The 288358-nt window shown below is 43.7% G+C and overlaps 6 protein-coding genes and 4 pseudogenes across 18 annotated transcripts; 3 read left to right on the top strand and 7 right to left on the bottom strand.

The window, feature by feature from the left end:
• Positions 1–699: 699 nt before the first annotated feature.
• LOC306638379 (muskelin-like) lies at positions 700–2858 on the bottom strand (annotated as a pseudogene). The gene is made up of 2 exons: positions 2832–2858; positions 700–2177 (listed from the first exon to the last, which is right to left on the bottom strand). The product of its transcript is annotated as a muskelin-like (transcript).
• Positions 2859–33513: 30655 nt separating this feature from the next.
• Positions 33514–42248, bottom strand: LOC306638842 (phospholipase A and acyltransferase 2-like). The gene is made up of 4 exons (XM_079102243.1): positions 42165–42248; positions 39944–40052; positions 37232–37500; positions 33514–33735 (listed from the first exon to the last, which is right to left on the bottom strand). Exons 1-4 carry the CDS (start codon positions 42171–42173, stop codon positions 33634–33636), a joined length of 489 nt encoding a protein of 162 aa, XP_078958369.1. The 5' UTR covers positions 42174–42248; the 3' UTR covers positions 33514–33633.
• Positions 42249–72705: 30457 nt separating this feature from the next.
• Positions 72706–82963, bottom strand: LOC306640633 (galectin-12-like). Its single transcript, XM_079105015.1, is given in 12 exon segments — positions 72706–73890; positions 74386–74536; positions 76991–77079; positions 77639–77665; positions 78239–78277; positions 78791–78910; positions 79657–79667; positions 79670–79869; positions 79977–80065; positions 81516–81727; positions 81952–82557; positions 82864–82963. Coding segments are annotated over 11 exon segments (1299 nt in total). The 5' UTR covers positions 82166–82557; positions 82864–82963; the 3' UTR covers positions 72706–73743.
• A 26441-nt stretch (positions 82964–109404) lies between these two features.
• PLAAT3 (phospholipase A and acyltransferase 3) lies at positions 109405–136965 on the bottom strand. Of its 3 annotated transcripts, none has more exons than XM_079102241.1 (5): positions 136832–136965; positions 136356–136432; positions 126320–126422; positions 123641–123909; positions 109405–111063 (listed from the first exon to the last, which is right to left on the bottom strand). In XM_079102241.1, exons 2-5 carry the CDS (start codon positions 136368–136370, stop codon positions 110962–110964), a joined length of 489 nt encoding a protein of 162 aa, XP_078958367.1. In that variant the 5' UTR covers positions 136371–136432; positions 136832–136965; the 3' UTR covers positions 109405–110961. The 3 variants fall into 3 exon arrangements, with proteins under 3 accessions (XP_078958367.1, XP_078958366.1, XP_078958368.1); XM_079102240.1 differs by having other exon boundaries at positions 136796–136939; XM_079102242.1 differs by lacking the exon at positions 136832–136965 and adding an exon at positions 136612–136764.
• Positions 111592–113524, top strand: LOC306641009 (CDGSH iron-sulfur domain-containing protein 1-like; annotated as a pseudogene). Its single transcript has one exon. The product of its transcript is annotated as a CDGSH iron-sulfur domain-containing protein 1-like (transcript).
• Positions 136966–142920: 5955 nt separating the features above from the next.
• On the bottom strand, positions 142921–202067 carry ATL3 (atlastin GTPase 3; the record flags this gene model as incomplete). Of its 2 annotated transcripts, none has more annotated exons than XM_079102174.1 (13): positions 142921–147213; positions 147936–148367; positions 148901–148972; positions 150253–150309; positions 150917–151044; positions 158292–158430; positions 159284–159376; positions 161087–161143; positions 173071–173121; positions 173598–173702; positions 184397–184540; positions 184974–185188; positions 201977–202067. In XM_079102174.1, the coding sequence occupies 13 exons, from the start codon at positions 202065–202067 to the stop codon at positions 147127–147129; spliced, it is 1671 nt and encodes a 556-aa protein (XP_078958300.1). In that variant the 3' UTR covers positions 142921–147126. The 2 variants fall into 2 exon arrangements, with proteins under 2 accessions (XP_078958300.1, XP_078958301.1); XM_079102175.1 differs by lacking the exon at positions 201977–202067 and adding an exon at positions 201641–201872.
• Positions 179724–182106, bottom strand: LOC306638378 (small ribosomal subunit protein eS27-like; annotated as a pseudogene). The gene is made up of 2 exons: positions 182061–182106; positions 179724–180203 (listed from the first exon to the last, which is right to left on the bottom strand). The product of its transcript is annotated as a small ribosomal subunit protein eS27-like (transcript).
• Positions 190153–192244, top strand: LOC306638834 (geranylgeranyl pyrophosphate synthase-like; annotated as a pseudogene). Its single transcript has one exon. The product of its transcript is annotated as a geranylgeranyl pyrophosphate synthase-like (transcript).
• Positions 202068–212707: 10640 nt separating the features above from the next.
• On the top strand, positions 212708–274182 carry RTN3 (reticulon 3). 4 transcript variants are annotated; one of them, XM_079102218.1, is made up of 9 exons: positions 212708–213049; positions 229784–229840; positions 241762–244068; positions 264599–264806; positions 266941–267079; positions 268205–268274; positions 268781–268827; positions 269879–269937; positions 272132–272315. In XM_079102218.1, exons 1-9 carry the CDS (start codon positions 212908–212910, stop codon positions 272175–272177), a joined length of 3075 nt encoding a protein of 1024 aa, XP_078958344.1. In that variant the 5' UTR covers positions 212708–212907; the 3' UTR covers positions 272178–272315. The 4 variants fall into 4 exon arrangements, with proteins under 4 accessions (XP_078958344.1, XP_078958342.1, XP_078958345.1 ...); XM_079102216.1 differs by lacking the exon at positions 241762–244068 and having other exon boundaries at positions 212728–213049; positions 272132–272421; XM_079102217.1 differs by lacking the exons at positions 229784–229840; positions 241762–244068 and having other exon boundaries at positions 212731–213049; positions 272132–272421.
• A 1870-nt stretch (positions 274183–276052) lies between these two features.
• On the bottom strand, positions 276053–283241 carry ZFTA (zinc finger translocation associated). 3 transcript variants are annotated; one of them, XM_079104377.1, is made up of 5 exons: positions 282533–283241; positions 279894–280391; positions 278964–279353; positions 278136–278693; positions 276053–277930 (listed from the first exon to the last, which is right to left on the bottom strand). In XM_079104377.1, exons 1-5 carry the CDS (start codon positions 282669–282671, stop codon positions 277467–277469), a joined length of 2049 nt encoding a protein of 682 aa, XP_078960503.1. In that variant the 5' UTR covers positions 282672–283241; the 3' UTR covers positions 276053–277466. The 3 variants fall into 3 exon arrangements, with proteins under 3 accessions (XP_078960503.1, XP_078960504.1, XP_078960505.1); XM_079104378.1 differs by lacking the exon at positions 278964–279353; XM_079104379.1 differs by lacking the exons at positions 278136–278693; positions 278964–279353.
• Positions 283242–288358: the final 5117 nt, after the last annotated feature.

The following is a 288358-nucleotide window of genomic DNA, read 5'->3' as shown; positions in this document are numbered from 1 at the left end:
GAAATAACAAGTAAACTGAAAATAATGAAAAAAGAAAAGAAAAGGGGAGGGAATAGAAAATTTTGCTTGTTACTGGGGGAAGAGAGTGCAGGAGGGGAAGTATGAGAGCCCAGAACCAGGTATGAATGAATCGGCAAACGTAAGATGGAACAACCTGACTTCTCACATAATTGCACCCTAAGTCTAATATGGGTTAAAAAATGAACCCATACAAGAGAGAGCTATTAATGTGTAAATTATGTGAATACATATATTCAAACTTCTCTGCACAGTGAGAGCATAAACAACTATACATGTACACTCACATACATACACACAAATTATGGGTAATGAAAAAGTGAAGAATAATACTATATGATAAAATGCTTGAAAAAATTGTAAAAAAGTTAAAATTTAAAAAGAGTAAAATAAAGTGAGAGTGTGGAAGGTAATGGAAATAAGAAAAAAAAAGAAATATTTTTCTTTTTTTGTTTTAAATGGAAAGTATACCAATTTTACTTTATTAGCTTAATTCAGGAATAAGATGAGGAGAATGGGGTTGAGGTCAAGTAGGAAGGAAGAGGGTTAACACTTGTGATGGTAAAGATCCCTTTAAACTCCGGCACAGTCCTTATCACGGCAGCTTCACCTCAGTCAACTGAGTTGCAACCCAAAACACGGAAAGCAGACTCTCGTTTTCTGCTTCTGTGCTTGGCACGGTTACAGCGTGATGAGGTCTACCAGGTTGCCTTTAGGAGGAGTCCTGCTGTCAGGAAAGAAATTCACTAAGGTGTCAAAGAGCTGAGTTCTTTGAGCATAGGTGTGATCCACATTCGAGAAGCCTAGAGCTGTAAAATCAGAACCAGATTTGAATAGAGCTGAAGCTAGGAGCTGAAACTCTTCTGTCTCTTCTGGATCTGGATGATCTACAGTTATATAAAGATTATTTTGTAAATATTTCAGAGCACTAAGGGGCTCCATTTGGGCCTTTTCTTCAAACCTGTATTTTCTTATGAGATACTTGCAGTGCCTCCATAAGTCATCTTTTGAAAGTCTACACAACTTCAGTGACCAGAAGTCATCAAGTCTCATCTTTGGAGAGCAAGATTTTTCTGGATTTCCACCAAATAAATAATGAACCTTGTGTAACTCATCATAAACAAGCTGGTGGGCGAACCTTGGACATGGTTCTTGTTCCTGCAGACTTTTACTTGGATTGTCCTTTGCAGCTTGATCATTCTTGTAAACACAAAACCGACTATTCCTCACAATGTCATAAATCCAGAATGAATTTCTGACATTCTCTTCCCTTTTTTCCTTGTCTTTGCTGAGTCCAGATAAGACATGTCTTTCATTCAGTTCTCTGTGTGAATCCTGTCATCGGAACCATCCCAGAGTCTTTCTTGGTGCCATCTGATATTACATCTACATGATCAGAGTCCACATCATAACTAAAAAAGTCACTTAAATAGGTCTTTGTTTGCTGGCCTCCAAACACATATAAATGATGATTTTTTGAGTGGAATAGCATGCAGTGTCCTATCTGGGACTGGATGTCCCCAGACCCAGCATTACAGGAGTCCTCTTGAAGAAGTTTCCAGGTTTGACATTGACAGTCAAAAGCAAACAACTCACTAAATTGTGGTTCACTGGCTCTGCTGTCATGTACGCTGCCATTACACATCAAAATTCTACCACCAAAGGTGTAGATCATATGTGTGTGGATCATATGTCCACACACATCTGATGTTCAAACACCAGTTTCGGCCCTCCATCAGCAGCCGTATCTTCACTTAATAACATCCACGTGTTTGTGTCAATGTCATAACAAGAAGAGTCACTTTTCAGAGATTTGCTGTTCCTCACAGAGGAATCCAAATAACGTCCCCATGTGTAGATTTGCCTCCACTGAATGTCATTGCACATTTTTTGACATGATCTGGCACTAGGACCATTCTCTTTCTCAGTGTCTCTAGAGCTACATGTCCACTGGTTCTCCTTCACACTATTCACCCAGAAGTCAGCAAGATCTTGTGTTCCATCCCAGCCACCAAACAAATAAATGTTTGAACATCAATAACCATCTGATGACCCCCTCTCATTCCTGGTCGGTTATCTTCTGCACCACCTTTGGTGCTTTGGGGAATGCTTTGGCTCCATCGTGGCTTACACTCCTGTTGACTGATATACTCATTGAACTAGTCATTCGGGGAGGTAGGTGGAGAAAGAGCTCGACTTGTGTAGGGTAGAAGCCAGCACTGGGGTGACGGGCGCTGCAGCAACAGCCCCGCCAGCCGCCATCCCGTCAGCATCGTAGTGGCCGCCAAAAAAGAAAATCTTGGTGAGAGAGAGAGAGGACTTGTTTCCACTGTGGTGGTCAGATCTGGTGACAGAGATTGATTTTCATTCTTCTCCGTCTTTTCCACATTTTGGATTTTCATTCTTTCTATTTGTTTTTGGCTCTGTATTTGTGACCACTGTCCTGTGTTCCTTGACTAGTTGCCGGATGGAGAGAGTAGCTCTCAGCTTCCAGTCTCCCAGTATCGGGTGGGATAGGCCAGGGGTTGCTGATGAACTGTGTAATCCTGTAGCAGGGTGAGCAGAGTTCTGGATGGAGAGTCCAGTTGTTGGGGTTTGGACTTCAGTGGGATATGGAACTCTGTTGGTGGGTACTTGAGATTTGGTTCACTTCACCTATTGGTAGGGAGCTTCCTATCTCTGCTGGGCTTCTGCAACTCTGGGACTTTGGGGGGAAATCCACTCTTAGGACACAGGGAATAAGCTTCCACCAGCTTCTACTTCACCTCTATGGATGTGACTTACCAGGTGTCCGCCCTGAGGTGCAGACGCACTTGCATGGCCTCAATGAGCAGCTTCATAATAGCTCTTGTGGGATTCCAAATACCATGGGATTTTTCTCCCTTGGGATCCAGAGGCTGAACAGTCCAGGTAAAATGTTCTTTGTGCCTGTCTCAGTCTCTCTGGTTCCAGTCCCTTCTGGGACTTTTGTCATCGGCTGCTGTTAACTTTCTTTGTGAGTTCCCAATCCCACCGTGTCTGTTTGCAGCTGCACCACTGCACAGAGACAGCTTGCAGCATCTGGGAACCTCTTCCTCACCTGCTGGCATGTTCCACAACGCTGCACCCAGGCAGGGCTCACCGCCCCCATGGAACATTTTCACCCCAGCTGATGCTTTGGATTTGTTTTCACTGGGCAACTTCCCTATCAACTCTGTGTCGATTAAAGTCAGCCTTCCTCTGGAAACCTCAAGTTTCCCGAGGTCAGTCTTTCTTTATTTTTATTTCTTTATCCACCAGCCACACATCTCTTTTGCAGAGCTTCCTGCTCTGCTTGCTGGCAGTCAGAGATGGCACAATTCTAAGGTATTACTTCTTATGCTCAAGTTACCAAGTTTCTGTAGCTCTCTGATTTTTTTTTTTTTTTTTTTTTTTTTTTTGTAAATTTTCAGTTCCGTGTTATGTTTCAGTAAGGTTCCTTTGTTACTCATCTCACTGAGAAGCAGTTTTCCTGGCTTTATATGTCCGGTGCTGAGGACCTGTTGGGTCATGCTTCCTCTCTCTACTCCACCATCTACCGCTGACTCCAGCTGGTTTATTTTCTTGACAACACTATGTTTGTCATTCTTTTTAATATTAGTCCCTGTGGAAGGAGTATGGGTGTGTATCTTTGTGATTTTCATTTGCATTCACTAGATCAGAAATTACATCGAACACCTGTTCCTATCATTTCCTATGAATCCACAAAATCAAATTTGTTCAATTTCAAAATCAGAGGCTAACATGAATTCAGAATCTTCATCCAGATTCTCCATTCACAGATGCTTTTAGTGGATTGAAGAAGTTGAAATTTGATTTGCTGGACTCTTGTTCTGTAATTATTCTAATAGTGCATTGACCCACGCTTCTGCTTTTTTTTCTTGATGGTTTCTACTCTACCATTTCCTCTTTCCTCCTAGTCAATAGTGCACCCATTGTAGCCTACTGATTTCCGCCGCTTCTTGCCCAGGTTGCTTCAAGTGGCTCACTGCCACTTCTTGCTCTTTCGGCCTGACCAGCGGGACAAAAGACACGTACTCTTCAGAAGTTCATGAAGCAGCTTCCGCTTTATTCAGATAACACCCTCAATATATAAGCAGTCTCATGCATAAGCAATTGTAACCAGATATGTCCATCCAATCCTGTTAAAGGTCAAGCGATCACTCGCTCAAGCATACATGTAAAGTATATCTGTCCACGTGCTAGGCGGCTGAACTGATTATCATACAGTCAATTGTAAATGCTTCCTGCCTTTCTCCAGGCATAATCAGGACGCCATTTGCTCTCTGCCAGTCACCATCTATAGATGCATGTGGCTTAACCCTGGGCCCCGGGTCTCGCCCACCACAACTCCCCCTTTCTGTTTATAAAAGGGACCGTGCCTGTCTTAGGTTGTCCACAGCAGAGCAACATCCTTACCCGTGATTGGACAATGAGGTTCTAGCCCTCATTTCCTGTCTTAGGTTGGTATGAGCTCCTCATGAATCTTACCTGTCTTTGACTTCCGGTCCAGCATATTTAACCAGACTTGTGGGGATGAGCCAGCATCAATTGTGACGAGAGTTTGGCAAATAATGTCTGTTTTCTGCGTGGATGTATATGCATTTTGTATATGCACAGGACAGATATAACACACAAGAGACCTCCCCTGGACAAAAACACAAACCATTCTTTTCCCCATAGAACAGCAGACTGCAGAAATGTGGCCAAATGTTGTAAAAATAGGAGGATATAGAATAGAGGAGTTGGTAAGGGGTACAGGATAGGGCCACATCTTCACTATCTCCCATAGTTCACGCGAGTCTCCTCCATTAACTTGGCAAGAAATCGCCAGCAGCATCAGCAGGAGAAGCCTCCTCATCTTCTTCCTGTTTTGGGATCTCTGTTAAGGCCTTGACCAATCTCTCCGGCACCCAAATTGGCGATTATGCATCCTGTGGGAAAACACAAACAGACCCTCAGGTCCAGATTAATACCGGATCTTGGCCTTTCCATTGTCCTAATAGAATGTCCTTCCAGAGCATTTGAGGTAGATGCTTTTTATTAGGCTCTGAATGACGGTCAGCAGCCGATTGGCCCTCAGAATCAAGATTTAAAAAATTTAAAATGAACAAGACAACAGACAATTTGTCTTTTGGGGATCTGTATGATGCCCCTATTCCCCCTTTTTGTTTATAAAGCATGTTTTTAAGCATTAAATGGGCACGCTCAACAATGCTTTGTCCAGTAGGATTATAGGGAATTCCTGTGACATGTTGAATACTAAAGGTGGAACAAAATTGTTTAAAGGCCTGGGACGTATATCCAGGACCATTATCTGTTTTAATTTGTTTGGGAACTCCTAGGATGGAGAAAGAGTGTAAACAGTGTGTTATTACATCTTTGGTTTTTTTCTCCAGTATAAGCAGAGGCCATAATAAATCCTGAAAAGGTATCAATAGACACATGAATGAATTGTAGTTTTCCAAATTCTGAATAATGAGTTACATCCATTTGCCAAATATGACTGGATTTACTCCTAACGAGGGGTTAGGAATAAGTGTAACACATTTAGCACAAGACTTGACTATGTCCCGAGATGTTGCCTTAGTAATTTTATAGCGTGTGTGTAGAGTGGAAGCATTTATGTGAAATTTGGAATGAAAAGTTTTTTCATTTTCAAGCATATTAAAGATGTGTGGGTCTCTGGTGGCCATGTCTGTTAAATCATTGTGTAAACTTAAAGGACCTGGAAGGCCAGTATGAGCCCGAACATGCCTAATAAAAAAAAGGATTTTTTCTGTCCTAAATAAGTTTTTGTAAACTTTGCAAATATTTAGTAATAGTGGGGGTGAGGGAAATCAGACCAGTTAATTCTAAATTTTGAACAGCATTAACAACATATTTGCTATCAGAGAATAGGTTAAAAGGCTCATGGTGGGTTTTGAATACTTCTATAGCTACTAATAGTTCCATTTGTTGTGCAGATAGAGTATTAAACAACAATGTTTCTGTAACATTATCTATAGTAACAGCACCCATACCATTTTTTGATCCATCAGTAAATATAAGGGTAGCTTCTGTAATAGGTTCTTTTCGGGTGACTTTAGGAAAAATCATAGGATGTTGACTCCAAAATTAGAGAAGAGGATCAGATGGAAAATGATTGTCAAACACAGCAGAAGTACTAGTAAAGACTACCGCCCATGAACTTGAATTATTAATAAGATATTGTATCTGATCAGTAGTATATGGAGTAGTGATAGTCAAGGGATGTGATCCAAAGGTGGAAAGGAATATTTCTAAGGCCTTAAGGATTAATTCTGCCACAGATTTAGTAAACAAGGCTAAGACCTTGTTGGGGCATAATTCATGTGAACCCATAGAATAGGACCCTTTTGCCAAAACACTCCTGTGGGTAACTTATTTGTGGCCAAGACAATGAATGATAAAGGCTTAGTTAGGTCAATACGATCAAGATGAGCCTTTTCCACAGCTGTTTCAACAAGCTTGAGAGCTGTTCGAGCCTCAGGGGTAAGCACTCGCTTAGAAAGAGGGTCAGAATCACCTTTAAGAATATCGAACAGGGGGCCCAAACTTGAGGTGGGTAAGCCCCATCTTCCCAGTGACTTTAGTAAGGAATTATAACATTGCTCTAAGACAGGTTTTTCCTTATGAGCTAGAAAATATCATCCATATAATGATAGATTAAAAGTTGAGGGTTAATTTGTTGATACACACCAGGGGGGAAATTAATCTGATTACCTTGCCCTTCATATGGTCCTTGGCCTGTCAGCATGTTTAGATTCCATTGAGGATTGCCCACAACTGCATTACATTGGGCAGTATCAGAGCATAACTCCTGGTTAGCCACCTTCCATTTTAATATGGTTGTGCTTTTGTTAGGATTGGAAGCCATACCCAATCCCCTTAAAGTGTGATCTGCCTGTTGAAGTGGCCAGGTTTTGGGCCATTCTGTAATCTTGATAATACTTTTGTCAGCCCCAGTATCTAATAAGCCCTCAAAACTTTTGCCTTCTATCACTAACTTTGTCATAGGTCTATCTTTTAAATCCAATGTTAAGATGACCATATTTTGGCCAGTAGAACCTAATAATATTTTTTGATGGATATTGATCATGGCAGCTGGGTAAGACAGCTATGCGATCACCCTTGAGCTATTATTGCTACACCTCTTGGTGAAGAAGCAAGGATTTTTATTTCTCCTGTAAAATCAGGGTCTATAACTCCAGGGACAATATTTAATCCTTTTAAAGCAGAAGAACTCTTCCCCATAACTAGTCCCACTGTTCCTTTAGGTAATGGGCTGACAGCCGAAGTTGGTATTGATTGTACTCCCATCTCTGGAGTTAATACTGCTCTGGCGGAGGCACAGAGGTCTGAACATCTACTTTCTCTTTTAGAAGCTCGACTTGATTGTTCCTTTTTTACAGTTTCTAATATCTTTTCCCCTTCTCTTAACTGTTTTTGAAATTTTGGTTTTTTGGAAGTCAGACAGAAATGAAGTAATGTCCATATTGCCACAACAACAACAAACAGAAACCAAACAAGGAAAGGTAACACAAATAACTTACACATATTCGTTATAGGACGTCCTTCGCTGTCTCTTGGGACAGCCTTTCAATATATTCCCTCTCTAGGGGAATCTTCAGTTACAACCTTAAGGTAACTGTTTCCTCAAATAGGGAAACCTTCTCATTAATAACACTAGCGAAACTGTCTTTTATTTACCTGAGCGCTCACCAATTCCCAGTCCGATCCTTGTCTGATCCCAGTCCGGGCCACCACTTACTGATTTCCGCCGCTTCTTGCCCGGGTTGCTTCAAGCGGCTCACTGCCACTTCTTGCTCTTTTGGCCCGACCAGCGGGACAAAAGACACGTACTCTTCAGAAGTTCATGAAGCAGCTTCCGCTTTATTCAGATAACACCCTCAATATATAAGCAGTCTCATGCATAAGCAATTGTAACCAGATATGTCTATCCAATCCTGTTAAAGGTCAAGCGATCACTCGCTCAAGCATACATGTAAAGTATATCTGTCCACGCGCTAGGCGGCTGAACTGCTTATCATACAGCCAATTGTAAATGCTTCCTGCCTTTCTCCAGGCATAATCAAGATGCCGTTTGCTCTCTGCCAGTCACCATCTTTAGATGCACGTGGTGTAACCCTGGGCCCCGGGTCTCACCCGCCACAGTAGCCAACAATTTCAGAAACTTCAGAGGAACAGGGTGAGCCTTAACTGGCTCTGACTGCATCTCGTATTTATTTCTTGGTCAGGACTGATTTGATTAAGTGTCCATGGGCTCAAAGTGGAACTCAAATTAAGACTAGGCTGTCCCTAGTCTGGAAATTTCACTTTAGTAACCTGCAGGTGGTGTTCCAAGATTCATTCAGCATAGTTCTGCACTAGCTCACTTGTTTTATAAAGGTAGTGAACCAGAACCCCAGGATTTCTCTGGGATTTGGTCTTTATTTGTTTTTCTTATTATTATTATTATTTTTAAATCAGTACATTATAATTATACATAATAGTGGGATTCATTGCTGTATATTCATACATGCACATAGAGTCATTTGGTCCGTTTCGTCCCCCATATCCTCCCTTTTCCTCCCTTCCTCTCTCCCTCATTCTTTCAACTACTTTATTGTCTCTGTTTTATTTCCATGAGGTCCCTTTTCTTTCCTTTTTCTCACTAGTTTCGACATGAGAGAAAACACGACCCCTGACTTTCTGAGTCTGGCTTATTTCACTTAGCATGATATTCTCTAATTCCATCCGCATTCCTGGACTTGGCTTTACACTGCTGCTGCCTCTTTTTCTGCTGTGACTACTGTATTTTCCATATTTCCAGTTCCATTTTCTTTCCATTTTCATTTCCCCTCTGCCATTTTGATTCTGCATCTGTCAGCTCAGTATCACCAGTGACAAGTTCTCTTCTCTTGTCCAACAGGGGCTGTGTGACACTGCACACTTTCTTTTCAAGTCATGAACCTCTTCAGAGACCTTGGCTTCTGTATCAGCACGTCTCACATGAAGTTGTTCCAGTTGGTTACTCTTATGGCTTGGGGTAAAGTCTCGACATAGCTGGAGGCGGGTGAGACATTGTCAAGTTGTTCCAGTAAAGTTGTGAGAAACTGCAGGTCCTGCATCGTCTGATCCTTGAACTTTTCTATGTTACTTGCATTTTGAGCAGCATCCTGGGAATCCAGAGGAACCACACCATGCCTCCTGCGCAGTGTGGTGAACCTGTGTACATTTCGGAGTGGGTTTTTATTGTTTACTGTGGGGTTTTGAGAGTTCTTCGTATAAGTTTTGTAAATATTTTCTCTCACATCGTAACTTGCCTTTTTATCCTCTTAAAAAGTCTTTTTTTCTTTTTTTTTAATTTCAATGAAGCCCAATTTGTTTTAAAAAAAATTTACAGATTGTGCTTTGGTGTCACATCTAAGAACACTAAATCCTATGTTCTAGAGATGTTTCTCCTGTTTTCTTCTAAAAGATTGATAGTTTTATGTTTAACTCTGTGGAAATGAGTGGATATTTACATATTTACATAAGGAATAAGAGTCCCGAGTTCCTGTATTTTTATTTTGTTTCTGGGCCTATGGATGCCCAACCACTTCAATACCTTTTGTTGAGAGGACTCTCCTCCTCTATTCATTTGCTTTTGAAACTTTGTAAAAATTCAGTTGACCGTGCTTGTTTGGATCTGTTTCTAAGTTGTTGTTTGTTTTTTTTCCCGTGCTGGGGATTGAACCCAGGGCCTTGTGCTTGTGAGCTACCAACTAAGCTATATCCCCAGGCCTGTTTCTGAGTTCTTTATTTTGTTCCACTGATCTTTGAGTGTATCTGCCGAAATCACAGCCTTGATTATTAGACTATTAGATTTGATTATTAGATTATTAGGTATATAGAAAGTGTTGAAATTAGGCTGGGTGTAATGTCACATGCCTGTAACCCCAGCAGCTCCAGAGCTGAGGCAGGAGTATCGTGGGTTCAAAGCCAGCCTCAGCAATTTAGTGAGGCCCTAAGCAACTTAGTGAGACATTGAGTCATTTTTTAACATTGAATTAAGCTTGCAGCTCTACATTAAGCCTCATTATATCACGGCATATAATTGTGTGTGTGTGTGTGTGTGTGTGTGTGTGTGTGTGTGTGTGTGCATGTGCACACTGGGCATTGAAACCAGGGATGCTTTAACCCTGAGTTACATCACAGTTCTTTTTATTTTTCACATTAAGACAGGGTCTCACTAAGTTGCTTAGGGTCTTGTTAATTTACTGAGGCTGACCTTGAATTTGTGATCCTCCTGCCTCAGCCTCCCAAGTCGCTAGGATTTCAGGCATATGCCACCATGCCCAGCTTCTTTTTGTATATTTATATTGTTGACTTCTATTTGAAAAATACTGTGTTAAGGATATTTTTCATTAATTTTTAATTTGTTCTAATTAGTTGTATATGACAGTAGAATGCATTTATATATTTTGATAAAACATACATAAATGGAGTGAAATTTCTCATTTTTCTGACTGTACAGATTGCGGTCATGCAAGTCAGATGTGTACGTGAGGTTTCACTCTACCTCCTTCCCACCCCCACACCCATTTTGCATCATACTTATGAATGATATTAGTGTATGGTTTTGTATTTTGTGCTGTGTATGTCTGATTTTGTTATCAGGGTAATGTTGGCTTCATAAAATGAAGGGAGGGTGTTTCTTTCTCGTCTACTTTCTGGAAGTGATGATGGTGACCAGTGTTAATCCTTCCTCTACACTGGTTTCCTCTTCCCTCTCTTTTCTGTTTTACAAAACCATCTATCCCAGCCTCTCAGGGACAGGCAAGTTCCAGGGAGTGTGGCATCTCTTATGTGGATCCAAGGAGAATTAGACCATCAACACAGAAAGAAATACCTGCTTTTTACTTCAAAAATATTACTACAAGGTGAGTTTTAGTCCCATTTGTGGCAGGAGCCCATTTCTTCCCTGGGCCTCAGTTTTCCCATCCGTGTGGTAAAAGCAGGGGTTGGCCCTCCTCCCGTGAGCACCCACACACCCGCGTGCTCTCTGGAGGGGTCGTGGCGTGAACAGGTGCCCTGCAGGGAGACAGGACCTTGTTTGCTCTGCTTCTCCAACATGTATACCAGATGTTCGACCCACTAACAATTGTAATTGGAACAATGACGTATTCACCTTCTCAGTCTTATGTCACACCCAGGAGGTCTTCACACACCCCTCTCCAGGGCCTGTGAAGTTTTCTTGTTTATATGATTGTGTTGGTCTGTTGGTTTTGAAGCATTTCTCTTCCTTTTTTAAATAACCCCTTTCCCTCCAACTTGCGTTGACCCTAATATCATAACAACTTGGCAAGAACTGGGGTGTCAGGGCAGGGCAGGCAGTAGAGCTGTGGCCACCCCAAGGGAAGTCTCCTTGCAGGCCCGTGAGGTGCTAATCAGGTCCTCCTGATACAGGGGCCTCAAGCTCACTCCAGAGGCCTTGATACCCGAGGTTTCTGGGCAGGGTTCACACTGGCAGCTGGCAGGGCCGAATCGGAAACTGCCTTGGCCTGTCCACGCCATGTGTCCACTGACCCGCGTGTCTTTCTGAACTCTGCTTCCCTCTCCTCCAGATCCCTTCTGCTGACCGCTCTGGGATTCTCCGGTCCACTCAGGCTTCAGCCTTGGGCTGAATCACACCTCCGACTTTCCTGCATCTTCAACTTGCAGACATAGATCAGGGACTTTTTGGCTTCCATAAATGGTGAGAGCCAATTCTTCATGATGAATTTTCTCTCTCCCTCTTTCTGTGCACACACACACACACACACACACACACACACACACACACGTACACAAACACACAAGCAATCATTGTTGGGAGAAATCCTAAGTCTTGGCTAGCAGCTGTGAATGTCTCACGTGTGTAAGGAAAACCTTCACACATTCACGCCCGTCAGGAAAACCCAGTGAGAGGAGCATTCCGCTCTGGTCACTTAGGAAAGTAAACAACTGTCCCCAAATTTACCTAGTGTTACCAAGGGAACCTGTATAGGGGCCTGGTGGTCTGATCCCCCCGTGGCACATTGTGATTGGGTTAAAAGTCTATAAAATGTGTGGTTTCTCCTGCAATAAACAAGTTTGCAGGTTGCTCGCCATAAGCCTGCTTTTACCCAACTCCCGGGGTCTGGGTTATGACTCCGTCAGCTCTTACCTGCGCCTGAGCTAGCCTGGCACCCCTACATTTAGCGCCAATGTGCCTCGTTACTCACTGCTCCTCGGGATTGGCGAGTCCCCCGATTGCTGATTCGGTAAGAGCCCCTTCGTGTTCTGTGTGCTGACTGTCCTGTGAGGGTGAGCACAGGACCCCTCGCCTCCCCTTTCTTCCCTGTCCATCCTAATTGTCCTAATCCCCAAGAAAAGGCACACACCGCCGCTGGCTCAAGTTACGTGCCACCCCGCCAGTGGCCCTACCTTCCCCTTTGGTTCTCCCCCCAAATTCAGAACCAGGTCTCCCTCTGCGGAGATTTTTACCAGAGACACTGTGCGGGACACACGGCTGTGACATAACGACTCACAGAAGCTCCCCCGCAAAGCACCAAAATATTTCAGATCCTAAACACTCCTCTGTATGTCTGAAGATAGGCTCCCTTTGTCTTCCCGCTGGGCCCCTGTCCTAGGCTCAGGGACACTCACTGCAGTTGCATCACAGTCATCTTTGTTCTGGAGAGATGTTCACACTAATCCGCAACTCAACACCACCCTTTCACGGGACTGCACCCCATAGCAATGGGAAACCTCCCCAGCTCACAGCTTGAAAGGCACTTCTCACACAGCACGGGCTTAAGGTGAAACCAAAAGATCTAAACTGTTTTGGGGACGAATCAGTAATCATCGCACCATGGGTTAGCCCCAAGAACGTTTGGGACCCCCAAATTTAGATGAAGGTTCTCTACCTAGCTAGGAAAAGAGAAGTTCATGACGGCTACTCCCCACTGGCAACTTTCATTCCACTTCTCCTAGCGATTATTGCCAGCCTTCAGGGCTCCTCAGCAGAAGTATTAAAAGTCACAATGATTCTCTCCACGATAAGAACATGATTTTGCAATGTTGAATTTCCACTTCAAGTGTTGTGACCTCTGAGGAGGAGACAGACACGGATACTGACAAAGGCCACCCACAGAGTAACAAAGGCCTCCCGCCAGGTAATAAAGACCTCCCGCCATCTGCCTCTCCCCCTCTGGACCCTTGGAGTGAATTGCCCTCTCCCACTCCCTCCAGAGTTCTCTCTGGAGTTCCCTCCTCCAAGCAGGAAACTTTAAAAGGATCTTCTTTTTCTCCCAAGAATCCATTTGCAGCGTACCCCATCAATTTGGGTCCGGATGGGGGTGAAAGGCCTTGGATCCCACCCCACTTCCAGACTTCGCCCTTCTTAGGAAGCCATCTCAGGATTCTGGTCCCGACTCCCCTTACTTTGAAGAAATACTTAACCAATGGTCAGCTAATCGTCAAACTCCCTTCGATTGGCTTTCTGTCCTCAAGACCTGTTTAACTTACCCACAATTCTTGCAATGGAAAGCTTCCTATGAGGAGGAAGCAGAACAAACAGCACCAGGTAGTTTGGCTTATAATATCCCCTTAACGTTGGACATGCTTACTGGACGTGGGAATTATGTTAGCCCACAAGCCCAGTCGCAAATTGGTAACCAAGTTTTCCACCAAGTTAAAAGTTTGGCCTTTAAAGCCATAAAAAAACATTACACCGCCAAAAGCAGAGGAACTATTTAGAAATTTAATACAATCCCCTAATGAATGGTTTCCTGACTTCTTGTCACAGGTTACAGAGGCTGTAGTGAAGAGAGTTCCACCTGGCCCCGCTCAGGATTCCTTGATAAAACAATTGGCTTGGGAAGTGGCAAATGCTGAAACAAAACATGCCATAGCCCCTGTCAGGAATGAGGCAATCTCAAAATGGATCTCAGCTACAAAGGAGGAGGTTACGGAGAAAAATCCTCGCATGACAATCTGGGGCTTATATGCTGGGATTGTAATAAAAAAGGACATGTAGCGAAACATTGTCTGGGAGATAATAAGCCTTCAAAACCAAAAATTCCTGCCCTAAATGTAAACAAGGACATCACTGGGCAAAGGATTGCAAAAGAAATAATTTAAACTTAAAAGGGGGCAGCCCTCAACCCCGCAAGTAAGAGGGACCACTGCACATCCCCAGGTGTGCTGGACATTGCCAATCCTGGACACAAAACCTCAAATGACCATCCACTTAGACGAGTCCCCATTAAGGGTCTAGTGGATACTGGAGCAGATATTACCATCATTTGTTGGGGTCTTAAGCCCCCTTGCTCTGCTCAACCAGCGGCAAGGGAAGGGGACACTCCCCAATAAGGTCAGACCGGGATAGGTAAGGCCGACTGACCGCCCGCTCCCAGCCCTCTATGCAGAGGACAATCAGACGCGTCAGGGAGACCCGTCACAGCAGGAACTCGTTTATTGAGGAAATCACACAGCTTTTATGTAGGGTGGGGGCTAGGCAGGAACCAATCAGCTTAAAGGTCAGCAAGGCATGGGGTGTTCACTCAGGCAAGAGAGTCCCATAAGACTATATGGCAAGCACGAGCTGATCACGTTCGCGGAACTATTGTCAACCAATCCCTGACGGTGGTCCAATTCATCGTCATTAACTATTGAAACCGCCTTTGAGGCCTTGATCTTGCTCACTCGCCAGAGAGTAAGGAGTCAGCCTGAGTTAGTTAACGTGTCATTAGTCCCAACAATCATTGACTCTGATACCGCCTCAAAAATGCAATGGAAAACAATAGCTGGCCCTAACATTCAAGGAGTGGGTGGTCTCCAACCCACTGGTCAAGTGTCCTCCTCTGTGATCTGGCAAGACCTCGATGGCGAAAAAGGGTGCTTTTCACCCCCTAGTCGCTGATGTTCCCAACACTTTATGGGGACAAGATATGTTAGGAGTGATGGATACTGTTTGTTGTTGTTGTTGTTGTTTTTTACCTTTTGAATTAAAGTTTATTTTTTTTAATTCATTTTTATTACCCTAGGTAAATGTATGATTACACAAATGGATACCGTTTTGACAACAGACAATAAGGCCTTTTGTGATGAGATAATAGTACATGACAAAATAGGTCTTTCGGGCACACAGCCCCCCGATTCTAAAGGTCACTGTTCCACCCCTCCTAAAGCCCAAGCCCATTCCCATACAGTGGACACCCAAGATGACATATGAGTAGAACAGTGGCCCATTCTAGAGTCTAAACTTACCATCCTAAAAATGCTGGTGGAAGAACAGTTAAAACTCGGGCACACAGAGCCTTCCGCTAGCCCCCATAATACTCGTGTCTTTGTCATCCCAAAAAGGAATGGTAAACCTAGACTCCTGCAAGAACTTAGGCCTATTAATAAACACATTAAAATGATGAGATCCTTTCAGTCAGGACTCCCCGACCCCGCTAGTACTCCAAACAATTATCATATAATTACCATCGACATAAAAGATTGTTTTTTCTCAATTCCTGTTGCACAACAGGACAAACCATATTTCTCTTTCACAGTTTGGGAACCTAATACCAGGATCCCAGCACAAAGGTACCAATGGACAGTACTGCCCCAAGGAATGAAGAACAGCCGCCCTATGTGTCAACACTTTGCTTCACACACAACCAGGCCTCTCATTAAACAATGTTTAATAATGCACTATATGGATGATATCTTACTCTCCCACAGATAGTGCCACATTATTAACTTGTCTTAAGCAACTTTTGGCCAACCTCACTACCTTGGGGTTACATGGGGCAACTGACAAGGTTCAGCACCAACCACCCTTTGAGTTTTTAGGATATAAAATTTCATCAAAAATTAGGCCCCTCAGACCAACTACACTTATAAAACCTAAATACACCATAAATGAATTACGACAGCTTTGTGGACATGTTGATTGACTCAAACCCTTTCTGCCCAACCCTCCAAAGGACTTGGCCCCTTGTTCAACTTGCTCAGGCAAGACCCCTGCCCTTCAAAGAAAATTACCCTAACTCTACAAGCTCTGCAAACAGTTAATCACATCAATGACTGTCTTGCTGACCTCAAAACACAACGTTATCATGAAAGCCACCCCTGCTAGGGATTGTCTTGTTGTCCCCAGGAGCACCCCTTGGTGCCATTTGGCAGCAAGATGGCCCTCTGTTCTGGGTACATCTTTCGTGGAGTCACTGCCACAAAATCACTAGCAGACTGGAAAGCATTATTCTTACAGTGCTTAAGGAAAGATATTACTGTAATTAAGTCTTCAATGCTAAGCCAGATACTCTGGTACTTCCATTAACACAAGTCAAAATCTTACACCTCACACAGAACAGCACTCAATTCCAAACCTTAATCTCTGACTTTCCAGGACAATTAGATAATCACCTTCCTCCTAACAAGATGCTTCAGACGCTACAATCCCTAGATACTTCTCCTCCAAAAAATGCCTTCCCTTCCTCACAATCCATACCCAATGACGTATGTGTATTTACTGATGCCAATAAGCAAAAGTTTGGGGTACTTATAAAAACAGTAAATGGACCAGACATCACACATCTAGAGAACCATACAGGGTCTGTTCAACTAGGTGAATTGAGGGCTATAATCCAAGTATTTCTTCTATGCCCAGAAACCCCCATTAATATATTTTCTGATAGCAAATACACCGTACAAGTGGCAAAACACTCCCATTTTCTGTGTTCAGACCAACCAATAAACCCATTGATCAAGCCCTCCACACCTTAAAGGAACTTACTGAAAGAAGACAGTTTTCATGGTATATTACCCATGTATGATCCCACACAAATCTGCCAGGGATCATTGCTCAGGGTAATGATAAAATAGACAAACTCATCTCAGGGTACTCCATTTCGTTGAGTGCCTTAGAGCAAGCACGCAAACTGCATACTAAGTTTCACATGTCAGCCAGCAATTGAAGGTCTTGTTTCCTGAACTCACTTTGGCACAATGTAAACACATGGTGCAAGCTTGTAAACATTGTACCCCTATGACACCACTTGGTCCCTTACAACCTCAAGGAGTTAACCCTAGAAGCCTATCCTCTAACAAACTCTGGCAAATGAATGTTACCCATATTCCTTCCTTTGGCAAATTAAAATATGTCTTTGGACACCTATTCCAAGCTCATTTTTGCTATTGCACGGTCTGGAGAAAAAAACCTCAAATGTAATAAAGGCTATAAAAATGGCTATGTTAATGATGGGAGTTCCTTGGGCCATAAAAACTGATAATGGGCCTGCCTACACCTCTTCCAGCTTCCAGCAGTTCTTAACATCATGGGCTTCTTAACACAAGAGCAAGGAATAATTGAAAGGGACCAATCGCACATTAAAGGAAACATTGCAAAAACAGAAGGACATTCATGTATGCCTGGACCCTAACCTCACACTCACTCACGTTCTATTTACACTTACTTTTCTCACATTTGATAGCAATGGAGTGAGCTCTGCATATAAACATTGGGGCTCCTTTCCTTCTCTGACACCCTTACCCCTAGTACACTGGAAAGACCCACTCACAGGCGCATGGCAAGAACCACAACCTCTTATCACCCAGGGATGAGGGTTTGCTTGTGTTTTCCCAGAGTCCACTCCTAACCCCATTTGGATACCAGCCAGAAATATCAAGCCAGCCACCACTAGCCAAATTCCAAAGATTAAGCCTATCAGACAAGAAACGATGCTGACGGCCCCCACATGGGACAGCCCACAAGATAACATGGGGTGACATAAAGGCATTAGCCCCCCAAGCCATGGAGATGTCACCATCCAGGGACCATAGCCCAGGCACTCGATTCTTACTCATGTGTGCTATTATAACTGCTAACTCTCAGGTAAGTACCACACAGGTAAGTTCTCCCCCCCACCTTTGGACACCTGTTCATCAACCCCCCATACTTCAGATTGTCCATAATCAGGCTCCTTCATTTCCTAGGTTTTCCACTGTGCCAAATGCCCAAAAATAGTCGCCCATTAACATCAGCACTGAAATAAAGAATTCTCTAAGTTTCTTGCTTATAAACACAACTTTTACAAATACATCACTTCATACTGATGATCACATCCAATTCAATTATCCAAGTAATGGAGGTGACTTTCTACAGTATTGCTGGACTAATAACAACCTTTGTCTCCTGAATGACATAGAATCCCTAGAAAGATGCAAAGTGCATGACTTAAGTCACCAAAAGGCCAACAAATCAGGCCTTAGTGGTCCTACATTGGCTCATCCCATTTTCTTTCAGGGACCACTAGACAATATTGAGGAGACGGATCTCTATCCAGATGCCCCCAATGACACAATGAAGGCCCCCAATCCCCAATGTACCCTTCCTTATTGCTCCAAACCTAACACATCTGATCACCCTCCGCCTCGTGTTCTATGCCACGGACTCTACATAACTGGAATTAACGGAACACTGACTTATCATGATGCAGCATTCCTGTGGTCTTCACTAATCCATCATTCAATGATTCATTTGAAACCACAGTATTTCACTTCGAGGCTGATAGTGCTAGTAACCCCTTTGGCATAAAAAACCTAGGCAACAAGTACACTTGCACAGACCTTTCTCCTCTGAAATTCCTGAATGCCACTGTATATGGAGATAAAGGCCATTACCACCTGCAAGATAATGTGTTTGTACATCCTCCTTATGTTATTCAAGTCTCAATTCAATTCGACCACCCTTGCAGGTGGCATGATTAACTGCACACAATTAAGCTGTGCCAACCATCTGGATATTAAGATCCTGCTTCAAATCATGGTTCATACCCCCTCATTTCTGTATACGATGGTCACTGACACGGATCTAACGTTCCCTATCACGTTAACAGAATCACTCTCGTCACGACCATCCAACTGGATCCCACAGATGACGAGACTTCAGAATCTCTGCTGCCATAGCTGCCACCTTGATTGCCTCCACCGCGGCCACAGCTGCCTCCACTGCTGCCCTAATCCAGTCTGGATCCACCGCTGCTGCCCTATACACTCCTCCTCTGATTTGTCCTATGGCCTTACATCATTAGCCACGCTTACCTTTCATGGTATACACAATTTACAAGCCCAAATAGACATACAACAACAGCAAATAGATTATTTAATGGCAACAAAAGATTTTCGGTGTGCCATTACTGCTCAGCCTTCATCTGTTTGTATAACAGATGTTACTGTTCGTAATCTTACACATGCCAAAGATTTACTTGCAGAACATCTGAAAGCTGAATGGTCACAAAACTTTCTCAATGTAGCACGACTCATTGAACAGAAAAACACAAATGTGACAAAAATCAGGGTTAATCAATTTAATACAACTACAATACAACAAATATGGTCAAAGCTAAAAAACATGCTGAATCCTACGAATCTGATAATGTTAGGACTAGTCTGCATACTCTTCCTTATAATTCTTGCAGTTCTTAAATGTTGGTGGTCCATTTTCAACAAGAGACTCACGAGGGTTCAGGTCAATCAGGTCCTCCTGAAAGAATCCCTTGTCCAAATTAATAAAAATGGGGGAAATGCTGGGGAAAATCCTAAGTCTTGGCTCGCAGCTGTGAATGTCTCAAGTGTGTAAGGAAAACCTTCACACATTCACGCCCGTCAGGAAAACCTACTGAAAGGAGCATTCCGCTCTGGTCACTTAGGAAAGTAAACAACTGTCCCCAAATTTACCTAGTGTTACCAAGGGAACCTGTATAGGGGCCTGGTGGTCTGATCCCCCGTGGCACATTGTGACTGGGTTAAAAGTCTATAAAATGTATGGTTTCTCCTGCAATAAACAAGTTTGCAGGTTGCTCACCACAAGCCTGCTTTTACCCAACTCCCGGGGTCTGAGTTATGACTCCGTCGGCTCTTACCTGCGCCTGAGCTAGCCTGGCACCCCTACAATCCATCATATGTTTCTGTAACATATACTAAAAGCCATACATCCTCTCTACCTGTCCTACATGGCCTATTTCTCTGGAGGACCTTGGCTAATCCGGTCATGTTGCTTGCAGCCAACCTGTTCAGATGAATGCAGGGCATGCTTTGATGCCAGAAGACCCCACCTCTCACTCCCCCTGCTGTGCCTTCCCTGTGGACGCCCCCTGCGTTAGGTCACGCTCCAATTATTCCATGCAGATGTCTTCCGGGGTTGTTTCTGAATGACACTGGAAGGTGCACCTTGCTTTAGACTCTTCCCCTCCTCCCACCTCCACCGTGTCCCCTCACGGTTGCAGATTTTGAATGGCCATAGTGAAGTGGCTCATCCACGTCCCGCATCAGCTTGGAGCTTGGCACTGTGACATCTGAACGGTGAGAGGAAGTGAGCACACAAGTCATTACCGCGTGGAGGGGAGTTCCAGTGAAGGGCAGGGTCAACTCAGCCTCTTCCGCTCAGGTGCCCTTCCCCATGTCCTCTCCCAGGACCTGTCCCAGGTGGAGGCCACTCCTTTAACCTGCCTGGGGCACAGAGTAAAACACACCTGAACTTGACCTCTGCCTGACCCCCAACACCAGTGACCCCAGAAGAATCTCAGCTGACCCACACCCTCCTACTGTGTGAGCCAGAAGTGAGTATCTGTGGCCTGAAGTCCTGGGATCTCAGGTTTGCTTGTTACCACAGCAAAGCTGACTCAATAATCAGGGGGGCAGCAGGAGGCGTTGCGCTGACTTCACAGCGGCCCCTCCCCTGGCCGGGGATGGCTAGGTGAGAAGGGGTTTGGGTTTCTTAGGGGACTATAGTTCTCTTCCTCTTTCCATATTGCTAGGCCAACCAATAGGACACTGTTAGTTCTTAGGCTTTGGTTTTTGTTCAATGCCTGGCTAGGAAACAATTGATTCTGAGCAGAGAAGAAAGAACTGAAACTGAAATTCTCAGCGTTCACAGGAGATGGATGTGCGGGTGGTCAACAGGTGTCGGACAGCTAGCCCTGGCTTCAGAATTGCTACGGTAGGTGGCTCTGGATTTTTAAGGGAAAGTCTACAGTAAATGGACTGCCCACTGGACAGACAGTCCAGTTTGCAATGAGTACAGGCTTTGAATACACACACACACACACACACACATACATATAAAATAATTAAATACACACACACACACACACACACACACACATATATATATAATTTATGTATTTTTTGGCACTACGATTGAACCCAAGGGCACTCTACGACTGAGCTACATACCCCATGCTTTGGGGTTTTTTTGTCTGGTTTTTTTTGTTGTTGTTTTTTGTTTTTTTGGTTTTTTTTTTTTTTTTGGTACCAGAGATTGAACTCAGGGGCACTCAACCAAGAGCCACATCCCCAGTCCTATTTTGTATTTTATTTAGAGACGGGGTCTCACTGAGTTGCTTAGAGCCTCCCTTTTCCTGAGGCTGGCTTTGAACTCCAGATCCTCCGCCTCCGCCTCCCGAGCCCCTGGGATGACAGGTGCGCAGCCCTGTGGGCATCTGTGCTATTTTGATTTTGAAAGCTTGGATAATGACTCTGCTGTTACAGAAGTGTGAGCTTCCCTGGAAGTCAATGGGTTCTTTTCAAGTGCACATCTCCTCTCTGTGTCCGTGGGGCTTGATTTCGGGTCTTGGGCTGGGGAGGGGAGACACCTTGCCTTGCCCGTTGCTGCTGGGATGAGGGTTTGGATCCTTCCAAGTCGCAGACAGCATCACCTCGCTCCCTCCTCTTAACTTCATGGTCTTTTCCTCCCAGGTCAAAGTGCTCCTTGCCTCACCCTTGTGCTCCACGAAGTTTAGCTCAGACTAAACTTCAGCAACTGCCTGGAAGCCGGTCTAACTTTCTCTGGTTTTTCTTTTTCAGCCCAAACCTGGAGATTTGATTGAGATTTTTCGGTTTGGCTATCAGCACTGGGTCGTCTATGTTGGAAACGGTTATGTGGTCCATCTGACTACCCCCTGTAAGTACAGTTGAAAATGCATTTCTCAGAATATCTGTGAATCACAGAGTGAGAACCACTGAAGGCCCCATGAGCACGGGAACTTGGAGTGGGGGACCCCTTCCAGGGACTGCTAGACGGAGCTGTGCAGGTATCTGTCTCTAGGGGCAAGGGCAGCGGATTCCCGTGTCCTCCAGAACAGGGAAGGGGCATTGGCTCCTTCAGCGAAGTGGATTTTCTAAGTCTAGGATTATATCATCTGCCTACTACTTTGCAATTTGACTACTTACTTTCCAATTTTATCCCTTTTATCTCCTTCTCTTGCTTATTAGCTGTGGCTAGCATTCCCAGGACTCTATCAAGCAAAAGTAGTAAGAGCGTCGTTCTTGACTTTTCCTGATTTTAAGGAAATGCTTTCAGTTTTCCCCACTCACTACGATGCTGGCTTTGATTTTTGTCATGTGTAACCTTTATGATTTGGGGTAACGCCCTTCTATTTCTAGTCTCTTTGGTGTTTTTTATCATGAACAGGTGCTGAATTTTGTCAAAGATTCTCTGCATCTGTTCAGATGACTATGTGATTTTTGTCCTTAATTCTGTTTATGTGGTGAAGTAATTTGTTCATTTGCATATGTTGAAACATCCTTGCATCTCTGGATGATTCCAAATTCATTATGGTATCTAATCTTTTTTTTGAATGTGGTTTGCTAATATCTTATCAAGGATTTTTGTCTCTAAATCATTTAGGGATATTGATCTATAGTTTTCTTCCATTGATGTGTCCTTCTCTGATTCTTGTATTGGGGTGATACTGGTTACATAGAATGAATTTTGAAGTGTTCCACCCCTTTCTATTTCATGAAATAATTTGAGAAACATTGGCATTAGTTCTTCTTTAAAGGTCTGGTATTCAGCTGAGAATCCATCTGATCCTGGGCTTTTCTATGTTGGAAGACTTTTTATTACTGCTTCTAATACATTGCATGTTAATATTAATTTTATTTGTTCTTTTTAGTTGTATATGAAAATAGAAAGTATTCTGACATATTAAACATACATGGAGTATAAATCTCCATTCTTCTGGTTATACATCATGTGGATTTACACTGGTCATGTATTCATCTATGAACACATGAAAGGTATGTTCAATTCATTCTACTCTCCTTCCCATTCCCATCCCCCTCTCCGTTTCCCCCACCTGTTCAATCAGGTGAACTTCCACTCCTCCCTCCCCTCCTCCTCCTGTTGTGAGTCAGCGTCCACATATCAGAGAGAACATTTGACCTTTGGTTTGGGGGGATTGCCTTATTTCACTTAACATGATAGTCTCCATTTCCATCCATTTACCTGCAAATGCCATAATTTCATTCTTCTTTATGGCTGAGTAATATTGCATTAGTATATACACCACATTTTCTTTATCCATTCATCTGTCGAAGGGCACCTAGGTTGGTTCCATAGCTTAGCTCTTGTGTCATTGCTTGTTATTGGTCTCTAAGTTTCCTGTATTTTCTTCATTCAATTTTGACAGGTCATATTATCTACAAGAAACAAGAGGTAATTCTGATTGCCTTATTTCTGAATGTGACCTCACATTTTTCTCTTGAGGCTTTTAAAATTTTATCCTTTCTCTGTATGTTAAGCATTTGAATTTAATGTGTCATGAAGAGGTTCTTTTTTGATTCTATGTGCAGTTCTGAATGACTCCTCTATCAGCATGTCTGTCTAATTCCTAAGGGTTAGAGCCATTGCTGCTATTATTTCACTGAAAAGTTTCTTAATGCCATTAGCTACATCACCAGAACCTCTTCAGTTTCAGTGACTCTTAAATTTGGTCTCTTAATGTTGCAGAGTTCTCGTCAAATCTGGTCATTCATTGTTACTTCTTGTCTTTTCTGCAATACTTGCTGAATGTCCAAAGCACGTCTTGCACACTCCACCATGTGGCCTTCCCAGGCTGAGTCCCTGAGTGTAATTGCCCTCCTCTTCTGTTTCCTGAGCCTCTTCCGCTGGTTACTCAAGGGAAAGCAAGTTGCAGTCCTCTGCTCGAATCCCTCTGGGTACGCTCTTTTCTGTGTCTGCCTCAGTCGCAGTCTGCTAGTACACCCTGGGCCACAGAGCAGGAATATTTGCTATGATCTTTGTGGATCCTTAACAAGTTGCAACGTGTCTGCCTAAAGATGGCGCGCGCCTCTGTCCTCCATTTGCTGGTGAGAAGCAGCACCTTTCAAACACCAGCTTGCTGTAAGCCCCCGGGTTCTCCGAGTCCAGCCTGCCTTTCTGTTCTGCAGGTTCCTCTGTGTGGATGCGCCCATGGTGTTCCTCTCTGTGTTGCCCCTCCCCTCTGCAGTGAGCCAGCACCACTGCTGCTTCCACCACCAGGTCGGCTCCGCTGTCTTCCTCCTTGTCCTTGGTGTAGTGCACCTGAATTTCTGGGTCTCTAAGAGTCTCCGACTGCCTGGTACTCAATTTCAGGGGATTCCTTCTCTCCCTCCTCTTTCTGAGAAGCAGTCGTCCAGTGCTTGAATCCCGAGCCTTGTTGCGACTGGAATGTGGCCTTCCTCTAGTCCACCATCTTGAGTCACGCTGATGATTTAACTCTTATGAGAGATGCAGCTGAATGGCAGAGCCGGTTCAAAGGAGAAATCAGGAGGCAGATGTGGGACAGTGAAAGAAAAAATTCAGATGCTGGAGTAAGATTGCCAAATGCACTGCAGACCGGGTCACGTCCTCCGGAGCAGTGCCACCACACCCACGGTATTCGTTTCTCACCAACCCTTTGTCTTGCACAGGACACGTTGTCTCTCTCCCAGAACAACACATTGCATCAAATCAGCTTTTCACAAGTATCACCTCCCTGAGCAGTCATGAAAGTACCTGAATCCATGGTACATAGTAAATCGACCCACTTAACCCAAGTGACACTTAGGGGCTGTAGGACAGTGCATGAGAGCAGGGACAGGTGCCTCCTTTTGTGTCTAGCTACCCAGGCTGGGGAGAGCTTTGAAGGAGGATTTCTGAAGAGGGTTCTGAGTCAACCATCAGCCTCAGAATGGAAATGGGAGCAGGAGAGGAACACGCCTAGTCATTATGCTCCTAGCATGAGGGACCCACCTTAGGATGGACTCTGGACTCCATCACTTGGGAGCTCTTCTGTCATCCTAGGTGCCCAGAACTGTGCCACGTCATTGGACAGAAGACACTGACGTGAAGGATTTCCTAAAGCCAGAGCTCAGCACAGTGAAGGAACCTGAGCTGTGGGGCTTGGGAAAAGCGATTTCACATCCCGATTCTAGTACTTCTCATAGCACAGAAAATTTGATAATTTTGCTCCTGCTGAAGAGTGATTATTAAATGGAGATCACATTTTCTATTGAAAATCAAAAAGGAGATTCAATCCAGTAGTATATGAAAAACAATCCAGCATATCTGAAAACTGGTGATTATTAAAACCAATTTGATCTCCTTCTGAACACACAAGTGTATAGAAATGAACAAGTAAATATTTCATCATCATAATCACTTATAATAGTCAAATACCTAAGTGACCAGCAAGAGGGGACTGAATGCATAAATGATGGACCTGCACATGGTGGACTACTGTGGCCTCCACTGACAATCACGAGTCTGCTGAGTTGAGACAATTCTCACATCTCATTAAGGGAAGACCGGGTCCTGCACTCACATTGCTGAAATGGCAAACCCAAAAGCTCAGCAGCAGATTCCTTCTGTCCTTCTTTCTTGTCTTGTGCTTGTCTCTCTGTCTTACTCTCCTGTTCAGCTCCCAATAAGCATGTCTCTGATGCAGGTAAGAACCCCAGACCTGGCTCCTCCAGCCCCTTCTCTGTCCAGGGAGGCAGGGCAACAGTGAAACGGGAGCGCCTAGAGGATGTGGCACGGGGCTGTTCCTTCCAGGTCAACAACTACTTGGATGATATGTACAAGCCACAGCCTGCAGAGAAAATCATCAGTTGTGCTGAGAAGCTGATTGGTAAGGAGCTAAGGTACAACCTTCTGGGCTGGAACTGTGAGCACTTTGTCACCCATCTGAGATACGGCAAGTCCCACAGTGAGCAGGTGAGACCCTGTGTGCATGATCTGTCTCCTTTGGGGAGTGGGGTGCTGTGTGGGGCAGAGTGGGCTGTGTAGCAGAGGGGTGAATCACCATGAGTGATTTGACATGTTCTTTTGGAGACCTGTGGGCTGGGAGTCAGGAAGTCTCTTCTCAAACACCAGATCTCTTCTAATCCACGGAGGGTTTTGGGGAGGTCACTTCCCCCTCTGGCCTCAGTTTCCCATGTGCAGAGGAAGGGTGGATCCAGGACCTCAGAGGGCCTGGCCAACTCCCATGTGGGCTTCCTCAACTCCGAGAGTTACCCTAGAAATAGCTCCTGAAGCCCGAGAACCCTCCAGAGAGTCGGGGATACCAGAAGCATGACATTTTTACTGAGCTCCCAGAGAGAACTCGGGCAGGGGTGTGTGGGTCTCGTGGACCTATGTCAATAGCCTGGGAATATTTTTACGTGAGATCTGTGTCTAGCTGCCATTCTTACCCCTCTACAGCCCTCCAATTTTGTTGCCCTAAAACACACTGCTAAGAAGTGGTAGAACTGGACTCAAACCCCAGTTGCTTCTAACTGGAGTATCTGCCTGTTATTGCTACACCACAGCATCTGCAGGACCTGGGCCTGATTCATGGGGTAGATCAGAGGCCTTCACGTGATGGGGATGACGGCAGGTGGGGCATGTTTGGGGAGGTGCACCAAGAGTTTTTTGTGCTAGAAGTGCCCTGTTAGACTCCAGGTAGAGATGTGGAGCGGAGTCAGAGGTTAGGACTGAGGTGGACTGGAGGGACAAGTTTCCAGGCTGCACTTGTGAGCAGTGCACAGTGCACTACCTGTGGATGTGGTCTCCATGTCTCCCCTCAGCTTCTGCCTTGGCCCTCCCTCTGCAGAGGTGAAGCTCAGGTAGAACCCAGTCTAGAAAACTGGCCCCAGTCTGACCCTGAACCTCTTATCCCAGGAAGTTAGGCACAAATATTCTTGCTGCCCACCCCAAGTCAGGAACAAATGACCTGATCCAGGAAACTGACTCAAAAGGATTCCATAGGCCCATCATCAGGATGAACCCAGATAAGCCCAACACTAAGAAGTAGGCATGATTCAGGAAATGGAACCCCCAAGATTGAGTCATCAGGGCTGACCAGAGGGAAAGGAGAGAAGAGGAAGAGGTTAGGTCCCCATCCCCTGGGCGACAGGACAGTGAGTAGGGCCTCAGGAAGGCAGGACAATGATTGGGACCTCCAGGGCATTGGGACGGTAATAGAGGATGTCAAGTCTACCCTCAACAAGAGCTGCTTGCTTTGCAGGTGGAACTTCTCATAATGGGGACAGAATAGCCCAACTTTATTTGGGATCCTGGGTGCAACTGAAGAATTTTTTTCCTGAGGAGCATACACCAAGAAACAGTGACAACTTGAAGGAGTCACAAAAATCTTGTGCCAGAAAGTGACTGTAGAAACTCTGGTAGAGATGAACCTCACCACCAACCAGCTCCTCTGTTCTCCTGACCTCATTGTCTGCATGGCAGCTCTTAGTCCCTTCCCTTTCTCACTAGTCCTCCCTCATGGCTCAAGGAGAATCCATAAATGTGTTTATCCATTTAGAAAGGCTCTATGTTTTTGTGATGTCTGACCAGGAAGGAGGAAAGTAACAGATTGAGCACCTGTTGGGTGGTTAGAGCAACGTATAGCTCTTGAGAGTGCTTGACCCTCAGAGCTGACTTCCTTCATAAGTATTACTGGGTTTTGAGCTACTTGGGGTGGTGCATCCTACTCAACAACTGGTTTGGGGAGTTTTGGCAAAAGGAAAGGAGGCACAGTGGCCTGTGCCCATCCTGAAGATGTTGGACAGAAATTGTCCCAACAGATTGCCCCCTTTTTCCATCCCCTTTTAGTCTTTCTCTCTGGGTAGAACCCCCAGGCCCTCTCCAGAGGACAGCATGCTCTGTCCCTGTGCACAGTTCCCAACTGCCTGAAAAGCAAAAAGGATTGAGACTGATTTCCCCTGAGACCTCCTCGAACAGGGTGTTGTGCTGAAAGAGGTGGTTACTGTCTTGACCTCTGACCACCAGATGTTTTTCTAGTTGGCATAGAGAATGTTTGGGGATGAGTTTATTCTTGGAAACATTAAGGACTTGATAATCAGCATAATTGGAGACAAGAAATGACCACTCAGTGATGGTTTTAGTGTTAGTATTGAAATGTGGGTTAGCTAAACTATTTCAGAAACCTTGTCATTTTTATTGCTGTAATAAATGCCTAAGGAAAATAATTTAGAGAGAAAAGAGTTATTTTGGCTCATGGTTTCAGAGGTCCATTCCATGGCCAGCTGACTCCATTGTTTTTGACCTGAAGTGAGGCAGAACATCATGGCAGAGAAAATCTGTCAGCTCATGGCACAAAGAGAGAGAGCATGTGAGAAAGGGAGTGAGGGGGGCGGGAGAATGAGTGCACAGAGAGAGGGTGTGGGAACATGAAAATGATAAATACTCTTCCAGGTTATGTCCCAGTAACCTACTTCCTTCTACTAGTCCCACATTCTACAGTTTCTACCACCTCCCAGAAGTCTACTCAGATGACAATGGATTAATTTGTTGATAAAGTCAAGGACCCCATGATCTAATCGCTTCCCCAAAATTTTGTCTCTGAAGGTTGATGCACTGGCAACCAAGCCTTCAACTCATGAATCTTTTGGTAACACTTCATATTCAGATTATAAGATTCTTTCCCTGTCCCTGAAGGGTCACAAGCGTCTTACAATGCATAGTGCATTTATTTAATTTCCAAGTGCCTCGACAGATCCAGCATTGTTCAAAACTTCAAGTCCAAAGTCTCCTCTGAGACCAAAGGCAGACTCATAACTGTGATGCTCTAAAAATACATAGAAGTAATATACTTCCAACATAGAATGGCACTCTGTGGAGACATAGGGTCCTAAAAAGAAGGGATGTTACCAAAGCAAGAATGAAACTCTGCGGGGCAAACATTAAATCCCATAGCTCCATAACTTGCATTTGGGTAACACAATGGGTGATGTGAACCCCAAGAGACTTGGTTTGTGTGCCTCAGCACACATGGCCTCTCTCTTGGACTGACTCTGCCCAAGGCCACCAGATGTTCCACATTCCTGGCATATACAATGTCCTGGGGTCTCTGTTCCAGCTTCAACTTCACTTCCACAGCTTCACATGTCTCCCTTCCCAATCCTGGAGTTCACTGCCTAGCCTCCCAAACTTTCTTTTCAAATCTGGATGGAAGCCTCCACACCCTATAATGCTTCATGCTTGCAAAACGAGCACCACATCAAAGGTGCCAAGCTGTGCTGCCAGCAGCAGCAGTAGCTGGGCCTCTTAGACCATGGCTGCAGAAACTTCTGAGTACCTAGGTGACTGATCATGGTGAAATGAATCCTGGAAAAGCAAGCTGCAAGGTAGCCCTGGAGGAACAGTGCACCATGCACTCTCTTCCTCAAGAGAGTCTTTCAAATGAGTTTGTGCTTTTGCACCTTTGAGCTGGGATGGGAAGGCTCTTGATGATTCTGCGATGCCCTCAAGGCATCTCTCCTATTATTTGGGTGCAATGTACTTGACTTCTCTTTAATAGCGTCAATGTCTTTGGTAATCTTACCTTCTTTGCCTTGATTTTCACATGCGCTTTTCAGGCCAAACTGCAAATATCTCAACCATTTCTGCTTTTAACCACCAGCAATACCCAAGTCACAGCCGGAATGCTGTACACCCTTGAAGTTTCTCTGGCCAAGATTTATTAGTCCATCATTTTTCAATGAAGTACATCTCAGTAAAAGTCTCAGGACATAGACAAAATGTCAACAAATATTGTGCCAGAATGTAACTCATGTGGCCTCTAGTTGAATTTTTCAGTAGAGGGTTCATTCCCATCTGGAACCTTAGGAACACAGTCTTTATTATTCCTATTGGCTTTATTCCTATTGGCTTTCAGGTCTTTTGAGATCACACCAAAATAGTCTTTTAAGCTCGATTTACATTCCAAGGTCTTTATCCAGCATCTTTAAACTTTTCCAAACATCTCCTGCAAAGTAGTTCCAAAGCCTCTGAACCACATGGCCACGTATAAACCACAGCAACAGCCCCACTCCCAGTACCAATTTTATGCATCAGTCAGCTTTTAATTGTGGTGACAAATAACTTAGAGAAACAACTTAAAGAAAGATAGATCCATTTTGGATCTTGTTTTCAGGGGTTTTAGTCCCTGACCAGCTGACTTTATTGCTTTGGGCCTAAGCAGAGCCACAGTATCATAATAGAAGGCATGGAGGAGGACAGCTGCTCAGCTCATGGCAGCCAGGATGCAGAGAGAGGGAGAAGACACTGGCAGGGGCTGAGGACAAGAAACAGCCTTCTAGGGTGTGCTCCCCACGGCCTGCTTCCCTCAATGAGGTCCCACCTCCTGCAGTTTCCACTGCTTCCCAGAAGTCCATTCAGCCATCCATGGGTTAACCCACTGGTGAAGACAGAGTCCTCAAGATCCTGTCACTTCCAAAAGCTCCTCCTCTGAACATTGACACATCAGGTGCCAAGCCTTCAACCCAGGAGGCTTCAGGGGACCCTCCACGGCTCAACCATAATACCTCCCCAACCTGCAGGAAGAGAATATGAGAAATGGACTGGAGCCGTGTCTTAAGGGATGGCACCTGAATGCCCCTGTGGCGGTCAGCCTCTGGGTTGGATTCAAGTTTCCTGATGCTGACCTTTGAGCAAGGGAATCCTGCCTTGAGTGGACCTTTCATGCAAGCTGTGCACAAAGCACCCAAAAGGTGAGAGGATGTGTCTCCATTAGCCTCCCAAGACAGACTGGATAAACAGCCCAGAGCCTCCTTGGTGATCACCTGTTTAACAAATCTCCATGTGTTTGGTGGAAGTCGATCTGAGCTGTGCTTTCAGTGTTAACTGAGTGTGAGGCTGGGGCACTGGCTGACATGAACTCATTCAGATTGTGCAGTGAGTATCAGCATTTCCAAACAGAAAGCCAAGAGCTGTGTGTGCACCAAGATAACCCAGCTTGATTTTACCTGAGTGGGTTACAGACACAAGCTACCAGAGCTGAGTGTGCAAGCACAGTGGCCACTCACAAGTGTTTTTAAATCTTGAGGAAAAGACCATCTGACACCGGGAAGGTTTTTGTCAGAGGAGAAATCTCAGTACATTTGGAAAACATATTTATAAGATCCACTCCTCTTCCCCTCTCCTTTTTTTTTTTAAACAAAAAAGGTAATTTTACTGGCTACCAAACTGCTAGAGGAGTTGTCCAAATGGAGACTGCTGCATCATTAGATGAAGAGAGTGATTCCAGGAAAGAGAGCAGGCTCTACACCCAATGAAGAAGACCAACCAGAACACCCGTCAACACTGGTGCATGAGTTACCTCTTCCACTCATCAGCTCAGTGGATAGACAGGACGGGAACAAGGTGCAGAGGAGGTAAACAGAAGTAGCACAGGCTCCAGGCATGGCGACACACGCCTGGAATCCCAGTGGCTCAGGAGGCTGAGGCGGGAGGATCCCGAGTACAAAGCCACCCTCTGCAACTTAGCAAGGTCCTGAGTAACTCAGCAAGACCTGTCTCTAAATAAAATATTACAAAGTGCTGGGGATGTGGCTCGGTGATTAAGTGCCCCTGGGTTCAATCCTCGGTACCAATAAGAAAAGAAGTAAAACAGCCAGTGAAGGGATTTGAGACAGTGGTTGTAGGGGAGACCGTATATGAAGGGAAGATGGCAATTAAGGGACATTTAATAGTAGGCAGTGAGAATTTATCTTTTGGTTTACATTGCAAGTTACAGCAATGCATTATTGACAAATCTACTCATGTGCCTAAGTGATTTTTAAATTATTCAAACTATGAGGTAGTGGGGGAGGGAAAGGAAATAAAGCAGCTTTCAGGATGAGTACACACAAGGAAAAAGTGTCCAAGGAGAAGACCTGGTGACAGGTAAAGTTTTAAATATCAAGGCCACTGCAAATGAGACTCAGCAAACTGAAGTTATCATTTCTGTATTCCCCTTTCTCCTCAATTAACTACTGTGAACATTACAGTCCAGCCAACCCAGACACATCAGTGGTTTAGGGTTGGATGACGCGTCTCCCGCACTTGCTTCAACCAGAAGAAGATGGAAAACACAGAGTTCCTTTCCACGTAAAGCACAGGACAAAATTGACCCCATTTACATATTCAAGGAGACAGAGAGTGTTTTCCTGGCTTTTGGCTTTTGCTATCACATATCCACAGGTGACGGGGATCAAGCACGTTATCCCTGGGCAGGCAGGAATCTTGGGTTCCTTCAAGGTCAGGTTTCTGTAGAGCAGCGCTGAGAAACTAGACACAAGCCAGACCTCATGAAGGTCAGGCTGATTCCTGTGTAAGCAGAAAACCTGACAGTGACACGTCTGTTGCCTGGTACCTAAGCCCCCACCAAAAAAAAAAAAAAAAAAATCCCAGAAACCTGGAGGACCAAAGGGTGCTTGAGGGGCTGTGGATCTGAGTGCCTTACCTGGGCTGGGGGGCCAGCTTCCCTAACCCTGTAGGTTCAGGCAACCCTCCAGACAACAGCCTCTCTCTGGTACCCTCTGTTGGGGCCTCCTCCCTGTTTGAGAGCTCCTCTTTCTTCTTTCTGTTACTTCACAGTCACCCTCGTGTCCAAGATTTCGTGCTTCGAATTCATGAGACAAAGAACCCAGCCCCATGGTCCTTGCTACATAGCCTTTTGGTTTTTTCAATGTTTTCGTTATGCATGGCAATACGCTGGACTATGACATACTTCTAGAAGCAGGGAACATGAGTTGCTCTAACTCAGTCCCCAGTATTCCCCTGCCCTTCCTTCCTCCCACTCCCTGTTCCCTTCCCTCTATTTTGCTGACCTTTCTGCTGTTTACCTCGAGTCTTATTTTAGCAGTGTCTCGTGGATGTACTTGGTGGTGGGATTCACTGTGGTATGTCCACTGCCTACACGGGAACGTCAGGTCAGACCTGCTCCATGGACTCTCCCTGCCCTTCTCTTTCTCTCATTCCCCTTTGTCCACTCCTCTGATCTTTCTGCTGTTCTCTGTTTTAAACCCCCCACCCCCACCATTTCGGATTACCCCTGCATCTCAGATGACCTTTGACCTGTGCCTGTTGGGGGCTGGCCTCCTTCACTTGGCATGGGAGCCTCCAGCTCTGTCCATTTACCTACGTGGGTTTCATGCTGATGAGAACTGGACCCTGCACAGCTGAGATGCAGAGGTGAGCAGGGCAAGTCCATTCAACAAAGTCACAGAAAGGACTCTGCTATACATTTTTTGTTTGAAGAAAATTACAGTAAAGGCAGCAAGCAGTCACAGATGGAAGAACAAACAAAACAGTGGATTGGATAGGTAGGATGAGAACAAAAATATCTGTTTAGGAGTTAAAACTGAGCAGAGTGGTTTATTTTGTAGCAGGAAAACGCGTTCTCGGCTTTGATTCAGCTCCACTAAACCAAGTGCTGTGATACAGAGGAGGTAACCGTCTAAACCGAACTACTTTCACCGGCTCCCTCAATTCCTCAAGCTAGAGCCTGGGATTTACTGCTTTTCCCGCTTGCTTCTGGCCAGCACCATCCCAATGAGTCCCGCAACACCGAAGAAAGCTGCAGCCACACCGGCTGCAGTCAGGGCCTCGGTCACCTGCAACAGAAGACAGGCGGGTCACATCAGGACTCGGGCCAGAGATACTTGTACAAGGAACCTGCAGCTCAGGGACGGCCCAGGGGCCCTGTCCTTCACCCACATCACAGAGGGAACGACCATGGGCAGGGAGGGGGGATCCCAAAGGTCAGCCCAGCCAGGAAAGAGGGCAGGAGGTGCCTGGTCAGAGGGAAATGATGCAGGATGAGCCTCAGGTGGGAAGTGGGAGTCTCGGAGGAGGAAGACGAGATACACCGAGGGTGTGTAAAGCATCGCACCCGCGGGGAGGCTGTGGAAAGGACAGAGCGGCACAGCTCAGATGTTCTAGTCAACGATGGCTGATGGGGACCCTTGAAGCAGGTGCCACGTCTGGGAATGACCCTGTGAGCTCTCAGTACCCGGGGCCTGAGGACAGGGACCCCCTGGGCTGTGCACGGCGTCCCTGGTGCTCAGCCCACTGGCAGGCACAGAGTGGAGCCTAGAGTCTTGTCTGCTGAACCCGTCCTGGACCAGGGCTGAGGACATGCTTTGTGAAACAAGAGGACCTCGCTTGTGTGCTGAGAGGAAGGGGCTCTGCCGAAGGAGGCGGACACAGGAAGGTGGGGACACGCGGGTGCCCTTGACAGTGGTGGTTCAGCACGGGGGGGTGGGAGCTGGCGACACGGCCAGCCGCAGCCCTGGGGACACCCTTGCACACAGGTGGAACTACAGGCAGAGGGGACACCAAGCCCCAGAGAATGGCTGGTTTCTCTGGCACCGCCCTGTGCTGGTCATGTTACAGCTTCTGTGTTTCTTACCCACCCAACAACCTGTGAGGTGGCATTCGGATTCCCCCTTTCCAGCAGGCCAAGAAGGAGGGTGGACAGTGGAGAGGCCTCACCCAAGGCCACACAGCTGGCAAGTGACAAGCTCAGATCTGCTTTCACCTGTCACAGCCAGGGATGAAACAGTAAAATCAGTGACCGGAGACCAGGGTTCTGGGGAGCAGCAGTATGTGAAGGAGGAGGAAGAGAAGGGGGGGGGGGTTGGTCTGTGCAGAGACACTCAGCAACAGCTCCGCGTGCTGAGGACAAACGTGGCCAGACACGAGAAGCAGCAAGGAGCACGGACTCCCTCCAGTCACCACTGCCACTGAGCAGGGCTCTGCTGCAGTTCATGCGGAGGTGACAGGTGCCTCAAAGGAGATGAGGGAGCAGGGATGGGGGAGCGAGGGTCCCTGGAGTCAGGGAGGTGAAAACTGAGGAAGGGTGGTCCCTGTCAATGCAGCGAGGGTGGCTGAGTGTGCCCCCGACAGGCGTTGAAGTCAGATCCTACCATCCTGCAGAGATGGCAGGAGGCCCTGGTGTTTCCGAGGAGTACATTCCAAAGGCATGACTCCCAGACCTTGGAGAAAGACATCGTGAGGTACAAGGCCTCTATGTCTACGGGATCTTGCTACCTACCAATCTGCCTCTCGCAGAGTCAGAGGAGGATTCATAATTACAAGGCCATTTTAGTAAATGCTCAGACGGGAGGTCTTGGGTCTATCATCTGGTGTTGGTTGGAAAAAATAGCACGTTCTCTTGACAGGCAGCACTTTGTCAAGCAGGCAGTGGAAAGGGGATTGGGGGCTCCTCAGGACAGAGAGAGTTCCACGTTGCCAGAGGCCATGTGAGAGTCTAGAGGCCTCTCAGAGCCAAAGGTGGACAGTCATTAGGGGCCCAGCGTTCTGCAGCTCTCCCAGCCCAGTCTGTAGAGAGAAAGAAGGAGAAAGAGAGCTGGAGACGGGCCCAGGAGGACCTTCCTACAGAGACAGATCAGCAGAGAAGGGAGGAGAGAGCAGGAGAAGACAGGCTAGTCACTGCGATACCCACAGAAGAGGTTCACAAGAAGGGACCCTGGCCAGGCAGAAACTCAGTGGAACAGCCAGCACGAGGCCCAGCCTTGCTTGGTTGAACCCTCAGAAGCACAGCAGAGCCCACCACCCTGAAACACCTGGGGGCGGGGCGGGTCCTTGGGGCTTCTGTACAGCCTGTGGAAGTGGAAGCAGCCCACCCAGCCCTCCTCACAGCACACCACCCCTGGGTCCAGACACATGTCTACCCTCCCCCGCTGACTGAGGGGAACCCACTCAAGCTGGGCTCACTGCACCCCAGCGCCTGGGGCTGACCTGCAGGTCTCAGTTCTCAGCCTGGGCTCAGGCTGGGCCTCGCTTCCAGAAGGCATGGATGTTCCCTGCCCACCTCCCTCCTCACCACAGCCCTCCACCTGTCCTGCCAGAGAAGAGCCACACCCTCCCCGGTCCTGAATCTGTGGGGCCGTGGCCAGGGGCAAACACCCCTGGACACCAAAGAGGGAGATTCTAGAACTCACAGCTCTCCAACAAGAGGCCTCCAGAAACAAATACACAGCCCCGTGGAGGGAGGTCCCCTGCAGGTCCTCATCCTCAGTGGGATGAGGACTCCAAAGTGAGATTGTGTCATGGCAACGGGCATTGACACCTTCAGTTGAACTGAAAAATTTCCAGCTTCTTGTTGCTGTTTTGTTTGTTTTTGGTATTAGGGATTGAACCCAGGGGCTCTTAACCACTGAGCCACATCCCCAGCACTGTTTTGTATTTTATTGACAGACATAGACTCACTAATTTGCTTAGGGACTCAACAAGCTGCTAGTTTTGAACTTTTGATCCTCTTGCCTCAGCCTCCTGAGCCACTGGGATTATAGTCCTGCACCAATGAGCCGAGCAAATTGTCTATTTGACTGCAATAATTATCTGATTTGACCGACAGTGTTACAGAAAGAATCTGGCTTGACTCTTTAATTTATGCAGAAGACATTTTTCACTCATTAAATCAGCTAACTGTGTAACACCAGGTTGTCAAGACAATAGGTACTGAAATCATGGATGCACATGCACAGCTACATCATTTATAAGCGTTTTACATTCATGATTTTTGAAATGTATAATTGTCACTTGAAAATGTATAACATAATTTTTCTATGTGTTTGTTTGCTTGTATTTGAGTTACTGGGACTTGAACTCAGGGTCTCATGCACTCTAGACCCCTGTTCTGCCACAGAGCTACAGCTCAGCCCTTCAAGTTCTTTGGACCAACACTTGCTAAACGACGTCCCATTGGTCAAATCTAGCCTGCCACCTGTTTCTACCAAAATAAATAAATGAAAAGAAGTCAAGTGTTATCGGAACACAGCCTCGCCTGTTCACTTATACAGAGGCTGTGGCTGCTCTCAGGCTACGGAGCTCCCCTGGCAGAGGAATGAGAGCCAGCAGCGGCCCAAGAAATCTGAAGTTTCCTGTTGACCCTGTGCAGAAACACAGCCCCACATGACCAGGTTGCCCTTCCCCTGGATCCCACCGCTCACTGCCAGCTTCCCTGATCCCCGACCTCTGGCATCTCCATCCCAGGTGGCACTGCCATCCCACAGCCGGTGCCCAGACCCTGTCAGCTGGGGAATGGTCAGGTTCCAGGGAAGAGGACACAGGCTGAGGACACACCTGGTCACTGCGGGAAACTCCATAGCGCAGCGCGTTCACAAAGTGCTCACAGTTGTCATGGGTCACTGAATAGGGGATTTCCTTCCCCACCATTTTCTCGGCCTGTTGGATGATTTTGTTGGGCGGCAGTGGCTCATACTTGTCATCGTGCTTGTTATTGACCCGGTACTTATCTCCTCCGGCCACCACGGACAGCAGCTCCTTCTTCACAATGGCTCTGTCAGCCACGATGGACATGATACTGCTCACCCCAGCCCCTGCCACTTCACCTGTGGAAACAGTGCACTCAGGCTGGGCAGGGCCACAGTGGCTCAGAGCTGGCCCTGAGCCAGACAGCTCACTGCCAAATTGGGAGAGTAAGTGGTTTTCAGAAAGTTTTGGCCTCCTCCCCTTGATAGCGTCTTCGACCAGCCTCATTCCCCCTGGGGCGGCGCTGGAAAGCAGCAGTACACCAGGCCTGGCTCAGGTGGCTCTAATGACTTCCTGCCTGCCCTGTACCTGGGAAATCTTGATGTCATGGGACCTGACTTGGGCAGGTCCTGGACTTACTCTATCATTAATTCCTTCCATGTGATTCATGTGGCAGATACAGAGTCCAGTGTTGAATGATGCAGAACTAAATTTAGAAAGTGAAAATGATTCCTTCATATATAGTATGAAGACCCTGACTGAACCCGAAGTTAGAGTCAATGGAACTCTGTGAGCAAACGGCGTGTTTCTGTGGTAGGACCTATCGAGGAGGCAGATGGCAGCTGTGCACACTGGACAGACCAACGGGCAGGGCTTCCAGAGCTGAGTATGAAGGGAAGTTCTGGATGACATCGTTTGTCAGCACACCCTTCCCTTACGTGGGTGACTGTGCATTACAGAAATCCCTGACCAATATCTCTGCAGGGCCTGGAAAGAATGCTAATGATACAATACCTGCTCTGCAAGGAAGACAGCCTGACATAGCAGTTTAGCCTCAACAGTGCATAACGAAGCAGCTCTTGATCGCCTAACTGCTCAACAGGAAGGAACTGAAGCCTTTACTGAGGACAAATGCTGCTTCTAAGAAAATAAAAGCAGGGTTGTTGCCCAGAACCTAAAAGATCTAAAGAATGGATCCAGGTACTTCTTGTGAACAAGGAGACATGATCAGTGGACACAGATCCCAAATCAACTGGTTGACTCTGGCTGCTAGAGACCTGGTTTGGAATGTTCTCTCCACACTTGGTATTATTCTCCACCTAGTTGTACTAATAACATTCCCTACATGAGGTGTGCTCTCAAGAGACGTGAAGTTTGTCAGCAGCCACTTGCTCTTCAGACGATCTCTATGAGCACTAAGCCACCAAAACTGTATTCAGTTGAACCATGTAAAGGATCAGTCAGTCCTGGATTGCCATCTACAAAGTCCCCTGAAGGACAAACATCCAGTGATCCAGGGATCAAGAGTAACCTTGGGGGTTTTTTAACAGAAATGGAAATAAGACGAAAGACGGAATGTAGACCAAAACCCCGCAGCTGGGCATGGTGTGGGGGCACCTGCCTGTAATCTCAGACACTCGGAGGCTGAGGCAGGAGGATGCTGGTCTGAGGCCAACTGAGCAATGCAGTGAGACCCTGACTCAGAATATATCTTAAAATAGGGCTGGGTGTAGGGCTCGGTGTTGGAGCACCCGGGTTCAGTCCTCAGGGCTGCAACCAACAAGAAAAAAGGGCCCACGACATGCAGCCCTAACAGGGAACTGTCCTGATTCCCCACAGCCAGCTCTAAGCTCGACAGCCCTCCCTCTCCTGTGAGCAGGACCTGCTGTCCAGGGTTAGACCCACCAGGGAGCCCAGGCAGCAGCACAGCCTAAGGAGGGCGGGCTCCTGGTGGCCAGACTCGGGGAGAATGCCCTCCCTTAATGACGCTGCACACCCTGGGCTGTGACCACTGCTGTGAGCTGAGCTTTTGTCACCTTCCGTTCAGAGTCTGGAGTGTGTGGACGGCTTAGGTGCCACAGACGCTCAGATCCTCTAACCTGACTGTCTCCTCACTGCCCAGGGGCTATCCACACCAGCTCTGCTGGGATTCTGATGACTGGACAGTGACCCTCTGTGCAGGTGAGGGGGTTTCAGCGCGCCCCTTAAAGCCAGGATGCTTCAGACAGAAGGGAGGAGGCCTCCGCACCCGACCAGGCCCTGCACCAGGTTTCCACCGCCTCCTTCATGCCACGCCCTCGTGGCCTGGAGACAGGAAGTCCTAGCCTGCTCCTCTGAGGTGCCGCTGGGCTGAGTGAGGTGCAGCCACTCGTCAGGTCCCACAGTCAGGAGGCAGAGGGGCCGGGATTCCAGACTGGTGCTGGGGAGCTGGAGGCCCACACCACTGCCCTGTGCACCTGCAGCCAGGTGTGAACCCTCGGAAGGAGGGACTCCTTCTGTTGTGTCAGCTTCCAGAACTCCCCACACACAGGGTATTGGATCTTTGGAGGGATGCTTATCAACTACAGGAGGTTCACCTGGCACTGAGCCCCACTCTAAATGGACACAGGTCAATGTTCCATCCAGAACTCACTGCTAAGGAGGACTAGCAGGAGATACAGCCACAGGGAGAGAGCGAGATTCATTCAGTCAATGCCGACTGAGTGCCTGCTCTGCCAGCCGGCTTGAGCACCAGCACATAACTGTGCCTGTGTTCATACTCTTGGTCTCAGCCCTGGAGTTTAACAGAGAAACCATGCTTACTTGGTGGAGCCAGATGGACCACATAGCCCTTTCCCACATAGATGGCCCAGTGCTCATAGCCAAAGCGAGAAATTTCAATTAGGTCTCCAACTTTTAGCTGTGTTCCACCCTGCAAGAGAAAAAGCAGGCACAGATTGAAGGGGGCCTTTCCCATGGAATGTTCTAGAACCTGACCTACTAGAAGCCCCATCCCAGGCCTACAGAATCCCTCTGCTCATCACCTGTTGGAACCATGGTGGAGTGACCTCTCCTCACACAGGTGGGAAGCCTCTCCATTGACTGTGGGCCTGCTAGTCTGGAAAGGTGCTTGAGGACCAGGAGGAAATGGCAAGGTTGTCTTGAGGGGCCATGGCAGCAGGTCTGCAGCACAGCAGTGTGGGCAGGCGTGTGCACAAGCTGCAGAGAGCACATTCTATGCACAGAGCATGTGCGTATCTGCACGTGACCATGTGATTCCCAAGGAGTCTAAAAGGCCTCCGCAAGGACCACCAGCCATGGGCCTGGGTCTGAGTGATGCTTGTGAGTTCCAGAGTCCCACGTACAGAGCCCAGCGTGCCAAACACTGGGGCACACGTGACCCCCCGTTGTCCATCACTACTTCAATAAGAACTACCACCACCCTCCTGGACAGATGAGAAGACTGGGTCTCAGGATGGTTAGGGAACCTGGCTAGAGATCAAAAGGGTCAGATGGAAACCGAGATCTCAGGGTTTCCAAAGTCTTTGCCTGAACAATCCCAGGAGGGCCCGAGGAGCTGGGGCAGCTGGAGTCTGGGCTCCGGCAAAGTCAGGCAAAGAAAGACAGGATGTGTTTGGGAATCCGAGGGAGAGGGGTTCCCTTCTGAAGTTTGCATGAGTGAACTGAATTTCTGGAACACGCTGAGGCAATCAGCACCCAAGCTCAGCTAACTCAGGACCATAGGGCCAGTGCCCCCTGCCAGGGAGCTGAGCTGCTGCAGAGAACTGAGGATGCCCGCTCCCGGGAGGTCTGGTGGGTGATAGCATGGAATTTAGTCCTTGGCAACAAGGATCAAGAGTCATCATGACCAAATATGGGCTAATGTGAGCATCAGAAAGGTAATAACTCTGGCAATGCTCTGGCATGTCTGTAATCCCAGAGTCCACAGTGGTGGACTGTGGCAGCAGGATGACAACTTTGAGGCCAACCTGGGAAACCTAGGGAGACCCAGCTTCATATTCAAGATTTAAAAGGCCTGGGGATGTAGCTCAGTGCTAGAGCTCTTGCCTAGCAAGCCAAGGTCCTGGTTTCAATCTCTAGTACTGAAAAATTAATAAAAATACACATACTGAAACACATTAAACTGGTTCTAGTAAAGACATTTAAGTAAAGGGAAAGATTGAAGCGTGTCTAGATGAAGTGTCCTCAGGGAACCCAATACAAACTACAACAACATGCAAAGCTAGAAAGCAGCACTCATAGGCAGCTATGTGCACCAGCCACTGCACAGACATGCACCTGGCAGAGCGCAGCCCAAGCTGCCCAAGAGAAGGAGAGGCCAGGGAGCCGCCATCCTTCATGCCCATGGCTTCGACTTGCTGTTGGTTTCTTTTTCAGTTATTTATTTTACTCTCTTTCCACAAGTTATCACTGGTGCATTACACTTGTACACACAATGGGTGTGTGCTGCCTGTACACACACACACCCAAGGTGCAGTGTGTTTTGGCCCATGTCACTCCCCAACACTCTCCTCACTCCCCTCCTCCCACCCCTGGTCCCTTTCCTCTGTGACTTCCCTTGGATTTTCTGATTTGGTTTCTTCAACAAGGAAAATACATTCACATATTATTGTGGGATTTATTAAATTAAAAACAGAACTCCATCTCTGGAATCTAACCCCCGCTTGCACACTCCCCTCTGATCTCAGCTGGAATATCAGTCCCCGCTTCCTCCTTCACAAGGTGACTCTTGCAGCCTGGTTTGGGTAAAGCAAATCTTCAGCCAGGTGTCAGGGGCTGCCAGCGCTCAGGGAACCCAAACCTACCTGCTGTGAGACCCAGAAGCCTCTGGGCTCTTAGACTAAGACCAGGACTCCTCTTCTGCTGTGTGGGAGCCCCAGACCTGCAGAACACCTGCCCCTCCACCTGCCCTGTCCCTCCCTGCCTGAGTTCTGGCCCACAAGGACAGCACCCATAATTCCTGCTAACAGACTGTCACTGTTGCTTTTAAAATGAAAGTTTAAAACCCTTTCTGGGAACTCACCGAAGCCATCCTTCTGTCCAGAAGTGTTGTGTGTTGCTGGCTAGATGTCCGGACTCGTTTACTTGGCTTTGAGTTTCGTTTTCCCTTAACTCCACCTACCGAAGCCTTCAAGGTGGGGTAAACACAGGTCAAAGTTCACATAAAAATTTTCATCTTCCAACGAGTGCAGGTCACACGTCCAGGAGACAGTTAGACATGGAAACCAGCTGGAGGGGAGAGAAGTCAAACTCAGTGTGCATTCAGGAGGATGTGGTGGCTTCTGTGGTCAGGGGAACGTTCCTAAATCAATAGGTCTCCCCTAAGGCCATACATAATTTTTTTTTATTTTAAAAACAACAAATTTAACCCTCTTTTGTTTTGCAAAACTACCTCAGCAGGTGAATCAAGAGAATTTTTAAGTGGCTTACAGAGGTTTTTTTAATTCACTTAAGTTCAGATCTATTTGTTACTTAAGGTTTTGAAATTTTGGTTTCCTGTAATGACTGTAGTGATCCCTGTAGCCATGGAGCTGGATATGTTTATTTCTACTAGGAAGGGAACTAAGATAGGGGCCACTCACTTAGATCAATGCATGAGTCCCATATGTTTCCTTTTTGCCTCTCCATCATAATAGTACCCCTGGAGAAAGATATGAACAGTAACACAGAATTCATCCCATGTGTTAATTTTTTTTTTTAGTTTATTTCTTTTTTTTTTTTATTGTAAACAAATGGGATACACGTTGTTTCTCTGTTTGTACATGGCATAAAGGCATACCATTTGTGTAATCATAAATTTACATAGAGTAATGTTGTTTGATTCATTCTGTTATTTTATCCCTTCCCCCCACCCCTCACACCCCTCTTTTCCTTCTATACAGTACTTCCTTCCTCCATACTTGCCCCCCTCCCTAATCCTAACTCTAACCCTAACACTAACCCTTCCCTCCCCCCCATTATGTGTCATCATCCACTTATTAGCGATATCATTCTTCCTTTGGCTTTTTGAGATTGGCTTATCTCACTTAGCATGATATTCTCCAATTTCATCCATTTGCCTGCAAATGCCATAATTTTATCGTTCTTTATGGCAGAGTAATATACCATTGTATATGTATACCACAGTTTCTTTATCCACCCCTCAATTGAAGGGCATCTAGGTTAGTTTCACAGTCTGGCTATTGTGAATTGAGCAGCTATGAACATTGATGTGGCTGTATCTCTGTAGTATGCTGATTTTAAGTCCTTTGGGTATAGGCCAAGGAGTGGGATAGCTGGGTCAAATGGAGGGTTCATTCCAAGTTTTCTAAGGAATCTCCACACTGCTTTCCAGAGTGGCTGCACTAATTTGCAGCCCCACCAGCAATGTATGAGTGTACCTTTCTCCCCACATCCTCGCCAACACCTGTTGTTGCTCGTATTCTTAATAATCGCCATTCTAATTGGGGTGAGATGGAATAATAGGGTGGTTTTGATTTGCATTTCTCTTATTACTAGAGATGTTGAGCATTTTTCCATATGTTTGTTGATTGCTTGTAGATCTTCTTCTGTGAAGTGTCTATTCATTTCCTTAGCCCATTTGTCGACTGGATTATTTGAATTCTTGGAGTAGAGTTTTTTGAGTTCTTTATAGATTCTGGAGATTAGTGCTCTATCTGAAGTATGATTGGCAAAGATATTCTCCCACTCTGTAGGCTCTTTCTTCGCATTGCTGATAGTTTCCTTTGCTGAGAGAAAGCTTTTTAGTTTGAATCTATCCCAGTTATTGATTCTTGCTTTTATTTCTTGTGCTATGGGAGTCCTGTTAAGGAAGTCTGGTCCTAAGCCGACATGTTGAAGATCTGGACCTACTTTTTCTTCTATAATCTGCAGGGTCTCTGGTCTGATTCCGAGGTCCTTAATCCATTTTGACTTTAGTTTCCTGCATGGTGAGAGATATGGGTTTAGTTTCATGCTGTTGCATATGGATTTCCAATTCTCCCAGCACCATTTGTTGAACAGGCTATCTTTTCTCCATTGCATATTTTTGGCCCCTTTGTCTAGTATGAGAAAATTGTATTTATTTGGGTTTGTGTCCGTGTCCTCTATTCTGTACCATTGATCTGCCTTTCTATTTTGGTACCAATACCATGCCGTTTTTGTTACTATTGCTTTGTAGTAGAGTTGAAGATCTGGTATTGCAAAACCCCCTGTTTCACTCTTCCTGCTAAGGATTGCTTCAGCTATTCTGGGTTTCTTATTCTTCCAGATGAATTTCATAATTGCTTGCTCTATTTCTGTAAGGTACGTCATTAGGATTTTAATTGGAATTGCATTGAATTTGTATAGCACTTTAGGTAGTATGGCCATTTTGACAATATTAATTCTTCCTATCCAAGAACATGGAAGATCTTTCCATCTTCTAAGGTGTTCTTTAATTTCTTTCTTTAGTGTTGTATAGTTCTCATTGTAGAGGTCTTTCACCTCTTTTGTGAGATTGATTCCCAAGTACTTTATTTTTTTCGAGGCTATTGTGAATGGGGTAGTTTTCCTAATTTCTCTTTCTGAAGATTCATCACTTATGTATAAAAATGCATTGGATTTATGAGCATTGATCTTGTAACCTGCTACTTTACTGAATTCACTTATGAGTTCTAAGAGTTTTCTGGTGGAATTTCCAGGTTCCTCTAAATATATAATCATGTCATCAGCGAACAGGGATAGTTTGAGTTCTTCTTTTCCAATTCGTATCCCTTTAATTTCTTTGGTTTGTCTAATTGCTCTGGCCTAGAGTCTCAAGAACGATGTTGAATAGAAGTGGTGAAAGAGGGCATCCCTGCCTTGTTCCAGATTTTAGGGGGAATGCTTTCAGTTTTTCACCATTTAGAATGATATTAGCCATGGGCTTAGCATAAATGGCCTTTACAATGTACAGGAATGTTCCCACTATCCCTATTTTTTCTAGTGTTTTGAGCATGAAGGGGTGCTGTATTTTATCAAATGCTTTTTCTGCATCTATTGAAATAATCATGTGATTCTTGACTTTAAGTCTATTGATATGGTGAATTACGTTTATTGATTTCCTGATGTTGAACCAACCTTGCATCCCTGGGATGAAACCCACTTGATCATGGTGCACTATCTTTTAATATGTTTTTGTATGCGATTTGCTAAAATTTTGTTGAGAATTTTTGCGTCGATGTTCATTAAGGATATTGGTCTGAAATTTTCTTTCCTTGATGAGTCTCTGTCTGGTTTAGGTATCAGTGTGATATTGGCTTCATAGAATGAGTTTGGGAGGGTTCCCTCCTCTTCTGTTTTATGGAATACTTTGAGAAGTATTGGAATGAGCTCTTCTTTAAAGGTTTTGTAGAACTTGGCTGAGAACCCATCTGGTCCTGGACTTTTCTTTGTTGGTAGGCTTTTGATGACTTCTTCTATTTCAGTACTTGAAATTGGTCTATTTAAATTGTTTATGTCCTCCTCGTTCAGTTTAGGCAATTCATATGTCTCTAGAAATCTGTTGATGTCTTTGAAATTTTCTATTTTGTTGGAGTATAGATTTTCAAAATAGCTTCTAATTATGTTTTGTATTTCAATCCTGTCTGTTGTGATATTTCCTTGTTCATTCCGAATTTTAGTGATTTGGGTTTTCTCTCGTCTTCTCTTTGTTAGTGTGGCTAAAGATTTATCAATTTTGTTTATTTTTTCGAAGAACCAACTATTTATTTTGTCAATTTTTTGTATTGTTTCTTTTGTTTCAATTTCATTGATTTCAGCTCTGAGTTTAACTCTTTCCTGTCTTCTACTTTTGGTGCTGGTCTGTTCTTCTTTTTCTAGGGCTTTGAGCTGTAGTGTTAGGTCATTTATTTGTTGAGTTTTACTTCTTTTATGAAATGCGCTCCATGAAATAAATTTCCCTCTAAGTACTGCTTTCATAGTGTCCCAGAGATTTTGATATGATGTTTCTTTGTTCTCATTTACCTCTAAGAATTTTTAAATTTCCTTCCTAATATCTCCTGTTATCCATTCATCATATAATAGCATATTGTTTAATCTCCAGATGTTGGAATAGTTTCTGTGTTTTACTCTTTCATTTATTTCTAACTTCAATCCATTATGATCTGATAGAATACATGCTAGTGTATCTTCTTGTATTTGCTAACATTAGCTTTGTGGCATAATATATGATCTATTTTAGAGAAGGATCCATGTGCTGCTGAGAAGAAAGTGTATTCACTCTTGGTTGGATGGTATATTCTATAAATGTCCGTTAAGTCTAAATTATTGATTGTGTTATTGAGATCTATGGTTTCTTTGTTCAATTTTTGTCTGGAAGATCTGTCCAGTGGTGAGAGAGGCGTGTTAAAATCACCTAGTATTATTGTGTTATGGTCTATTTGGTTTCTGACATTGAGAAGGATTTGTTTGACATACATGGATGAGCCACTGTTTGGGGCATAGATGTTTATGATTGTTATATCTTGCTGATTTATGCTTCCCTTAAGCAGTATGAAATGACCTTCTTTATCCCTTCTGACTAACTTTGGCTTGAAGTCCACATTATCTGAAATGAAGATGGATACTCCAGCTTTTTTGCTGAGTCCATGTGCATGGTATGTTTTTCCCCATCCTTTCACCTTTAGTCTATGGGTATCTTTTTCTATGAGGTGAGTCTCTTGCAGGCAACATACTGTTGGATCTTTCTTTTTAATCCAATCTGCCAGTCTATGTCTTTTGATTGATGAATTCAGGCCATTAGCATTCAGGGTTATTATTGAGATATGATTTGGTTTCCCGGTCATTTGGTTCATTTTTTAAATTTTATTTATTTATTTGTTTGACACAACTTGGCTCCTCCTTTATTTGACAATTCCTTTAGGATAATTCCTCCCTTTGCTGATTTGCTTCTTTGTTTTTCATCTCTTCCTCATGGAATATTTTGCTGAGAATGTTCTGTAATGCTGGCTTTCTTTTTGTAAATTCTTTAAGCTTTTGTTTATCATGGAAGGATTTGATTTCATCGTCAAATTTGAAGGTAAGTTTTGCTGGGTATAAGATTCTTGGTTGGCATCCATTTTCTTTCAGGGCTTGAAAAATGTTGTTCCAGGCCCTTCTAGCTTTTAGGGTCTGGATTGAAAAATCTGCTGATATCCGTATTTGGTTTCCCCCTGAATGTAATTTGGTTCTTTTCTCTCACAGCCTTTAAAATTCTATCTTTATTTTGTATTTAGGCATTTTCATTATAATGTGCCTTGGTGTGGGTCTGTTGTAATTTTGTGTATTTGGAGTCCTATAAGCCTCTTGAACTTGATTTTCCATTTCATTCTTCAGATTTGGGAAATTTTCTGATATTATTTCATTGAATAGATTGTTCATTCCTTTGGTTTGTTTCTCTAAGCCTTCCTCAATCCCAATAATTCTTAAATTTGGCCTTTTCATGATATCCGATAATTCTTGTAGATTCTGTTCATGATTTCTTACCATCTTCTCTGTTTGTTCAACTTTGTTTTCAAGGTTAAATATTTTGTCTTCAATGTCTGAGGTTCTGTCTTCCAGGTGTTCTATCCTACTGGATATGCTTTCTATGGAGTTCTTAATTTGGTTTATTGTTTCCTTCATGTCAAGGATTTCTGTTTGTTTTTTTTTCAATATCTCTAACTCTTTATTGAAATGATCTTTTGCTTCCTGTATTTGCTCTTTTACCTGTCAATTGGTGCGATCATTCAATGCTTGCATTTGCTCTTTCATCTCATCGTTTGCTTCCCTAATCATTTTAATTATACACAATCTGAACTCCTTTTCTGTCATTTCTTCTGCCATGCTGTCATTGGGTTCTATTGATGTAACATCTAGATTTGTTTGCAGCATTTTCTTTCCTTGTTTTCTCATATTGTTCAGGTATCAGTGGACCGCTGAGATATTGCAGATTTCCTTTATTGACTTACAATGTCCCTGAAGATTTCTATATATATCCCCCCTTAGCCTTCAGTAGGCTGAAGTCTTGGAGGAAGTTGATAATGTGGTGCTCCACAAGGAAGCTGCCTCTCTAGGAGTGGTGGCCTTCAGGTGGGGTATATTCCCTGCTAGTGGGCAGAGGTGCCTCCACTTGTTGACCAATGGTCATCCAAAGGGGAACTAGGCTGTGGGCTGAGGCAAGGCCTGTTTGGGCCTGAGTCTCTGGTTTTACCGTCCTTGTGGGGAAACCTCACCCGGCAGGGAAGACTCACCCGGTGGGGAGTTCTCGCTGGTCAGTTCCCTCCTAGAGGTTCCCCTCAATTTACAGCTACCGCCTGGGCTGGGCTGCCTTCCTCTGCAAACTTCCCAGGGGCCCGGCCCTACCTCCTGGGCCTGGGAGCCTCACCTTTCACAGATGAATCTCCTTAGGCTGCCCCTCCTCAGAAAATCTGCCCACAGTCCTGGAACCTTCGCTCCGCCCCTAAGCCTGTCTCTGTGAGGCTCTTCCACCAAGAAGCCTCCTAGGTCCTGGGCCCCTGCTCTGCTCCTAATCACCTGGCTATGCGGCCCCTCCTCTGAGCAGCCACCTGGGGCCCCATACAATCGCTCTGAGTCCCAGAGACCCGCCACACGCCTCTTCCTCCAGACAGCCGCCCAGTATTCCGGTGCGGTCACTAGGAGTCCAAGCAACTCACTGCGTGCCTCCTCCTCCCACTGACCACCCGTAGCCCGGGTCAATTAATCACTCCGAGTCAAAATGACCCTCCCTGTTCCTCCTCCTCCTCCAGGTAACCCCCCGGGTGTTCAGGAGCGGTCACTCTGAGTGGCTCTGAATCCACGTGACCCACTGCACGCGTCCTCTGGGCAGCCGCCCGGAGCTCTGGTGCGGCCACTGGAGACCAAGCGACCCATCGTGCTTCTCCTCCAGGCAGCCCCCCTGTGTTCAGGAGTGGTCGCTTTAAGTCCAAACAACTCACCACTCGCCTTCTCCTCTGAGCAGCCGCCTGGAGCTCCAATGCAGTCACTGCGAGTCCAAACGCCCTGCCGTGCTCCTCCTCCTCCTCCTCCTACTCCTCCGGGCAGGCCCCAGTGTTCAGAAGTGGTCTGAGTCCAAACAGCTTGCCACGCAGCCCCTCCTCTGGCAACCGCCTGTAGCTCTGGTGTAGTCACCCCGAATCCAAGCGGCCGCGCTCCTCCTCCTCCTCCTCGTCCTCAGGGCAGGCCCCGGTGTTCAGAAGCAGTCGCTCTAAGTCCAAACAGCTCGCCGTGCAGCTTCTCCTCTGGCAACTGCCTGTAGCTCTGGTGCAGTCACTCCGAATCCACGCGGCCATGCTCCTCCTCCTCCTCAGGGCAGGCCCTGGTGTCCTGAGTCCACACAGCTCTCCTCGCCGCTCCTCCCCTAGGCAGCCTCCGGAGCCCCAGTGGTGGCTCCGAGTCCCAGCGCTGTGCTGAGCGGCCTCCTCTACGACGCTCCCAGTTGTCCAAGTTCACTGCTCCAGCGGGGGGAGGGGTGTCTCACCGGCAGCTCTACTTCACAAGTTCCCTGCGTTCCGGGACTACCGCCCCATCCGGGACGCCTCCCCAATGGGAGAGACTCACCCGGCTGCTTTGAGTTGGTCCCAAGTCTCTCAATTTCTCCTCTTTTGAATCCTGAGTCCTGGAGCAACATGAAATGCAGCCACCCTCTAGGCCGCCATCTTGAAAACCCCCCATGTGTTAATTTTGAAAAGTAGAAGGGCCAGGCATGGAGTTATTCCTGACAGTCCAAGCAAGAGAAAGAACATGATTAACATTTTTTCAGTCTTATCTTTAGACAGTGGTTGGGGTCTCTGAGGGCTGTCCATTTTTCTGTTGTCTTAACTCAGATGTGATGAGTCCATGTTGTGAGTAAGGTCCCCTCCATTTCAGCAGGGTGCTAATCCTTTCTGGAACAATTTGATGTAGACATAGTCTTCTGACTGAAAAGGGTGTTGGAAATCAGTGGTCTCTTGGGGCTGGTTCTCTCATAAGTTGAACCTGTTGGAGAGACTTAACAACAGGTTAGAACAGGAGCAGGTTCTTGGTAAAGGTGGAGGAAGGGCTCGGGAAGCATTAACATTTTAATCTCTCAGAGGTCATTTGCCTCCAACTTTCTGGACCCAAACTGGCCCTTATTTTTGTGATTTAACCCAATTTGCCTATCTATATTTACTTTTAAAATTTTTACTATTACCCCTCTAATTTTAGGGACTTATTACTGCTGTAAGGCAAAAGGGCGATGACCGCTCTTGCTGCTTCCAGCTGAGAGGGGGCAATGTTGGGTGGAGCAAGCAGTAAAAAGTTCCTTTTTAGAAATTGGATCTTTCTAAGGGTAAAAGTCTTGTTTCATGAAAGAAACAAAAAAACATGAGTACAAAATAAATAGCATCTGGAACCTGTCCATGAATATCATGAAGCTGATAGAAATTAATAATCTCTTACCAGGAGGTGCAAGAGCTGACACGTTGTTTACATAAACAGGCCTAACAAAGTCAAACAAGGTTGGAGAGGATAAGGCCTTAATTGTAAATCTTACACTGTCTGAGTTTTCAGGAATGTAAGCACAACATTTAGTTAAGTTACTTACTGTCTTCTGATTTTTGTAAAATACCTTTTTATTGGCATGATCTCTTTGTTTAGTAGAGATCCCTTTATTTTTGTTACTTAGGGTTAAAGAATCATACCAGCAAACATTGATTCGGAGGTTAGAAAGATCTGTAGGCCTTAAACTGACTAAAAACTTATAACTCTGGCAGTTTTTTTTTATAATTATCAGGCATTTTTGTCTAAAAATCTTTTTGTCATCTTTAGTTTTACTTATTTTTTGGGGGGTAACACAAGTGTACATCTCAAGTTACATTAAAATAACTATTGTTTAGTTTTTAAAATGTCCAGGAATGACTTTGTTTTAGTTTTAACTGTTTTTGCTAGGTGTTTAAGATCAAGCTGGTCAAATTGACCTTGTTCCTATCTGCTGTTAAGAGTCAGCTGAGGGAGCTGGGGAGATAGCTCAGTTGGTAGAGTGCTTGCCTTGTAAGCAAAAGGCCCTGGGTTCAATCCCAAGCACCACCCCCCCTCCAAAAATTAAAAAAAAAAAAAAAGAGTCAGCTGAGTTCCCACAGGGGTCACTCTTGGGGAACTTGAGAGCAGCTTCTTAGCTCCTTTAGTGCCATTCACCTGGTAGGGTCTCCTTGATGAGGTGGCTTCCTTTAGAAGCATTAGGGATGTCTTCCTTTCCCAAGGACCCTCCTCTGCAGCAGGTGAACTGATTGGCTTCTCATCCTCTAGTGGTCTCATCAGTCTTCCTGATCAGAAGGTTGTGTGGCACAGAGTTGCAAAGCTCCTTAGAGAAGTTCTCGTGTCCCTGGGTTTAGGCTGACTCTGAGGGCAAGAGCCAAATATTGATTCTCTTGACCCCTTTATTTTAATCTCAATCTTTAAGTTTTGATCTTAAACATCCAGCAAGTCAGTTTCACCAGTCATACTATAAGAGTTCTGGACTTTAAATTTAATGTCTATGACTTTTTAGTTATTTATCCCAGTTTTATTAAACTGGGATCTATATTATATGTCCTATAGGTGATGACTTATTATCTCAAATTAATTTAGATTGTTCTTGAAGCAGTACCTCTGTAAAACATGAATCAGTCAACAGTTACAGAGTTTACAAGGAAAATACAAAATGGAATTAACAACAGTATAAACATATTTAGTCTAACTGCTATCTTAAATTTTGGCTGAGCTATATATTATATCCCCTGTTTGAGATCACAGTAATTTTATAACAAAAAAAATTAATCTTTTGAATATAACTTTAAATTAGTTAAAGTCTGACTTATTTTGGAGCCACTGTAACATGTAGTAAGGTAGGAAGCAGAGCCTTATCTCTGGTAAGGCAGGGCTGTTCATAAATCTTAGGTAAATTGGTCTAGTTCTGAAGCTGATCTTTATCTTTTTTAAATATCATTTTATAAAGTTTATATATATTGTTTTTTAAGTCTATATTAAGGTTAGTGAACACAATATGATATGACACCTAAAACATGAGTCAAAGAAAGTTGAGAGAGCTTTTAACTTTCCTTTTGTGTAGTAAAGTGCAAAATGTTTTCCCGTTTCATGATATTAACCTTTAAACAGATTGGACTCTCATTATCTTTTAGAAATACATTTACATTTTTATCCCAGTGCAGAAGGTAACATAAGGTTCAGGTCCAGTTACAGAACACTAAATGATATAAATAAATCCCCAATAAAATTTCTTATTTTGATAAGTTTAAATTTACCATTATAACTTTGGTTGGAGAACACCAGCTTGATAAAATGTTCTTTTAAACCTTTTAAAGACTTGTATACCTAGAAGATATGAACACATTTAATATATAAATAAGAGTAATAGAATCATAATTACATTGATGTTTTTATAATTAACCATGTTTAACTTTTAAAGAAAATTTAGACTTTGTAATGTAGTACAATACTCTAAAATAACAGTTGCTGTTTAACCAGAATTGTACAAACCCTCAATTTTTAAGACTAGTTGCTCTAGAGAACAAAATTTAACAGATACAACGTTAAGAGTAAATTAATGTTTTAAGAATTATTGGTCACTTTAGCATATAGACTGAACTTTGGTTTATACCAGTACATTAATATTTGAACTTAGGAAAAAAATCATGAATAGTTTTAACTGTTGTGTTACTTATATATGTATACATAAACCTTTTAAATTTTACCCTTAATTTACATGTTTTTAATGTCTTAATTAGACTCCTTTGCTATTTACTTAGATGTATTACAGCTTTATTTTATCACATAAAGACATTTTTACCTAGAGACATTTTTTACTAAATATATTTTTATATCTAAAACCTTGTAATGCTTTAATCTGTTGATCCCCTTCTTTAAAATTTATATTTCGAAACAACCCTTATAAATTTCTGAATTTAGATAAATTACTCCATTTTAATCTGATGAAATACTTTGTTTCTTATAGAACTCTATTTAAATATAGTTGAAACTTTTGAACCCTTTATATAGAATAAAATCTGTTGAGACTTTTACTAACCTTGTTTTCAGTGATAACATAAAATAATTTTAAACCATCTTTTTATTTACCAATTTATGAAAACACCAAAAATGTTTTAAGTATGTTACCCTGTGGAATTTAAGGAGTTAAGAGTACTTGATGTTATATTTAACAGTTAGCATTTTAACTCTCTAAACCAATTAGATATCTCTAACAAACACATCCATGATCAATCCTACATATTTTAAATCTAATTTAGTTATTTTTTAAAAACCAAGATATCAGAGAAGTGTATTGGGCCATATCAGTCATTTCTTTCCTGTTGAAGAAAAATCTAGAAACAATGGATATTAGACATTTTATAAAATTAACATTTTATTATTTTCGACCACCTAGAAACAAAACTGTATTAGTAACTTGAAAGTCATATTTTTGTTTACCCAATTTAAAACCTTTTAAATCATGTGAATCAAAAGCATTTAGATCCATTTTTTTTAATTTTCATTTATGAGCTCACATGTCAATTTTGGTACCAAATATATGTAGACATGACAATACATCAGTGTACATATACATAAAATAAACAGATGGACAAAGACCTTATAGCTTATTTTTTAAAACCCATTAGATTGAGAGTTAACCCTTGTAAACTGGCCTCTGAGTGAAACAGAGCATTAAGAAAATCTTATAGTTGGATAAAATAGGTCTGATCAAAAATTAACCTACACACATCAGATCAAAATCATGAACTCAAAAAAATAGAATTTTTAAAGTCTTTTTGGCCTCATACCTGATGTGGTCCCTCTCATCAGAGATGAAAAGGAATTAAGAGAATATAGACAAAGGTTATGTCCTATCCCTCCCTGAAGGAGTTTCCCAAAGAGATAGCAAGGGAGCTGCTTCGATTGGTCTCCTTGGGAGAGCCCCCTCAGGTTGGGGTCTTGTTCTAAACCAGTTTTTCTGGTCTCTTGGACAGCAGCCATCAAAGTTTTAACCTGGCATTTTGATGGAGCAAGTCCAGTAGTTCAAGTTCCTATTGGCAGCAGTTTATATTTTAATGTAAGCTTTAGTGAACATGGTTAAAAACCTTTTTAACCATTTTTTTTTTCCAAATTTGACTATAAAACATTTGATCAGGATGTTCAGGCTGCCCAAAGACAATTTGGTGGTCCCCCGAGGGGGCCATCTGACCTCGAAAGTTGGTCGTTCTCTCTCACAGAATTTAGAGAGAGAAAAGACATTGCAGCGGTTCCGTAGTCACTGACTCTCTTCTGGAATTCCTGGAAATTAGTTAACATGCACTGGAGGGGAGCACATGACTGACGTGAGGGAGACTGACCCATGCTTACACTTAAGGGCAACAAAAAGCAGAAAAGGAAGAACAAACACAGAACAGATAAAACACCAAAGACACAGACAAGTGGCCACTCCTGATTCCAGACCAGAGGGACTGAGCAACGTCTTGCCAGTCCCGGACTTGGGAAGTAATGCTGCGTCCAGCCTTCCTCAGAGTCCCCAGATGCGGATCCACTAGAAACAGACTTATTGGTCCCCCAGGGGTGCAGAAACAGGTGACTCTTGGAGAATTTAGTTCAGTCCTGGGTTGGGGCTCCACAGGCCGTGCAGCCTGGGGCTGAGGAACGTCTCTCAGAGGCCTTCCCCTAGGAGCCAACGCTGTGGCCTCTCCCCTCTGCAGGAGTTCCCAGGTGAGTGGTGAGTGGTGGTTGCCCACCTGGCAGCGAGGATCTCACTGGGACCTCCAAATGTTATGGGGCGCAACTTAAGAACAGACCGATCACCACTGAGAAGTCCAAATTTGAGAGTCTTTATTAAGTCGGCCGGCTGACTGTCTCACACAATGCCCCCAAAAAATGGCTATTGGGAGAACAGCCCCGACCACAGGGTTGTAGGGGTTCTTATACCAAAAATCACATCAATCATAAGTGTCTGTTGCTATGATTCAAAATTACAAACTAACATCATGAGATCATCGACAGAGGGGGAAGTGGGTCAAAATGACCCTTAACTAGGTACAAACTGAAGAATGGTTACTAACATCCACACGATCACTGTTCACATGGTACATGGGTTAAGAGCATAGAGATCAAAGGAGAGCAACTTTTCATTACATAAGAATTGTCATTTTGTATTGCTAAACATGTCACACTAAGGAACTGAGGATGGGCACAGAGGCGGGGTGTTCCCAAGGGAGAAGCTTATTCCCTACATAACATGGAGTCTCAGAGCAAAATGGAGTCTGTGTAAAGAATCCCACGAAAACCACGCCGGACACGGGAAATCACATAAGGGAGTTTATTAAGCAAACAGAGTGTCTCCCTGCAGGGTAAGAGAGGAAAAGAGAAAGGAAAGAAAAAGGGCATGCGCTAGAAAGAGTGGAAAACGAGGAGGAGAAAGAAAGCAAGTCAGGGGGAGAGAAAAGCAAGAGAGAAGATGACGGTGAAGATATCTTTAAGAATCCCGCCGGGCTAACAGGGGACCAATGACGGAGAAGGATACTTGCAAGATGACTGATGAACCAATAGCTCGCTAGGTTCCCACAGACTGACAGTAGTTGGGAGGCGGGGAAATGGCTGCAACGGAAAGGGCGGGGGAGCAGCTTTGTATTACAGTCTGTTTCGTCATTTCCTTCATAGTCTGGCCCATAACATTCTCATGGAGCCAGATCTGTCAGCCCATCACATAAGCAAGTCCTAGAACTGACAAAAAATGACCGCACGTGCATTGGTGGGGGTGGGGAAGGCAGGATGGAGGGTCAGAGCCAACGAGAGGGCTTCAAAGAGGGAGGGGTCTGAGGACACCACACTCCCCACAGTGAGGAGGAAACTTCCAGAGCAGGGGAACATTTCCACCCAGTATGATGCCAACCACGACCTGGAACAGGCCACCAGAGCCACATTCCCCACACACTGGAAAGCCAGGGAGCCTGTGTGGCCAGAAGTGTGGAAAGAAACCCTCCCTCCCTGTCCCCCATGTCACAGCACATCCACTCCAGCCCCACAGGAACCCACCCTCACTGCCTGGGGAGAAGGGGCTGCTTCTTTGAGGTACCAGGGTGCTACCCCACCCAAGCCCCAAATAAGTGTCTCTCTTCTGACACCCCTCATCGACATCGCATCCTGCTGTCAGGGGAGACCCTGGAGGGCAGAGGAGCAGAGGCCAGAGGGAGCCTGAGGTGAGTGGAGGCCAGGCCTTGGTGGACCTGGGGGCAGAGCCCAGGAGGGGAGGGAGGGAGGCAGTGTTGGTCAGGAAGGGCCTGTGGGTCTGGGGACCAGGTTTGGGGTACCTGGGACAGGAGGTGGACGCTGGTAAGAGGCCACGGGATTCTGGACGCAGGAGTGCAACTGGCCTGTGTTGAGGTAGCAGATGGAGATGGAGGAGGAGAGGGACCGGAAGGCTCCTGGGTACGCTGCCTGGACTCTGTGTGGGCTGCGGGTGGAGGGGAGAGGGGTGCGGGGCAGGTGGAGATCGCAGGAGGACCCTCCTTGGTACTGGGGAGCCTGCCATGAGGGTTGGGAGGAGAGCGCGTCCATCAGGGAGGCAGGAGGAGGGAGGAGGAAGAGAGAAGGCATTGATTCCTGATGCTGCGGGGGCCCTGGGCGGAGAGCCCAGCGGGAGGGAAGAGGGGGAACAGGAGCAGAGCGGCCCTGGGGACTCCTGAGGGTGGTGCCAGAGGAGGACCCGCTCAGCCTCTGTACACAGTGACCGAGAGCACATCGGCCACCTCTCCGAGCACCAGTCTCTACACGTCCCTGGGAGAGAGTCCACCCCTCTTCCTCCAGTTGGCAGGTGGATGGGACCATGGGAGGGAGAGCCCCTGAATCAGGTGCTGCCTCTCTGGGAACAACCATGTGACTCCCCAGGAGTCAACCTGGGCAACCTCCTGTTGGCTGACGTGAGAGTCTTTCAATGTGCACGAGCCAGGCATCAGCTACCAGAGGAGGGCATCCTGAGCCACCCAGAGACCCTGGCTCACAGGAAGACCCCAGCACAGAGTGACACTCACAGCTAAGGCTTAGTAGAGCAAAGGCCACAAAGCCAGATGGGGAAAGGCCCGTGGGGGGACTCCTGAGGAAGCCAGGCGCCAGCTTCCAGGAGCCTCTCCAGTGGGTTCACACGGGACCCTCGATTCCCTCATCAGTGAGTTGTGGCAACTCGTGGGCAGCGTTTCTACCCGAGAGGATCCCAAGCGTGCAAGTCCAGGGTCTCAGTCCCGGGAGAGTCAGGTAGTTGCTCCCTGCTGTGCTGAAACTCTGGACCCCCAGAAGGCAGGCAGCGTTCAGCATAAACCATTCTTCATGCAAATCGTTGGGCGCAGTGAGTCATGCTGATCACCCAGGGCAAGGTGTATGCTACTGCCACAGCTGTTTGCCTGCCAAGTTTCCGGATTCAGTCAAAAGTCAACCTTGTGGGTAGGTCTTCAGCTGTCTCTGACCTGGTTGTTAAACCATATGTTTAAGACATAACAGTCCCAAGTGTGTAGGCATCCACAGCCCCATCCTTGTGGAGTTAAAAAAAAAAAAAAATGTCTGAAAAATTAAACAGGCAAATAAGCAATTGCAGCTGGAGACCTGACTTTCCTCTCGCACAAGTGATGGAGCCTGTCAACAACAACAACATCCAGAATCCAAAAAACTGAACAACACTACCACAGAGTCAGACCTAATTGACATTCACTGAACCCTTCACCCAAAGCAGCAGAACACACACTCCATTCCAGAGCCCAAGAAATTCACAATATGGTCATTGCTGTAGATCTTTGAAAAAAAAAAAAAAAGAAACCCTACTAATTTAAAAAAATTGAAATCATCCGATATATACTTTCTCTGAAAAAAAGGATTAAACTACAACTGAATAATAGAAGAATGTAGAATATTCTCCAATAATTGCTATGAACACTACCCTTCCAAATAAGCCACGTGTCAAATTGGAAGTCTCCATGGACACTAAAACATATTTTAAAGGACCAAAAATCACAATTCAGCGTATCAACATTTGTGAGTTGGAGCTAAGGCAGCACTGAGAAGGGTCTTTAAAGAACTAAATGCATGTTTTAGGAGAGATGAAACTTGAAAGTCAGTATACTGAGTTTCCAATTGAAGAAGATAGAAAAGAGAAAATAAGTCTAAACCTGGTCAGAAGGAAGGGATCAATGAAGATAAGAACAACAATCCATAAAATGAGCAGCAGAAAACAACAGAGAAGGGTTGGGGATATAGCTCAGTTCATAGAGTGCTTGCCTCACAAGCACAAGGCACTGGGCTCAACTCCCAGCACCCCCCCCAAAAAAAAAAAAAAAAAAAAAAAACATAAAATCAGTCAGGCTGAAAGCTGGTTCTTCTAAAAGAACAAATGATAAAATCTAGTGAGACAGACAGAGGCAGAAGAGAAAATCACTGATACTAATAGTGAAAGAGGGGCTTTCGGAAAAGGCCTGGCAAGTACTAAAATGATAATAAAAAGATACCACAATAAAAATGTAACCACTGGGATTAAATGGACTACTTTCTTAAAAAATCACAAACAACCAAAATGCATCTAGAAGAAAGAGTGGCTCTGAGGAGTTCTGCAAGGATTGAACAGGCTGTGTCTTTAGTTTATAACCTCTCAGGAAGAAAGATCCAGGGTCAGGGGACTTCCTCAGGAAACAGAGAAGGGGACACTTCTCATCCATTTACAGTAATGTCCCAATCTGACAACTGAGTATTAAAAATAAACCAGAGATCAACATCGCTCATACACGCAGAAGTAAAAATCCTCAAAAAAAACACCAACAGATCAAATTCAGCTCTTCTAAAAATGAACACTACTCCATGACCCAGTGAACCTGAATCCAGGAATGCAAGACTGACTCAATCTTTGAAAATCAAATATGAAATTGCCATTTTAACAGCACAAGGAACCAAAGTCGCATGGTCACATCAAGGGATACAGAAAAAGCCTTTGGCAAAATTCAACAATCACTCGAGATTTTTAAAAATTCTCAGCACCAATGGAAAAATGTATATGTGAATGGGTAGAAGGAAGCCCTGAAGAAGAGGAAGGGAAACAGAAAATAGTGGGAATTATGTTCTGTGCGCATAGGAATATGTCAGGATGAACCCCACGACATGTGTGGACCAATGAGTACCTAAAATAATAAAATGGCATAGACCCTTGTTTTTCCATTTCTGAAAATAAAACTGGTAAAGTGTCACGAATGGACTACGTCAAACGAAGCTCACCAAATTAGACCTAGAAGATCGCCTCCTCAACTGAATAAGGCCATGTAGAAAAACCTACAGCTCACTGTAAACACCTTAAAAACAATAAATGCCTAGCCATAAATCTGACAACACATGTATACTGAAAACTGAAAATTATGATTGAAAAAAAGCAAAGGCCCAAGTAAATGAAGAGACACGTCACCTCCCGGATCTTAAGACCCATCAATGAAGGTCAGTTCTTCCCAGGATGGTCCACAGAGCCAGTGACATACCAAACAAGAGCTCCACAAAATCATTTGTGATATGGACAAGGTGATTTTAAAATTTACGTGAAAAGTCAACGCAGTTACAGTTTAAAATAATTTTGAAAAATAAGCATAAAAAGTTGGAAGAATTACACTACTCAACATCAAGATATTCCAAAGCTAGAGGAGTCGAGAGAGGCGTCCTGGCAAGGAGATGAGCATGGAGTAGTGGAATAGACCAGAGCCCCTGCTGCTGGAATCACAGCACACCCAGCTGCACAAGCAGACACCTGCCTCAACTGTGTCTTCACCACCAACCCCGTCAAATGAACCACGAATTTACATGTAAAGTGTGAGGCTTTTGGAAGACTACAAAGGAGAAAATCTTTACTAGAAAGACACCAAAGGCACAGTCCCCAGAAGGAAAACCTTTAAGGATTCGACTTCGTCAAATTCAAAAACTTTTGCCTTGAGAAAGACACCAGAGAATAAGACAATCCAAGATGGAGAGAACTGTGCTGCAAATCGCATATTTGAAAAACGACTTTTTAATGTCATCTATTCAGATCTTATAAAAGTGAATTGCAAGAAAATAAACAACTCACTCATTGTATTTTATTTTTAATTTTAACCACATTATACATATTAGTGGGGTTCATTTTGACAGAGTCACAAATGCATATGACATAGGTTTCCTCATTTCAAACTCCAGTACTAACCCCTTTCCTCCCCCGATCCCTTTCCTCTACTCTATGATCTTCCATCAGTTTATTTATTGATTTATTTTTAATTTTCATTACAATTATATAAAATCAGAATTCACTGTGGGATAATCGTACAGGCACCCAGCATGATTTGGTTGACTTTATCCCCGAGTTCTTTGTCTTTCCTCCCCTCCTCACGCTCAGGGGTACCCTGCTTCTACTCAGTGGATCTCCCCTCTATTTCTAGGAGATCCCCCCTTATCATTCCTTTTTTCTCTGTAGCTCCTGCCAATGAGGAAAAGCATTTGACGCTTGAGTTTCTGAGCCTGGCTAATTTCATTCCACACAGTATTCTCCAGTTCCATCCCTCCACCGACAGGTGACACAATACATTCTTCTTTATGGCTGAATAGGACTCCATTGTGTATATATAAACCACCTTTTCTTCATCCACTGATCTATCAGTGGGCACCTAGGTTGTTCTGAGACTTGGCTATTGTGGGCTGTGCTGCTGTAAACATTGGTATGCATGTATCTCTATGCTGCACTGTTTTTAGTTCTTTGGAACAAACACCACGGAGTGGGACAGCTGGGTCACATGGTGGTCCCATGCCTAGTCTCTCGAGGAATCTCCACACTGCTTAACAGAGTGGCTGCAGTTTGCAGTCCCACCAACATGTAAATGTGCCTTTCCCTCACATCCCCCACTATCAATCATCTTTATTTTTATCTTGACAACTGTCATTCTAACTGGGGTGAGATGAAATTTCAGTGTGGTTTTGATTTGTAGCTCCATGATTGATATGGATGTTCAACATTTTTAAATATATTGCTGATCATTTGCTTTTCTTCTTTGAAAAATGTCTCTAGGTCCTTGAACAAGTCAACTTTCAGACAAGAGGGAAGATTTGCATAGGCCCTTCCCAGAGAATAAATGGATGGCAGATAAACACATGAAAAGATGCTCAACATCTTTAGCCTCAGGGAAATACAAATTTAAACTGCACTGACATACTCTTACACACCAACTAGATGCCTCAAATAAAAAATACTGACAATATCAAGTGCAGCAGAGGATGCAGAACGAATGGAGATCTCAGACATTGTTGATGGGAATGCACAATGAAACAGTCGCCCTGGAACAACTCTGGAAAACAGCTTGGCAGGTTTTTTAAAATACAAAGTTAAACCTATATTTACCACATGACCCAGCAATTCCATAACTAGACTCTAGAGAAACAAAAACTTCTTCACACACAAAAAAAAAACACACCCAAATGTTGACAGCAGCTCTAGGCAAAACTGCCCAAATGGAAATCAACCCAAATGTTCTCCAACAGGCGTGGATAGACAAACTGTGGTCCAGTCAACACCGTGAGCAACTGAAAAGGAATGAGCCACTGATACGCACAGAAACTAGGTGAATGCCAAAACAACATGAGTGAGCAAGACAGCCCAGCCTCAAAAGGCCAGAGCGTGCATGACTTCATTTACATGACATCTCAGAAAGACAAAGAGCAGTGATAAAGAGCAGGTGAGAGAGTCACTAGGGAAGAGCAAGTGTCAAAGAGGGTTTCTCCAGATCACAGCAAGGGCCACACAAATCTATTATATGTTAAATCACCAAAGCATATCCCTCCCCCAGCCGGTTTTACTCTATGCTCATATGAAGAATAAAATAAAAAGTAAGGCTAGTCTCTGGAAGTATAAAATAGAATTTATAAATTCCAAAAGAGTATAGGAAAAAAGAGAAAAGATAAAGGAGATGCTGAGTACAATAGCAAGTGAGAGAATCAAGCGTGTGGGGGGGCAGAATACTTAGAAAACACAAAATCAGATAGTATGAAATCCAAACATGCTGGATTCATAATGATTTTAATGGGCTAATAGTCAATTAGCAGACAGAGCTCTCAAATTTGATTTCAACCACTTACTTAGGGGCTATGAAAAAAAATCTACCTTAAAAAACAAAAAGGAAAGGATTCAAGACAGAATTGGTTACAAAAGAACTGCTGAATATAGGGATCATTTCACAGAGATAAACAGAACAGTGCATCAAGAAAACACAATAGGTCCCTCCCCTCTCTGAGAGTACCCACTCTCTCCCTTGAGAGTGTCCCCTTCCCTTTTTCTATCCCTTCAATAAACTCATGACTATTACTCTGGAGAAAAAGGAAAAGAAAGAAATGCAGTAATTGCTAACCTGTATGCTCCCCAAATAGCCTAAAAGTATACAAGAAAGCTTGAACAGAAATACGAACAATATTGGACAAACCACGACTAACTTTAAATGCACTTATCTTAAAAACTAGAGGGAATGGAAACAAAATTATAAGAATATGGCAGATTTGGATATCCCCAGGAGGAACCTTCAGTTCCTGGCCGCCTTCAGAACCATGAACCTGTTCACTGGGAAAGGCATATTCTTTCCAAGTTCACCTGGACCTCGCAGGTGGCCAGAGACCAAGAAACCTCTAACTAAAAGGGAAACAGCACACATTGTGTTTTCTGAACGTACGGCAGTTAGCGAGAAGATACTTACATCCCCTTCTAAATAATAGGTACTCTGAGATCGAGAAATCAATAGGGAGACAAAATATTTACAAGTAAATACTAACAAAATGGAATGTCCAAGCTTGCCGACTACAATGAACAGGTAATTATGCAGTAATTTAATTCCAGTATGGAAATATGAGAAGGATTGGTGGACTCCTGTGTTGGTCAAAATGGCGAGGTTAAGCTACAGGAACTAACAGCTCCACAAATCCTGGTGGATGAATGTTACAAAGTGAAGTTTTCCTTCCTTCTAGGTCTGTTGTGGTACCACTCCCTAGGAAAACTGTTATCCAGGAAGCTTTTCAGCGTTTTGGTAGGCTGGAGGCCCTAACCACCAGGAGCTAGACTATAAGGAGAACACACCCTGCCTGGTCAGTACTGAAGGAAAGAGAGCAGGGGCTATTAAATGTTGATCATTAGATGCCTCAGCCCAGGGTACAGAAATCCACTCTCAGCCCATTGGCCAGACCTATTCACATGGCACAGCCTGCCTTAGTCAGTTTTCTGTTACTATAATGAAATACCTGAGGCTGGGTACTTATAACAAAAAGAGGTTTATTTAAGCTCATGATTCTGGAGGTCCACAAGGTTGAGGCCCCATCTGGTGATGGTCTTCTTGCTGGCAGTCCTAAGGTGGAGCAGGGCTTTACCTGGTGAGAGAGAGAGCATCCCTGTATATGTGCCTTCTGGTCTCTACCTCTTCTTATGAAGCCTCCAGTGTTCAGTCATGTGGATTCTGCCATGATGATGTTCTCTGATCCTAATTACAGCTCAAAGGCCTCATCTCTGAACTCCATACTTGGATTCAGTTCCATCTCTTAGTGCATCACAATGCGGGTTCAATTTCAACACACGAACCTTTCGGGGGGACACCCAACCACACCCACACCACAGCACGGCCTGACTTAGAGAGATGGGAAGCGCAATTCTGAAAGCGCAGAGGAAAAGGAGACCAGATGTGGGCGAGCATGGCCAGTCTCCCACACTCTGTTTTGGGGAGAATAGTTGGGCCCAGAAAAAAGACCGACGGGGAGTGGGGGGAGATCCAAGACGGCGGACTAGAGGGAGGCTGCGTTCCTTGTCACTCCGTAACTCCAGTTTCAAGCAGAGGATATCTGTTTCTTGATTGCTCACTGTCAGGCACCTATCATCCGCCATTTGCCTGCCTCTCGTCTGTCCATCGCCTGCCTTACACCTATCCATCACCCAACGCACGAGGTTCACCTCCCAATCATCCGACAACAGTCAGCAAACTGATCACCGACCGCCAGTGGAGCGCCAGCTGCCTGCTGTTGCCTGGAAGTTCACTGTTACAGTACCTGCAGGTTTGATTACACGTGGCTGCCACCATTTTGAGACAACAGCCAGGCCCCATAGGACCCCTGGCCAGACTGACTGAGCCCCGTCTCCAGGATCCCTCAGCCCAACCGATCACTCCCTGCCTCTGGGGCCCTCACATCGACTGACTGCTCCCTGCCACCAGGACCCCCAGACCAACTGACTGCGCCCTATCACCGCGAACCCAGACCGACTGCTCGGCCTCCAGGATCCCACAACCACACCAAACACACCCGACCTCCAGGACCCCTGCCTAACCAACCACATCCTGCCTCCAGGACCTCCTGCTGACCACAGCCACCCCTGAGCTGCAGCTCCCCATTTGCCAACACATTTCAAAGCCAGAGCGGCCATCTTGGATAATCCTGGAAGCTGTAGCTCCGATCTTTAGGTGGGGCAAATCTCATCCTGAGACGCCTGCTGGAGACTTAAAGCTCATTGTCAGGTACCTCTCATGCATCAGGCTACTGAATTCATGGAGGTTTCATTACTATATGACTGTTATACTGTATATTTTCTTTTTTCTCCTTATTGAAAAAATTTAAGTTCTTATTTCTTTACTTTTCTTGCTCTCTTTTCCTTTTGTTTACCTGTTCTCTCAGAGTCTCTCTCCTTTTTTTGCATGCTAACATCCAATTTCTTTTGATTACACTCTCACACTCTCTATTATCTGGAACTTCTGTATATTCTTTTCTTATCCCATTAACAGCCACATTCTACATCCCTCTGCATCCTCTTTGTCCTCCATTTGAAACTGCAAACCTTATTGCAAATCTGTTTGTTTTACTGAAGATAATATTTGGACTCATTCTGTTTATTATGACAATTTTGTTATTGTCCTCATTGAGGCTATTTGGTCTAGGATTGCATAGTGTCTGAATATTGATCTCCCCTTAAAGAAAGGGTTTTGGAAACCTATAGGGCCACTATAAGCCTATAGGGGGAAATCTGCAATACCCCAGATCTGCACTGCTAGAGGGGAAGATACATGAACAACATGAAAAAACAAGGGAAGAAAATGATCCAAACAAATCTAGGTTCTATATTAATAGAATCCAAGGACAGTATGTTAGAAGAAATGTCAGAAAAGGACTTCAGATTATACATGATTAAGATGATGCACGAAGCAAAGGATGAGATAAGAGAGCAATTGCAGGCAATGAATGATAATATCAATAAGCTGAAAGAGCACCTGCAGGAAGCAAAAGATCATTTCAACAAAGAGATAGAGATTCTCAAAAAAATAAATAAATAAATAAATAAACTGAAATCCTTGAAATGAAGGAAACAATAAACCAAATAAAAAAACTCAATGGAAAGCATCACCAAAACACTAGACCACTTGGAAGACAGAACCTCAGACAATGAAGACAAAATATTTAATCTTGAAAATAAAGCTGCCCAAACAGAGAAGATGGTAATAAATCATGAACAGAATCTCCAAGAACTATGGGACATCATGAAAAGACCAAATTTAAGAATTATTGGGATTGCGGAAGGCACAGAGATACAAACCAAAGGAATGAACAAACTATTCAATGAAATAATACCAGAAAAGTTCCCAAACCTGAAGAATGAAATGGAAAATCAAATACAAGAGGCTTACAGAACACCAAATGCACAGAATCACAACAGATCCACACCAAGGCACGTTATAATGAAAATGCCTAACATTCAAAACAAAGATAGGATTTTGAAGGCCACAAGAGAAAAGCATCAGATTACATATAGGGGGAGACCAATACTGATAGCAGCCAACTTCTCAACCACCCAGACTCTAAAAGCTAGAAGGGCCTGGAACAACGTATTTCAAGCTTTGAAAAAACATGGTTGCCAACCAAGAATCCTATACCCAGCAAAACTAACCTTCAGATTTGAAGATGAAATAAAATCCTTCCATGAAAAACAAAAGTTATAAGAATTTACAAATAGAAAGCCTACACTACAGAATGTTCTCAACAAAATATTCCATGAGGAGGAAATGAAAAACAACAATGGAGGTCAGCAAAGGGAGGAACTACCTTAGAGAAAAAACCACTCAAAGGAGAAACCAAGCCAACTTAAAAACCAAAAATAAGCAAAATGACTGGGAATACAAATCATATCTCAATAATAACCCTGAATGTTAATGGCCTAAACTCACCAATCAAAAGACATAGACTGGCAGAATGGATTAAAAAGAAAGACCCAACAATATGCTGCCTGCAAGAGACTTATCTCATAGAAAAAGACATCAACAGACTAAAGGTGAAAGGATGGGAATAAACCTACCACGCACATGGACCCAGTAAAAAAGCGGGGGTTTCCATCCTCATATCAGATAAAGTGGACTTCAAGCCAAAATTGGTCAGAAGGGATAAATAAGGATATTTCATACTGCTTAAGGGAACCATAAATCAGGAAGACATAACAAGAGTAAATATTTATGCCCCAAACAATGGTGCATCCCTGTACATCGAACAAATCCTTCTCAATTTCAGGAATCACATAGACCACAACACAATAATTCTGGGTGACTTTAATGCACCACTGTCACCACTAGATAGATCTTCCAAACAAAAAACAAACAAAGAAACCACAGAACTCGATAACATAATCAATAACCTACACTTAATACACATATATAGAATATTCCATCCATCAACGAGTGGATTCACGTTCTTCTCATGAGCACATGGAACCTTCTCAAAAATAGACCATATGTTATGCCACAAAGCAGCCCTTAGGAAATGCCAAAAAATAGAGATACTGCCTTGTGTTCTATCAGATCATAATGGACTGAGAGTAGAAATCAATGACAAAATAAAAAACAGAAATTACTCCAAAACCTGGAGACTAAATAATATGCTATTGAATGAAACATGGATAACAAAAAACATCAGGGAGGAGATTAAAAAATTCTTAGAGGTCAATGAGAACGACGATACAACATATCGAAATCTCTGGGACACTATGAAAGCGGTACTAAGAGGAAAATTCATTGCATGGAGTGCATTCCAGAAAAGAATGAAAAGTCAACAACTAAATGACCTAACATTACAGCTCAAAGCCCTAGAAAAAGAAGAACAGAATAATAGCAAAAGTAGTAGAAGACAGGAAATAATTAAAATCAGAACTGAAATCAATGAAATTGAAACAAAAGAAACAATTCAAAAAATTTACAAAACAAAAAGTTGGTTCTCTGAGAAAGTAAACAAAATAGACAAACCCTTAGCCACACTAACAAAGAGAAGGAGAGAGAAGACTCAAATTACTAAAATTCGTGATTATAAAGGAAATATCACAACAGACACCACTGAGATACAGAACATAATGAGAAGCTACTTTGAAAATCTGTATTCCAACAAAATAGGAAGTACTGAAGACATTGACAAATTTCTAGAGACATACGGTCCTCCCAAACTGAACCAGGAGGACATACACGATTTAAACAGATCAATATCAAGCAATGAAATAGAAGAAGCCATTAAAAATCTACCATCCAGGAAAAGCCCAGGACCAGACAGATTCTCAGCCAAGTTCTATAAGACCTTCAAAGAAGAACTCATTCCAATACTTCTCAAAGTATTCCAGGAAATAGAAAAGTATGGAACCCTACCAAACTCATTCTATGAAGCCAATATCACCCTCATACCCAAACCAAGCAAATACACATCAAGGAAAGAAAATTTTAGACCAATATCCTTGATGAACATAGATGCAAAGATACTTAACAAAATATTGGCAAACCATATCCAAAAACATATTAAGAAAATTGTGCACCACGATCAAGTAGGGTTCATCCCTGGAATGCAAGGATGGTTTAACATCCATAAATCAATAAACATAATCCATCATGTCAATAGACTTAAGGATAAGAATCACATGGTTATTTCAATTGACGCAGAAAAAGCATTTGACAAAATACAACACCCCTACATGCTCAAAACACTAGAAAAAATAGGGATAGTAGGAACATACCTGAACATTGTAAAGGCTATTTATGCTAAGCCCATGGCCAACATCATTCTTAATGGAGAAAAACTGAAACCATTCCCTTTAAAAATGGGAACAAGACAGGGATGTCCTCTTTCACCACTTCTATTCAACATTGTCCTCAAAACTCTAGCCAGAGCAATTAGGCAGACTAAAGAAATTAAAGGGATACGAATAGGAAAAGAGGAACTTAAGCTGTCACTATTTGCTGATGACATGATTCTATATTTAGAGGATCCAAAAAACTCCTCCAGAAAACTTCTAGACCTCATCAATGAATTCAGCAAAATAGCAGGCTATAAAATCAACATGCATAAATCTAAAGCATTTTTATATGCAAGCAACGAAACAGCTGAAAGGGAAATGAGGAAAACAACTCCATTTGCAATAGTCTCAAAAAAAAAATAAAATATTTGGGAATCAATCTAACCAAGAGGTAAAAGATCTCTACAATGAGAACTACAAAACATTAAAGAAAGAAATTGAGGAAGACCTTAGAAGATGGAAAGATCTCCCACGTTCTTGGATAGCAGAATTAATATTGTCAAAATGGCCATACTACCAAAAGTGCTACACAGATTCTATGCAATTCCAATTAAAATCCCAATGATGTACCTTACAGAAATAGAGCAAGCAATCATGAAATTCATCTGGAAGAAAAAGAAACCCAGAATAGCTAAAGCAATCCTTAGCAGGAAGAGTGAAACAGGGGGTATCGCAATACCAGAACTTCAACTATACTACAAAGCAATAGTAACAAAAACGGCATGGTATTGGCACCAAAATAGACAGGTAGATCAATGGTACAGAATAGAGGACACGGACACAAACCCAAATAAATACAATTTTCTCATACTAGACAAAAGGGCCAAAAATATGCAATGGAGAAAAGAGAGCCTCTTCAACAAATGGTGCTGGGAAAACAGAATGAAACTAAACCCCTATCTCTCACCATGCACAAAACACAACTCACAATGGATCAAGGACCTTGAAATCAGACCAGAGACCCTGCATCTTATAGAAGAAAAAGTAGGTCCAAATCTTCAACTTGTTGGCTTAGGATCAGACTTCCTTAACAGGACTCCCAAAGCACAAGAAATAAAAGCAAGAATCAATAACTGGGACAGATTCAAACTAAATAGCTTTCTCTCAGCAAAGGAAACTATCGGCAATGCAAAGAGAGAGCCTACAGAGTGGGAGAATATCTTTGCCACTCTTACTTCAGATAGAGCACTAATTTCCAGAATATATAAAGAACTCAAAAAACTCTACACCAAGAATACAAATAACCCAATCAACAAATGGGCGAAGGATATGAACAGACACTTCAAGAAGATCTACAAGCAATCAACAGACATATGAAAAAACGTTCACCATCTTTAGTAATAAGAGAAATGCAAATCAAAACTACCCTAAGATTTCATCTCATCCCAATTAGAATGGCGATTATCAGAATACAAGCAACAATAGGTGTTGGAGAGGATGTGGGGAAAAAGGTACACTCATACATTGCTGGTGGGGCTGCAAGTTGGTGCAGCCACTCTGGAAAGCAGTGTGGAGGTTCCTCAGGAAACTTGGAATGGACCCATCATTTGACCCAGTTATCCCACTCCACAGCCTATATCCAAAGGACTTAAAAGTGGCATACTACAGAGATACAGCCACATCAATGTTCATAGCTGCTCAATTCACAATAGCCGGACTGTGGAACCAACCTAGATGTCCTTCAAGTGATGACCGGATAAAGAAACTGTGGTATATATATATACAATGGAATATTACTCAGCTATAAAGAATAATAAAATCATGGCATTTGCAGGCAAATGGATGAAATTGGAGAATATCATGCTAAGTGAGATAAGCCAATCTCAAAAATCCAAAAGATGAATGATCTCACTGATAAGCAGATGATGACACATAATAGGGGGGTGGGAGGGAGGCAAGAATGGAGGAAGGAGGGACTGTATAGTGGGAAAAGAGGGGGGGGGGGGGTGGGGGGAGGAAAAAATAACAGAATGAATCAAACATCATTACCCTATATAAATGTATGATTATGCAAATGGTATGCTGTTACTCCATGTACAAACAGAAACAACATGTATGCCATTTGTGTACAATAAAAATAAATTAAAAAAAAAAAAAGACCTACCAGTACTTATATTAGGGGTACCCCATCGACAAGCCACTTCTTTGCTCAGTCATCCTATCATTAGGCAGAGAAGCCAGCAAAGCCGACGCAGAGCAGAGCTTCCACAGCGTCTGAGGCCTCACTCCTGAGCAAGCAGCCAAGAGGGGCAGGACACTGACAGAAATCCTCTCACTTGAAAGGCAGAGAGTAAAAGAGATAAGAACCAAGCTGCAGGGACAGAAGGTAACGGGGAGGCCCAAGGAACTTTAGAAAACCATAGCTAATATCATTGAGGAGGTGGAAAGCAGATTCATTAAACAATAGGAGGCTATGGAAAAGGGTATGCAGAGAGGAAGGGAAGAGTTCTTGACATTCTTGCTGAAGAATTGAAACTCAATCTGGTGAAACCTCTAAGTGAAAGAAATACTGTGTGAGACAGAGGAAGATATTGAACCATGCCCCGTGGATTATCAGCAAAATTCAGATTCTGGAAAGCTCTAAAAGGAAAAGAACCAACAGTGATTTTTTTCCCCCAACAAATAAGCTGCAAGCACAGAAGAGAGGAGGATGGAACCTACTGATTAATAAAGACCCGAGGGTGCCGTGCAGTGACTGGTGACCTCAGGTAGGAAAGAGCAAACATGTAAGGACAAGCTAGTACTGACGGAAGAGCAAGAAAGGTCATGGCCAACTTACTTTAAGCATGTGATGCAGACGTAGGTGTGATACCAGTGAATGGGCTGCAGCAACGTACTCATTAAACCCTCACCAACTTCTAGTGGGATTTATTGTGGGAACATTAAGGCAGAATAACATCAGAGCACCTTGTAAATATTTTATACGTGCATGTTAATGGAACAGAATAACGGATTTCAGTGGTCTAACCATACGTGCATAGCACATGATTTGTCAATTTCACCCCCCAATTCCTTCCTGACCCTCTCTGCCTCCCTCACCCTGGCGTGCCTCATCTACACCCTTCTACCATCATGGTGATCTTTCCCTCTTCTTCCCCTCCTTCCTTCAAATACAGGAGAAAACAGGATACTTTTCTGAGTTTGACGTATTTTGTCAACTTTATGGTCTCCAGTTCTGTCCATTTTCCCACACATGCCATCGTTTTGTTCATCTTTGTGCCTGAATAAAACTCCATCGTGTACAGACACCACATTTCATCATTCACCTGTTGACGGGCACCTGGGCTGATTCCATGCCCTGGCTGTGGTGCAGTCTGCCTCGATGGCACAGCTACGCAGGTGTCTCCATGGTGCGCCCACTTCAATTCCTTCAACCATGTGCCCGGGCGTGGTGGAGCTGGATCTCCTGGTAGTTCTAGTTCTTTAGTTTTTTGAGGAAACTCTATACTGATGTGCATAGTGGGGCCACTAATTTACATCCCACTGACCCTGTGTAAGGGACCCTTTCTCTTCACATCCTCACCAGCATTTATGGCTGTCTATTCAAAGGACTAAAAGAATCCAGCAACGTTGCTAGAAACAAGAGAACCGTGCATAAAGGTGGTGCTTTTTGTACCAGCATCAACCAAGCATAACTTTTAAAAAAGAAAAAATATATAAACATATAGAGAGGGAAGGGGAGCAGAGGAAAAGGAAGAGAGGAAGGGAGGCGAGGAGGGGGAGGGAAGCAGAGGGTGGCGTCGAGCCCCCTGTGCTGCCTGCTTCTACCACATGGCAGAAGGAGCCCTGGGAAGTGAAAGACTACACAGCACGGAGGACAAGCTACCAAGGGCCTGGGCATGAGTCTAAGGAAACTGCGCAGGTGCTGGTAAAAGTAGAAGAAGTAGAACCCACTGAGAGATACGAAAGACGACCTCAATAAAGTGGGAGAGCCTGTGTCTACGACTGAAAGGCAGCAACGTCGAGGTGCACACCCCTCGCCACTGAGTGTCCACACGTTCAGTTCACTTCTACCAACGACGACGACAAGAACTGTTACTAGTGGAAACTGACAAGTGTCTTCCAGAAGTTCTTGTGGAGAATTAAAAGCTGAGAAACAGCTGAGAGCACCTGGAGGCCTGGGCACCGTTGGGTTCACCGTAAGGAGGATGGGGACCCAGGACGGGCTCGGCGCCAGGTGGGCAGGCCAGGCGAGGCTGAGCTGCCCGCCCCCTGCCTTGCTGGAGCCTGGGATCTGCTGTTCCTGACCCCTCCACCCTGTGTCTTCTCCTCGGTGACCTGGACCTTCTGGAAACCTCGGTTTCTAGGTGGCTCCTCCTCAGTGGTCTTTCTCACTGATTTCCAGTTGTACTAGACTACAGTCGGGGCGTGTTTGCTATGAAATCCATACTCTGGGGAATCTACAAGATGCTTCATGGCAATCTTGGAACCTGGAGACAGGGAAGACTATTCAGAGTACTGCACTCTGCGTGTCGGTGCCAAGTCTTAAAAATACTTATTCATTTCAGCTGCTCCATTATATGCTTCAAATTCTCAGTAGCCTTCCTTTTTTTCCTGGTCTAGTTATTCTGCTAAAAACAGTCACGTGTCACTTAATGATAAGGATAAGTTCCTAGAAAGGCATTGTCTGCCATTCCGTCATCGTGGGAGCCAGAATGTCCTCCACAAGCCCGGCTGGTCCAGCACAACGTGCCAGGCTGGATGGCAACCTGTGGACCTCTGTGGGGTGCGCGGCCAGCTGACTGACAGGCACTCGTGGGGCAGGTGACCGTGTGAGCAGCACTAACTCCCCGTGGGTTACCGGCAGGCGTGGGGTTCTCTCCCTCCTGGGCTGGTGGTAGTGAGCTTCTCTGAAGTACAGCCCTGTGAGGGACCTGGCCAGGTCATGAGCAGCTGAGGTGTGCGTCACGTTGGACAGACGTCGCGCGTATGACCGAGCGCTCGTGATGAGGTGGGAGCGTGGACAGAGTGCCTCAGTCCTGGGCCTGGGCTTAGGAAATAGGGGGTCTCGTCTCCATGTGGCTCCTCAGCGGCCAACACCCAGACAGGGCAGCAGCAGAGCTCCGACCACATGGCCGGTGCTGTGTCCTGGTCACGGCAGAGTGACGTCTAAAACAGGGCCGGAGAGCTCCAGGGCAGGAGGGGCAGAACTGTCCCATGGCCTGGGCCACCTTCTCCAGAACCTCTAGGTAAGAATGAAATAAATGTCTGAATTCTTTAAACAACTGTACTTTTCAGTACTCTTATCAGGCCGCAAAACCCGTCCACATGAGTGGGCGCTAGGCCCTGAAGGAAGATGACCCAAATCCAGGCCCCTGGTGGAGGACAGAGTTGGAGCCACCTTTACCCGCAGTGCCTCCTCTGCTGGGGGCCCAGCTCCCCGCAGACGTAGGCTTGTGACCCAGACATGAACCAGGACTGACACCATGGTGGCGGGAGGAGGGTCTAGTGAAGGCCGCAGAGTGGGCCGGTCCATGGGCCCTGGGAGATGACTGGCCTTCCTCTCTCTGGCCGAGTCCCCTTGGAATCCTCCTCAGTAGTGGACACAGTAGAGTTGGATGCTTCCACGGATCTGGAGCTCCCGCAGCCTCTCCAGGGTATGCTGGTCCAGGCTGGTGGTGCCCACGGCCTGTCCATTGAGTGCCAGCTTCAGCCCCCCCTCCTGGCACAGGAGCAGCACCTGGGAAGGAGGCCTGAGTGGGTGGTGGGATTGCAGCAGACCCTCACTGCCTGCTTCTGTGCTACCTGTCTGGAGCCTCTTCCCCTTGGAGGGTGTGAATGCGAGACCCAGAGAGGCCGTCTGTCACCAGCCCACTGTGGCCCTCACGAAGCTGTTAACTGACCCTGGGCCTCAGTTTACCTTCCGCAACCTAACTTGCCTCCCACTGAGAAGGGGTCTCCACCCGGGCCGCTCACTGGAACCACCGGGGGAGCTTTTGCACACATGATGCTTGGCCCCGCCTGCGCTCATTACGCCTGGGCTTCTGGGCCCTGGAACCCCGGCCTCGGTGTGGAGGGTTGAGGGCCAGTGCCTAGAGGTGCTCTCTGCTGGGCTGGCCTGGCTTCCCAGCCCGATGACATCTACCCTGCCAGGATAGGCCCCCGCCCCAGATCACGTTGGAAACTCCGCTCTGCTCGCCCTCCTGGAGGGATGTGTCCGCTGGATCAGACCCACCTCGAAGAATCGCTGGGGGTGAAAAAGGAAGGGGGCTGAGATCAGCTTCTTGCGTCCCCAGGGCGACACCCAGGCCAGCGTTCTGTCTGTGAAGGACGCCCTGAGTGTCACAGGAGCACGGGCGGCCTCGTCCCTCAGGCTCAGAGCCAACCTGCAGGGGCGGCCAGAGCAGGGGATCAGCCTCCGCTGTCCTCAGGCCGCTGAAGCCCCTGAGGGAGCAGCAGGCTCTGGAAGATGCAGCAGACTCCAGGGCTGTCTCCTCTGACAGGCTCGGGCTGCTTCCTGGGACCCGTGGCGGCTCAGAGGAGTGGCAGGACCTGAGGTTGATTCCCTGAGGTGCCGTCTCCTGACTGGGGGTCGCGGTGTTACCCGGCCTCAGCCTCAAACCGTCTCCTGAAAATGGGTGACTGGGATGATAACAACAGTAGCTGACATTTATTCAGTAACCTGCCAAGTGTGGTCTTGAGTATTGGCAGGCCGCCTAGTGGGTAGAGCCAGGTACCTGAGCTCCACCCTGGCCCTGCTGCCTTCTAGTCCTGTGACCTCGGGAAGTCGCTTAATGTCTCTGTGTCCAGTTAATGTCATTCAGGGAGGTAAGAGTGCTGTGTCTGCTTTCTGAGGTTGTTGCTAGAATTAAATGTAATGTAAGGGTTAACTTAGGAGAGCGCCTGGCGCGTAGTAAGTACTGAAATGACACCTTTTGTTTAGAATATTAATATAGGACACAAAATTAACCTCAAAAGGACACACAAAGAAAACAAGTAGGAACCAAGGAGGTAATGTCCCTGAAGAGTAGCGAGTCCCTGGCGCACAGTAGGTGTCCTACAGGAGCCAGGGTTTGCCTTTGCCTTAATCCTCACAGAAACCCTGTGCTGTGAGGTCTATGGGCCACTTCAAGGTGAGAACAGACAGCTAGGGGACTGACTCCATTACTAGGAGCAGCCTTGGGGCCTCAGGCTGGGACATGGGCAGAGTTCATGACTCCAGTTTTGGGGGTCTCTCTGTTGCCTGCCATCTGCCTCCCAATAGGACCCCCAGACTATTCTGTGTCTTCTGAAGTGACCTTTCTCCACCCCTGCAGCTGCTGTGGGCTGGATCCCAGCAAGAAGCAGGTGGGAGCAAAGAGACAGGATGCAGGCCGAGGGACAGTTGGGAGAGGCCTCCTGGGGAGGGCCTCTGAGGCCTCCAGTGGCTCCATGCCAGCAACAGGCTCCCACATTTCCAGCTGTGGGAAGGAGCAGGCAAGGGCTGAATGTTGGGAAGGACCCCGGAAGGCAAGGGTCTGAGGGACGCCCATGGGCACAGCAGGCCTGCCTGAGGAAGGTTCTGCGGGCCCACAGTATTCTCCCATTGTGAATTCAGACCTGTTTGCAAACAGAGGTTATGTAAAAGAGGGTTTGCAAATTATCTTTAAGAATAACCAGGAGATCTGGCGAGACTGGGCCTGGGAAATGATCTTCCCACTCCACACCCCTCCTAGTCTGGTCCTCCCTACTTAAGTGGCCTGTCTGTCCTCTGAGACATGTGCATCGACAGCCCGTGAGAAATGGCAGTTAGGTTATTTGTTGTGTCACCAATACCAGCGTCACGGTTTGGAGACAGGGTATGAACGTGCCCACATGCCTCCAAGTTCTGGGGCAGGGGTGCCAACCTGATCACTGGGCACCTTATCATTTCCCATCACCTCGACATTACCCTCCTTTATCTGATGGGGAACTCAGACTCAGGAGACCTTCCCAAGCAGGCACAGCTAACGAGAGGCAAGCCAGGAATCGAGTCCCGCCTGTGTTCACAGCCATACTAGCCAGGATGTGCCTCATGCCCGCATCTCATGTGCGATCAGGAGCACACAGGGAGGGCGTAGGCGGTCAGTGACTTAAAAACAGACGTCAACGAAGCAGGGAGAGGACAGGGTGCTGCCCTCGCTCCCCTCCCTGCCTTCTCCAAGACAACGTGGTACCACCCACGTGGCGGGGCATGCACTGGGCGCCAGGTACTGTCTATTTTAAGCACCAACCTGAAGCCAGCATGATTATTAGACTCTTAACAAATAAGGAAACTGAGGCAAAGAGAGGAAAAGCCGCTGCCCTGAGTTTGCACATGTAGGAAGTTTCCTGGCAATGTGGCCTCCCAAGCCATGACACCCAGTGCCTTTCCTCCAGGAGGGCTGCAGGCCCTTGTCTGAACAGACCTGAGCAGAAGCTCAGGACTTGCGCGCCCCCTGGAGGAGAAGCCGGGCAGCACCCTGTAGTCATGTCCCTCCCAGTCCTGGCCTCCAGGTCCTGGCTTCCCATGACTCTCTCCCCACTCAGGGGCCCTGGCTGTTCCTAAAAGAAGCACTGGGTCTCTCTGGAAGGCCACCTCCCTTCTCAGGGTCTCCGTCTGCGTCTGCACAGGCCCTTTCCTGGATGGAGATGCAGGGCTTGTGGCTGGAGCAGAGGCACCAGGAGGGAAGAGGCTCCTGCACTGGGGCTGCTGGGCCCGCTGGTTCCATGGTTCTGTGGCCTTGGGCAGGCCATCTCCCTGCTCCTCTGTCTCCCCACCATAAGAGGGGTGAAAGGGCAGCGCTGGGAAACAAAGCGGGTGACAGTTGCTGGATACTTACTCCTTGGGCTCTTGCAAGACCAGTCCCCGAACTACGATGACCTGCCCAGGCCAAAGGCCCCGAGGAAGAGCACGTGAGCAGGGCACCTGCTGAAGGAACGCGGAGACAACGGGAAAGTTCAGGGAGGGTCGCCTGCCTCCAGGAACAGCCGCACGGGCTACCCCTAGGGCCAAGGGCGCACCCCGGGCCAGCCAAGTGTCTGCCGCACAGGGAAACACAGCTCTGTTCATTGACTGGACACTGGTACAGGCTGCTGAGAGCGTCCCCTGCGTCCAGGCCCAGCCCAGCGCCCCAGCGTCTGAGCACCATGTGCCAGACCTGAGGCTGTGACCTGAACTGCAATGGCCGAATGGAGGGCTAGGACGGCCGCGTGCCTCTGTCGTGCAGCCTGGCACTGGCCTGGCACAGAGAACACCAGATATCTTTTTACAGAATAAGTGCAGAAAAGGTCAAACGAGGATGGATTTCAGCTGCAGCTGCCTGGCCCACCCACAGCTGCAGTTTCCCACAGAGGAAGGGAAACCCCGAGACCAGGGGCATTTCCCACTGCCGGGAGCTCGCAGCCTCCTACTCAGGTCGTCCGCCCAGCCCTGAGGGAGCAGAGAGGAGGCCAACCTCCAGGGGACACAAGGAGGGAGCATCACTCACCAGCCTGGGACTCTGCAGCAGGAAGGGCTGTCAGGAAGGAAAGGCACAGGAGGCCATTGGTGTTGCCTGGGGAAGGTCCCTCTCGCTACCCTCCTTCCACCCAGGCCATGCTTTGGGGTTTGCGTCGCTCACAGCAGAGGGTGAGTGACTGGAGCGCCAGTGGGTCCTCTTGAACCCAGAGGCCCACCAGCCGTGGGGTGTTGGGGAAGAACTAGCCAGGGGATTGGTCATCCCACACCTGGACCAAGTTCATGGGCCTGGTCTCCCCTTCTGTCACAAAAGGCCACTCCAGCCTCCTCCCAGGGTCACTGAGAACAGAAAGCTCCAACCAGAAGGCGACTCCTGATGGGGATTAGGGTCCTGGCCCCTCTGGCCAGCCTGTCCCCACCCATCCTCCTGGCCCTGGAGGTGGTTGGCAGAGGCAAGTCCAGGCTGACCTTGGGCTGGAAGGAGCCAGACCCGTCCATGCAGACCCCAGCAGGAGGGAGGCAGCTGGACCCAAGCAGTGCAGCTGCAGGCCCCCCAGGGGAGCAGGGACTGACCCACTGGTGTGTCCTGCCTTGCCCGACCACAGGGCCCAGCCTTGCCCCCGAGACTCACGTGTCCCATGGGATACCCTGTGCTGCCCTCCTGAAACGGCTGTCCAGAAAGAGGAGAACAACGTCCAGGACCCCTGCACGCCCCCAGCCATTGCCTGGCCCCCAGCCACCCTGCCTGCTTCCCACACAGCCCCTCGTGGCTCCCGGATCTCGTGCTGGGAACCTGCCAAATCCTAGGCCCCCAAACTCACTGAGTGGGACTCAGGGAGCAGGTCCCAGAGACCTGTATTTTGAATCAGTCCATCAGGGGAGAATGACAGAGCCGGCGAGCCAGCCTAGGGGCCCACGTGCCAGATCTCGCCCTTCTGATCTTTGCTCCTAGCGTCAACCTGACCCCACAGCCAGCAGACTCCTGCCACCAGCTCCTGCTCCCTCTCTGCCGTCACCGTCTCTTCTCTCACCTCCCTCACATGGGACACCTCGGAGGACCCCTGCCCCGGGGCTATTCCTGGCCTTATAGGCCTCTCTGTCCCCTGGTCTGGTGGGTACGAGGGTCCCAGGCCTGCTTGGCGATTGGCCACAACACCCCAAGCTTTGGCCCAAGAGCACTTACACTGATGTTCAGGAATCCAACAGCCTTCACCAAGATGTCACCGAATATGCCCAGGGTGTCCACCCGAGACAGTGGGAGCCGGTAGCGGTAGTGGAGAAAGTGCCGTCCATTCACACTCACCTGGAGAGGCAGACGGGCCAGGCTCAGCAGCTGAGCCTCGCAGGCTTATGACTGTGTCCCAAGCTCTGGCAAGGACTTCAGCCTAGAGGTGTCCTCATGTGGCTTCACACAGCTCCGCAGGGAGAGCACACTGTACAGAGGAGTTAGAGGCCTTCCAAGGTCCCAGAGCTGGCAGACGGCAGCGCTGGCGCTCCATGTCCCTCCCTGCCTCCGAGCAAGCCCGTCCCCTTCTCAGCAGACCCACAGCATCGTCCTCAAACCCATTGACTGAGGAAAGCGAGGCTGGAGAGGCTGGCGCTGTCCTCGCCCTCAGTCCTGTTCTCCCTGGCTGCCTGGTCCTGAGGCTTCTGGAGAGCCTTGTCTTTCCCGCAGGAGTTCATCTCAGAGGCCAGGGTCTTGCAGGCAGCCCTCTCCTGTCCCGGCTGCCTCAGCTGTAAGATGGGGATGAGGAAGTGCCCACCTCACAGGGTGGAGGGTGGATTCGATGAGCTGAGCATTCAGTGGCTTAGAGGGGCTGGGGCGGCTCAGGGCACAGCCTCGCTCTGACCTGGGTTTCCCCTCGCATCCACCTGCCTCCCCGTGAAGGAAAGGCTGAGCCTGCGCTGGCAGCTGGAGCGCCGCCTTTGACCGTGGCGGTCGAGGCCTCTCCTGAGCCAGCACCAGTTTTCCAGCTGCCCTGCAGGTCCAGGGAAGGATGGGTGGAAGGAGACAAGTTCAGGACCCTGGACGCCATCCCTTCCATTCACCTTCACCTCTCGTTCCCAAAGAGAAAGAGGATGAGGAAGCTGGCCCCTCTCTGCAGGGCCAGGCCGGGCCAGCGGGCCTCCCTCTGCCAGCATCCGCTGAGCAGGGTGTTGCAGATGACATGGGGCTTGGTGGTGTGGAAGCGAGGGTTGAAGTGGATGGCGATGTCCGGCTGGGGGCACAGGCTGCAGCCACACTGGAAGTCCACCTGAAACCTTTGGGGGAGGCGGCTCTCAAGCGCTGTTCTGGGCGGAGACCCAGCAGCTCCCAGAGCAGAGAGGAGCCCCTGGCTTGATGCCTCCTGAGCTGAGCTCCCTCTTACCTGTGGGCACGCAGCGGGACCACACCCTGCAGCATGACCATCTTGCCTGCGTGCAGGCCACCAAAAATGGTTGTGACATACGGAATCACCTGAAGGAGGGAAGAAACCATGCATGCAGGTTGGAGAAAGGCCCAAGAGACCCCATGTACAGCAAGTGGGGAGGGAGGAACAGGACCAATCAGCTTTCCTACCCCAAACAGAAAACGTCCTTACAGGAAAAAATCCCTTCTCTCTGAAACGCCCTCCACCGCCATCTTGCCCGTCTTGGACAAATCAAAGCTGCGTATGCTGGGGAAGCCCCTTTGGTTCCCCTTTGGTTCCCCTGCAGCACCAACCAGCTAGCCGTCCCCAGCTCCCAGGGCGCAACAGGCTGCTGTGTTCCCAGTGAGGCTTGTCATTCACTGGTGCCACCCTGGTCCCCCGAAGCCTGCTACTGAGGCTTCTTGAGGACTGTTTAATGGCCAGAGTGTGGGACCTTGAGGCAAAAAGCATGGACGAGTTGGAGCTGAGAGCTGCCCCTCAAGAGCAGCCTGCGGGGAACCTCGCAGTGGCCCGCAGGCTTCCTGGCCTTCCTCCTGGCCTTCCTCCAACCCCACACCGTCCCAGTCCCTGCCTCTCTGGTTGCTTTCCCTGGGTGGCCACAGGCCTCCCAAGAGCTGCAGCCTCATCTTTCCCTTTGTTGGGCTCAGGCCCCGCCTGGCACCGTGGGTCCCACAGAGCTGTTTGCAGGACGTGGACGGCACAGCAGGGAACTCAGGCAGCCTCAGAGGGCGGCCTTCACACGTTGCTTCCGACTCCCAGCAGTGCACACCGAACCACCCAGAAGGAGCTGGAGTGCCCAGCGCTACCCTCCCGGCCACAGACCCAAGCCTGTGAAGCGAGCAGTCCTGGGGCCTGGGCACCTGCTTCAGTCCAGGTTGCAGGCTCCTGGGGGGACACAGAAGGCCAGGGTCCCCACTGGCCAGTGCCCACCCGCAGCTTAGCAGGGCTCAGCAGTTCAGTGGCTTCCACTGCACAGGCCCAGGCAGGGTGTGTAATTAACTGAGCGCCCTCGGGGGAGGAGAGCGCCAAGTAAGGCAAAGCCAGGATTAGTGCGTGCCAGCGGGGTGTCCCCTGGGGCATCGCCTGGCTTCAAGTCTCATGAACAGGAGGAGGAGGAGAGGGACCCCCACCCCCACCTCTGGCTGGGAGGGTCCCCTGGAACTGTCCCTTGCAGCCTGGAGATGAGGCCACCCTTCCCACTTATCAGTGTCCCCTGCAAGGATCCCACCCACTCCCCCATCCTGCTAGCCACTCTCCCAGTAGGGGCACAGCCTTGGGTCACCAGTTTACCAATGTCCAGCAGCCACTCACATGCAATTAGCTGCTCAGCCACTCACTGTGCTAAACTCAAGAGAGCCTTCTAGAACTGGGCAGGTGCTGGGGAAGCAGGGCCCAAGCCTGAGGTCCTCTCCAGCCCAGCACCCAGGGGGAGTCCCTGCCCAGGGGCAAGGGAGGTTCCTGGGGCCCAGGAAGTCCCAGATGCAGGCAGCTGCTCACCGGGTGGAAGACTGGAGGCTGCAGGATGAAGCTGTCAGGAACCGGGTCCAGGCTTTCTCCCGGTGACATGAGGGGCGGGGCCGCTCCTACTGGGGCTGCGGATCCTGATCCAGGACCCACCTTCCCCTGCGGGGTCCTCAGCGGCCAGGGAGCTCTTCCAGCTGTTAGTCTCACCTGCGCTCCGCAGGGTCCTAACGCCGCCTGGAGCCAACCTGGCAGGGTGGGGTCCAGCCGCAGAGCCACAGCCGCCCAGCCGGAGGGTGCCGAGCAAAGCCTGCCGCTCTGACTGCACTGCCACTGGTCGGCAGAAACTCCGCGTCCAGGGTGGGACGCTGGCACTAAGCCACCGAGGAACTGGCCCCCTGGGTCTGAAGCACGTGACCACACGGAGGGGAGCCAGAGGCTGGCCTCTTTGGATTTGTTTCTCCGGGCTCACCTGAGTCCTCAGTGGGTCGGACCAAGGGTTGGACAGGCGTGCAGGTTCCAGCAGCAGCCCCGTCCCCAGCTTCCTGGACAGTGGAGCGGGGGAGGCGGGGGCGGGGCTTCCCGTTCTTCCTCCCCTGGTCACCAAAGGTCTCTTCTCCTTCCCTCCTTTCCTGCCCTTTCTCCACTCCCCTTTTCCCAAGTTTTATGGTCCCCTGTGGCTCCATTTCAGCAACGCCATGGTGCCAAGGACCAGCTGGGGTCACAAAAAAAAAAAAAAAAAAAAAAAAAAAGACAGTGAGGAAAGGGAGGGAGGCAGGCCAGGCCTTGGCTCAGGCAGGCAGCCAGCTGCAGGGGGAGCAGGCACTGCACCCGGACACCTGGATTCCTGCTCAGCCTCTGCCCTGCACTGTGTGCCCTGGGGCAGCTTGACTCCTCTCTGGCCCTCCTTCTCTTCACCTGCATATAAGAGGGTGGCCACTGCCGTGTCCTCAGCAGCCTGTGTCTGAGTGGGCTCAGGCCTCTGCGTGGTAGGAGTCCTCCCAGTCCTGCTTTGAGCGTCAGGAAGACTTGCCCTTGGAGTGGAGTTTTACTCAGCCATGAAGAACAACAGAATCATCTCACTTGCAGGAAACAGATGGAACCAGAGGCCGTTATTTTGAGCAAAATACACCAGACCCAAGGAAGTAAGTATCCATGTGCTTTCCCTCACATGTGGAGAGAGGCCACAGGAAAACCCAGGGGCTGGGGGAAGGGAGCCCATGGAAATAGGAGCATGACCTGTGGCATAAAGGGGGGCAGGGGAGGAAGGAGGGAGGCTGGGAAGGTACCAGGGAGTGGAGCTGATCAAAAGGTCTTTCTGTATATGTGTAATAGGTGCACACACACACACACAGGCACACACCAAAGAGTAGCACAACTCAACTTAGCCTGAGCTGGGAGGTCCCTGGATCTGACCACAGTGTCAGACTTGGCAGTGGGCAATTCCTGGCAGGACCAGCTGGGCAAAGGGTCAAGTGTATGGGGCAAGAGTCAGCCGCTTCTGGGCTGGAGGGGAGAGTTCACGAGGTCCTAGGATAAGGTATTTGAGCCATGGCTACCCTACCTGTGCTCCTCGGCAGCATTCAGGGCACTTGGAAATTTGTTGGAGAGGCAAAATTTGGGGATCTCCCCCAGCCCCGTGGAAGAGGCCTCTCCAGAGGCAAGGCCCAGGAGCATGCCCTCTAGGCGACTCTGGAGCACATTAATGTCTGAGAAGCTCCGGCTAAGGGACAGGGCTCTGGGTACTGAGCCCAGGAGTGTGTTCAGACCCTGCTGGTGGGAGGAGCTGTGTGGCAGAAGGTGTTTCTGTGGGGAAATCTGATCAGGGGTGTGTTGAGGAAGAGTGATCTATGTACACTGGGAGGAAAACCGAAGGTGGAGCGACCAGCTGAGCGGGGACATGGGAGCCTGCATGAATCAGACCTGGATCCTGGTCTCAGCCCCAGCACCAGAGACCTCGTGGCCCACGGTCACAGGGACCCTTTCCCCACCCAGACTCGGTTCGTTTGCTGAGAAATAAAGAGGGAGGATGTATTCCTGGGTAGGGCCCCCATAACAAAATAACACTGACTGGTTGGCTTAAGCAACAGAACATTTCTAAATGTTCTGAAGGCCCGAAGTCCAAGATCAAGGTGCAAGTGCTACGTAAATAGTTGTATTGTTTAGAGAATAATAACAGGGAAAAAAGTCTATAAATGTTCAATATAGACACAATTTTTTTTTTCAGTGTGGGTTGATCCAACCTGGACCTGTGCATAGCAGGCAATCACTCTACTACTGAGCTCTGCTAGGGAGCATATAATTACAATTATTCTTTTTTTCAATCTGTGGTTGTGTCCGAGTATGCAGATCCTGCAGACATGGAGGGCTGACTGTATATCTAAACAGTAATAATTAACTAAAGATGAATATCAAGAATATACAAAGAGCTCCAGCAAATCAATAAGAAGATGATTTTGAAGAAAAACAGGCAAAAGGAATGAATGTCTTTCTTTGGTCTTTGTAGTATATTTACTCTTTGTCTTTATATATACACATACACACACATTACATGCACTTTGTTCAGCAAGAGTGAACGGGCTACTGTGTTGTGGATTTTCCTCTTGATACCACAACATGTGACACATCCCACATAGACAAATGTGCTTTGGAATCACATTTTTCAATGACTGCAATGAAATCCACTGTTTTTGGTTTTTTGTTTGTTTGTTTGGTTGGTTGGTTTTTTTGTTTGTTTGTTTGTTTTGGGTGCTGGGAATTGAACCCAGGGCCTTGTGCTTGCAAGGCAAGCACTCTACCGACTGAGCTATCTCCCCGGCCCTGAAATCCACTGTTTGATCTACTAGAAATCATTCAACCATTTTCTATTAGTGTTTCCTGTGGTGTTTTGGTTGATTGACTTTTTTAAAAAGAAGAAATCTACATGGCCAATATGTATATACTTGTGTGTCTATGTCTCAGTTTTATCAGTGACCAGAAAAATGCAAATTAAAACTTTAGTAAAAGACTATTTTATGTTGACTCACATGGAAACATTAAGAATTGTTGTAGTACTAAGTAGTGAAGAAGATGTAAAATAAAGAAAAATTCTAACAAGTTGCTGATGAAACTGAAATTGATGAAACTGATCATTTGTGTATCCTCCTACTCATTAAATCCCATGGGAGCTCTTGCATGCATACACCAGGGCACACTTTGGGATCTTTTCAATTGTTTCCAACTCCAAACCGGAAAGTCAAACAACTAGCCAACCCAGTGGCTTTGTCACTGGATTGATAAATAATGGTGTAAGCACATAATAGACTATTTTATAGCAGTGAAAATGAATTACAGAGCCAGGCATGGCGGTGCATGACTGTAATCCCAGCAAGTAGGGAGCCTGAGGCAGGAGGACCAGAGGTTCAAGGTCAGGCTCAGCAACTTAATGAAACCCTCAGCAATTTAGTGAGACTCTGTCTCAAAAAAGGACTAGAGATGTAGCTCACCCTGGGTCGATCACCTTCAAAAAAATGGAAAATAAAATGAATTAATAAATTGCAGTTCTATGCAATAATATGTGTATATCATAGATAGAAGAACGTTGCAGAAAAGACCATACATTTATACCATTTCTCTTCATCTGTTTGGTGTGTTCTAAGAGAATGCCTTATAAACAACAGAGATTTGTTTCTCACAGGAGGCTGAGAAGCCCAAGACCTAGACAGCAGATTTAGTGTCTGGTTGGACCCAATTCCTGGTTCACAGACAGCCACCTCTACATTCTCACAGGATGGAAGAGGCTACCCGCGCTCTAGGGGCCTCCTTTGTAAGTACACTAATCCCCTCCGTGAGGGGTCTGCTTTCAAGACCTAATTTCTTCCCAAAGGCTTCACCTACTAATACTATACACCATTTTTAAATAAAGCTTCAAATATGCAAAACAAAACAGTGTACTAGGGATGCAAAGAAGGGATTTAGAAACTTAGAGAAAGGCAAAGGCCAAGAGCATCAGGATGCACCTGTAGTTCCAGATATTCCAGAGGCTGAGGCAGGAGGGTGGCTGGAGCCCAGAAGTTGGAGGCCAGCCTGCTCATTGTAGTGAGACTCCGTCTCAAAAAAAAAAAAAAAAAAAAAAAAAAAAATGAAACCAATGAACAAAACCCAAACCAAAACAAGGACCCCATAGAGTACGAGGAGCAGGGAGGTAGGGTGAAGCAGGAATGCAGGTACTATGCTGTGTTTCCCCCAAATAAAGCCTCCCTCGGCCTTTATTTTGCACCAGTCTGATTCCTAATCATTGTTGGAATCAAGAGGAGCAGGGAGTGACGAGAGGAAGGCCAGCACTCTTTATTCCTTAAATGCATTCATGACCACCAAAGGGAATGAAGATCCATAAGCCAGACTCCATGCCTGTGGGCCACATTCCCCCATGCCCACTGGTGCCATCCAAACGACACCAGCAGGATCCGGAAGATCACAGCCACAGCCAGGACAAAGGCTGCCACTGCTAATGCCAAGACTGTGCTAGTGACCTGCAGCAGAAAAGAAGGGGACAGGCCTCAGTCAACATCAGGAGTCTGAGCAGGGACACACAGCAAGGAACCTGCCGCTCAGGAAGGAGCTGAGGCCCTGTCCTCCTCACCCACATGGCAGAGGGATCGACCCTGGGCAGGGAGGGGGGCTCCCAAGAGGTCAGGCCACCCAGGACAGAGGGCAGGAGGCGCCTGGTCAGGAGGGAATGAATGCAGGACTGAGCCTCAGGTGTGGGATATCCAATCTCAGAGGAGGAAATCTGGACATCAGATAAGCGATGACAACGGATTTCATTCAGTCACCCCTGGCAGTGAGCAGGGCTCCGTTGCAGGATGTGCAGAGGCGACAGGCGCTTCAAAGGGAGATGAGGGAGCCGGGGTCCCAGGAGTCAGGGAGGTGAAAACTGATGAAGGGCGGTCCCTGTCAATGCAGCGAGGCCAGCCGAGGGCTCCCTGGCAGTCCTTACGTACCCAGAGTTCCGCAGCTCTCACAAGATCACCCGTCTACAGAGAGGAGAAAAAGAGCTGGAGGCACAGGACAGCCTTTCCACAGAGACCCGGCGGAAGAGCAGGGAAGAATGGAAGGAGCCGGAAGGTCACGTCAATGACATGCCCATGGAAGAGGCTCAAAAACAAAAACGGCAGGCAGGAAGAGAAATGAAGAGAAGCGTCACCAGTGAAACCATCACCGTGCTTGAGTACCAACCCCCAGAAGCACAGCAGAAGGTCAGCCACCCCCTAAAACCAGGGTCTCCCACAGTGATCCTTGCAATTTCTACACAACCTTGGAAAGTGGTTTCAGATGCCTGACAAGGCAGTCCACGCACCCCACAAAATATCACACCTCCATCCAGACACGTCTACCCTCCCCAGCGGACAGAGGGAAACCCATTCAGCAAGGTCACAGCAACCAAGCAGGGCTCACTGCACCCCAGCGCAGGGGCTGACCGGCAGGTCTCAGTTCTCAGCCTGGGCTCCAGGCTGGGCCTTGCTTCCAGAAGGCATGGATGTTCCCTGCCCACCTCCCTCCTCACCACAGCCCTCCTCCTGTCCTGCCAGAGAAGAGCCACACCCTCCCCTGTCCTGAATCTGTGGGGCCGTGGCCAGGGGCAAACACCCCTGGACACCAAAGAGGGAGGATTCTAGAACACACAGCTCTCCAACAAGAGGCCTCCAGAAACAAATACACAGCCCCGTGGAGGGAGGTCCCCTGCAGGTCCTCCTCCCACTGAGGATGAGGACTCCAAAGTGAGGTGGTGTCATGGAAACATCCATTAACACATTTAAGTGGACTAAAAAAATTGCCAGTTTTTTACCTATATGATTTTCAAATGTTTCTTGTCACCTAAAAAATAGTTTTTTTATAGTATACCATAGTTATTCAAGTTCTTTTATAGCAAAAGTTGGCAAACAATGGCCAAGAAGCCAAACGTAGCCTGCCACCTATTTGTACCAAAATAAATGAAGGAAAAGAAATCAAGTTTTATGGGAACACGGCTTCATCTGTTCCTTTACACAGTCAATGGCTGCTCTCAGGCTACAGAGCTACCCTGGCAGAGCAATGAGAGGAACCAGCTGGCCCAAGAAATCTGAAGAGTTTCCCGTTGACCCAGTGCAGAAAAAAATGGCCCTACATGAACAGGGTTCCCCTTCCCCTGGACCCCACTGCTCACTGCCAGCTTCCCTGATCCCTGGCAATCTCCAACTCAGGTTCCACTGCCATATCCACCAACTGAGTTAAATTGGGCTCAGCCAGGGTGTCCCCTCTTCTGTGAACCCTTCCTTGATCAGAGACCTAGAGCAGAACATCCCTGGTCTCATAGGCCCATCTCTGCCCCTCCGCCCACATGGACGAATACCTAATAGTTTAACAAGTGGCACAAGCTTCTCAAGCTCCCTGAGCCTCAGTTTCCCCATCTGTACAGAGGGGATAAGAAAACGGGCCTCCAGGGCTGCAGAGGGTCATGTCAGGGCCAGGCAGCAGGAGAGGGCAAGGGAACAGGTGTGGCTGTCCCCCGTCACCCACTGCCCTGGCATCTGCCCACTCACTGTGCAGGCCTGCATTGCCAACACGCCCGTCAGTCTCTCCATCCTCTTTCTAACCCTCAAGGAAACATCCTCCCAGGCAGGGATTCCAGCTCTGCCGTCTGTCTTGTTCGTGTCCCCATGGCCATTCTGGTCAAGCCACAGCAGTGCCCATCCCTGTCAGCTGGGAATAGTCTGATTCCCAGGAAGGGGACACAGGTTGAGGACCCACCTGGTCACTGGGGTAAATTCCGTAGGGCAGCTTGTTCACAAAGTGCTCGCAGTTGTCGCTGATCTGTGAGTGGTGCAGTTCCTTCCCCACCCTTTCCTCTGCCCACTGGACAATTTTGTTGGGCAGCAGTGGTTTACATCTGTCATCGTGCTTTTTATTGACCAGGTACTTGTCTCCTCTGGTCACCACGGACAGAAGCTCCTTCTTCACTATGGTGCTGTCTTCCAGGATAGAAAAGATGATGTCCAAACGAGCCCCTGGGATTTCACCCGTGGAAACAGTGGGTTTGGGCCTGGGCAGGGCCACAGCAGCTCAGAGCGGCCCCAAGCCAGGCACCCTCTCTGCCCTTGGCACCATCGATAAGGATGAGCTGCCCATCCTGCCTGGCTTCAAACTCCAGACCTGGCCAGACTCAAGGCGGGGGCACTTGGGGAAGTCACCAGAGATCCCTGCAGGCTGTTTTCTTCATGCCTAAAATAAAGGATGTGCGTTCTAAAGGGCACCTGAGTTCACATGTCCCTGGAGGAGTCAGCAGAGTGGTTCAGGGCAAACGGACAGCTAAGTCCCCCTCCCACTTCCCCTCACTCACTTGTGGCCATGAAAAAAGTCATTCAAACCCCCTAGACAGCACCACGGGAGCTTCAGCAGGTTAGGGAAGCAGGTTGGAACAGTGAGAAAGGACCAGCAGACAGGCAAAGACCTCATCTGGGACCCAGGACCCCATGGCCCATGCCCGACTCACTCCCAGTGTGACATTGGGGATGATCCTGCCCATCCTGAGGCCCCATACTTATCACTGAGAAATTGAAGAAATCAGGCCAGGTAGTGGTCACACCCTTCCACTCCCAATTCTCTGGCTTGTCTCTATGAAGGTGGTATGATTCAAATGTAGGGTGTTCCCCAGAAGCTCATAATGAAAGAATTTTCAGAGCTGAAATGGTTGAATTGTGGGAGCTGTAACAAGGCAGAGGATGACTCCTCGATAGGGATTAACTTGGTGGTGACCACGGGCAGGTGGGCAGTGGCTGGAGGAGGAGGTCATGGGGCATGCCTTGGGGTTCACATTTTGTCTCTGCTGAGCAGACACCCTAACCCTCTGGGCTTTCTGGATGCCATGTTCTGAGCTGCTTCCCTCTGCCGTGTCTTTCTGCCACAATGGTCTGCCTCACCTCAGGCCCAGAGCAACGGAGTCGGATTAACTTTTCCTCCTCTACTTGTTCTTGTAAGGTCTTTTGGTCACAGCAATGAAAAAGTTGACTAAACCAAAGGAACCTGTCCTTTGTCATCCCAGGGAAGATGGAATAAGGCAGTGGCAAAATGATGGTGCTTATGACAAATTTAGCTCACGGATGTTCTGAAACTACCCCCTACTCCCAGAACAGCTTAGGGTGGTCTGATTCCAGAAGAGTAGGTCACAGGCTGAGGTCACACCTGGTCACTGTGGGTGACTCCAAGCGCAGCTCACTCACACAGTGCTTGCTCCTTGAACACTTACACAAACTCCGCAACCCAACCACTCATTACAGACATGCCTGGGCACAATACCTTCTGTCTTGTTCATGACGAGGGAAATTCAGCCTTCAGTAGATAAATTCACCTAATTAATATTTTGGTCTGTTGTTGTTGTTACCAGGGATTGAATGCAGGGACACTTTACCACTGAGCTACATCCACAGCCCGTTTTATATTTTATTTTGAGACAAGGTGTCACTAAGTCACTTAGTGCTCTGCTAAATTGCTGAGGCTGATTTTGAACTTGCAATCCTCCAACCTTAACCTCCCAGGTCACTGGGATTAGAGATGTGGGTCACCATGCCCATCTCCCCTAATATTTTGGATTCAGCTGCATTTAGAGATTTTTCTTTTAGAATCCTAACCAATCTTGGCATTATCTGCAGAAGTACCTTGCAGAAACTCTCCCATCACCACTTTTGGGGAAACCCCAGCTATGGGTAGAACTTCACAGAATATAAGGCAACTCTTTTATTTCTGCATCGTGATAATTGAAAGCACCCAGAAAACTATTCCAAGTGATTTTAATAAGCAGACAAACAGAATGTCTGCCTTTAAGGGCAAAAGAGAGAGAAAGAGAGCAAATGGCAGAGGAACTACCCTTAAGTAGTGGAAGCCCCCGGGCTAATCGGACCAAGGACTGACAAGGAAGTGAACAATCGAGAGTTGTAAAATGGTGTGGGGGAAGGGGGCAGAATCAGGGGACAAATGGCTGCAGCCTTATTCCCTTCATTCCCCCATTTTTGTTTTTATAAGAAGATATGGATGAAGATCCATCTTCAGTGACTGCTTCCTGCTTACTGGGCATAGGACTGATAGTTCCCTGGGGGAGTGCACTTGAAGCCAGACTCTGAGTCATCCTTTATGAGGTCCTGATAGTCCTGTAATAAAGCTAATTAATGAGAAGGAAATAGAGGTAGCTAGGATGTCCCTCCCCAGGAGGGAAATGGGACACACAGGAATTATCAAAAAGGAATGAGTGAAGCAGATTTGTCTGATATGGCAACTTATTGGAGGGGTTTGTAGGGGGTGGTATAGTTTTCCCCCTACCCCGACAATAGAGGATTTGGCAGGGGAAGTGGGTCCCCCAAACTCCCGCAGCACTGAAAAGGTGACTCCACTGTCTATAAGGAAAGGGAGCTGCTTGCCTGCCACCGTAAGGGTCACCCAGGGCTCCTAAGCAGTGATGCTCATCGAGTGTAGAAGTCCCAGGCCCCTCAGTCATCCATTACCAACCCCAGTAAGTCACTGGGAGAAGGGGGAGAGGGTGACCTGGCACTTCTCTGAGCACCAGGGCAATCCACTGCCCATTTTGGACAAGGCATTTTGGACAAGGATCTGGGGGTTTCTGGGGGTTGGGGCAGGCTCATGCCCAGTGGCCCTCTTTTCGGCACTTGAAGCATGGGCCTGGAGGTCTTCTGGGAGCTAGGGTGCCCCTATAGTGGCCAGCTGGGCAGGTCTAGCTGGCTGAAAGGCTTTGGCTAGCATTAAGTATTTTGGGTTTTTTCTTCCCTTCCATTATACACCCTGAATTTCACCACTAGAACCCCTGACTGTGGGGTAAGGGAACCCCTGTCCAACTGCCTCAATTTAGCATTTATGTCCAGGTAGATTTGGGAAAAAAATAAGTCATGGGTACCTGTCCTCCCTCTGGAGTTTCAGCATCCTGGTTAGTATATTTGAGTATGGCCTCTGTGAGTTGACTCAGAAAGGCAGATGGGTTTTCAGTTTTGTCCTGTATTACTTCCTGAAGTTTATCATAATTAATGGGTTTAATGGCGGCCTTTTGCAAGGACACAGGTTTGGAACTTATTCTGCTGCAGACACCCAATCTTTGTGTTATAGTCCCATTGGGGCCCCCCATCTGGTACTGCTTCAGCCCCAATGGGATGGGTCAGGGTCAATGAGTGAACCTCATCTGCATAATTATATGCCGGTTACCAGACTTTCCTATGCTCCTCAGGGGTCAAGGTGTTGGACATGGTCATATAACTGTCATGCCAGGTAAGATCATAAGACTGGGTAAGATACTGAAATCCCTTAATGAAGTTTACAGAGTTAGAAGTGAAGGAGCCTAGCCACTTCTCTATCGGGGAAAATCAGAGAGTAAGAAAGGAACATGGATTCTGATCATGCCCTCCACACCAGCCACCTCCCTTAGCGGGGCTAGAACATGTGTGTGGAACCATGTGGTGGGAGGACTGGGTGGGCTGGATCGGGGGGAAGAAGCAGAAATGGAGCAGGACAAAGGAGATGGAGGAGCAGGGGCTGGAAAGGCCTCTGCCACAGGAGGCCAGTATGGGGGTGGTTCCTTAGCTGGGTCAAAGTCAGAGAAGGAGGAGGGATTAGGAAGGGGGAAAGAAGTGGGAGAAAATGAAGGTTTGCACAAGAAAGAGAAAGTTCGAACGTAGAGAAATCTCTTTCCACTTGCTCACTCTCTCACAGAAATTGTATGCCATTAAGTAGCCATGTTGATTGATTATCTAAAGGATACTGTGACCAAATATTACACAAGCAAATAAGTTTTGGTGGCTGTAGGCTGGGAGTCAGATGAAGGGGTTTAAGATTGTCTAGTAGGCACCCCAGGGATGACTCTACCAGAATGGAGGACCCAGGTCCCGTGGTGGAGACAAACAGCCAACTCAGTGTCCAAGTCGTCCTGAGGTCACAGGCTGGTTGGCCAGAGACGAGGAGGCCGCACAATGATGGGAGTCGTCGCCCCCGTCAGTGTGTGTTGGGCAAAAGCCAAGAGGGTTGAGAAGCTGGCACCAGAATTTTCAAGAGGAAGAGTGAAGAGGAGCCTCAACCCAGAGAGGGAATCTCTGCCTTAAAGGTTGGGGACCCACCCATCAAGTAGGTTAACTAAGGGGGTCAGCCATGACTGTAAAAGTCGTGGCTGGGGGAACCCCCACTCCTCAACCACCTCAAGGGTGCCAGATGATCAGTGGTCACATCTCAGGTCAGCAGAGGGGTGTTTAAGTCGACCTAGGGGAAACTCACCAATCTGAAGGTCAATGGTGGATGTGGAATCAGGGGTCCAGGCAAATGGAAGGTGAGACCAGTGTCCAGGGATGGAATTCCACTCATCTAAGTGGCAGTAGAAGAGCCCCTCCAATTCATGGCACCCAGAAAACCACTCCAGACACGGGAACTCACACAAGAGATTTTAATAAGCAGATGAACAGAGTGTCTGCCCTTAAGGGCAAAAGAGAAAGAAAGAGAGCAAATGGCACGGGAATTACCCTTAAGTAGCAGACCAATGACTGGTGAAGATGTGAACAATCTAGATTGTAAAATGGTGTGAGGGGGCAAATCGGAAGAAGTGACGGCAGACTTATTCCCTTCAGTAATGGTTGCATGATTATAAGTATTTGTGAGGACTTAGAGAATTGTAAACTAAAACAGGTAAACTTTATGATTTGTAAACTACTCCTTAATAAAGTTTAACTTTAAAGATGAAATTTGAGCTAGATGTGGTGGCCTGTACCTGTAGTCCCAGGTATCAGGAGGTTGAGGCAGAAAGATCACAGGTTACACTCCATCCAGCCTGGGCAACTTAGCAAGACCCCATCTCAAAATTTTAGAAATATATTAAAAGGTACTGGAAATGTAGCCTGATGTAGAGCACTTGCCAAGCATGTGAGGCCCTGAGTTTCATCCCTGTGCCAAAAGAAAAAAAGAGACTGCTAAATTTGAATATATGCCTTTGAAAAGAAGTCATAATAGAGGGCCATAGTCACACTAGTCCCTAAAACGAAGTCCCACAATCACAAAATCTAACCTTAAAACTGTCTTCAATTCCACTGAATGTTATCCATAATGAAGAGCAAAACAAACTACTTTTGCTTCAACATGACCTTGCCGCTTCCTATCCAATGAACTACAAACAAGTTCAGGTAGTATTTATTGCTTGAGTGACTACAAGTCTCTCATAGCCAATCATAATAGACAAATATGAACTTTCTCATTCAAGCTTTATAAACAGCTATAACTGAGGTAAGCCAAGATTCTACCATTTTCAATTTGAAGTGCCCCCATCCATGAACTATTCACAAATATACAAAAGTATGAGCAACAAACTTTAAAATTTCTCTAACTTGATATGATTTCATTTTTTACCATTCTGGTGTCAGAAGTGGGATCTGAAGGCTAAACCCCTGCCCAATCCAGAGATCAGTAAGTAACCAGGTGCTGTTACCCAGTGTGTGTGATATCTTCCTCACTACAGAGAGTGTCTCTGTCAGATACAAGATCCACTCTTAGTATTTTGCCCTCTCTGATTTTTTTGTGCATACCTGTGTTTCACTGAAACTTCTTTGATAAGTCACCTTTTTGAAAGTATGGGGAGAAAACTCATGATTCTCTGGATTTATAGACCTTGGTAGAAGTATTGCACTTTCTATAGATATAGTCATTTTAGGGAATTTAAAGGCAAAGATGGGTTCTACATGGTTTAAAACACTTGCCCCACTGCCCTCATATTAAAAATTCTTCTTGAAACCTACAGCCCAGGAATCTCTGATATTAATTTGTTGGTATGATAGTGGGCACAGGGAAGGCTCAAACATTGCTACAAGACATAGAGACAGCTAGAGACTCTGATGATCATACTAAGTATGCTTCCAGAGAAGCAAAAGGCCCGAGAAGATGTGATGCCATCTATTAGAAGATGTTAGTCAGCTTGCTCTGAGCCTGAGATGAGGCAGAACATCATGGCATCATGGTGTGGTAGAGCAAGGCAGCCCAGCTTCTTCCAGCTGGGAATCAGGGAGCAAGAAACCAGAAGGAACCAGGGGTAGATTGGGGAAATTACTTGTATCTACAGTGTCTTCTTGCTGTGCAGAGCTTACTCTCCTGCCAGCATGGCCTGCACTTCTCAGCCAGCAAACTGAGGCTGTTTACTGAGGTCCTGTGTCCGTCTCCTTCAAACCTTCACATCCTTTGCTGTAACTCTTCAAACTCCACTACCCTCCTACCTTGACTCAAGGAGAAGTTCATAAATGCAATGAATTGATTTTCCAAATTTGACTCCCACATCAGTCTTAGGACTCCATTAGCTAATCCAGAATTACTACTCTATGTTGATGACTTTTATAACAAAACTCCTGGGGAAAAATATCAAATTGGGTATGCTGTATGAATTATAAGAAAGAATTCTTCCTCGATTTATAGTTCTGTACAAACTGCATTATTATTTGCCCTCATGTAAGCCTATGAATTAGCCAAAGATAAGATGGTAAATATCTATACTGGTAGCAGGTATGCTTCAGAGTACTGCAAGATTTTTGCGTTCTATGAAAAAAGAGAGTATTCTTTTTTTTTTTCTGCTTATTTTTAATTTGTTCTAACTAGTTATACATGACAGTAGAATGCATTTTGATACATTATACAGAAATAGAGCACAACTTCTCATTCTTCTGGCTGAACATGGTTCAGAGTCACACAGGTCGTGCAATCATACATGTATATAGGGTAATAATATCTGTCTCATTATACCATCCTTCTTGTCGCCACTGTCCCACCCCTCCACTCACTCCCCTCTGCATAATCCAAAGTTCCTTCATTCTTACCTCCCCACACACACACTATGGATCAGCATCCACTTGTCAGAGAAAATATTCAGACTTCAGTTTTGGGGGATTGGCTAATTTCACTTAACGTGATATTCTCTAGTTCCATCCATTTACCTGCAAATACCATAATTTCATTCTTTCTTAAGGCCGAGTAATATTTCATTGTGTATATATACACCACATTTTCTTTATCCATTCATCTGTTGAAGGGCATCTAGGTTGGTTCCACAATCCAGCTATTGTGAATTGAGCTACTATAAACATTAATGTGACTGTGTCACTGTAGTATGCTGATTTTAAGTCCTTCAGGTATAAACCGAGGAGTGGGATAGCTGAGTCAAATGATGGTTCCATTCCAAGTTTTCTGAGGAATCTTCACACTGCTTTCCAGAGTGGTTGCACCAATTTTCAGTCCCACCAACAATGTATGGGTGTACCTTTTTCCCTACATCCTCGCCAACACTTATTATTGCTTGTATTCTTGATAATGGCCATGAGAGTAGAATGCATTTTGATATGTCAAACACAAATGGTGTATAATTTCTCATTTTTCTGGTTGTATGTGATGTAGAATCACACTGGTAATATAGTCATATATGTATGTAGGGTAATAATGTCTGATTCATTCTACTATTCTTCCTAATCCCATATCCCCTCCCTTCCCTTGCTCCCTTCTACTTAATAGAAAGTTACCCTACTCTTCCGTAGCCTCCTTATTGTGAATTAGCATCCACATATCAGAGAAAACATTCAACTTTTGGTTTTTTGGGATTGGTTTATTTCACTTAGCGTGATATTCTCCAGTTCCATCCATTTACCTGCAAATGCCATCATTTCATTCTTCTTTAAGTAATATTCCATTATGTATATGTACCACATTTTCTTTATCCATTCATGTGTTGAAGGGCATCTAGGTTGGTTCCATAGTTTTACTATCATGAATTGAGCTACTATAAACATTGACGTGGCTGTATCACTATAGTATGCTGATTTTAATTCCTTTGGGTATAAGCCAAGGAGTGGGATAGTTGGGTCAAATGGTAGTTCCATTCTAAGAAAAAAGAGGGTATTCTTAACCTCAGATAGCATGCATATAAAGAATGAACATAAAGTTGCTGATTACCTTTCTACACTATTGTTACCCTCACTTTGTCATAAAAATTGAAGCTTATATTTAAAAACAGACCACAAACATGAAGGAAATACTTTGCTGAGTTATGCGCACCCAAAAAATTGCCTCGACTCATAAAACTAGGTACCCTGAATAAAGTCCATCCAAAGGCCATAAAGGAAATTCAACACTGGCAACAAAGATATGCTCCTAAAACTGAAAATAAATGGATAAAAAAAAATACAAACTAATCACGAGACTCTGGGAAGGCCCAGACAGCCACTTGGTGTTTCCCAATTCCTGAATTGGCTACTCTTCTAAGCACGCCATTCTCTCATTCTTCACAGAGTCAATAAAATGACTCAAAACTCGGAAAAATACTTGTGCAGGAACTCCACAAAAGTAGCCCAACATGTCTATGATCAGTATTTCACTTGTCATATCTATAATCGTCGAAAGATGATTGAAGTAGCCCCAGGAATATCGGCCCCACCTTCAGGCTATCCCAACACTTTCACATGACCTACATTTTCCTGTATGAACGCTCAATATACACTTGTAAGAAGATACATGTTTTCTGGAAGGACAGAAGTTCTTCCAGGCCAAATGTATGATGCAATTACTGTAACTACAGTTATTTGAAAATGATTTTCCACTTTGAGAAATACAAAATGAAATTTCAAGTGATAGAGGCTCACCTTACTGGACAGGTTATAGAGCAACTAAGATTATTCAAACATTCCAGCATTACTATCATCCTCAATCATGAATATAGGTCAAAAGAATAAATGGCACTGTAAAATCGAAATTGGCAAAATTAACTGACATCATGAAATTACATGGGACTCCAGTGTTGTTGCTACTCTAAGACAATGAGATGAACACATTTTGGAAAACATAAGTTGATACCTTATGAAATCATTACCAGGTGACCGAGGTCCTTAGGTTTTGCAAACTCTGTTATGACCCAACATGGTAAAGCATTAATGCAATATTTCAAAAACTTATTTGCAGCAGGTCAAATGACCTTCAGAACCCCTTTACCTGATGAGTATTTTATACTCCATATGTTAGAACCTGGTTACTTAGTGTTGTGGAAAATCATCAGTAGAAAGGACCCTAAAGAGTTACTTTAACCTCTCACACAGAGTAGCATCATATGGTATTGAACCTTCCATGACTCTCAACTGAAAAGATCTTCTTGAACCCTGGGACCCTTGGACTTGTCAATCCACAAAGGCTTTAAGTCAGGGTATGCAAGGGAACTTTTTCCCAAAAGCAGATAAAAACATGAGGTAGACAACTTTTGCCAAAGAACTCAGAACCAGCTCCCACTGGGTTCTCTTTCTTTGATTGTGTTGTTATGTTGATTTTGTTGTTGTTGTTGTTGTTCTTTTGGATTTTATTGGTTGTGCCGGGGATTGAACCCAGAGCCTCACACCTGGTAGGTGCTGAGCTAAACCCCACACCTCCCCTTCATGTTCCAAAACTTGTTCTTACTTCCATGATAACTGTTGCAAACCTACTACTTTGCAAACTAATGCCAAATGTTGTAACTCATCTTCCCACTCCTCTTAGGGACCTTCACCACATAAGCTGAATACCCACCAAACTCTCCTATCCAACACGCAGCCTCTCTTAATAACCAAAATGATTGGTAGTATGTAGTCATCTAATGAGTGGGAAGGAGCTCAGTTCACATTGGAACCGGTTGCAATACATATTTATGTGACCAGTTTGGGAAAGTGCTTTTCAGAAATGTTTGACACCCTCCCCTTGACAGTCTTTCAGATGAGCTCATCGCCAGCTGGTGTGGCCTTAGAAAGAAGCACCGGAAGCCAAGGGACAGCCCATGCTGCTGTTCAGCTTGCTTCTGCCAAGCCACTTCTATGCCCAGAAAACCTTCATGGTGTGGGACTGTTGTGGGAGACAGCTTGGTCCAGAGCAGCAAGCAGCACTCGGAGAGGAGGACTCGATTTTATGCCCACGGGCCCAGAGGAAAACCAAAACTCCAAATTCTGAGCCCTGATCCACAGTTTCTCACAATTTTATAGGTTATCTGACGTCATCTTAGACCCGTCCTATCGTTGGGGTTTACCTAATCTGCGCGGCTGAAGGCCGTGCAGGTCTCTAACACAGAGCTGCCCACAGAACAGATAAGGAGGATCGGCTCTGTCCACAGCGTCCATTAGGTTTCAGGAGGGAGGAGTCAGACTCCCAGGGCTGCCACTGACCCTGCAGAAGGTGGGGACCTGGTTAAGGAGGCTTCCTGGGGAAAGGCTGCGAGAGGGGAGGGGACTGACCCCTCCCCAGGCACTGGACGCTTCCCATAACGTTTCTGTCACTTCATTTCACAACCAGGTCTGGTTTTGCCACCACAGAACATGACCTAGACAAGGTCCCGGACTTCCTCCAGAATCAACCCTTTGGCTCGATTCAGATGGTAGAGACGGGACTTTTACGTACAGTGATAGGGAACTAAAATCAGAAGGTGATAATGATACCCTCAAGCACACCTTTCAGGAACTCACTGAGACCATTTGTAAGGTTAATGGGAACTGTATGAGTCTTTCCTAACAGTGTTTCATGCTGTGTAGACCAATAGTCAGGGCACATCTGGAATGTGAGTGGATCATATTTAATTGGGGATAAGATTCTTAGAAAAACTTATCAAGTTCATAAAAGTGGCTTCTGCTTCTATCCTGATGTAAACCACTGTCATTCAAACTGACAATAGGCCAACGACATGAGGAGAATAATTGCTGTCATCCTAGCACTTCCAATTGGTGGGTAAGGGGGTCCACCCTCCTCTCTCTCTCTCTCTCTCTCTCTCTCTCTGCCTCTGTATACAAAGGTTTTCCATCAAAATGGTCTAGGCCTACAGACTGATGTATCTCTCACCCTAAATATCAAAAGGCCAAACTTTTAGCATAAAATATCCCTCCATCAATGAATCTCTTAAGGGCTTCCGAAGTCACTTATAAAAAGGAGCCTGGATTTCACTCTTCTGTTAGCCCACTCCTTCCTCCGCTGGAAGACTCTGACCAATATTACTACAAGTCCTGAAAAGAGTTATAAGGCTTTAAATTCTCCTCGAGTATCACGACCTTACAGAAGCAGTTCAACACCAGGAATCATGGCCCACTCCTGAAATCCCAGCAGCTCCAGAGGCTGAGGCAGGAGGACCTCGAGTTCAAAGCCAGACTCAGCAACTTAGTGAGGCCCTGAGCAACTCAGTGAGATGCTGTCTCTAAAAAAATATATAAAAAAGGCCTGGGGCTGTGCCTCCATAGTTAAGTGCTCCTGAGTTCAATCCATAGTACAGAAACATCAGTTCAGCTTCAATACGCCATTCATTCTAGCCCCACAGGAAACTAGCTGGTGTGAAGAGGCCGACTTTTGAGGCACCAGTGTGATACCCCACCCAAGACCCAAGTAAGTGTCTCTCTTCTGACGACCCTTATCAATGTCACATACTAGGCATGCTGACAGCAAGGGGTAGGAGGGACTGGGAGGCAGCTCAGCAGCCTCCCTGTGGGGCTCGGAGGAAGCAAGGACCAGCCCGCTGCCCTCTTCAGGCTTTGGGGTGAGCACACAGGGGGACTGGAACCAAACAGGGAGCCTCGTGTGCAGGATCCACAGCATCCCTGCAGACTCACTTCTCCCGCAGCCCACACTGCTCCTGTGGACACTGGCCTCTCTCAGCATCTCCACAACAGTGTCCTGGGGGTTGCAGAGGGACCCTCCTCAAGGTCTTCCCTTCCTCATTCTGGAGGGAGAGAGTGGGGTGGGCTCAGCTAATTCCCTCACATCCACACTGGCCAGATCCTCCTGAACAGCCCCACCTGGCCGCACTGGACATGGTTGGTGGCCAACGTTGAACCAGGTGATCTCTGTTTGCCAGGGTGCCAGTCACTTTTAACAATGTCACAGCACCATCTTCTGAGCAGGATGACTTGGTGGGCACTGCCTGCTGAAGAGATGGCAGGTGAGATTGGGCACAGGAACCACCTGGAGTGTGCAGGGCAGAGGCCGAGGAAAGGCCACAGTCCTCGAGCTGAAACTTGTAGCACTTCAGCTAATTCAGTGAGCTCAGAGTCAGAAACTCAGGCCCAGGAGTCAGCAACCAAGGTGGGTCCAGCTGGAACCCTGCCTGTCCCCAGCTGGTGCATGTGGCTGCTGAGCAGACCAGGGGCCAGGATGCTCCCCCTGGGCAGAGAATGGGGACAGACAGACCACACACCCAGCCTGCCAGGAACAAGGACTCCAGCCCCAAATTTTTGTTTTCTGTATATTTCCTGCTACAGTTATTTAAAAGACTATCTATAAAAGATGAGCCTCCATGCTCCACACCCCCAGCCCCAGCTGGCAGTCCCTCCCCCTGAGACGATGGTGTCAGTTTCTTATATCCTCCAGGAATATTCTAGACTACACATATTTTTAAAGAGTTTAATTAAACCTTGTCTCTACATATAATATATGGAACATAATCGTAAGATATAAAAATCATAATAAAAAACCCATACACCAACAACATAATAAAAGAAATAGAAAACATCTGAAATGAGTCTGGTGTCCCACCAAACTCTGCGCACACATGTTCACAGCAACTGAGATGGCTTACGTTAGGTTTCCACCTGAATATGCCTGGGGTGCCATTTCTGGCCATGTCCGTAAGGGTCTTTCCAGATGTTACCATTGGAGTTGGTGGACTGAGAAAGGCAGATGGCCACCCCCAATGTGGCTGAGTATCATTCAGTCTGTTGAGGACCTGAATAGAACCAAAGGTGGAGGAAGGAGGAATTCGTTCCTTTTCTCCTGACTCGCTGCTTATGTTGGAACAGCTCATCCCACTTCCCACACTTGGACAGGGATTTTCAACATGGCGCCCCTGGTCCTTAGACCAAATTACACTACTGGTTTTCCTGAGTCCCCAGTGTTTCCAGCTCACAGACAGCAAATGATGGCACTTCCCAGCCTCCATGATTGGTAAGCTCACAATAAAACTCTAGATAGACAGACTATCTCTCTTTGGTTCTGTTTCTCTGGAGAACCTGACTAATATAGCAGAATTATCCATAAACAGTCAAAAGGTGATACCACCCAGATGTCTATCAAATGATGAATGGATAAGCAAAATGTGATATTTCCATACAAAGGGAACATTATTCAGCCAAAACAAAACAAAGTGACTGAGACAGGCTATGAGGTGGAAGAAACTTAAAAACATGCTAAATGAAAGAAGATGGTCACAAAACTAATAGCATCTGATTCCATTTATGTGAACTATCAGAATAGGCCCATAAACTGGGCATGGTGGCGCACACCTGCAACCCTGGTGGCCTGGGAGCCTGGGGCAGGAAGATCATAGGTCTGGGGCCAGCCTCGGCAACCCGGCCAGACCCTCATGGGGGCTGGAAGGGATGGAGGATACAGTTTCAGTGCTTCTTTTTAGGTGATGAGAGTGTTGTTAAAAGAATTATAACAATTTCAGGGCTGGGGATATGGCTCAGTTGATAGAGTGCCTGCCTTACAAGCACAAGGCCCTGGGTTCAATCCCCAGCACCGCAAAACAAAAAAAGAATTATAACAATTTTATAACTTTATGAATATGCTAAAATCCATTGAATTATACACTCCAAATGAGTGAGCTGTGTGATGTGTGAATTATATCTCAATAAAGCTGCTGCACAAAGAAAATAAGAACCTCCTCCTCATCTCCCTCCAAACACAGTTACAGTCAATCTCCTGAATTTTACGTCTATTTTACTATTGTTTTTAAATTTTTGAATGAATATATCCCTTAGTGATAAATAATGTAATTCCTAACATTGTTAACTTTGTAACCTATGGAGTTGTTAAAAAAAAAAAAGAAAAGAAAAATGGAATCAAACAACATGTATTCTACAACTTGTTTTTTTTCCTCAAAATTAGCTTCCCAGTCTATGTGATGGCCTGCAGGGACGGTCCACCTGTCCTCACGGATGGGCATTGGACCCTGGAGCACGGTTTGCTTGTGCTGTCTCTCGTCCGCGGACGTGGGGTGTTCCCGGTGTGCCACTTCACTGACGTGACAGCCGTAAGCACCATCCACAAGTCTTCTCGTGCCTCTAGGCCAGCTCTTCTCTTAGCGGAAGCCTTAAACATTTGACCAACACTCACAGCAAGAAATACGTCACATAATGCATTCTGAAAGGGTGCATGCAGATATGTGATCAGGTGTATAAATAAGACGAAAAACTTACCTGTACAAATGAGGTAGACGTGGATCAATTCTATCCTCAACATTCTATTTCATATAATTCAAACAAAAATGTTATGTGACCCACTAAATTGAAGTTTCACCCCGAAAGGGCCACGACCCGGAGCGGCCAGGTTGTGGGTGTGATACCAAGGTAGCTGTTTTGGGTTTTCATCCATGGTTCCCACTCTTCACTCTGACTTACCCTCCATGGTAGGACACAAGACCCTCCTCATTGCAGAGGGGTCCTGGCCCGTCCCCCGCAGAGGGGTTTACTGCACAAGCAGACCAAGAACGGGAACGAATTCTTGGAATCTCTTAGCAGTCCTTTCTATGCTGTTGGAAGCCACGTATAAATCATGGGTTTGTTTGTGACAGTATTGGGCAGGAAGGCTACTTTTCTGGGAACTCCTGAGTGAAATTCCCTGGTTCAAGAGGAAAAGAAAAGGGAACCTCAGCCGGACATTGAAGAGGAGCCCGAGGAGGATGAATTAGCCCATAAGTTTTGTGATCTGCGTCTGGTGCCTCTGCTCACCCCTCTGGGAAGATGAAAAGTCGCTGTCTTGAATCCTGTCAAGCAGCAGGGGAAGGTCTGGCTGGATTTCCGCTATATCCTATCTTTGAACCATGGGATCCTCAAAACCCAGGGCAAGAGATAGGAGCTCATGCACCAATCCCTTTGAAAACATTGAAAGAATTAAAATCTGCTTGCTCTCTGCCTATTGTCTTTTGTTCCTTCTTATTTTCTGATGTTTTATTTTTCCCAGCCGGTTCACACCTCCAAGCAGGAATCTGCTGTAGCAGGATGCTGACAACCCCAGCACTATGCAATGGGATCTCCATAAATCCCCAAAAGAACAGGGTCTGGAGAGCTGCCAGATAGCTGGAGACGGGGAGGTCCCTGGAGGGGGTGCGCTGAGAGAGGGCGGGAAGCTCTGTGCCCCATACCCAGACCTCACCTATGATCTCCTCATCCGTATCCTTTATTTTATGCTTTGTTTGGGGGGTATTTTTGCTTATTTGTTTGTTTTTTATTTTTGGCACTGAGGATTGAACCCAAAGGGTGCTCTACCACTGAGTTATGTCCCCAGACCTTTTTTTAAAATAACTTTATTTTTATGTGGTGCTGAGGATGGAACCCAGTGCCTCACATGTGGGAGGTGAGCCCTCTACTACCAAGTCAGGACCCCAGCCCCCGGGCCTTTTTATGTTTTATTTTGAGATAGGGTCCCGCTAAATTGGCCTTGAGCCGTGGTCCTCCTGCCTCAGCCTCTGGAGTTGCTGGGATTCGAGGTGTGTACCATCACAGCTAGCTCCACGGCTGCTTTATATGAACACCGCAGAGAAGAGTAATCACATCAGACACTCCAAGGCCCATAAAACCTAAAATATTGACCACCCAGCCCTTACAAAAATCATTTGCCCCTCCCTGAACAGTCCATCTTTTCCCACTGGCGTGTGCCACCTCTACTATAAACAAAGTTTTCATTTATTTGTGGGTCTGTTCTGAAGATTATACTCTAATCCATTATTCAGTTTAACTCTTGCTGTACCAAAAATACATTAATCTTGGTAGTAAAAACGATAATTTCTAATAAGCCTAAGATTTCGTAAAACAAGTCTCTCTGCCTGTGTTCCTCTTAGTTCATGAATTCCTCACCCTCTCTCTTTACTTTTCCATCTACATTTTAAAATCTGGTTGCCAATTCTAGGAATAACTCTATTAAGGTCAGGCTTGGCATCCCGCTGAATCTAGGAAGAATCCACACAAAACCAGTGTATTTCACTGGGACTGCAGATCTATGAATAATCTGTCTCTTCCGGTTGTAGGGTCTTCTTCAATGTCCTTCCCTGTGTTGCTTGAATGTCTGGTAAAACTCACCTATAAAATCGTCGTGTCTGCCATTGCTTTGTGAGAAAATGTCGAACTAACTATCTAATTCTGTTTGGGGGTTTTTGTGAGTGCATTTTAGTTACACCTAATCGTGGGCTTCTCTCGGACCTCATCACACATGCGTGGAATAGAACTTGCTCCACTTCAGTCCCCAGGGCTTCCCCTTGCCCTCTCCTCCTCCCTCCCCTTGTTCCCTTTCCTCTACTTCACTGGTCTTCTTTCTATTTATTTATTGTTTTTTAATAAATCCTTTATAAATATACATAAAGGTGAAATCCTCTGTGGTGTATTCACGTGCACACAAAGCGTACTGTGGTCAACTTCCTTCCACAGTTCCTCCTTTGCCCATCCCTCCTCCCTCCCCCTCCTCTGCTCACCTCCCTTCTATTTTCATGGGATCCTCCTTTTTCCTTCATTCTGGTCTGGCTTCCACCTGTGAGAGAAAACATCCAACGCTTGACATTCTGAGTCGGGCTTGTTTCACTTAGCACAATGTTCTCCAGCTCCATCCGTTTACCCACCAATGCCACCATTCCATTCTTCCAATTCCTGGAATAGCTATAGGACTGGTTAGAGTTTTTAATTCTTAATTCAATATCACTAACTTTTAGATGTATCAATGTCATCAAAATCTTCCAATTTCTTGTCATGAAGTTGTTTATTGATACTTCATGTTGGTTCTATCTCATTAGCATCTATACTTAACACCCCTTCTTTTTAGTCCTAAAATGTGAATGCTCTCTCTTTTATATTCTTGTTTGCCTTCTTTTGATTTTGCTCTACTTCTTTTACTTTGTTTCTGCTAATTTTTCCTTCCTTTTCTAACTTAAGTTGGATAATAAACTTATTAATTTGCACTTTTTTCATCATGTGAAGTTTTATGCCACAAAAGTCTTTCTAAGCATCCCTTTGCTGCATGGGTGAAACACTAATAGCTAGTGTTTGTATTATCATTTAGTTCTAAATATTCCCTAACTTCCATTGTTTCTGTCTTCGAGTCGTATTCACCAAGCAGTACCTTCTAAATTTTCTGGAAGTATACGGTCTTCCCAGCTATGTCTTTGTTACTGATCCCAACTTAACTGCACTACATCTGGAAAAGATTATCTCAATGAACTAATCCTCCAAAATGTGTTAAGACTTCTTTAAGATCCAGGATACAGTCAATTTTCAAAAATATTCCTTCATGTAACCTTGAAAAGAATCTGTATTCCACAATCATACTACATATATCCATTAAATCAGCTTGTTGGTAATTTTTTAAAAATATTTTTCTAGTTGTTGATGGACCTTCATTTTACTTATTTTTATGTGGTGCTGAGAATCGAACCCAGTGCCTCACACATGCTAGGCAAGTGCTCTGCCACTGAGCCACAACCTCAGCCCTTGTCAGTAAAATTTTTTAAATTTTCTAGATCTGTGCCTTTCTTTTAGTTCCTAAGAGAAGGGTATATTATCTCCCTGCTATAATGGTGAATCTGTCAGTTTCCCCTTGTAATCAGCTGAGATTTTCATTATCTATTTTAAGACTATTAGATATAAACAAACTGAGAATTGATATATATTGATACTGAGTTGAAACTTTAATCAGAACACTTTTATCCTGGGGGCTGGGGAGATAGCTCACTCGGTAGAGTGCTTTCCTTGTAAGCACAAGGCCCTGGGTTCGATCCCCAGCACCAAAAAAAAAAAAAAAAAAGAACGTTTTTATCTTTTATCCTAATAATCTTTGCCATAAAACCTAGGTTTTCTGGTATCACTATAGTTATAGCAGATTTGGTTAATATTTATACTAAATTTTTCAATAAAGTGAATTTGTTTATCCTACTAGTGATAACCTTTATACTCTTTTTTATTACTGATGCAGATTATTTACACAGAATGGTGAGTTTCATTGTGGCTTATTTGTATATACATAAAAACAACTCCATTGATTTACTCCCCACCCTCCCCCACCTTTCTCACTCCTCCCCCAATCCCTGTCCTCTCCCCCAATGGTCTCCCTTCTACTTTCCTGGCATCCCTTATCACATCCCATTTTTTCCCTCTAGCTTAGGAGAGAAAACATGAGACTTTTCTGAGTTTGACTTATTTTGACTTATTTTGTTCAAATTCGTGGTCTCTGTTTAATGATCCATTTTCCTGCAAATATCGTAATTTTTTCTCTCTTTATGACTGAATAAAACTCCTTCGTGTATATCTACTCGTCTTCTTTCCCCATTCACCAGCTGGAGGGCACCTAAGCTGATTTCATAACCTGCTACTGAGAACTGTGCTGAAATACGCGGGTAGGCGTGCACCTCTAAAGTACGCTGACTTTAATTCTTTAGATAAATATCAAGGAGTGGTATGTACAAGAGTTTCTCCCAGCAGCTGGGCAGGCTGAGGCAGGAGGATCACAAGTTCGAAGTCAGCCTCAGCAACTTAGCAAAGGCCTAAGCAACTGAGCGAGACCCTATCTCAAAATAAAAAAGGTCTTGAAATGTGGCTCAGTGGGTAAATGTCCCTGGGTTCAATCCCTGGTACCCAAGTACCCTCCAAAAACGTTTCTCTCCCCCATCCCCCACTCCTCCCCAGGTTCACCAGCATTTATTGCCACTCATATTCTTGAGGATTGCCATTCTAACTGGAATGAGATGGAATCTCAGTATGGGTTTGGTCTGCATTTCCTTGGTGACTGAAGACGTTGAACACTTTTCATGTATTTCTTTTTCATTTGTATTTCTTTTTTGAGAAGTGTCTGTTCAGTCCATTTACCCATTTATGGGTTAGGTTGTCTGTTTCTCCGTGTCAAGTTTTCCAAATTCTTTGTATATTCTGGATAGTAATCTCCTGTGGGAAGAGGAGCTGGCAGGGCGTCTCTCCCATCCTGTCGGTTGTCTCTTCGCTATCATTTCCTTCGCTGGGCAGAAGCTTTTCAGTTTGATGCCCTCCATTTATTGACTCTTGCTCTTATTTCCCGAGTGATAGGGATCCTATTCGGAAGTCTTTACCTGGCCTATGTGTTGACACGTTCTCTATTTGTCCTCCTAACAGTTCTGAAGACATCACAATATCCAATTTCAAATTATATTACAGAGCCATGGTAACAAAAGCAGCAAGACACTGGCGTAAAAACAGACGCGTGGACCAATGGAACAGAATACACACACACATGAAGGAGTTAAAATTTAAGTGTCCATAATTAAAGCACAGAATCTGTAGTCTAGCAAATGAACTTAGAAAAAGAAACAAAGAGGGACAGGCTTGAGGCCTGAACATACCTAAACAAGCCTAAAATAAGACTGCCAAATCATCAAAAACTAACTGGCCATGGAGGATAAACAATCTCCACAAGGCCGTGGACCATCTGGTGTCACCCACTTTCCCCCTTCTTCCCTTTTCTTTAAGGTTAACTTGACCCCTGCTAACCAAAATAAACTGCCCTACCATACTGCTGGAATGTCAATTTGCACATACTACTTGCTGATGTAATCAATGTAGTCATGTGCCCGCTTATGTTTGAATCAGCCAATTATGTGTACCCGCGTCAAACTCCCTAACTTTTCCTATATAAACCCCTGATTTCTGAGCCTCGGGGTCAACTCCTCTATCTCCTGCGTGAGATACATGTTGGCCCGGAGCTCCGTTATTAAAGTGCCTCGTGCTTTTGCATCAAGCCAGTCTCTCGTGCTTCCTGGAGCTCGCCATCCTGAGACTCGAGTAAGGGTCTTCCTTTTGGGGGGTCCTACACACACACACACACACACACACACACACACACACACACACACACACGTTACAGTCATCTGACTCTTGCAAAAGTGCCAGAAACATTCATTGGAGAAAAAATAAACTATCTTTACCAAATGGTGTTGGGCAATCTGGATATCTAAATATACAGACTAAAATTAGAGTCCTCTCTCCTATCCTGTACAAAAGTAGACTCAAAATGGACCAAATTCCTAAGTGTACTAATTTTTAGTTAGTATTTGCCTAGCATCTTTTATCCTTTTAATTTTTAAATAGTAAAATGACTTATCCAATAAGATGTCTTATTTTATTTAAGCTTCCAAGTTCAAATTTTAGATATTTTTAAAGATGTTTGCTATTTAAAACATTTGATATTCAGAAAGTTCTACAAAATCTGGTATAATTACTACCCACCTACACTACACCCATCACCTCAGTTTAAAACATTGTGTTTGAAAATAAAGCAAACCTAAAAACAATTTTAAAACATTATTTTGCCATATTTGCTTTATGATTATCCGTTTTCTTAAATTAGGACATATGTTTACATAAGCTTTACACCATTACCACCCAATAAAATTCGTAATTCCTTAGTATTCTTTAATATCAGTCTAAATTTGAATTTTCCCAATTATCTCAAATTGCTTTTATAGGTATTTTTGACATTTGCTTTTTATCAACTATTCCTTTCAGCACAGAACAGTATCCACACACCCCAAATTCTTCTCCTCGATAACATTAACTTTATTACAAAGACATCAGACCAGTTGCCATGTAAATTTTGAACCAGTTTGAGACAAAGCCGGATTCTGTTTCCGCCGGCAGGTGGCGACTGGAAGCTACAGACCTCCGCAGCTGAGAAGGCGGCTTTACTGTGCAGCTCATCACAGCAGGAAGCCCGCCAGCTCAGCTCCAGGGTCACGAGGGTCACGGCTGGCAAAGCCAGCTTCTCCTCCACTCTCTCAAGTGGCCTGTTGTGGCTCTTCATGGCAGGTTCCGCCCTCCAGTGCAGCAACAGACTCCAGCAGCTCACTGTCAATAATTTTTCAGGTTCTTGTCTCACAAATTCAAAAAACGACAACAAAAAGCAAGAGTGAAAAGAGCAGGATTTATTCAAACGTGAAGAAAAGAGACTGAACTCTCGCAGGGCAAGAGGGGACCCGAGAGCAGGCTGCCACTGGAGTAGGCTAGTCCGGGGCATTGTGTAGCTCCTGGGCCAACACTATTGGTCCAAATTTGTGCTAATCAGGTCTCGGGAAAGTACCAATGCTGTTGGCTGGCCCTTGAGCCTGAACTCTCCTGTACCCTGCACTGGCGTTCACCCCCTCTTCTGTGCGCCAGGCCCTCTGGGGAACGTGGAGTGCCTGTCTCATCCAACACGTCCATCCTTTTCACCTCAGTCATTGTGTTCTTATATTTAAGTGTGTCTGTTATAAACCCTTATTTGTAGATTCATTTTTTTAAATCCAGGGTGATGTTCGTCTTTTACTTTGAAGTTTAGTTCACTTATGGTGATTATCAATATATTTGGAATTAGTTCCTCCATTTTATTTGGTTATTTCTATGCATCACTATTTGTACGTAATTTTTCCTTCTTTATTTTCCACTTTTTAAAAATTGAAGGGGGTGTGTTTTGTTTTGCTTTCTTGAGTTTGTCCTCATTCTTTTTTCTCCCTCTGCTATTAGTTTGGAAGTTACACTCTCAAGAGAGTTTCAGGAGACCAATTTTTTTGAGTTTGGTCTGTGTCTCAAGTTTGGGGAGTTGTGAGCTCCAATGAGATAGCACATCAGCCGGCCTGAGACAGAAAGGAAACTACTGGAAGAAAGGTACTCTCCAAACACTGGGACCTTGAGAGAGCTCTTACCAAGCACCAGCTGGGGCAAGGCAGGAGGGAGTAGCCCCGGGGCCATCTGTAAATCCTGCCCAAACCTGCCATGGGCAGGATGGTCCCCAGAAAACCAGGGGCAAGGAAGGAAACATTCCAACCAAGTAAAAGGAAGCATGCCCTGAAGAAGGAAGGGCAGTCAGCCTCAGCAGTATTTCCAAAGAACCCACCGCAGCCCCTTCTGAGAACACGGCCCTGGCCCGTCAGGCAAAGCTGATTGGCCTGATGGGAGTTACCCGACCCAAAGGCAGCCAATGGGTAGCCTGAGCTGTGTGGTGCTAGCCAATCAGATTCTCAGGAACTTGCGCTTGAGCGCACAGAGCTGCGGCGGTGGGGAAATGATGCTGAGCTAAGGCAGGAAGGGCAGGGCGGGAATGTGGGATCGGAGACTTGGAGGTCTGACGAGCGGAAGTGGAGAGGAAGCCAAGGCACTGAGGAGGGGAAGGGACAGGCAGTGTGTCCCGACAACCGGAACTCCCTCCGGAGGTCTGATTTCTGCAATGCAAAGAACACAATCTTCAAAGCGAGAGAAAATCATGGAAGGGAGCCTGGAACAGAGTCAGCGCTTCCCTCCATGGAGGTCACACCAAGCGTCAGTGTTGCAGTTCCCCCCAAAAACTCCTCTCTTGTGGTGCTCTATTTTATTCTGTGAAAATAAGCCTTATTATAAATCAGAATGAAATCCACAAATCAAACCCCAAACACTCTAGCTAAACAAAACCCTCTACAGTATAAAGTCATTCCTAACAGGACAGTCACTACAACCTATTGCTTTTGTTTCTTGTTTCTTGAGAACATGACTCCAATGAGGCCCAGGGCTGCCAAGCCCACTCCTGCGATGCCCGCCGCCATGACGACATCTCTGACCTGCAACAGAAGAAGGGGTGAGTCAGACTCCACGGCAGGAATCGCAGAACTGGCTGTACATTCAACAGGACAAGGCAGCTCAGGGCACCTCAGGGCCCCTTGGCCTCCCTTGACCAAATTCAGGAATCAACAAATGTTGGCGGGGAAGAGCAGGGGACAGGATTGGATGGAAAAGACTCAGTGGGTGCAGCCAGCTGGCCTGGACTTCACAGAATCCCGAAGGTGGGAAACTGTCTTCACCCTGTGGCTATTTAAAGAATATAAATCTTCAGAGGGTGACTGTGGAAAGGACAGGGAGGTGACCGCCAGAATGGTCAAGATCCTGGCCAGCTACTGGAAAGCTCTAGAAGCTAGTGTGAAGTCAGGAAGGAATTGTTACTGAGAACAATAAAATATGACCCGCATGAGAACGTGGGCCTCCCCATGTGTCCCAGCACCCGTCCTGCCAGCTTAGAAGTGCTCTTTCTATTTTTTGTTTATTTCTTTGTTTACAAAAAAAAAAAAAAACTTTCATTTTAAATTCTGATCTGTGCATAAAATTCATTTTTATATCACAGTTAAATCTAGAACAAACTACAAAAATGTTAACACTGAAGTTTTCAACAGAAATCTATTTAGATACCTTAGAAAAATTAAAGAAACAACAGCAAGTCATTTGCTGCTATAAGGCTTATATAAAAAGAAACAAACATTCACACATTTTACTGAAATTTTCAGTAAATAATTTTAGCCATAATACTTATTGCAAAATTAAAAGTTCAAAAGTTGTGTGAAAAAAAAAAATGTGTGGCTCCACAGCAATTACAATTCGTAATGAAAACACTGAGCTAAATCTCTCTGATCTAACCAGAACAACCCAGAGACAAACCCACATAAATACAGATATCTCTTACTAGACTAAGGTGCCAAAAAGATTAGAAAAAAGATAGCCTCTTCAACAAATGGTGCTTAGAAAACTGGAAATCCATATGAAGTAGAATGAAATTTAACCCTTATCCCTCACCTTGCAAAAAACTCAAAAAGCTAGGAATTAGACCAGAAACACTGCACATTCTAGAGAAAATGTAGGCTCAACACTCCATCATGTCAGCTCAGGAACCGACTTCCTCAACAAGACTCTTAAAACACAAGAAGTAAAATCAACAAACGGGATGGCATCAAAATAAAAGGCATCTTCACAGCAAAGGAAACAATCAAGAGCGTGGAGAGAGAACCTACAGATGAGAGAAGATCTTTGCCACCTGCACCTCAGGTAGGATGTTAGTTTCCAGGATGTACAACTAACTCAAAAACTTAACATCCAAAAAAAAAAAGTTAAATGGACAAAGGAACTAAACAGACACTTCTCAAAAGAAGAAATATGAACAGCCAACAAATAAATGAAAAAAATGTTCAACATCGATCACAATTAGAGAAATGCAAATTAAAACGACACTGAGATTTCATCTCACTCCAGGCAGAATGGCAGTTATCAAGAATACAGGTAACAATAAGTGTTGGCCAGGATGTGGAGAAAAGGATACACTCAAACATTGCTGGTGGGACTGCAAATTGGTACAACCACTCTGGAAAGCAGGGTGGAGATGCCTCAGAAAACTAGGAACAGAACCACCATTTGACCCAGTTATCCCATTCCTTGGTATATATCCAAAGGACTTAAAATCAGCAGACTAAATGATTCAGCCACTCGATATTTATAGCAGCTCAATTCACAATAGCTAAGCAATCGAGCAAAACTAGGCGCCCTAAAACAGACGAATGGATAAATTGTAGGAGTGCAAAAGATAGCAATACTGGAGGCTCTCAAAAAGCCCACCAGGATCTCCTCACAGTGACACTCAAACTTAATGAAGACCCTCCCGTCCCCATTCACTCAAGGCTTCCGTTGGTAGCAATCATCCACCCTTAATCACGAGCAGGAAGGTTCGACTGAAGTACCACCCGTCTGAGGACAGCCTCTAAAATTAAAGACAGAGAGGAAAACCAACATTTTAAAAAGTCATCTGAATAAACAAATAATATCTAGAAAAGAAACCTCATTAGAGAATAGAGGACACGGTGCTTTGACTCCGGCGGTCTTTACTAGCCCATTTGGGGACGGCGTCCTGCGCCTACGCCTTGCCAGTGACGGCACCATGGGTCTGACTTCCCATTCCAGCCTACAAGTTGAATGGATTGCAGCAGTCGCCATTGCTGCTGGGACAGCTGCTGTCGGTTACCTAGCTCACAAAAGATTCTGTGTTAAAGATCATCGCATAAAGCAATGGTAAACCTTCACATCCAGAAAGACAACCCCAAGATAGTACATGCTTTTGACAAGGAGGATCTGGGAGATAAAGCGTATTCTGCCATTGCTGGAAGTCCAAAACAAGTTCCCATTCTGTGATGGTTCTCACACAGAACATCAGAAGAGACTGGAGACAACGTGGGACCTCTGATTGTCAAGAAAAAAGAAACTTAAATGGATGCTCTTAAGCTTTGATGCTACAGACCAACTTGCACTGATGTTACCTGATTGTTGAATTAGAATGATCACCACTTCCGTCTGATTCACCTCCCCTGGGTTCTAGATGTGAGATTGCAATCTTCAGCTTTCACATTCATGGCATTTGCCTTTCTTGTTGAAACATTGTGGTGCACATTTGTTTAAACAAAAAAGGAAAACCAACCTTATGGCCTGTGGGTTATTCTGGTCTTGTAAGGATCCGTTTCTTTAAATTTAAAATAATGGTATTAGACTATAGTTGTATTTTGAAGTCAATGTATTAAATTATTCTCAAAATCATGGGGAAAAAAAAGAATAGAGGACACATTGAATCCAATAAATAAATAAATGCACAGTACAATAAAAGTAATAGAATATTGAGAAAACAAACAGTTGACAGAAAATAAAAATATGATACAGGTGACAAACTCAATAGGAAAGTTGAAAGACGGACTTAAGGAAATCTCTCAGAAGGAACAGCAAAAAGATAGAGATATAGAAAATAGAAGCCAAAGATTTTTTAAAAATAGAGACTAAACCAAGCAGTCCAACATCTGAATAATATAAATTTCAGAAAGAAAAGGGAGGAAAAATTAAAAACGAAATAATTCATGAAAATTCACAAAAGCCAAAGAATGTACATTTTCAGATTGAATGGTGCTCTGGGACCACCTGGATGGATAAAAGTAGACCCACGCCAAGGCACATAGCTGTACAATTTTAGAACACTGGGTAAAGAAAATATTACAACTTCTGTGCTAGGGGAGAAAACCAGGAAGCAGAAGAGAAAGCAGGAATCAGGATGGCTTCGGAAGCAGGAGGACAGTGCAGGATTGCCTGAAAACTCTGAAGTAAAACAATTTCCAAGCTAGAATTCTGCCCTCAGATAAACTATCAAATCAAGTTTAAAAATTCAGACACCAGGGTCTCAAAAAATATGTACTTGTCAATGCATCCTTTCTGAGAAAGCTGCTGTTAGGGTTCCAACCAAACAAGAGAGAAGAAAGAAGACAGGAGATACAGGTGGTGGGCGCTCCAGTGAGGGAGACTAGGAAGTGATCTCCTTAGAATAAAGCCCAAAGGACCCCCCAGAATGACAATTTAGTGCCAGGTGAAGAAGACTAACTGGCAGGGCTGGGGGCGTAGCTCAGTGGTAGTGCTTGCCTGTCATGCTTGAGCCCTGGATTAAGTCCCCAGCAAGAAGAAGGAAAAAAGGCAGGGAGGGCGGGGAGAAGGAGAATACTGGTAGCAAAGATGTGAGTGTCCTAATTCCAGGAACATATAAAGATGTCGTGCTGCATGACTGCCAATCAATTTATTTAAAATGGGGAGGTGCCCAGCACAGTGGTGCCCACCTATAATCCTAGCAGCTTGGGAGGCTGAGACAGGAGGATCGAAAGTTCAAAGCCAGGCTCAGCAAAAGCGAGGCGCTAAGCAACTCAGTGAGACCCTGTCTCTAAATAAAATACAAAATACAGCTGGGGATGTGGCTCAGTGGTTGAGGGCCCCTGGGTTCAATCCCTGGTACCCCCCTCCCCCCTCCCGGTGCAACGTGAGAGGGGCTCAATGGGCCATTGCTGGCTTTAAAGATGGAAGGAGACCTCAGAACAAGGAAGGCCGGTGGCCTCTACAAGCAGGAAAGGCAAGAAAATGGATTCTCCCTGAAAAACCAGAAAATGCCAACACCTTGATTTTAACCCAGTGAGACCCATTTTGGAATAATTTGTTCCAAGTCACCAAATTTACGGTGACCTATTGTATAGCAGGAATAGGAAAGCAATAGCCTACCCAATCCAGTTGCAGCAGTGTGACTCAAGAAACTGGCATGCTGGGGACTGCTGTCACCGCCGCCCTGCTGCACTGTTTCTCACCTAAAGAAACCTCCGGAGGATGCCATCTGCCTAATAAGAGAAAGAGCCAAGAAGCAGGAAACCAAGCGATCACAGGAGCGGGGAGGAAGGAAAAGCAATTCAAAGGGTGACAGCCGAGGGAAGTCCAGGAGGACAGCCACACTGTTGGCCAAGGGCACACAGGACAGGTTAATGGAGAAGAGATGGCTGGAGGAGGTGTGTCCAGGGGAAAAAGTTGAGAACTGTAGAATATTACCTTATTAAAGATAAAGTAGGGGCTGGGGTTGTGGCTCAGTGATAGAGCACTTCCCTGGCATGTGTGAGGACCTGGGTTGGATACTCAGCACCACATAAAAATAAATAAAACAAAAGATCTATTGACAAGTAAAAAAAAGATTAAAAAAAAAGATAAAGTAATGCTAAGGAGCTGGGGGAGAAGCAACCATAGTAACAAAAGTTTAACCCTCATGTATCAAGAAGAAGCCACCAAAAGAGCACATTTTAAATTGTGAATCAAAAAATAGAACTACACACATACTATCTAGAAATTTGGAAATAGTGCCAAAAAAAAAAAAAAAATGACTACAAGAGCGATAGGAAGTGATCTTGGATGGAGGCTGAGAAGGGAGAGGTGTGGAGAAAGGAATTGTATGTGTCACTGTAAGTTTAACTGTTGGATAACTTTTCAAAATGTGTGGAAGGATTATTTTTTGAAAGCCAAATATTAGCCAGGCATGGTGGAACATGTCTGTAATCTCAGCGGCTCTGGAGGCTGAGGCAGGAGGATTGCAGGTTTGAAGACAGCCTCAGCAACCTCATGAGGCTGTTAGCCATCTAGCAAGACTTGTCTCAAAAGAAAAATTAAAAAGGGCTGGGGATGGATAAGCACCCCTGGGTTCAATCCCTAGTTTCAAAAATATAATTTAATTTAATTAAAAAAACTTTTCCAGAAAAAAAAGAAAGAAAAAGACTCACCTAAGTATGCCCAGGAATTTATACAATACTTTATCATAGTAACTTCAAATATGAACATTATGTCTACAACACTCGAAAGGCAAGGGAGCAAAGATGAAGTCATCACACAACGGCCCAGTGTCCCGAGGCAGGCAGTTCAGCATCAAGGAAAGGGCCACAAGAAAACGTCGCTAACTTTTTGGCCCGAATATCATGCTAGGAATCAAACCCAGGGCTCATATAGAGGAGTTTGAGTGCTTCAACGGTTAATTTGTTTTTCCTTCTGCCCAGGTTTATCTGGGCCACAAACGTGTCCAACATAGCAGTGTGCAACACCAGCAAACACACCACGTAACCAACAACACCCAGTGCCTAAAACTGAGGTTCTCAGCAGCCAGAACTCATGCTGAAAAAGTCCTGTGGAGCTGCCAACCGGAGGTCTGACTGCTGGCCAGTCTTCCAACCTTCCTCTAAAACATACTCAGATACAGTTTTGTGGTAGGCATGCTTCTGCTGTTGGGTTACCTTGCCAGGGAACCTGCAGTCAGTCACTTGCATCTGGTATTTTCCTTGCTGAACCCTTGTGTCAGGGTGGGAGAAATGGTCTGCAGATCATGAAGGAGGAACAATATGGCCCCAATTCTTTACAGAAGCTCATGGTCTGAGAGCAAACGCCAATGCAGCTGGTTCAAACAAAAGACACATTGTCAAGGAGAACAACACTAACTCCATTGTGTGTGGTCCAGCTTTGTACATAGTCAAAAAGTGTGATTAAATACAAGAAAGTGGTATCTAGTAGTCCTGATAGCGCAGACCTTTTAGGGAAAACAGTCTGCCCATGAATCCGTGCCACCTGCAGATGCCGTTGATAATGTTCTTGTTGCACAGCAGACAGGTTTGGCCGGCCCAGCCCTGTGCTGATGCTACAGGAATTCTGATGGGGACACTGGCTACCTGATGTGTACCACAGGCCTTTACATCAGAATCTTGTCCAAGAGGAAAATTATCCCTTGTTAGAAATCTTAAGAGAGCCCTTTCTTTTTTTTTTTTTTTCCCAAGTGGGCAAACTGAAATTCTATCAGTACCGACAACTGTTTATGTGACACAGCGCTTCTGAGTTCAACCCGGATCCAGGGCTGGGGTTGTGGCTGAGTGGTAGAGTGCTTGCCTAGCAAGTGTGAGGCCCTGGATTCCATCCTCAGCACCCCATACAATAGATTAAAAATTAAATAAAATAAAGGTATAAAAAAATACAATAACACTTTAAAAAAAGCCGAGTAGTGCTATTCTGAAAGCAACTAAATATCAACTTAGAGATTACAAAACAAAGTTATAAAATATATGTGTAGAAGTTGGCCTTTATTTATAGTAACATTAAAGTGCTACCCCCACAGTTTATCCAGATGTACTGTCCACATCTTCAATCTTAATATTTCATCTAATTCAAACTAAATTATGAGTGCGGCCCTGGGTTGGTGGAGGTGTTTTTTTAGTATAATTCAGTGCAAAGACTACAGAGGTTTACTTAACAAAATACACTTTGTGGAAGTCTGTGTATTTTTAAGAAGATAGAAAGTTAAAAAAAAAAAAAAAAAAAAAAAAAAAAAAAAACTTTTCCTAGAATGCTCTTAGACATGTAAGACACGAATTACATTTTCATTTAAATTCATGGCTTCAGTTTTTTCTGGAAAGTGAGATAAGTCATAAGCACTCTGTTGATAGAAATCTACCCTGCTTCAAAGAGCCAGCACAAATCACGGCTCACTGGATTCTCAGGAACAAAAATGTCTTCATGGAAAAACGCTGCTGGACTTTTTCCAGTTTCTACCCATTGTGCCATCTTTAGTGAGAGGGACACCTGGGGAGGTTACATTTTAATTTGGCGCTCAGCACAGATTACAGTCGTGACTCCCCTGGGCTGGGTGTCCTCAAGCCAGAGCAGTTTTGCCCCAGGAGGAGATCTGGCAATGCCTAGAGACATTGTTGATCTGGGATGGGATGCTACTGTGGAGACCAGGGATGCTGCCAGCAAGTCACAGTCATGCAGAATCATCTGACCCAAAACTGTCAACAGCACTGAGGTTCAGAAACCCACAACCTACATCAAAAAAGTGAAGAGGAAATCTTTGAAACAGAGTAGGTGGCACTTCTCTTGATTTTATATTATATTCTGGTTTCACTTTCTGTGATGAAATCAAGTGGACTGGTTATGCTGCTTCATTGTAGTCTCACTATTTTTGCCTCTTTCACTTGGAGGGGTCACTTAGGGCTCAAGCCACAGGAAGGAAAGTGTGACATGCCCAGTCATATTGTTTCATTTTGCAAGAAGCGTTGAATTACTGTTTACAAAGAGAAGAGATGGTAGAAAATATTTCCTAGTTATTTCACTCTCAAGATTTGGAATTTCATTTAAATGTTCTAAATGTCATTGTGCCTAATGACATGTGTATTTTACTAAATGGTGTAACAATTTTGCATTGAAAACATGTTCTAGGGAATGTAGGTGCAGCCCATTAGAATGTGTCCATCAAAAGGAGGGCGTGTCTCAGAAGCAGGGCACGAGGCTTGGTAGGTTTCTACTGCTGGTCACGGGGTGAGCAGCAATTCCTTCTTTGTCTTCCCTTTGAAAGGAAATGAACTAGAAACTAGAAACTATTCAGAGCGCATCGTGGTAGCATGAGACTTGTGAACAAGACAGAAGAGGCCTTTGCTCTCACTGAGCTTACAGTCTAGCAGCAAAACATCAGAACTATAAATAAATAAAGAGATCTTTTATCGGGTACACAGTGGTATCATTGAGCAAATCACTTCCAGAAGAACAGCAGTAACATTCGTACTGTGTTTGCTGAAGACCATGTCCAGGTCGCTGCTACCTGGAAGTGACTGATACGGCCCTGGTGCGAACCTTCAGGAAGAAAGCAGGTGGGACAACATGAATCAGCCACGAGGAAAAAGACTGTGGACAGAACGGCCTGGGTGGAAGAGCCCAGAAAGAAGCTGAACCAAAGCCAGGCAAGCCAAGCCAGCCCCGCAGGCAGAAATGGAAGCTCCCAGCAGGACACGGCCGCCTGTGATGAAGACACCAGCCCTCAGGCTGTTGCAGAGGATGATTCCCTGACTGCTAAGCAGAATGCACAGTCACGGGTGGTTTTCTGAATCTACCCCAGGAGAAGACTCCCGTCTTAAGTCCTTTGAGTGCCTGGAGGAAGGATCAGAGCAAGACCTTTCTCAGCAGACTTTTGAAGCAAGTTCCCTTCTTGAACCTTCTTTGGAATACGCGAAAACGGGGGCGAAACAAGAGCTTCCTCAACAGACCATTGAAGAGAATTCACTTCGTGGTGTTCTGAGCACAGGAGAGGCAAAAAGCTTCCTCCCAGAGAGATACCCTGCATTGGCACAGCAGATCCGAAACAGCCCACGGTACTTGCAGGAAAGGGGCCAGGAAACCAAACAGGCCGTGGTCACACCTCCTTGTTCGTGGTCCCAAAGAGCACGTGTGTGCAGAATGTGGGAGAGCATTCCCAGAGAGCTCAAAACCAGAAAGGCATTTTCTGGTTCCTACTGGGGAGAAGTCATGTCAGTGCACCTGTGAAGGGTGTGGAAAGCGCTTTCTCTGGACTTCGATCTGCGTGCGCACGTGTGCATCCACACTGGGAAAAACGTTTTGCCTGTACCTTTCCAGGCTGTAACAAGAGAGTTGTTCAAATAACCTGAAAGTTCGCTGCTTAACTCATTCAAAGGCAAAGAATGAATGAGAAAGAAGTTGGAAAATAGGCCTCAGAAAGGATAAGCATTAACAGAAGAGTGACTAGGGACAACTATGCCTTGTGGACTATTATTTATGAGGAGGAACTTTTAAGTTAATATTACAACCCTAAACAGCATGGTTTTGTTGTTACCAAGATGCTCTTAAACTTTGCAATACCATTTTAAGAACATTGTGTGTTCCAGTGTATTTCCAACAGAAAGATCAATTTACCTCAAAATATCTTCCTCAAGGGGCTGGGGAGATAGCTCAGTTGGTAGAGTGCTCATCTCAAAAGCACAAGGCCCTGAGTTTGATCCCCAGCACCGGAAAAAAAAAAAAAAAAAAAAAAAAAAATCTTCCTCAGTATCTATTGGATTACTGGATGTGCAACTTGTATTCTCACACTTTATGTATAAAGATAACTTTTAATCTTGTAGTTTCCAACCATATAGGTTTTTGCTGTTGTTGTTGTTGTTTGTGGTGCTGGGGATTGAACCCAGGGCCTTGTGCATGTGAGGCAAGCACTCTACCAACTGAGCTATATCCCCAGCCCTCCAACCACATAGTTTTTAATTTTAAAAAATATACTTCATGATTTATGTGATAATCCTAGATAATGAATATTGTGCAGTAGATTGTCAACAACTGAGTAAATAATTCTTTAAAGCTAAAAAGAAAGAAAAATGTTCTACTTATATAAACTTGTAGATCTGTCCACTATTCTACTAACAGAACCAAAGAATAGATCAAAATGAGATGATTAGGATTTATTTGCAAATCTTCCTAACGTAGCGCCCTCGATTTCATGGAGAATCTTCCTGCTTCCAAAGGCTGTACTGTAATCTGTATTTGGAGTTTTTTGCTATACAGGCATAGCAGGAGGAAATCATCTGTGAGTGAAAGCCTTGAATTTTATGCAGTATCAGCCACGATATGACACAAACTCTTTTAAGCATAAGTTTCTCTTTCCTGTTGATATCGTCACTGCTAAATTAAAAAAAAAAAAAAAAAAAACTTTCATTATACCTAAATCTTCCAATGGATGTTAGTTTTCTAGTTTAAAAAGACCAATAAATGAAAAACAGGAAAGAGAAGATAGGACAATCAGGAGAGCAATCCAGGGTTCAATATTTCCATTGCAGAAGTCCTAGAGAAGACAAAATGCAAAGTTTCCCAGAACTAAAAGAAGTGAGTTTCCAGATTGAAAGGAATCACCAAGTGTCCAGCGCAAGAGATGAAACAGATCCACCCAAGGCATATTAGAGTGAAAAAAGATAAGATTCCATAAGCTTCTGGGAAAACAAATTGGTCCACATATAAAGGCTCAAAAATTGAATGATTCCCGACTCCCCCACCACCATAACCAAAGCTAAACAGTGAAGCGCTGCCTTCAAAATTCTGGAAAAAAATGATTTCCAGCCTAGGATTCTATACTTAGCCAAACTGCCAATCAAATGTGAGGGGAAAATGAAGACATTTCCAGGCACCCAAGGTCTTTCATTTTGTTTTTTAATATTTTTACTGGTAAATGGACACAGTACCTTTATTTTATTTATTTAGGGTTTGTTAATGTGGTGCTCAGGATGGAACCTGATGCCTCACACATGCTAGGCAAGGGCTCTACCACTGAGCCACAACCCCAGCCCCAGCCCCAGCAAGGTCTTTTTAAAATGCTCCATTTCTCAGTAAACTGTTAGAGGAAGTAGTCCAACCAAAACAAGTGAGTGAGCAAGGGAGAGAAAGACGTGAGCTTCAGAGGATGAAAACATCAATGCAGGAGAGAAAAGCCCAGACTCTTTAGGATGCTAGCAAAGGGCACACCAGGAGGACAGCGTGCGACTTAGAATTCAAATGGTTTTTATTTTTATTTTTTTCTTCATGGTGCTGGGGATGGAACGGAGGGCCTCACACAGGCTAGCCAAGCGCCCTACCACCAAGCCACCTCCCCAGCTCCGGACACTGTTTTGAAGACTGTTAGTCCCAATAAGCAGATGCACTGAGAGCCAGCATTCCCAGATCCCTTCTTTCTTTGCATCACCTTTGAACCTGCCATTTCCAGGTCCTAAGTTCCTCTCATGGTTCTGGACACTATCTTCTTTTATCACCTCTCAGAGAAGTGGAAGCCAGACTGCAGCCCAGGGACCCTGGGAGTCTTCAACACACACAGCAGCTATCTACTTAGGTAAGGACTTGATTTCTGTACTAATCAGCCTTGACAGTCATGTATATAAACAGCTGACAGACAATAATAACCCAATTGATTGAGAAAAATAATATGGAGATACCCATCGGAAGGTACCTAAAACCTCATGATAGACAGCAACAGGAAGCTACCAGCACTTTGGGGACCAATGCCATAAGCACGGCTGCTGCCAGCAGTCTGAGGGAAAGCTGAGACTGATCCTTGTGGGTGATGCTGGAAGTGCCTCCCCATCCGAGTCACTGTGGCCCAGATAGGCCAGTGGACCAGGCACAGGGTGAACCAAGCAGAGCACAGGATGAGAGTCAGCAGGACTACTTCCGCTACTATGATTTTTAAGTACTTTTTCTGACTCAGCTCACACTAAGCATAACGATGTTCCAAGCTCATTTGTAAGGAAATCCTCCAAGATCAGTTATCATTCACACTTTTCTCAAGTTGGGGAACTTAGCTAAAACTCCCAAGGTCATACAAATCTCCCAAGGTCCAGACAGCTGGCAAAAGGCAGGCCCAGATTTAGCCCAGGGCAGCTGGACTCCAGGAGCCCATGCTGTTGACCACTATCCTGGCCAAAGAAAAAGAGATTGGATCTCAAAAAATAAAAAGGAATAACCAGACTGATCTTAACCTCAGCATCCACTGAAGAAAAAAAGAACATACTTTTCTGCATCAACAGTCATCAAAAAAAAAAGGGGGGGGGGAGAGTGGCAATGAAGGAGGGAGTGGGGAGAGAAGAGGAAGGAGAAAAGGAGACTCCAGAGTGCGCAGAGTCAAAAGCAGACCCAGTAAGTGAACAGAGCTGCATCCCCTGGGCTGCCCTGGGGCCTGCTGGATGGACTCTTGGACTTCAGCAGGGCTGAGGACAGGGCTACTGGGGAGCCCAAGGGGGCTGGTCACACAGCTCGGCTTCAAGTCCCACCTGCTACTCATCGGGCACAGCTGCACTCGATCCAGGGAAAAGTCGGGAGCAGGCCTGGAGACTCCACAGGGCTTGATCGGATGAAATGGACGGCCACAGCCAAGTTCAGAAGCCCCGGGAGCCTCCGCTTTCCCATCTGCCAAGTGGGAACAGTAAAACCTCCAGGCCACAGAGGCTCCAGGAGGGCTCAGCAATGAGGCTGATCATCATGGCCGTGACTTCCTTTCTTGGCCATCACGTCCCTAACAGCACTGACCTGCCTTGCACATTTGGCGGTCCTCCCACCCGCTTGAGGACAGGAAGCACTTCTCTGCTGCTTTGTCTTGTTCAAGCCTCTATCTCACCCCACACTGATGCCCGGCCACTGTCAGCTGAGGAAGGGCCTGGGGTCTGGGGACGGGGACACAGGCTAAGGACGCACCTGGTCGCTGCGGGGAACTCCGTAGCGCAGCTCGTTCACGAAGTGCTCGCAGTTCTCACTGGTCAGCTTGTAGAGGACCTCCTGCCCCACCATCTCCTCCGCCCGCTGGATGATTTTTCCGGGAGGCAGGGGGGCGTACTTGTCATCGTGCTTGTTATTGACCTGGTACTTGTCTCTCCCGGCCACATCATACAGCAGCTCCTTCTTCACCAGGGCCTTGTCGGTCAGGGCGGACATGATGCTGGCCGCACCGGCTCCTGCCACTTCACCTGAGGACCCACAAGGAGGAAACAGAGAAGGGGTCCAGGAAAGGGCCCCAGGACTCAGAACTGTCCCCCAGCTGGGCATCTGCCCTTGGCCCCACTCACAAGGGATGAGCGAGATGTGGAAGGGTCAGACCCGTGGCTGTGGGCTCTGGAGAAGGCGTGCGTGGTCTCTGAGTCCAGGCTTTTGTACCTAAAGTAAGGACGACTAGGGAAGTTCCAGGATTTATTGTAATTTTTTATAACCTAGAGAAGCTGGTTTTCTGCACCCTTGACAACTAAATGGCCCTCTGGATTATGCAGATATGAGCCATGAGCACACTCTTTCTTCTTAGAGAATAGTGTGAGTCTTTGCTGATCCCATCAGGGCTGGACCTTGGGATGCTGAGGACCAAGGAAAGTTGACTGGTTTCGGGAGCAGGTCCCACAGGGACCAAAACCCCATGCTGCTTCCCTAGGTGGGGTGCTGAGGAGGGTCCCTGGGGACACCAGCAGTCCTGACCAAGCTCCAGAAGCTCGAGCAGAGCAGAAGCCAGTGCAGGCCCAGCACGCCCAATCCAGCCACCTGCCTCGTGGGGAGGGACATGCACTGGGTATAATCACAGGGAAAGTGTGTCCACCCAAGAGGTGGACCCAGGGGCCCAGGAGCACCCCAAGAGGAAACCCACTGTCAAAGAGCCACTGTGGCCTTCCAGAATCGGGCAGCAGTAGCAGCAAGAGTTGATCAGCTTCCAGACCCTGCTTTGCTTAGCATTCCAGAAAGGACCACAGCCCTTTGCCCTGAGCACAATCCTGAGATTTTAGAAAATCAGGGGAGTTCAAAGTTTCTAGTCAGAGAGAAGGTGGTGCCGGAAGGAGTCGCTGAAGGCAAGAGAGGAGGCCCTGTGGAGCCTGAGCTTCAGATAGGCTGCGCTCTCCAGGCTCGGCCCCGCCCCACAGGAAGGGTGGGAAACCGGGCTAAGACAGGTGGGGCAAGCAACATGCCCGTGGCACAATGTTTACCAGGTGCCAACTCTCGAGTGACATGCATGAGCAGCACCCACACGTAAGTAAGGGCTTCCTCAAACTCTGTCCCCTCCGTGCCACCCTGGCGAGTGACGCCCTGGGCACGGGCTGACCCTCAGAAGCTCTGGGTTCCGATCTGGCTCCATCACCCACAGCCTGAGCCGTCTGCACGTGTGACTCCACGTTGCTGGGCCAATGCTGAGCAAACACACCTTTTCTGTTGAAGAAAATATTCAGTAAACCATCACAGAAAGGGCACGTGGATTGGCAGACCACGCGAGACTGGACCCTGAGCAACGTCCAGGTGGGCAGCAGAGCATGGTGGTTGAAGGCACAGAGGCCCCAGCTGAACTGCAGGCCCTAAGCCCCCATGTCTCAGGGCAAGTGTCAGCAGGTGCAACTGCTATTTTTATAAGCTGAGAGGGAGGAAGAGCCCGCCAAGCAGGAGAGAGAGCCAACAGACCCGCCACGGGAAGAGCTGCAGCCTAGAGGCAGCAAAGAGGCCAACGCGGCTGTCGTCCAGAGACCCAGGAAGACCGAAGAGAAGGGTGAGGTCAGGGGCAGGCCCCGCAGTCTCCAGCAGAGAGTGCTGTCTCTGTGTCAGCTGGAATCTTATTCCACATAAGAGGGAAAGGCCAATGGAGAGTTTTTTCTTTCGTGCTGCCAGGGATGGAAGCCAGGTCTCACTCATGCTCAGCAAGTGCACCGAGCAACATCCCAGCCCCTGGTGAGAATTTTAAGGAGAGGAGCGGCCTTTAGAACCATCCCACTGGCTGCGGATTCTGCTCTTGCAGAGCCTGGTGCTTGGGTTGTCAGGGGTGGGAAGAGGACATCCACTCTGGTTACTCCATTCATTAAGGCCCTAACTTAAGAGTAAAGAGGTGGACAGGAGACACGTTCAAGAATGTCCACACCAGCTCTGTCCACAGCAGTCAAAAACTGGCCCCACTGTGATGTCAGATGGAGTTTTCCAATTCAGTGACACCCCCTACCACATCTGTGTATTTTATTAGATTTGCATTGTTTTGCAGTTTAAGTAAAAAGTCTAAGAAAGGGGATGGGGAATCTGCAGCACCGTTCTCCACAGTAAGTGTTCCCGGCCCCAGTTTATGAAGAAACCAAGCAAGGCTGGAAGCCCAAATGAGTGCATAACCAAGTCTGTCCACCCAGACGCCCAGGCTCTTTCCAGGAGTCTTATGCTTAAAAGCAGAGCTGCCCCTGGGACGCCTACTTCAGCCCCTTTTCAAGAACCCCTGGGGTTCCAAGGAGAGAGTCTGGAAACCACCGCCCCACTCCCAAACTGCCTTCTGGTAACAGGAACAAAACGCCAGTCAGGGAGCAAGGAAGAAGCTGGAGCCTCCGGGTATGTGCAGTGCCCCCTCCCCCTCTCCCCAGGCCTGCGTGTCCTTACTTGGGGGGGCCAGGTGGACCACATATCCATCGCCAATGTAGATGGCCCAGTGTCTGTAGAAAGGGCGGAAAATCTCAATCAGGTCTCCAGGCTTGGGCTCTGGCTGGAAAAAGCAAGAAGCAGATGTTAGTGGGGCGTGAGACCTTGGATCCAGGGGCGGGGCTCAGTCAGGAGGGTTCAGTCGGCAGTTCCCAGCAAGCAAGTTCCCTACAAATCACAAAGTGCAAACTGGAAAGGTTTATTAGCTGGAGTCTCTGTCTTACTGTGACTCTTTCTAGGAACATTATAAATGAGCAGTTACTCTGAGCCTAGTACTCTGCTAAATGTTTTATAATCATGACTGAGTAAATGAACGCAGCCATCCTATAAAGGTGAGTGCTATCTATCATGAACCCCATCTATAAGGGAGGAAATCAAGTTGTGAGCAAATTTGCACAAAGCCACACAGCTCAAAAGTGACATGGCCAGGAGTCAACAGCAGGCTGCTAATCCCCAGGTCCATGTCTCCACCACGTGTGAAAGAAGATGAGAGGGGGTTGAGCTCCCCAGAGTCCCTGCCTGTTAGGGCAGCATGGGGCAGAATTTGAGAAAACTTCAGAGGGGTTCAAGATCACGGTCCACTCAATACCACTGACACCCCAGGATCAGACCCTGTGCTGTGTGCTGGGGTGGGGGGGAATCAGGGGGCCAGCCTCTGGGGCCCAAGCCAACCGTCAGTCTCTTAATGATCAGGAAAACCCACCCATTACAATAAAAAAATAAATAAAAAAGAAAACCCACCCAGGACACCTGGAGGCGGACCCATCAGTGCTTGGTTCCAACACCTCTGTCCTCTGCTTAGGGCCAGCAGCAGGCAGGACCAGCACTGCCTTCCACAGATGAAGACATGGCGAGGGCTCCAACCTGCTCGCTCCTAGGGATATATACCTGCGGGGGCTGGCCACAGTCCAGCCAGCACCCCAAAATAAGTAAGAAGAACAAAGGAGAGGACCCACCTATGGAGCCCTACGCCCTAGATAAAAGCGGGAAGTTGACGTCCACATGGCCACATGGGTGGTCTCGAGGTGCTAGAGATGGAGCCCAGGGCCTTGCACACGCCCAGCTCGCGCCCTACCACCGAGGGGCGTCTGGCCCCAGATGGGCTTTGAAACACCGCGCTGAGCGGGAAAATGAGGACGGACTCCATTGCACAAGATCGCCGCGTGAATCAAAGGCTTACACGCCACCACACACCTCCCAGGACCACACCCGAAAACACAAAGGTCAGACAGCAGCACCTGAACCAAAGGGTCCACCTGCCACGTGCTCACATCAGAACGGTGGCCCCTGGGGCGGGGGGAGGAAAGACCATTCAAAGGCTCACAGGCGCCGGGGCTGCGCAGGGCGCTGGAGCCCGGCCCAGTGCGCACGAGGCCCGAGAAGAACAAACGCGCCCTCGAGAGGGGCTCTCAGGGGCCGTGACCAAGGGGTCCAGGAACTGAGGCGATGCAGAGCTCACCCTCTTCCACTAAGTCCCATCTGAAAAGCACGCAGTGCTACGCGGGCCAGCTCTGCCAGACCGTCACTCAGAGCGCACACTCCAAGACCCCGTGCAGAGAGAGCCACGGTCGGACCTCCGTCCGCTTTGTGTGGCCTGTTGGAAAGCTCAAAATGCTTTCTACAGCTCTAAATATCAGAAAAAGGAGAATGCCTTTCACACGCGAGAATTACAGGACATTCCGATTTCATGGTCTATAACGTTTTATTGGAACGTGGCCGCACTCACGCCCGCGCTTTGTGCATGGCTGCTTTCTCTCTGCAGCAGCAGGGTTGAGAAGGGCGACAGCGACCGTCCAGACTGCAAAACCTAAAATGTCTACTCTCCGGCCTCCACGGAGCAAGTGTGCAACCTGTCATGAGGCGAGTGGTATCGTCAGGTGGCTCTGCAGCCAGATCAAGGCTTGGCTCAGCAGGGCGCTTCCAGAGTCAGGAATGGCTGCCTCCTTCAGGAAGGGCTCAGGGAACCCCAGCAGCACAGTGACCAAGACCCACGCAGCACATGCCATAACAATGGCAGAGCTGAGACTCTGCGCCCACGGGATTTCACCACAAAAAGCCTTTATCTCTCCACAAAAGCAGAGTGACAAAGAGCTGTGTGACAGCCATTCTCCTTAGCAAGCAAATTGAGGGGCAATTTCTGGCCTCTGAAATTCAGAGTGGAAAACAACCCCAACAACCTCAGTGAGGGTGGGATAAATAAATCATCCTCCAGCCAGGAGCACACGCTCCACTGGAGGGAGAAGGTGGGTCACATGAGCAGAGGTGGAAATAAAGACAGCCACTTGGAAGACATTCTTATTCCATCTTGGCTTGAAATGCAATTTTTTTCCTTTCTTCTTTCTTTCTTTTTTTTTTTTTTTTTTTTGGTACCAGGGATCGAACTCGGGCACTTGACCACCAAGCCACATCCCCAGCCCTATTTTATATTTTATTTAGAGACGGGGTCTCACTGAGTTGCTTAGTGCCTCGCTTTTTGCTGAGGTTGGCTTTGAACTCCCCATCCTCCTGCCTCAGCCTCCCAAGCTGCCGGGATTACAGGCATGAGCCACCACACCCGGCTTTAAAATGCATTTTTATATATTCATAATTAAAATGTATTATACACTATTACAATCCGAGGAAACACACCAACCACTGCATATTGTACACAGTGAGTAGCTGTGTTCAAGGAGTTTCATATTTTGTTATATGATTTGATTTGTTTGAATTTTCCAGTATAATTACTTTGATAATAAAATTTTTTAAGACTTTTAAATGGGAAAAACACTATCATGTTGATGAACTTGTAGTTTTTAGTTGGAAAATGTAGATATTACATTACTAAAATCTCATGAAACTCTCCGAATTAGAGGCATTAATTTGTTTTTGAATTATTTTCTAGTTTTAAAAAATGTTTAAATAAGCATATATTCACTTTAGAATTGGAAAAACATCCAGGATTTCACAAACATCAGTGTGCTGTTCATTTTGGGTAATTCATCCAAACACTATCAGGCCCAAAAGTGAATAAATAAATAAATAAATAGCCTGGTGCGGTGTGATCCCAGCAACTTGGGAGGCTGGGGCAGGAGGATCCCAAGTTTAAGGCCAGCCTGAAAATTTAGAGAGACCCTAAGCAACTTAATGAGACCCTGTCTCAAAATTAAAATAAAAAGGGCTGAGAATGTAGTTCAGTGCTAAAACACCTCTGGGTTCAATCCCCAGAATCAAAAAACCAAAATGAAACAAAAAAACAAACAAACAAAAAAAAACCCACACACACAAAGCAAAAAAAATCAGAAATATATAAATATATATACCAGATATATATGTGCACATATGTACATAAGTATATATATATATACATAAATATATATGTGTGTGTGTGTGTGTGTGTATATATATATATATATATACGTTGAAATAGATATATATCTATCTCAAAGTCCTAAAAGACATTCCCTCTGGAATGAAATGAAGGGTGGTTCCTCATCTCTCCAAAATTTTCCAAATTTGATGCCACATTTTCAAGTATATAACATGCTTCCCAACATTTTATTATTAAAAAATTTTCTTCAGACGTGCAGTTTGAGTTTTCAAATGTTCAAAGGTGAAGGAGGATTTTAAATGAAACTCTATAGACCTGATGCTATATTTGCTTTATCACAAATATGCCCATCTATTCTTTCCTGTTGTACAGTATCTTTAAATTCTGTTGTTGTTGTTGTTGTTGTTGTTGTTGTTGTTGTTTTTAAGTCATCTAAGAGCTCAAGCAATGAGGGAGCCCAGGGTAGTGACCCCAGCAAGAAGACACACCCATGCTGTGCTCCGGCTACATGCTCCCTGGGTTCCTGCCTCCTCCCCAGAATGAGTGACAGGAGAAATGGATTGCTACTATGAGAGTCATCTTGGGTTTTTGTTTTTGTTTTTGTTTTTTGGGGACCAGGGATTGAACCCAGGGGCATTTTTCCACTGAGCCACATCCCCAGCCTTTTTTTAATTTTTATTTTGAGACAGGGTCTCGCTAAGTTGCTAAGGGCCTTGCTAAGTTGCTGATGATGCTGGCCTCAAAATTGGGATCCTCTTGCCTCAGCCTCCCCAATTGCTGGGATTACAGGTGTGCACCCCCATGTCCAGCTCACCCTCCATTTTTAACAAATCCCCTCCTCCCACACCAGGTAAGTAAGTGGCCAATGATACCCCTGGAGAGTCCCCTCACTTTGGGGGTGCCCACCTCTGCCTTGGAGGACCAAGGGACTCATGCATCTACTCATTCACTCCCTGCAGGGCTGTTCACCAGGTACCAGGAACCTGGGCTTTGTCCACCAGCAAAAGCGAAGATGCCTGCCTTCGTGGAGCTGTTGTTCAGGGGCAGGGAGGAAGACAAGCAGTTTTGCTCAGTAAATAAGCAAATCATCAACTGGGCACCGTGGGGCACTGTCATCCCAGCAGCACGGAGTCTGCAGCAGGAAGATGGCAAGTTCAAAGCCAACCTCAGCAATTTAGCAAGACCCTGGGTTCAATCCCTGGTACTAAAAATAAATAAATAAATAAATAAATAAATAAATAAGCAAATCATCTAGAATATTGGAGGGATAGCAAACAGCACACAGAAAGAAAGAGCTGGGTTATGCTGTGGCGGGAGCACCGGTGGGTGGGCATGGGCTGCAGCATGAAGTAGTGGGCAGAGGAGGCCTCGCCAAGCAGCCCCTGAGCAAGGCAGGCAGTGAGCCCTGCGGATGTCTAAGCCCAGCAAAGGCCCAGGTAGGAGATCCTCTGAGGAGCGAGAAGGCCAGCAATGAGCCCGGCTGGGTGGCGCCCGCCTGTAATCCCAGTGGCTCAGGAGGCTGAGTCAGGAGGATCACAAGTTCAAAGCCAGCCTCAGCAACTTGGCAAGGCCCTAAGCAACTCAGTGAGTCCCTGTCTCTAAATAAAATACAAAAAGGGGCTGGGGGTGTGACTCGGTGGTTAAGGTCCCTGAGTTCAATCCCTGGTACCAGGGGGAAAAGAAAAAGAAGGCCAGCAATGGGGGTGAAGGGCAAGAGTGGCAGGTGGAGGGCCAAAGGGGCCACAGAGGGGAAACCTGCCACCACCCTAAGGCCATGACCCTGACCGACAGGAGACATGGCAAGGTGTGGACCTCAGGAGAGACCAGACCCACGCGGGCTTCTAAAGGGTCCCTCCGGCTGCTGCACTTGGAAGAGACCACACAGGGGGCGTGAGGAGGACGTAGAGACCAGGGCGATAGCTCAGCGGGCCAGGGGCAGGCGGCGAGGAGTAAGAGATGTGGATCCTCAGGGACAGAACAGCCAGGAGGGCTGAGGAGGACAGAGGGGTCAGAGGGCCAGCGGGAGGCTGGGCCGGGCAGGCAAGCGGGCTCAGGGAGGACGGGCTGGCTAGGCGGGCGGGCGGAACTGTTGTCAGGAGCCCTGGAGAGGCAGCCCCTGGGAAGTGGGCTGGGATGAGGGCTCTCTGCGCACAGAGGTGACAGGGAGTCGAGGTAAAGCCTGGCTGAGGCTTACGAGCAGCACGGGAGGGGAGAAGACCCGGATGGGAAAAGCCAGCGCCTGGGAGTTTTGGTGAAGTCTTCAAAGATGAAGGAGAACTTGCATGTGCTAAAGCGGAATTCGAACCCAGAACTAGGGACACCCAAATCCTACACACTGCACTGCAATCAGAGAGCACAGCGCTGTGGTGGGGGAATCTGGGAATGCCCGTGGGGCGTGGGCAGAGCAGGATTCCTGGGGCGGAGCCCAGGCCTGATATGCTGTTAAAGTTCCCGGATGACTCTACTGCGCAACTCAGTGAGACGCACAGAACAGGTGATGTCTACAGGGACAGAGGGTCAGACTGAAAGGTTAGGCTGAGATGGTGCACATGCCTCATTTAGCAGGTGGGGAATAGGCTAGGGGACCGGAGGCCACCCAAAAGCTGGAATATGAACCCCAGCCTGTTCCCCACCTCCGGCAAGAAGAAAGGAGACAGCCTGGCAGATTTCACCCCCTCCAAACAGATTCCATCCAGTCATGGTCCCTGCAGAATGACCCTGATCACCCCTGCCACGGTGCTTCAGCACAAGACCCCGGCTCTGGGCACTGGGCAGGGCCAGGGTGGAAATGAGGGCACTTCTAGAACAATTCGCAAGCTAAGGGGTGAAACAAAACAAAAAGAGTGTTTTTCTTTCACTTGAGGCCATGTCAGGAGGCATCCTGACCTATCCACGCCCCACGGCCTTCTCAGGGTTCGGGGGTTTTGTTCCTTCGTGAAATAGTTCAGGAGTATGAAACATGGAGAGAGTAGCCAGCGACTTACTAACGGGTCAGTCCTGGGCGGCTCCCCCGACTTCTCCCCGCCTGTGCCTCAGCAGGAAACCAGGGATGCTCACAGCACCTGGGCTTGTCCTGAGGATCAAGTGAGAGGATAGCTGTCGAGCACTGGGCTCCGAGGAAGGACTCTGTAAATGGCAGTTTCTGCTGCCGTCATTCCTGGGGGTTGGTCGTTTTTTTTTTTTTTTTTTTTTTTTTTTGCTTGGAAAAGTCAGGCAGCTCAGGAAGCAACTGGAGGCTGAGGCTCAGAGAAGCACCCCGCAGCGGTCTGCTCAGCCACATCGTCCGGTGAGTGTGGAAATCCCTAACTGCCTCTTTCACTTTCGACACGCTAAGGGGAAACGTCTAGAATTTTATGATACAGAAAGAATGAAGATTGGGTGGAACATAGAATGGACTTTCCAGCAGGGAATTGGGAGTTTTTTGCCAAAGTTATTAAGAAAAGAAACCCATGAGCTTAGCATCGATGAGGCTGCATCCAGAGAAGCAGAGCCCAGGCCACCCTTGGGAGGCCTCCTCTGAGTCCCTCTGTGTTCTGTTGCTGTGTGACCTTCAGGAAATAGTTAACCTCTCTGAGCTTTCCGGACTGTTAATACCTATCTAGCAGAGTTTGGGTAAGGAATAACTGAGATAACAGGGTGAACACTATAAAGCCACCTCAACCTACAAGAGGCAGATTCTGTGACCAGGATGTGTTGAAGCTGGAGGGAGGATGAAGGAGAGCAAGGAAGAGGTCTGACTGCCTGTATCTGCCAACATCAGGCCCAGAGAAAATGTGGATGATGAATAAACAGGAGCTGGCCTGACACATCACCCCTTCCCTCACTGCCCTATGCCCAGGGCTCCCAGCCAGTCAGGGAGGGACAGTGGCATCTGCAGCAGGCAGCAGGCCCGACCTCATCAGCCCAAAGGTCACAGGCTTCCTGGAAGAAGAAGGTAAAACTCATTTTCCCTCCCCGTCCTACCCTCTGCCATTGGCCTGCAAACCCCCACCTCCCCTCAAGATGGCTCCACATCTCCACTCCTGCCTGCCTTCCAGGCTCCCCAGCAGAGCGGGCCTTTATGGGATGACTGGAATTGCTGGGCTGAGCCAGGGGAGGGAGTGATCAGCTCCCAAGCCCACCCACACCTGGACTTAAGCAGCATCCTGAGGGCCAGGACTCCATGGAATTCACCAGCATCCACCTGGCACGCACTCATTCTCGCAAAGGCCTGTGGCCTGGAGGGACGTGCTGCTTGCTCCTCGAGCATCTCTAAGCCCCTCTGGAGTGCAGACACAGCCCTGCAAGGACCTGAAGCCCCGAATCAATTTGAGAAGTGTCCTTCCTTTCTCCCCCTCTTTGCAGCTTAACCAGGTCTGCAGGGGTTCTCCAGAACACCTGGCAAACTTAGATCATACAGCAGTAAAAAAAAGAGAGCCTGGATTCGGGGGATGGTATCACTTCTCCGCATTATAGAGCCCCGGGCGAGTTTCAGTTCAGTCTGGGTGTTTGCTTCCTGGCAGCAGCTGGGTCAGCCAGCCAGATTCCAGGACAGCGTGGGTAGAGAAGAAAGGCAAAGACCCGGGACCCACAGGTTCTAGCAGAGAGATTTGGCCTCAAAGTCTCCACTCGTCAATGTCTCCCTGAGGCCCTGGAACAATGAGTTTCTGCTGCCTCGTGGGACAGCCCTATTAAGGGATGACTAGAGTGGTCGGGCTGAGCCTATGGCAAGGGGTGATCAGTTGCCATGCCCTGCCCGAGAGCAGAGAAGAATTACTGTTAAGAAATAATAATAATAATAATTGCCTCCAATTAGCACATTTTTATTTCCAATTTTTAAAGATTGTGCCTTCTGCACAGTGGAAGTTAGATCAGAGAACACACAGCTACTTAGTCAGCCCCCAACACACAGACTCAGCACACATGCTCTGTTTCAACGGTTTCCTAACAGCTCAGCATAGTTCAAGTTCACTTTATACACACATTATGTCACCAACCTATGCAGTCCTAGATTTTCCTGTGTTTAAACAGAAAACAACAGTCTGGTCTCCTAGTGCCAGAAGAAACTAAAACTGACCAAGAACTAGACTCTGGTTCTAGAGTAATGGATGGTACACATGTCAAGTTTCCTGAGTATTTAGTCATTTCCCCTGATTTTTGCACAAGAAGAAAAATTGGGGGAATTTTGCCACATAAAATAGAAATGGATGGTGAATTTTCTGGTTTAGCTGTTTTGGTGAAAATATTTTGAATGTGAGGATCATTAAAAGTCCCTAGAAGCCAGGCATGGTGGTTCACACCTACAGTTCCAGCTACTTAGGAAGCTGAGGCAGGAGGATCACTTGAGCACAGAAGTTCAAGACCAGCCTGGGCAGCGTAGCAAGGCCCTGTCTCAAGAAAGTTAATAAAAACAAAACATTTTAAAAAAGCCACTAGGACCATTTTTAAAAAAAAAAACCTGGGCAGTATTGCAATTTCTGGAATTTTATTATAAATGGGATTTTTATAAATCTCTGTCAAACTAATCCTAAGGCTTAAAGCTTTTCCTAACTAATTGTAACTTTGTTGTTTCATGTGAAAGCAGCTTTCCAAATTAAAATTAACAAAAAAAAAAATGTTCTTTAATCAACTGTGAGCAAAGATGACTTGAAAAATCTAGCTATGCTGAACACAAAATATGAATACGCAAAGAAAATAAATTTTGACAAAGTCACAGACAACTTTTGCAGAAGTTTCCAAAATAGATGGCATTATAATTTTTCATTACTGTAACCGACCTACATTAATACTATTAAAAACTACTAATCTGTTACTTTTTCCTGTTTTCTGCTATCACCTTTTTTTTTTTTTTTACTGCACCGCTTACATACACAAAATTCAACAAAAGAAAATATTCTCTGTGTGCATTTCTTTTCTGATTCGTTTCATGACTATTTGCTGAAAGTAATGTTGTCAGAGGAGAGGGACATTAAGAAGTGACCACTCCAGATGTCACGCCCGCCAGGTATGCCCAGCTCTTTACTTGGATTGAAATGATAAGGAATCACCGTCGGGCATTGCGCCTGTGTGCCAAGTACTGCGCTTCCTAAATGTTGTGACGGAATCTTCATTCTGGGGAATAGAGTGAGTGTGAACTTGATCAAGTCCCACAGTGAGGTACTCGATGGCCTGTCACAAAAATCTGTACTGCGCCCACCCTGCTGGGTGCCGCCTGCTTGACGGGAAGCCTCTGCGAAGCCCCTCACCCACACCCAGGTTAGCGAGGCCGAAACGCGCGGGCAGGGCGGGTCACCGCAGCCAGCGGACCGGGAAGGGCCCCTGCGCGGCAGGTCCAGCCTCAGACATTCAGCTAGCGAGCCCGTCCCGGGGCGACTGGACTCAGCAGGACAGCCTGGCCCTTGCTACCTCCCGGGTCCCCAGGGTCCTGCCTCCCCCGGGGCTGGTTCAGGCAGGGCGGCCCCCAACCTGGCCCGGCCACATAAAATAGAAATGGAGGGTGAATTTTCTGGTTTAGCTGTTCTGGTGAAAATGTTTTGAATGTGGGGATCATTAAAAGCCCCTGGCCCCGCGTTAGGCGCGAAGTCGGGAGACACCTCCAGCCGGTGACGGCGAGGCCCCCCGCCCTCCGCGGGCCCCCGCAAGCGCCAGGACCCTCCCCGCAAAGTACCAAAGCGGCTGGGGGACGAGGAGCCACCCTGGAGCCGCACTTACGATGGGCGCGCGCATCTTCCGTCGCGACGAGGACGCTCAGTGTCCGGCGGGCTTCACTCCACCAGCGGCCGTAATGCCTGCGGAAAGGCGAGCAGGACGCCTCAGGTCACCGACGCGGAGCCGCGCCCTCGGGGCCCGCGAGCGCTTGCCAGGTTGGTCCCCTCCGGGAACAGTCACCGGCTCCCCACGACCGCCTCGGCCCTCCGAGCCCTGCTCGTGGCCTGCGCTGCCCCTTGCGGCGGACCGGGTGGTTCACCTGAGCGGTCGGCTCGGGATCTGCAGCCCGGAAAGTCAGCGGCGGCCGTCGCGCCGGCCCGGCCACTGCGCCGCGCTCCGGCTCCTCCTGCTGGGCTGCCCACCTGACTCGCTTACCCGCGTCCCACCCAACTCCGGCTCCCAGGCAGCCCTCGGGGACCAGAGAGGCGCCCCCGGCGTCTCACCTTTCCTGATGCCCCAGAAAGAATCGCTCCACCCACCTGGCGGACTTGGGAGGCAGGCCAGCCGCCGCAGCAAAGGGAACCAGTTTAATGGCCGCAGAGCCCTGGCCAGCGCGAGGTCACCCCGCCCCTCCCTGTGACTGGCTGATGACAGCCACGCAGAGCTCCTGACCCAACCTCTGCAGGCAGCTGGAGGCCTCCCGCCACGCCCCGCTCTGCCCCGCGGCGGCCGAGTAGTTAGGAACAGGTTGTCTTGCGGTTGATCTTTGTGTACACAGCACACTCAAGTGCTGGGATCCATTTACTTATCTCCTCTAGAGCCCAAAAGTTTTAAATGAAAGTTAAAAAAACACAACATCTTGCCGTTCAGCTTTAATTTAAAGACACTTGAAAAAAAGAAAAAAACAAGCGTAGGAAAGTCATTCTGACCTCTTTTCTCTTTCACTTTTTCCCCCTCCCCTTGGCGTGGTAATGCAAGACTTTATTTATTCTATTAATAATGAATATTTGACATGCACAAAGCCCTGGGTTCGATTCCCAGCACCACCCCAAAAAATGAATATTTGAAAACATTTACAATCTTTAAAAAAAAATATTTTAGTTGTAAATGGACACAATGCCTTTATTTATATATTTATTTTTATATGGTGCTGAGGCTCAAACCCAGTGCCTCACACGTGCTAAGTAAGTGCTCTGCCACTGAGCCAGGACACCAGCCCAACATTTACAATCTTAATTAAAATTTACCTAAGAGAACAAAACTTTCTTTTTTTTACATTTCAATATCGAGCAATAATAAAAGAAAATAGTCAATATAATTATGGTCAAAATTATTGTCAAGAACATCTCATGCTTGACATTAGTATGTTTATACACACAACTCAGTTTATTTTATTTTATTTTTTTCCTTCTTTTGGTGATACTGGGGATTGAACCCAGGGCCTTGTGCATGCTAGGCAAGCACCCTAGCAACTGAACTATATCCCCAGCCCCCAGGCAACTCAGTTTTTGGTACAAAATTCTTTGCCTGCAAGAAAGTACATTTGGTTTACTTCACTAATAGAAATATCTCTTAATGCAGGGATGGCCTCTTCTTACTATTTCTTCTGCTGTTGATTTTTAGCATAGTTATCTGTGGATTGTATGAATGGAGTTGAATGGAGAAGAACTTATGTTAATTCCCAAATAAAAGTACATTCGCGGTGGTGTACTCCTGTAATCCCAGCGGTTCGCGAGGCTGAGGCAGGAGGATCAGAGTTCAAAAGCGCGCCTCAGTAAAAGCGAGGCGCTAAGCAACTCAGTGAGATCCTGTCTCTAAATAAAATACAAAATAGGGCTGGGGATGCATCTCAGTGGTCTAGTTTCTCTGAGTTCAATCCCTGTACCCCTCCCCCCAAATTACTATAGTAATAAGGAAGTAGATAATGTGACTGCCCAATACTTTAGAGGCCAATAGATTAAGTCCAAGAAGTTTAGCCAAGATTCAGGAATAAAAGCCCACACAAGATAAATTATGAAGCCAAAGTGGGAGCTTAAGAAAGGAACAAAGCTATAAACCGCATGGCAACGGTGAATTTTTCACCATTTTCCCTATGGCTTCGACAATCTCAGCGCCCACTTCTTCACGCATGCGCCGGCCAGGGAAACGCAATGGTGGAAGAAGAGACCAACTTCAAAGTCTTTTCTGCTTAAAAACCGACCAGCAGGGCATAGTGGCGAATTACCTCCAGAGACTCAGAAGGATGAGGCAGGATCAGCAACTTGTCTCAAAATAGAAAAGGCTGGGGTAGTAGCCCAGAGGCAGAGAGCCTCTGGGTTCAATCCCCAGCACAGGAAGGAAAGAAGAAAGACAGGGAAAAAGGGAGGGAGGGAGGAAGGGAGGGAGGGAGGGAGGAAGGAAGGAAGGAAGGAAGGAAGGAAGGAAGGAAGGAAGGAAGGAAGGAAGGAAGGAAGGAAGGAAGGAAGGAAGGAAGGAAGGAAGGAAGGAAGGAAGATGAAATTCCCATGTCAAAGACATTCTCCCTGTACTAGAAGGAAGAGCAACATCTTTCCTCAAGGAAAGAATTCTGTATAGACCTTGTTAAAATGAAACTTCAGGGCTGAGGATGTGGCTCAGCCATAGAGCAATACCTGGATTTGATCCCCAGCACTGAAAAAAAAGGCAACTAATGATGATGATAATAACTCTTTGTCTCAGTCAGTGTATAAGGAACTTACTCTGCTTCTTGGGTCTTCATTCCTTCTTGGGTCTTCATTCTTTATTTCTTTAATACAGAAAACTGAATTAAAGAAATTTGTATGCCTTTCCCCTGTTACCCTGTCTATGTCAATTTTATTCTCAAGTCCAGACAGGACCCTGAACGGGGAGGTGGAGTTTTGCTCCTCCCTACAAAACTGAATTAAATTTAAAGCCATTGAAAGACTAGAAAGGAACCAGATGTGGCACACACCTATAGTCCCTGCTACTAGGGGGCTGAGGCAGGAAGTCCACTTGACCCCAGGAGTCTAGGACCAGCCTGAGCAACATAGCAATACCCCCACTCATTGGGCCTTAAGCCATAAAATATCCCCAATGCCTTTCACAAAACCTGACACACGGTAGGCATTCTGTGAATTAGTGATTGAAAAGATGAATGGCCAGACACAGGCCCTTCCTCTGCACTGGCCTCTGGCTCCCTAAAGTGGAACCCACTCCTTTTGTCTCTGTACTCCTGCTATTGTGTGCCAGGATGGAGTCTTGGAGTGTGAATGCTTGGGACAAATCCTGGCCCTGCCCCTTGGTAGTTGTAGGGCCCATGGCGTTCCCTGTGGATCTCAGTTTGTTCATCCGTAAAATGGGGTGATGATATTAGATAACATAAGGATACATTCCCCAAAGGGAGAGCAACACATGAAATGATGCTTATAAAGTGCTGCACTTGATGTCTGGCACGTGGAAAATCCTTGGAAAATCCTTGGTCAGACAGGTAGGCTATTATTAACATGAGAAGAATCACATGCTCATCATCACATGATATTCACCAGCTTCCCAGGATGAAGAGTCAGAGGTAACATAAATAAATACCGGAGTTGTATGTACATTATTACTCAACCAGCCCATTGTCCAGCACAGTGAGCTGGTGACTATCAAATCACCAGGATGGAGAAGGTTCTGTTTTGTTGTTGCTTTTGCAAGTGCTGGGGATGGAACCCAGGGTCTCATGCATGCTAGTCAAGCGCTCTAGCATTGAGCTACATCCCCAGCCCAAGAAGTTCTGTTCTAAAGACACAGATTGACTTCTGCCTCACCTCACCCTTGCTTCCAGACGGGGCCAGATGCTATCTCCCTTACCCTTTTTTCTGTTCCTGTGCCAGACAAAAGCAAAACAAGACAAAAGGCATACATACTGGGGGTGCGGCTTAGGGCTATAGTTCTCATACAGCTTGAAGAGGAGCTCGGTAAGAAGGCCCCAGGTCTCATGAGAAGCGGCTTCTTAATGCTCTAGCCATCACTAGCAAGACTGTCCTGAACCCCCACCTCAGTCTGTCTCCTATTACTTATAACAGATCCCTGAAAATGGAAAATTTATGCAGGAAAAGTTTATTTGGCCCACGATTCTGGAGACTCGTAAGTCCAAGACATAACACAGGCACCTGTTGGCATCTGGCAACAGCCTTGTGCTACACCATAACATGGCAGAGGGCATCACAAGGCAAGACAGAGCAAGAACCTGGAGAACCCATTAATCCACAAACAGATTGACCCATTTGTGGCAGTTCTGCCCAGTCACCTCCCAAAGCTCCCACCTTTTAAATGCCACTCGCGTCTAACTTTGGGGATTCGGTTTCCAATACATGAAATTTGGGGAACATTCTTAAACCATAGTACCCCTATACCAAGGAAGTGGACAGAAAGGAGCCAACTAATATCTGACCCTCCAGCTTCTACATACCTCAGCTACGGAGCCCCATTCTTCTGAAAAGGGAAATACTAGGTTTTAAGTATTTGCTGTCTTCTCCACTCTGCCTTCTCAAGAGCATGGATTCGAGAATCCACTGCCCTCGCTGACTCTCAAGCAGTAACTGAGCAAGTGGAAAAATGGCTCAAGAATAAACTGGTGTGCAGGCCTGAGCCACCACTTGGGGTGGGGCAGGAAAAGGATGGGGAGAGGGTGAGAAGAGAGCAAAAGAAGGCAAGATGCATTTAAGGGGAGGCGTGAATATTCAAGATGCTTCTTAACACACTAGGAACAGGTTCTGTGGTGACATGAGGGACTCCATTGCTTAACAGCAACTCAAAACAGAAATACTCCTCAGGGGAAAAGCATTCATCAGCCAACAGAATACAGGGTTTATAAGTGTCCAGGCTGTTGTAAGTCTTGGTGAATATGCCAATTTTGACAGCTCTGACCAAAAACATCAGGCTTCTATGAAAGAAAAGGATAAAGGGTAACAAGTAACTTCTTTCCTATCTCTCAAACATCCTCAAGTCGTTGGGCTGGCGTTGTAGCTCAGTGGTAGTTTGCCTAGCATGTGGGAGGCCTTGGGTTTGACTCAGCACTGCATATAAATAAAGGCCCATTAACAACTAAAAAAATATTAAAAATAAAACCCTCAAGTCCTGCTGAAGAGGAAAGAGAACAAATCCCTAGCAAAAATGCCCTAAAAAACTTCTACTGCATAAATGTGCGGCCTAACCAATGTCTACCCCCTCCTTAAAGGAACATTTCAGAACCTTAACCTGGGAAACATGCCAGGCTCTCTCAATCCCACATTTGCTAAAAGGCTGGTCTGGGTAACTGGTAACTGAATGGGTGTTTTGGTCTGGCCAGCAGTCTTCATTGGTGTCTCTGTGTGGTCCTAGTGGGGTTGCCAACCACAGTATCCCATCACTCTGGTCGTAGACACCTGTGACCTAGGTGTAACCCAGGCTACAGTGCTGATTGCAAGAAGCATGATTCAGACCACACCAATCAGGTGCCTGCTCTGGGATGGAAATGTATTTTTAAAAATAGACAACTTGATTGAGGCCTCTTTCCTCTGGGGATATTTAAGTGGAATGACATAAGCCTAGAACCATGCCCACCCTCCCCGAGGGCATGCAGGAAATCCGTGGGCAACAGCAGATAATTTGGCCACTGCCCATTTGTAAGATTCCTGTTGTCTCTGAGTTTTTCAGTGCCTGATATGAGTTTGGGCCCCAGAAATCCAGTTACGAAAGCTTTTTCCCAGCTATAATTCCTTTTTTGGATTAAGTTAGGACTTAGTTTTTGCAGCCTGGTAAGAAGAGTCAAAGGCAAGCCATAAATTTCCTGGACTCATCTGTGCAGGACCGCACCCCTCACCCTTTCTCCCCACCTCGTGCTGGTGGGGGCATCAACCCAAGGACCCGAGTACTGGTTCTCTGCTCTCGCCCCTCTTCATACAGCGAGCTCCAAGTCTCCCGTCTCTTGCTAACCTGAGGAACCCTACTGGGGCACCCAGGATAGCACCTGACACATGATCACCATCAGGAATGGTAGACACATGAAAACTGCTGACGCCACCCAGTGTGCTTCAAGCTAGGGAAGAGATCTTCTGCCACAGGGCAACACAGTGTTTGGCTGTTAGGAATTGCATTCAGTGCCACCTCCCAACAACTCCACGGTCACCTTTCAGCAGAGCTTTGCCTCCCACCCTCCCCATATCCAAAAAGGAACCACTTAAGCAGTTGCCTCCAGATAGGGCAACCAAATCAGACTGTTACAAATCCAAAGGTCCTCACAAGTCCCCATTACCACGCATAAAGTTTCTGTTCACAAAAAAAAAAAAAAAAAAAAAAAAAAAAAAAGTTTCTGTTCACTTTTAAGCCACCGCACTAACAGCACAGACTTCCCCAGCACTATGCTAATAGAATACCAGATCAGGGGGCTGGGGGTACAGCTCAGTTGGTAGAGTGCTTGCCTCGCATGCACAAGGCCCTGGGTTCGATCCCCAGCACTGCAGTAAAAAAAAAAAAGATCAGGATGATTTTGTAGGGCAGAGAAAGCTAGCTGATGTGAACCACACTGCAACCCGACAGGTCTTCCACCCCCTGGAGATTGTATTCCCTTTGCCAATCTCACACTCACAGATCTGTCCATGCTACAGAACAAGAAAAACAGGCAACATGGTGTTGTGATCTTTATTCCATTAAATGACAACTGGGAGTGAAACAAACATGCTTTTAATATACAATAGCATAATCTCATTCCATTGCACTTTTTAAAAACTATATTAAAATTTGAAGCTATTCAAAGGCAAGGTCTAGCACAAAGTATTTTTAACAAGTCATTTTTTAAAGAAAAAAAATAAGGAACATTTGTGTATGTTCAAGATTTAACCCCTTTAAGCCTTACATCTGTGACAGCTTTTGTTCATCTGAATTAGAAAGCTTTTGGAACCAATGCAACCTTCTTTGTCTTAAAAATTACATTTAAATTTTCTGTCACATGAAATTCCTTCCCAAAGAAAATTTCCTTTCAAAACCCTTCTTTCTCTAGATCTTAGGAAGTTCCTGACACGGGGTACTTAGGCTGCTAATTACGTTACAATCCTGTCCTTCCATTTTGTTCATTATTTTTATTTGTAGTTTGTTTTCTGTGGTGATTTAGGAATTCAAGTCACAGTGCTGAATTTGATTTGTTAAAAGAAAAACAGCTATTGAAATTTTGTTTAAAAAAATCCTAATTACACTATTAGTAAATAGGATACTTGTTACATTCGTTTTTTTCTGAGAAGGCACCATGACAATTTTGAAAAACAATCCTCTGGATGAAGGCACCCTATTACTCTGAACACAGTAAACTCTTGGTGATTGCGGCTGGCAGCAGACCACTGATCCTGGACCTCGGGCTAAGAGCTGTCCACCTGCCTCCAGACAACACCAAACAGTACTCTCACTGGTACTTTCCGCCCTCGAGGGTAGTCTCTCTGTGGTCTTTGAATCACCTACAATATTGTTTATGAAAGTGATGATTCCAGGGCCACAGCCAGACCAACAGAGGTAATTCCTGGGTATAAAGCTGAGCATCACACTGCCAAGTCTCACATGCACTCCAAGGCAGATGAGAACCACTACCCAAAATACAGCTTCAATACGACTTTTCACAACAGGAGGAAAATTGTTCAAGTGCAGTCTTTTACGATGGGCTTAATGTCATTTTTTAAAAATCACAGATAGTTTGTACTTTAGTAACTGAAGCATTATGCCCTTATGCCTTGACTAAAATTTTTGTTGGATCCGAACATAAACTGAAATGGCACAGCCCAAGTTGGCCACCTTCAATGGAAATATCAAATCATCCTGAACTACATTCCAATAGTTTTACAGAGGAGGAAAAAACCCAAAAAGATCAGTTCTATGAAGATGACTTACATGTTACTTTTTTTTTTTTTTTTTTTTTAATCCTGGGGGGGGGGAAACTTTTATTTTTTTTTGCCTGAGCTGGAATCAACCTACCTAATTTCTCCATAACATACACACACATTTCTGCTTATCCAAACACACCCTGTCCAAGGCACAAATTTTATAAGCCAGGTTAGAACACTCTAAGTTGACTTGCTAGAGAAACTGACTCCAAGTACAAGGCAGTGTGTTTGTTTGTTTGCCCAGAGTAAGAGGAAAAACAAGGATAAACAAAACAGACACAATATTCATAAGTGATTTTGCCAAGTATAAAATGGGTGTTAAAAACATAAACCTGCATGAGATAAGCAGATTTTTTTGGTACACTGCTTAAAAAAAAAAAAAAAAAAAAAAAAAGTGATGATTCTGAAGATGTTTTATCACCATACATAACAGTTTGCTGTCTACAAACCTATCTAGAAACATTGCTCAGTAAAAGACTCAAAACTTTGATTCTATTACTTTGACTGTAAGAGACAAATTGGAAGTATTAAAAAAAATTGGCAATTTCTCCTGAAATGAGTTATTTTAATGGAAATTTTTTAAACTTCCAGGTATAGTTTAATAAAAATGTGCTCCATATATTGTTAAGAAAGTGCAAATCAACAATGTGTGCATGAATGTCCACCAGCAGTAGCAAAAGTGGCAGAGCACAATGTCCCAGACAAAGCAAAAACTGGAGAGAGAAACTGGAAAAAGACATTCTTCCCCATCTGGTTATAAATCTCCCAAACAGTGAGAAGGCATCTTTCATTGAAAAAGTTGATATAAAATCATCAATTTACTGTTAAGAGAGAAGAGAAGCCAAAGAAAAGTCATGAGAACCCTCAAACAAAATTTTATAAATACTGTCCAGAGGCAGAGTAAGGTAACTTTTAAAAGCAACAAAAAAGAACTCAAAGTAATTCTTCTAAAGATTGTTCCTGTATAAGACCAAAACAGAAATGGTGAATTCAAACAGGAACAAAATCCTAAGACATTATCAAATCATACACTTTTTTTTTTTTAAACCGAAGACTTCAGTATTAAAATGAACTGAGATGCATCAGCCTTTGTCACTATTAAATGTAGAACCACTTTGGATGATTATTCTGAAATCTGTAAATTTAGTTATAGAATTCATTAAAAGCTAATTATCTCAGTATCAGTAAGGCCCATTAGTAAGTATGAACCTTCAGAGAGATGAGAAATCATCTCAAAATGCACCAAAATTTCAAAAGTGAGCTTTTAATTTACTAGTCAAAGCTTGGTATCACTCAGATGCAAATAAACAGCTTTTAGAACAAGCTGGAATTTTTCTAAAATGTAACAGAAAGTGAATAAAATAGCAAGAACTTCAGAGCAAGATGGTATGTAAATATGAAAATATGTAAAAGACTTGGAATTAATTCAGGATTTATAAAAATACTTGAGAGGTAAAGTGTTTTGTCAAAAGAAAATTCCCTGACAGTAACTGAATGCTATACTTTCTTTTTTTCTACCTTCCATTCAAACTTCGTGTATTTAAAATTTCCACTCAGGTTTTGCCTAAGCCTTCCTGCCTCCCTCCCACAACAAAAATCAAATTATCTTAAAAATTAAGGTTCATATACCTGAATGTTCATATAAATACTTGTAGGCAAGTTTTAAATTTACAATTCACCATTATAAATCAAAGAAAACAAAGCAACCAACAGATAAAACTTTTCCGTCTCATAATCAAAGTAAATTTTTGTAAAGATTCTTAATAATCTAGATACTGTCTATATTTGAGTAGGACTTTGGTCCTTCCTAAGCCAAAGTTATTTTAAAGCTACCAGACTACAGAACACTAAAATTAAATAAAGGAAGACTCATGAAGTGAAATTAACAATTTTAGCTTCATTATTAAGACCATTAGTACATAGAAGAATACAAATACACAGTTTGGGTAAAGGCTTTAAGTCAGGCAACTTAATTATTAATTACTGCTAAGTCACATGAAATAGGACATCAAAGGCAGTAATATTTGGTAATATCTTTCCTCTAATTCTTAATATAAAGTTCTATACTCAAGCAAAACTCCAAAACAAAACATCTCAAATGAAAATTTTGTTTGAGAGCTGTGTGTAACATATATATGTATAAAAACCAAGGCACAAGTTCAAGTGACTCACCAGAGGTCACAGGTTCATTCAAACTCAGCTTTTTCCTTAAAATATCCAGCTCATTTCTATTATTATGGGCTACTCTGGCTTTTCAGGCATGTTTGCCTGTGTGCTAAAAGCCATAGTAACAAAAAACAAAAAATAAAGTAGGTTCAACAAAACTCCAACCTATCAGATAAAAGACCTTATATTCCAAAGTATGGTATATTTAAATATATGATTTTCCCACAGCATATGGCAAACAGAATCTTAAAATTATAAGATTTTTAAAAAGTTAATGGCATCATTTTCAGTTAGTCTTTAGTTCTGAAGCTTCTCAAAGTTTTGTAAACTTTTTAAAAAAGGAAACCTTCTCAAAAGAGTAAAGTCTGTAAGAACTGACGAGTTTCACCCATAAGAGCACACTTCATGAGGTTATCCTCCATCTCTTCCCTTTTGTGTCCACAAAAGCATGGATTCAATCTTAAAAGGCACTAAAGTGGCACATAAAAGACTTAAAAGCTGCATTTCCACTTTTTTCTTTAGCTTTCCCCATCCCCCAATAAAGTGCATAAAGCAGAGAATAAGACAGACACGGGCTTGGATCTAAGAGCAAGGAAAAGGAGTGTTTCCAACAGAAATGGAAATGTGTTTAAAGAATCTGAAACCACAGAAGAGGTCAGTTCATTTATTGCAGTTCCCTGTTGCAGCTCTTGCCAGATGGTCTCAGATCTGCCCTTCCTCTGGACTTGGACCCAGGGCCATGCAGAGATCCAGGAATCCAGGGGCTGGTTGGGCTCCTGCTGGATCCTCCTGTTAAGATGCTATTGATCTTTTTTATCCACAGGTGGTCTCCCAACAACTGCATCCCTCACAGCAGCCTGAGTAGAATTACCAATATGAGAAGAAGCCTGCAAAAGTCCATTTATTCAACATGTAAGTTAATAAAATACAACACAACATTAAGACAATAAGTCCTAGGAAATAAATTTTCCTCATCGTTATGCTGCCAAAAGTAGAAGCATGCAGGGTGAGGGGAGGCTATGGCACAGCTAAGAGTCAGTGGAGCCAGCTGGGGATGATGGTGGGTGGCTTGCCTGCCTTCACACATGCTACTTGACCTAACTGATTTGTTCATGCTACTCAGGAAAAGAAAGAATCCATCCAGTCTCAAAGATCTGTAAGACTGGAGAACACCCCAATGCCAAAACCCACTGGCTTTTTACAAGATTTTTAAATGAAGGAAATGCCATTCACTTTCTAACCCAAAAGGATTCAAAACAGAACGTTTTGTTGATTTCTTATTTTTTTCAAAGCTCTTGATTTTTAGTGAAACAAATTAATCAGGGGAGTGGGCATAGAGAGAATCACACCAGAATTTTGCCTGAAGAGCATGTAACTTAAAAAGTTTAAATACCATACATCTAAGTTCAGAACTTTTTGTATTAAAAGATATTTTTAGGCAAGGAAACAAAATATTAGGAATAAATATTAATATTCTAAAGAAAAATAAAATCTAAAATCTACTAGAAAGGTATCTCATGCTTCCTTTCACTATGAAATTCTCCAAAACTGAGATATAACAGAAGCACAAATATCTGTCCATCACCAATGCTCAGCCAGCACCACTTACCTGCTCTAACACATATGCTGCACAAAAATCAATAGCTCCGCCCAGCTCTCGATATTGACCGGAATACCTGATGTACCCCCAGGTGAGGAGCGCTATTAACAACAGTCCAACCATACAGTTGAACAGTTGGGCCACAACTTCAAGACCAATGAAGCCAGTGAGGCCTGAGGCTATGTACAAAACAACAATGGCCGTGAAGAGCACTGCAGGGGTTCGGAAAGTGCTGAAGACGTTCTTGCTACCATTGTGCTTGCAGAAGTTTTCATAGAGTTCCTTGATTTCTGCCTCCAGCTCTTGCTGGTAGCGAAAGCTGAAATCCTTCCCACCCATCTTCTTGGTCTTCTTAAACTGGTCCAGAGCCAGTTGTCTGAATTCACAGTGCTTCTCCTCTAAAATATCAGGAGACAAATAAGGTTTCTCTCCCCCACAAACCTAAAAAGAACAAAAATGGTATACTGAAAATCCCTTCAAGTGCTAGGGTTGTGGTTCAGTGGTAGAGCACTTGCTGAGTACACATGATACACTGGGTTCAATCCCCAGCACTACATTAAAAAAAAAAAAAAATTAATAAACAAAATAAAGGTATTGTGCCCACCTACAAATATTAAAGAAAAAAGAAAATCCCTTCAAAAACAAGTGCTGAATAACACAAGTGAAAAAGACACAGAAGAAGTTAGACTGTTTTAAGATATTAGAAGTTGATGTTAGAAAGATGATCAAGGCTAATAAGTCACTTAAAACACCAGAGTACCAGTAATCACAAAGAACAATGGCACTATAATAAAACTTTGGTTAGAAATGGTAATAATCAGAAGGCCCCAATTACCAGGCAGACCTGAAAACAGCTTTGCTGCCTCATCATAAGATGCAATAAGTAGTACATGCCCCAAGTAGTTTGAACTTTTGAATTAAGCAACAATGCACAGGGTACAGATATTTCAGAAAAAGGAATATGCAGCACATACCTCTTCCATGCTGTTATAATAAATGTCCTTGGCAGAGGCTGCAGCTGCTAAATTATTGGCTTCAGCGGTAGCCTTTTAAGAAATGAAAGCATGAACTATAAATTCTTCCATTTTTCTAGGTAAAAATCATCCCTTGCCCTCCTCCCCAGTTTTTTTATTGACCTTCTGCTATTTTTCAAGTTTTCATATATCATCATCAATTGATAAAATACACCTTTTCTGCCAAACTTTCTCCCAAAACATGGCTTTCTCCAAAGCCATGAATTAATAAGTTCAAAAATCAAGGAAAACATCATTTCCTTTGCTTCAATTTTTTTTTTTTTTTCAGTGCTAAGGATTGAACCTAGGGCCTTGTGCTTGCAAGGCAAGCACCCTATCAACTGAGCTATATCTCCAGCCCTCCTTTGCCTCAATTTTAAATATAAGAAATACATGCAAGCTATAATCCTAGTGGCTCAGGAGGCTGAGGCAGGAGGATTACAAATTCAAAGTCAGCCTCAGCAACTTAGCAAGGCCCTAAGCAACTCAATGAGGCTCTGAATCTAAATAAAATACAACAAAAAGGGCTGGGGATGTGGCTCAGTGGTTAAGTGCCCCTGGGCTTGAGCTATGAGTGTAGCTTAGTGGTATAGAATTTACCTAGCTTACATCCAGCCCTGGGTTCAATCCCCAGCACCATGGGGGGTGGGGAGGGGGGGGAAGGAAAGGAAAGGAAAGGAATGGAAAAGAAAGGAAAAGGAAAAAGAAGGAAGGAAGGAAGGGAGGGAGGGAGGGAGGGAGGGAGGGAGATGCAAAGCAAAAACAAAAAAAGTGTGTATATTTATATATATCTTTATGATGTCAATCACAGGCTCTACCTACCTTTGTGAAAACGTTTTGCTACTAAAGAAATCAGTATTTGGCAATAAATACCCTTATGTTCAGCAAATGGAAGTCAGGAACTGTTTCAACCAAAGATATTTTCTACTTGAAACTAAAATACCTGAACAGTGTGCATCATAAGTAGACAAGTCAAGACATGTCCTACAGAAGTAAACCCCAGATGACTGGAAGTTACTTGTCTAAAACTGTGGGTATGCTTCACCTGGGCATAATGAAGCAATGTTTCCCAAAGTGTGTGTGGGAGGAAAAACAGGAAAGAGAAGCCAATCTGTTTTGATTGTACCACTGTGAATGAAGATAAGAAAACCAGAAGGCACCCAGAGTACAGCAAGGTGTGCTAAACATCAAAATATCTAGCATTATGGTAAAGGTGAGTTGTTTCCTGTCTTCTTACAGGATTCTGTTTTACTGTATCTGCATCAACTTGAGCAATTAAAGGATATCATTTAGGATATCAAAGGACTGATTACCTGAAGCATGGATTTGGGGTGAGGCAGATCTTCTCCTTGATAAATTTTAATATATGCCTTAGAATATAAACATAAGAATAATTATGAGAAACGGTGTTCTGTCATAGTTTAATCATGTTCTAATTTTTTTGAAATAGGAACCATACAACTGCATTTTCCCAAAGACCTAGATCAACAATCAGGAATTAGCAAAACCACAACACACCTTTGAGTACATGTTAGCATTTTTAGTTATCTAAAAATGTTCTCAAGCAGCACAAGCCTAGGAATCCTTTCCCATCAGACTCCCCATGCACACTGGCCTCACCACAATCTGTGGGCAGAGAGACCATCCGCCTGGAGGTAGTTGGGTCACATCTAGGTGCCGTCTCCTACTCACAGCAACTTCCTAACCATCTCCTGTCCACACCATCTTCCTTGAAGTACAATCTTCCTTTAGCCACTGTAATCACTCCTCGAAGAGAGTGCAAAGAACATCCATTTGGTTCCTAGACCCATACTGCCACCCAGCGGCCCATTCTTGGAAGGGCACCGAGATCTCAAAATGCCTTTCATCATCTCCCCCAGGAAATTTCTAAGTTTCAGAATATTAAAATTCAGGATGGTTTACAAGCTAGATTACTTTTATCAAAAATCAGTTTCAAAAATTAAAACCCATATTTACCTTAAAATATTCCAACAGTCCGCGGCAGGTGACTTTTGAGCCATTAATCTCCTTTTCCATTAACTTAGATGGATTTAATACAAATGGTATCAGTGCCTGCAACTGCTCTTTGAATTCACCAGCAATATCTGTTCACAGAACCATGAAGAAGGAGACAAGAATCCGAACAGCCTTATTCAACCAAGGTGAGCATAAAACACAATCTTCACAGTCTATCCAATTATTTTAACATTTGCTTGCTGAAAAGTAGTGAGAGGAATCCCAGATTATATGTATGTTTGATACTTCCTGGGACCAGGATGCTGATAGATCTCTATTCAATTGTACCTTTATTTGTCTCTTTCCCTCTTAGTATATGAAGTTCTCTCCAATTCAGAAAAGAATGTACAAAAATATCCTTATCCTGGTTTCCATTCTGGGCTATTCATTTTTTTGTTGTTTTTAAAAAAATATTATTAATATCTTAAAAACTAACAGACAGCCAGACACAATGTCGTACACCTGTAAGCTCAGTGACTCAGGAGGTTGAGCCAGGAGGATAGAAAGTTCAAGGCCAAGGGACTGGGAATATAGCTCAGTTGGAAGAGTATGTGCTTTGCATGCACAAGACCCTGGCACCAAAAAAAAAAGAAAAGAAAAGAAAAGAAAGTTCAAGGCCAGGCTCAATGACTTAGTAAGACCCTGCTTCAAAATAAAAAATAAAAAGGGCTGGGAATGTGGTTCAGTGGTAAAGCGCCCCTGGGTCCAATTACCATCACCAAAAATGAATAAATAGCAACCCAACCCAATAAACGACCTCTCAAGTTGTCCAGGGCCTTTGCTGCACCCTCTCACTAGCCCTTGAAATCATGCTTTATTTTTGTTAACATTTTAATGTTAAAAGAAGTAGAAGCACCTATGCCTCATGCTGTTATTTCCTATTATCTCCTCAGATGTCCACTGGGCCAACTCAAGATGTAAACCACTATATCAGGAAAGGTGACCGACTCCTTGTAGGTTCTACAAAGTTCCCACAGAGGATTCAGGAGAGCTATCAAGTAAAGGCTGGTTCCTCAAAGTAAGACTTAGCTGGTCCAACAGTAAAGAAGCAAAATTAAAACACAGGGAATTTGATTTGCATAATCTTCTAACATCTTCCTGAGTTCCCAACTACCAACTGAAAATAAAGTAGGCAGTGAAAATAAAGAATTCTTTGACACTTCATAAACCTAACTGCAATATGAAAATTTAAACCACAAAATTTCAGGAAAAGAAGTGAGACAAATTCTTTATAAGCTTGCACTGAAAAAGTATCTGCCATTCATAATAATATACATTAATATACTGTTGTATCCAGGCATGGTAGTACATACCAGTAATCCCAGAAACTAGGGAGGTTGAGGCAGGAGAATCCCAAGTTCAAGGTCAGTCTGAGTAACTTAGTAAGACCCTCTCTCAAAATGAAATTTTTAAAAAGGCTGGAGATTTAGCTCAGTGACAGAGCATTTGCCTAGCATGCACAAGGTCCTGGATTCAATCTCCAAAACAGCAAACAATAAAATAAAATAAAAAATAAAGCCGTTCTATATAAATTCCTATTTGCTTGCATATACTAGAGAAACTCTGGAAGCTTATAAAAAAAATGAGAGACTTTACCAAAAGCTTAATTCTTTTTGGAATTTTAAACATAGGACTGTATTATCTATTTAAAATTTTTTTATGGTTTCAACTTTTATCATACTGAAAGACTGTTTCAAAAAATATTTCATGCAGGGAACTGGTTACTATGAATGTTATACCATTCTATTTCAAATCAGAATAGAACTATCTACCAAGAGACAAGCTCAGTCTCTCACGTCAAAGATGTTGCCCTACAAACCCTTCTGTTTAATTTCTAACTAAACAAATAGTGAGTGTATTCATCTCCCTACTACAGTAAATAGGAAAAGACATTTTTCTTTATACTGATGACAAAGTCACACTGTATCTGATGAAACAGGGTCTCATAAAGCAGCTAAATCTCCTAGCTAATTACTATGAGGAGTAGCTGCTCAGTTTCTGGTACACCAAAACGAAGATCACGTTTAACAGTTGTTTACCTCTCAGTAAGTAGTCAGATATTTAAAAGTACAGTAAAATAAAACTACTAAAACAATTCCTATAAGACTTGGGGAAACAGCTGGAGAAATGGCTTCTTATTAAACTTAAAATTTTCTACAGAATCTACATTAACATTCTCCAGTGGATTACCCTAACCATTCTAAGACTAATGTTGGCTTTTCCAAGTTATATGGAACAAGACTGCAGAAACTAAATCAAGTAATTATACATGTATACCTGAGAAAATACAATATCCAGGCTTTTGGGGTGGGGTGTTTTGGCGGCAGGGTACTGGGGATTCAACTCAAGGGCACTCAACCACTGAGCCACATCCCCAGTCCTATTTTGTATTTTTTATTTAGAGACAAGGTATCACTGAGTTGCCTTGCCGTTGAGGGCCTTGCCATTGCTGAGGCTAGCTTTGAACTTTCCATGCCCCTATCTCAGTCTCCTGAGCCTCTGAGATAACATCCAGGATTTTTTATTTTGTTTTGTTTTAATATTTTGTTTTAGTGGTAGGTGGGCACAATATCTTTACTTTTTATTTTTATATGGTGCTAAAGATTGAACCCAGGGTATCACACATGCTAAGGAAGAACTCTACCACTGAGCCATAACCCCAGCCCAACATCCAGGTTTTTAACTTTGAGAAAATACATCAGCTCTACTTACTGGCCTCTTATAAAAAAGGTTGTGGTTCTTAAGCTAGCACTGGCCAGACACTCAAAGGCATCTGTTGTTTGCAATTTAGCATCTACTCTTCATTCCGTATGCTTCCATGTAGTTAAAAGGTTTCCTAAAATTACAAATACCCATCTCCAATTCTAAAAAGTATGGGAGACAATGTAGGGAGACAATCTGAGAACTGTTTCTTTTACTTTTGTTTTTTTAGTTGTATATGGACACAATACCTTTTTTTAATTTATTTTTATGTGGTGCTGAGGATCGAACCCAGTGCCTCACACATGCTAGGCAAGTGCTCTACCACTGAGTTACAACCCCAGCCCCTGAGAACTGTTTCATTAGGCAATTTCCTCTTGTGTGCTCACACAGGGTACTTATACAAGCCTGCATGGGACAGCCTACTACATGTAAGCTATATAATAATATATTTGGGACCATGTCTATTTTGGGACCTTCAGTATACAATCTGTCATTGACTGGAATGTCATTACGTGGCATGTGGCTATACATAAACCTTTGCAGAATTAAAAGAATTCTTCATAAGAAATCCTCATAGACACCGAGGGCTATTTAACTACTGACATTTTTTAAGTGAAGCAAAAAAAGGAAAATTTTATATTTCAAATCTTTCCATTTAAAAAACATATAGATATGTATATTTTTTAAACAAATAGGATCATGTCACACATGGTACTCTGTAATCTTTTTACATTTAATAATTTACCATGGACATCTTTCTATGTAAATTTCATATAGATCCAACTATATATCTTATCCTTTAAGGACCACATTTTATTCCTTTGATTAGATGTATTATAATTTAATTCCTGATAAACATACATTTGGATTGTTTCCAATTATTCTCTATAATTATAATGCTAGTGAAGTATATAGCCTTGGACATATATTTTGTTCACTGATTTGGACAACTCCTTGGATAATCTCTTTTTTTTTTTTTTTTGAGGTTTTTTTTTTTTTTTTTTTTTTTGCGGTACTGGGGATTGAACCCAGGGCTTTGTGCTTGCAAGGCAAACATGGATAAACTCTTAAAAGGAGAATACTGGATCAAAGAACACAGACATTTTAAATTGTGGTACTGCCCCAGTACTTTAAAGTCTATAGTCTATAACAACATACTTGTGCTTTGGTTATTATGATGCTCATGCACATATTTTCATTAACATATACTGACCATTTCTGGGGGGAGGGGTTGTTTTTTTGTTTTGCAGTGCTGAGAATTAAACCCAGGGCCTCATGCAGGGCAAACACTCTACCAGTGGGCTCTATACTTCCAGCCCTATACTTACTTTTTTTTTTTTCAATATTTTTAGATGCTGATAAACCTTTATTTTATTCATTATTTATATGTGGTGCTGAGAATCGAACCTAGTGCCTCACACATGCTAGGCAAGCGTTCCACCACTGAGCCACAATCCCAGCCCCCCTATACTTACTTTTGAACTTGCTTTCTCATGTAATAAAGGAAGACTCAAACCCACTGAACATATTTCATAGTTCTATCTTGAATAAAGGAACCAAATAGTGCTTAATTATGACAATGAATATTGCTTATAATTTGTTCCCTGTTTATAAATGTAATAAATATCAAACTTATCACACTTAATATTTAGTGATTAAACCTTTCATAATCTGCATGTGTTTATGGTGAATTGAATAGTGGCTACCTCCCCAAAATGCAAATCCATCAGGAACCACAAGAATGAACTTATCTGGAAATATACCTTGGAAATGTAATCAGGTAAACTGAGGTCTTACTAGATTAGATTGAGTTCTAAATCTAAAGACTGGTGTGCTGATAGGAAGAAAAGAGAACATGAAGAGAAGGTGGCTGTGTGATGACAAAAACAGATTGTAGTGATGCAGCCACAGTCAAACAATGTCCAAGAATGCCCACGATGACCAACTAGTGGAGAGGCATGGGGCAGGTTCTATCTCCAGAGGAAACCAACCATGACTCCAGGCTTCTGGCCTCCTGAACTGTGAGGAAATAAATTTGTTGTCTTAAGTCACACAGTTTGTGGTCATTTGTTGAAGAGAGCCACAGGAAATTAATACAATGTGCATCCCTAAAAGTGATAGAAAAATGTCACAGTCAGGGTTACAGAATATTTTTTAACTATTTCCTGAATAAAATAAAAAGAAACAATATCAGAACAAAATGCTTTGAAACACTAAAATGCTTAAAAATAGGGAAGAATGCCACTTTTGTATGTTTATATATGATAACCTGAGACCACCATGAGGCAAGAAGGGCATGAAGGATGAAAGTCACTCTACTCAGTACATCATCTCCTAAACAGCCCTACTTAAGAACTCCACTGGAGGGGCAAGACAGGAGGGAAAAGGGGCAGAGAAGTGGGGATCCTGAACTGAAATTGATTACCATGTATGTATGAGTTTGTTAGGATGAACCCAACTACTATGTATAACCATAAAGCTCTTAAAAAATAAAAAAGAATTCCATTGGAAGATTTGGCAGAAATTTTACTAATAATAGAGCATTATAAAGCTGGGCACAGTGGCACATGCCTGTAGTCTCAGCTACTTGGGAGGCTGAAGCAAGAGGATCACAAGTTCAAGGCCAGCCTTAGTAGCTTAATGAGACCCTGTCTCAAATTTTAAAAATTAAAAAAGGGCTGGGATGTAGCTCAGTGGTAAAGTGCCCCTGGGCTCAATCCTGAACACCAAAAAAGAAAAGGCATTATAAACCTAAAAGAATATATTACTGGGGCTGGGGATATAGCTCAGTTGGCAGAGTGCTTGCTTTGCAAGCATAAGACCCTGGGTTCAATCCCCAGCACTGAAAAAAAAAAAAAAAAAGAATATGTTACTTATACACATATACATGCAAATGCATGCTCAACCTTTTCTAACTACTTAACTCTGAAAAGTTCCTCGCAACTGCTTTTTTCAGGTAAGAGGTTTCTAATTCATGTTTGCCTAAGCAGATTTCTCTCCCAAAGCCATGTATTTTTCAATCATGTATTTTTCAATCACAATATAACAGTCTCTGCAAGTTTCCTGTTCAAGAATGCTGCCAACCACTTAAAAATATTATACAAGTAATAATATTATACAAGTGATAAATAGAAGATCGAAGGTGAATCTCTCAAACTGGGTTTCTTTTGCAATACTAAGATGAGCCAGAGTGTAAGTCTTGAGTTGGTTAAGTACATTCATTTTCTTGGATCCACTAAATCAAATTTATCAATTAAGTTGATAAATCAACTTTATCAAATAAAGTGAAAAATGATACATTTTATATTTAATATGAGGATATGAAAACCTTCCACTTTGAGAAGCAAGTTCCTTTGGTAACTAAACAGTACATATCCTCTGAAAGACTGCCTGGAAACAAAGAATTTCTATTTCAAAACAGTATGGCTTCAGGACACCAGGATCTGGATTGTGAATCTACTCTATCGCTTTTACCTGAGCACTTTGAATTACTAACATTCCTAATTTTGCCAGTTTCTTCATCTGTAAATTAAAGGAAATGACACCAACTTCATGGAATTATTGGGAGCCTCAGTATGAAAGCACCTTGCACAGCAATAGCAACTCAGCTGGGTCTCCAAAACTAGTAGCTATTATTATCAACACTTTACCAGGAACCTGAGCAGCTTATAAACAAAATACTCAGCTTAACATGTGTAAACTGAGGGCCAGCTGTTAAATGACTCAAGTCCTTGATGAATAAGAAACAAAAATAAGATAATGGAACCCAGGAGTCCCAACTCAATTCCTCTCACCTGCCATCCACTTCCTGATACTAAAATTTGACCTAGCAGGTTTTGCTATAATCACAAGCTGAAAACGACATGCATTGTGGTACCTTTTCTTGGGAAGATAATTTTACTTGATAAATATTAGCTGACTTGGGTTTAGTCTTCCTTTATTTAGCACTTCAATCTCTTTCCTTTTTTTTTTTTTTTTTTTTGTAACTGTAGATGGACAGCATGCCTTTGTTTATTTTTATGGGTGCTAAGGATCAAATCCAGTGCCCCACATATGCTAGGAAAGCAGTCTGCCACTGAGCTACAGCCCCAGCCCCTCACTTACAATCTCTTATAAATCAATAATCATAATGTCTCTTAGAAATATCATTGATGGATATAACCATCACAATTTCAGATGAAGAAATAAGGGTAAACTTATTTGACTGTCAAGATTAAGTCAAGAGCAATATGTGAACTAGACTGTAAATACTATTTTTTCTAATAGACTATGCTCTTTCTCTTAAGCATTCACTACTTGATCTTTTTATTTATTTATTTATTTATTTATTTATTTATTTATTTATTTATTGTTGGTACCAGGGACTAAACGCAGAGGCGTTTAACTACTAAGCCACATCCCCAGCCCTTTTTATACTTTGAGAAAGGGTCTCACTAAGTTGCTTAAGGCCTTGCTAAACTGCTGAGGCTGGCTTTGAACTTTTGATCCTCCTTCCTCACCCTCCCAGTCGTTGGGATTACAGGCTTGTGCCACCTGGCTAAGCATTCACTTGATTTTTAACTGCCATTTATTGGTCATTACTTAATTCCAAAGATCAAGTGACATATTTAGAGTAACAACATCTGCAACACACCTTGCAATTTCCCATCAAAGTCAGGGCTTGTGGCCACCTGTAGTCCTGGATGTGGTAAGAGAAAACAGGTAACATCGGAGAAACATGAGTGGATATGATTTCGGACATTCTGAATTTCTTCATGTTGATGTTCCTTCACCTGTCAATGAAGAACAACTATTTATTGACCAAAGACTATTTGGTTTTCTTCACTAGGAACCACTAGAATGGGGACAAAGGAAGGATTTCCCAGTTCTGATGGATTACATAGGCCAATAAGAAAACTCAGAACCCCAAGAAATAATAAATGCATGAAGTGTGATTCACCAGCTTGGCTCCCATAGTTATAACTAAGAGGTATACTGAAGAGTTTGTTTTAAAAAGAATACTACACAGTGCTTAAGAAAGAAGTTTGGCAGGGTGGGTAGTACATGCCTGTAATCCCAGCAGTTCAGGAGGCTGAGGCAGGAGAATCACAAGTTCAAAGCCAGCCTTAGCAAAAGCAAGGCATTAAGCAACTTGATGAGACCCTGTCTCTAAACAAAATACAAAATAGGGCTGGGGATAAGAATCCCTGAGTTCAGCTCAATCCCCAATTAAAAAAAAAAAAAAAAAGAACCAAGAGTTTGTGTGAGGGAAGGAGGATCTAACTAGTTAGTAGTGACTAAGGACTCCTATTGCTTTGGTTTTGGGGAACAGGCTAGGTCTGTTTATATCCGTGACAAAGCAAACATAAATTTTGAATAAAATAACAGAACTAAAATTCTGACTATAAAATTCTAAAGACACATATATAACCTGGTTTAATCTTTTCTACATTTCTCTGTGCATTGTATACCCAAGTTCTCCAAGTTCTTTTATCATGAATAAATAATATTAATTTGTGCTAGATTCATATTTAATACATTTAGTATCATTTTTGATAATCTGTTTTAAATACGATAGCCAAAGGCAAATAAGAAAGTTATCAATACTTTTTAATAATTCCCTAGGAGATTTTTATTTCCAATTACCTGTAAACGCTTATCCAAAAATGCCATTCCTCCTTGCAGTCCATAGCTGTATTCATAGGGGAAACTCCAGTCTCGAACTAAAAACATCAGTGTCTATTTAGAAAAAGAGAAACATTACATAAACGCATTTTCAAGATGTAATGGCAACAGTTCTTTGCTTAATGCCAATTTCTACAAAGGACTTTCCATAATGTCTTGGAAACTTTATTAACACTGAAAGGACATGTTTAAGCCAAATGTGAGCTCAATATATCCCATCTGTTATTTTCATTCCTCCAGGTCAATAGAAATAAAAAGGACTGCCAAGAAAACATTAAATTTGGACTGGGGATGAGGCTTAATTTTACAGCACTTGCCTGGCATGTGTGAGGACCTGGGTTCAATTTCCAGCAAAAAAAAAAAAAGGAAACACTAAATTCAAGCCTCTGCCCTAAAGGCAAGTAGGAGGAATGTAGTAAAGAAAGAGGAAAAAGACTGACTTGGCACCAGCTAATCATAAGATCAGAGTTGTTATTTACATTAGAAAAGGAAAAGGAACACATCTGTAGTCTCAGCACTTCTGAGGCTGAGGCAAGAGTATCTCTTGAATCCATAAGTTTGACACTAGCCTGGACCAACATTAGCAAGATCCCATCTCAAAAAAAAAAAAAAAAAAGGCCAGGCACAGTGGCACATATCTGTAATCCCAGTTACTCAGGAAACAGGCAGGAAAATCACAAGTTTGAGGCCAGCCTCAGCAACTAAGCAAGACCCTATCTCAAAATAAAAAATAAAAAGAGGGGCTGGGGCCATACTTCAGTGGTAGAGCACTTGCCTAGCACGTGTGAGGCATTGCATAAATTACACAAATGGTATGAATCTACATCGTGCACAACCATAGAAACGAAAAGATGTGCCCCATTTGTGTATAATGAATCAAAATTCAGTCTGTAAAAATAAAAAATTTTAAATAAATAAATAAATAAATTGAGGGCATTGTGTTCATATACAACTAAAAATTATATTTTTAAAAAATTAAAAAATGAATAAAAGAACTTGAGATGTAGGCTCAATGGTAAAGCACTCCTGGGTTCAATCCCCAGTACCAAACAAAGAGGAAGGAAAAGAAATAATGTTTACATGTTAAAGCACCTCTAGTCTTACTGAGGTTACTGTGCTTTCTCATCCTCAAGAAACAATTAGCTAAAGCAGAGGTCAGCAAATGATTTCTATAAAGAGCCAGAGAGTAAGTATTTTAAATAGCTCCTCCACTCTGCTATTATAGGAGGAAAACAGCCACAGCTGACACATAAACAGATGAGTATGCTATGTCCCACTAACACTTCAGCTATGGCTGTTGTCTGAACTTCAGACAATGTACATGTCATGAAATATTCATCCTATTTTCATTTTTTTTCAACTATTAAAATATATAAAAACCAGGGCTGGGGATGTAGCTCAGTGGTAGAGCACTGGCCTATGCACAAGGCTATGTGTTCAATTTCCAGCATTGCAAAAATTAAAACTTAAATTAAAAAAAAAAAAAATGTGTGGGGGCTGGGGATATGGCTCAGCTGGTAGAGTGCTTGCCTATCAAGCACAAGGCCCTGGGTTCAATCCTCAGCACTGCAAAAAAAAAAAAAAAAAATTGTGTGTGTGTGTCTCTCTCTCTCTCTCTCTCTCTCTCTCTCTCTCTCTCTCTCTCTCTCTCTCTCTCTCACCGTGTGTCTCTTACAGGTCATATAAAAATAGGCAGCAAGCCACATGTGGCCTGTGAGCTGTCATGTACAAAGATACATATTACATTCAAAGTTAATATTCTACCTGAAAGGGTTTTTGGAAAATTTCATCCATTGCCAGACGACCATATTCTGTGAAGAGCTTTAAAAAAGAAGAGTTATGGTTTATAAGCAAAATAACTTAACAACTTAATTTAATAAATACTTAATGTAGTTCTATGCTATTCTTTCACAAAGTATCCATTTAACAGACTGGCTACTACTTGTATTACAACAAAAGTTCCACAGTTTTAAAAGACCACAGAAGCCTGACACAGTGGCGTACACCTGTAATCCCAGTGGCTCCAGAGGCTGAGGCAAGAGAATGACGAGTTCAAATCCAGCCTCAGCAACTCAGTGAGACCCTAAGCAACTCAGGAAACCCTGTATCTAAGTAAAATACAAAAAAGGGCTGGGATGTGGCTCAATGGTTGAGTGCCCCTGAGTTCAATCCATGGTACCAAAGGGGGGAAAAAAAAGTATACAGAAGCCATCAATCTTAAAATAATCTTAGTGATTCCCCTCTCTGACATCCCAATTCATCAATCAAACCAGAATCCAACCACTGACTACTCCCACATGGGCTAGAGTACTACAATTGCTTTCTAACTGGTCTCCTCACCTCAGTCCTTGCCTCCCTGTGGAGGTCTGCTATAAATAATGTTAGACCACAGCATGACTCTGCTCACAACCCTGTAACCCCTACTTAGTATTAAAACTAGTCCTACAATTGTGATCCAGACATAATGGTCCCTCTCACGCTATACCTCAAACACAGTGGACACAAAGCTCCCTCAGGGCCATTAGTCTGGCTTCTCCTTCTGCCTGCAGTGTTCTTGCCCCAAATACCCTGGGGAGACGAGCACTGTGGGCAAATCTGTAATCCCAGCAACTCAGGAGGCTAAGGCAGGAAAATCGAAAGTTCAAAGTCAGGGGCTGGGGTCATGGCTCAGTGGTAGAGCACACACCTAGCATTTGTGAGGCACTGGGTTCAATTCTCAGCACCACATATAAATAAATGAATAAAATAAAGGACTATCAACATCTAAAATAAAAAAGATATTAAAAAAAAAAGAAAGTTCAAAGTCAGCCTCAGTAATTCAGTAAGGCCCTAAGCAGCTCAGTGAAACCTTGTCTCAAAATAAAATAAAATATAAAAAAGGGCTAGGGAATGTGGCTCAGTGGTTAAGCACCCTGGGTTCAATCCCTGGTACAAAAAATAAAAATCCTTGGGATTGCCTCCCTCACTTCTTAAGGTCTTTATTCAAACAGCTCCTTCTCAACTAACTTTCCACAGCCATAAACCTAAAAAGATTACAACTCTCCACACGGTATTTCCTATCCTGTGTCCTTTTTATTTTCCCCCCTAACGTTTACCACTATCTAATATACTACATTTTTACTGGTCTTAAATAGTCTATCTTCACATTTAAACCACATGAGAGCAGGAACATCTGTCAGTTCCATATTTTGTAACATCCAGCAGCAAGAAAAGTACTGGTCCCATAGTATTCATGCCATGAAAATGACTGAATCAACACATTTACCTCTGTTTCTTTGTAAAACCTCACTAAAAGTATAACAAAGTGACATTTAAAAGTTATAAACTGGGGCTGGGGATATAGCTTAATGGTAGAACACTTGCCTAACATGTGTGAGGATCCTGGTTCTTTCCCCAGCACTCCAAAATAAATAAATAGAAGTTATAAACTCAGAAGCAGGCACAGTGGTACAACCCTGTAATGCCAGCAACTTGGAAGGTTAAGACAGGAGGAAACAAGTTTGAGGCCAGTCTCAACAACTTAGCAAGACCCAGTCTCAAATAAAAAATAAAAAGGGCTGGGCTGGGAAAGTAGTTCAATGGTAGAGCACCCTTGGGTTCAATTCCTACTACAAAAAAAAAAAAAAAAAGATAAATTCACAGGATAAATGGAATGGAAAATAACATGACGGGGGAAAAAAAAAAACTGTCAGAACATTTTGGAAGGAAAAGAGAGATAAATGTCAAATTTTAGCTTTCTCTGCCCTGCCAAAAATTCTGTGAGAGGCAAGGGAGGACCAATAAGAAATAAGCTGATTCTCTCAGCAGAATCCCTGAAAGGCTTGGAAATTATCGATGTGCAGTTACCTTGCAAGAGGGGTATAAAGAAGGGGGCTAACGACTAAAGAAATGTTTGCAAATTTCTGCAGAGCACCTACACTCCCAGATTCCCTTCCATGCAGCCCCATGCTCTCCAGACTACCCACAGATGGGAGGTGTGCTATCTAGAGGATAAAAAACAAAAATCCTAGCCTTTGACGCCAACTCAGATTGGGCTTAGAATAAGTCCACTACCTTACTGGACACAGGAAACTAAGTCAAACTGAGAGAGAGTCAGAGACTCCCATGGAAAGCAGCATCGCTTAGTAAAGCTGAAGTTCTAAGGCGGGGAATGAGACAGTTCCTAGCCACTCCAGGGAGCTCAACTCACATAGCCTGTCAGCTATTAAAGACCTAGTATGTGCCTTACTTATCCACACACAACCTTACCAGCTTCAGAAACCAGACGCATCAGTAGAACAGGATGATCCCATCAGCCTCTCCAAGGACAAACAAAGGATAAAAGTATTAAGGAATCAGCAAAGACACAGATTCCCAAGATATGTTACTTACCATGATTTGTGTTCTCTTCCATTTCCCACCCATGTTCTTTTTTGGGGGGCACGGGTGGGTACCAGGTATTGAACTCAGGGGCACTCAACCAGAGGTCACATTCCCAGCCCTGTTTTTGTATTTTTTTATTTAGAGACAGGGTCCTCACTAAGCTGCGTTAGGACCTCACTTTTGCTGAGGCTGGCTTTGGAACTTGCAATCCTCCTGAGCTGCTGTGTTACTGGGGGTGGCAACCACCACACCCAGCTTTATGTGTTCTTTTAAACAGCTACAGCAACTCACTCTTTTCACAAGACAAAGATGTTTCTGTATGTCTAGAACTCAGTGTGACAAATGTAAACTTTGCACCCGGATTACTGGGTGACTACCTCTTCCTCAGGCTAAAGTGCTCACCAAGGAAAGGAAAAACACCTTCTAAAATTCACCTAAAAACAATTTAATATTCATAAACTCAAGCCACCCGTTTGTGAGAATAAAACTGGCTCTCTCGTCTTGTCTGGAAAGCCAGCCCTAACACTCTCGTGGTCCAGTGCTGTGTCCTCCACTGGAGCAAAACATCCCAATAAAGAGTCTGGTCCCCGCTGCAGCTGTGCCTTTTTCTGAGTCTTCTGATGGGGAGCACAAGAACCTGCCCAGTGGGTAAAAAGTGTACATACAAGACAGGACTCCCTGGCTTTCTCATTCTACTGGAAGATTAAAGAAATCTCTGGGGAAAGTGACAGCCCAAGAATAAACTTCTGCAAAGACTAATATTTAGAAGTTGTCAACAAAATAGCCAGTAATCTTGCCCAATCACCTCACTATGATCCACATCAATACACAAGGGCCTGCCCCTCTTATCAAGCTCCCACTGAGGTTTTTAATTGCTCACACTTAAATACAGACACCCAAAGACCACCACACATTTGAGAAATTCTACAACAGGAAAGGAGAAGACATGTTCTTCAATACTATAGCATCATGTCCTTTTAAAATTTCTTTTCATTTTCTATCTCTTATACTAAAACACCTATTAACATACTAAACCTCTCCTGAACTGATCCTTTTTCCAGTGTGTACCCTCCTGTGTCTAGCTCCCTCCACATTCCCCCATCCATCCTTCTTTTCTCATTCATTTCCTCTCTATAATCCTCATCTCCCTCTCTCTCCTTCATTCCTCCCTCCTCCTGGTTTCTACTCTTTCTATCTTTATTTAACCCGCTGGAAGTTTTTCTCCAATGTATATTCTAACTCCTCCCCTACCGAATCTTTCCTTTTTTTCCCTTATACTTCTAATTTCCAGGAGATTTTTTTTTTCCCCTAAATGTGCTTTTAACAGCATTCTGTTATTCTTAGTTGCAACATCTTATCTCTTTGAGACACCAAATTTGCCAAAAAATGAAGAAAAGGGCCCAATACTGAGTCACTTTATCATGAAAATGCCTTACCAAGAATACAGATCATGGGCTGGGGAGATAGCTCAGTCGGTTAGATTGCTTGCCTTGTGCACGCACAAGGCCCTGGGTTCGCATCCCCAGGCAACGGCCACAAAAAAAAAAAAAAAAAAAAAACCAAAAAAAAAACAAAAAACACAACAATACAGATCTTACAAACTTCAGAGAGAAAAAAGGTCAAATACAAAGGAACAGGGAAGGAGGTAAACTCAAGACAGCAGCAACATGGATAGTGGAAGACAATGAAAGAATGCCTTCATAATTCTAAAAGAAAAACAATTCCATTCTATAATTCTAGGATAAAACTAAAATATTTTAGACTTATAAGACCTCAAAAAAAATTACCTCTTACAGAGAATGAACAGTTAGGGGTGAATAATCCAAAGATTAAACGGGACTCAACTGAGCAAAGTGAAGTGTTAATTGCCAGGATGGTGGCAAAGGAAGGCTGCTGGATGAGAGCTGTGCACCAGGCCTGCAAGCAGCAGTCTAGACTCAAGCAGGCTTCACAACCCCCCAGGTATAAAGCCTCCCCCGAGAAAGAATAAAACAACCCAGAAGTATTTAGATCATGCTGACAAGTTTATGAGTCTATAAGTTTGTGGCACATAGTGATCAGCATACAGAAGATAATAAAACTGAAAAAAAGACAATGCATACCTATGAATTACAAAAAACATGGTCATAGTTCAAAGTGAGCATCAGCTGGGAAGAACATGCACAATCAGCATCCCTGAGTGACTGATTCCACACGGCAGACCCCAAGATCTACAGATGCCCAAGTCCCTTACATGCAAGAGCTAAATATTTGCATATATGCACATCCTTTAGATCATCACTAGATTAATTACAATACCTAATACAATATAAATGCTATGGAAGCATTTGTAAATACTGTACTGCTTAGGAAATCATGGCAAGAATAAAAAGCTTGTACATATTTAGTATAGATGCAATATTTTTTAATGAGATGGTTGAATCCATGGAAGCAGTACTGAAGACACAGAGAGATGCATATATACCAATAAAACAAGACAAATAATGGCCTTTTTAAAAGAATTTTTATTTCTTCTTTTTAGTTATACATGACGGTAGAATACATTTTGAATATCATACATACATGGAATATAACTGCCCATGTTTGTGGTTGTACATTGATGTGGGAGTTATTCTGGTTATGTATTCATATATGAACGTAGGACATTAAGTCTGATTCATTTTACTCTTTCCTATTCCCATCTCTGCTCCCTTCCCTTCATTCCCCTTTGTCTAATCCAGTGAATTTATATTCCCCAACCCCAATATTATGTGTTAGCATTCACGTATCAGAGAGAACATTCAGTCTTTGGTTTACTAAGTGAAATGGCTTATTTCACTTAGCATGATAGTCTCTAGTTCCACCCATTTGCTGGCAAATGCCATAATTTCATTCTTCTTTATGGCTGAGTAATATTGCATTGTGTATATATACCACATTTTCTTTATCCATCTGTTGAAGGGCATCGAGGTTGGTTCCACAGCTTGGCTATTGTGAATTGAACTGCTATGAATATCAATGTGGCCTTGTCACTGTAGTATGCTGATTTTAAGTCCTTTGGGGATAAACCAAGGAGTGGGATAGCTGGGTCAAATGGTGGTTCCATTCCAAGTTTTCTGAGGAATCTCCATACTGCTTTCCAGAGTGGATGCACCCATTTTCAGTCCCACCAGCAATGTATGAGTATACTCCCCCGCAATTCTTGCCAACATTTATTGTTACTTATATTCTTTATTACTGCTATTCTGCCTGGAGTGAGATGATCTCTCAGTGTAGTTTTAATTTGCATTTCTCTAATAGCTAGAGATGAACACTTTTTCATATATTTGTTGACTGATTATATTTCTTCTGTGAAGTACCTGTTTAGTTTCTTTGCCAATTTATTTGTTGGGTTCTCTTTTTTTTGTGTGTGTGTGTGTAAGTTTTTTGAGTTCTTTATATATCCTAGAGATTAATGCTCTATCTGAGGTGCAGGTGGCAAAGATTTTTCTCCCATTCTATAGGTTTTCTCTTCACGTTCTTGTTTCCTTTGCTGTGAAGAAGCTTTTCAGTTTGATTCCATCCCATTTATTAATTCTTCATTTTACTTTTTTGCACTTTAGTAGGAGTCTTGCTGAGAAATTTGGTTCCTAAGCCACCATGATGGAGATTTGGGCCTACTTTTTCTTCTAGTAGGCACAGGGTCTCTGGTCTAATGCCAAGGTCCTTGATCCACTCTCAGTTGAGTTTTGTGCAGGGTAAGAGATAGGGATTTAATTTCGTTTTGCTACAAATGGATTTCCAAGCGCAGGCCATATAGCCCATCTCGTAGAGTGCCTGCCTCGCATGCTGGAGGCCCGGGTTCGAGTCCCCAGCACTGGGGGATTGTGGAAATAACAAACAAACAAACAAATGGATTTCCAATTTTCCCAGCACCATTTGTTTTCACCAATATATACTTATGGCACTTTTGTCTAGTATGAGATAACTATTTATGTGGGTTGTGGTTTTTTTTTTTTTTTTTTTGTGCTGGGGATCAAACCCAGGGCCTTGTGCTTACAAGGCAAGCACTCTATCAACTGAGCTATCTCCCCAGCCCCTTTATGTGGGTTTGTCTGTCTTCTATTCTGTACCATTGGTCTACATGTTTTGGTGCCAATACCAGGCAGTTTTTGTTACTACAGCTCTGTAATACAATTTTAGGTCTGGTATTGTGATGTCTCCTGCTTCACTTTTCTCACCAAGAATTGCTTTGGCTATTCTGGGTCTCTTATTTTTCCAAATGAATTTCATGACTACTTTTTCTATTTCTATGAAAAATGTCATTGGAATTTTAATAGGAACTGCATTAAATCTGTTGGTGTTTTGATAATACAGTCATTTTGACAATATTAATTCTGAATAATGGCCACTTTTTAATCAAAATTTGTAACAGAACTATTAGAATAATAAGAGGAAGGAAACTGTGGGTGAACAGCAGAGAGAAAGCCAGGTGTAATGATGACACATGCTGATAATCTCAGAGACTCAGAAGGCTAAGGCAGGAGAATCAAAATTTGAAGGTCAGCCTAAGCAACTTAGTGGGACTCTCCCTCAAAATAAAAAATAAACAGGACTGGAAATGTGGCTCAGTTGTTAAATGTTCCTGGGTTCAATCCTCAGTACCAAAAAAAAAAGAGTAAAGAAAAATGAATCTTAATTTTACAAATTATTAATATTTAAATTTTTAAAATACAAAAGGTGAGACTGGAGATATAGCTCAGTGGGAGAGAGCTTGCCTGGCATGCCTAAGGCCCTGGGTTCCATCAATAGCACCATAAATAAATAAATTAATCAATTAATTTTTAAAAAATTTTAAAGGGGCAGTATAACCATGTTCTCATCTAGAAGAATGCCGGATGCGGTGATGCATTCCTGTAATCCCAGTGGCTCAGGAGGCTGAGGCAAAAGGATCATAAAATCAAAGACAGCCTAGCAACTTAGCGAGGCTATGAGCAGCTTAGTGAGATCCTATCTAAAAATAAAAAGGGCTGGGATGTGTCAGTAGTTAGGTGTCCCTGAGTTTAATCCACAATACAAAAAAGAAAAGAAAAATCTCAAAGCAGAAAGCAAACCAAGCACTATCAGTGGTGGCCTCTAAAGAGAGGTATAGCCATGGCAGACCACAGTAGGGATGTTAGCAAAAAATGAAAAATAGGTCTGGGTCTGTAATATAAGCAACTTGGAAGGCTGAGGCAGGAGTATTACAAGTTCAAGATCAGCCTGGGCAACTTAGCAAAACAGAGATCCTCAGCAATTTAGTGACACCCTGTACCTCCTCCCCCAAAATAAAATAGACTGGGGATATAGCTCAATGGTACAGCGCTCCTGAGTTCAATCACCAACACAAAAAAAAAAGAAAAATGAAAAACGTAACTATCACATGTGCCAGCAATCCCACTACTTAGATACAGATCCAAAGGAAATGAAATCAGAACGTTGAAGATAATGTATTCCTGCATCTGGTTAAGTCTTTTTTGTGTCTCGTACTGTTTTGAAATGCTTCCTATAGCTCTCATTAAGTTTATTCCATGATTTAAATATTTTATTGCTACCGTGTTTTCCATTACTTTTTAAATTGACTACAGTTGGTAGATAGGAAAGCCCAGATGTCCATATTTTGTAATGAGTATCATATTTAATTTCTTAGGCTCTAAATTGCTTTTTCAGTTGATTTTTGTATATTTCCAGGCACACAGCATTATTATCTTCTCCTTCTTAAAGTTTACATTTATATAGTTGCTAAGTCTATCACCAGCCTTGTAAGTTGAACAAGACCTCTAGCCCTTAAGTGCAGTGGCTTACTGTGAGTGCTATGGTTTATCCCCCAAGGGTGTGTTGAAGGCTTTGTCTTCAGTGTTATTAGTGTTGAGGCAGTGGGACTTCAAGAGGAGTGGCAATGTGGTAGGGTTGTAGGTCACTGGAAACATGCCCTTGCAGGGAATTAACATAGTTCTCTTGGGACGCCCAGTTAGTTCCTGATTGTTCTTTGGCTTCTTGTCTTACATGATCTCACTCCCATGCACTCCTGCCACTATGATGCCATCCACCAGGAGGCCTTCACCAAAGTTTAGCTGATGCTGACAACATATGCTTGAACTTCCAGAACTGTGAGCTAAATTAACTTTTTCTTTATAAAGTTATCCAGTCTCAGGTATTTTGTAATAGAAAATGGACTAATAGAGTAAATAAACCTATAATGAGTAAATCTATCATGCCTATCATACCTATTTTCACTAATCCATTGATCTGATGACCTAAAGGCAGCCACATCCCCTCCCCCCAGCTTCATAGTTCATGGCAGTGGCACCACCATGCACTTAATACTCCAGATCTCCCACCTTCCACCATGAAGATACTTCCACTGCATCATCTACAACTTCTGAACACCAAGGACCAAATTCCCTACATTTCCAGCTGCTTCTCTGCCTCCTTACTTAAACTAAAACCCGAGGGCTCAGTTTTCCCTACAGACATCTGAAACAGTGACTATTATTCTTTCAAGTCCCAGGATCAAAAGGTGAGATTGGTGACTTCCTTCCTTTTCCTGTGTCACTTCTAAATCATCATTCTCTATTGTGTTGCAAAAGCCCTACTCCTTTTGCATCTGTTCATTCTGCATGCTTAGTTACCTCTTTAGTTCATTCCTTACTGTTGTCCATTTACTAATCATAACACCAATTCCTTCTCATTCACTGAGGACTCTGGCATCTGTTTCAGTCTTCCTCCATCAGAGTAGGCATTTACTTTCAATTCCTGTTCAAAACTCCTTGCCATTTGATCTTCAATGATCTTTTTCACTGAAATATGTCCACAGCTTGGATTCTCTCACCCAGATAGTTTCACTGACAAAAATCAAACAAATTCAAACATTCTGCTCTGGCTACAAGCTCCTCAACCTTGTTTCAACTACTGAATCATTCCTATTGCTATTCTTTGCCTTCACCAAGGCTTCCATTCCAAAGACCCCTCCACTTTGTCTAACAAACACAGGTCCTCTTCCAAAATTTCTTCTTATTACAAAAACTTATGAGTTATCCATAATACATGCTTCTATCTCAACCCACAAATCCTTCCACACCAAACCTATAACTGTAGCATAAACAATAAAAAGTACTTTTACAAGATACTACAGAGAAAATAAAAAATGCATTTCACTGGGAAAATCTCCAAACTTTAATGTCTCCAAACACATAAAGTAGTAGTGCTCAGCACTAGCTTAGAAAGTCTTAAAGAAAATGTGATTTTTTAATGGAGTTCAAAGAAAGAGAATGTGGTCAAAATGGATACTAGAACAAAAAACAAATACTTTATTTTAAAAGTTACAAGAATTAAGCAAGTTGAATTTTGTAGGAACTATGAGCATTTGCATTACTAGGGCAGAATGAATGAAATGGAAAAAAATCACAATTGATAATGAAACCATATTAAATAGACTGTGCTGAAGAACAAACTAAGGCTTAGATGTAATACATTAATCTGGAAAATAATATAGATGTCTAAGAATCACAATAACACTTCAAAAAGATGATTTAGCAGTGGGTAATAGTTCTCCCACAGGAGAAACCAGCAATAGGGAAGTCTGCTGGAGAGCTGTTAAGACCCTACACAAGATCAATACAGGAGTTGCATGACTATGTAGGACAAAAAGCAGCAGAAAGGTCTATGTTGAAATGATTAGGGAAAAACAATACTTAAAAATCTCTTGAGTTTGAGGAATCAGCACATGATGGAGCTCTTGAGAAGAGTATTGTAGGAGAATTATGGAACTGTATCTCAATTTCCCTAACCATCAGTTATGGGTCAAATCACGTCCCACAAAAAAACATTGAAGTCCTAACACCCAGTACCTGTGAATGTGACCTTATTTGGAAATAGGGTCTTCATAAATGTAACCAAGTAAAGACAAAAATGGGCCCTAATCCTAATCCAATATGAAAAACAAATCTACACAAAGAATGCCATGTAAAGACACACAGACATACAAGGAAGATAGCCATGTGAAGACAGAGACAAAGATTGATGTGCTACAAGAGACTGAACAACCAGGGACACCAAGGACCACCAGCAAACCACCAGGAGATAGGAAGAAGCAAGAAGAGATTCTACCCTCCAGCCTTCAAAGAAAGCACGACCTGCCAACACCTTGACTTCTGACTTCGTGAGACAATCAATCCTACTGTTTTAAACCACCTAGTTTGTGGTCCTGGGACTCTTAACACACTACCCTGCCTTTTCATTCACATCTCTCTGACTGGGCTACAAAATCTATGAAGAAAAAGACCAGGTCTGTATCAAACACTGTTATATCTATAGTGCTTGGCCCTATACACCGCACAAAGCAGGCATTTGAAAAACTTGTGAAAGGAATTAAGCTTTCAGGTAAAATGGCTGACAAACTTAAGTTTTGATAGAAATGTTATACAGAGCCACAGTTCTCAACCACTCATACATGAGTACAGAACCATCAATTATATATTACAAGCAAGTGCCATTTAGTCATTAAGAGCCAATTTAACAATGATCTTGTTTTTTTTTAAAAAAAAAAAAAAAAAAAAAAAAAAAAGACTGGAAAATATATCTGATTCAAGGGAATCCCTCTCATAACTGACATACTCACCTGAATTTTGATGTTTTCTTCAGTGTCATTGGGGAAGATAAAATTAGAGAAGCATGCTAAGAATTGAATTCAACTCTAGAATACTCAACAAAGAGTATTTTACAGGAAAAACAGATAAGAACTGCTGCTACAGAGAAAAGAAGTCACTGAATAATAGTAGTAGTAACAGTAATAATAATAGTGGTTAGCAAATGCTAACCATTAAACACATACTATTTTCTAGGCACATAATTCTACACATTTAACAAATACTAATTTATTTAACCTCACCTCCAATACTGCAGTAATTCCATGACCAGTCTCACCAAACGCATCCTGCACTCCTAAACATTCTGAACCCAGCAGCCAATGATCCTTTTACAATAGGTCAGGTAACACTGCTGCACTGCTCAAAACCCTCTGTGGCTCCCATCTCCCCCAGAGGAAAAGCCCAAGCCCTGTTGTGAACCAGATCTCACTGCCTCTCTGACTTCATCACTCAGGCTGCTCCCATCACACCCTGCAACCCTTCCTTGCGGCTCCCTCTCCTTTAACACCTCCCCTAACATATACTTGAAGGACTTACTCTCCACTTTCTTCCAGTCTCTGCCCTTTCCCTGATCATCCCTGCTCCACCTCAGCCTTAAACACACACAGTGTAGGATTACTAAGAACCAAATTCTTCATATTTCAATCATTTACTAAAAACTACTCAGTTCTCAGAGTTTTCTTACTCTTAAAACTTTTAAGTGATGTATCATGATGTTAAAATATTTATGATAATCCATACCTGCAGCTGTTGAAGATCATCTTCCTGAATGTTCTGGGACAAATTGTAAATCTAGAAAACAAAACCCAAATTGATCTATTCTTACTTACTTCAAAAATATCCCAAATAAGTCTAAAGCATTCAAAAGAAATTTGGACAATTAAAGGTTTGAGTAAAAGAAAATGAGGCCTATTAAAACAGTAATATTATCTGTTTTGGGAAACAATAAATATAAGCTTAAAAATCACAAAATTCTTTCTTTACAGTATAAAATACAATTTTCCTAAGTTCTTACCAAATCTATATTTCCTACATAAAAGATATAATTTCAATTTCCATGTTTTGGACCTTTCTTAGAACATAGTACATATAATTATCACCAAAGAGAAAAAACAATTTAGCCTCCCCTTCTTAAGCTAACAGTTATCTTACATCTATAGTCTAACATTTATACATCACAACAGAATTTTTTTTTATAGAATAGTAACTAAAATGAGATGGTCTCCCTTTATTGTATTTCCCCTCACTTCAAGTTAAGTGGTTTTTACCTGAACAGAACTAGTCATGGTGCTTAAAGCAAAAATGGTAGCACAATCTTTCACAGTTGACTGGCTGTCAAATGCTCCCTGTGTGTCCATCAAAACAACTGCAACCTAAAAATAAATAAAAATAAAATATGTTGAAGTGAGAAGGAGGAAAATGTAAAGGACAGACTTGTTTACATGAGCCTTAAGCACTGGCTTATAGATTCTATTAGAAAAGTACAATAATTCAGGGACCTTGCTTTGACCAGAGCACTTTGCTGGAGAAGAATATATGTTCTGACCCAGTGAGATGCCACAAAACAGAGGCATACAAGTCAACACAGAAGGGAAATTGCCCCACCAATCAAAACAGTCAACAATGAAACCAATCACTTCACTACCCAGTCAGTCATTTGGATGTTTTCTCATTGTTGAAAAATAAATTTTAAAAACTAGGGAAGTGTGGTGGTACATGCCTGTAATCCCAGCTACTTGGAAGGCTGAGGCAGGAAATTCATAAATTAAAGTGCAGCCTGGGCAACTTAGCAAGACCCTATCTCAAAAAAAAAATTTTTTTTAAAGGGCTGGGGATGTAGCTCAGTAATAAAGTGTGCCTGGGTTCAATAACCAGAACTGGGGCGGGGGGGGGGGGGGGGGGGGGGGGGGGGGGTTGGCTTTCTGTAGTTAAAAGGACACTATCGAGAAAATGAAAAAGGTAACACACACAATGGAAACGACTAGTTTCTAGACTATATAAGGAACTTGTACAACTTAAAAATAAGAAGAGTACTCAATTATAAGACAGATTCCACCCCCTCCAGGACCGGTGATGAAACCCATAGCCTCACAAATGCTAGGCAAATCACTCTAACATTGAGCAATAGCCCCAGCCCATGCATTTGATTTGTTTAAACATTTCTCCCCAAGAAGACAAGCAAATGACCAAAAAACACAAAAAGATGCTCAACATCATCAGTCATTACGGAAATGCAAATGCAAATCAAAATCACTATACAGCACCACTCCACATCTGCTAAGTTGACAATAATAAAAAATATATATACATACAGCATCAAGTGTTGTCAAGAATATGGAGACTAAAGCCTCTTGTATTGCTAGTGAGAAAGTAGTTTGGTACAGCTACCTTAAACACAAACGTCCATGGCAGCATTATTCACAATAGCCAGACAGTAGAAACAACCTAACTGTCCACAACTGATGATAGAAAATGTAGTATATTCATAAAATGGAGTATTATTCAGCCATGGAAGAGAATGAAGTATTGATGCATACTACATCATAGATGGGTCATGAGGGCACTGGACCAAGTACAAGAGGCAGACATGAAAAAAAAACATGATTTCATTTGTGTGAAATGTCCAGAATAGACAGAGATATTCAGTAGGCAGAGGAGTAGTGGCCAGTGATTGGTAGAAGAAATGGGGAAATGGGGACTGATTGCTAATGGATACTAGGTTTCTTTTTGAGGTAATGAAAAGATTCTAGAATTATATGGTGGTGATAATTGCACAGCTTACAAGTATATTAAAAAACATAAAATTATACATTCTAAATGATTAATTTTCTAGTATTAATTATATCTCAAAAAATAGAGTTAATCCTGGCATGCATTTGCTAACTAAAAAAAACGTGACTACGGGAGGGAATATAGCTCAGTTGGTAGAGTGCTTGCCCCACATGCACAAGGTCCTGGGTTCAATGCCCAGCACTACCACCACAAAAAAAAAAAAAAAAAAAAAAGAGAGAGAGAGAGACTAAAAAGTGCAAAAAAGGGGAAATACAAGAGAAAATTTCTTAGAGGGGAAGGAGTTAGAAGAAATGGTATTCTCATATCATATAACGGAATAGTAAACAGTCATAACCACTATCAAGAACAATTTGTCAGTAGCTATAATGAGTATTCTCAAGAAAGTGGAAAAGGTCCTTCTCACTCCCAGCAATTCCACTTCTCAGTGGGTTTCTAATGTTTTTGGCTGGAAACCACAGTGAGAAGTGTTTTATACCATGATCAAATACACCCATACATAAAGCCGAAACCAAAATTTTATGTGTACTCCACTCTGAAAATTTCTATTCTGTTTTAGTTATTTAAAAATTTTAAATACTAGTCACGAGTCAATAGATTTTTCTACCCCTCACAGGTTAATAACATAGTTTAAAAAGAAAAAGTTATGGCCTCAAGACACAACTGCAACTTTACTCAACAGGATGTTTTGAGAATGTTCATTCTAATGAAGATTATAAAAAAGGAAAAGAAGCAATGAAAATTTATAAAATGTAGTATATTCATATGATGTTTAATATCTAAGGTCCAGATCTATATATTTAAGGATGTTGACTCTTAATTAAAAGATAAAAGCAAATTAAAAGAATTCTCTACTTTTAAAATCACTTACATTCCAAGCTATAATCTCCCTGAATATTAAAAAAAGAAAGACAATCATACTAAACTCTTTTTTGGCTAACACATAAAGAATTGTCATCAGGCTAGGGTTGTGGCTAAGGGGTAGAGCACTTGCCTAGCACATGTGAAGCACTGGGTTCAATCCTCAGCACCACATAAAAATAAATAAATAAATAAATAAATAAATAAAGGTACTGTGTTCATCTACAATTAAAAAAAATTTTTTTAAATTATTAGCAATATGGCATGTATCCTATACTGACTTTTTAAAGCATTCCTGATACTGTTGAAAGTTTGAACAGAATGTTTTTTAAGAGAAGGAAACAATGGTGAGATAATATTACATTTCTGTTAAAATAATGAAAACCCAAAATACTGACATTGGATGCTGGTGAAGATGTGGAGCAACAGGAACCCTCATTCATTATTGGCAGAAATGCAAGATGGTACAGAAACTTTGGAAAGCAGTTTGGCAGGTTCTTATAAAACTAAGCACATTCTCTATTAATAACCCAGTAATCACAGTCTTGGTATATACCCAAAGGAGTTAAAAACTTATAGCCTGGGTTGGGACTGTGGCTTAGTAGTAGTAACACTTGCCTAGCACAAGTAAGGTACTGAGTTCAAATCTCAGCATCACATAAAAAAATAAATAAATAAATATATTGTGTCCAGCTACAACAAAAAAATATTTTAAAAAAATTTATATCCCAACAAAAGCTATACCTGAATATATGTTTGTGTGTGTTGGTGTGTGTATGTATCAGCTTCATTCCTAACTGCCAAAATTTGGAAGTAACCAAGATGCTCTTTAGTAAGTAAACAGATAAACAAATGATGATACCTCCACAATTCAACAATAAAAATAAGCTATCAGGGGCTAGGGTTGTGGCTCAGTGGTAGAACGCTTACCCAGCATGTGTGAGACACTGGGTTTCTAAGCACTGCATATAAATTAATGAATAAAATTAAGGTCCATCAACAACTAAAAAAAAATTTTTTTAAATAAAAATAAAAATAAGCTATCAAGACACAGACATGGATGAACCTTAAAAGCACATTGCTCAGTGAAAGAATTCATTCTAAAATGGCTACATGCTGTTTAGTCCAACTATATGATATTTTGGAAAAGACAAAACTATGGAGAAGTAAAAATACAGTAATCCCAGTGACTTGGGAGGGTGAGGCAGAAGGATCACAAGTTCAAAGCCAGTCTCAACAATTTTAGTAAGGCCCTAAACAACTTAGTGAGACCCTGTCTCAAAAAATAAAAAGGGAGCTGGGGTTGTAGCTCAGTGGTAAAGCACTTGCCTAGCATGTGTGAACTGCTGAGTTCGATTCTCAGCACCACATGGAAATAAATAAAATAAAGGTCTATCAACAACCAAAAAATTTATATATGAAAAAATAATAATCAAATAAAAATTAAAAAGGACTAGGGATGTGGTTTAGTGGTTAAGCACCACTGGGTTCAATCTCCAACACCAAAAACATAAAATATAAAAATATTGGTGGTTGTCTGAAATCTGGAGAAATGAAAGAAAAATAGATAAGTCACAGAGAATTTTTAGGGCAATTTATTCTGATCCAAATGGTAGAAAGACATCATTATACATTCGTCAAAATCCACAGAATGTCCAACACAATGAGTGAACCCTAATGTAAACCCTGAGCTTTAATTAATGACAAGAGATAAAGACTGGTTCATTAAAGCCTAATCAATGTCAATTATATCTGAATTTTAAAAGCGAGGCGTAAGAACCACAGTCTTTGGGACAAAAGTCCCCTATCTTCCTCCTTTGCTTGCAAAGCAATAAACCTTTTTTCCTTTTTCCCAAAACTGTGTCCTTGTTATTGGACTGGCATCAGGGACAAGGACCAAGGTTTGAGCAAAAAATTTGGCACCCCAGATGGGATGCAAGAGCAACCCTGACTCCAGCTTTTTTGGGCAGGCCTGGCTCTTCAAGGAACCCCATTTCCTTGTTAAGGATTCATGGTGCTAGAGAACTTGCTGAGAGTCAATTGCAGGAGGGTTAGGAAACAGTACAAGTTGCTTCATCATGGTCCACTCTGAGAAAAAGGAAACTGAACTCAGGAAAGTCACAACATTGGCCATTTGGCAGCCTCTGCAAAGGAATCTTCAAGGAAGCCTGAAGAAAAGGATGGAAATATGTATATCTGCAGAAGATATGTTTGGGTAACCCTAAGATGGTAGCTGGCATTGAGTCAAGAGGTGGTGCATAATTAGTGTTAACACAGTGTGATTTACTTTTGCCTAATTAGTTAATGTCTCCTTTGTGCTAGTGGTCAACAAATATTCCTCATTCTTTCTTGATTGGTACCGAGGGGCGTGCCTCAATTGTGCTGATCCTAAGCTGATTGGCTGCCTTAGGTATATAAGACACACCTATAGGAAGCACCAGGGATAACGGATAAGCAGCTAGCAAAGAGGATAAGCAACGGTTAAGCAGCACCTCTGAATGATGGCAGAACGCAGGTTGCAGATTGCAGAACGGAGAAGTAAAGCCACACCTCTAGATAGCAGAGTGAAGGGTGAAGGATGCAGGATGCAGGATGCAGGATGCACCTTTAAGAAGAAAGAGCAGAACTAAGAAGATACAGATCTTTGAAAGTGTAGTCTCTCTCTCTCTTAAGCAAAGTCTCTCTTTCTTTATGCAAAGCCTCTCTCTCTCTCTCCCTCTCTTCTCTCAGAGCCTTTCTTCCCCTAATAAGCTAGGGAACAAGCAAACAAGCAAGAAAGCAGCCCACTAAAGAGAAAGAGTAGAAGTAGCTCAGTTTCCAGTCCACCTCCGATAAATACCTGCGCGATTGTTGCTGCAAGCGGTAACAAATTGCCCCAGGCGGCGACATATATCAATACGCCTAGTATAAGAAAAAGGCCCAAAAGGAGCCTCTGGGTACAACTGACAGTGGGGAACTCACTTAAGTTGATGGCATTGTGATAATGATAATGGAGACAGGTCAGGCTCAAAAGTATCCTGTGCTCCAACTCCTTGAATGGAACCTGGGAGAAAAAATATTAAGGCACGGCTTTTTTGTACATGCTGGATTGTCTGACTCTCTCCGAGGATGAAATTTGTTGTGTCAAGTAAATGCACAGATAACATTCATAAAGTCTATTTCAGAATATGAATTGAAGAAAGGGTCCAAAACTAGAAAAGATAAAAGAAAGTTCTAGGTATGGATATACAGTTTAGTATGGAAAATTGAAAGGTAAAAGAAATGTTTCTGAATGAAAAGTATTTTGTCTGGTAAAGTAATATTATTATTAATTGGGGAAACTAAGTCTTAAAGGAATTAGGGTTTGTACCTGTTCTAAATTCATAAATGATTACTTTGTAACTGGTTAAACAAACAACTGTTATTTAGGTTATAACAACATAGTTATAACAATATAGTTGGCATGCAAAATATATGTGACTAGGTATATGTATGCATCTGAGAACTATACCTAAGTGTTATGTAAAAGTTTAGAAAAATGAAAGCTGATTTAAGTTTATTGGCAAAATAAACCAGTAAGTGTCAGATACATTGCATCTGACAGAAGGGTCATACTGTCATTTGAAAACCTGTCTTATATCTGTTTGCTTTGACTCAGTCCATTTCTGGGGACTAACATTGCTTCCTAAATATATAAGAGATTTAAGACTATCCTTTGATTTTTGTTAACAGATGCAGACCTGTGAATTACTGCTACCATACACTCTAAATTCTAAATTGTACTTTAAAAGTTAAACTTAGTTAAATGTAAAGCTTAGGCGACTACTATGCCAAGTTGTTGTTATCTAAACTAAAATTATCTATAGCAAAAATCTTGGATTTGCATAGAAAAAAACAAATTTGGTTGGTGTTTATTCATGTCATTGATGTTTTATAGCTGGATAAAGTAACCTACTGTAAGTTATACGGACAATTTTGTGTTATTCTTCACACTAGAGTTGGAATTTAAATGCATTTTTTTTTTTTTTTTAAATATCCAAAATGTGTTTATTGGGATGTTTTCCCACTCATCTTGATTCAGGCTGCTTTTAGTGCTGCTTCCTCCTGAAGGAACATCCTTCTGTTAAGTCTCGCTTTTCCTCCTGTAGGCTGGCAGAGGAGAGCTGAACAGCCAACACACAAAACTACTGTTTGTGCAGGACTAAAAACTGTCATGATTTTATAGCATCCTGGGCATTTCACATCTAAAAAATATGGAATGCTTCACGAATTTGCGTGTCATCCTTGCGCAGGGGCTATGCTAATCTTCTCTGTATCGTTCCAATTTTAGTATATGTGCTGCCGAAGCGGGCACGGATTTTTGGTTTTTTTTTTTTTTTAAGTTGTAGATGGACGCAATACCTTTATTTATTCATTTTTATGTGGTGCTGAGAGAATTGAACCCAGTGCCTCACATGCTAGGCAAGCGCTCTACCGCTGAGCCACAACCCCAGTCTTAAATGCATTTTTAAAGGTAATAAGGAGATCCTTATCTGGTTAAAGGTGACACTGTAAAATATGGAAGCATTCTGTCACTTTTTCCACAAAAAGAAAGTTAAAAGCTCTCTTAGCCTTTCCTTGATTGATGTTTCAGATGTAATGTTGTACTGTGTTATTTGGAAAAGTCCTGTCTTACCTGAGATAATACTCTGCCTCCCATCTTACTCCATGTTAAAATGGCTCCAAAATAGGCTAGACTTCAGCTCACTTAAAAGTTGTGTTCAAAAGACTGACTTTTGTTGTAAAGATTACTGTAATTTCAAACAGGGAATATAATATATAACTATGTAAAGGTTCAAGATTTTTAAAGTCATTTTTCTTGGTTCTTAGCTATTATGCAATTTGAATGTTTCTGTTCTGATAATTTCATTCTGTATTTTCCTTGTAAACTTCATAACTTTTGCCTGTTAGTGTTTTGCAGAGGTACTGCTTCTTAAAAAAAAAAAAAAAAAAAAGCCAACCTGGATTAATTTGAGCTAGTAAGCCATCATCTACAGGACAGATAGCATATAATGCTGACTTCCAGTACTAACACCAACCCCAATTACATGAAAGGGGTATTTGGAAAATTATAGATATTGAAGTTATAACCTGTTACTCCCACTTTAAGACTGTTGAAACTCGCTTGCTGGATGTTTAAAACCAAAAACTTGACCAAAGTCAAGGAAGTTAAGGGCAAGGAAAAAGCAGCCAACATTTTGGCCCTTGCCCTCTGAAGTCAGCCAGGACCAAGAGAATAACCCTCTCTGGGCCCTGCAACTCTGGTGAGACACCTGATCTGCTGATCAGGGAGATCAAGAGAACCCTAGAGAACAGGAAGCCAACCAGAGCACATTCTGAAAAAAGGAGGGTCACTAGAGATGGAAATGTCTCTGATGTTTCCAAGAAATATCACATATGATCAACCAGACCCCAACCCATCCTGGCAAGTGGCATCACTGGTAGAGGAAAGCTAAAGGATTCAAGAGGTTTTACACGTCCCCAGGAAAGATCTCTAAGGAATCTCAACTGACTCTTAAAAGTAGATAGGAACAAGGTCAGTTTTGACCAACTTGGTCTTAAACACTTGGCAGGAGAGCATAGCCTAAAAGCATAGTCCTACATGGACATTTTAAAGGAAAATGTAACTTAAGATGAATACTTGTGTCAGTCCTACTGAAAGTAAATAAAGCTGGAGGCTCTAAAGAGAAGGTTCTTGTGTGAGAGTGCTAATAATAATGACGACAAGAGTTGCAAATTTGTCCTGAGTTAACTGGAGTCTGATTTCATAGGCCTACAAATCTTCTTATCCTCCCATATTGATGAACTTGATCTGTTTTTCACTGATAAGATTGTAAGTTACTGTCCTCATGGTTTTCAGAGACTGGTTAAAATACTAATTGTCTTTGTGCTAATTACTTACAAAAAGTAATGCTTTGCTATCATTATTGTTGTCTTAGCATGATCCCTGCCCTACATATGCCTTGTCCAGCCATCTGCCATCTGCCACTGTGGACCTCTGAATTGCTCTGATGCTAAACTGTCCATGCCCCACCAGATAAAGAACAAGAACTTTGGGTTACTTTGCCCCCTTTCAGCAGAAAGCAGTTTGGAGATGATGTCACCCATTTTTGGAATGTAGAAATTGACAGTGGGGAAATGTAACAGTGGTCTACTTTATACTTAGAATGGAGCTCTTGCTGCTCTGCCACTGCAACTTATTTTTAAAATGGACATGCTTCTTTCCCTCTCTCCCTGCTCCTCTCTTATCTATCCTCCACCCTAATCTATGAAGAAACAGGATTACATTTCTTCCCCATTTTAGGCAGATTTATCTGTCCTTAAGTACATACCCACCATAGGAATGAAGTAATCCAGACTTTGGGAATGATACCAGAAGAGCTCAGAAATGACTGTCTCTCAAATTAACAAGTGACTTACAACTCCAATGTAGAACATGTTGAATATAGTCTTTGAATCACCCCTTTAAAAGCTCCCTGTTCCTGCAGGTGGGCAGAATTACAGTCTCTGGGACAGGAGTCTCCTGTGTTTCTCCTTTGCTAATAAAGCAATAAACTTTCTTTTTCCTTTTTCTCAAAAAAAAGGGGTTGTGGCTCAGTGGTAGAGCGCTTGACTCACATGGGTGAGGAACTGGGTTCCATTCTCTGCACCACATATAAATAAATGAATAAAATAAAGGTCTATCAACATCTAAAAAGATGTTTAAAAAAAAAAAAAAACTCAGTGAGACCCTGTCTCCAAATAAAATATGAGCTGGGGACATGGCTCAGTGGTCAAGTGCCCAAGTTCAATCCTTGATACCAAAAGTAGTAGTAGTAGTAGTAGTAGTAGTAGTAATGATAATAATTAGATAAAATCTAAATACCTTCCATGAAAAGGTTTCTAACATTATATTTTAATGTTATAATTCTTTATCTTATATATATGTGTGTGTGTGTGTATATATATATATATATATATATATATTTTTTTTTTTTTTTGTACTAGGAATTAAACCCACCAGGAGTGTTTTACCACTGAACTGCATCCCCAGCTTTTTTAAAAGTTTATGATTATCTACCTATTTTACTACACATTTCACATGTATCTATACATTTAAAAAAAAAAAAAAGGAGGGTTTTTCCAAAACACCTTTCTCCTGAAATGCAACTTAAAAAGACAGCCAGGCACAGTGACTTCTGTCTGTAATTCCAGTGACTCAGGAGGTTGATACAGGAGAATCACAAGTTTGAGGCCCTCAATAACTTAGCAACATCCTGTCTCAAAATAAAAAGCACTGGATATAGCTCAGCAGTAAAGCACTCCTCAGTTCAATCCCCAGATCCAGGGGGGGAAAAGGAAAAGAAAAAAGGAAGAAAAATCAAATTTAAAAAAATTAATAAGGGGCTGGGGAGATAGCTCAGTCGGTAGAGTGCTTGCCTTGTAAGCACAAGGCCCTGGGTTCGATCCCCAGCACCCAAAAAAAGAAAATTAACAAGGAAAAGGAAGATGTTGAAACAACAATCAAGAATTGTTATTACCTGGGCACAGTGGTGCACACCTTAACCAGCAACTCAGAGGCTAGCAGGAGGATCAAAAGTTCAAGGCCAGCCTCAGCAACTTGGAAAAGCCCTAAGCAACTCAGTGAGACCCTTTCTGAAAATTTTAAAAAAATAAATTAAAAGGGCTAAAAATGTAGCTCAGTAGTAAATAAAGCACAACTGGGTTCAATCCCCAGCACCCAAAAACAAAAACAAAAAATGTATAGCAACTCTTTAGTTCCCAATCCTAAATTAGGACTTAGATTAGGAAAAGGCTGAAACTAAACAACCAGAAAGGGGAATTGAAACCACCTAAATCTGGAAAGACTCAGGCACAAACAGCTAGGAAGGCATGCTTGAAGGACGGGGCTAAAAACAGAAGGAATGGTATAAAGTCAGTGTAAGAAACACAAGGCCTATTCTCCTAATGCATATACAGTTGTGGAGAAAAGGTATGGATACAGCCAGGTGGGAAACCTACTATGGCTAGGGAGTGAATGCCCACCTTCTTTCTCCACAGTGAGACTGCCTACTGCCCTGTACCTGATCAGTTCACAAACAATGGTAGCAGGTATGTACCACTCACGAACAGGGACAGGAAGGAAAAAAGAGAAGCAACATTTTTAACAGTGAGATCGAAGTCTCTGGGAACTAAGAACTGGGCAGAGGGAAGATCAGCACATTGACAGCTACTTTGTGTTAGAAGCTTTATAGAACCATATATATGAACTTTAATACACTATGTTCCCATGTTATTCTTAAACCATACACTTATAACACTTTCATTTAAAAAAACATTTTTTAAATGAATTAACACAGTACACATTAAAGTTCTCATTTTTTTGTTTTGTTTTTTTTTCTTTACTTTTCATCCTTACCTTCTTCCCACCTGGTTTCTCCACAGTGAAAACATCACTCCAGATCTGAATCCCAGTGGTTTCTGGGTCAGAGCCTCCTCGCCATGAAAATCCTGTTAATGGTTCTTCTGGGTCACCCAACCAATTTGAATGGCCACCTTCCTTCTATAGGAAAAATAAGACATATCCATTCATTTGTCTTTTTTTTCTTTCAGTATTGGAGATCAAACCCAAGATCTTACCTTATAGGTAAGTTCTCTATGACTGAGCTATACCCCAGACCACTCTGTTAAATCTTTTTTTTTTTGGTACTGGGGACTGAACACAGGGGCACTTTATCACTAAGTCACATTCCCAGCCCTTTTTTTTTTTTTTTTTTGAGACAAGGTCTAAGCAACTTAGACCCTCACTAAATTACTGAGGTTGACCTAGAACTTGTGATCCCTGACCTCATTACAGGCATGGTAGTTCACGCCTGGCCTACTATTAAATTGTCAACAAGTAATTTTACACAGCAAGGATAATTCAGGAGCTTATTTTGCTTTTGTAAACATAAAAGTCTCATTTCTCACCATGAAATAAACTAATTCTCCCTTACCTGAGAATATAAGTATCGTAGCATAAAGTCCAGAATGAAGGACTTGCCCTTTCGGAAGGCACCAGCCACTGACACAACCACCACATCAAGATCTCGGACGTGGTCCTGCAGAAGGATGCTAGCCAACGCTTTCTCTTCTAGCTCAAAGGAATGCTGCTCTTTGTGAACCAAAACAACTTGCACTGGACCAGGCTTTCTGCTCTCCATGGCATCACCTATATTAATATTAGGGAAAAACATTAGTTGCAAACGTTTTTAAATATACATACACAAATACACACACACACACATATAGACACACACGTATGCATATGTAATTTATTATTTACTATAGTACTGGGGATTGAACCAGTACCGGGGTTTGTTTTGTTTTTGTTTTTGTTTTTGTTTTGTTTTTTTTGAGACAGGGTCTCACTAAGTTGCTCAGGCTGGACTCAAACTTGGGATTCTCCTATCCCAGCCTCCCTATTCACTGAGATTATAGGTTTGTGCCACCACATCCAGCTTAACACATTTAAACATGGAAAGAGCAAAAACTTCTTAAACAGGGCACAAATACACTATCCATAAAAAGAAAAAAAAAAAAAAATGAAGACTTCACTAAAATGAAGACTTCATAAGAAAGATGCCAATAAACGAGTAACAAGGCAAGCCACAGACTAGGAGAAAATACAATATCTATTTCAAAAGTACTCACATCCAGAAACAATAAAGAACTCTATAAGAAATAGACGAGAGCTGGGGCTATAACTCAGTGGTAGAGCGCTTGCCTAGCACATCTGAGGCACTGGGTTCAATCCTCAGCACCGCGTAAAAATAAATTAATAAAATAAAGGCACTGTGTACATCTACAACTAAAAAATATTAAAAAAAAGAAAAAGACAAACATTCCAATTTTTTCAATAATAATAATAATAATGGGGAAACACTAAGAACAAGAATTTCACCAAAAAAAAAAAAAAAAAAAAAAAAAAAAAAGATACCTAATGGTCAAAATCTTATAAAAAGGTGCTTCCACATCATTATTTATCAAGGAGACAAAAATTAAAACCACATCCTACCTAACAGAACAGCTAAAATTTAAAAGTATGACAATATCAACTGGGGTAGAGGATATGAAAAAGGAATTCTCATGCATTCTAAATGGGAGTATAAAATAGTATAGGCACTTTGGGAAACTGGCAATGCATACTAAAATTAAACATACCCTAGGATTCAGAAATTCCACTCCTAGGTATATATCTCGAAGTTTGAATAAGAATGTTCACATCAGCCTAACTCAAAGTTGTCCAAAAATAGAAATAGCACAAATGTCCATCAAAGTGTGGCCTGCCACTGCAAAGTCTTTTACATGTATTATTTAATCTTCAGTCTTTAAGTCTATGAGGTAAATAACATGTCCCATTATAAAAACAAGGAAACTAAGGCTTAAAAAAATGTTTAGTATCTTGCATAACAAGTCCTGGAAATAAGCTGGAAAAGATCTTTCAATGTGGCTATGTTTTACAGATGACTTTTTTTTTGTGGAGGAGGCAGGGGGCAACTGGGGATTAAACCCAGTGGCACTCTACCACTGAGCTACATCCCAATCCTTTCTATATTTATTTTGAGACAAGGTCTTACTAAGTTGCCCAGGCTGGCCTGGAACTTGCAACCATCCTGCCTCAGCCTCCAGAGTCACCAGCATTACAGGCTTGTGCTACCTCATCCAACCTGCAGATCATTTTCAATAACTCCGTCAACGTTTCAGGGGCTATTAATTCTATAGTTCAAAAGCATTAACAAATACTTTCCCTACCAGAGTTGAAAGCACGAAAATATTAATTCTTTGAATTTCAAAGCCATTTAGTAGCTGTGGATTTATGGAAAGTTTACAAAAAACTTCCAGTGAGGGGCTGGAGAGATAGCTCAGCTGGTAGAGTGCTTGCCTTGCAAGTCCAAGGCCCTGGGTTCAATCCCCAGCACCTCAAAAAAAAAAGCTTCCGGTGAGGCTAGGGAATGGGCAAAGCCCTAGTTCTCTAACTGTACTTCTCTCTTGTATTAAAGATGTTTTTAGGTAGTCGAAAGGACATTTTTAATAACTATATATCTTAATGTATATTAGAAAACATCACACCAGCAATTCAACAGATAATTGCTTAGAAAAAGGCTAAGTCTAAGAAGTAAATCAATTAAGATTTAAGGACATATTTTAAGTAAAGTATAGGAGATAGGCAAGTATACCCAAAATCACAAATATGGTTCCAAATGGCTCTCACCTGAGAGGCACTGAAGGTTGCATGGTCATAGCACGCGAAGTAGACAAAATGGCTAGACTGTCAGATTCCACCCTTTAAGTTACAGAAACTGCTATTCGCTTTTTATACTAGCAGTATCAGCCACAAAAGGGTTCTTCTCACTTTTTAATTTTTTGTACACTATAAGAAAACAATTTATAAATAGAAGTTAAATGCCATACTATCATGGTAATAAATAAATACTAATACTTGTCCTCCCTGGGTGGAATTTCTGTGGATAACCTCTTAAGGTTCATATTGAAAAGCAACAGACAAACCCGAGATCTAAAAGAAACCAAGAATTTATCTGTCAGGCACTGTGGCACTTGCCTATAATCCCAATGACTAAGGCTGAGGCAAGAGGATCACAAGTTCAAGGTCAATCTGGGCAACTTAGTGAGTTCCTGTCTCAAAAGAAAACACAACAGAGGATGTAACTCAGAGACAGAGTTGTTCAAATCCCAGTACCATCAAAAATAAATAATTTTAAAATAAATAAAGATAATAATTTATTCATACCTTATGGACAAGGCACTGTGCTAAGTATCACGCAGTACTCAAAGAAGTACAAAACTAAGTGCTGATTGTGGAAGAAATGGCTGCTCATTCCCCCAATATTCATTTCCCTCTTCTACTATGTAACAGATTTTTACCTGTACATATAACTACTGAAAAGAAACACATTTCCAACCCAACCTTGTAGCTGGAATATGACCATGTGACTAATTTCTGGCCAATGGGAAGTGACTGGAAATGACATAGGCAACTTCCAGGGCAGGCATTTTTCCCCCTTCCTTCTGGCTGAATGTACAAATGGGAGTGAGTCATCTGGAGCCAGTAGATACAAGCAACACCCTAAAATACTGAAGTAATAAGACAGGAAGGGCCTAGGACTTTGGGCAGTATAACTGCCACACTGGTTCAATCTTATGGGAATGAAAAACAAAAGTCTGTCTTACTTAAATCACTCATTTGGTGGCTCCTTCAAATACAGCCAAACCTAGGAACCAGCCTCCAAGTAGGTGGGACTACAGGGGTACACCACCATACTTCACTGAAAATAGTCTTTCCTCTCCTCTCTTGCTTCCTACAGTACCCAAAATAAAGGAGTACAGGCTGTGTTTAGTTGGGACAGCTGGAGTGATCCTGCATCTCTGTTTACATCAGTGGTACAAACAAGCATCAACACCCACTGGATTAAAAAAACTAACAGTATTCCCTTTGGTTTGGGTGAATGAAAGAGAAAAATTATATTGAACTGTACACACAGCCAGTAATTTAATTTTAACAACTCAAACTCTTCACTTTTCACCATACCATCTCTCTCTTTCGCTTTCTACAGACAAGAAGACTATATTACTAATCTTCCAAGTAAACACTGCATTTCCACTCATTTCTTTTCAAATGTCAGGTAAGTCCTTTGCTAATCCTCACATTTCAGATGCCCCATCTCTTAGAGCCTTTATCAAACCCTCTTCTCTGCACTGTGTCACCTTTCAACTTTGTAGTTTGGTTGATTATCCAAGTCACAGTCCTCAAGTGTTCCCTTGATGATGTCATAGTATTCCTTAGGACTGAACTCTTCTACTTCATTATAGCACATAAGCATATGAGGATGGATGACTCAAAACTAAAATCTCCAACCTTTAAATTGAAGACTTCCATCCTTCTCCCACTGTCTTCTTATTTCCTCTAATTCTTCAATCTCCTTGTTCTCCCAGGAAAATTTATTCTCTTTGGTCTTCCCATTAGGAGAAAGTCAGGTATTAAAGCTAAACATGGTGGTACACACCTGTATTTCAGTAATTCAGGAAGCTAAGGAAGATCACAAGTTCAAGGTGAGTCTGGGCAATTTTGCACAGACTCTCAAAATAAAAAGGGCTGTGAGTGTAGTTCAATGGAAGAGCACTTGCCTAGCACATATGAGGCCCTCAATTAATCCCCAGTTATCACAAAAGAAAGTCAGTCAGTCCATTCACCCTCAGGTACTATCCAGTTCTGGTTCCAAATTTCAAATGTACAACCTATTTAACCATTGTTTCTGTTGTCTGAAATGTTTCCTCCCCCTTGACACCAAGTAAACATTTGCTCATCCTTGAATACTTGCCTTCTCCCTTTGTCCTGATCACCCCACCCTATCCTCTCAGACCCTAACAATTTACACAGTATATTAAAAAGAAAAAACAAGGAGGGGCTGGAGTTGTGGCTCAGTGGTAGAATACTTGCCTGGCATGTGTGAGGCCCTGGGTTCGATATTCCACAAAACATATAAATAAATAAAATTGAACAAAAGATCCAATTGACAAAAAAATATAAAAAAGAAAAAGAAAAAAAAAAAATGGAGATCCAAGATGGAGCACTAGGGGAAGGCTGCATTCCTGGTCGCTCTGTAACTGGAGATTCGAGCAGAGGAAATACTGTTTCTATCAGACAGACTGCCTGAAGATCACCAGCTGCCCGCTGTTGCCTGGAAATCCATTGTCACAGTACCTACAGGTTTGGTTACACACAGAGGCTGCCATCTTGGGACACCAGCCAGGGCCTACAGGTTTGCTGTCACCACTGCCACCATTTCGGAGTGCAGTCACCTTGGTCTGCGGACACAGGCCAGGGCCTGGAGATACAATGGGGTACCTGCAGGTCTGATGGTACCTGAGTCTTTCTGTTGTGTATGCTAGTGGCCACCATCTGGCTGCCTCTTTGCAGGATCACTCCTTTGTATGAGCGCATCCCTGGTAGTCTCTCTGTAAACTGAAAGGACACTGAGATCTTGGGACTGCAGCAAAACAGGGCCTGGAGAAGCTGAAGCCCAGGTCCATCAGTCTGGAGCCAGCAAGCCTGTGAAAAGTTGGAGACTAGGGGCAGTTCCCTGCGGGGAGCACAGGTTGGAGAAACTGGAAAAAACTGGGCTCTCCAGCTCAGTGAATCCTGAAGCATGCAGGGACGGGAGGGGCTGGTTATAAGAGGTGGGAAGCCTGGAAGAGGGTGTGAAGGCATCTTGCTATCAGCTCACCCCACCCTCAACTGGTTTGGCACCCGCTGAACTGGAGCTAACTTTAAACTTCAGACACCCCACCTATTGGCGAAAAAGGGAGAAAATTTCTGAAAGCCAACAGAGGCAATCATTCATTTTCACTGAAACTTCTTTTTTTTTTCTTTTTTTGCCCTCTCTCATACCTCTACCATCTTTGAATGCAAATATTTTTCATGCATCAATTTATTGAGGAATGGAATGTCTAAACAGTATATTACAGTTTTGTTGAGGCATTCTTATATTTTTACTTTTTAAATCTGTATATATTTTTTTTTCTCTCACCTACCTGTCTCCTTGGATTCTCTTCCTCCCATCTCTCATACTAACAGCCAATCTCTATCAATTCCTCCCTCACTCTTACTATAAATTTTTACTTCTGTCTTCTCTCCCTCTCCCTCATAAACATCACATCTTACACTATCTCTGTTCCCTTATTGTCCATCATTTGAAACAATAAACCCTTTTAGCAAACTTATTATTTATATTGTAGACAATAATTGAACACTTCATTTGTTTATTTTGACAAAACTGTAAACAACTTAATAGGAGTCATTTGGTTTAAGGTTCTATATTGTTTGCACTGGGTGCTGTTAACATTGGTCTCCCCCTTAAAGGTGAGGTACTGGAATCCTTCAGGGACACTATAAGACTACAGGGTAGAATCTGTACTGCCTCAGCTCCATACCGCTAGATGAGAAGACACACAAACAACATGAAAAAACAAGGGAACAAAATGCCTCAAACAAACCAAGATGTTCCAACAGCAGAATCCATAGACAACACAGAGAAGAAATGTCAAGAGAAGGAGTTTGAAATAGTTAGACTGATCTTCAAAATAAAGGATGGTACTGGAGGTGAAAATGCAGGATGGTGCATTTTCTTGCTATGAGTAAGAGTAATGTGGCAACGCTGGCGGCTGAGAAGGGCAGAGTTTCGTGGTGAAGTAGGAGGAGGGATTTATGAAGGCACCGGGAGGAGCTTGATTGAACAACAGAGTAGGAAGTTGATGTGAGGTACTGCTGGTCCTGACCGGTAAAGTCATGAGATCACCATGAAACCTTCAGTTTGGAAATTTAAGAACAATGGAGAAAACTCAAGAAACTGTCCAAAGAATTCTTCTATAACCCTACAAGTACTTACTTCAATTACCAGGTAAACAAGTGAGAACCAAACTTTCACAGGCATTTAATCATTGGCTGAAAGTTCCAGAAGACAAATTACAGATTATCATTGAAGTGACAGAAACGTTGCATAATGCCAGTTTACTCATCGATGATATTGAAGACAACTCAAAACTCCGACGTGGCTTTCCAGTGGCACACAGCATCTATGGAATTCCATCTATCATCAACTCTGCCAATTATGTATATTTCCTTGCCCTAGACAAAGTCTTAACTCTCAAACATCCAGACACAGTGAAACTTTATACCTACCAGCTCTTGGAACTCCCATCAAGGACAAGCCCTGGATATTTACTGGAGGGATAATTACACTTGTCCCACTGAAGAAGAGAACAAAGCCATGGTGCTTCAAAAGACAGGTGGATTAGCAGTAGGTCTCATGCAGTTGTTCTCTGACTACAAAGAACATTTAAAGCCAATGCTACTGAATGGTGAATGGGTAAAAGAAGAAATCAAAGAAGAAATAAAATACTTAGAGGTAAATGAGAAAACTGATACAACATATCAAAATCTCTGGGACACTATGAAGGCTGTGCTAAGAGGAAAGTTCATTGTACTGAGTTCATACATTAATACAAAAGAATAAAAAGTCAACCGATAAATGACCAAACATTACCTCTCAAAGTCCTAGAAAAAGAACAAGTCAACACTAAAAGCAGCAGAAGACAGGAAATAATTAACTGATATAGCTCAGTTGGTAGAGTACTTGCACCTTGCAAGCACAAGGCCCTGGGTTCAAATCCCCAGCACCGCAAAAAAAATAAAATTAAAAAAAATTTTTTTAAATCAGAGCTGAAATGAATTAATTGAAACAAAAGAAACAATTGAAAAAATTACAAAAGAAACAACTGAAAAAATTACAAAACAAGAAGTTCTTTGAAAAAAATAAATAAAATTGATAAGCCCTTAGCTACTACTAACAAAGGGAAAGAGAAAACTCAAATTACTAAAATTTGTGATGAAAAAGGAAATATCACAACAGGCACTACTGAAATACAGAAGAAAATCAGAAACTATTTTAAAAATTTATACTCCAATAAAACAGAAAAACTCAAAGACATTGACAAATTTCTAGAGACACACGATCTACCCAAACTGAAATGCAAATCAAAACTACTCTTAAGATTTCATCCCACTCCAGTCAGAATGGCAATTATCAAGAACACAAGCAATTATAAGTGTTGGCAAGGATGTGGGGGAAAACGTACACTCATACATTGCTGGTGGGACTGAAAATTGATGCAATCACTCTGGAAAGCAATGTGAAGATTCCTCAGAAAACGTAGAATGGGGGCTAGGGATATAGCTCAGTTGGTAGAGTGCTTGCCTCGCAAGCACAAGGCCCCGGGGTTCAATCCCCAGTACCCAAAAAAAAAAAAAAAAACTTAGAATGGAATCACCATTTGACGCAGCTATCCCACTCCTCCTTTTATACCCAAAGGACTTAAAATTAGCATACTACAGTAACACAGCCACATTGATGTTTACAGCAGCTCAGTTCACAATAGCTAAACTATGGAACCAACCTAGAAGCCCTTCCACAAATGAATGAATAAAGAAAACGTGGTGCGTAGATACAATGCAATATTACTCAGCCATAAAGAAGAATGAAATTATGGCATTTGCAGGTAAATGAATGGAACTAGAGAATATCATGCTAAGTAAAATAAAAAAAGGCTGCATGTTTTCTCTGATAAGCGGATGCTGATCCATAGTGGGGGCGGGGTGGGGGAAGAATGAAGGAACTTTGAATTATGCAGAGGGGAGTAAGTGGAGGAATTGAGCAGTGGAGATGGGAAGGATGGTAGAATGAGACATACACTATTACCATATACACATGTATGAAAAAAAATTTTTTTTTAAATGCAGGGGAAACTGAAGCAAAAGTACACAAGGAAAGTGTGACAGGAAAAAAGAGATGAATACTGTACTTAATATTTCATGTCAAATTAGGTCTGCCACCAAAATGACTAAGGATTTTATTTATTTTCAAAAGATAACACAAAATTAAAATGAGATCAAAAGTTACTTGGATTGGTATATTTCTCTATCCATTTTCTTCAGTGAAGTTCTATTATTCATTTGCTATACATGTGCTTGTTTTCTATGCTGGATTCCATTTTTCCTTATGGATTTTCACTACTTTTTGAGTATGTGGAATATTAACTATTTAAAAAAACATGTTTTATAACAAAATATATCCATTTTTTTTTTTTTTTTTTTTTTTTTTTGTGCACCAGGGATTGAATTCAGGGGCACTCAACCATCGACTCACATTCCCAGCCCATTTTTGTATTTCATTTAGAAACAGGGTCTCACTGAGTTGGTTAGGGCCTCACTAATTTGCTGAGGCCAGCTTTGCACTCCTGATCCTCCTGCCTCAGCCTCCCAAACTGCTGGGATTATAGGTGTGCACCACCACACCCGGCTCATTTTTTACCATAACAAGTATTATAAGCAGTCGAAAAAATCAAGTCAAAAATGTTAAAGGAAAAAAAAAAGAAAAAACAAGATTCTGGTATCAAGACAGGATAAGGTCTGAATCTGGAATTTTCCTTCTGGAATGTAGCTCTATGAGGCCAGAATTTTTATCTCTTTTGTTTAATGCTATATCCCCCGAGTTCCGAGAACAGTTCCCACATGCAGTAGGCCATCTATAAATATTTGTGGAATAAACAAACTCCACCACTTACAATGTATGGAGAAATTTCTAACCAGTTTTGTATCCATTTATAAATCTAATACACATCAAAGCACAGTGCCTGACACATAACAGGAACTCAATGAACAGAGTTTCCTTCCCACATTCCTGTTTCCACTGAAATCTTGTACATACTACCATTCTACTCACTACAGTAATTATCATATGGTAATTAAGATTTATCAAACAAACTGGGAGATCTTGGGGAATCAGAGAAATTTGTCACCTTCAGTCCCATTACTTAACATAGGAAGAATGTTCCCTAGTAGTGTGAACATAAACCCAATAATACATGTAAACCACTTCAATAAAAATCAGCATCTTCCCTGTCGCTTCCATTCTCCTTCCTTCAAACTCCTTGAAGGTACGTCTTCATCAACTTACCCACCCCCTTCTTAACACCTTGTAATCTGGCTTTCCTCTCAATCTTTTGATACTGTTCTCTAGTTTTCAATGACCTCTCTAGTCAAAGCCAACGGCCCTCCTGATTCTCAGTCAACTCTACCCCTCTATCACAAAACACAAATGCCACCCAGTTCTATAACTTAAAACCTTTGGATTTAGTGATGAGCATATCCCTAGTTCTCTTCCAGACTCATCATCTTCTTTTACTAGTTCTTTTCCTCGTTCATCCTCCAGTGGATATACACCAATGCTCTACTCCATTCTTGCAGTTTTCATTCACTCCCTCAATGACCTCTTTATTCTTGTAAGTTCAACTATACCCTCTATTTTGATGACACAACTTCATTAGCTCTTTAACCTGCATGCAGTCCAAATGCACAACTGCCTAAAGGAAGATTACCTGGATGTTCCACTCACCTCATTCTCAGGAGGAATATGTGGAAATATATTGACCCAAGAATCAGAAAACAAGTTCCTGTTCCAGTTCTTCCACTAACAGCCTGTGTGATCCTGGGCATGACTGGTCTTAAGTCTCATCAATAAAATGAGTCAAATGCTTAACCTTTCAAAACCTTTCCAGTGCTAACATTTCACCAGCCTACATTTAGTATTGTCAGAATGGATCCTCAGTTACTCCACTTCTCTCAAATCTCTTAGGGCCTGTATATTTTCCCAGTTCTCTCTTCCTATAGGTAATCCATCACCAAATCCCATCATTTCTTCCATGATTTAAGTTCACGTTTTGGCAAAAGTATTATTCTAATGAGACAGTAGGTATAGGAGAGAAAAACCTTCCCTACCAGTAAGAACAGAATTCTGGGCCTTGTTCTGCACTAACTGTAGCAGCATGAGGAAATAATTTAACTTCTCTGCATTTCCACTACAAAAATCAGGCAGAAGATATTTTTTGGCTCTAAAATTCAAAGACTTGGTCAACTGAAAATTTCCTGGACACCTACCTAAATTGGTCAAGCTTGCTAGGAAACCTACTGATCCCTCCATTTAACTTAAATTATATAGGACTGGCTAAAGAGTAACCCAAAAATTATGTTCCTGAAAACATTAAAGTAACTTGCTTAGTAATTTACAAAAGGTTTTGGAGTTGTGGATTTTGTTTTGGGATTTGGGGGCTGGCCCCAGTTAGTGCAGTGAAATTACTCTCACTTCTCAAGAATATTAATCTCTGAAGATTTCAGCTAACCTCCAGGGACAGTAACTTTCAGCAGCAACCTACATACCTTCTCCCTTTAGAGAAGCAATTTATTTTCCAAGGTCTACACCTGCACACTGAGACAACAGTTAACACTACGTTACATGCACTTACATGACTATGGATAACAAGTATGACATTTTTACAACTATAAAGATCTTTCTATAGTCACACCTATCATCCATACACATATAAAACAACTTAAAACCCACATGTTACACGAGGGGGATGTGGATCTATGGTAAAGTGCTTGCCTGGTATGCACAAGGCCCTGGGTTTAATCCCTAGCACTGTCAAAAAAAAAAAAAAAAAAAAAGAAAATCTGTTTAAGAAAAAGTTGAATTGTAAAAATACTGTATCAGATTGCCAATCCATGGGCTAGGATTGTAGCTCAGTGGTGGAACACTTGCCTAGCATGTGTGAGGCACTGGGTTCGATTCTCAGTACCACATATAAATAAATAAAATAAAGGTCCATCAAAAACTAAAAAAAAAAATTAAAAAAAGGATTGCCAATTCTGATTATTGCTTTAAGTAACAAGTCAATATTGCATCAGTCATTTCAAGCACGTAGAAAATACTGAAAATCGTTAAATAATTAGAAAGTATTCTAACAACTCATGTAAAAATTACAACCTTTTTTCCTATTTATAAAGTACTGATTTGTCCTTTAATTGTGGCATAACACCTTAATCCAGACAAAAAATAGGTTTCAGATATCTGTTCAAATATTCTCTCTACTTAATTACACTCCATTGTGCATATTACAGCATAACTTTTCCTAAAATTTAGTCCTTTAAAAAAAAAAATGGAGGGGCTGGGGAGATAGCTCAGCTGGTAGAGTGCCTGCCTCACAAGCACAAGGCCCTGAGTTCGATCCCCAGTACTGCAAAAAAAAAAAAAAAAAAAAAATGGAGAGCCAGAAATATAGTTAAGTGGTAGAGCATGTGCTTAGGATATATCACACTCTGAGTTCAATCCCCTGCACACATACACATATACAAAGGAGTTGCACAGGCTGAAAAAAAGTGACTACTAAATCATACGTGAACTTTTTAGTCTCACAAAATATAAATTCTAAGAAATAATTTCTATCATAAAAACATAAGGGGAAAAAGTTTAAGTGACCCTCAAATACCTAAGAAGTCCTTCTGAACACTGACAAATTCAATAAAATTGGGTGATTGAAAGCAGTTACTATTGCTATCAGAAAATTCAGGGCTGGGGGAATGCCTCTTAGCTTGTGCAACTTCTTGAGTTTGATCTCCAATACACACACACACACTCATACAGAATTTAGTCAATTAATTCAACAGTGAAGAGACAGTGTAGATCAAGATTTCTCAACCTCAGCACTACCAACATTTGAGGCTAGGTAATTCTTTGCTAGCGCAGGGGCACATATCCAATACCCTATAGGATATTTAGCAGCATTCCTAGCTTGTACCCACTAGATACCAGCAGTGACACCATTTGTGAGACCCAAAAATGTCTCCAGCCATTTTTAAAAGTCCCATGGGAACAAAAATCACCCAGGTTTAAGAATCACTAGTGTAGAACCAGCCTCAGTACTCATCCTTACCATGCAGAGAATTCTTAAAAGCAAAGGAACAAAGTTACAGAAACACTTTACTGAGCAGATTGTATGACTCACAGTTGAGTTATGACCTGAGTTTTCCAATCCCCTTTTAAAATACCACATTCTCTAAAGGGCAAGAACAACACACCCAAAAACAGAGGCATACCATTTTTATGCCTTGTCTTTACTGGCAGTCGTTAAAGTTCCTGATTCACAAAGCCAAAGAAAATACATCATATGCAAGGGTAAGTACACTAAGCCCTCTCTCAACTCTAGAACTGCCCAGTATGGTTCTTTTTGGTGCTGGGGCAAAGGGTGGGGCGCTAATATTCCATTGGCTTAAGGCAGTGAATGTGACAGCAGATACATAGATAAGGCTGTTTCTGTGGAAAAAAAACTAGTAAAACCCAATAAAATAATGGGGAAAATTTATATTCTAATTAACTAAAGGGCTTAGGAGATTTTTTCCAATTCTTCTATTGTAGAAAATCTTTGCGCCCAGGGGGAGGAAGGATGGAAGGGAAAGTGGAGGTACTAGGGTATTAAATGGACCAAATTACACTATTATAGTGTGTGCATGTCTGAATATGTAACAACGAATCCCACTGTTATGTATAATCATAAAGCACCAATAAAAAAATCTTTGTGCCTTAGTATAAAATGCTGAACATAACCAGATTTTCTTTTGATTAAGAATGGCAGGGCTTAGGACTGGGGAGATAGCTCAGTTGGTAGAGTGCTTGCCTTGCCAGCACAAGGCCCTAGGTTCAATCCCCAATACTGCCAAAAAAAAAAAAAAAAGAGAGAGAGAGAGAGAATTGCAGGGGCTGGCGTTGTGGCTCAGTGGTACAGTATTTTCCTCACATGTGTGAGGCACTGGGTTCAATTCTCAGCACCACATAAAAATAAATGAATAAAATAAGATCCATCAACAACTTAAAAAAAAAAAATCTATTTTTTTTTTTTTTTTTTTTTGAGACGGGGTCTGGCTAAATTGCCCAGGATGGCCATAAACTTGTGATCTTCCTGCCTCAACCTCCCTAGTAGCTGGAACTGCAGGCATTCACCATCATCCCTGCCCAAGGAATTCTGTAGTGCTAAGGATTTATGAAGATCAACTACAACTAATGGTGTTGACTTGGAGAATGCAAGAACAGGGCTGAATCTAAAAATGATAGCAGAAGTTGGGTGAGATGATGCTCAGGCCACTGAGGCAAGATGACATCAACCCAGAATTTCACTGCCAGCCTCAGCAACATAAAAGATTCCTGTCTCAAAAAATATAAAATAAATAAAAATAAACAAAAAGGATAACAGGCTACACCACAGATGGAGAAAAGCTTTTCAACAGAATGAATTCAATAGTAATTTTGTCTCTTACCTAAATACAGGAACACCACCAAAATCAATCTAGTAACCCAAAGGTTCTACTTAGCTATGTTCCAGTTAAATAAGGCTTTCTTAATTAATTGACAATACTTAACTGGTTCATAGTTATCATTTCAGGACATAAATATGCTTACTCACTCCTCTGTTTCTCTGCTATACCAATAAAGCCGATCTTCTAATTCATAATATATTTCAGCTGTCAAATATATCTAGCATGTTCTAACATATATTAGCATGTTCTAAATGCATACAAATAAAAAGCATGTTTTAGAAATCTGCAGAAAGCGGGCTGGGGCTATGGCTCACATATGAGAGGCACTGGGTTCAATCCTCAGCACCACATGAAAATAAATGAATAAATGAAGATATTGTGTCCATCTACAACTAAGAGTATTTTTTTTTAAATTTGCAGAAAGCAACAACTTTTCAAAATAAATATTGATAATTAATAAATTCTGCATTCTATAAAATAATAATTCAAATGTAAGTAACTGCTTACAGGAAAACTTAAATACTAGTATGCAACAGGCATAGAGGCACACACCTGTAATCCCACCAACATGGGAGGATGAGGTGAGAGGACAGCAAGTTCAAAGCCAGCCTCAGCAATGTAGAGGGCACTAAGCAACTTTGCAAGAGTCTGTCTCAAACTAAAAAATAAAAAGAGCTGGGAATTGTAGCTCAGTGGTTAAGTGCCCCTGAGTTCAATCTCTGGTATAAAAAAACTACTATGGAGGCTGGGGTTGTGGCCTAGTGGTAGAACACTCGCATAGCATGTGTGAGGCACTGAATTTGATCCTCAGCACCACATAAAAAAATAAATAAATAAAATAAAGGTATTGTATCCATCTACAACTAAAAATTTTTTTAAAAACTACTATGCAAAATAGAATTACTGGAGAAGTTTTAACTGTTGCCTGTCTGAATTAATTAAATCAGAATCTATGAGTGGCATCCAGATAGTGAGGTTTTTGAAGCCACTGGGTTAATTCTAATGTAAGGCAGGGCTGAGAACCACAACTCTAAGGTAAGTAAAAGATTTTTTTTTTGTTTTAAATAAAAGATTTCCCCTCACTTTTCCCCTTGGTGTTTAGATAATATGCTCTAAGAATTTTTTTTATTATTATTTTTTAGGTGTAGATGGACACAATACTTTATTTATTTTTATGTGTGCTGAGCATTGAAACCAGGGCCTCAAGTGCTAGGCAAGTGCTCTACCACTGCTCCAAGAATTTCAAAGACAACTCAGGAAAATGTTTTAAAATTCAGGCAAACAGGGCTGGGGAGATAGCTCAGTTGGTAGAGTGCTCGCCTGGCAAGCACTAAGACCCTGAGTTCAATCCCCAGCACTGCAAAAAAAAAAAAAAAAAAAAAAAAATCAGGCAAACTTTAAAGTGCAGTTGTGTTACTTGAACACTTTCTCAATATGAAATGCAAGATCATAAAGAACTTTATGATTCTTTAGTGATTGGCCTGCCAATCACTATAGGTCAATTTTAAACCAGTTCTTAAACATGTTGACACACAACTAAGGTTGCCTAAGTAGTCCATGAAAATCGTACAAAGAATGTGTGATCAAGCTGTTCATATCGTTGGGAAACCAGGGAGGTGCAGAAGACTTCATATTTCTTACTTATCCAATTCTCTATTATTTCATTTTAAATAATTAATGATGTGGCCTTTAGCCTATGATAGATACCCAAAAATGAAAAGGGGAGGGAAAAAAAAAACACTTATGTGTTTAACATACTTAATTTTTTTTTTTACTTGCCTAGCATGGGTAAGGCCCTGGGTTTAATTCATAGCACAGAAAAAGAAAATAAGCCTTATTTACTGAAAACTAAGAAACATGCTAGTACACATCTACTCTCTATTATTTTTCTTAATTTTATGAATATGACATGAGATAAAGCATAGCTAATTAAACAAAGTGCTGGCCTAGCGTAATGCTTCGTTATGTGGAGAGTCCTCCCAAACAAATGTCTCCTCCGCTGGTGTTAAAGCAACACGAACTTCGTGCAGAGGCTAGGTTCCGTGGGAACTGAAAAGGGCATTGACCCGAATTCCCCGACCGTATCTTGCAAAGCTGCACACGGGACACCTGTCAGACCACAGGCTTCGCTTCTCCAACCTGCTTCTCCGAAGGAAGCCGTCCGAGTCCGTTAGCTGTCCCCGGCCCTCCACCCAGCAGTCCCCTTCCTGTTGGAATGTGAAGGATGGAACTTATTCGGATGCTCTGCTGCTCTGGACGCTTTCGCCTTTCGATTTCGCAACGGACGCTCCGGGCGCTTTCCGGAGCGCCCGCAGAACGGCGCGAGCCGGGCAGGGTGACAGGCGCAGCGCGGCCGCGGTCCCGCGGACCCACCGGGCCGACCCCTGCGGCCGCGCTGCGGTCCGGAAGCCCCAGCACCACCGACCGCACCAAGCGTACTCAACGGACTGACTGGGAAGCAATTTAGGCCAGTTCTTTTATCTCCCCTGGAGATAAGAGTTGAACACCAACTTTTCCCGATTCTCTCGACGGTGCCTCAAGGTCGTTCCGATAAAACGAAACGCCCAATTCCAAGCGCCCTCCGCCGCCTCCGCTAAGAAACCCCGACGCTCCGGCCTGTTCAGAGGGCAGCGCCTCTCCGCCCCGGCTTCCCGGCCAGAGCCTGCGGGCGCCCAGGCACCGGGCGGGCAGCCGCCCCGGCGCGCGGCCCAGCGCAGCGCAGCGCAGGGCTCCGCAGGCCGGAGCCTGCGGACCCCGCCCCGGGACCCCCGGGACCCTCGGCACCGCCCGGCCGCCGCGCACAGGGGCAGCAGACTACCCCGCGCCCCGGCGGCCGCTCCCAGGACCAGGCTGAGGAAGGCGCCGCCCGGCGGCCCCGCAAAGAGCCCCTGGCGGCCTCACCTGCTCCTCTCGAGGCAGCCGCTACCGCTCGCTGAGGGGACAACATGGAGCCTCCGCCTTCAGCAGAGAAGCAGGAGGGGCAGAGAGGGGCGGGCGGGGGCCGGCGCGAACCAAGCCTGGGAGGCGGGAAACGGGCGGGGCCTGGGCTCTAGAAGAAAACGAAGGTGAAGGAGGGGTGCGTGGAGGCGCGAGGCAGCCTGCAAAGGGCGTGTGGGCGATGCCCGACGCGCGGCCGGAGGCGTGGCGAGCCCGGGCGGGAAAGCGCACGCGGCCGAGGCCCGCCACCTCCCGGCCCGTGTGCGCGTGCGCGGGGACGCGGAGCGCGCCGCCGACTACCTGTGACTGCGTGCTCGAAGCTTCGGCCGGTTGGAAATTGTGGTCCCGCGCTCTCTGGGTCCGGCCGGCGGTCCCCATTCTGCTCACTCATCCGGGGCCCGGAGGAAGCGGAGGGGAGGGGCGACTGAACTACAATTCCCAGCAGGCCGTGCGGGAGGCCGGTGCGGTCCACCAGCTCCGCGGGGAGACCAGCGTGGAGACCAGACCCGGGGCGAGGGCCTTGAGGTTCCCGCCTCCCGCCCGGGAATAGTTTCGAAGTTTAACACCGGCGGGGGGCCCCAGGTGAACCGCAGAAGGGAAGCCTCAGCTCCTTACGACTTGAACGTCGTTGGGTTTTTAATGATTTTGACTTCACAAGGAGAGGCAGCCATGACTTCATTGCCTCCATTATCATCGCCACCCACTGCTCCTCTCGCCAGAGGAGCCCGAGGTGCCCCACCGTCACCGCCCAGCGTCTGCCACCGGCTTCGTGCAGCCTAAGCCATGACCATCATGGGTCGAAGCTGCTATTACAAGCACGCTTAAACTGTATGGTAGGTCAGTACAACACGAGGTTCTCCGAAAATGCTTTTTCAACACTTCACATCGTGATGGAGAAAATACCATTAGCCACCGTTGAAGAACAGTTTTTGGGGTTTTTGTCCCTTTCTTGGGGGGGGAGGGTTTGCCAGACATAAATAATTGATGGTTTATAAGAAGCTAAAGCATCCGTCCGCCACCATTGCCCCATTCATTCAGTAAGTGATTCCACTGTCTTCTGCTTCTGCCTTAAGTATTATAATCTACCCAGAATCTCCCTCCAGCTGCTTCTAGGCCCTGCCAAGCCCTTGAGCTATTTTCTACTTCCTGAGTAATCACGCCAGAGGTGAAGAGGTAAAGGTAACTCTACCTTATCCTAGCTAAAGACGTCCCGTTTTGGCTTCTCCCCTGCCCCTTCTGATTCTCCCCAGACTCTCAAGATTGTCGGAATGCCTTCTTCCAGGCTTTAGATTTAAATCTAGATTAGATCTAGGCCAACTTGGATAACCAAGAAACTAGAAGTGAACTTCAAAGCAAGAATTACGGGGGGTTTATAACCAATTAGGACAAATAAATGTTAAAAAAAAAAAAAAAGGAATTACTGGGATTTCACACTGGATGTGTGGAAATCAGGACCAAAAAGACATGACAAATCCAGGACCATGTGTGTCATACTCAGAAAGGGCCAAAAGCCAGTGATTTGTCATAATTGCAACACACTGTAAAAATTTCAAATTACACACACATCGCCGTATTCTCTATTCCCCTGCATTGCATTTGTCCATTGGACTTCTTATCATCCGACTCATCTTTTACTTTTTGTTGTGGCTTTTCCCACTAAAACAAATTTCAAATGCAAAGGAGTTTTTACCTCTTTTGTTCCCTGGCATATCTCCCAACCCCTCACACAGGGCTGGCAGGTAGTAGAGACTTAAGTCTTCATTGAAGTAATGAATGAAGAAGGTATGTTACACCTAACACTGCTCACTCGCTTTCTGGCTCCTTTAATATTCAATACCTAACTTTCGCTATTGGGGGGGGAAAAAAAAAACCTCTTCTATTTTAAGGATTCCCAATAAAGATGCATTGTAATCTATCCTGTCAGGAAGCAAGCAAATGCAGACATTATATCTGTCTCAAAACAACATCATCAAGGTCAATGTGAACTCATCAACCTTCCTCATACCTTGTAGACACTACTGGCATTTGAAACAACACAATACAAATTATAGGTGGATTTTAGGATTAGTCACAGCTTAGAAAGCAGTCCCTACAAATGAGAAATATGTTTTGTTTTAGTCTCAAATATCCAGGGTCATCAAAACAGTGGACATTCAAAATGCTAAATTTGAGCATCCTGATTACAGCCTCCTTCAGCAATCTTACTCTGAATTGAGACACAGGGTAATGAATAGAGGTTGAGCTTTCCTTGTCCTTTTCTAAAAGTAGGTGACATATAGATATGTTTGAATTGAGGTAGACTGACCTGCCTAAATTTTGGCTTTGATGCTCACTAGCTGTGCAACTCACCTTGGGTGAGTTCCTTAACCTCTCTGAACCTGTTTCATCACCTACAAAATAATTCCAGTACCCACACAGTTGTAGGTTAAATGGGCTGTGTTTGGCATTGATGACTGATGTGTGGTTAGTGCTTAAAAAGTGGTAATCATCATATTCATTCCGGAAAAGCAAAACAGTCATAAATACTCAAAATACTCAAGTATTTTATGGAGCACCAAAATAGTAAAATTGTTTTCTACAAAGATATTCACTGTGATTCAGGCTCCAGAGCTTTACAAAAATAGGGATTTGTTATGTTCCAGGTACTCTGCTAGGCAGTAATGATTCATTAGATACATTCCTGTCTTCCAGAAACTCAGTGTTTGTGGAATAAACAGCCAAGTAAATATCACTCCTGTGACTGTACTGTGAGATAGTTCAGACTCCTGTCACTTATTGCTGGATCATTTTATTTTATTTATATATATATATATATATATTTTTTTTTTTTTTTTTTATTTTGATACTGGGCATTGAAGCCAGGGGTGCTTAACAACTGAGTCACATCCCCAGTCATTTTTATTTTTTTTGAGACAGGGTCTCAATAATTTGCAGACGTTGGCCTCAAACTTGCAATCCTACTGCCTCAGCCTCCCAAATTGCTGGTATTACAGGCATACACCACCAGGCCCAGGTAGGATGGATGTTTAAGTAATTTGGAAGGGACAGGTTGGAATACTACATCCTTGAATATCATTTAAATATTTGTCCCTGGGCTGAGGATGTAGCTCCTTGGTAGAGTGCATGATTAACATGTGCAAAATCCTAAATTCAATCCCTAGAATCACAAAAAATAATCATAAGCCAGGCACAGCATCATATACCCATAGTCCCAGCTACTAAAGAGGTTAAGGCAGGAAGCTCCCTTGAGTCCCAGAGTTTGGGGCCAACCTGGACAGCATACTGATACCCCATTTTTTTTTTTAAATAAAAATTAAAAGTTGAATAATAGGCTGTCAGCATGGTAACATAGTAAAAGCTTAAGACTTTCTCAGCTGCCTTATTATTAGTATTTCAGTCAACAGCACAGCTGTCTAACTCTTCAAAAAGGCACCCTAAAAACCTGGTGTGGTGGCGTTCATCTATAATCCTGGCAGCTCAGCTGAGGCAGGAGGATTCAGTTCAATGCCAGCCTAAGGAATTTAGGGAGGCCCTAAGCAATTTAGTGAAACTTTATCTCAAAATATAAAAAAGGGCTGAAAGACTGGGGCCGTAGCTCAGTGGTGGGGCACTTGCCTTGCATGTATGAGGCCCTGGGTTCCATCCTCAGCACCACATAAGAAAAACAAGTAAAAATAAAAGTATTGTGTCCATCTACAACTAAAAATATATTTTTTAAAAAGGGCTGGAGATGTGACTCAGTAGTTAAGCACCCCCAAGTTCAATCCCCAGTACAAAAAAACAAAACAAAAACAAACAGAAAACACTGAAAAAGATCACCAGAAGGAAATAAAGGAATGTACACAACAATGTGTGCATCATGCTGCCCTTTGTGATGGGGTAGGTAAAGATACAGATTTGCTCTATTCACCTTTGCTTGCTTGTGTTTGCAACTGGAATATTCTAACAGTGATTATCTATTGTGTAGAATGGAGAAGGTTAGGGATAAAAGAAAACTTTACAGTCATGTACCTCATGATGAAATTTTGGTCAATGACAGACTGCATATACTGCAGTGATCCCATAAGATATAATGAAGCTGAAAAATCCCTATCATCTGGTGATATTGGTAGCCTTCCTAACATTGTGGGGCAACACATTACTCATGTAGGTGCTGACATAAACAAACCACCTGGCTGCCAATCATAAAGCAGAGCACATACTAGTACATGCAGTACATAACACTGGGTAATGATAATGGACAATTATGTCGCTGATTTATGTATTTACTATACTGTGTTTTTATCAGAATTTTACTATGCATTCCTGCTACTTCTGAAATGAAAAGTTTACTATAAAAATTTATGCCTTGTTTCAACTGCAGCAGCTTCACACTACTTATTTTACCACATTTTGATTGCATCAAGAGTCCACAGGAGTAACACCATGTATGTGAGAGTATACTCTATGATGTTCCCACAGGATGGCTGATAATGAAATTGGCTAATGATGCAGTCCTCAGAAGGTATCCCTAAGAAATCATGACTGAGCATATACCAGAGCACACTGGTAATCCCAGGAGGCTGAGGTAGGATCACAAATTCAAGGCTAGCCTCAGCAACTTAGACCCTTTCTCAAATTTTAATTTTTTTTTTTTTAAAAAGGAGCCAGAGGGCTGGGGATATAGCTCAGTTGGTAGAGTGCTTGCCTCACAAGCACAAGTCCCTGGGTTCAATCCCAGCACCGCAAAAAAAGAAAAAGTAATCTAAAAGGAGCCAGGTGCACTGATGCATGCCAGTGCATTCCAGAGACTCAGAAGGTTGAGGCAGGAGGATCACAAGTTCCAGGCCGGTCTCAGCAACTTAGCAAGGCCTTAAGCTACATAGCGGGACCCTGTCTCAAAATAAAAAGGACTGGTAGAGATGTAGCTCAGTGGTAATGAACCCCTGAGTTCAATTCCCAGTACTAAAAACAAAACAATGCATGATTATACATATCATTTTTTTTCCTTCTTGAAGTGCTGGGAATCAAACCCAGGACCTTGTGCATGCTGGGTAAGCTGCCACTGAGCTACATCCCAGCCCTCTGTGTGTGTGTGTGTGTGAATGATATAAGTGTATTTACATTTTTCAAACATTTTTATTTGTGGGGAGTGGAACTCCGGGCCTCACATTCATACTAAACATTCACTTTATCACTGAGCTACATCCCCAGACAATTCAACTTTTTAAAATTGAAGTATGTTTTTTCCTAATATTGAAGAAAAAAAAAGGAAGGGCTGGGGGTGTAGCTCAGTGGTGCAGCACATGGTCAGCATGCTCAAGGACATGGGTTCAATCTCTAGCATGAAAAAGAAGAAGAAGAAGCTGAGATGGGAATTTGGGGCAGGGGAAGATTGAGAATTGAACTCTGGGTGCTTTTCCACTGAACTACATCCCCAGTACTTTTTATTTTTTATTTTGAGACAGGATTTTTATCAGCATTTCACTGTATATTTTAATTTTTGCACTAAATTGCCAAGATTCTCGATAAATTGCTGAGACTGGCCATGGACTTGTGATCCTACTGCCTAGCATCCCAAATCACTGGGATTACAGGCATGCATTCCCACACCTGGTTGGAGATGGAAATTACCAGTGGAAATACCGGTCCCAAAAAGATGACCAGGAAAGAAGAGGTCTAGCACCAGCAGTAAAAATTCCTCAGTGGAACTCTTGAGAAATGCCTATGTTCCAGTGAGTTCTTTAAAAATTTCATCTGAACTTACGTTGCAGAAAGAACAGTCTCTTCAACAAATAGTGCTGGAACACTATTGGATAGTGTTGGATAATTCAAACATGCAGAAGAATTAAACTAGATCTCTTCCTCTCACTATACACAAAAATCAACTCAAAATGGATCAGAGACCGAAAGGTGAAACCAGAATCTAAGAAATTACTACAAGAAAACATAGAGGAAACATTTTAAGACATTGGTGTAGGCAAAGATTTTTTGGATAAGACCCCAAAAATACAGGAAACAGAAGTGAAAATAGACATATCAAACTAAGAAGTTTCTGCACAGCAAAGGAAACAATTAACAGTTAAGAAATAACCTACAGAATGGAAAAGATTTTTGTATGTGATTCTTCTGACAAAGGATTAATATCCAGAAACTCAAAAATTTAAACACAAATAATCCAGATAAAAAATGGGCTAAAGATTTGAATAGGGGCTTCTCAAAAGAAGACATACAAATGGCTGAATTAAAAAAAAATGTTCAATGTCACTAATAAATACATATTAGATGTTGATAGACCTTTATTTTATACATATTAATGTTGATAGACCTTTATTTTACATATTAGATTTTTAAAAAAATGTTTTAGATGTTGATAGACCTTTATTTTCTTTGCTTATTTATATGTGGTGCAGAGAATCGAACCCAGTGCTCACACATGCTAGGCAAGTGTTATACCACTGAACCACAACCCCAGCCCCTACAAACTAGATTTTGATAGACCTTTATTTTATTCATTTATTTATATGTGGTGCTGAGACTCGAACCCAAGGCCTCATACATGCTAGGCAAGCACTCTACCACTGAGCCAGAACCCCAGCCCCTACATATATATTTTTTAAAAGAAAAGGAAAACCTCTTCTAAGCCATTCCCTGCCCAAAAACTTTCACTGACTCCCCGTTAGCCTTATGACAAAGCCTTGATTTTTTTTTTTTTTGGAGAGGGTCTCACTAGGTTGTTTAGGGCCTCACTTAGTTGGAGGCTGGCCTGGAACTTGTGATCCTCCTGAGGAGCTGGGATTGCAGGCATAGAAGGGTGCTCCATTGTACCTCATTGTGCCTGGAAAAGCCTCAGTTCTTTAGTGAAATACTATTGTTTCTCCACACTCTGGTCCCAAAATATCTTCCCTCTTTATATCTTGTCCCAACACCCAGAACATCTCACACACATCACACTTCTGAGTCTCCAGCTACCCAGTGTGGGTGTGCAATCTGTATATACCACCATGGCAGTCTGTGCAGGGGAGGGGCAAGAGGGGATCAAATCTGGGCTGTGTTCTGCTGGACGAGTCAGTATGGAACTGCACATGGGCTGGACTGGGAGAAAGTGGTGCTTTTGATGTGATTCCTCACCCAGAAGGGTGCCTCTTTGTATCCATGCACAAAAGCAATGTCTGTGTTTGCTTCAAACCATCCTTACCACTTCCAAACTCCTGTCGGACTTGGGACTTTTCACAAACTCTCTGAACTGCCACTCTGAACTCCAAAGGGACACCTGCTCCTCCCCCCGCCCCCCTTGCAATTCTAGGCATCGGATCCAGGGCCTTGTGCGTGATAGGCAAGCACTGTTCTAAACTACATCCCCAGCTCTTCTCTATGTTAAATTCACACAGTCCACTTCCCGCCTGATCAAAGCACTGTGGTTTTGTGTTTTTTAAGATTGGTGTCAGTTGCTATTTAATTGGTATTATTTAACTTTATGTATGTCCTATGCCCCAGCTAGTTTGTTAGCTCATTGAAGACTGGATAAACATAGATTTGGGTCCCTCCAAAGTTCTCAGATAGTGTCACACAGTAACCATTTATGAAACAAATCACATATCCAAATTCACTAATATCCCAAGGAAGAATCCGTCTTAGGGAAGTTGGCATAGCAGTAGAGAGAAAACACTAAGGAAATACAGCCTCAGGCACAGGACCTAGCACAAATGCTTCTTTTGTTTTGCTTTGTTTTGTTTTTAATACAAAGAAAATATATTTATTTTCAAAGACTCTAAGAAATGATGCTATAATAAGATTAACAGAGTTCATGTCAAGACACAAAAAGTTTGAAAAGCTATACATGATTAATCACTGTTTCATTCAATCTCCCTTTGATTTTTTTAGAGAGCATGTTTGGTACTCCCAACTGAATCGTAAGCATGTGTCTAAGTGACAGATTTAGGATTCTTTCCCAGCAGTCCTCATTGTCTCTTCCTTCTCCTCGTCTTCCTCCTCCTCCTCCTCTACCTCCTCCTCCTCCTCTTCCTCCTTCTCTGGATTAGGAATTGTGCTGGTGCATGGCCCTTCTCTAGAAAGCAGTTCTGCCTTAATGTATTCTTTTTATACTTTTTCTTCTTCTTCCCAGGTGCCCCCTTTTCTACTATTACTACTTTTTCTTTTCCCTCTTCTTCAACTTTAATCACAAAGATTTTTTGTGTTAAAAAAAAAAATCTCTGAGTTGTCTAAAGAAACTACTTCTAACAAAACAACCTGAGTTAAGGCAACAAGCCAACGTTTCCAGGACAGATAGGATATAATGCTGACTTCCAGCACTGACACTGACCCTAATTAAACAGAAAGAGTAACTGTAAAATTATAGACATTAATGGTAAAACCTATTACTTCTACTTTAAGACTGGTGGAACTGGCCTGCTGGATGTTTGAAACCAAACCTTGGAGACCAAAGTCAAGGAAGTAAAAGGGCTAAGGAAAAAGCAGCCAATATTTTGGCCCTTGCCTTCTAAGGTCAGCCAGAACCCAGGGAATGGACTTCTCTAAGGGTCCTGCAACTCTACATGATCCCTGCCCTATATCTCACTGACTGTCACCATGGACCTCTGGACTGCCTAATACACAAGATGCCCAAACTATAGATGGCTCTACAGGTAAAATAAAAAATAAAATTTCCCATTTATCAGGGACCCTTAGACAGACCTCTATATGAGGACCCTGACTGCCATCCCCTACAAATGCCCCTTTCCAGCCTGAAGTAGCCAGAGTGGTAGGAGCCCCTGTCCCTAATGGCAATTAGGGCCACTTTTCAGAGGGGAGAAACGAATAGATAAGATAAACAGAGAGGAAAATAGAGGCAGAGTGGGTAGTGGGCCGCTAAAAGGCTTCTCTAAATGTAAAGGCCTCTCCTTTGTTTTATTTATTTTCATGTGATGCTGAGAATCAAATCCAGTGCCTCACACATGCTGGGTAAGCCTTCTACCACGGAGCTGCAATCCCAGCCCCTAAAGGCCACTCCTTGAAATAGACCTGTAGAAACACCCCAACCTTTCCAGCTGCCTCCTTTGTCCCAGAGAGGTGAGAAAAGGGAAGTGGGTGGACCTGAGTGAAGGCTACTTACTCAAGTGGGCACACCAGTCAGAAGGTCATGGCTGAACCAACAGTGTTGTCAATTTTCCAATACCTGATCAAATAAACAGCAATCACAGTCCCTACCCAGTGTACCCCTAGATTAGTACACTTAAGTGGTAACCCCCTGTCAGATCCCCTCTCCCCTGGTGAAGGCCCTGGTTTTTTTGTTTTTAAATAAATCCTACTCTTTCACTCCCCACAAAAAAAAAAAAAAAAAAAAAAAAAAACAAAAAAAAAAAAACACTCTGAAGTGTCTGAAGAGACCACCAAGCCCACATGAATGTCTTGATTTGTAGTTTCTTTTCTATGCTTGTGATTATCAGGTATGGGTTTTCTATCCACCTGGGATCCCCAGTATCTAGCAAGTACCGTAAGGGTTAGGTATTAGCACCATTTTCTAGCACTTAATAAAAGATTTTTTAAAAACTTATGCATTTGTCAGCATAGGTAGATAATTGGCTCAGTTATCACATTGACTTCTATTTCCCTTTGCCATCTAAGGGACAGTTTACTGCATTATCAACTGATACTATAAGCACCAGGGTAAGATATTTGTCAGGAAGTTATTTTGGGACATCATCTTCTGTGCCTTCATCAAAGCATTGCAACCACTTGGATGTTGTTGTGTTTATTTTCTTTCTTTTTTCTTTTCTTTCTTCCCACCCGCCTTCCTGGGCTTTATGTGACTTTAAAAACTGCCAAGGGCAGATGTAATTCACAGCCTGTTCTAAAAGATTTCCACGGGTCAGACTGCTTTTTCCCTCTGCAGCAGCCTGGCTGACAACCTTCCCCCTCATGAGGTTATATCTTTATAGGTTTTGCTGAACCTGCAATTGCACTTTGGGTCATTGCTCCTTGCATTAGCAATAGAAAAGGCTACAGCCTTGCTTTTTATTATTTCCAGCATACATTTCCTGTTCTAAAAAGGTTATGCTCCTTTAAAATATTTTGTCCAGATGTAGGGAGGCGACTTTGAATTTGACAAGTCAACCCAGGAGAAGCAAAAAAAAAAAAAAAAAAAAAAAAAAAAAAATCCAAGATAAACAATTGGTTTCAAACACATTTCTGTTAAGGACCCTTCGTCGGTTATAAGTAAAATTAAATCATGTGTATTTGTGCCCTATTCTGAAATTTTAATACCTCATTTTGTCACGCGTTCCTGCCCCTCCCCCCAGAATCACAGCCAGGATATCATCTCCTTGCTTTTCTTTCTTCTTCAGTTCATCTTTTTCTTCTCCAAAATATGTCTTCCTATCTCAGAGCCTATTTAGAGGAAGAGACAACCTTAAGACTCAAGGTGGATCTCTTTTTGGGGACAGCAACAGGACAAGAATATGAAGCAGGGTCTGCGACTGCACTGCAATGTGATTAGAATGAATACTAGTTTTTTCTTCTGTGTAGCATCTTTCTCCACCTACCAAAAGCGGCACTGTGCCGCCTGTCTCACAGAGAGGAGATATTATGACACATCCAGAGAAATTCATAAAGCACCTTGCAGGGTGGGCCTTCTCTATACTGCGGTTTCACTTTTCTTCAGTATCTAAGGGGAAATGCATCAGACAAAAGACACCAGGCTCTGGAATTTATGGGAAAGATCGTTTCCAGCTATGGAAGCATAGAGAAACTTCTATCACTAAAACACATAATTCGTCAACTAAAAAACATTCAGGTAAAGACCTGTGAAAATATTCTACCCTGCAGCGTCGTTGCCAACGCCCGGGGCCGCAGTGGTGGGCGTGGCTTGGCGCTTGGCCACGCCTCCTGCGTCCAGTCCCCGAGAGGCGCGCCCCACCCCAGCCGCCCGAGGCGCGGCGCGAGGTTGGTTTTACCCCTCCTTCCCAGTTGGAGCGCGAAGGGACAGTTCTTGCGCCTGCGCACTGCGCCGGTGCGCGCCTCCGCGGCCGCCTCTCGCCCCCGCCGCGCGTTCTGGAGTTCTTTGTGCGCATGCGCGCTCGGGCTCTCTCCCTCTGGCTGCGCTCGGCTGAGTCAGTCAGTCTGTCGGAGTCTGTCCTCGGAACAGGCTGAGTGAAGGGACGCCCGAGAGCCTGCTGCCCGATTATTCTATTTCCCCTCCCTCTCTCCCGCCCCACATCTCTCTTCACCCCTCTCCCGCCCTTGCTCGCGCAGCCATGGCGGAGTCGTCGGCGGCCACTCAGTCCCCGTCCATCTCCTCGTCGTCCTCCGGGGCCGATCCGTCTGCGCCCGGCAGCGGCGGGAGCCCGGGAGCCTGCCCCGCCCTGGGGGCGAAGAGCTGCGGCTCCTCTTGTGCGGGTGAGGCGCGCGGGGGAGCCCGGCCCAGGGGAGGGAGGGAGCCGGGGCCGGGGGCCTTGGGAGCGAGCGGGGAGGGCGCGTTTCCCTGGGCTGCTGGTGCTCCGGCGCCCGGGGACGGACGTTGGGAAAGCGGGCAAAGGGGGAGGGGAGCGAAGGTCCTGCGGGCGGTGAGGAAATAACGGGGTGTGAGGAAAACAGGTCGGGGGCGGGGAGGCGGCTAGGGTGGGCGTCGACGCCGGGCGCGGAGGTCGGGGGCGGCGGGGAGTGCTCAGGTGGGGACGGACCTTGTTCCAGGAGGCCCGCGAGGCGATTTAGAGGCGTGAGATGAGCGACGTTGAGAGGATCCGGGCAGGTGGGTCTTGGGATAAATGATCCGTGATGATTTCGAGGGGATGGTGGTGAAAGGGTTGCAGTGCAGGTTTGCAGTCAGGTGTTGACATAACCAGACGTGCCTGATAGCCTTCCAAAAATAATATTTTTGTTTGCTCCTGGGGAGGATGAGGAAGTCTGATGAGCGTTGTAGTCCGTTTTCTCCACTCTACGTCAATGCCCGATTTTTCTGAGACCCCAAGGTGGAGGAGGCGTGATGAGAATAGCTCTGGGAAGATTTGGGAGGGAGCTGCTGACGGTCCAAGATGGATCCGCGGCTGCATCTGCAACACAGCCTGCTCTTCACTGGCGCGGCGTGGGGGTGGGGACGCGCAATCAGTCGCTTATATTCTAGAAGATAATAAATAAGAGTCATGCCAAGCCTTCGACATGTTTTGATTTCAGATTTTTTCTGGGCTATTACTAATCGCAGTATGACAAAAGGGGATGTGTACTGCAGAAAGGGGGGAGGGGAGAAAATTGAGACAAAGCAGGGGCTGGCTGAACCCCCTTCTCCCATCTCTGAAGGACTTGGAGGGAAGCTGCAGGCCTCTTTTAGTTTCCATTGTATCCGCGTCTGCCTGTTGATGAGAGCTGGCTGGCCTCGTGCAGAGATCTGCAGTGCAGATGTCTTCTTGAGAAAGAATACGCATCAGGGGCAGGTGGTGGTTCTTAAAGGAATTGGTCTTTGAAGGAAAAGGGGGAGGGGCGTTGCCAAAGGAAGGATTTTTTGAGATTTTAAAATGCTTCATTGTCTCCTTTGGCAGATTCTCAGATCCATCATTCTAAAGAACACGTTTTGTGATATTCTCTAGGCGCTTTCCTAACAATGGATTTCCACCTGCCCAAGAGCGTTGGTGGTGCCACACATTTTCCAGTGTGGTTATGGTCATTTGCATAGAAACAGTATCAGAGGCTTCTGTAGATAAAGGAATGAGCCAGCAGATTTGGAATTCTGGTTCCCTTTAAACCGCCAGCGTTTCTCCTCCAAATTTTAGTGTTCTGGGCTAGGGTCCAAATGAACAGCAGTTTCCTTATAACTTAGCAACTTGGGCTTTTGGCTTTAATCACTTGTCACTGCTTATGATTTGGTTGGTCCTTTTGTGGGTACCTTTTGCTTATTCTTGATTTTCAGTTTTTGATTCAGACCTGTGTTTTAGGAATTGACCTTTTGTGCTCAAGAGAAAACGGATGTTAAATATTGAGCAGTTGTTCTAGTTAGCAGGCAGGTTATTAAAATTCAGTTCCAACATGTATAGCCACATGGGGAAATCATTTGAGAATCAACTTTTTTTTATTCCTTTAATGCGCTGTTACGAAAGATTTGGCTCCCTTAGTGGACCAGTAAAGCAAGAGTATTTTATTCACAGACACAGACACACCACCACCAAAAAGCAAACCCTCAGGGCTGGGGTTGTGGCTCAGTGGTAGAGCACTTGCCTAGCACGTGTGAAGCATTAAGTCCACTCCTCAACACCACGGAAAAATAAATAAAATAAAGGTGTTGTATCCATCTACAACTAAAAATGTATATATTTTAAAAAGTGAACCCTAGTTGACAACACACAATGTATTTTGTTTTATTTGTTGATTTCTTTATTTTACCATACTGGGGATTGAACTCAGGGTGCTCTACCACTGAGCTACCTCCCCAGCCCTATTTTAGTTTTTATTTTGAGATAGAATCCCACTCAGTTACTCAGACTGACTTGGAACTTGGAATCCTCCTGCCTCAGCCTCCCAAGTAGCTGGGATTACAGGCATGCATCATCACATCAGGCTGTCTGTATAAATTTAATGATATAATATACAGTAGTTCTGGTTAGTTTGGATTTCTGATGTTATTTACCCTAATCACAATTTTTATTTAGTATTGACTTTGTTTTATTTTTTATTCCCTTATTTATTATAGTAGAAAAGATACTGAAATCAGACATTTTACTGAAAATAGTGGAATTTATATTCTGAAATGGTATTTTAAATACATGGGTTTGTATTACATTTTCCTAATAGTATTAAATGTCTCAATACTCACCGATTATTTTTTAATAAAACTTTATTACTGAATTTGTATTTCTTAGATCTGCTGCAGACATTTTGTCACTAGTATAGTAGTACTCGATCAATTTTTGTTGAATAAATCATCAACTTTATGACTGGAAAGGGAAACCTGAAAAATAAAAAAGATACTCTTAAGCTCTTATCCATTGCAAATATATTAATATTATCTATAAAGCATTAGAACAGTTTTGCTGTACTCAATGCAAGATCCTCATTTGTTAGAACACTAGTTGAATGTAAAAGTTTACCTAAGATACTGGAGTGAAGTTACCATTTCATTGCAGAAACCCTTCGTCCTTGCACAAAGTCATCTCCATCTCACAGAGGAAGTATCTCAGGCTTGGCTTCATGAAAATGTTTGTTTCTCCAGAATTTCATCCATTGAAAATGGTTGCTTAAAAAAAAAAAAAAATCTACCTTGGTGGTTTAAAAGATCTATAAACATTGCTGTCAGCTTCACGTTGTTTTTTTGTTTGGTTTATTTTGGTACTGGGGATTGAAGCCACGGCTTTGCCCATGCCAGGCAAGTATTCTCCCCTCAGTTGCATCCCCAGCCCTGCTTCATGTCTTTTGTTAAGCTTCTCTTGGTTTTAGTAAAAGGAGAGTAAGTGATCACTCAGTGTCCTGCAGAAAACAGTTTTGTCATGGTTGACCTTCTGGTGATATATTTTAGAAATACTCGTTCCTACATACATTTGGAAAATGAGTAATGGCATTTCTGGTACAATACCTCGCACCCATCAATGTCATATGCTTAGAGGAGGAGATCAGGTGCAAAATTCTTGCCTTTGAAAGAAACCAAAGATTCGAAGGCAGAAATATGAGGTTCAGATAAGAGAGACTGAAATATTTAGTGTTTTCTAATTAGAGTTGCCCTTATTAGACATCAAATCTAGATACATGTCTATTGTCTCAATTTTTAAAGTGTTTATTGTTTATATAACATGGAAATTGTAATTGTTTTATTTTCGCATCAAACCCAGGGCCTCATGAATGCTGGGCAAGTGCTCAACCACTGAGCATCCCCGCAGCATTGAAATTCTATAACTTGCTAGAGACTGTTCATGACAATCATGATGCCAAAATAAAGCTACGTTTCTTTTTTCTGCTTATAGGAATTATCTCAAAGAAAATTGGGCACTTTAAAAAAAGGGGGTGTGCTTTACACATTTTCTTCCTCTGGAAAAGTACTTCTGCTGGGCACAGTGGTACATGCCTGTAATTCCACTGGCTCAGGAGACTGAGGCAGAGGCTCAAGTTCAAAACCAGCCTCAGCAATGGTAAGGCGCTAAGCAACTCAGTGAGACCCTGTCTCTAAATAAATACAAAATAGTACTGGGGATGTGGCTCAGTGGTTGAGTACCTCTAGGTTCAATCCCTGGTACCTACCGCCCACCAACCCCACCAAAAAAAAAAAGAAGAAGAAAGAAAGAAAGAAGAAACATACTTCTGTATTGTTTTTATGGCATCATTTTTACACTTTGTATTTTCAATTTTAGCCCTCATATTAAAAGGAATCTGACCTTCTGTCCAATGTGGCCATCGTCTGTGTACTGTACTCATGTCAGACTTTCAGTGGCAGTATTTTATGGTTACAAACATAGGCGCCCCAGAGACACCTATATTTCAATCTTTCTTGTTTATTGTGTGACCTTGTACAAATCCAGAGCTTCTGTTTCCTTAATTTTTAAAATGACAGTAATAGTATCTAATGAGGATGGTAGTACGAGATTAAACAGGTGTAAAGGACTTTTGCCCATAATAAATTCTTGGTAAATAATACTTGTATTAGCCAGGCATGGTGGTACTGCTCTGTAATCCCAGCAATTTGGAAGGCAGGAGATTGCAAGTTCCAGGCCAGCCTCAGTAACTTAGTGATACTTTGTCTCAAAATAAAAAAATGAAAAACTGGAGGTATAGCTCAGTGGTAGAGCACCTCTGGGTTCAATCTCCAGTAGAAGTGATGATAATAATATTAATATAAAGGAATAAAATACAGTTTAGCAGTGTGAGACAGATCAGATTTGCTTTGCACCTTTAAATTCTGACTTTTATTAAGTAACAGTACCTAATATTTATTTGCAAGTTATAACTATTTTCACATAAATATAAAATAGCAGTTGAATTACAAGTGAAAAATCACAACTCTCCCTCACAATAAAAGAGTCTTACACCTTTTTCTCATCCCCCAGTGAGTCAGCTGTTTCAGCTTCTGACCTCTCACATAGATATAGAACTACCATCCTCTTCCACTTAAGTGACCTGTTAACAAGGTAGAGGGAGGAGCGAAGATGTTTCCTAAGTGGCTTGGCATGACAGCAATATGCCTAAATATTTTCTGCAGCATTCTGGCCATAATAAATGTAGTTATGATATATTATAAAATGCCTGTCGGTATGGAAACAAGAGTACAAGAGACAACAAAAAAGTGGTCATGTCAGTATGGTCTACAAATGCCCTGACTTGATTATTTTTATTCCCTTGAAATAGAAATTTCCTTTCAATGCTATTTTCTTTGAGAATAGAGTTCTCAAGTAATTTAACCATTTTGATCAAACATCTGGTCAACAGTGTGTTAACCAGTGTACCTTAACCATAATTTGACATCTTCAGGGGGGTTGTTGATGAAGTTACTGATAATAGCATCAGTGTTTTTGTTTTTAATATTTTAGAGATCTGAAAACAGTGTAACACGAATATTACTGCTTTTTAAAAATTCTGCTGTGAGGAGTATATTTGTTAGCCCTGTCTAATCCTGTGCTTGTTTCAAGCACTTGTGAGATAAGTCTGGTAGTAAAGGAATTGGTGACGTGTCATTAAAGGGAAGGGGAAAGTTAAGCTTCCCAGTTTTATTTGAGCCAGGAGTTAGTTTGTTCTGTAGAAAGACACTTCTCTTTAGATTAGCTATAGTTCTAGGACTTAAGTTTTCCAGTTCTGAGCAGAGTTACAAAGGTCCCAAATAAATTTTATTATGTTAGTAATTAAAGATGTTTATTTATTTTCTGTACTTAGCTTATGGTTTGTATTCAGCTTTATTGTTATGTGATTAGTCTCCTAAAATATAGACTTGGAAAATATATTTTCATAGTAGAATGTTTTGATAAAAATTATCAAGTTAATATTTTTTGAAATCAACTCATTTAGAAGTCGCCCAGGAAACTGACTTTTTATTCGTTGTAGGAGTTATTAATTCTAATTATTTTATTTATTTATTTGCAGTGCTGGGGATTGAACCCAAGACCTTATGATTGCAAGGCAAGCTCTCTTCCAACTGAGCTATATCCTCAGCCCTAATTCTAGTTATTTTGAGACATAAGGAAATAGTATTGAGGTTTCAAAAGACGTGTATGTTAAATAAGTTTAGCCATAATCAGTATTGCTTGTGATTGCATCATTAAAGTCTTCTACTGTATGTCTATGACTTATGTAAGATGTGTTACTAGATAATGTTGCAACTTCAGGAAGAATATTTTTAAATATTGTATATGTTTGTAGTTCCAATTTACATTATAGAGGTTGTTAATTATTAGCAGGTGGCTGAGAATTGAATTCACAACCTCATACATGCTAGGCAAACCCTCTTAACTAATAAGCTACACCCCCTACCCCTTTTGATAGGCGTCTTCTTTTTTTAATTTCAAAGAAATAACTACATTTTCTCAAATCAACTGAAATTCCTATAAGCACATCTTAATATCCTATTCTGGTGGGGAACGTGTAAACTTTTTGACATATTCTTTGTTGGTAGCTTGTCCTTCGGGATATATAGTAGGGTATCACAGAAAACTTTAAATAAAATTTAAATACAGATTCCCTTTTTTCCTGTTACTTAAAAGCATTTCATCAGTGAGCATTTTCTTCATTTTTTGCATATGAAATAGAAATACTTTATTTTTATTATGTCTTAATATTATTTAAATTGTACCCATATACTAACTTAATTAAACCATTTTTTGAGTATATTAAAGCTCTTTGCTAATAAGAACTATGGGAGATAAAACAGTAGATTAAAACAAATTACCTTGCTCACTTCAGCAGCACATCTAAAATTGGAATAATATAGAAAAGATTAGCATCGTCCCTGCATAGTAATGACATTGCAAATTTATAAAGTAGTCCATATTTTTCTGAGTCAGGACCTCATTCAGAAAGACTAAAGGACATGTAATTTATGTGCAAAGTGTATATTCAAATATATGTAGATGCCTACATCTAAATCCAATGATTTTCATATTCCTGCCATCAAGGCCTTTTTAAATTTAAGTTTTTTAAAAAATAGGCTATATTCAATAGAAGTCTTTTTTGCTTATCTGTGAATCAGGTAGCAGTATAAACCCATTTTACAGACTGGGACTCAGGCTGTGGCTGTGAAGTTGAGGGGAGGGCTGGACTAAGGGCTCAGTTCATTCTCTTTCAAATAAACACACTGCTGCTTTCTTGAATCTGAAGCAATTTTTGATAAAAGTCGTTCAGTCACCCCTTGAATTCAGTGATCAGTTTAACAAAAAAAATTAACAGTTTTTGGTTCCATGGTTCCTAAACCACGTGCCTAATTTTGTTCTACTGCTCTTTAGAAACTTCTCTGGTCAAGTTTGCCAGTTGTTTTCCATGTTGTTAAAGCCAGTGGTCACTTCTCAGTCCACCCTTAGTGTCCTTTCAATACCTTTGGCATAATTGATCACTCTCTCCTTTATTTAATGTATTTTTTAGTTGTAAATGGACAACATGCCTTTATTTTATTTATGTATTTTTATGTGGTGCTGAGGATCAAACCCAGTGCCTCACACATACTAGGCAAGTGCTCTCCCACTGAGCCGCACCCCCAACCCTTCCTCTTCCTCCTTGAAGAACCTTTTTCATTTGTCTTCCATGACACCATACACTCTTTCATTGGCTCTTCCTCTTCTGTTTCCTTGCTAGGTCTTTTTCACATAACAAAATCCACCATTTGAAAGCAGTTTTTAGTTTATGCACAAGGTTGTATGACCATCACCCCTATTTAATTCCAGAACATTTTCATCACTTCTCATATCTCTTAAGAGTTACTCCCCATTTCTCTCTCCCTTTTCCCTTGGCCACCACTACTTTACTTTCTAACTCTGTATTTCCTATTGTAGAGATTTCATATTGCTAATTCTTTTCATCTTTGCAGCTTACAATCGGAATGCTTAGGACTCATGTCACAGAACTTTATTTATCACACTGTCTTGTTTAAAGAACCACTTATTAGGGCTGGGGAGATAGCTCAGTTGGTAAAGTGTTTGCCTTGCAAGCACAGGGCCCTGGGTTCGATCCCCAGCACCGCAAAAAAAAAAAAAAAGAACCAATTATTAATTGATGCCTTTCAAATTTTTATCTTCAGCCTCAAAGTCCAATAGGCATATCACTGCTGTGTCTCAACATGAATTTCTGGTTTTCCTTTTAAATCTATTCTTAGTCATCTTCATCTTAATAAATGGCCATTCCACCCTGTCCATCTTTTGCCTAAATCAAAAACCTGTAGTAATCCTTGACCCCTCTCTACCCACATACAATTATCAGCAAATGCTGTTGAGTTTCCTTCAAAATATATTCAGAGTGTGACCACTTTCCTCCACCTCCCTGGCTACCGCCCTGTTCCAGGCTATAACAACTCTCTTGAATAACTGCAGTTACCTTCTAACTGATCTTTGTACTTCCTTGCCTCTCAGTCTGTTCTCCATGTGGTAGCTGGTGTAAATCTGTGAAAATTTAAGTCAGATCTTGTCACTTGTGGGCAGAATGCTCCAGTGGCTTCCTGTCACACTCCAGTAAATACCAGAGTCCTCATAGGGCTTATTATACCATATGACATCTGACCCTGATTTTCCCTTACTCACCTGGCTTCAGTTACATTAGTCTTCATACCAGAAATACCTCCTACTTGAGGGTCTTAACTTGATGTTTATCTGGAATGCTCTTCCACCATTCCCGTTAACTGAATGTTTATGTCCTCTCAAAATTCATATGTTGAAACCTAACCCCAAAGTGATAGTATTAGGAGGTGAGGCCTTTGGGAGGTGATTAGGTCTTAAGGAAGGAGCTCTCATGATTAGGATTAATGTGCTTATAATAGAGACCCCAGAGAGAGTGGGGTCTCTGCCATATGAGAATATAGCAAGAAAGCCCTCACTTAGGTGTGAACCAGGAAAAATCCCTTTACCAGATACTGAATCTACCCAGCCTTCACCTTGATCTTGGATCTGCCAGCCTCCAAACTGAGAGAAATAGATTTCTGTTTATGAGCCACCAGATACATGGTATTTTGTTACAGGAGCCAAACAGGAAGACAACAATATTACCTCCTCACCTCCTTTAGGTCTTTGTTACCTGTTTTAGGCAGGTTTTTGTCACTGTGACTGAAATGCCCAACAAGAGCAACTTAGAGGAGGAAAAGTTTATTTGCGGATCACAGTTTCAGAGTCTCAGTCCATAGATGGCCAGTCTATTCTTCTGGGCCCACAGTGAGGCAGCGTACCATGTGGTAAGGATGCAGCATAGGAAAGCTGCTCCCCTCATGGCTGCAAGGAAGCAGTGGGTGGAGGAAGGGACCCCTGGGAAGACTGACTCTTCCAGGGCACACCCCCAGTGACGCCCCTCCCCCAACCCTGCTCTCCCTGCCTGCAGTCACCACTGTCAGTTCATTCAAACCAGATGGACTAATTAGGTTACAGCTCTCATAATCTAGTCATTTCACCTCTGAGTATTCCTGCAGGAGCTTTTGGGAAATACCTCATATCCAAACCATAGCATCACCCTTCCAAATTGTAGAGGAAACAAAAATACCTTAAAGACCTCCCTGCTTTATTTTTCTTACTACTCATCATAATCTTCCTTACTGTTTGACTTATTTATTGTCTGTCTTTCCTACTGGAATATAAGTTTCTTTAGAGTGCCAAATGTTTGCCATTTTATTCACTGCACTGAAGTCTGCATAGTATCTGACACAAAGCAGTCCGTCAGATACTTTTGAGCAGACAAGAGGCCTTACTGGTTTTGTTCAAAATTGAAACAAGTTTGTGGTTTAGAATAAGTCTTAAGTAAATATTTATGGAAGGAACAAATGAATGGAAAAACTCTCTTCCCAGAAAAATATTCATATACACAGTATTACATAAACTTATGTAGGCTTCATAAGCTGCTGTGGAATCCATTCATAAACCTCAGTTAAAGAACGTTTAATGCCAGTAAATGAATGGATGCTAAGTGAAATAAGTAAATCCCAAAAAACCAAAGGTCGGATGTTCTCTCTGATGTTACGTTCTCTCTGATACGGATGTTAACACACGACAAAGGTGGGGCAGGGAGGGAATATAAATTCAGTGGATTAGACAAAGGGGAATGAAGGAAAGGGAGAGGGGATGGGAATAGACCAGTAGAGTGACTCGAACATTACTTTCCTAGTTCATGTTTGAATACACCACCAGTGAAATGCTACACTATGTACAACCACAGAGTGGGATCCTAATTATAATAAGTTATATTCCATGTATGTACAATATGTAAAAATACACTCTACTGTCATATATATCTAAATAGAACAAATTTTTAAAAAGTAAAAAAGTACATTTCATGTTTGAAAGATAAATTTTGCATAAAAGCTTCTTTTAAAAAAAAAAATCAAGGATCTAAATGCCCTAACTAGAATCTCTCTCTCTCTTTTTTTTTTTAATATATATATATATATTTTTAGTTGTTGATGGACCTTTGTTTTCTTTATTTATTTATATGCAGTGTTGAGAATCAAACCCAGTGCCTCACATGCTAGGCAAGCACTCTACCAACTGAGCCACCACCCCTGCCCCTTTAAAGCTTCTAATTCACAATTTCCTTAAGACCCTAAAGAAATTAATGTAACCATTTAAGTATTGAGAAGAGAATTTTCTTATTAATAAGTATGTCTGTCTTCTAAGATTGAAGGTTGCTTTTTTATTCGTTTTGTACCAGGGATTGAATTCAGGGGCGCTTAACCACTGAGCCGTATCCCCAGCCCTTTCTATTTTTCATTCTGAGCCAGGATCTGGCTAAGTTGCTTAGGGCTTCACTAAATTGCTGGGGCTGGCTTTGAACTTCAGATCCTCTTGCCTCACCCTCCGAAGTCGCTGGGGTTACAGATGTATACCAGTCTTTTTTTGTTGGTGGTGTTGGGAATTGAACCCAGGGTCTTGTGCAGGCTAGGCAGGCATTCTGCCACTGAACTACACTGCCAGCCCCTCTATAAACATCTTTAATCCAGAAAGCATCTTTTCATAATTGCTTGGATTTGTCATATTAGAGACTCACCTCCACAAAGAACTTAATGGTACACCAGTCTGATATGCTAGAATTTTAAAATATGTTAAAATTAACTTTACTTTCAGTTTTATTCCTAACAAAATAGGAGATCTGTTTTGATATATTTGGAAAGGGGGAAAACATTCCTAGAAGCAAATGAGGACTCAGAGTCTGGGGTCAGGAGCTGGAGGTGTAGCTCAGCAGTAGGGCCCAAGCACCAATTAAAAAAAAAAAAAAAAAAAAGTTTGGAGTTTTAAAAATATATTGTAACCCATTTCCCATTTACAAATCCATTTTGTTTTTTTTATATCAGACTTTCTAATTTTGTGTCTTTGCAACCAGAGTTCTGTTTGTTCTTCCTATTAGATGCTTATAGTTTACTCCCAATAAGTGATACAGAGAAAGGTTTCCAACTTTTTATTTAGTAGTGTAATAGAAGAGTGGGCCTGTTGGTTGTGAGCACCATTGTGATTTATGCTAGAGGAATCTACTGCTTTAGTAACTTCTACATTAGTAGGACTAATGTCTAGTCACTGCCCAGAGTCTAGTTGTGAAATAGCAAGTAAATTTTAGAATCTGTGAACGTTCATGCGTCAATTTTCTGTGTCGCCCATATGCTGGCCATCATACTCTATGCTATATGAAAGATACATAAGATGCTCCTTAACATTGAGGTGTTTCAATCAGGTTGTCATTTGTTTCCAACAACAAATAAATTGAATTTTTTTTAATTGGATAGTAAATCATATCTAGGTTTATTGGTTCTAGAGAACTAAAAACATTATGGATGACTATCTTTTAGTAATTATGTTAACTATTAATAAATAAATAAAAATCAACCTGCCAGTTTATATAGATTGACCTTTCTCAAGGAGGTGAAGCTTAACTCCTCCACCCTCCTGAGTAGCTGGGATTACAAGTGGACGCCACTGTACCTGGCCCTGTCCCTATGGCTGGTTTTGTTTGTTTGTTTGTTTGTTTGTTTTGGTGCCAGGGATTTAACCCCAGGGCACTTAACTACTGAGCCATATACCTAGCTCCATATCCCTAGCTCTTTTCTTCTCTATTTTTATGTTTTATTTTGGTACAGGGTCTCACTAAGTTTCTGAGGCTGGTCTTGAACTTGGAATCCTCCTGTGTCAGTCTCCTGAGTTACTAGGATTACAGGCATGCACCCCCACACCCAACCCTGTTGGTGTTTTTCAAACTTGCATTTATTCCCCAGTCTTCAATGTTTGCCTCCTCTCCTTAGTCACTTTAACTATAGAGCTATCAATGCCAAATTGCCTGGTTACTTAATTCCTGTGACCCCTTTTATAGTGTTTAACTTGACCATTCAGTGACTTTGCCTCCGCTAGCTTCTCTCTAAAGCATTTTCCAAGTGACACCATTTTCCTCATGTATCAACTGCTTTTGATCTCCTTCATTGGTTCTTCTTTCTTGTTCCCTTTAAAATATTGGTATATCTTAAGATTCCTTTGTGTGTTCATTAGCTTTTGTCACTGTGACAAAATACCTAAGAAAATCAACTTAGAGGAGGGAAAATTTATTTTGGCTCACAGATTCAGAGGTTTTGCACACACTTGGCTCTATTATTTTTGGGCCTGCAGTGAGAACGAACATCATGGACTTGGCAGAGCAAGTTGGTCACCCTGTGGCAGAGAGAGAAAGGGTTAGAGACAAGATATACACTTAAAGGACATGCACCCAATGATCCAACTCCTAAAGTTTCTATCACCTCCCAATAGCACCACCAGTGAGGACCAAGCCTTCACACCATGAACCTTTGGGGGACATTCCAGATCCAAATCATAAACTTTGTAAAGCTTCTCTCATTTTCCCTTGACAAATCTCATTCCAGTGGTGTCAGTGATCACATAAGTGTTAACTCCCAGATACCTGCCTGCAGCCTTTACCTTGTAATCTCCTGAGCCTATCCCTGTTGTTGAATTACAACTCTTTTCACTTCTATCTGCCATAATGTCTTTTCTATTGAAAATAATAACATAGGGTAATCCTTCTGTACCACCAGTGGCATTTCATTCAGTCCCTAGTTATCTTGTACTTCTCCAGTCTTTATCTTCCAGTCAGATGATTCCAGGTCCTGTCCATTCTTTCTTGTCAAATCTGTCCCCTCATTCCCATTCTTACCATCTAAGCTGAAGTCCACATCTCTTGACAAGATTATGCAGTCACTTTTCAGTTCATGTTGAGTTCTTCTCAAAACATACCAGTGTCACTTCTTCACCTAAAGACCTTTAGTGATTCCTCACTGCACAAAGGATATAATCCAGATTTCATTAGGTGACGTTTAAAGCCATTTGGAATCTCGCCAATTCTGTCTCAGAATGTCTTCCTTGCCTTGTTCACCTGATGAAAGTCCTTTAAGACCAAGGTTACCATGTCTTTAACTACCCTAGTAGCTGCCTCTGCTGTATTCCCACACTCATCATATAGTCTTACTGGTTTATATTTCTTTTTCAGCTACTTCTGAGCACTATTTTGCAATGCCTGGCTGTAGCTACTTATAGACAATGGTTTCATAATTAGCACTTGAGGATTAAAATCACCATTCTGAAGTTACTTCCCTGTGTGATTTAGTAAGTTAGAAACCTCATGCAGCATTGGTACAAACTACTGGTTATCTGTGTTCTCTATCAGAACAGAGGCTGTGCATAAAAACTGGCATGTTGAAATTTTCCATTAGGAGGAGGTGTTTAGATGGAAGTGAAAAGGTAGACAGTTGGCAAGGTCATAGGATCTTTCTTGGCATTGGGTTTACCCAAAGCATTTGGTTTTTCAGGTTTGTTCAGATTTAAACTCCTCAGTTGGTAGAGATTTAATGTTGATAGTAAATGCATATGGAAATGAACCTACCTGGAAACATTAAAGAGAGAGGTAAATGTACTTCTTTTTTTAAAAGAAAAGGACTGTTTTTCATTTGTTACAGTAAATGTTATGCTTCATTTTAAGATAACTTAAAAGTGGTGATTTTTAAATTCTGAACTCCAGTTGTGGAATTGCTGCTTGATAGCCACTAAAAACTCTGCCTTAACATTAATATTCTCTGTGTCTATTACTACTGACTAGTTTTCTTAAATTAATACTTACAGATACACCTATGACTCAGTCCTTAAAGGAGCAGTCTTCTAGTTTTGAGTATATTTCTTTTCTTTTTTCTTTTTTCCTTTATTTATTATTTTTTAAATTTGATGCTAATGATAGAATCCAGAGGCACTTTACCACTGAGCTACATCTTCAGTCCTTATTATTTTTTTTATTTGAGACAGGGCCTTGCTGATTGCTTAGGCTGGCCTTGAACTTGCAATCCTCCTGGCCTCAGCTCCCCAAACTGCTGGGATTACATACGTGTTTGCCACCAAACTTGGCTAGTTTTAAGTATACTTCTAATATTTGTGAAAACATTTTTTGTAATTGTAAGGAGAGAAAAGGAGGTAACTGGGCATGGTGGCACACACCTGTAATCCCAGCATCTCAGGAGGCTGAGGCAGGAGGATTGTGAGTTCAAAGCTAACCTCAAAAAATTTAGCAAGACCCTGTGTCTAAATAAAATATAAAAAGGGTTGGGGATATGACTCAGGGGGTTAAGTGCCCCTGAGTTCAATCCCTGGTACTTAAAAAAGAAAGAGAATAAAAAGGGAGTTAATGTATAAAGTTCCATATTTTTAGGGGCATTTTTGCAGTTTGTTTTTCACATAGCTTTTTGTGTGTGTGTGTGTGTTTGTGTGTGTGTGTGTGGTGCTAGGGATCGAACCCAGGGCCTTGTGCTTGCAAGGGAAACACTCTACTAGCTGAGCTATCTCCCCAGCCCGCCCACACATAGCTATTTTTATAATTTCTTGCCATTCTTATTGAAAAGGTCATGTTTACTTAAGGGCCAAATATTACATTGAAAAGCAGATCTCCCTCCTACCCCAGATGTTTCAGTCCCTTTCATTAGTGCCTTTTGTTTTCATTGACCACAGGTGTCACACTGAAGTGCTCTTGCACTTTGCTTTTGCTTTCTAAATGTAAGATACAGACCATATCAATGTGTGTAGCTATACCTTGTTCTTTCTTTTTTCCACCCCACTCAAGGACTGGGGTTCCAACCCAGAACTTTGTACGTAATTACCTTCCCACTGAACTCCATTCCTGACCCTTTTCTTAAACATTTATTTTGAGACGGTCCTCCTAAGTTGCCCAGGATGCCTGGGAATTTAAGGATTTAAGATCCTCAGCTTCCCAAGTAGCTGAAATTAGGGGACATGTGATAGTATTCTTGGCTAGGTTTAACTTTCTAACTAGTCTTCTATTGCTGGTGATTGAGATTATTTCTAGTACTTAAAACCAGTGCTTTTATGAATAAATATTCTTTTTTTTTTTTTTTTGCGGTGCTGAGGATTGAACCCAGGGCCTTGTGCTTGCAAGGCGAGCACCTTACCAACTGAGCTATATCCCCAGCCCTGAATAAATATTCTTACACATGTTATTGTACATGTATGCAAGTAAGTCTGTAGGATGGATTCCTAGACGTGTAATTGCTGAGTTAAAAGAATGTGCTTGGGCTGGGGAGATAGGTCAGTTGGTAGAGTGCTCGCCTTGCAACAATCCCCAACACCGCAAAAAAAAAAAAACAGAGAATATGTGCTTGAGGGGCTGCGTTTGTGTCTCAGCAGTAGAGAGAGCACTTGCCTAGCACGTGTGAGACACGGGGTTCTATCCTCAGCACCATATAAAAATGAATAAATAAAGGTATTGTGTCCATCTACTATTAAAAAAAAAAAAAAGAATATGTGCTTGAACTGGGCATGGTGGCACACGCCTGTAATCCCAGCAGTTCTGGAGGCTGAGGCATCCAGCAAGGCCCTGAACAACTGAGCAAGACCCTGTCTCTAAATAAAATTTTATATGGGGCTGGAGAGGTGGCTCAGTGGTTAAGTGCCCCTGGGGATTGCAACCAAAAAAAAAAAAAAAAGAAGAAGAATATGTGCTTGAGATGAGGAAGTAGGGAGGATATGTTCCCCAATTAAAGAAGTATAATTTTGGAATATGGAAGACTTCTCTTGTAGTTCTGTTTTTCCACTGGATTGTGGGTTTTTAAGTACTGAGAGTTGACTTTGCATATTTGCTAATTAGATGTTTTCAAATGTTCCCATTAGTAACTGATGCCTTAAAGTGCCGGTGAAGCTGGGAATATAGCTCAGTTGGTAGAGTGCTTGCCTCTCAAGCACACGACCCTGGGTTCAATCCCCAGCACCACCAAAAAAAAAAAAAAAAAAAAAAAAAAAGGTGTAGGTGAAAATAGTTAAAAGCAGATAATTAATTAGTATTCAGACACCTGCTTTCCTTCAGCCAGGAGTGGTGACACATACCTATAGTCCCAGACACTCTGGAGGCTGAGGCAGGAGGATCACAGGTTTAAGGTCAGACTGAGTCATTCAGCAAAACTCTTGTCTCAAAATAAAAAATGATGAACTGGGCGCGCGGTGTTGCATGCCTATAATTTTAGCAACTTAGGAGGCTGAGACGGGAATCCCAAGCTTGAGGCCAGCCTTAGCAATTTAGTGAGACCCTCAGCAACTTAGCAAGACCTTGTCTCAAATATAAAAAATAAAAAGGTGTGGAGATGTAGCTCAGTGGTGAAGTGCTCCTGGGTTCAATCTCCAGTACCAAAAAAAAAAAAAAGAAGATTCCTACTTTACTTCCCCATGCAGAACAACAGAGGGGCACTATCTGTTCTTGAGGTTGTGGTTGTTCTAAAATGCTAGAAGTTCCTTTCTTTGAATGTGATAATGTTTTTCTTTAAAAGATTGACTTTTAGAAATGCATCTTGGAAATGCATCACTGGCAGGTGAGTGGAATTAGTAACTGAAAATAAAGATTCGGATTTTCCCCTTTGCTAAACCCAATGAAACTGTGATGCTTGACTCCTCTGCCCCCAAAAAGAAAGTTAAAATGAAAACTCCTTTGTGAGGTTGTCAAATTCTCATGCTGTATATTTTCTTTCAGATTCCTTTGTTTCTTCCTCTTCCTCTCAGCCTGTATCTCTATTTTCGACCTCACAAGGCAAGTCTGTAAACTTTTTTTTGTGCATTAATAAAAGAAAAATGTTGAGAAAGAGGCTGTAACTGGGGATATGAGGCACAAGTCTTCTATTGCCCCCACATCCCTATAAAAAAAAATTATTACAGCTGGGCATGGTGGTACATGCCTGCAATCCCAGCAACTTGGGAGGCTGAGGCAGGAGGATCTCAAATTCTTGGCCAACCTGGGCAACTTAGTGAAATTCTGTCTCAAAATAAAAAAAATAAATAAATAAATTTAAAAAAAGAGCTGGTAGAGTGCTCCTGGGTTCGATACCCAGTACCACAAACAAACAAACAAAACTATTTACAAGCTAGTCCTTCCTGTTTAACAGTTGCTAATGGGTTTCCTGTGAAGGCTGATAAAATAGAATGAGGGTGGGTGGACCACTGAACACAGCATAAGCTTTAGAGGTAGTGTTTCTTAAAAACTGAAAACTCAGCTGCAGAATTTGTGGCTCAGAAAACACTCCTCCCACAGAATACATTTGATTTTTTGATTTCTATTTATGTAACTCATTTAAAGAAAGTAGTGACTTCAGAAAACAATTTAAAAGTGTGCTTCCACTGACCTACAAAAATGCCAACAACTTTCATATTGTAATGTGAATTTCTCTGAGATTTGACCCAAGAGCTAGGCTAGTTTCAGATTTAATAAGTCAGTTGACTTTTGTCAATTAAAGCTACTTGTCCTAGAGATTTAAGCTATGGCTTTTTTTTCTCTCTCTCAACTGTCAGTCTGTGAGGAAAGGTATAAGTTTGTAGAAGTAGCCACCAACATGAACCTGAGAGAGAGGGAGGACACTGTGCTTCCTCAGTTTATACCAGTAATAAAGTGCTGTTCTATTTGTGCTGTTGAACTAGATTGCAAATATAGGTCAGTGGGAAAACCTTTATTTAAAAAAAAAAAAAAAGAGGAAAAGTAATTAAAATCACTAGACAGGTCTCAAAAATCCTGTATAACAGTTTATCATCCCAACTAGAATTCTTTAACTGCAAAGTCTGGATGTTGATTTGTTATAAAGACTTTGACCTTATAAAAAATATATCTATATAATGGGATAAAATCAGTGTAGTTGAATTTTTGTCAGGTCTAGTCTTCTTAGGAAAAATAATAGACAATTTGTTACTTTCAATAAGACATAACATTTAACACCCCTCCAATCCTTTATAATGTCCCTAATTGTGTGACTAGATGTTTTGAGTAAAATCATGACCTTTGAAATTAACATTTACATTAAAAGATAAATATTTTGTAAACATTACAAAATAACTAAAACATAAAGTACTTCTCTTGTTTTTGACATTTGGAATCTGGTCAGATTTATATTTTTAAGGGTATTTTCCCCACTCATGAGAAATTTAGTAATTTAGGCAAATTGTTATTACATTTATTCTACTATGGGAAAATCATAGTATAAATTGAAAAAAATAACTACGTTTCTTCTGTTGTATTTCAGATCCTTAAAAATACATTATAGCTTCAAGTCACTTTTTTCATACAGAAATGGAATAGTTGATATCCTAAATAGTGAACAGTGCAACTTGTGCACGACATACTTAATGTGTGAAATACTAGAAAGACAGCATAACTTTAAAAATTTAAGCTGGTGAGGGCCTGTAATCACAGCACCTCTTTAGGTTGAGACAGGAGGATCACAAGTTTGAGGTCAGCCTTAACAATTTAGGGAGTCTCAAAATTACAAAGGTCTGGGGCTATAGCTCAGTGATAAAATGCTCCTGGGTTCAGTGCCCAATGCAAAAAAGGAAAAAGAAAATTGAATCTCTCTTTTTTTTTTTTTTTTTTAATATTTTTTAGTTGTCAGTGAATCTTTATTTTATTTATATATAAGTGGTGCTGAGAATCGAACCCAGGGCCTTACACATGGTAGGCAAGTGCTCTACCACTGAGCCACAACCCCAACCCCCAAACTGAATCTCTTAACAAAAATTACACATGCACTCAAGTAGAATGGAGATTTTTTATTAAAAAAAAAAAAAAAGGATTTTTCTGATTAAAAACTAATATTTAATTTAGCCCAAGTCATGGTGGTCCACACCTATAATCCCAGCTACCTGTAGGCTGAGGCAAGAGGTTGGCAAGTTCAAGACCAAGCCTGGTCAACTGAAAGCCTGTCTCAAAATAAAATCAAAAGGGCTGGGGATGTAGCTCAGTAGCAGAGCACTTGCTAGAATGTGGGAGGCCCTGGGTTCAATCCCCAGTGCTGCACAACAGCATTTAGGTAGGCTTCAGTTTCATAGTGCATATTAGTGTTTATGTAAGAGCATACATCTATCATTCTTCCCTTTTTCACTGCCAGTAATTTATTTTGATTAGTGAAAATTTAGGATAGTGTTATTGTAAAGAGGTAGTTAAAACTGCTGCATTCCTGAAAGCATTCTAATCTAGTCTCTCATAATAACATTTCTGCTGCAGAAACACATGGTGGAAAATCCGCCTGATAGGGCCGTTTATGGGTCAGCCTGTTTAGCTGTCTGCAGAGACATCTCAGCAGATAGCAAGACTAGGAGTTTCCTGGGGCTGGGGTTGTAGCTCAGTGGTAGAGCACCTGCCTGGCACTCTTGAGGCACTGAGTTCGATCCTCAGCACCACATAAAAAAGTAAAGAAATAAAACAAAGGTATTGAGTCCATCTGTGACAAAGAAAAAATAATTTTAAAAAAAGACTAGGAGCTTCCAATCTGCGTTAATAAAAATAAGGGACTGGGCACAGTGGCGCTTGCCTGTGATCCCAGCATCTTGGGAGGCTGAGGCAGGAAGATTGCGAGTTCAAAGCCAGCCTCAGCAGAAGCTAGATGCTGAGCAACTCAGTGAGACCCTGTCTCTAAATAAAATACAAAATAGGGCTGGGGATGTGGCTCAATGGTCAAGTTCAATCCCCGGAACCCCCCACCCCAAAATAAAGGGGAAGAGGAAATTGCTGGTGTGCTTGGTTAGGTGTATTAAAACCCCAGGAAGGGAAGCAGGCTGGGATACTACGACCTGTCCAGTCCTACAAAAACCTTTCAAAGTGAATCCCACCACCAGCATGTACCTTTGAGTTTGTAACTGGCACTAACCCAACTAATCTTTTTTATATTCCTTAACCATTTAGCCTAGGGAAAACCATATTTTATGTACTCCAACCATATTAAGCAATATCTAGCAATAATTAAATAGAACATTTATAGATTTGAAAATGACTTGTATTTTTTAAAATATTTTTTTAGTTGTAGGTGAACATTATACCTTTATTTTACTTATTCATTTTTTTTTACGTGGTGCTCATGAATGCCCAACAAACACTTCTATCACTGAGCCACAACCCCAGCCCCATGGCTTGTATTTTTAATCCTCAAATATACATTTATCATTAATTGGGTTTCAGGAATATGCATGTACAAAAATTTCATGAATTTGGACTGATTAATAGGTGATGCGATTTTTCAAAAGTAAATTATGTGATATTTATTAAAGTGGACCACTATGACGCATACTGGTACATAAGCTAAGAAGTTAAGCTTTTTGATATTAATATATTTGTAATTAGAACGTCAGTGTAATAATCAGTTTCTTTTTAAATAAACTGTGCCTCCCGAGTAGGTTCTTGTAGTCTTTGACTTTTCCATCAAGTAACGTAAATTTCAGCCTAATCCCTGAGAATTTCAAAACAGGGGAGTACATTGTAATAATTTCCTGTATTTATAAAAGACATAAAAATATTGACAGACATGTTGTATGTGCCTAATTTTTATGAAGTTTTTGCTGTGCTTAGTACTTCATGTGAATCTTCTCATTTAATCCTCACAGCCAGTTCTGTGGAGGGAAAGTACTAACTCTTTTACCAGTTGAGGGAACTGAGGTTCAAAATGGTGAAGTGACTTGCTCAAGGTCACAGAGCAAGTAAGTGACAAAGGATTGCAAAATTCATGCTCTATCTGCTGCCTGTGATACAGATGATGAAGTTAACTGTCTGTATTTTAGGGTTTATAGCTTGTTTTAGAGATGTCATTTTGAAGTTGGTATTAAAATTATGAAAGCAAAGCTGGGCGCCATGAAGTGTGCCTGCAATCCCAGCAGTTCAGAGGCTGAGGCAGGAAGATGGCAAATTTGCCAGCCTCTGCATTTTAGCCAGTAACTTAGTGAGACCCTGTCTCAAAAAGGTTTGGGGATGTGTCTTAGTGGATTCAATCCCCAGGGCCCTGCCCCCCAAATTATGAGAGCAAAAAGAAGGAGAAATTGCTAATTTGACCATATCCTTGCTATATTGATATAATTTACTGTCATCTGCAGAATCTACTCCCTCTATGAGACACAAAAACTGAAATTTGGTTTCAACTTTTGAAACCTTTGGGGAAAAAAGTGGAGTCTGGAAAGTACTTTAATTTTCTTCAGAAACATTTTAAATAGGTGAAAATGAGATTGAAAAGAAAGGATCCAACTACCATTGAGAATTGGAAGCACATCTACATTAATGAATGTTTACATTCACTTTGACTAATGCAGTAGGCATCCGGAATAGGAAGTTACAATACTGAACTTTGGGGCAAGCATTGAGGAAAAAATTTTGCCAGTTACAGCCTTTTTTAAAAAAAATAAAAGCAAAACATTTTTCTTTGTACTTTAAAAGAGACTTTTTGTTTAGGATCTAGCTTGGCTGCAAAGTGTCTGCTAGCTAACTTCCTATTTTGATACTGTGGCTGAAAGTTGCTGATACTGTTTTGCACGGTAATGTGTCTTCTTGTTTTGTGAAAATGAGAAAATTCAAGTGTAGGAAAACCTATACCTGAATATTTCAAGCCTCCTATGTATGAATATGCATAGCATTTATGTGAGAAAATAACATTGGCTACTACAGGCTGGCATCCTTTCTTCACTGATGTGTGTGGTTTTTCCATGTTACAGGTTTCCTTTTAATTAAAAGGAATAAATTTCCTGCTGGATGTGGTGGCACACACCTGTAATTCCAGCTGCTTGCAGCTTGGGAGGCTAATGGAAGAGGATCCCAAGTTCAAAGCCAGCCTCAGCAACTTAGCAAGACCCTGTCTCAAAATAAAAAGGGGGCCAGGGATGTGGCTTGGTGGTTCCTGGATTCAATTTCTGGTACAGAAGGGAAAAAAGAAGTAATGAATTTCCTAGGAGAGTTAGTAGTAACCAGATGGTAACTATGCCATAATCATAAAATACTGATTCTTTTTAGAAAGAATTCTTTGATACAATTAATATTCATTATTGCTTACTTCTAGATCACATTGTTTTCAGTAAATTAGAAACACAAAGAGAAATACTACTAATCTGAGACAGTTTGGGGGAAAAGAAAGTGAAGAGAAGATATTTCAAAGGATAAAGTAAGCAGTATATGAAGGGTGTTTTTCAGCTCAACTTGATGTGTATGTGATATTCGCTTAGAAGTTTTTTTCATAATGTCATTTTTAGCTCCCCTCCTTGTTCTGTAAAATAAAATACTCAAGGCAGAAAACAGAAAAGTATTATTCAATTCCCATTCCAAATTGATGAATGGATAAAGAAACTGTGCTATATATATATACAATGGAATATTACTCAGCCATAAAGAATGATAAAATTATGGCATTTGCAGGCAAATGGATGAAATTGGAGAATATCATGCTAAGTGAGATAAGCCAATCTCAAAAAACCAAAGGTCGAATGATATCGCTAATAAGTGGATGAGGACACATAATGGGGGGAGGGAGGGGTTAGTGTTAGGGTTAGAGTTAGGGTTAAGGAGGGGGGCAAGAATGGAGGAAGGAAGGTCTGTATAGAGGGAAAAGAGGGGTGGGAGGGGTTGGGGGGAAGGGAAAAAATAGCAGAATGAATCAAACAACAATACCCTATGTAAATTTATGATTACACAAATGGTATGCCTTTATGCCATGTCCAAACAGAGAAACAACATGTATCCCATTTGTTTACAATTAAAATAAATAAATAAATAAATAAATAAAAGAAACAATTCCCATTCCAGATTCTCTAGTCAAATGGAGCTTTTGTCTTATTTCATTCATAGTAGTACTGTACTTAGAATTACTGTACTTCGGAATTTGTTTGTTTAGTAGTACTTTCATTTTGTTGTGTTTTGTGTGTGGGTTGGGAATGGAACCCAGAGCGTCTTGTATGCTAGGCAAGCACTCTCCCACTCAGCCACACCCGCACCCTCTGAAGGACTGCCCTGCTCCTTCCCCTGCTACCTCTTAAGTTGGGCTCCTGGACAAGACCATCTATGGCGATGAGTGACAGCCTTCTCCTGTGGGATGTTTACAGGACTTAAGTATTGGAGCTGATCTTTCTGCTCTTCTAAAACTAATCAATTGGAGTAGGAAAGCATTGACTTTGGAGGTGAGCTCTAGCCTCCTCCACCATTCTGAGATAGAGCCCAGGAAATGCTAATAGTTGCCATAAAGATTTATGGGATGGTCAAAGTTTAGGCAAAAGACTCTTTTTATATTATCTTGTTACATTGTGCAGCTGCTTGCACATTGAACTAAAAACATACTTTGACTTAGGTGGTGGTAACTTGGCGTAGAATTCTCATAAGTTAACTTAAACATCCTTGTCCACATGGGATCTAACAGAACTTGGGATGCCATAAGCATTTGGTTTGTACCATGAACTTGGGATGCCATAGCATTTGGTTTGTACCAACTGATTCAGAAGTTAGGTCCCCCCAAATTTTGAAATGGATAAAAGGCTCTTTAAATTATTTAGCTTTCCAGGTGTTGGTGGTACACACCTGTAATCCCAGTGACTCAGGAGACTGAAGTAGGAAGTGTGCAAACTTGAGGTCAGCTTCTGCAACTTAACCTCTGCAATTTAGTGAGACCCTGTCTCAAAAAAACAAAACAACTAGGAATGTTGCCCAGTGGAGCACCCCTGGGTTCAACCCCCAGTACAAAAATATATATATTTGCTTTATTTGTGAATGATAGGAGGGAAAGTATCTGAAAGTTTTAATGTGAATTTTCTGTATTATAAGTGTGATAAAGGTAGATATGATTTGACAATATGCAGTTTTTTCCTCCCCCCTAATAAGAAGGCATATGGTCTGGAGTCTTTGGAGGGATTTTTTTTTTTTTTTTTTTTTGAGTGTGGTGTTTGACGACATTTATTGGGGGTTTACTAAGTGCACAGTACTGTTTTTGTTTTTTGTTCTGGTAATGGGGATTGAACTCGGGCCCTTATTCATGGAGCTATCTATATTCTTGCCCTTTTTTATTTTTTGAGGCAGGGTCTCACTAAGTTGGTTAGGGCCTCAGCCTCCTGAGTCACTGGGATTCCAGGCATGCACCTGTTTTGTTTTTGAGAGAAGATCCGAGCCAAGTTGGCCAGGAAGACCTCGAACTTGGAATCCTCCTGCCTCGGCCTTCTGAGTAGCTGGGTTTACAAACCTGTACCTCTGTGCCCAGCTCCAGATACTGTTCCTAACGTGTATTAACTGATTTAATCCTCAACAATTCTAAAATTGGGTGCTTTAATATCCCCATTTTTTAGTTTAAAACGAAGTAACTTGCCCATTGCCAAAAAATAATTGTGATGAAAGGACTGTTTATCTTTTAATAAGATTTTTTTACTTGGGAGTGGTAGGGAAATTTAGAATATAACTGCCAGCTTCCTAAATCTATTAGCTATATAACCTTGTTAATAGAGTAATACCATATCTTTAAGTGCTTAGAACTTTTAAAAATTAATGTGAACATTAAATCCCACTATCACAAATAACTAATTTAGAAAATATCCATAATGAGATTTTTTTGGTGAAAACAGGAAAGTGAAGTGTATGTGAAGTGATGTGTGTGTGTTTGTGTGAGATGCTGTGAGTGGAACTCAAGGAAGACCTCAGGCATGTTAGGCAAGCACTCTACCACTGAGCTACACCCCACCCCACAATAGATATTTTGAAATATAGAAAAAGTAATTCAAAATTTTTTCACCAAGAAGTTGTATAGTGTCTAGTATTTGAAAGACTAATAACCCTCGGGTTTCCCAGAGTTTCCTGCTGTGTTGCCATGTGCTGACTTGGACAACACCCATGACCATTCAGTGCCACACTGATTAACTGAAAGAACCTTTGCTTACAGGATCTGTTTTAAAAGGCTTATTAGATTCTGGTCTTTGTTCTGCTTAATGTTTTTGTTTATTTATAAACTTCTTACTCCCACCCTAGTTTTTTCCTTTGTTTTGGTACAAGTCAGCTGTGTCCAAGTTTGTTAGGGTTTCAGTTAGCCAAAAAAATTTCTTTCATTTGCTGACATTCTAAACAAGATCATTAAAATTAAAACACAAATAGGGATGTTACCTTCTTTGGCTACATGAGAACTTGCATCTCACAGTCACTAAGGAATGAATGTAGCATTGAACTGTTTACCCTCCAAAGTCTCCAAGGTTGCCTTCAGAAAACACTATCCAAGCTGAGCGTGGTAGTGTTCACCTATAATCCCAGGGACTTGGGAGGCTGAGTCAGGAGGATCAAAAGTTTGAGATCAGGGCTGAGATTGTAGTTCAGGGGTGGAGCACTTGCCTTGCACAAATAAATATTGTGTCTATCTACAACTTTAAAAAAAAGTTAAAAAGTTTGAGACCAGCCTCAGCAATTTTGGGAGATCCTCTCTTAAAATAAAAATAAAGGCTGGGGGTATTACTCAGTGATAGAGCACCTTTGGGTTTAATACCTAGTGTGGGTAGGGATAGGGGAAAAGAAAAAACATTATCTACCCCAGACAGTAAGACAGGAACATGATTTAAGTTATTCTAGTAAAATAAAAAATAAATGATTTTCGCATACATAATAGTCATTTTAAAGAATATTTAATAAAATATTGATGTTGTTCGGGCAGTCAAGGCCCTCAATGATGGACCTATTGGTACTCTGAGAATAGAACTTCTAACCTAACCTTGTAGTTTTACCTTATTCTACACCTAATTCATAACTTTTGGAGTTCTAAGAGTTCAAGGAAGATAGGAGAGAAGCAAGACTTGGTAAACTGACAAGTTTGTGTCCTGCCAGAGCATGGAAGGTTTTTACCATGTCTTTTTATTTTTCCAGTAATGTTGCATTCTTTGATTAGCATTCATTTCAGTTCCATTTCATTTTTTTTTTAATTGTAAACAAATGGGATACATGTTGTTTCTCTGTTTGTACATGGAGTCAAGGCATACTCCATGTGTGTAATTTATGATGTGTAATCATAAATTTACATAGGTAATGTTGTTTGATTCATTCTGTTATTTTTTTCCCTTCCCTCCCACCCCTCTTTTCCCTCTATACAGTCCTTCCTTCCTCCATTCTTACCACCCTCCTTAACCCTAACCCTAACCCTAACGCTAACCCCTCCCACCCCATCCATTTCATTTTTACTTCGTGGTGTGCTGCTGCCGCCACTGACATCATCATTTACTTATTGATTCTGCTTACTACTTTCTTTCCCTCTGCTTTTTAGCTCCATAAATGCAAGGTTGGTTTTTTAGTTTGTTTGTTTTTTTCCTGTTTCATTCACTGCTTTAAACCTAGTCACTGAAACATTATCTTGCACATGGTAGGCACTCAATAAATACTTGTTGAATTATAACTGATTTACTTTGCTGACGTTTATCTGTAAGATGACAGATCTGAATCATCTGAAATTTCCATCTCTGTAAAATGTATAAGCGGAGACTTCCCTATGGGGTGGAGTCAGTTTGCTCACCTCAGAGCTCCCCTCCTGTCTGAATGGAGGGCTCATGGGCAGTTCTACCTTAACCCTGATTTGGTCCTTGAATGTTTTCTGGTAGAAACAATGACTTGAAGTCCAATAACAATTCATGACCCAGTTTTCAGAACATTTCTGATTTAAATGTGGTTGATAGTACTTAAAACTTCAACTTTTTGGACTTTTTAATGCACAATGCTTGGCTTCGTTTACTTTATACCCTTAATCTTATCATGTGGAATATATGGACTGTTTAATGATGGATGAAAACCATATTTCTTACATTAGAACTAAATGTGAATTATAATTTACTTCAAATATTTTCTGTCCTAGTAATAGTTTTACAACCAAAGTTCAACAATTTTTCATTTATGAAGACTTTTCTAGTTACCCAAATTACAATTTTACTGAACTGTTTACCATAAAGCTATTGATCTGAGACACAGCTTAGGTCCTGTTTCATCAAATATCAGTAACGTGTCAAAGTAAGGGACTTTCCATAGCATTTGGAAACATTTTTATTTTTTTATTTTTTATTTTATTTATTTATTTATTTATTTATTTGTGGTGCTGGGGATTTGAACCCAGGGCCTTGTACTTACAAGGCAAACACTACCAACAGAATTATATCCCCAGCCCTGGAATCATTTTTATAGTAGTGGAATTTTATTTATTCTAAGATTTATTCTTATCCTTAATAAAGTGTGAATGAAGTCAAAAGTTTGCTTTTATCTAACATGGTTATTCAGGTTCTCACATGAAAAAGAGAACATTAACTAAATAATGGTCATCCAAAAGAATTTCTCTTTGACATTTTTCTAATTCCTCATTCACACCCAAGGCATTGCTGTCCTAAGCCTACTTAGGTCTCATCTGACCAAGCTATATCTTTTTTTTTTTTTTTTTTTTTTCAGTTGTAGGTGGACACCTTTATTTTTACTTATTTATTTTTATGTGGTGCTGAGGATCAAACCCAGTGCCTCACATGCACTGGGTGAGCAATCTACCACTGAGCCATAACCCTAGCCCCCAAGCTGAATCTTTAATTCATTTATTTGCAACTATTTATTTAAGACCTACTTTGTTCCAGCTCCAGATATATAATAGTGTGTGTGAAAGTCAGTGCCTTCCCTTGGAATGGTTGTTTTTTATCTTTTTCCGTAATAAAACTTGCTAGATTTGAAAGTTAGAAAACAATGTGCTAAATTAATGGCTAATGGTATTAATAACTGTTAAGACTTAATGCATTATTTCTATTATTAGTGCATTTTACAATTATATATAATAAGATTTATACTTGTGCACAGTATAACAATATAATTTGGTCAGTTTCATTCCCCAGTACACTACTTCTATTTTAAAAGGAATTCTGGATGGAGTTAACTCTCTCTTAACCAAAGAAACCAATTTGCACTGTTCAATTTTGCTTAAAATGGCAAGTTAGTAAAAGAGATTTGGGAGGAGGACATTCATACATGGGAACAGAGCTTTCTTGGAGATAGAATAGAATAATTCTAACCTTATTTTCAGGTTCAGGAAAGGGGTGCTGTCTCTCTTAAAGATCAAAAAGAACTCTGACCATTCTTTTTCCCTTCTCAGATTGTGGGAATGTATCAGTGGATTTATAGAGGCAGTGTGATTTAAATTGTTCAACTTGCAGATAAAAGTATATCAGTGCAGATAAAAGTATATCATAACATTAAGCTTTGTTTCGTATTGTTGTTTCTGTTGCATAGTTCAACCCACAAAAAGGTAGAACTACCCCAAATTTCCCAGTACTATCACCCTTCTTTTTTTTAATATTTTTATTGTTGATGAACCTTTATTTATTTATTTGTATATGGTGCTGAGAATCAAACCCAGTGCCTCACACATGCTAGGCAAATGCTCCACCACTGAGCCACAACCCGAACCTTCTCTCCCTTTTTTGTTTCACTTTTACAGGGGGAAGAGTAGACTAATTAAAAAGTATTTGTTGTGGAAATTTTTTGTCGTTTGCAGTTTTTAGCATGATATGGCTTTTCTGTTTCACTGTTGGCAATTTTATGCATGTCTTGTAAGATAATTGTTGATCATTATTTTGTTACCTATTTGTGTGTCTGTGTGTGTGTGTAATTTAAAAAGCATGCTGCTTGGCCTGACTAGCTAATGTGTGATTGTATCTGGTAAACAATTTTTTTCTTTCAAATTTTGATCATAGAGGAATTGAGCTCTCTTTGCTCTGATGAGCCACCTTCAGAAATCATGACTTCCTCCTTTCTTTCATCCTCTGAAACACATAACTCTGACCCTAAAACACTACATGGAGAAAAACATGAAGTGTTAGGCAGCCAACCTGTTCTAGCCAAAGAAGAAAAAGACCACTTGGCTCCTCTAGATATGAAAAAGATGGAAAAGCCTCAGGAAACCTGCAAAAACAGAGCAGACTCTCCAGTTTCTCTCGAAGCGGAAGGAGTTCCTTATAACCAACCTTCTGTTCTAGCCAGTTTCCCAGAGCATCCTGCTTTTCTCCTAAAGGAAACCAGTCAAGTAGAAGAGCAAATAAATGAAGAACAACCGTCCAAGAACCCAAATCAGGTACTGACTAGGGAGGATAAGACTGCATTGGATGTTGATGACAGGTCCACTTTGCCAATAGCCCAGAAACCATCCACTGAGCAGTTTACTAAGGAAGAGGACACTAGAACATATTCCTTGTCCCCCTCTGAAGTTTCAGGTGGTGGCATTATCGAAAGAGATTCTCCTGAATCACCATTTGAAGTAATTATTGACAAAGCAGCATTTGACAGAGAATTTAAAGATTCATATAAGGAGAGCACAAATGATTTGCGTGGCTGGGCAGTGCACACTGATAGAGAATCATCTGCAGACATGTCAGAGATTAATGACAAAGTGTTTCCACTGAGAAATAGAGAGGCAGGGCGTTACCCGTCCTCTGCATTGCTCACTAGACAGTTTTCACACACAACTGCAGCATTGGAAGAGGTGTCTCGATGTGTGAATGATATACATAACTTTACTAATGAAATATTGACTTGGGACTTGGTTCCCCAAGTGAAACAACAGACTGATAAATCTTCTGACCACCCCACAAAAAGTGCAGGACTTGACAGGAGTGAATATCATTCAGAAATCCCAGTTGTAAATCTTAGGAGAAACACTCATCAGAGAATTCCTGCATGCTCCATTAATGGGAGCACATCTGTCACCAGATCCACAGGTGATTGGGAAGAAGCATCTCTCCCACAAGAAAATGCTATCCCTGGAAAACCTGTAGGTGACTATCTCATTTCCACAAAAGAAGGCAATGTCAAAGGTGTACAAAGTGATACACAGAAGCAAGATGACACACTTCCAGAGTTGCCTGCATCTCCATGTGAGAAGCATGTTTCTTTGGGTTCTGGAGTGGCCACAGTGAAAGTGGTTTTACCTGATGACCTCCTGAAGGATGAAACAAACTGGCAGAGCTCTGTGCCAGAAGATATCACAGAGGCTGATAGTTCTGGTGAGTCTGATGACACAGTGATAGAGGATATTACGGCTGAGAGACCATTGGAAAATAAGCTTCACACTGAAAAACCTTTCTCCGTTCTAAGTGCTATTGGAAAAGCAAGGGAAATCAAAGAGATTCCCGGTTGTAAGAAGGTAGAAAGTGCCACATCTAAAAGCACTGAAGTGCTGGTGAGTGACTCTGAGCCACATCAAGCTCAGCCAGATAGTCTTGGTAGGAAACCAGTTAGTGAGGCAGCCTGTTCACCAGTACCCAGTATGAATGTTGTGTTAGAAGATGTGAAACAGTCAGATACTGAAGGTGCTCTTGAAAAACCTGTTACAACTGAGAACCCCAGACTTCCTTTAGCAGCACCTCCAGATGTTTTTAATGAGACAGAATTCTCACTAAGTGTGACAGCTTCTGCCATGTTAGAGTCATTACATGGAAATCATGTTAAAGATATAGATGATTCCTCCCCAGAGGACTTGATGGCAGCCTTAACAGAAACCAGAGAGAAAGGAATAATAGGTAAAGAGGAAGGAACTGACTCTGAGGCAGTGTCACAGAAGCCAGCTCCTCCTGTAGAAGTCTCGTCTGAAAGCAAGTCAATTAGTTCAAGCAAAAACAGTGCACAAAGCAAACAAACAAATGGAAGTGATTTTCTGGATGTTTTCACTACCCGTGGTACTCCAGTGTTGTCTCTTGACTTAGAACAGGAACAGCTCACAATCAGAGCCCTGAAAGAATTAGGTGAAAGGCAGGGTGAGGAACCACCACCTGTGCAGGATGAAGAATCTCCTGAAGAAAGACTCAAGCAAACATTTGCTCCAGAAACTTGGCCACAGAGACCAGATGACATCCTAGAACACACAGATGTCAAGACTGGATCTGATCTTGGGATTTCAAAAAAACCCACTGTTATCAAAGAGACTAGGGTAGATACTATTTCCAGCATTAGCAAGACTGAATTGGTAAACAAGCATGTCCTACCAAGACTTCTGACAGACCTCTCAGGTAACCATTTACATTCAAAATATTGCATGTGATTAATTCTGCTATGATTGATTACTTATTAGAGTGCCTTTTCTTAGTCTCTGGTTTATGCTTATAGAATTATAACTAGAATACCAGTACCCTGCATTGGGGCGGGGGCAGGGCAAATTCTTCTTTTTTTTTTAAATAATCACTTGAATATATTTCAGGATCCTTCTTTCCTTCTAAGTTAGCCTGAAGGTGATTACTGCTTTTAAGGATAGCATTATGTTGATCTGGCTTTAGTGCTTGCCTGGCATGCAGAAGACGCTGGGTTTGATCCCTACACTACTAAAGAAAATCATCATGTTCTCATTTATTTACAAAATAATTTTTAAATCTCCATAACAGTTACATTGCTGGGCACTTGGGTTTTTTGATAGAGACCTTGTGAAATCTACTTAGCAATCAAAGATAAAGGAAATCCTGCTGGGAAAGACAGTAAATGAAAGTTTTAATTAATTTAATCATATACCACAGAGATTTTATGCTCTGAAAATAGGTAACCAGTATTATAGTACTCTTGCAGTAATACTTAAGTTCATGCATTCTTCTACTTTGGACTTTATTTAATATTCTTCAGGCCATATCTCATTAGATGGTAACAGAAGTCCTTCCTTTTATCTTATATTTGAAATCATCCACTTCCTCGTAATTGACTTTCAGTTAGATTACTTCAAATGCTGTCTCTTCTAGGGTCACAAGGAGACAAAAAATAAGGATATTTGGGGCTAGGGTTGTGGCTCAGTGGTAGAGTGCTTGCCTAGCATGTGTGAGGCATTGGGTTCGATTCTCAGCACCGCATATAAATAAATAAAGAAAACAAAAGTCAATCAACAACTAAAAGAAAATATTTGAAAACAAAGATTAAAAAAAAAAAAATAATAAGGATATTTAAAGCCCTCCACAATGGTCCCTGACCTCCAATCAGACCCAAATTCTACACTTATTGTGTACATACTGTTAGATGCTTCCTAGGGACCTGTAGTTTTCAGACTTTTTTGATAATAGACCCTTTTTTTCCCAGATAAAATCATACATAGAGTTATAATACTACAAAAATATTAAGATAAGCATACTTACATTTGATTATATATTTTTTATAATTGTAAATTTTAGGTACTGGGGATTAACCCAGTCGCACTTTACCACCGAGATACATTCCCAGCCCATTTTATTTTATATTTTGAGATGGGATATCACTAGTTGCTGAGGGTCTCCCTGCATTACTGAGGTTGGCCCCAAACTTGTGATCCTCCTGCCTCAACCTCCCAAGCACTGGGATTACAGACGTGTGCCACCATGCCTGGCCTAAATTTTAATCGTTAAAATTGAGAGAATAATAATAATACTTAATTCTGTAATGGTATTTTAAAGGTTGAATGTGAAAATGCAGGCAGTGCTTTCCCTAGTACATAGTAAATATTTAGTCAGATATGGCACCACATATGGGGCCTGGCACATAGTGGGTGCTGGATAATTATTTCTTGAATTATCAATACATCGTTTTTGTTTTTGCTTTGTGGTACTAGGGATTTAACCCAGGGGTTCTCTGGCTATCACTGAGCTATATCCAGCCCTTTTTCTTATTTTGAGGCAAGGTCTTGCTAAATTGCCAAAGCTGGACTTGGAAGTTTTGATCCTCCTGTCTCAGTCTTCTGAGTAGCTGGCATTATAGGCAAGTCTGCATCACCATAGCCTGGTTGCTTTGTTTTTGGGGTGCTGGGAATTGAACCCATGGCCTCACATGTGTTAAGTGAATACTGTATCACTGATCCATACCTCGAGTCCCTGAGGTTTTGAGGTGAACCCCAAATTTCAAATAATTAAGAATAGCAGTGTATGTGCTAGTAATTGAAGACTGTTGAATTTGGATTAAAGAGTGCTAGTTTAGCCTAGTGTACTGACACAAACCTGTAATCCTAGCAACTTGGGAAGCTGAGGCAGGAGGATTGCAAGTTCAAAGCCAGCCTCAACAACTTAGCAAGACCCTAAGCAACTGAGTGAGATTCTGTGTCAAAATAAAACATTAAAAGGGCAGGAAATGTGGTTCAGTGGTTAAGCACCCCTGGGTTCAATCCCTGGTACAAAAAAAAAAAAAAAAAAAAGTGCTAGTTTGTAAAATTGTTAAATTCGTATTGAGGAACATCTGGTTCTAATTCTTGATTTATTGTGCTTAGATGTATGATACTGAGCAATAAACTTACATAAACTTTTGAGGCATGCATTTCCTTATCTGTAAAATGAGGATGTTGAGGTAGATTGTCTTCAGTTATCATTTCAGTGATGATTCTCTGATTCTGGTACATTCTAGGTTTCTTCCTGCGTTGTTGCTGTTGTAATTATTACAGGTGGTTACTTTTGAGTGATGAGGCATACAGAAATGAGGCTACAAAATCTCCAGAGTCTAATTCTGGCACTTTTGTGTATAAGTGTGGTCTCAGACACTGGCCTAACTGGTTCTGCATCTTCATTTGTTAATAGGGTGATGATAATTACTTTGCCAAGCTTTATGTGTTGTTGTAAGTAAAGAACTGTGCAAATGCTAATTATTAGTAATTTGCATCTGAGTTATTTAATCTATAAGAAATGAAAGGGGCTTTGGAAACTTAGCATATTTGTCACTGATCAAATTCTGTGATTAGTAGGTATTTTAAATAAGACTGACATAATTAGAAGCTTGAAAGGTCTTCCTTTGCATGTTTTGAGTTTGGGTATCCAGATTGACAGGAATTGCAAGGAAATAGGCATATAGCTTGATGAATGGCGTACACTCTGCTGACCTTTCTGGTAGGCAGTTAGGCAATATGTAATAAAGACCTAGTATCATCCTACCAATTTATTTTATTCCCTGCATTTCTCCCTTTCCTGCTGCCCAGTTAGGCCCCAGAGAGTCATAGGACATGTGATCACCTGGTTGTGCCCCAAGGGACTTGGAGTAGGGTGCCCTCTTTTTAGGCTCTGGCATAAGCTCCTCTGCCTCAGTTTCTCTGGTAGGGGGCTGCACAGTAAGAGCAGGGCCTCAGCTAAGGCAGGAGTAGGGTAGAGGGGCAACACTGGTTTAGAGTGGGGGTCCTGTATGGAGAATTTGTGGTTCCCCTGCCTAGGATTGGCACAACCATTGGGAATTGGTTAACTGTGTACAGATTCCAAGGAGACCTGTGTTGGTGGCCTAATGTGGTACTCGAAGGGTGGTTGGCTTTATCCCCTTCATATAGAACTCTTAAGATGTGGGAGTGATGACAGAGTATGAGCTAATAGCAGAAAGGAACATGAACCCCAAGAAATCTTGTTTTTCCCCAAATAAATAATGCCTATAAACACATTCACTCTAAAAAGAGGAAGCCTTTGGTTCTAGGGTGAGGTTGGATGTGAGTTCCAGTTTTCTGTGGGGGAAGTCCACTGTTCTCTGCGCACCTCAGCTGCCTTTTGAGGTATGCCACCCCACTCTGGCATAGAAAGTGGAGCACATGTGACTGGAGTACCCCTAAACCTGCTGCTCCTCTCCTGCTTTATGCAGACCCTGGGCCACCTGCCTGGCACTGAGTAAACCATCTTCAGATGGATGGCAGAGTGAAGTCAACCTTGCAGGCCAGAGAACAGTGACTGGCTCTGAATCAACCAACCAGGATATCCACAGCCCAGCTATTGATGGCTAGGTGGCCTGGGTACATGTCTACCAGCCTAGGATCACTGGACCCCATGTTTCCTGCCACAGCCTGCAGGATTTACAGAACTAGAATTGGCCTTTATTTTAGTCAACTTTTCGTCATTGTGATGAAAAAATCTGACAAGAACAACTTACTAGAGGAGGAAAAGTTTATTTTGGCTAACAGTTTTAGAGGTTCATTTCATGGTAGACTGATTCCCTAGCTCTGGGCCTGAGGTCAGATTGAATATCATGGCAGAAAGGTGGGGCAGAGGAAAACTGCTTAGTTTATGACAGCTGGGAAGCAGAAAACCCTAGCAGTTTATTCTAAGAAAAGAAATTTATATGCAAAAATAACTAAAGGATGATTATTATAGCACTGATTATGGTAGTGGCACATCTCAGTGTCTTAACAGTTGGTTGAGTACTATTGGACAGAGAAGTACAAAGATGTACACTTACATCTCTACTCATAAAGTTAACTTGTATTAATTGTTAACACAGGTGGTCCTGTTTATTGCCCTTTGATTACTCCCTGGCCCAATACCTTCTTCTCCCCTTCCTAATAGTTAAAACCACCATGGATCTGGTACATCTTTCTGCTTTTGTTTGTTTGTTTGTTTTTAAATGTATAGTGCTTGAGTAATGTATGTTGAGTACCTCACAGTTTTTATTACAGGATGCATGCTAGAAGTGGGGGCCGGGGGAACGTGAGTTGCAAAACAAAGTATACAGAAGAATCCTTATTTTGGTATCATTAAAAGTGAATTTATATACCCCCACACATAGTGAATGTCTCAAATTTGTTGTTTTTGTTTGTCTGGTTTTGTTTTTGTTTTTTTGTGGTGCTGGGAACTGAATCCAGGGCCTTGTGTGTGCTAAGTAAATGCTGTACCACTGCCTACATCCCATCCCCTGAAGTAAATTTTAAAAACAGGTCACAATGGGGTTTTTTTCTTTTACTATGGTCAAGTAGGCTTCTACTGGATGCAACCTTTCTGCATAGAACTATACACTCTGTTTAAAGAACAAAGGCCTGGGGCTGGAGATATAGCTCAGTGGTAGAATGCTTGCCTCCCATGCACAAGACCCTGGGTTCAATCCCCAGCACCACAAAACAAAAACAAAACAAAACAAAAAAACAAAGACCTGAAAGCAGTGGAGAATGAACAGAAGCAAGCAGATTCTGAGAGAGTTGACAGTTGTAAGAAGAGACAACATGGAATTCATTTTCAGTTTTTACTCCTTTTAGTCAGAAGACAGGTAGAAGAAGTTGACACCCGATGGGTTGCCTAAAACTTTCACAGAAAGTTACCCAAGGATGGAATTTGGGTTAGCCACAAGAAGTCAAGCATTGGAAAGTGAAGGGAGAAGGAATCCTGGAAAGGAGAAATGTAGATGATGAAAACCTAAAATTCATAAGATAAACTCTGAATCTCAGACATTATGTCCAGTGGAAGAAGCAGCAGAAAAAGAAAACAAGCCAGGCACTTCAGCGCACACCTGTAATCCCAATGTCTGGGTAGGCTGAGGCAGGAGGGTTGCAAATTCAGAGCCAGCCTCAGCCAAAATGAGGCACTAAGCAACTCAGTGAGACCCTATCTCTAAATAAAATACAAACTAGGCCTGGGGATGTGGCTCAGTGGTTAAGTGCACCAGGGTTCAGTCCCCGGTAATGCCCCCCATCCCAAGTACATTGAACTGGGTATAGCTCAGTGGCAGAATGCTTGCCTAGCATGTTTGAAGCACTGGGTCCAATCCTTAGCAAAGCACCACATAAAATAAATAAATATAATGAAGACATATGTTCATCTACAACTACAAAATAAATAAAAAAAGAATACTTTGGGCCTGGAGATGGAGTTCACTATTGAATGTCCACCTTGTATGTGTGAGGCTCTGGTTTTGATCCTAAGTACCACCAAAAAAAATAAAAATACTTATATTAGAATACCTACTTCATAGTTCCATGTGTGTAAAATTGTAGAGACAGCAAAGTGAGGGGATCAAAGCAGTAGTATGTTGCTTCTGGGGTATTGACTGTTATGTCCTCCAGTTTTCTTTTACTGTAACAAATACCTGAACTAATCAACTTATAAAGAGAAAAGATTTAATTTGACTTACAGCTTTGGAGATTTTAGTCCATGGTGGATTGGCCTTGGTGCTCTTGGGCCTGTGGGGCAATCCTGGCAGGGAGCATGTGATGGAGCAGAGTTACTCACCTTATGGCCAGGACATGCAACGGCATGCCCTCTGACATAAAACCATTAGGTTCCACCTCTTAAAGTTTCCACCGCCTCCCAATACTGCCACTGTGGGAATCAAGTCTTCAACATGCGGGTGTTTGTGGGACACCCAAGATCAAACTATAGCAACTAGGATGGAGCATTAGGGAACATATCTGGGATATGGTAATGTTCTGTAGCCTGACAAGATTAGATAGGTGTATGCACATCTTCAGACTCAGTGAATGTATTATATATTCGGTTTTAAATAAAATTTATATCTAAAGAAAAATGCTAAGCAAATTTTGAACTTTAGAAATGATATGCAAGCTGAAGTATATTTTCAGCTATCTAATTTACTTGGAAATGCATTTTTAAAAACATGAGTGTACAGAGGGTCAGATCCAGTAAATCTTAAGTTTTCAATTCTGTGAATATTTCAATGAATTTAACACAGGTACATTAAAATAGGTTTGAAATCATAATCTAGAGCTTATGTATAGTGTTACATTAATATTATGTAATTACATTTTTATTATATGTTATATTATAGCTTTTTATAGATGTTATGTATCCAGTCGTGGAATAAAATGGGTTAATAAATTATGGTGATTGTTACACAACAATATGAAAAAACAATGCTTACTACCACTTAACTGCACTAAAAAGTGGCCAAGATGGTAAATTTTATCATATGCATATTTTACCACAGTAACAAATAATAGGGATGTAACTTAGTGGTAGAGCATTAACCTAGCACGCATAAGGCACTGGGGTTTGATCCTCAGCACCGCAAAAAAGAAATAGAAAGATAAGAAGTTAATGGTAAAATCCTGGTGATGATTGTGTGGATGTACATTCTAAACTCTTCTCAAGTTTGCTGTATGCTTGGGGGAAGTGAAACAGAGGTAGGGAAGCTGTCCAATTACTAGCCAGATCCCCATGTTTCTCAGGGTGGAAACACTTGGTAGAGCTGCTAGGAAATAGAATAAGATCTCAGAGCTCAGCCTCCCAAGTAATTGGGATTATGAGCATTGCACCACTGCACCAGGCTAGAACCATTTTATGATCAAGGGACAATGTCTGGGAAGATGAGTTTTCTTTGATATGTAAGATTTGAATTGTAAGGTGCCTCTCTTCTATTCCCATAGCTTCAAAATACTACCTGCATGTTGATAATTCCCAAATCTATGCTCCATACCAGCCTAAATACATAACACCTTGTTTTGCTTTGTAATTTAGTCTTGCTAATTAATCAGTGTTATTGTCACATATTGTTTTAGTCTGAAGCTATGTCACATATCCACATTATTTAGTAGGCTGCCAAAGAAGCACATATGGCCAGGTGTGGTGGGCACACCTATAACTTGGGAGACTGAGGCAGGAGGGTCAAAAGTTTGAGACAAGTCTCAGCAACTTAGTGAGTGGGGACTTGTCTCAAAAGAAAGAGCTGGGGATGTGACTCAGTGGTAAAGCACTTCTGGGTTAAACACCCAGTACTCTCAAAAAAGAAGCATGTCAAAACCATAGAAGAAATATGTTGGCATAACCTCACTTCGCACAGAGAGCTGAATAAGAAATAAATATGTGGGGGGGTTGGGCTAGCAGAATTAGAACACATGCTAAACATGTCTCGTGAGGCCCTGGGTTCAGTCCCCAGTACACGAAAGAAAAGGGTAAGGACATTAAACTGCTTTTTAAATTTGATTGGTCTTTCTCAGTTAGCAATTAACTAGTGTTTTCCTTTAACTTCTGGAGTTTAAATGTGTACTGAGTTTGCTGTTGTTCCCCACACACACATGCCACCACCACTTCATACCAGGAATTGAATCCAGAGTTACTTTTATCATTGAGTTATATCCTCCAACTCTTACGTTTCATTTTGAGACAGGAGCTTGCTAGTTGCCCAGATGGGCCTTGCTTGAAATCCTTCTGCCTCAGCCTCCTGAATAGCTGAGGTGGCTGGCGTGGGCTACCACAGTGGCTGTACTGTTTCTTAATTGGTAAATTTAGTAGTTGTCCAACATGTATAAAAACCTACCAGGCTGAGGCGTGGAAGGATAGAAAACTAAAACAGTGTTGTGTTTTTATCCTTTCCAACACGATTGAGCATTGTAGTGGTTATCTTTATTCTTTAGCTAAACTAAGGTCAGAAGTTTTCATTTCCAGATTCACCCTGCAGTTTGGGAGGGGTAGTCAGTGCCATTTGGTTTTCTGTGCTTTATCTGAAATTGAGGGCAAAGGCGATGTTAGGTTATTTTAATGAACGAAAACTTTTTTTTCTGAGTCTGAGAGGAATGTTAGTTTGAAAGGGTTTCCTACAAATTTCTTTGGCCTGCTGCCAGACTTCTCTGTGACCAAAAGCATGTGTGTCTGTATTTGACAGTGGCAGCTTTGTCTTCCATCAATGATTCTTCTGTGCCATTTGGGGGGAAATTTCTTTGGTTAAGGATCAATCTGTAGCAGAGCAGACTATTAACCCATTTAAGGCGGCCACAAAATTTGGATCTAAATTTACAAACATCATCTGCTCTCTTTTACAATTCAAAAAGTGACCTAATTTTTTGCCATTATTAATGAAAAAGTATTCCTCTACCAAAAGGAGAAATGATTCATGTGGAAATGTACATCTTTTTCTTTACATGAGTTGTTCATGTTTTTTTTTTTTTTTTTTAAATAGGTGTCTATTCACTCTTTATTTCATTTCATTTCATTTTTTGCAAGTGCTGGGGATGGAACCCAGGGCCTTACGCATTCTAGGCAAGCACTCTACCATTAAGCTACATCCCCAACTCGGGAGACTGAGGCTGGAGAATCACAAGTTCAAAGCCAGCTTCAGCAACTTAGTTAGGTCCTAAGCAACTTAGTGAGATCCTGCCTATAAATATTAAAAGGGTTGGGGATGTGACTCAGTGATTAAGCACCTCCTGAGGTCAATCCCTGGTACCAATAAATAAATAAGCAAGCTACATTCCTGGTCCTCCCCTTCATTAATGAACATAGGGATCATAAAGCTTGGTGCTTTTATTCCCATTTAATTATTTCACATGCTTAAATTTTCTTAGGTATATTGATATATTGTTATATTTTGAAAAACTCTTCCAAGAAAAATAAACTGTACAGGTCCCTGAATTGTTTTAAAATGAAGTTAAAGTGGATTGGCTACTAAACCTTGAAATTTCTTTCACATTTATTCCTTTTCATCATAAATATTTGAACAGCCCTTCTTTTCTACCTTTAAGGTGTGTACTTAGGAAAATAAATTCAGTAACAGAGGAAGTGAATAGGGAGTCAACAAAATTCACTGCTGTTCCTGCTGAATCTGCATAGGCTAATCCTTTTCTTTAATGGGAGATTACCATTGTGTGTGCTCATGCCCTCTTTTGGTGTATTATGGGTACCGCACCTGGCATCCTTAAATAACATGGGCATGAGGTGGACAGCATTTTTAATTTTTACAATAAAGGTAATGTGACTGCCAGGCATGGTGGCGCATACTTGTAATCCCAGCAACTTGTGAAGCTGAGGCAGGAGGATCACAGGTCCAAAGTCAGCCTCGGCAACTTAGTGAGACCCTATCTCTAATAAATAAGAAGGTCTGGGGATGTGACTCGGTGATTAAGTGCCTCTAGGCTCAATCCCTGGTACCAAAAAAAAGAGTAATATGACCATATTATAGAAGATTTGGAAAATAAAAAAAAGGACTCACTTATAATCCCACATGCAATATAAACATTCTTGGTTATTACAGACATTCTTTCTCAGAAGCTTCATTGCTACTAGCAAAATAATTAAGGTAACTGAGAAATTATTTAAGAGGCATTTATTATGTATTGAAGTAGACTCTTAAGTAATAAAAGGCATTTATATAGCACAGTAATTTGTCACAAGATTTTAAACATGCCAAACCATGCCTGTAATCCCAGCTGCTCAGGAGACTGAGGCAGGAGGATCACGAGTTCAAAGCCAACGTCAGCAACTTAGCAAGGCCCTAAGCAACTCAGTGAGACCCTGTCTCTAAATAAAATATAAAAAAGGACTGGTTTTTATTTTGAAGTTTTGAGACAGGGTCCAAGTTGCCTAGGCTAGGCTCAAACTTGTGATTCTCCTGCCTGAGACTCCCGAGTAGATAGACTATAGGTACCTGCGTGCACACACACAGCTTAAAATTGTTGATCCTTTGAATTTATCTGCCTATTTATTTGTTTATTTGATGTTTTTAGGGGTGAAACCCACATGCAGCTCTATTCCACCAGCCCTGGAATTGTTCTTTCTGGTTTCCTAAGGTGGAAGCCAATACCACTGATTTGAAATCTTCCTTCTTTACTAGTACAGGCATTTGCATGATGCCATTTCTCCTCTAAGTGCTGCTTTAGAATGGCTGCTTTTGTAGCTATATCTATCCCACAGATTTTGGTATGTTTTCATTCTCAGTTCAGAATACTTCATTTTCATGTTTATTTCTTCTTTGACTCATGGGTTGTTTAGAAGTGTGGTATTTAGTTTACAGATTTGGAGATTGGGTATTTTATGTGATTGCGTTGTAGTCCGCGTAAGTGCTTGGGAGGCTGAGTGTAGCCAAGTGGTAGAGCGTGCACGAGGCCCTGGTTCCATCCCGCAAACCTCAGCAGAAAGGTGACTCAAATTCTTTTAGGTTTATTGGAATTATTTGTCATTCAGGATTTAGTTTATGTAAATGTTGGTAAACGTTTCATGTGTACTTGAATAGAATGTGTATATTCTTCTTTGGTTGAATAAGGTGTTCTGTGATGTCAGGAAGGTCACATGGGTTGATAGTGTTATTCAAGTCTTCTGCATCTTCACTGGCTTTCCACTTGTTCTACCAGTTATGGAGAAAGTAGGATTGAAATCTGTGACTGCAATTGTAGATTTATTTCTCCTTTTTAAACATACATAAGTTAAGAACTTAGGTTCATCCATTCAATATGTACAGCTCAGGCTCATAGTATTTCTTCTTTTTTTTTTAATATCTTTTTAGTTGTAGATGTGCATGATACCTTTATTTTATTTATTTTTATATGGTGCTGAGGACTGAACCCAGTGCCTATGCAAGCACTCCACTACTGAGCCCCAGCCCCACCCAGGCTCAGTGTATTTTAATAGAGCTTTTACTACGGGTTTGTGTAACCATCACAACAATCTTAATTTTTTACGATTTTAGTCCCCCTAAAAAAGAAACCCCAGGGGACTGTGGCAAATGCATGTGATTCTAGCTGCTTGGGAGGCTAAGGCAGGAGGATTGCTTGAGCCTGGAGAGTTCAAGGCCAACTTGGGCAGCTTAGTGAGACCCGTCTCTTTAAAACAAAGGAGAGGGACATGTGGAGGGCATAGCTCCTTGGAAGAGCACTTGCCTAGCACATGCAAGGCCCTAGGTTCCACCCCAGCACCTAAAACACAAAAAAGAAAGGAAAACCCTATACCCAGCGGCTGGGGTTGTGGCTCAGTGGTAGAGCGTTTGTCTAGCTTGTGTGAGGCACTGGGTTTGATCTTCAGCATCCCATAAAATTAATTAATTAATTAAAGACATTGTGTCCATTTATAACTAAAAACATTTTTTAAAAATTCCTTTTAAAAAAAAGAAATAAAAAAGAAACCCTGTATCCATTACTAATCACTTCCCATTTGCTACCACCACCCCAGGCCCAGATAACCATGAATCTATTTTCTGTCTCCATAGCTTTGCTTATTCTGAACATTTTATGTAAATGAAATAATATTATATGTGATCTTTTATTATTGATTACTTTTAGCCTAGTATTGAAATTTCAAGATTCATATATTATGGCACATCTCATTAGAACTTCATTCTAATTGCTAAGTAAGAGTCCATTGTATGGATAGAATACATTTTATTCATGTTTTTCATCAATTGACTGATATTTGAATTATCTCTGCTTTTTGGCTATTATGAATAATGCTTCCATGGTCACTGATGGACACAAGTTTTTGCATTATATGTTTTTATTTTTCATGAGTTCATGTAAGTGAAACTGCTGGGTCGTATCTTAACTCTTTAACATTTTTTTAAACTTTTTTTTAAAAATCATTTTTAGTTGTAAATGGGCATAATATCTTATTTATTCATTTTTATATGGTGCGAGGTCAAATCCAGTGCCTCATGCATGCCAGGCAAGCGCTCTACCTCTGAGCCACAAACCCAGCCCCTCTAACATTTTTGAGGAATTGCTAAATTGTCTTCCAAAACAGGTACACTATTTTACATTCCTACAAGAAATATTCTAGGGTTCTAATCACTCCATATCCTTGCCAGTATGTTCCCTTTTTTATATTATAGTCATCCTAGTGGGTTCTCTATGATTTTGGTATGCATTTCTCTCATGACTAATGATCTTGCACATCTCAATGACTTATTGACCATTTGTATATCTTTAGAGAATGTTTGTTTAGATCCTCTGCTCTTTTTTCAGTTGGGTTTTTTTTCTTTTTACTATTGACTTTTTCTTTATATATTATATGTATACTCTAGACACAGGTAGCTTATCAAATAGATAATTTGTGCCAGGCACAGTGGTGGCACACCTGTAAATCTCAGTGACTAGGAGACTGAGGCAGGAGAATCAAAAGTTCAAGACCAGCTGGAGCAATTTAGCAAGACTCTCAAACTTTTTAAGCCTGTGGGGCTGGGGATGTAGCTCAGTGGTAGAGCACCTGCCATACCCCTAACAAAGATAATTTGTAAATACAGTCTAAGAAATCATTGCCTGAGCTCCAACCATGAAGATTTCCTTATAATTTCTTACAGGAGTTTTAAGATAATTTCTCTCTTTTTTTTTTTTTTTCGATACTGCGGATTGAACCCCAGGGCCTTGTGCTTGCAAGGCAGGCACTCTACCAACTGAACTATATCCCCAGCCCAATTTCTCTTTTTGAAACGCCATTTCACATCTCTTTCTCTCTCCAAAGCCTTCTTTATTTACCTCCTGCCATACCCTAGCTGATGGTTCTTTTGTTGAGAAAACGGAAGCATACAGAAAGATTTCCTAATCCTCTCACCTGGGTTCTTGCTGACCTTCCGTCCCTTCTCCTGGACTTCACTACCTCTGTGGCTGTCTTTCCTCTTTGTGTCTGCAAATAAGTATGCTTTAGTGTTTTCCCCATCTTTAAAAATCTGTCCCTTAGCTCCAAAGGCCTCTACTTCCACAGCCATACTTCAGGGCATTTTCTCTCACACTGCCTCCACATCACCACCAATAAAGGTGTGGTTGGTCACATCACCAACCAGCTGCCTCTAGTTGTTAGTGTTCCCATCACTCTGCCCAGCTGCTTTGATCAGCTCACAGTATCTCCATATTGCCAAGCCCAGGGCAATGTGCATCCTCAGCAGAATTAGCCAATTTCCATGTCCTCCTCCTCAAAGCACTCTGCTTTTGTGATTCACACACTGTTCTAACTGGCCCCTGTTACTGAAAGCTCAGTCCTTATCCCTGATGTCAACCCAGTAATGAGGACATGGTTTTGAGAAAAAGGAAAAAGTTTTATTGCTTTACTAGCAAAGGAGAAACACAGGGGACTCCTGTCCCAAAGACTGTGATTCTGCCCATCAGCAGGGACAGGAGGTTTTTAAAGGGAGAATCAAAGGCTATATTCCACCTGTTCTCTGTTGGAGTTGTAATTCACTTTTAATTTGGGAGATAGTCATTTCTGAGATCTTTTGTTGCCATCCCCAAAGTCTGAATTACTTTGTTCTTGTGGTGGGTGTGTGCTCAAGGACAGATAAGTGCCTAGGATGGGGAAGAAAGGTAATCCTGTTTCCCCAGATTAGGGAGTGGGGGAGAGATTAGGGAGGAAGATGAAGAGAGGAAGAGAAAGATGTCCATTTTAAAAATAAGTTGCTGTGGCCGAGCAGCAAGGGCTGCATTCAAAGCACAAAGTGGACACTGTTACACCCCCTGGCTGTGCCCTCAGTTTCCTCTCGCTAGTTGCACTCCTACTTGGCTACTATGTATTGGAACACCTCAGAATTGAGATCTGGGCCACCTTTATCAGTACTAGGTAACAGTCCATTTCCATGACATCTATGTAGTATTTGTGGGGACTAGGGACATAGCTCAGTTGGTGGAGTGCGTGCTTCACATGCACAAGGCCCTGGGTTCAATCCCTAGCACCACAAAAAAAAAAAAGTATTTGTGTGCTGTGACTTTCTCTAGCTCAGACTTGCCTGTGTGTTCCACACTGATGAGTCTGCCTACCTTGCTTAATAATGGGTATCTCCAGCCCTTCATCCCGAAGGTAGCACACCCTGCCCTTATTCTTCCTGATTATCAGTAAATAACGCCACAGCCGTCCATTTTGCTCAGGCTGGGATCTAGATGTCACCCATACTCCTTCCCTTCCCCCTTCTCTTCCCACATTCAATCCCATCTCCAAGTTCTGATTCCAAAATATAGGTTCAGATCTGCCCTCTCATCTTATCGTGACACACTGTTCCTGGCACACAATTCCTAAACTGTTAAGAACTTCCATTATAGTTTCTTACTGAGATTACACTAGGAGAAAATGAAGGGGTTTTGTTTTGTTTTTAGTACCCGGGATTGAACCCAGAGTGCTTGACCACTGAGCTACATCCCCACCTGTTTTTATTTTTCATTTTGACACAAGGTCTCAGTTGCTTAGGGTCTTGCTAGGTTGCTAAGGCTGGCCTTGAACCTGGAGTCCTCCTGCCTCAGCCTTCTCAGTCACTGGGATGACAGGCATGCACCACCATGCCCAGCAGAAACTGAGTTTTGATTTGATTTTTCTCTGTGTCATCATACCATCCTAATCCAAATGACCATTTGTTTGTCATTTACACTTCCATAATAGCTTTCAGGTCTCCCTGCCTTCACCTTGGCTCCATTCTAATCCATTTTTCTGTATAGCATCAAATAGTAGCAAGTGTTCCTCTTTTTAAGAAAGAGTAAGTACATCATCTTTTTGCCCTGCTTGACTTTTTTCCCCCTTTGGTACAGGGATCGAAGCAAAACCTTGCACATGCTGGTTCGCCACTAGCTGTGTCCCCAGGCCTTGCTTGCCATTTTTTAGTGACACCAAGCTTCTTACCTCCTTGCTCTCTGAAAGTGCTCTGTGATCCAGCCAGTCTCCAGTCTTATCTCACGCCAGTCTTCTTTTCCCTAACACTGTCATGTGCATTGCAGGGCGGGGGTCTTCACGGGTGGGAGGACCTTGACTCGGCACAAGTGGGGTCCTTGACATACATGAGAAAAGAATTTCAGCGTGTGTGCCAGTCAGAGATACGGATTTATTTCAGATAACAGACACAACGTTCCATGGAGAACGTGGGCTATCTCAAGAGAAGTGTTCTGGGGTGGGGATGTAACTCAGCTGGTAGAGTGCTTGCCTCGCCAACACTAAGGCCCTGGGTTCAATCCCCAGCACCACAAAAAAAAAAAAAGAGAGAGAGAAGTGTTCTGGGGTGAAGCATGAAGTGCACATTGAAGGGAGAGTACAGGTCATCTCAAGAGGAAGGAGCTTTTGGAGTAAAGCAAAGAATATTTCTGCAAGGGAGGGGCAGAAGCTAGGGCCTGGACTAGAGTTGAGCCAGAGCAGAGTACACAGGTTTGTACCAGCTTTCCTGTGCTTGAGTATTCACCTCACATCCTGTTCCTTTTCGTGGACAAGGCTATGGGCTGCGTTACCCAGGGTTGCTCAGGCAATGCTTGTTTCACATTTTAGAATTTGTGAGTGTTGCCTTCATTCCAGCAGTTCTTGGGTACTTCTCTTTTGAGACTTGGTTTATCCTTTCTTTCCCCTTTTTTTCTGTATCCCCAAATTCCTATTTGAAATGATTCATCTAACCTTTCCTTAACAAATCCAGACACCACTCTGCCAGCAGTCCTGTGGGTGTCCCCTGTGCTGGAATAGTCCTGCCCTGGGTTTTTGCATTGGCAACTCCTCGCCCTTTATAGTGTTCAGTCTGCAGAGAGGCTTTTCCTGACTGCCTTCCTGTACGCACATTCTTCTCAGTAAAGCTCAAGGGCCAGGCACAGTGATGCCCACCTATAATCCCAGCCATTCAGGAGGCTAAGGCAGGAGGATCACAAATTCCGGGCCAGCCTCAGCAACTTAGCAAGGACCTAAGCAACTTAGCAAGACCATCTCTAAATAAAAAGGTCTGGGAATGTAATTCAGTGGTCAAGTACCCTGGGTCCAATCCCCAGTGCCAGAAAATCACACATGTAGCCCAGACATTTTCATTATTCATTTCCTTTCTTCCCAGTGGAATGTAAGATCTTGTTTGCCTGATTCACGGCTGTATAGAGGTGACTTCTAACACTTGTCCAGCACATCATGGGTACTTAATAAAACACTTGAATGAATTTACTGTTGAAAAGTAGTATACTGAGGCAGAAGGAATACTTGAATGAAAATAGAAAAGAAGGGAAATTTTCAGGGAAGCAAATCATCACAACCTTCTCCTGATGTCCTAGTTATGAAATGAACACAAATGCGAAGTCTAGTGACCTCACATTTTAAACTTGACAGCTACCTCACTTCTCACCTTTTTCCTCGTGGTTGGTTTTTTTGTTTTGGTTTTGTTTTTGTTTGTTTGCGTACAGTTGGGGAGTACCAGGGATGGATCTCAGGGGCACTCGACCACTGAGCCACCTCCCCAGCCCCTTTTGTATTTTATTTAGAGACAGGGTCTCACTGAGTTGCTTAGCCCCTCAGTTTTGCTGACGCCGGCTTTGAACTCACGATCCTCCTGCCTCAGCCTCCCAAATCGCTGGGATTACAGGCATGGCCACTGCACCCAGCATTTCCTCATATTTTTCATTCTCCTCTTTCCTGAGAGATCAGTGGTAAAGGGTTTCGAAACACCTTGCCAGTTCCCTTCCTTTGATGTTCTGTTCTCAGGATCTGGTCTCTGTACTTGGTAGATTGAGTACAAGGCAGGAAACAAATAGAAGTTGTGGTCACTAGCTAACCCATGTTTAAGCATTCAGTGAGAGATACAAAGAGACCGCTACAGATAATTTTTTAAATTTTTTAGTTGTATATTAACACAATACTTTTATTTGTTCATTTATATGTGGTGCTGAGGATTAAACCCAGTGCCTCATATGTGCTCGGCAAGCACTCTACCACCGAGCTGCAACCCCAGCCCCTCTACAAGTAAATTAAGTGGCAAGTGCTGAAGAAAAATAAAGCTGAGTAATGGGATAGAGAGTGGAGAGAGAAGGGAATCCTTGACAAGGTGGGCAGTCGCTCCTGAGCCAGCGCCTGAATGAAGAAAGCAACAAGCCACGAGCTGTAATGCGTTGGATGCTTTCTGTGCGATGGTGCATGTTGTACATTGCAGGCCCCTAGAGGGCACTAACCCTGTGCTGTCGTTGTAGGTTGACTGTCTTATGACAGCTTTCCAGCAGATGGCGGTAAAGTTCATGAGACAGGGTGACATTTTTCAACTTGCACAAAGGTAGAAATTTATAATTTGCCTTTAGGCTATTTATTGCCTTGTCCTTCTCTGGTACATCAAGGTCCTTTTCTCTCTGGGCCTTAGCATTATCCTCTAATCTTTTTTATTCTCTGCCTTTCAAATATTCAGATTTACAGAATGCACAGTTGTACAAAATCCCCACATGCCCTTGACTGGCGCTAGTTGTTGATGTTTGGCCACATACATTTTTTTCTGCTCCCCTCCTCTCCATAGTTTTTGTTGGTTTTGTTTTGTTTTGTTTCTGAGGAGTTGTTTACAATCATCCTGCTTCCTTACTCTGCATACTCTGGAGGATATTTCCTGGAAACAGAAACTTCTGTTCTTTGTTTTACATAACCATAGCATACTGAACCAAACTTAGGACATTTAGCATTGGCACCATGCTTTTCATTCACAGATCTTGTCAATTATCCTGCTCATAACTTCATAACTATTTTGACTCCCTTTTCCAAGTCCAGTTTAGGATCACACTTTGCATTTATGTGTTGTTTTGTGTCTATACTCTCCTTTAATCTGAAAAGGTTCTTTATCTTCTTTTACAGCATTAATAGTTGTGTAGAGTTTAGGTCAGTTGTTTTGAAACTCTCTTGTCTGATGGTCTCTTTAGATTCAGGTCGTATGCTGGGTACCACAGAAGTGAAGTTGTGTCCTCAGTGCATTGCATCCAGAGAAGCATGTGGTATCACTTTGTTCCCCTACTGTGGCCTTGAGCCTCTGAGCATTCCAGGTTGAAACACTCTTGTGGCCAGGTGACCTCTCACTGCCGGCAGATTCTCCCACTTGGTGCTCGCTCTTTTAAGGGGGCAGGCTTCTGTTAGGCTTCCTTTGCAGTCTCAGTGAGCCTGGATCGTCTACCAGTTTTCTGCACCACTACCTGGGATGCCAGCTTTCCATCAGGAATCACAGCACCTCTTCCATGAATCACACCCCTAGCCCTGAACCAGTACTTACTTCTTCTGTACAATCAGTATCTTTTAATAGTTTTCTTGGTTTTGAGTTGTACCTAATAAGTTTGGGCAAGATTAGGCTTCAGAGAAATGTTTTCAGAGGAGAGTGTTGCAGCTGAATGTGGGGAAGGAATACATGTCATTGGTCACCTTGAAGCAGGTTCTGGTTCATTTGATCCCAAATCAAAGTCTTTCATGCTAATCATATTTGATTGTAACGTTTGAGTGTTTACTGCGTGTGAGTTACAGTGCTGAGCGTTCTCCCTGCACTAACCTGTCCTTGAAACAGCTCTGAGAAGTAGATGTCATCTTATTCATTCTACAATTGAGAATATGGAGTCTTGGACAGGTTTAAGTAATTTGGTTAGAAATTACCAACCACCAACCCTGAAATTCTTCTCTAACTCCAAAAACCATGTTCTTTTTTGTAAACTGTAGCTGGGAGGAAAGACACAGTGGGGCTGCTACTTAAGTATCAGCCTTCACAGACTGAAATGTAAATAGTAGTGCCTGGATTGGAGGGAGTTGCCAGCCAGCATCCAGTTTGAGGTGCTTTTAGGTACAAGAATTTAAAGTTTTCCAGCCTGTACATTCCCAACCATAAGATCTGGTTGCCTGGGATTATCCAGGTTTATACCTATTTCCTGGCACAGTAATTTAAAGTGCCCCACTCACTTTTAAAAGTATTATGGTTTGGCCATGCACCTGTAGTCCCAGCTGCTCAGAGGGCTGAGGCAAGAAGATTGCTTGAGCCTAGGAAGTCAGAGCCAGCCGAAGCAACATAATAAGGCCCTATCTCTTAGGAGCAAGGTACAGTGGCACATGCCTGTAATCCCAGCAACTCGGGAGACTGAGGCAGGAGGATCGCAAGTTCAAGGCCAACATTAGCAATTATCAAGACTCTGTCTGAAAATAAAATGGACTGGATGTAACTCAGCACCCCCAGGTTCAATCCCCAGTACAAAAAAAAAAAAAGTAAAAATAAAAATTAGGGCTAGGGGTATAACTTGGCAAGATTGTTTGCCTTGCGACTCAAGGCCCTGAGTTCAATTGCCAGCACCACAAAAAAGGGGCAGGATAAAGAATGGTAAAATTATGGCATTTGCAGGCAAATGGATGAAATTGGAGAATATCATGCTAAGTGAGATAAACCAATCTCAAAAAACCAAAGGACTAATGATCAAGCTGGTAAGGATGATGACACATAATGGGGGGTCGGAGGGGTTAGTGTTAGGGTTAGAGTTAGGGTTAGGGAGGAGGGCAAGGATGGAGGAAGGACTATATAGAGGGAAAAGAGGGGTGGGAGGGGTGGGGGGAAGGGAAAAAAATAACAGAATGAATCAAACAACATTACCCTTTGTAAATTTATGATTACACAAATGGTACGCCTTTATTCCATGTACAAACAGAAACATGTATCCCATTTGTTTACAATAAAAAGGGGGGGCAGGGAGTAAATTAAATATATATACATATTATCTATACATAGTAGTTTGAATAATTATATGGTCCCAAACTCATTATCTTCCTGAGACCGCTTCAGATTAACACAGACTAGTGTTTCGTTGTAACACTAATTGAGATTGGTCTTTTTTATCACCACTTTCTTTGCCCCATCCCAATTTGTACATTTCTGGTTAGCTTTGGTCTGTTGATCTGAACAATTTATAGACACTATCAGTTGGTTGAGACTGGAATTCCTGGGCTCAGGTGATCCTCTTGCGTCGGCTTCCATAGTGCTAGAACCATAGGCACCCACACCAGGCTTGTGTGCCTCATTAGTCAACAGCTATGAAGATTTTGCCAGCCTTTCTCCGACATCCTTTTTATGTATGGTGTGTATGTATGTAAGTACGTACCATGGATTGGACTCAGGGATGCTTTACCATTGGCTGCGTCCCCAATTTTTATTTTTTATTTTGAGACAGGGCCTTGCTTAGTTACCAAGGCTGGCCTCGAACTTTCTGTCCTCCTGCCTCAGCCTCCCAAGTCACTGAGATTGCAGGTGTGCACCACTGTGCCAGGTCTGTCATCCTTTCTGCCAAACCATATAAGGTCAATGAGACTTTACACCATGGACTTGAGTAGTTGAAATAAACTCTCTTAAGTGTCATATTCTCTGTACCTGTGCCAGTGGGATACCTTATAGGTGCACAGAGCTCAACCAGAGCGGTTCTGGCTTTTGCAACTCACATTCCCTCTCTCTTGGCAGTGCACGATCTGATTTTCTGGCGAGACGTGAAGAAGACTGGGTTTGTCTTTGGCACCACACTGATCATGTTGCTGTCCCTGGCAGCCTTCAGTGTCATCAGTGTGGTTTCTTACCTCATCCTGGCCCTTCTCTCTGTCACCATCAGCTTCAGAGTCTACAAGTCTGTCATTCAAGCTGTACAGAAGTCAGAAGAAGGCCATCCATTCAAGTGAGTTGAAGATCATAAGTGACATTCCACATTTTAGTAGAGGGCTTCGTTGAGGCTGGTCGGGTCTGAAAATTGGACCTAACTAAAAGACTACAGGGTCTCATGGAGCTGATTGGTGACATTATTCATCCTCTGGAGACTTTATGGTCACCCTAAGGAGCGGCACACACCATTTTTTTTTTTTTTTTTTTTAACATACTAAAGGCTCACACTTTAAGGCCAAAGAGGACTGTAAACTCTGAGCAGGACAGCAAGGACAGCAAGCACAGCACTGAGAACAGGATTCAGTCAGGCGGGCAGGTGCACCTGTGAGCCTCCCACAAGGGTGATTCTTGAAATAAATGGCTTTGAAATCTTTACTGTTGCTCTGCTCTTGGTGGTACCCGAACTGAGTGTGTTGACTCTTGGTTTTATTACTGATTTCCTCCTTATCTCTCATTTAGTTTTCATAATCTCAGAGTCAACTCAGTAGGTCATGCATTTCTAGGATCCAATTTCTAGCTTTCTGATTGCGCTGTCACTTAACCAAATCTTTTCCTTCACACTTTTCTTCTTGAAATTCTTAGCCCATAGAAACATAAACACTAGCAGATACAGTTTTTTGAAAGCCCTTTTATCATAGAGGAAGAGACCCTGCTGTGACCTCAGCACAGTAGCTAGATGGCTTCTGGCCACCGTGCTGTGCTTTACTTTCCTTCTGTGAAAGAAGAAGGAATAACTTAAATTATAAGTGGCATAAAATTTTCTTGCCAATTTATTTTTAATGAGTCAGTAGTACAGAATGAATGAGTGAATAAATTTTACTGCTTTGCAGCATGCTCCAGTGTCTTAAGGGACTGTTGTTCTTTTTTGCATGACACTTGTGGATATAAAAAATATTTTATGAAGCTATATTAATTACCTCGTTTTTAAAACTCTTACATTTGATAGTAAATTTTTTTTTTTTTTTTGCAGTGCTGGGGATTGAACCCAGGGCCTTGTGCTTATGCAGCAAGCACTCTACCAACTGTGCTATATCCCCAGCCCCAGTAAATATTTTTTTAATAAATAGAAAGGAAAACCATGCCTGTTACTCTTCCATTTTCTCCATGACTATGAGCTCCTAAAGGTAGTAAAAGCGGCCTCCCCTTTCCCGACATTCCAGCACTTAGCAGCACGTCTGGAACACAAGAGGCGTGCTGTTAGTATTGAGGGAATGAACAGGTTATGAACACGCAGTTACATCTCAGTCCTGTAGTATCTGGGGACAAAACCTAGATCTTTCTTCTATAGTTTTCAACTCCTTGAATTTTTTAATTTTTTTAACAAATACTTTAAATGCCTCCTTAGTCATTCTGAAATGAAATTCATAATGTGATCTGTCTACAAAAATAATTTCAAAACCGATCAGTTATAAAGATGTGAGACATAAAAAGTCATTCATAATGAAGTAATATGTCTGTCAGCCAATATTTAATTGCTTGACTGTGACCATACCCAGTATCATAATGAAGTTAGATTTTTTTTTTTTTTGGTGGTGGGGGGGGGGGGGCTGGGGATTGAACCCAGGGCCTTGTGCTTACAAGGCAAGCACTCTACTGACTGAGCTATCTCCCCAGCCCCAGAGTTAGATTCTTGTACCTACCTCTGTAATCACCAGTGCAGGTATGATTTTCCAAAATGGTAACCAAATCTTAGTTTTTTAACATGAATAGAGTGTGGATTTAGGGGCTGGGACTGTAGCTCAGAGGCAGAGCACTTGCCTAGCACATGCGAGACATTGGGTTTGATCCTTAGCACTGCATTTGGAAAAAAAAAAAAAAAAGATGAAAAATCAGGATGTGTTTTGATGTTACGAACTCTTAATTAAAAATGGGTTTACCTTCTTGAGTATTCATTGATAGAGTCAAAGTTATGTAGCACATAAGACAGTTTTTTATTATGTCTGACTGTCCCCTACTTTGCAGATATCTGGCATCTTTAAGGCCTTTGCCCACTAAATGGTCATAGCATTTCCACCCCATGATAGCCAAAAATGCCCTGTAGAGTTCTAAAATGTGTCCTAGAAGCCAGTTTAACCCTCAAAGACTGCTGTGCTAACAGAGAAGCTCCCCTCTGATGTCAAACATGTGACTATTGTTTTCTCCTCTGAAAGAGCCTACCTGGATGTGGACATCACACTGTCCTCAGAAGCTTTCCATAATTACATGAATGCTGCCATGGTGCATGTCAACAGGGCCCTGAAACTCATCATTCGTCTCTTTCTGGTGGAAGATCTGGTTGACTCCTTGAAGGTTAGTTGCTTCTGCAGCTTTTGGTGGCGAAACTAAGAAAAACCCAGGGTTTTGATTCAGAGGGAAAATGGTGCATAGGTTTTTCAGACAAAACAAACACATGACTTATCTTACTCAACTTCTGAAAACAGAGAAAGCTGCCACCAAGGGTTGGGATGTACTCAGTGTTGAGCTCTTGTGCAGGGCCCTGGGTGCAATCCCCAGTACTGACAAAAAAAAAAGTGTAAGATGTAGAAAGGTTTGTCATTGTCATATCATGAGGGGCTGGGGTTGTAGCTCAGTGGTGGAGCACTTGCCTAGCACATGTGAGGCACTGGATTTGATCCTCAGCACCACATAAAAATAAATAAATGAAACAAAGGTTCTGTGTCTATCTACAACTTAAAGAAAAAATTTAAAAAAAAAAAAAAAATCATGAGCCAGGTGTGGTGGTGCACACCTGTAATCCCAGCGGCTCAGGAGGCTGAGGTAGGAGGATGGTGTGTTCAAAGCTAGCCTCAGCAACTTAGTGAGGCACTTAACAATTAGTGACACCCTGTCTGTAAATAAAATATAAAAAACGGACTGGGGATGTGGCTTAGTGTTTAAGCACCCCTGGGTTCAATCTTCAGTACCCTCCCGCCCACCCCCACCCCCAAAAAAAGAAAATATGAGCCTGGCCTGGTGGCATGCGCCTGTAATCCCAGTGGCTCGGAAGGCTGAGGCAGGAGGATCACAGGTCGAGGCCAGCCTCAGCCACTTGGCAAGGCCCTAAGCATCTTAGTGAGACCCTGTCTCAAAATAAAAAGATGTGGGGATGTGGTTAAGTCATAGAGCACTCCTGGGTTCAATCCCCAGTACCCCTCAAAAAAAAGATAGCACAAGAAAGCTGTCACCTCCTACTGGAACATGAACATCAGAATATCTGTTAACAGAATCAGCAACAGTACAGTTATAGGCTGTCTTTGGACCTAAGAGATCCACAGAACTCTGTCATATGCCCTTAAATGTATAGTGCAAGTGAGGAAACCTTCATCTTGAAATTATCTGTGTCATATTTCACTGCATTAGCTAGAGGTGATTACTATCAGTTAAGATGAACTTTACGGTTTTTCCTGCTTAACCCTCTTATGTTGGCCTTCACAGCTGGCTGTCTTCATGTGGCTGATGACCTACGTTGGTGCCGTTTTTAATGGAATCACCCTTCTGATTCTTGGTAAAGTGGCACAGAAAATGTCTGTGCTCCTGAGGGAATCTGTAAGGCTAAGTAAAGGGGACGCCTAGCACGGCTCCACTTGCTGCTCGAGGTCCCACTCAGTAGCCAGAGACCATGAACTAGATACTGGAAGACTTTTTGATCACAAGTTTATTAAATCGTCCTAATTGTAATGATATTTCAAAACTGCTTGAAGTAAAGGGGATTTGTCTAGATTTGGTTTTAATATGGGGATCTTATTTATAATAAAGCCATTTTTTAATTTAGAAATTGTTATCTGTAGGACAAACCTGTATACCTGGGAGAAGCTTGTGGTTTTTTACACTTCTAGTGTTTTATAAACTGTCCTTAATTGGGAGCTCTAGCCAGGATTTGTCATTTTGAGAAAAATGTATGTTTCCCTGTATTTCCTGAGGAAAATGAATGTGTGGCTTGTGTCTTGAGACTCTGGGACTGTCTCATATTCACACCTGTACCTGCCTTGTCCCCTGATTTTTGTCTTTCAGCCGAGCTGCTCGTTTTCAGTGTCCCCATTGTCTATGAGAAGTATAAGGTAGGCATTTGTCTGTTCCAAGTCACATGTGCTGGTTGATAGATGACTGGTTTTAGTCGATTTTAAGTTAAGTTCGTGTACAAATTGGTCACAGTGTTTTTCCTCCAGTGAGAGAAACTAGGTGCCTTAGAAGAGATGTGGGTGGGAAAGACACTTACTTATTATACCTTACTGTAAGTGTTTTGGGGTTTTTAATTCATTGTATCTTCAAAAATTTGAAAAAAAAAAATGCTTAATGAATAAAACCAGTGTCTATAAAGAAGCAGATGCTAGGCTGTTGAGAGAATGGGTGGTGCAGGCAGATGTCTGCATAGTGGAATGATGTGTGCAGAGTCTGCCAGGTGCAGTGAGGTCAGGTCCTCCATTGTAGATCAAGCCGTCAGTCACCTGGCTTTTGACTTTTTGATTTTAAATGAATTCATCTTATCCAGGAGACCCAATACATTTGTATTTACAGAATATAGATTAGTACATAGGGGACTGTGGTTGTGGCTCAGTGGTATTGCCTAGCATGTGTGAGGCACTAGGCTCGATCTTCAGCACCACATAAAAATAAAGCTATTGTGTCCATCTACAACTAAAAAAAAAAAAATTGAGAAATTTTAAAACAAAATATAGACAATTTTTAAATACATTTTTTAGTTATTGATGGACCTTTATTTATATGTAGCGCTGAGATTTGAACCCAGTGCCCCCCACATGCTAGGCATGCGCTCTACCACTGAGCTACAACCCCAGCCCCAAACACAATTTTTAGTGTTCAGAAAATGTTATGCTCCAATGACTAAAGGAAGTACCAAGTAAACCTTCAACACCACATGCATATATCATTTGAAGTCTGAAACCAAAAGTTTTTTAAATACTTTGAAAAACTGAGCATTATTTTCATTTTTAAGAATAGTGTATAGTTAAAAGAAGAAGAAGAATGTAGTGTTTTGTTTTGTTTTTCTTTTAAATGGTTCAACTAGACAAAGGGACAGTGAGTACCTCAGGGACATTATCAGTCTGTGCTTTGCCACAGCTGAGTCTTCTTTCTTTTCTTTCCTTGCAGACCCAGATTGATCGCTATGTTGGCATCGTCCGGGATCAGACCAAGTCAATTGTTGAAAAGTGAGTACATTTGAGACCACATTTCATCATGACGTGTTTTTTCCCCTAGTTATTTTTAGTCCTTTCTCTAAAATGCTCATGTCAGAGATAGTAATTTTCACCCCGAAAAAAAGGGGACAACTTTGTTTTGTTTTATTTGGGGGAGGGGGGCAGGGAATTTAGCTCAGTGTAGAGCACTTGCCTAACAAGGCCCTGGGTTCAATCTCCAGTACCACCAAAAAATATATAGGGTTTTTTTTTTTTTTTTTTTCCCCCCGGTTTTTTTTTTTGTGGTATTAGAGATTGAATCCAAGAGCGCACTGCCACTCAGCTAGACCCTCAGCCCTTTTTCTTTTTTAAATTTTGAGACAGGCCCTTTCTAAGTTGACCCAGGTTAGCCTCAAATTTGCAATCCACCTGCCTCAGCCTCTGAGAAGCTGGGGTTATAAGCTAAGCTAAATCTTTCCTATGATTACCAAATCCCTCTCTTTTCTTTTTTAAAGTAATACCTAAATCAAGCAGTAAAATATTAATAAGCATCTTTATTGACTCCCTATATGAGAGAGCTGCTTTTTTATTTTCAGTTATTCATAACAAAGATCATGAACCCAATGCTTTGAAATAAGATGTTAACATCATTCCATTTTTTTCTTCAGTTTTTCTCTTTTAATTTTGATTGGTATATCATGATTGTGCCTGAGAAAAGTGGAATCCATTATGCCTCATTCATCATCCACACCATTTGATCAGTCTCATTTGCCAGGGCCTTCCCTTCACCTCCCCTCCTCCCTCCCCCTCTTCAGCTATTCAAGAAACTAAGTCCCACAGGTTCCCAAGTACCACTTGAATACCCCAGATTTTAGTGCTTTCTCCAGGTTTGTCAAGAAAAAGCTGAGTAGGCTAGAGATGTATGTAACTCAGTGGTAGAGCACTTGCCTGGCATGAGCAAGGCCTGGGTTCCATCCTAGCACTACAAAAAAAATTACAGAAAAAAACAAATATATCCAGGTAGGTCTGGTGTGATGCTAGAATCTTCACCTGATTTTTTTATTTTTATTTTTTTTAAATTGGGAATTGAACTGAAGGGGTACTTTACCACTGAGCTACATCACCAGTCCTTTTTGTTTTTTGAGACTAGGTCTCACTGAGTTACTTAGGGTCTTGCTAAATTGCCCAGGCTGGCCTCCAACTTGCCATCCTCCTGCCTCAGCCTCCCAAGTTGCTGGGATTGTAGGTGTAGACCACCACAACCAGCTGACTTTTTGCTTTATAAAATATATTTTGGCACTAAAAGCAGAGAGACAGTACAAATATATATCTGTCATCTATTTACCCTAGTTAATTGGTGAAGATAGTTACAGCTCAGCTTTAGAGCTGGTGTCGTGAGTGCCAGTGTTAGCTTGAATTGGATTGCCATCTGTGAATGTAGCATTTGTGGAGAGTACCCTTGACATTATGAGGGTTTTATTTTGTTTTGTTTTTTCTTTGTGGTATTGGTGATGGAACCCACTGGCACTTTACCACTGAGCTATACCCCCAGCCCTTTTTGTTATTTTGAGACAGTCTCACTCAGTTGCCAAGACTGTCCTCAAACTTGTGGTCCTCCTACTTCAGCCTCCTGAGTGTTACTGGGATTACAGGCATGTACCACTGCACGGTGTTTTCTGAGGGCTTTCAATAGCCCCTTTGCCAGAAGGGTCTTTAGTATCCTGTGAGGGGCTGGGAAATGTCGCCAGATCCCACAGGCCTGAGATCCAGGAACGTATGACGCATATCTTTTTTACGTGTCTCCTTCACCCTGACATCTCGGTCCTTGGTGACACTAGTGGGTTCTGTACCTCATAGAACCAGAGAAATGGACTGAAGCACTGCGAGTTTATGGAGCGTAGTCATGCCTGCTAACTGCTGGCATCTCACCTGGGTCCCTCCATTCTTCTCTGGAACCCTTGATGAAAGACCCAGAGAAAGAGGAGCTGGCATGGCAGCAGGGGAAATGGGGTGGATCTTTGTGGACCCCTCAGGCTCACCCCAGGCAGAGAACAAGACAGCTCACCACCCCTACCTCTCTTCATCACATCCCTGTGAGAAAGGGAGAATGTTTTCTATGTTGCTCCAGCGAGTCCAGGACTGTCTTCTACCATCACTGTGAAAATCGAAACCTAGACAAATGCTTACATTTTCTTTTCCTTGTTTTACTCCCCTCCCCCCCCAACAGGATTCAAGCAAAACTCCCTGGAATCGCCAAAAAAAAGGCAGAATAAACACATGGAAACCAGAAATGCAACAGTTACTAAAACACCACTTAATAGTTATAACGATGTTACTTGTACCATGGAGGAATATGCTCAGTGTCAGCTTGAGCCTGCATTCCAAGCTTTTTTTTTTTTTAATTTGATGTTTTCTCCCCTCCTTTCCCTTTACCCTCAGTATCAAGCACAAGAAACAGTGGACTGAACAAAAAGAACTGATATCTTAGAACCTAAAAGAATAAAGAAAGAAACAAATTAATAGGATGAAGTATACCTTAATGGTGGTGGAGCTTTTTGCCTGTAGCTTGAAAAGGGGAAAGATTAGTGGCAAAGAGAAAGCGAATGATAGAAGAATTTCTTGGGTCCTTCTGTTCAGTTTTCGAGGACTAGTCTTACACAACTCCCATTATAGTTTTGCCCTTATTGAGATAATGATTAACTTATGAAGAAATGGTTTGGGGACAGGAGTTGGACACCTTCCTTGGTTGTTGGCAGCCCTCCAGTCCCATCCTCCTGCCCCACACGAGCAGCTACTCCTAATAATTCCTCTTCTTGACTTAATGATGTAACTTCCAACTCTGAGTAACTTATAGGTGGTAGTGGTAATTCCTGATTCCAGCATGCCATCTGAGAAGTAAGAGTAGAAACAGATAGGGGGGCGGGAGAGGGTCAGCAGGGGCACACAGTGGCCACCATCCTCTGCCACTCATCCCTAGGGAAGGAAGGGCTCCGCCAGCTGTGAGCATGGTGTCCACGTCGTTTCTCTTGGATGCCAGTTCCGGGAGTTAGTTTGAGAACTCATTCCCGAATGTGCTTTCCCCTCTTCCCTGCCCACCTCACCTCAAGTTTAATAAATATGGTTGTACTTTTATTATTATGAAATAAATGTCTGTATCTGCTGTAAACTTGTTAGAGAAAAAAATAATCTGCATGTGGGTCCCCAGTTATTGTGATCCTGTCTCAGTCCATGGGGGGGAACATTCTCAAGAGCTGAACTACAGAACAAGAAAAGCAGTTTCTTTGTCTCCCCTGCCACCGCTTTCTCCTCACATGCTGCTGCTTTAACCTGTGCTCACCAGTTTGGCCTGAGGACCAAAGCCAAGCTGGCTTGAGGGGAGATCTTGTGTCTGTGGCTGAGACCCCACGCCGGTGTGGGGAGTACATGTGGAGTTAACTGCTGTGAGGCTTTGAGGGTGCTTTCCTTTCCAGACACACAGTGCTCAGCACCTGTGCCATGGCCCAGGGTGCTCCTTTGGAGAGTGAAGTTCTAGGGGAAGGTGACCAGGCAGGGCCAGACTGTTGATGGGCTTTATGCAGCTGGAGACAACAGAGCCGCTCACGTGCGCAGCAGATGGAGGGAGACTGGGAGTCTTTGATTCCTGTTGGAGACTGAGTTTCTTCCTCCCCTTTCTACATGGAAACTCAGTCAGTATGAAAGCATTCTTTAAGTTCCTTACGCTTGTAGCTCCTACCTAGTCCTGCCCTTCCAGGAGGGAGCAAGCTGAACAGTAAGGGCTGCAATATTTGATGGTGACCCCAATAATACTGCAGCTCTGTAGAAGGCACTGGGAGGCATTTTTTTCCCACTGCTTTCCAATTTAGATGAGTAAAAGATACTCTTGCCATTTTCCCTTTTCTTACTTTATTGCCCCGTTTCCTTTTGAATTTTTTAACTGACTTTTGTCATGGTAGGAAGCTTATTCTCCATGGCCATTCTTCGCCCTCCCAGGAAGTCAAGGCACTGATGGACTCTCGGGCTTCCCCTCCAAAGGACCTCTTTCTGCATTGGAAGCCCCCACACCTGGCTCTTTTCTTATGTTGCTGCTGTGTTCATGAGAATTGGAGAGGTCTTTGTGCCACGCAGAAATTTTTTTTTAAAGGAAAACCTATAGACAAAAAAATACTAATGAAACTGTGTGTGCGTGTCTGTGCGTGCAACATAAAAATACAGTAGCACTCAAGGAGCTTGAATCTTGGTTCCTGTAAAACTGCAAATTGATGTGGTATTAATTAAAAATAAAGAACACAGTGACTGGTGTTATTCTGCTGACTTTATTCAGTTTGGGTGAGGAACCAAACGAAGCTTCCCTCCACTTCCCCACCCTCACTCTACTTTGAGGACTTGAAAAAGCAATTCATATGAATTTTCAAGATTGCAGAATTTCCATAATGTAAGAGCACAGTTGTGCATTTGGTTTCTGAGAAGATAAGAGACCTCTAAGAGGTGAGCTTAGAAAGGCGAGAGCAGCTGGAGGTATGGCTTAGTGGTACAGCATAGCCTGGCATGCACGAGGCCTGGGCTTGATCACCCTGCGGCCACTAGAAGGAAAAAAAAAAAAAAAGGATGAGGGATGGAGGTGCTGTTGGCCCAGTTTTGCCTCCTACCACGAAGGAGGGTTCCCCACTTGCAGTGTGAAGCGGCCTATAAACCACTAAAATCAGTCACCACGTGTCACCTCTTGTGAAACACTCACCTCAAGTTGCTCTTCCCAAAACTAAGGCTGCTGCGACTCAAGCTGGATTTGAAAAATTTATTCGACATACCTCTTAAAAAACTTAGGTTGAAGTACTTTTTAAATGACTGAAGCAAACAACTTCACAAATACGCATACAAATGTCCGAATAATGTCACTAAGTAACATGGTATATAAATATGTATTCAGAGTAACATTTACATATTGGCCATAATAGCAAGGATACCATTAACCAAAAAAAGAAAAAGGAAAACAAACTCTTCATGTCAGAATCCCGAGGCAAGGAGGCATCCCTAGGGATGAGGACAACCGTGAGGCCATCCCTCCAAGTCACAGTAGGCACCACTACAGCGGCACTTCCCAGATCACTTTTGGAATTTCCAAAATGGTATTTATGCCTCTAGTTAAAGTTCCTGAGAGGATGATGCAGACCTGGGGACACACTTACAAAGCCACTGAGTCACTTTTTTTCTAAGGCTTCTCCTGTGAAGGGGGAACCATTTCCTGACCTGCTCTCTGACCTGGCTTACCTGAAGTTCTGCAGTGAGCTCAGGTGATGACAATCAGCTGTCCTGATTTGCCTGTTTTGAATGGCAGTGTAAAAAAATGTGGTAGAATACTCATTCTAGAAACAACATGCACGAAGTAAAGAATGGCGGAGCCCAGGCTGGCGCCACAGCTTATCTCTGTTCTCAAGATTTTAATACTGTCTCAAAAATCCTGGAGGGCCAAACTCAGTGGAAATTCGTTTTTCAGCCAACTGACAGCCCATCCCCAAATTCCAAAGTAAAGACCACAAAGCCAGAGCCTTGCCCTGCTGAGTAGACCTTTGGCCGGGGGCAGTGGGCCCACCGTGGGGTCCGATGAGGACGCTGCATACAGCCTGTGCTTTCCAGCTGAGGCCTGCAGCAGCCGGAGCTGCCCTCATTCCAAGAGCTCAGCATCCTCATTCCAAGAAGTGCCGTTCTTTGCCAACCTCAGGAATCATAAGTGCACTGGGACGGCCTGCAGTGCCCAAAACGTGCCACCCCCTGGCAGGCCTAATGGGTAAAGAAATTCTAATAATTTACCAGAGCTTGGGAGGCAGCGTGCTATGATGCAAACACTGAATTGGGAGTTGGGATATTTTTATTTTAGTTTTTGTCCTGTTTCTACCTTGCTGTGTGAAAATTTCAATTTCTGGTCTTCAGAATTGTACCTGTGTGAAGGGGGAGGGATGGTACTAAGTTACCTCGAGTCCCTTCCAACTCCAGCAATCCTGAATTGTATAAAATGCTATAAAATTCGTGGTTAAAAAAAAAAAAATCCAACTCCCAATTAGTCAAGGAACTTGGCCTGAGGCACTTGAACCTTGGGTTCCAGCCTAGGGCGGGTAAGGAGAAAGGACTTCGCTTTGCCTTCTGCTTTCCCCCCAGGGCCACACTCCCGCAGACCCAACCCTCAAGCTCCACCCCTGGGCTTCTCCACCCTGACTTTAAGCCAGCGGAGGGCACCGTCCCTGCAGGGGCTTCCCTTTGTGAAAAAACCCTGGGGCCGAGACAAGAGGCCGAGGCCACCGGCATGTGTGGGATGTTTAGCCCTCCATCCCCGCCTCTGTCCTCGCTCCATCTTCCTTCAGGTCCTTCCCCACCACCTCGCAGCTTATCTCTGATACTCGCGTAATAAATAAGACGTTTGCACATAAGGGTGATTGGGTCAGCTCTGTCCCCGCCCCGCCCCTTTCATATAAAAGCATTAAATACAGTTCCAAAATAAAATACAAAGAGCAAAAAAGGGCCTGATCTCAGGGCCACCTGTTCTCCACGGGAGAATGAGTCTACACATCCCTCTCGGACCTGCCTGGGAGATCGCGGGGCCCCTTCCCCACCCCACAGGGCCTGGCGCTGCCGCCGGAAGAGAGGCCGACGCCCGGCCCCAGGCCCTGGGAGCTAAGAACCGGTGGCGAGTCCGCTGAGGACAAAGGGAGGGGACGGGAATATAGGCCAACTGCCGGGACCGCCAGTGCCCCGGACTCCAATGGACCTGGCGCTGGACCAAGAGCGCCAGATTCAGCCTAGGGGTAAACGGAGGCCCTCAGGGCAGGAGAGGAGCAAAGGAAAAAAGTGCTAATCCCTTTACACGATCCCGGTCCGGGCGGGAGGGCGGGGCCGAGGGCGGGGCCACCGGGCGCACGGTCCCTCCGAGCCTGTCCCCGAAGCTGGCGCAGCTGGCAGAGCCCAGGCTTAGGGGCATCGCCCCGCCCGTCCGCGGTTCAATGCGCCCTCCCCGCCCCGGAGGCTCCCAAGCCCCGGGCCCCGCCTCCCGCCTAAGGCCCCCGTCCGCGGCCAGGGCCTCCGAGAGGCCAAGAATACCAATTAGGAGGAGGCAGCCAGCAGTCCCCGAGGCGGGAGCTGCGCCTGCTGGCGTGCGAGGCCGCAGAGAACTGGGCCCCCGGCCAGGGCAAGGGGCCGGCGCGTCCCTCCTGCCCTCCCGGGCCCCTCCCTCGGCCCTAATACTGACTGACGGCGCCCCCATCCCAGCCTGGCAAAGGAGCACCTCGCGAAGTGCTGCCCGCCGCGGGCCGGGCTGGCGGCGCTCGGTGCTAACACTTCGGAGGCCGCTTTGGCTTCATGGAAAGCGGAGCGCTGCGCAGAGGGCTGGGGCTCCGGGTCCGGGTGCGCTTCCCCCAGCGCCCGACTAGCTCAGACACCGAAGTGGCAACGAACCGCTGCGGCGGCGCCACCCAATCTCCGCCCGGCCCGGCCAGCGGGGGGCACGGCAGCAGTAGGGGGCGTGGGAAGCTCTAGCACCAGGGACAAGGGTCTCCCAGCCCGGCCGAGCGAGTCCGCTACGCCCGGCACACGGCGCCGGGCTTGAGGTCCGCGCCGCCGTCGCGCGGCGCCGGGGCAGGTGGCCCGAAGCCCTCGTGGCCGTAGCAGCGCAGCGCCGCCTCCTCGTAGGCCTCCAGGATGGTCTGGCGCTCCTCGGGCGTGAAGTCCATGGAGAAGGGGTGCACCTGCAGGATGTGCCGCTTGATGGTGCTCACCTTGAGCGTGGCCAGCGCGCCCCCGCACACCATGCACACCAGGCCGCGCCGGCTGCCGTCGTAATCCATCAGGTACTCGCCCCGCCAGCGCGGCTGGTAGTTCCGCCGCTGCTCCCGGCTGCGGGGCGGCGGCGGCGGGGGAGGGGGCGGCGGCGGCAGCGGCAGCGGCGGGAAGGCCAGTCCCCCGGGCTCCTGCCCGTCCTCTTCGTCCTCCTCTTCCTCGGCGGGCCGCTCCAACGGAGCCCCAGGGGAGAGTGGGACTTCGCCTAGAGAGGGACAAAGGGCTGTATTGGAGCCGGTGGCAGAAAACAGGGCAGGTCCCACATCCCAGCTACATATCCCCCTCCTTTTGTCCTTCGATTCCAGCCTCCCACTCTCACCCTTCCAGCAACCAAGCTGTGCGCAGCCCTCTGCCTGCCGGGCCCCTGCCCGCGCTCCCTGGCCACCTGCTCTGGCCCTCCACCGGCTCACCCCACCACGCCTCCTCTGGCTCCGCCTCCTCCGCCCTTCCCCCTTCCTGGGCTGCGGCTGTGCTGGGGCTGGAGGCGCCGGGGGGCGACTCCGGGCAGGGCAGCCCCAGGGCCAGAAGGTGGGCGGCCTTCTCGCTCCACTCCGGGGCGATGAGGGCCTTAACAGGCCCGGTGCGGCGCGTGAGGCCCGAGTGGCGCTGGCGGATGTGCCGCTTGATGGTGCTCATCTTGAGCGAGGCCAGCGCGCCCCCGCACACCATGCACACCAGACCACGCCGGCCGCCGTCCAGCTCCATGAGGTACTCCAGTCGCCAGCGCTCCTGGAAGTGGCGGCGGTGGTCGCCGCCCTGCGGCGACTGCCCCGGGACCCCCTCCCTCTCGGCCTTGCCCTTGCCCTCCTCCAGCTCCTCCTCCTCCTCTGCGGGCCCGGGCCTCTCAGGGACCCAGCCAGCCTCTTCCTTTACGTCTGGGGGCCTGAGATCCTGAGAGGAGGGGGCTCCAGCTGCAGGGGCCGAGTCCCGGCTCTTTCTGGTCAGGTCCTGGGGAACGAGGTCATCGTCTGTTGGGGAAGGGTTGAGGGAGAGGGGCTCAGCCTGCTGACTGGCTTGTCCTTACCCACGAGGTAGGGGGTGTCTAGCCTTGCTTCTAACCCCAGCCCCAAGCTAGAGGTCCCAGGGAGTCTGAGTGTGTGTGTGTGTGTGTAGGGGTGGGGTGGGTAGGCGGGGCCTTTCGCCCTCAGGAGTCCTAGCCTCCCAGTTTGGGCCACAGACCCCACCTCGCAGCCCTGAAAAGGGGGGGGGGGGGGCTCAGCCTTGGGGCAGCCTCGCACCTGGTGAGGACTGGATGAGCTCAGAGAACACCCCAGGCTGGTCACCCCAAGCCTGCAGCAGGGCACTGCGCTGGGGGCCGCTGAGCCCCAGAGAGCTGGGGTGCGCCTCCAGCACGTGGGCACGGATGTCGTCCAGGTGCAGGCTGGGCAATGCCCGGCCACAGGCCAGGCACACCAGCCGGTTCCCCCGCGGGTCATAGTCCATGAGACACTCAGCCCGGAACCAGCTCTGCAGGGACTCCTTCAGCCTTCTCTCCAGGCGCTGGGACCCCAGTCCCCTGCTGCCCCCAGCCCTTCTGGAGGCTGAGAGGCACTGGCCACGGGATGCCACTGGGCCCCCTCGCACCCCTGGCCGCTGGCGCCGGCAGCCCCCACCAGCTGAGGCTTTGCCTGAAAGGGTTGGAGGGAAGCAACTGAGATGCTGGCCCTCTGGGAGCCCCCCACCACAGCCAGGCCCTCCACAGCCTCTTGCTCACTGAACTGTGACTCAGGTGCCACATCTCACCTTTGCCCTTCTCTTCCTCTCCCCTCACATTTAACTCCATCTCCCTAACCCTCCTGCACACACAAGCTAAGTCCACCAGCCTTCCCAGACCCAGGTTCCAGCCCCTTCCCTGGGCTTCACCATCAGCCATGCTTTCCTAGCACCCTCTGTTCCCTCACCGAACCTAACCCTCCCCTGCCTGTCCCACCCCCACCCTCCACCACCCTCTCCTCTCCTCTCAAACCACAGAATGTCAAAGGTGTTAGAGAGGTTGGAGACCCCCCATCCCACTGTCCTCCCGCACCACTGGACAACAGGGGCAATAAACAGGCCTTACCCAGAGAAGGAACAGTGACCTGCCCCAGAAAATCAGCTAGTGGACAAAGCAGATGCCCCGACTTGGTCCCAACACACCCAGGCCCCTGCATCTCCATGTCCTGCATTACCTGAGCCCTTCGGTGGGCAAGCTTGGAGGCTGGCCCCCTCTTCTTCCTCTTCCTCTTCCTCTTCCTCCTCTTCCTCAGCTCCCTGGGCCCCCAGGCCTTCAGCCTCACCACAGGCCCCCAGCCCCAGGTGGGCATCCCAGCTGTTGCTGATGACTTCCTTCTCACGGGGACTCCAATGCAGGGAGTAGGGGTGCTTCTGGCGGATGTGCCTCTTGATGGTGCTGAGCTTGAGGGTGGCCAGGGAGCTGCCGCACACCATGCACACCATGCCATGCCGAGCAGGGTTGAAGTCCATCAGGTACTCCAGCCGCCAGTGGTCGTGGTAGTAGCGCCGGTGGTCACGGCCAGGGATGCGGCTCTTTCCAGGCCTTGAGGCCCTGGCCTCACAATGGTCTGAGTATTTCCTGCCTGAAGATGCTGGTCCCCTGGCCCTGGAGGAGGGCAGGGGAGTACTCCCCCAGGACCCCAAGGCACCCCCTTCCAGCTGAAGATCTTGCCCTGAAGAGAAAAGGAAGAGAGATTTTCAACCTCCAGTTTCCAGGAAAAGAATCCAGGGTTTTGATTTCAAGGCCTGAGAAGGGGGTGGGGGGGCTTCCGGGCAGGGAAGGGACAGCAATAGCAATGACAGGGATGTGGGAGAACCAGGGTGTCAGAACACCCGAACACAGAGCAAGGACCCTGTGAGAGAGGCTCGAGAACAATAGGATGCCAGCATCGTGTGAACCAGCTGTGACTTTTTAAAGATAAGGTGAGGGCCAAGGACACGCAGGCTCTGTAAGGCACCCTTTTTGGAGGAGAGTGTGGGGATAAAGCCAGGAGAGCAGCAGCTGGGGCGGCTACAGCCAGCATGGAGAAGGCAGTGGGGCGAGGAACAAAGGGGGCATCTGTCTACACCCTGGCCTGCGCAAGGACCCACCCACCTGGGGCCCCAGCCAGGAGGGCCCCACCCAAAGTTCTCCTTTTTTCCAATAATGTCTCAAAAACTGCCTCTTGAGAGTCCCTTTTAGGTATAGGCTATGGATATGTCAGTTCCCCAAGTACAGATTCCCCCACAGGAGAGATCCCCAACACAAAGCTGTCAACACCTCCAGGAAAAGGAGTTTCTGGGACCTAGGACTTCCCCAGAGTCTGAGAGAGCCAATGACCCTGAAAAGGGATGGAAGGAGGGCCACCAGAGTGACTACCAAAGATACTGCATCAGAGAGCAGCCACCACCCACTAGAGCCCATTAAGTCTTTCTGGAGATTTATTTTTTGCTCTGGCAGGGAGCCGGCCACTGCCCAGCAATAAGAAGGGAGGGCACTGGAGGGACCCGGGGTTAACCCAGTGGTGTTCCCTTTGTGAAACAGGCACCCCAGAGCAGCCCCCCACCCTGCCTACAGTTCTGACCCTCTTTTATTTAGAAAATGGTCTCCCGGCCACATAGAGTGAATGGACAGGTTCTGGTCATTCTCCCATTGGAGATTCCCAGGGTCCAGCAAACAAAAGACAGGCTCAGAGAGGACTCCTGTCACATTGTGGAGGGTTTTGTTTGTTTTAGTTTGCATTTTTTAAAAAGTAGATTCATAGAAAAACCACGAGTTCAAGTCCTAGCTTCACTGACAACTTGCTCTGTGACCTTTGGTAGGTCACGTCTGCTCTCTGGGCCCAAGCGAGTCTTTGTCTGCAAAAGCACTGGATGGCTAGCTGGTCTCAGCATCCTTCCAGCGCTGGAGCCATGCTAGTCTAAGGCAGACTGGCCCTTTAAGAGTCAAAAAAAAAAAAAAAAAGAGGAGGAGCTGAGATTCTTTAAAAACAAAAGGGGATGGGGAGTTTTGGGGAGGGGAGCTCGGAGATTAGGGCAGAGTCTCCCAGGCCAGGACTGAACCCTCGCAAGTCTTAAGGCGCAGCAGACCCTGCATCTAGGAATTGACAACAGTTTTCTCTGAGAGGCAAGAGGACGGGCTGGTCCCGCTACAGCTGACAAATCGGGGCTGAGATAAATTCTGAAAAGGGAAGAGACAAGGCGGGGGCAGAGAGGGTGTCTGCCTTTGTGGGCGAACCCATCCCTAATTTAAAACCGGCCCGCGGTGGGGGAAGGTGGTGGTGGGTCCCCGGGCGCAAGCTATTCTCCTTCCTAGGGAGAACGTGGGAACGAGAGTTCCTGTCCCTAACCAGGCCACACGAAGAGAGAAGCAGCCGGACTGGAAACTGTGGAGTTCGGTGCTCTGCTACTCTGGGGAGGGAAAAGAAATCCAAAAGGGACACGGGGTGTGGGCGGTCTTTTAAGACAGCTGGATAAGAAAGACCACCTGGGAGTCTGAAAGAGAAAGGGGCGGGTGCCGCGAGTCCGACCGCCTGGAGCCCCGCGGCGCTGGCCCTGCGGGGCCCCTCCGCCTGGCCCCCAAAGCGGGGCGCCGCGGGGCCCTTTAAGGAGGAAGGGATCCGCCCGAGCCCCGCGGGCCGACCCCGGGCGCTGGGCGGAGGGCTCCCCCGCTGGCTCTGCAAGGGCGATCCGCGCCCGCCAGGTGGCGCCCCAGGCCGGCCTGCCCGCGTCCCCCCCTTTGTTCGGCGGCGGAGAGGGGCCCGGAGCCCGGAGCCGCAGCCCTCCCCTCCCCCACGCCGGGGCCCCCGCCTGGGCCGCCGGCCCCAGCTCTTACCGCCGTCGTCCTCCTCGGGCTCCGCGCCGCCGCTCGATCCGGCGGGCGGCAGCCGTCGGCCCCGTGCCGAGGCCACTGCTGGCCCGGGGCCGCCCCTGCCGCCGCCGCTCCGGCTCCGGTGGTCCCCGCCGGGCTCCATGCGCTGCGCTGCGGAGCGGGGCCCCGGGGCGGCGGGGCGCGGGGCCGCGGGGCCGAAGGCGGCCCGCGCCGGGCGCTCGGTGCGCGAGGCCCCGGGGCGCGGGGCGCATGCACGGGGCGGCCGGCCGCACGGACGGCTGGCTGCTCGCTCGGCGGCGCGGGCTGGACCGGGGTGGGGATTCCTGTCTGGGGCCCCTGGGGCTCCTTTAAGGGCTCCTGGGTAAATTTAAAGGGGCCGCGCGCTATTTCCTCCTGCCAGCTCGCGGGGGGCTGGGGGTGGGAGGCGAGAAGCGACAAGTCCGCAGCCGGCGGCCCCTCCGGACGCTAAGAGCACGGACCTCGCCGCCCTCGCGGGCCCGCGCCACCGCCTCCGGGGCTCGGGTCCCGGCTCCCGAAGGGTCACGGAGGTGGTGAGGGGCGCCCGCGTCCGCTGCGACGCGCTTCCACCCAGGCTCGGCTCGCAGCCACCGCCCCCTCGGGGCATGTCAGCGCGGGGCTCTCCGCGGCGGCGCAGGCTGGGGACCGCCGGGTGGAGCGGCCGAGGTCCCTGCCAGGGGCTGCCTCCTCCCGCGCGACCTCGGCGCGGGCCCCGGAGCGGACGCGACTGGCAGGGGCCCCAGATGGCTGCGGCCCCGCCGAGAGGGTGGAGCCGCGGGGGCGGCCGCGCCCCCTCCCGCGGGAGCCGCCGGGGAGCGCTGGGAGCTCCGGCTTCTCCATGGGAGGGGCGGACGGGCGAGGCTCCTCCGGAGCTGGTCAGGGGTGAGGGCGGTGGCCGCCGAGGCGCAGGCGGGGGAGCGGGGCGTACCAGGGACCCGCCGAGAGCCCGCTGCGCCGGGCCGGCCCCGAGGAGCCGAGGTGGCCCCGGGATGGAGGCCGGGAAGAGGGCGTGCGCGGTGACTCAGGCTCCTCGCCCCGCAGGCCTGGGGGTGCCGTATGAGACCCTGGGCGCAGTCCCAGACCCCCTGCCCGGCCCGAGGGGGCGAAGAATGCGGGCCGCGGTCAGGGTGTCGGGCACCTGGGCACGCGCACCAGCACGACAGCGAAGCGCTGGGGCAGACCCTGGCCGCGGGTCCCTGGGGCACCTCCAGGTCCACAGCTCCCGGGAAACCGAGAGGAGAGACCCCGCGAGGCAGCCGCGCGGGGTCGCGGCAGCCTGGGGTCCTTCTGCGAGGACCTGCTGGAGAAGCAGGTGCTTGCTTTGCCTGTGGTCGGTCGCCCACAACAAAGGCGATTCCTGGAGATCCAAATTACAGGTTGCGGGAGGCCGTGCAGGGTGTTATTATCTAGAGGTGAGTTTTACTCTCTTCTGCCAGAAGCGACCCGGCAGTCCGTTAGAAGTCTTTGACAGATTCCTTCTCTCACTCAGCACCTACTGTGTGCCCGCATGTTTTAGACGCTGGACACAGCACTGATCACGACAGCCCAAACTACTACTGTCTGTGACTTAGGCACCCATGGCGTATAAAATGGAAACAACCCCAGCCCTTTTGGGAATCTTGGAAAATATTAAATTACCCGGAACACAGGAAACACCCACCCCCGCTCGCCGCCGCTGCAAGTGGAAGGGACAGGAACTAAGATTTCCGAAATACCCCGCCTCTCCTTCAGGCCAAGTGATGACCTGAGAGACATCACGTTGGGGAAACTGAGTCTGCCTCACATCTCTGCTCTCACCCAGGGAGGAGCTACCCTTCTTTCCATCCACTTGGGGGCAGGGTCCCTGGTGCTCAAAGGGTGCCAGGTGGGGTCTTGGGGTGGAGGGTTGTCTGGCCCAGGGATGCAAAGAGAAAATAAAACAGGGACCTGCCCTCATGCGCTTCTGTGTATGGTTTTGAAAAGGAAAACTGCGGGGAGACGGGAGCCCCTGGGGACGTAGTTCAGTAGGACACTCGCCTAGCATCCTTCAAACCTTGGGTTAGATTCCCAGGACCACGAAAAGGGGGTGGGGGTGGAGGGGTGGCGCTCATGCGGCCTAATGACCTAAAGTGAAAGAAGTCTGTTCCTCTAGGGCTAAAGGGCCTCTCAATTTATTTCACTTTAGTTTCTAATTACAAAAGCAACCCATGTTCAGGTCCAGCCGGGGTGAGACTGAGATGCTGTGCTATCTGTCCTTCCTGTACTCTCTGTTGTATAAAGAGGGCAATCTTGTTTGTCACACAAAGAAACGTCTCAGAGCCACCTGGAGCCATTTTTAACAACCTCTGGCCCTTCCCCATCACCCACATCCTGCAAGCCTCAGGAAAGACTCCGAGCTCCAGTTTCCAAGCGTTCTACCAGCAAACTCATGAAGCTGGAGCTTGGCTACTCAGAGGAAGACACGGAGACTCAGAGACAAGAAGCTCACTCAAGATGTCCATTGATTTGATTGACTTGGAAAGCATTGTCTGAGCCAATCCAAAGTGCCTCTCCCTGGGCTAGGTGGAAAGGTTTAAAAACATTTAGGTAGCCTGTACAAGGTGCCAGGTTCAACTCCCAGCACCACTAAAAATAAAGATCACATGACAACGCAGGGGTGCCCTCTCTCCTTCTCAGGAGTTCTCAGTTCGCTGTGGGAAGGGGCACCAAAGACAACAGCAATCAGGGCCATATTTTGATTTTCTTTCTTTTTTTCTTTTCTTTCTTGCACTAGAAATGAACCTAAGGGTGCTCTACCACTAAGCCACATCCCCAGTCCTTTTTGTTTTATTTTGAGACAGGGTCATGCTAATTTGCTGAGGCTGGCCCCAAATTTGCAATCCTCCTGCCTCAGCCTCCCCCCGTGTCTGGGAATACACACATTGTTTTTATGGACTATAGATACTTTTGCCTTTGTGAACGTCTTCTATTAAAGAGAAATTTTTAAATAATTCAATAAGTGCTTTCATGTGAAATGTTAACATACTTTGACCCTTAATGTTTATTTTTTTTCCTTCTGATTTGAAATGTTTTCAGAAGCCCAGAAAAATATGGTGGGCTGGAGGTACAGTGCCTCCTCTAGCGCGGATTGGGCGGTCAGCGGTGACTGCAACGCAGGGCAATGTGTCAAGGGAGAAGGGAGGCAAGGAAGAATTAGCCAGCCAGGGAAGACTTGCCAGAAGAGAAAGGCAGCCAGGACCTTGCTGACAAAGGGCAGGGGAGCTCCAGCGGAGCACGGTTCCGGTGACAGAGACAGAGAGGAAAGGGAATTCGGGACTCAGCCTTAGGTGCCAACTTGAGAGTATGAGTCTGTTCTGAAGTCACTGGGGAGTGTCTGAAGGTGCGCCTGATCTTCCAGGAGGCAGCCTTGAGGCCACTGGGTTGGAAGAAGGACGTCACGAGTCAAAGACTGTGGCCACCCTTTGGGCTGGCCATACCAGCCCCAAGGACCTGCGTGGAGGTGGCGCAGCAAAGCCGATGGAGGGGGTAAAAAGTATGAGCCGCCCACAGCTCATCATGGTGCAGTCTTCACTGCCTACAAGGGGGAAGGGACCAGTGAGGACGAGATGCCACCCGCGTCCCAGCTGAGCCAAGCAGCCTAGCAGTAAGAAAAGATACCTCTTCGCGTCAGAGAGCTATTTGTTACCAAGATATGTACCTGTAAGCTGGCCCCTCCCAGAGGGGGTCCTTTTGCCCAAATTCTAACAAAGCCCCTCTTGCAAACTAGCCGTGGTCTTATTTTGAGCCTTTAATAAGGTAAAATCACCAACACAGTGGCACATGCCTGAAATCCCAGCTACTCAGGAGGCTGAGGCAGGAGGATCACAAGTTCAAGGCCAGCCTCAGCAGTTTAGCAAGACCCTATCTCAAAATAAAGAGAGCTGGGTATGTAGAGATGTCACTCAGTGGTAGAACTGACCTACCATGTGCAAGGCCCTAGGTTCCATCCACAGTACGAGGAAAAAAACAAAAAAAGGCAGAATCTACAGGACACAGGACATGGTGCCTGATGATGGGACAATGAGTGAAAGATGAGCCTAGTTCCCAAGTACCTGGGCTGAGAAGAAAAGGTCCAGATTGGACTTGGGGTGGAGAACAAGGTCGCAACCTGGAAACTTTGGCTCCTGTATTAAACCCAGACCCCATGTTTCTACCTCACCCCTTCCCTTCATTCTGTGACTCAGATCCTTAGTCCACTGGCTGGTATCTCCAGCCAGCAAGACTCTGGGCTCCCTGTGTTCACTGGTCTCAGTCTGCAAAGGCCAGAGGTCCCTATGGGTGGGGACAGCTTCCTCCTACTTTTCTGTGGTTCCTTGGGTAGTCTCAGAAAAAGAAGGGCCTTACAGATGGCTACCATGGAGGAACTGTGGATACTGTGTCCAAAGGACTCTTTTAAGGAGGTGAATACATTGACATCACACGGCCCAAATTTCCCACAAATTTCTGGATTCAACTTTTCAATGTCTCAGAAGTACAAAATACTAATAGGCTTTTGACATCTCCAGTGGGCACAATTAAATTCTTTTAAACAAAGATCAGTTGCTCATATAGCCTACAAATTTCAAAGGGGTGCCCTGTGCTGGGGATGGAACCCAGGACCTCATGCATGGTAGGCAAGTGTTCTACCACCAAGCTACATCCCCCGATGTTTTTATTTTTTTGAGACAAGATCTGGCTAAACTGTTGAGCTTGGCTTCACTTTGCTCCTCCTGCATCAGCCTCCTGAGTAGCTGGGATTATAAGTGTGAGCCACCATGCCCTGGCTCAAAGGAACTCTCTAAGTAGATTGTAAATTAAATCATCCCTTGTCAAATTCCAAAGAAATTCTAAACCTAAAGATGATTTCCAGGTGTAAGTAAAAACTCAAAGTTTCTGAGTGTGTGTTGCAGGGAGGGGAGTGGAATGTTAGCCTCAGACATTTAAATTCGAGAATAAAGCAACAAATAAAATTACTTTTAAGAAACGAGAAAACTGGCAAACTCTTTCCTCACCTTGATCCATGTGACAGCCCAGGAGACCATGTTACAGAGGAGAAAAGGAAGCAACTTATCCAATACACAGCTAGTGATTGGTAAGAGCAGACATAACTCTGACACTTAAAAACACTTAAAAAAAAAAAAAAACTTAAAAAAAATCAACTATTTCAAACATCCAGCAAAAAAGAACTTTTATGTGTTTATATACATATATATTCATACCTCTAAGCTTTAACAAATCTAAACATTTTGACATATTCACTGCATAACTTAATTTTAAGAAATAAATTATCACAGAGGGTTGCAGCTCTTAAGCATGCCTTCCTGCCTGTTCTTCATCCCCCCTCGCTAGGTTAACCCTTCCCAAAGCTGTTCTTGTCATTGCCACCTAGGTACAGATCCCTTCACTGTCCAGAAGCAATAAAACTCAATTTGGGGCTAGGCGCAGAGGCACACGCCTGTAACCCCAGCAGCTCTGGAGCCTGAGGCAGGAGGATCTCGAGTTCAAAGTCTCAGCAACTTAGCGAGACACTTAGCAATTCGGGGAGAACCTGTCTCTAATAAAACATTTTTTAAAAGGGCTGGGGATGTGGCACAGTGGTTGAGCACCTCTGGGTTCAACCCCCAGTACCACAAAAAAAAAAAAAAATCAATTTGGGGAGGTGGGGTACTGGGGATTGAACCTAGGGACCCTTTATCACTGAGCTACCTCCCTCACCCTTTTTTATTTTGAGACAGGGTCTTGCTGAATTGCCGAGGGTCTCACTAAATTGCTGAGCCTGGTCTGGAGTTTGTGATCCTCCTGCCTCAGCCTCCT

This window comes from Sciurus vulgaris, assembly GCF_902686455.1.
Source record: "Sciurus vulgaris genome assembly, chromosome: 11".
Lineage (NCBI taxonomy): Eukaryota > Metazoa > Chordata > Mammalia > Rodentia > Sciuridae > Sciurus > Sciurus vulgaris.
Note: the sequence above shows the minus strand (reverse complement) of the source record. Positions and strands in the feature narration are given on the sequence as shown.

Coding starts and splice junctions, on each gene's coding strand:
- PLAAT3 (XM_079102241.1), bottom strand. Junction 123,910..126,319: donor GGTCCACCTGGCCCCCCCAA/GTAAGGACACGC, acceptor GTGGGTCCTCAG/GTGAAGTGGCAGGAGCCGGT. Junction 111,064..123,640: donor GAGTTCCCCGCAGCGACCAG/GTGCGTCCTTAG, acceptor CTTCTGTTGCAG/GTCAGAGATGTCGTCATGGC.
- ZFTA (XM_079104377.1), bottom strand. CDS start 282,671: ATGGAGCCCGGCGGGGACCACCGGAGCCGGAGCGGCGGCGGCAGGGGC. Junction 279,354..279,893: donor TTGCCCACCGAAGGGCTCAG/GTAATGCAGGAC, acceptor CAACCCTTTCAG/GCAAAGCCTCAGCTGGTGGG. Junction 278,694..278,963: donor GCTCATCCAGTCCTCACCAG/GTGCGAGGCTGC, acceptor CTTCCCCAACAG/ACGATGACCTCGTTCCCCAG.
- LOC306638842 (XM_079102243.1), bottom strand. Junction 37,501..39,943: donor GGTCCATCTGGCTCCACCAA/GTAAGCATGGTT, acceptor CTGTTTCCACAG/GTGAAGTGGCAGGGGCTGGG. Junction 33,736..37,231: donor GAGTTTCCCGCAGTGACCAG/GTGTGTCCTCAG, acceptor CTTCTGTTGCAG/GTGACCGAGGCCCTGACTGC.
- RTN3 (XM_079102218.1), top strand. CDS start 212,908: ATGGCGGAGTCGTCGGCGGCCACTCAGTCCCCGTCCATCTCCTCGTCG. Junction 244,069..264,598: donor ACTTCTGACAGACCTCTCAG/GTAACCATTTAC, acceptor CTCTCTTGGCAG/TGCACGATCTGATTTTCTGG. Junction 268,828..269,878: donor TTGTCTATGAGAAGTATAAG/GTAGGCATTTGT, acceptor CTTTCCTTGCAG/ACCCAGATTGATCGCTATGT.